At 42.7% G+C, this 244,473-nt stretch overlaps 7 protein-coding genes and 1 long non-coding RNA gene across 11 annotated transcripts; 3 read left to right on the plus strand and 5 right to left on the minus strand.

Annotated features, from left to right (window-relative positions):
* The first annotated feature begins 1,256 nt into the window (after nucleotides 1-1,256).
* Nucleotides 1,257-25,595, plus strand: LOC111837634 (mitogen-activated protein kinase kinase kinase 3-like). Its single transcript, XM_023799853.2, has 17 exons — nucleotides 1,257-2,558; nucleotides 4,912-5,007; nucleotides 7,246-7,367; nucleotides 7,761-7,801; nucleotides 9,078-9,177; nucleotides 9,262-9,375; nucleotides 11,025-11,145; nucleotides 13,798-13,931; nucleotides 14,891-14,964; nucleotides 15,817-15,884; nucleotides 15,972-16,064; nucleotides 16,476-16,640; nucleotides 16,920-17,068; nucleotides 18,797-18,928; nucleotides 19,059-19,188; nucleotides 19,303-19,480; nucleotides 24,012-25,595. The coding sequence occupies exons 2-17, from the start codon at nucleotides 5,004-5,006 to the stop codon at nucleotides 24,238-24,240; spliced, it is 1,854 nt and encodes a 617-aa protein (XP_023655621.2). The 5' UTR covers nucleotides 1,257-2,558; nucleotides 4,912-5,003; the 3' UTR covers nucleotides 24,241-25,595.
* A 6,364-nt stretch (nucleotides 25,596-31,959) lies between these two features.
* gfap (glial fibrillary acidic protein) lies at nucleotides 31,960-48,172 on the plus strand. Its single transcript, XM_023799856.2, has 9 exons — nucleotides 31,960-32,461; nucleotides 37,456-37,516; nucleotides 38,552-38,647; nucleotides 40,040-40,201; nucleotides 40,762-40,887; nucleotides 42,734-42,954; nucleotides 43,486-43,529; nucleotides 45,244-45,329; nucleotides 46,731-48,172. Exons 1-9 carry the CDS (start codon nucleotides 31,980-31,982, stop codon nucleotides 46,770-46,772), a joined length of 1,320 nt encoding a protein of 439 aa, XP_023655624.1. The 5' UTR covers nucleotides 31,960-31,979; the 3' UTR covers nucleotides 46,773-48,172.
* Nucleotides 48,173-69,751: 21,579 nt separating this feature from the next.
* dcaf7 (ddb1 and cul4 associated factor 7) lies at nucleotides 69,752-75,002 on the minus strand. 2 transcript variants are annotated; one of them, XM_023810816.2, is made up of 8 exons: nucleotides 74,801-75,002; nucleotides 74,196-74,334; nucleotides 72,814-72,972; nucleotides 72,624-72,735; nucleotides 72,400-72,518; nucleotides 71,739-71,948; nucleotides 71,532-71,649; nucleotides 69,752-70,689 (listed from the first exon to the last, which is right to left on the minus strand). In XM_023810816.2, exons 2-8 carry the CDS (start codon nucleotides 74,331-74,333, stop codon nucleotides 70,517-70,519), a joined length of 1,029 nt encoding a protein of 342 aa, XP_023666584.1. In that variant the 5' UTR covers nucleotide 74,334; nucleotides 74,801-75,002; the 3' UTR covers nucleotides 69,752-70,516. The 2 variants fall into 2 exon arrangements, with proteins under 2 accessions (XP_023666584.1, XP_023666583.1); XM_023810815.2 differs by having other exon boundaries at nucleotides 74,196-74,358.
* A 5,924-nt stretch (nucleotides 75,003-80,926) lies between these two features.
* On the plus strand, nucleotides 80,927-119,497 carry ccdc47 (coiled-coil domain containing 47). Its single transcript, XM_072712726.1, has 13 exons — nucleotides 80,927-81,095; nucleotides 91,547-91,836; nucleotides 94,498-94,590; nucleotides 95,005-95,179; nucleotides 106,180-106,301; nucleotides 109,813-109,878; nucleotides 109,965-110,066; nucleotides 114,685-114,795; nucleotides 115,035-115,120; nucleotides 115,210-115,268; nucleotides 116,367-116,476; nucleotides 116,641-116,808; nucleotides 118,722-119,497. The coding sequence occupies exons 2-13, from the start codon at nucleotides 91,555-91,557 to the stop codon at nucleotides 118,800-118,802; spliced, it is 1,455 nt and encodes a 484-aa protein (XP_072568827.1). The 5' UTR covers nucleotides 80,927-81,095; nucleotides 91,547-91,554; the 3' UTR covers nucleotides 118,803-119,497.
* Nucleotides 119,498-124,773: 5,276 nt separating this feature from the next.
* LOC111837750 (receptor tyrosine-protein kinase erbB-2-like) lies at nucleotides 124,774-169,393 on the minus strand. The gene is made up of 27 exons (XM_072712719.1): nucleotides 169,159-169,393; nucleotides 146,955-147,106; nucleotides 146,544-146,727; nucleotides 146,185-146,316; nucleotides 145,996-146,064; nucleotides 145,557-145,672; nucleotides 145,105-145,246; nucleotides 143,168-143,296; nucleotides 141,965-142,091; nucleotides 139,254-139,327; nucleotides 138,858-138,948; nucleotides 138,504-138,706; nucleotides 137,568-137,700; nucleotides 137,273-137,363; nucleotides 136,966-137,120; nucleotides 136,429-136,476; nucleotides 136,204-136,342; nucleotides 135,917-136,039; nucleotides 130,167-130,265; nucleotides 128,910-129,095; nucleotides 128,593-128,748; nucleotides 128,011-128,086; nucleotides 127,775-127,921; nucleotides 127,359-127,456; nucleotides 126,964-127,122; nucleotides 126,538-126,886; nucleotides 124,774-126,440 (listed from the first exon to the last, which is right to left on the minus strand). Exons 1-27 carry the CDS (start codon nucleotides 169,229-169,231, stop codon nucleotides 126,061-126,063), a joined length of 3,831 nt encoding a protein of 1,276 aa, XP_072568820.1. The 5' UTR covers nucleotides 169,232-169,393; the 3' UTR covers nucleotides 124,774-126,060.
* Nucleotides 169,394-171,244: 1,851 nt separating this feature from the next.
* On the minus strand, nucleotides 171,245-204,368 carry pgap3 (post-GPI attachment to proteins phospholipase 3). Of its 3 annotated transcripts, XM_072712727.1 has the most exons (10): nucleotides 203,959-204,368; nucleotides 192,070-192,192; nucleotides 191,461-191,563; nucleotides 187,324-187,421; nucleotides 178,170-178,322; nucleotides 178,002-178,064; nucleotides 177,847-177,908; nucleotides 176,916-177,052; nucleotides 173,899-174,103; nucleotides 171,245-173,443 (listed from the first exon to the last, which is right to left on the minus strand). In XM_072712727.1, exons 2-10 carry the CDS (start codon nucleotides 192,094-192,096, stop codon nucleotides 173,380-173,382), a joined length of 912 nt encoding a protein of 303 aa, XP_072568828.1. In that variant the 5' UTR covers nucleotides 192,097-192,192; nucleotides 203,959-204,368; the 3' UTR covers nucleotides 171,245-173,379. The 3 variants fall into 3 exon arrangements, with proteins under 3 accessions (XP_072568828.1, XP_023655832.1, XP_023655831.2); XM_023800064.2 differs by lacking the exons at nucleotides 191,461-191,563; nucleotides 192,070-192,192; XM_023800063.2 differs by lacking the exon at nucleotides 203,959-204,368 and having other exon boundaries at nucleotides 191,461-192,189.
* Nucleotides 204,369-230,461: 26,093 nt separating this feature from the next.
* LOC140590935 (uncharacterized) lies at nucleotides 230,462-231,746 on the minus strand. The gene is made up of 2 exons (XR_011991839.1): nucleotides 231,681-231,746; nucleotides 230,462-230,727 (listed from the first exon to the last, which is right to left on the minus strand). It is a non-coding gene; the product is annotated as an uncharacterized lncRNA (long non-coding RNA).
* Nucleotides 231,747-242,670: 10,924 nt separating this feature from the next.
* LOC140590970 (paraneoplastic antigen Ma1 homolog) lies at nucleotides 242,671-243,767 on the minus strand. Its single transcript, XM_072712812.1, has 2 exons — nucleotides 243,189-243,767; nucleotides 242,671-243,096 (listed from the first exon to the last, which is right to left on the minus strand). The coding sequence occupies exons 1-2, from the start codon at nucleotides 243,765-243,767 to the stop codon at nucleotides 242,671-242,673; spliced, it is 1,005 nt and encodes a 334-aa protein (XP_072568913.1).
* Between the last annotated feature and the right edge of the window lie 706 nt (nucleotides 243,768-244,473).

The following is a 244,473-nucleotide window of genomic DNA, read 5'->3' on the forward strand; positions in this document are numbered from 1 at the left end:
GACCATATTCACGTATTATAGTGTCATGCAGTAGCGGGAAACCTTATAAGGAGTGTGTGGAGTCCATGCTCTCCTTTTCCTGGGACCAGTGTAAATATGCTTTGAATGTTGTTTAAATGTTATAGCAAGTCATGTCACTGCTTTTGTGAGAAGGTATTCCAAAAAGCAGAAGCCTTAAGCTTCCAAACCAAAAATGAACATCTCCTTCCAAGTTAAATCAAGTTCACTGCCAGCAGGTTTCAGTTAGCTACTACCTAGAAAATGGTTATATGTGCTGAGGAAAATTATAGCCAGTATTCTTGTTTATATTGAAATAATCTCTTTGCATCGCATTTTTCTTGCATGTTATTGTTACAACATTTTTGTCTCATTGAATCTCCCATTTTTCTTTATTGTTTTCCCTTCTCTGTTCAATGTATCCCTCCTCCTCATTCTCCTCCTCTCACTCTGAATTCCCTCCTTCTCCTCCTTACATTCCCAATTTTCTCCTTCTCTTATTCCTAATGCCCTCCTTCTCCTCTTCTCATTTCCAATTCCCTCCTTCTCCTCCTCTCATTCCCATTTCCCTCCTTCTCCTTTCTGTATGTACCTGCTATGATCCTCAGATGAGCATCAGGCTCTCCAGTCCATTATGAAGGACCTGGTTGCCCTTCAGACATCTCGTCGCCAGCCTCTGCCAGGCTGCAGCTCAGGGAGGACCAAGGCAGCCAGTTCCACAAGCCGGAAGGTGACTTCTACAAAGCGTTTACTGTTTGTGGGAATATTTTATTATAGCACTTTCATGTTATGTTCTACCCTCTCACAGAGTTCTATATCACATTAAGTGAAGATCGTATTGTCAGTGAGTTTTATTTCATGTTTTCCAAATTTTAGTAATTGCATTTAAGATCATTAATAAATGTGTCTTAAGCACTGTTGAATTACTCATAGTCTAGAATTAGGTCACTGATTAGGTCCACATGGCTGATAGTAGTAACAATTCTGACTGGAGTTTAACTTTTTCGTGTTGGTGAATTTGATTTATCACATATTACATTTAAATCCCCAGCATATGGACGAAGAAATAACATAAAGTTGTTGTGGTGATTGGTTTTTGTGGAGTATATTGTAATTAATTAATCGCAAATTCCTGTATGAAAATATCAATCAGGTGGCTCATCGCGGTGTTTCGGGTACCTTCAAGTATAACAAATTGTAAGGATCTGGAAGCAGATCTAGTCGATATAAGTCTATGCTGGCAGAAGCCGAATGCGCGTGTCCGCTTCAGGGCTCGCACACGTAACACCAAGTGCACTGATTGTCCGAGCGCCTCCGATAATCGTGTAGTTTTTTTTTACGAAATTGACCATGTGTTTAAAAAAACGCGTATTGTTTTCACTTGACAAGCCGTATACAGGATTTTAAAAAAGCCAGGGGAAACCCCGCAACTTTTACTTCCTCTGGACGTATATGTGAAGTCAAACTAAAGGGTTCCGGTTAACGCTTTTCTCAAAGAAATTGTCTGCAGTACAATGCATTTTACTACAATTGTGCAGTGGGATTTTGGAATAACGATGCGTTTCGTCCGAGTATTTAATGTTTTACATTGTTGCTGTGTGCGATCGTAGTATCATCGGATTTTCGCCTCTGATGTCAAGATCATCAAGACCAATTCAGGGCTCAGAAAAATTTACCATATTAAGTTATGTCGCTGAATGTTTTGCCGCTTTTAAATATGCATGTAATGGATAAATACTGTTGTACTATTGTGCTTTCGGACGTTTGCGATCTACCGTAATTTTGCGTTCATTACATAAAGTGGAGATGCAGCAGCCTGTGAAACTTGGGATACGCAAATTGTACAGCCTTCTAAATCCTTGAACATTTTGATACATTTATATTGCACCGAAAACATGTCATTACTTTTGAATGATTACATGCGTTAATTCTTAAATGGAATAATAAATGTATACCAGCATATATATACCGAAAACGGCGGCTGAGCGAAAAGTTGCAGACTTGCAAGAAAATGCACTATCGAAATCGCGGAAACCACGACAGCAGCCTCAAGTAAACTCATTTCTGAAAAAAAGAAACAGCGATCACTGTTATGCTTTTATTAGAAAACTCTCAATCCTTTATTAAATCAGAGTATATTTGCACTTCCCATATTGCGTATTATTCTGATATTATAGTATTACACTTTGCCGGCTGGCGTGTTTCAGTTTGAATGTCATGTTTTGTTTACTCGTTTTGGCACAATTAGGCATCACCGAACGTTTAATTTTACCTATACCTAAAAGAAAGGCAAAGTGTTTTACTTTCCTAATTTCTGCATGCACAGATGAATATTGCATTTGTAAGTATATAGTACGTTGCATGGTGAAACGGAACCTCTCGTGCTTTCGCATTGACGCACTCGCATGCGAGTTTTGTGTTGCTAAAATTTCTTGTCTACAAAACGGCATTTCCACTTGTGAAAAATTGGAGAAGTTGATCTGAGTGTGCTCATATTTAATGGTGCTGCTGCTTAAGTACCAACCAAGTGGATCGAAGTTGGACCGACCTTCCTGCAACAGGTGAGACATAGAAGCATTATACGCCTTTTCTGTTTTCGAATGTATTGATTTATTAAGAGCATTCAGTCTGAAATTTGCTAAGCAATGGACATATACATCTAATGCAGTGGATGGAAAAAGATATAAAGAATCAGAAGTTATGGAAAGTCATAAAATTGCTTTTGCGTACAGATGATATTCCAAAACACAGAAACCCTAAACTCCCTGATCAGAATGAATGTATCCCGTATAAAATCACGTTTAGTGCCAGCAGTTTTGGGCGTCAAAGCTTCACCTGTCGTAATGCAACAGGTAAGACGTTCAGTGCATTATAATATTTTACTGTATTAGCTTATGAATACGCCCCTGAAGAAAGACCATTAGGGCTGTATGCACGATCTCCCGCTAAAGTAGTCGTACTTTTGTTAAATATAGTTAGGGCAAATGGTCGTTTATCTTAAATGCGCGTAAGTACTGTCACGAAAATAAATTTCTTTGTAGAGTTAGTTTGCTAAAAGTGCATTACAATGTCTATATATTATTTCTCAGCAACCGGGGACCCTAGAGGGCAATTTGCTATAAAAGGAACGAAAAATTGCTGAAAAGATGCAAACAAATTAGACATAGCCTAACAAATAAAGGCGAGCAGAATGATCTGACAGACAAGACGCTGAAATATCTTACAGTTCACGTATTGATATGTTGACAGGAAGGACATTCTCAGTGTCAGTATAAATAATTAGCATCATGTATGAGAACTGGATAAATGAATGAAGATATGTAGGCTACTAGCTGATTGACAGTTTGCTAATTAACTTCCACCAGCAACGCTTGACCTGTTATAAAGTGTAGACTATCTTGTAACTTGAATTTTGCTTATATGTTCGCAGAGTGATACAGTATTGCTTCAGCATCTCTGAGCGGCTGATACACGTAACAGAATATTTAGCCGTGTGAATGGGAATTTTGTGAATTACAATGATCTCTGTTAATGTTGTTTTTTTCATGTAGGCTGTGTTCTTGCTTCATTTATTTATTGTTTTTCTGTACAGTAATGGGCAAAAGTCTTAGCAGTCAAAGCATATATTGTTTAAATGATCTTCATGTGGGTGTAAACCTGTTATATTGTGCTTATGTCTGTCAAAATGTATAAGTTTAGCAATTTCAAAACCTCTCCTGATGTCACCCCAAGGTTTGTAGCACCCATCCAATACAGCAGTATATTTTTTTAATTGGGCCACTAGCCTATCATGTTTGGCTAATCAGTTCCTGCGCTAGTGGTGAAATTTAACGAATGCATGGAATGGTTGGGGTGGCCCTGAGGAGAGGTTTGGGAACTGAAGCAATGTTCTTCTAACCATCCAACTAGATATCAGTAACTTTTAGAAGAACTGTAGAATTTCTTATTAGTTTTTATTATATTGCTGTTAATTTTTATGTCTTTTAAAGTTAAATTGTGTGTTTTTTCGGAGCAAATACACATTTACTATCCAGACAAATAGCTTTAAACATTTTCTTTGACTACCCAAGACTTTTGCACAGTGCTGCAAATAATAGTTCAGAAGTTCAGAAGTTTTACTTGGATGGAAATGCCGGTGTTTCCACGCCACCTCCATTCAGCAGCTGTAATTACTTGCCATGGGAGCTTCAGTGAAATATTGACAGGTATCTGCTTACAGTACCTGTCCTTTAGCTGGTAATTTAGGAGAGGAGGTCTTTAGCTGAATAAGTAAGGTTTGGAGCTGTGTTGCAAAAATCACCTTTGTGACCTGCCTAGAATTCTCTCTACTTTCCTTATACTTCTGGTGAAGATTAATTGCCCACGAAAGGACAAACAGTCAGTATTAAACTGCATTGGGCTTTACTATGATTCACGCCGATGCTGGCGTTGGGGTACCTGGAGTTAATGTTATCTCATGTCAAGTTCTCCCAACTTTGTTTATGTCGTAAGGGCAGATGTGGGGATTCCACCTGCATTTCCATTCCTTATCAGTTGGTAAAGATGATGCAGAACCACGATGGCCTTGCATGGACATGGCCGGGGTTCTTGTGCAAAGGACAAGGTGTGGTATCTTTAGTTGCTGTTATTGTGAGCTGTACCTGGATGCTATTGGAGTATTGCTGCCATGTGTACGATGGGCAGGACCAGCTACGTATTCACAATAGCGTAATCATGGAATGATGTGTGTTACGGCGCGGCATGGCGCAGTGAGGAAAGTATGACGATTCACTTGCAGCCCCGAGACAAAAATGTTTCATTAAAGAAAAACAGGGCAAAAAAGGGATAAACTACAAAATAAAGAGACCATGAGGGGTAAATGACAAACGTGATAATGTCACTGATCGAGAGTTTATTTTCCATTCTGATGGGTAGGTGTACTGCAGCTTGTTGATGGTTGGTGGAGAAGATCAAGCACAAGTTCCAGATTTCTTGCAGATACCTGACACAGTTTGGGAACTGCCAGAATGGGTGAGTTTTGACTGTGGTTCTCATCTTAGGTGACTGGCAAAGATTAATTCTTGCCAGGTATCTTCTTATCAGATCAGTAACACAGAGCCATCTTTCCTCATTTTGCTGACAGTCTGACATTATCTGATTAAATGATACAATGCTTTTTAAGGTAGAGCATGCAAATTACTCTGGTTTATCTTTGTAACCAACTCAACAAATCAGCATGTTTAAGCATGACCCCAATTTGAGAACACGTTACTCCACAACCCAACAGGGATAGATAGAAAAAAGAAAAACAATCTGTGTTGATTATTTGATATGCGTGTTGGAGTCTAAAACTTTCATCTAATGTGATTTTGTAAAAATTTGACTCTTCACACACATGATCCCTTCTTAAGTTTTCAGCACCTACAGCAATGAGCCCTCCCTCATCTGTGTTATAATTCCATCTTATTATAATATTAAAGCGTAAAAGGACCTAGGACATTATGGGAGATTTCATTGTGGTCAAAGTTCTTCAGACCTGCTGTCCAAACACCATTTAAAGAGTCAGTTCATAAAATTTTAGTATATACTACATAGAATATCACCTCACACCTCCTGGGCTGTGACTTTGATTCACCAGCCCATTTTATTATCTTTCAGACTCTGTATCAAAAAATCATTGCAGTCCAAGACAGATAGGGTGATGGTTATATGTGTACTAGACAATCAAGCACTTGAATAATTTTCTTCTTCCATCTTATTTTGTGTATTTTGGCAGAAGCCAATTTGGCTGTATTTAGTGTGTTTGAAGTTGTTCAATCGGATCTCCACTTCTTCATCTCAGTCTTTAAGACCTGAATCCTCACCTTTCGTTTGCTATCTCCTCGCCTGTTTGGGCACTTAGGTTCAACGTGGGACTCAATGAGTAGTCAGTTCATTACTCTAGACCAGGGGTCTCCAACTCCGGTCCTGGAGAGCTACTAACCAGTAGGTCTTCTATCCTACCTGGCTTCTGATGAGCCACACCTGGCCCTGGTATTTACCTGAGAACTAGTGTGGCTCATCAGAAGCCAGGTAGGATAGAAAACTTACTGGACGGTAGCTCTCCAGGACCGGAGTTGGAGACCACTGCTCTAGACTCTCTCACCACCACTGATGATTGGTTTGCACTGCATTCTTTAAAGTTCTTTTAAATCACAAATGGGCAAACTGAATAAAAAATAGATTTATAATGTTTCTGAAGATGGGGAAGCTGATGTCTAACTAATGATTAAAGACTGAAATATAATTCAGGATGGAAGAAAAAAAATCTTGTCCCCTTAAGCATGTCTCCTAATTGGTTAAGTCAGTAGTTGCTTACAGGATGGATACTTGTAAACTGGGAAAGGTTTTGAAATTGTACTTTCTCACTTTAAAAATATGATCCTAATTATGAAAATTAAAACATAAAATTATTATTGAAAGCTTACGTTGAACTGAGCTTACGTTAAACCACAGAAGCATAGAGACATAGAGTATCAAACATGTGTCGCAGTTTACCCTTTGCCCCACGTATCCAATATTCACCCTAAATAATTGTTCTTCTCCTGAGAGAGAGAGAGAGAGAGAGATGGTAGTCTTTATTGATCACCCAAGGGAAATTAGGAATGCATAAATTTATCCAAAGGACCATATTCACGTATTATAGTGTCATGCAGTAGCGGGAAACCTTATAAGGAGTGTGTGGAGTCCATGCTCTCCTTTTCCTGGGACCAGTGTAAATATGCTTTGAATGTTGTTTAAATGTTATAGCAAGTCATGTCACTGCTTTTGTGAGAAGGTATTCCAAAAAGCAGAAGCCTTAAGCTTCCAAACCAAAAATGAACATCTCCTTCCAAGTTAAATCAAGTTCACTGCCAGCAGGTTTCAGTTAGCTACTACCTAGAAAATGGTTATATGTGCTGAGGAAAATTATAGCCAGTATTCTTGTTTATATTGAAATAATCTCTTTGCATCGCATTTTTCTTGCATGTTATTGTTACAACATTTTTGTCTCATTGAATCTCCCATTTTTCTTTATTGTTTTCCCTTCTCTGTTCAATGTATCCCTCCTCCTCATTCTCCTCCTCTCACTCTGAATTCCCTCCTTCTCCTCCTTACATTCCCAATTTTCTCCTTCTCTTATTCCTAATGCCCTCCTTCTCCTCTTCTCATTTCCAATTCCCTCCTTCTCCTCCTCTCATTCCCATTTCCCTCCTTCTCCTTTCTGTATGTACCTGCTATGATCCTCAGATGAGCATCAGGCTCTCCAGTCCATTATGAAGGACCTGGTTGCCCTTCAGACATCTCGTCGCCAGCCTCTGCCAGGCTGCAGCTCAGGGAGGACCAAGGCAGCCAGTTCCACAAGCCGGAAGGTGACTTCTACAAAGCGTTTACTGTTTGTGGGAATATTTTATTATAGCACTTTCATGTTATGTTCTACCCTCTCACAGAGTTCTATATCACATTAAGTGAAGATCGTATTGTCAGTGAGTTTTATTTCATGTTTTCCAAATTTTAGTAATTGCATTTAAGATCATTAATAAATGTGTCTTAAGCACTGTTGAATTACTCATAGTCTAGAATTAGGTCACTGATTAGGTCCACATGGCTGATAGTAGTAACAATTCTGACTGGAGTTTAAACTTGGAGCTGCTCGGCACAGGAACAAGGTGTAATGGTGTGTGAGCAGAAGCTTTGAGGCCTCCACCGTGTGTTTCTGATTGGTCTTGCCAATGTCACATGACCTCTCCCCCCTCTTGTCATAGAACGATGTGAGAGTCAAGTTCGAGTTCAGTGGCGAGATAAGGTAAAGTGCTTTTCCTGGACTTTTATCAAGTGTGTATGTAGGGGTGGGCAGTACACCAGTGTCATAGCGTTGTGATTGTTGGTGATGATATAGATTTGCAGTATTACAGTAATAATAAATAAAGGTTTATCTGCATTGTTATCTGTGATTTTTGTGTTACAATAGCAAATGAACAAATTCAAAATAAATAGATATTGTGTAATTGAACACATTAAACAAAACAACCTGGTTACATATATATAGTAGCAAATTAAAAAGTAAAACATTTTGGCTAAATCAGCATATATATGCGCTTCTGCCTTCATGCAAGGTGCGTGATAAAAGGCACAACAGCCCAGTTGACACTAGTACTGCCCGTTTCCCACGACAATGAACATCAAACTTCTTTAACCACCGAGAAAGACATATTTCGGCTTATGCAGCCCTTTTGTTTGTGCTAATGCGCCGTTAGTGTTAATAACAGCAGGGAATCTAATGCCCTCAATCAAAAAGCCATAATGTTCCTAAAAGAGTAGCTGCTCTGTCCTGAAATCGTCAAAGTTTACATTATTTAAGAACCTTATAAAGTTATTTTTTATACAAATCAACTAAGGTGAAACAATTTTAAAAATGTACGTTTTCAGGGTTGCCAGCTCTCACATATCTGGCATGACACTCATGCGTTCAGACTCTCACACTCACACAAGAAATTTTTACAGCAAATCTATATTATTCCATTATAAACCTAAAATTAGCTATTAGTATTTTGGTACTTTGCAAACACTAACAACTATTTACAAGGTAATAAAACTGTTGCATACATGTAAATGCGTGTGCAGACTTGTCTAAAATTGAAAATCTCATTCTAGCCAGCTGACCAAAGCTGGCAACCCTGCATTTTATTTGAAATATGTAAAATGCAGTTTTTGGCTGAAATTGTTTGTCATTCCCTTTGCGTTGTTACTCCGACAATTACAAAAACAAAAATAAGAAAACATCACCTGTGTCAATTTTTGTATCTTTTCAAAATAAAACCACTCATTCCAAACTGTAATAGCAATGAAAGTATACTTAATATATTACAAAATATTTCTTGTAATTTATATAAAGTGACAGGACATACTACTCCTCCCAAAACTTGTAAAAAAGTAATATCGTGATATAATACCATCACTGTCCAAAAAGTGAAAAATACCTCGCAGTAAAAATGGAATCACTCTCTTTCCCAGGGCTGCCATACATGTCTGCATGTGTGTGCTTCCGATTCCTTAAAATCCTACCTGTTTGTCTGTCATAGGGTCCTTATATTTGGACGGCCAGTGCAGTTTGAGGACCTCAAACAGAAGGTGGCAACCATGTTTGGCCAGCGGCTGAACCTGTACTACATGAACAACGAGGTACTGAGTAGAGTGTCGGCCACCTGGGATCGACTCATCGTTCCCTCTCTTACTCACCCTTACTCTCTCTCTCCTGCTCTGCAGCTGTCCATACCCCTGAACAGTCAGGAGAACCTAGACACTGCCATCGATCTCCTGGACCGTAGCTCCAGTATGAAGAGCATCAGGATCCTGCTTCTACATCCTGAGCATAACGAAGTCAGTTCTGCATGCTTTAACTCTGATATTCTGCTGACATTCTTGTCCATGTGTTTACGCTGGTGTCAGGCCTGATGGCTCCTCTGTGTGGCACCTAAGGCCGCTTCATACTTCTTGTGGACGTGGCCACATCATGTTTAAGAAGGTGGTATGGATGTTCTTTTAAAAATAAGAATTTTACTAAAACAAATCTCACGTTATGTACTTAAAGCACATAAGGCAGGGGGTTATCGTTAAACATTTTGGTAAACAAATAAAATAACATGAAAATAAACTAAATGAAAACTATAAATGCCATTTCTGAAACTAACTGAAGTGAAATAAAAACAAATGTTAAATTCTTTTTTTTTTTTTTTAAACAATTTTTAATACTATTTATCTAAAGTAATGATTTGTTTATCATTGGGCTTCTTACTGTACCTGCAAAACACTTGAACCATAGAAACAGCCAACAGCACTACGTGACAGCATTTTCTGGTACCTAGCAAAGTCCTACAACTTTCTGTTTAGAAATAAAATAGCTTAAATTCAAACTAAAATAAAAAAAGAAAACTAAAAAAGATATACATCTTTAAACTAAAAAGTAACAAAACCGCAAGATAAATAACCAAAACAAAACTGGATTTTGGTTGAACATTGAAAATAAATATAAAAAGTAAATGAAATATCAAAACATGCAAGGACAGGTATGTGGTATTGCTGTTACAAGTATAACATAGTTTTTTTAGTTTGCAGCAATTTGGGAGTCTTTATAATCCCGGAGAGAAGAATATATAAAAGCAAATATTTCTGGACTTTCAGGTAACTTTACTTCAAATCAATTACCAATCTTTGTTATCATTCTGATCATAGCGGGTTGAAAAGGTGTGTGTGTATACAGTCTTCGGTCTGATCTCCTTTCTGACTTAAGGCCACTTTACCACTGGCTAATAAACAATCGAGGCGCATTTCTGTGACTGAAAACATTGTCTGCATTTTTTTCAATTTTCAAATAGTGTACGCTCTCATTATTGCCCCGCCAGTACGGTCCCTATACCCGAACTCGATGACGATTATTACATCTTCACAGCCACGTATGCTGGCACATCCACAGTAACTATGAACCATCTTTAAGTCTGTGGTTGCCTTCAGGGGTCACTCAACATCAAGCGCTTCTGAAATTTCTGTTTTTCAGCACCTCAAAAATACTGTCCAGGACAGTAGCTTGTCCCAGTCCATCAAGGATTATGTGTTTATTTCTTTTAATCACTGTTGGGTCTTGGAAAAGAGGTTCCACAGAGTGTAAGATGGACTCGAGGGAACAATGATGAGTTTGAAGCTGCGATTATTGCCGGGAGAAAGAACTCAAAGTCCAGGTCATAGCAGGGGATGATTCTGTGATTTAATAAGGTGGGGGCATACGAGGGGCTATAATTGATACAGAGGATATCACCTTATCTTTAGCCAATAATATGTTTTGAATTGGTGAGTGACAGGGGAGGCTACACACTGGGGGTCAATCAACTTTTTTGTGGCCCCGTCACTGTACAGTTCAATTTTTGATATTTACAGGAATACTTTGTAGAAATATTTGTTAATGTTTTATTGGAATTAAAGATCACGTCAGACATGATAAAATTAATAACATGACTGTCTTGCTGGGCCTGTAGGCTCCGCCCCCCTCCCACGCCTCTGCCTGTAAGCAGGTGCGTATCAAGACCTCCCTGTCCTCGAGTGATGTCACCACTGCCTTCCACCCCGCCGAGCCCCGAGGGCGGCACCACTCCACCGGTGAGTGTGCACAGCATCTCAGGGTGGCCTCGGGTTCACCTGCAAAGCTTGAATGGGCAGAAGATTCTGGAAGCCAGACCTCTGACTAGAGCTTTGATAAAAATAGGTAGTGCTGTAGTTCTCGAGACCGGTCTTGGTCTCAAGGCCGGTCTTGAGACAAATTTTTTGTGGTTTCGGTCTTGTCTTGGTCTCGACTCTATTTGGTCTCGGTCTTGTCTTGGTCTCGACCCTATTTGGTCTCGGTCTTGTCTTGGTCTCGGACATAGTGGTCTCGATGGGATGGGGGAAAAAAAAGAGAAAACAGCACATCCTCACAGAACAGTATCATTATTCATTACGCGCCTCAATTCAAATGCAACCAGTCAGATGCGTCTACTTTAAAAACGTTACATTGTATACATTTTCTCAATGGACACTGCCAGTGCACAGTCCACACACTTCATACACATCGCATGATATCGAAGTCGGCAAAGAAATGTTCCAAAACGTCACCATGCGTCACCATGTCACATGGTACAAAATCCTCAGCAGAGAGCAAGACGACTTGAGACAGGCCGTGCACCACAAACTGGAACCGCCTCCATGACAACACAACTTTGCCCTTATTGGCTGAAGATTTTAGTCACACGCATGACGTTTGTATCCCAGGAAGTTCCACTGCTTTATCTGCTATTTCTCCCAAAAAGCACATAAAGCAGTGAGAACTGGTTTCAGTTCATTTACCTGGTAAAATAAAGTTTAAATAAATTACATAAATGCTCTAACAGTACAAGTAAGTTAGTGGTTTATTTATTGTTAGTTACTGTAATGTTGTGCTGCTTTATTTGTTTAATCGTCCAATCTGTGAAGAAGGCATGCAGTTGATATTTGTATAGATTTATCTACACCCTTCTGGAAGTGCTGCCATTGCAGTCAGGTCTCACAGACTACGAGGAGTAGAAGTTGTCCGACTTGGCTGCAGTCAGTTTATACTCCACCCCTGCAGCCGCCGGCAGATCGCGCTCCATGTTGCGTCAGCTGCAGACAGACCTAAGCCCAAGTCGAACGCACCCATTGCTTCTTTAAGGGAGGATGGGCAAAATTACAACGTCGTCGGTGATTGGCTGTTGTGCTGGCGTTCAGTAAACCTCTGCTCGATAAGCCATCGAGTTGTCTGTCTCAGCGCATTCTCTAAAACGGAGAAAATTTGGTTGATCGAGTTTTATAGTCTGTGTGTATCAACGTGATCGTCCTTATTTTTTATCGATAAAAAAATCGAGATCGTTTTATCGCCCAGCACTAATAGCATTCTCTTCAATTCAAAGCAGAGGATCATTACATAGCCATATTCATAGCTTACCCGAGGCCTCTCTCCCTGGTATAAGAGACTTAATATGAACATCTTTCTGGTACATCCCATCTCTTTCCCTTGACGAGGTCTGATAAAATGGTTATAGGAGAGGATTGCTGAGAAGATTATTTTCCATCAGGCCTCGTAACTATGACAAATCTGGGAGATTTTAAATGAGAGACATATGGACAAATGGACAATATAATTGAAAAGATAACATGAATTTGATTTAACGAGTAATGACACTTTACAGCAATGCCTTTTTTCTCTGCAGTTGATCTGAGTAATGTGATGTCCATTCTAGCCCTAGTCTGTTTTCGGTCTTGGTCTTGGTCTTGGTCTCGCCTTAGTGTGTCTTGGTCTTGGTCTTGGACTTGGTCTTGGTCTTGGTACCCTCAAGTCTCGGCAGTGTCTTGGTCTTGATACCCTCCGGTCTCGGCAATGTCTTGGTCTCGGTTTAGGCGGTCTTGACTACAACGCTAAAAATAGGCCCCAGAGGCGCAAGGCACAAAGCCTTCTGACACCCAGGATGGAGTGGCAGCACATGGAAGAGCCACCATACACACTCACACATGGGGGGCAGCTTAGAGATTCTGGTTTGCCAGGTGCATGTCTGTAGACTCTGTATCGGGTGGGATCCAGGAAGCTTCACATGCAGCTGTGTTCTGGGAAAATCCTTATAGCTTCTGCTGTTTTTTCACTGTGGTTCTCATCTCATGTAGGTCATGTAGGTCACACTTGTTCCTGATCTTGAATATTTTTTTCAATGACCCTGTAATAATTGCATCCAATCAGGATTACTGCAGCTTGCTTCGGATTGCCGAATCAAAGCTTGAGATGGGAAAACACACAGTACTCACATTACAAGCACTGTTCCCCTGTTAGGCTCCCCACAGTCCCCCATCTTACTTACTTTTTTTTGTTTGCCTGGCTTCCTCTAAGTTGTGGGTCCTCTTCCTTTTCCTGTCCACCATTATTTTACTACCCGACAATGGGCTGCTGGAGGCCAGCCAATCAGATTGCGGCATGCTGTTAGCTTAGCACGCCTTAGCAGTGCTTCAGGAGTAGGGCGAGGGCCAGGCCTGCAGAGTGCTAGTAAGAGTCAAGATGCTTGCGCTGAAGTGAGCAAATCACGGTTAACCTGCTGCTGTTGGACAGGACTGGGGCAGATTACCCAGACATCGGCTGCAGGAAGCTGAAGCTTGGTAGTAAGGAGTGACCCTGAGCGTCAGTGTGTTCAATGGCCCTCAGGCTGGTCTGCACACTAAATTTCTATGATAACCTTTACTAGAATTGCCCTCCTCCCCCCACCCCTGCTCCAGGCTCCCAGAACACGGGTCGCCGTTCCCCCCCTCCCGGATACGTGCCAGAGCAGCAGCAGCACGTCGCGCGCCAGGGCTCCTACACCAGCATCAACAGCGAGGGCGAGTTCATCCCTGAGAACCTGGACTCGTGTGTGAGTCACAGTGCTGGGCTCAGCCATCGCCCCCAGACGGGGCAGACACCTATCAGTTTAATGAGATCAGCAGAGCATTTTGGGAGATTTAAATCCCTGAGTGACGGTGTGTGGGTGATGGCTTGTGGGTGACAGCGTGTGAGTGACAGCGTGTGGCTGATTGTGTGCGAGTGATGGCTATGGATATAATATGTAACCATTTTGAGTTGTTCTAATGTTTAGAATATATTAGGCATCATAATGTGATAATTGTGTGATAATTTTCTGGAAATTCACATTCCCTTAGAGTTTGTCTTCCGATTTACGTAGCGCTGGTGGGAGGGAATGATGCCGCGTGTCCATGGCACTGTGAGGAAATGACCATTTTTAGACCATTAGAGCTTATTCTGGAAGTGAGAGACTCCCAGTTTTTGCCTGAATGTTTGGTCACAAACAAGTGAGTGAGGTCATCACCAGGAATAGAGCATCATGGGCCATCCAGCCAATCTCTCTCTCTCTCGCGCACACACACAGACACACACACTCATTCTGTCTTTCTCTCTTTTCTCCTCCTGTACTCCTGCAGACAGTCACTCAGCTTTTTCCTGCATTTCTTGTATCTGATGCAAGGCTACAGATGTTATCTACATCTGGCTGGAAGAAAATGCACGACAGAGAGATGTGTTTGGAGACAGAGCCCCCCCCCCCCCCCCGACACACACACACACCCACTCTCTTAAACACTTCCTGTCATATCAGCTTCTCTTATATATTTAGTACCTGTCCTGGAGGGCATGACAAGCAAATGGGGGCTAATTTGCAGGAAATCCCATAGGGATGGTCTTGATGTCCATTCCCTTTGCTGGAAAGTCATCAATAAGTGTCAGAATCACAGCACTTATGTCCTCCTGCGCATCTAATGCGACCCCATGCTTGACTGGCTTTCGGATGCCTGATGGTTTAACTGTCCTGCCCCCTAGATGCTGGACCCCTGGAGCAGTGCAGAGAACTCTGTGTCAGGCAGCTGCCTGTCCCTGGACAGCAGCTCGGACAGGTGAGGCCGACCGGCAGCTCCACACGGAAACCGGGTTCTGACTGGCCAGGTGTGACCCGTCACGGCAACCGTTTGAGGTCACTGGGAAATCCCTTATGATATGTGTCCCAGTTCTGCTATGCAGGAATGTCCTGGTGTCATGGTTTGAACATATGGTAAGGTAACCAGATAATCCATGTCATCGAGGACACTTGGAGCAAGGATAGAATTTTTAAACTAGCATTTCGATTGTGCTGATTGGTCAGTCTCCTATAATCGTGCATCTGCCACTAATTTTAATGTTAAACAGTTGAATAAATCTTTCAGTCAGGGTAACAAACCAAAGCACAAAAAGAACTGAACTATTCAGCCAAGCACAGGAACCGCTCAGTTTTAAATTACATTGTAAAACCGGAAGTTGCTCAACTTGTCCCCCCTGACTTGGGTTATCCGGACACCCTAATGTATGGTAAACAAACCCTATTCCTTTTCTTTAATGACCAAGTAAAATCGCTGATTCTCTTCCACGATGCACTGATTCAATGTACGAATCAGTTACAACCAGTGTATCTGAGGAGTGTTTCATTGGATTGTCAGGAAATACCTTGTAAACTCATTTCATTTGCATTGCATTTCTGAGACAGACTGTTGGCTAGAGGTGGGCAGATTAAAAAGAGTTAAGGTTTATAAGACAGGGAAGAGTGTAAGAAGCAGGTAAACAACTAGACAAAAGGATGAATGGCTTTTTTGAAGTTGCCATACTGCTGCACCGTCCAGACGTGTTACAAAAATACCACGCCTGGTGATAAGCAGACAGGTAGAATGGACCGCTTGCCTTTTGCGTATTTTCACCAGCACTTTTTGACCCTGCAGTCCAGCCCTCAGGAAGTCACGGATGTACAAGGCCAAAAGTTTCCCAGACAACCGTCAGGAATTTTCCGGTAGGTGCTAGTAGCCTGGCTAGTAGCCTGGCCCGCTTCTGCCTGGCAGCTGCAGTGACCGTGTCTCATTTCCTCGCTCTGGCATAGACCGCGAGAACCACGTCCACGACAGGTCTGCAAAAGGAGGCACCTACCCCAGGCGGTATCACCTCTCCCCCCAGCACAAAGACCACAATGAAGGTCTCACTCCACGCCTGTTCCTCACTTCAGCAGGGTTCAGAGGCCAAGTGATGGTCTTTGCACTGAGCTGAGTTAACCTGCAGTGATTCTGTTTTTGACTGTATTACAGTACCTTTAATGATTTTAGTATATCAGTCCTAAATTAATCCTTCAATTAATTGCTCAGGGGCTAAAAGCAAAATAAAACTAAGTCAATCAACACTATTTTAGCAGACAATAATATTAAACATGATATTACAAATTGTTCTTTAAATTATATTTAACAGTGTAAGCGAGTGATAGTCATCAGCACTTTCAGTTAATATTATTTTTAATGGTGTGTCTGCCATGTTGATGACGGTTGTGTTTATCTTCTGGGGGGGGGGGGTCTGTGTTGCCTTCCTGATGTGTCCCGGCTCTTCACCTCTCCAGGCCGGCGCACCTTCCCACGTATCCGCCGCGCTCAGGGCAACCTCTTCACGCTGGTGCCGTCAAGTCGCTCGTTGAACAACAGCGAGGAGAGCCTGGGCTCCGCCTGGCAGGTGCTGGAGGCTGAGGGACAGCTGCGTCCCAAGGAGCGCACCCTCCCCTGCAAGTGTGAGTGCAACCCGCAGCCCCGCGCTGGGCTCACATTGCACTGGGGAGGTGTCACTTCCTGCTGTGCCCCTCCACCCCACCCGTGGGGTTCTGGTCTAATGTTTACTGCTGCTTTTTAGTGCAGCATGAAAATAAGCTTCTAGTCTGCAAGAACTTGGCCTTAGTAGCCAGATGCTGCTTCTGCAGCAATGACTGTGTAGTTGCATGCATGCTGTGCATGAGGATACTCTCCAAACCTCTGACCAAGACTGTCTTCCTCTACTCTCTCTCTCCTCACAGCTCCCAGTGCCCCTCTGACGTGGCGCCGTGGCAAGATGCTGGGACAGGGTGCCTTTGGGCAGGTCTACCTGTGCTACGACGTCGACACTGGCCGGGAGCTTGCCGCCAAGCAGGTCCGGTTTGACCCTGAGAGCCCGGAGACCAGCAAGGTGAGGCTGAAGCCGGCAGCACGCTACTTGTGTGTTCAGCGCGTGATGCTTGTTTTTTTGTACCTGCACTTCTGAGCCCAGTTCCACTGTTGTGTTTAAAACACATATAGGACTTCCCTGCTTCATGCTTGTAAGCTTGAGGGGAAATAGTTCTGCTACTAATTAGTGCTGGGCCTGTACTGAAAGAAAAACAGATAAAGAAAATGAAACCAGCCTTGACAAAGCAGATCTCTGCCAGAAAAGAGGATGTTTATTCTTTGGCTGGGGGTTGAGAGAAGATGATTTCCCCCCCCCCCGTTTTTTTCTTCAAAGCCGTTTCCTGTCTTCTATTGGGAAAACAAGCATTGTCACTTCCTGTCCTGGGCTGAGGGGAGAAAAGTGTCATGGGCGTATACAAGCTTCACGTGCCCAAATAGAAAGGAAAAACAAAACAAAACCATTCATCACGCTTTCATCTGTCACCCGTTTAATCTCGCTGCATGCTCCGTGTTGATATCTGCACCAGTGGTTGGGATTCGGCTCACGGCCGTGACCACGCCAAGCTGAGCTCTCATTCAGAAATGAGCTCTCCGCAGGGTGTGTGTGCATCTACCCTAAATCAGCAGCAAGCGCCTCCTCATGTCTGCTTTCTGCAGGAGCATCTCCACTCGCACGCTGCTCAGCAGGGTTGCCTCCTCTCACGCATCTGCCGTGACACTCACACTTTCAGACTCTCACAATCATGCAAGAAATCTTACAGCGAATCTATATTATTCCATTATAAACCTAAAATTAACTATATCAAAAGCGTTGTGGTAGTTTGCAAACCCTCCAGACTATTTACAAGCTAATAAAACTCTTATATACATGTAAATGTGTTTGCAAACTTGTCTCAAATTGAAATTCTCACTCTAGCCAGCAGACCAAAGTTGGGGACTCTGGTGCAGTCAGCAGACATGAGGCCCGATACTCTGCGTGTTGGGATGAGTCTCACTGCATGCCGACACCCACGAGGTGTCCGTCTCCAGGGTCAGACATGGCTGCTTTCGAGGGGCTTCAGTACTGACTTTCAGATACATTCACAGTTCATCAGTGCTGATTTGTTCTTTGTTGCATAACTGTTTAAATCTCTGAAAGGAATATTTGGCTTTAAGCACCTTCAGAATGAAGAGAGTGCATTAAGGTATTCGCTCAGTAATTGCTATTCACTCCAGTATAGCATTTCTACATTTGCTTGTTTGGTAGACGCTTGTATCTAAAGTAACATTAAACTGAGAAATCAGGGTCAGCCCCCTGCAGGGGTCAGTGCTGCTGCAGCAGCCCTCCGCTGGGCTCATGATTCAGAAAAATTATAGACTCAATGGCCACTTTACTCTCTTACTTTGTGGTTAAGCATTATAACAGTTTTAACGGTTTTAAACATGCTGTGGTTGTTGGTACCAGACATTGGACCTAATGGTGAAATCACTCTGCTGAGCACAGTGACGTCTTACCTGCTGCATGGGCTTCTTACCCATTTGATGTAGTTCAGAACATACAACTGTGTTATGGATAATATGGATTATATATGGATTATGTATTTATTGTAGATTTTCTTTTGCATTTTCTGGTCCTAAGTCTCAACAGAAGCCAAAGTTTTGGATGCTAACCAGCATTTGCCAGGAAGCTTCGATTGGTGGCTGTCCAGCTGGGCTGGCGGCATCCCTCTGAATGCGGCAGATGGTACGTTAACAGCTTCTGCCCCTGTAGGAGGTGAGCACCCTGGAGTGTGAGATACAGCTCCTGAAGAGCCTGCACCACGAGCGTATCGTGCAGTATTACGGCTGCCTGCAGGACCACGGCGAGAAGACCCTCACCATCTTCATGGAGTACATGCCCGGGGTGAGCGCCTGTATTCTGCACTTGGGTCTGTCTGGGATCAGATGCTCAACAGAAGCATTCTCCTTGATTACCACTGTAACGGATACAAATGACGGGCAGTGTTTGTACTCAGTATGCAGTGTGTCCGTAGGGCTCGGTTAAGGACCAACTGAAGGCTTATGGGGCCCTAACGGAGAACGTGACCCGGAAGTACACCAAGCAGATCCTCGACGGCATGTCCTACCTTCACAGCAATATGATCGTGCATCGTGACATCAAAGGTATCCACCTGACCTGGAGATCTATAAAGCAGAGACAAATCCAGCAGTCCTTCACTTTTTTGGGGGGAGGGGGCAGAATTACTTAATGGAATATTATTCCTTACCATACCCCAGGTGCCAACATCCTGCGAGACTCTGCCGGCAACGTGAAACTGGGAGACTTCGGTGCCAGCAAGAGACTCCAGACCATCTGCATGTCGGGGACGGGCATTCGCTCTGTGACTGGCACCCCCTACTGGATGAGTCCTGAAGTGATCAGCGGGGAGGGTTATGGACGCAAGGCTGACGTGTGGTAATTAAATTGTTGCATAATCTGAACGGGGATGTCGATGTTTGAGCATAATCACACATGGGCATGGATGTAACTCTTTTTTTTCTTCTTCCTGTCGTGCATTTAGTTGTTCCCCAAGCTGTCTGTTCCCTCAGATTGTGAGACAGGCTATGCTGAAGGCTGTATTTTTTTGACAGTTTATATTTTGTTCAGTATGTAAGGGTTAATGCATGAGAAGCTGTGCATTGTAGGTTTTAAATACACAGCTGCAGAGGTGAAGAACTGCCTGACATGCTGCAGAGTCCACATAAAAGTGTGCGATGCACGGAGTGCATTAACCCGCTTTTACCATGGTTACCACACGTTTGACTTGCACGTTTGTACCTGACTACATTCTTTTCATGTTGACAAGCCACTTTCTTCTGCCACTGACTTAACGTTTGCATTTAGTTTCTGTTCATTTTAAATTGTTCTACTTATGGAGTTTTAAGTAACCTTATATACAACTAAAGATTATAATAGTGCATTGATTTACTGCTATGATTTCCCTGGTTAGGCACTAAAATTAATCAACACTCTTCTGATCAATCAGATTCGAGAATCCAGCGGTGCCCTGGTATAAGGATTTTTTAACTATTAGTATGAATTTCAGCTTGCATTTCTGTGCGTTCCTCTACGGTTGTGAGAAAAAGTCATCGATGCTGGAAAATAACATACTCACACATACTCTTTGGCCACTCTACTGAATCACTAAGCATTATAAAATCCCGGATGCTGCATCTCAGGAACAGCCACCTCTGAGGGCTTTTCATGCGTTGCAGTGTCTACAATTTTCAGACAATGGTGTAATAAACAAAATACATCCGATCAGCAGGAGTTCTGTTGCCGAACCCACCTTGTTAACAAGAAGGGTCAAAGGAGAATGGCCAGACTCATCGCAGCTAACAGCATAAAGAAACACTGGTGTGCAGATAAGTATCTCTGAACACCTTTGAAGCAGCTCTGGAAACAAAAAGGCAGCCTTACCTGATACCACGTTGGGTATCTAATAAAGCAGCCAGCGAGTGCATATCAGCATGTAGTGGAGCCTCCTTTACAGGCAGTGATCTCAACTAAACACTTTCGGCAACTGCTGATTATGTCTCTGCACTGGGGACACATACTTTCTCAGCTCTAAGTTGCCTCTAAAATCACTTTTTCTTTTATTTTTTACTGTTAAGATACTTGTGCTGTACATGGCTTTTTTCCTGTGACCTGATTGGACAGTGCCTCATCAGGAGAGGGATGTGATTGGCTTAGAGCCATCGAGCCCCTGCAGCCCGCCAGTTTTTTCAGGATGCTTTCCTTCCCCAGCGGTTGGAGAAGGGCCTTTCTCAGCGATGGTGCTGCCAGCATAAACACACCGCCAGTATCAGGAGCACACAGCGCAAAATGGGCTAAGCTTCGCTTCCCTGCTCCACTGACAGCCCAAAGTGCCATGTTAACTGGAGTCCTGTTGCATAAATGGTGGTTCGAGTCCAGGAGGTGTCACCCACAAGTGTGAAGGGCACCGTGTTCCCAGCTTTGTGTGACCTTTCAGGCTGTTTCCTCCCAAGGTTTCTTCCTACAGGGGAGTTCTTACTTTGCCACTTTCGCCTCTTACTCTCTGGGGCCATTTGGCAGGAACAATGTAACATACTTTAAGACAATGTAATGTTGTGGAAATGCACTATACAAGTAAAAATGAATTGAATCTCTGCTGTAGAGGCCTGAGAGCTCCTGCTTTTTGGATGAACAGCAGCCATGGGCTTCTTCTGCTGGTGGGATGCTATGCAAGAGGGCTAAGCACTTCTATTTTACTTGTTTAGCAGACATACATTTTTCAGAACACAGGGTCAGACAGTCCCTGCACTGATTGGAGGTCAAGGGTCCAACAGCGAAGTCACTTTGTGGACCTTGGGATTCGAACCAACAATCTCCCGATCAGATACAGCATTCTAAGCCCCTGAGCCGCACTCCACTCCCACATGCAATGCTAATGCCAATGAGCAGAAACCCTCAATGCTGCCTCCTGCAGGCTATCAGTTAATGGCACATAGAATAGAAAGAATGACAGTACATAGCTCAATCATACAATAATGACAACAGGAACATTATATTACAGAGGTAGTGAATAGCACCCTGTAAAAGTCGGCTCTGTAAATCACTGACTGTTTTTTCTGTAATGCTTATTTGGCAGCTCAGGAGTAACCTTGTGCAAGTAGAGGCTGTTTTTGAACCCTGTGGTTCGAGAGTTGATGATTCTGTGCCATCTGCCAGAAGACAGGAGGGAGAGAAGGAGCTGTAGAGGCTGACTGGGGCCCTCGATGAGGGTGTCTGCCTTTTTGAGGCAGCGTGTAGCGGCATATATGAGCTGGTGCTGGCTGGGGCGTGTGGCTGGACAGGCGGCTGGTGACATTTGCACCTTCCTCAGTGGTGGTGCACCGATACACAAATTTTGACCGATTCTGATAACCGATGTACACTCACCTAAAGGATTATTAGGAACACCTGTTCAATTTCTCATTAATGCAATTATCTAATCAACCAATCACATGGCAGTTGCTTCAATGCATTTAGGGGTGTGGTCCTGGTCAGGACAATCTCCTGAACTCCAAACTGAATGTCAGAATGGGAAAGAAAGGTGATTTAAGCAATTTTGAGCGTGGCATGGTTGTTGGTGCCAGACGGGCTGGTCTGAGTATTTCACAGTCTGCTCAGTTACTGGGATTTTCACGCACAACCATTTCTAGGGTTTACAAAGAATGGTGTGCAAAGGGAAAAACATCCAGTATGTGGCAGTCCTGTGGGCGAAAATGCCTTGTTGATGCTAGAGGTCAGATGAGAATGGGCCAACTGATTCAAGCTGATAGAAGAGCAACTTTGACTGAAATAACCACTCGTTACAACCGAGGTATGCAGCAAAGCATTTGTGAAGCCACAACACGCACAACCTTGAGGCGGATGGGCTACAACAGCAGAAGACCCCACCGGGTACCACTCATCTCCACTACAAATAGGAATAAGAGGCTACAATTTGCACGAGCTCACCAAAATTGGACAGTTGAAGACTGGAAAAATGTTGCCTGGTCTGATGAGTCTCGATTTCTGTTGAGACATTCAAATGGTAGAGTCAGAATTTGGCGTAAACAGAATGAGAACATGGATCCATCATGCCTTGTTACCACTGTGCAGGCTGGTGGTGGTGATGTAATGGTGTGGGGGATGTTTTCTTGGCACACTTTAGGCCCCTTAGTGCCAATTGGGCATCGTTTAAATGCCACGGCCTACCTGAGCATTGTTTCTGACCATGTCCATCCCTTTATGACCACCATGTACCCATCCTCTGATGGCTACTTCCATCAGGATAATGCACCATGTCACAAAGCTCGATTCATTTCAAATTGGTTTCTTGAACGTGACAATGAGTTCACTGTACTAAAATGGCCCCCACAGTCACCAGATCTCAACCCAATAGAGCATCTTTGGGATGTGGTGGAACGGGAGCTTCGTGCCCTGGATGTGCATCCCACAAATCTCCATCAACTACAAGATGCTATCCTATCAATATGGGCCAACATTTCTAAAGAATGCTTTCAGCACCTTGTTGAATCAATGCCACGTGGAATTAAGGCAGTTCTGAAGGCGAAAGGGGGTCAAACACCGTATTAGTATGGTGTTCCTAATAATCCTTTAGGTGAGTGTATATTTATTTGATAACACATTGGCTAACCTCAGAGCCATTTGACAAGTGGGAGGAGGGAATATTTTACTGGAGCATCTTGTATTATAAAACTAAATTCTGTGTCCTGTTCTGAACCAATGCGGGACATAGCTTCCTGTATTTTCGGGCCACATTATTGATTCCGCTATTCCCCCCTTGCTCTGCAAATTGCATCGTGAGGGTCCCCTTTCACCTAAGTGGTAAATGAGCGGATGATGTCCCTCGTTGTCCACTACAGAAAAAGTCTGATCAACCAATGATATCTTCTCCATTATGTAAGTATTATTGGCCGTCAATATTGACCAAGATTGACACATCAAACCAATGTGTCTATTTTTTTTAACAAATGCCAGCTGATACTGATATGTTAACTGATATACCGTGCATCTCTGTCCCTGAGATGTCTGAGGATGGAGTTGGAGCTGTACCTAGCCCCGCAGTCATGCATGAGCGGGGAGCACAGCAAGAGTCCAGCTGTCCCCCCATGGTGTCACTATGTTGAGAATGTCATTTTTTGAGACCCCCCCATACTCTCTGAGGTTTGCCAGTGAGAAAGTCCACATTCCAGTCACACATGGAGGTGCTAAGTCCAGGAACTCAGTAACAAGTCTTGAGAGGATCATAGTTTTGCAGTGTATGGACAGTAGCCTGACACTGGAGACTTTTTCGTCCTGACTTTTGGGCCTGAATTGGGTTCCGGGTCTTTGGTTCTAGGTCAGCTGGGCCCTTAGTCCCTTAGTCGTGTGAAGTCAGAATTTAACCACTCTCTCCTGCTAATCCTGTCCATCCCTATATATCTGTGGCCCCCAGGAGTCTGGGCTGTACCGTGGTGGAGATGCTGACGGAGAAGCCGCCCTGGGCTGAGTTTGAGGCTATGGCGGCCATCTTCAAGATTGCCACTCAGCCCACAGTGCCGGCACTGCCAGCCCACACCTCGGAGCTCACGCGCGACTTCCTGCGCCGCATCTTCGTGGACGCCCGGCTTCGGCCCAGCACCGAGGAGCTGCTCCGGCACCCCTTCACCCAGCTGCTGTACTGAGGGGGCTCTCACGGCCCCACTGACTGCAGACCTGCTGCAAGAAAGTGGCTGGGCAGTGTGCAACTTTGCCTCTGAACACTGGGGGGTGCTGTGATCCCTCGCAAGTTGCAGGTGGCCACAGAATATGATTTACTCATAATACTTTTCCGGAGGTAGTAACAGCAGCCACAGTGTGATGTCCACAAGAACTCAGGGCTCAGGGGCTCAATTCCAGTGGATCTCCATTACCCAGAAATGACAGACGGGCCTCTGTCTAGAATTTCACAAATGGCACCTCGCAGGTATCCAGCAAGAAGCTAGACTTGTTTTTCCTCCTCTGCACAGCAGTATTCCGGCCTCTCGTTCACTGAATACCACATTCGGAGGGTGGGGGTGCGGATTTTTCCTCCCTCGTGTAACCTCCCACCAATCTCTGCGAAGCTCCACTGACGAAGCTTGTGGCTGAAATAGTCTCCCTCAGTACATGGCCGAATGCAGCTTTAAAAAAACAGGACACCGTGAAAAGAAAGCCATTCAGCAGCTGAAATGGTTTATTTAACTTGTGTTTTTAAGGAAGTGCAGTAATGACAGCTTGAGAGCCACTCGAGTGTTACGCTTGTGCCATAGTCTAGGTTTTGGAAGCTGGACTGCTCAGTGGAGCCTGGTCTTAAACCACTGGTTTGTTCTGTTTTGGTTTAATTTTGGAAATGCACTTTTTAGGGAATGAATGTAATTTTTTGTTTGTTTTGTATCATTCCAAGTGAAACCTTTTTACTGTATTTATGCCATGGTGTCTCATTTTTAATCTCTGGTCATGTTCGTATATTTTTTTTTGTATGCCAATGCCTTTCTGAAATGAAAAACTGACAGCAAGCCAAACAAAATTGTTGAAGTGGCTGGCTTTTCACAGAAAAGCACCATGAACGTTTTAACAAGAATACAGGAGGAGAGTGAATACTCTCTCAGAGTCTGTCCATCTGATACCTTGTAAGTCCAGCAAAGGTCATTGGCCTCCCATCTTTCATGACTGCATGGTGAACAGCAGTATTGCAGGAGGAAGGCCTACATCTCCTGTTAGGTTGCTCAGGTCACTTTTAGCCTTGAGACCCATGTTTGTAACTGATGTTTTGATTTCAGGTGCTGTGGAAACCGGAACGTTTCCGTTCACAAAACAAGCTATAAATAATGCATCAAGTTAGCGGCCTTACCTGACTGCCGGGCATTTTGTGTTACACTGTGATGGATTTATGGCATTGTGAGAGTCGGGGAAATGTACTCTTGTGTGTGGTTGACAATTAGTTCTTAGCTCAGAACCCTCACAAACCATAAGCAAATTCTGAAACATAAGCAACAAATAAAACATTATTTCCCCTCAAGCCAGTGAGTCATAAAAAACAGGATGTAGTATGGAATCCTTACCCCAATTAAACATAACAGGCCACTTCATTTGGTGATTATATGTCCGATATCTTTGCATCAGTCCTGGCTTTTGAATTTAAACGCTCTATCTTATGTCTCCTTCTTCCAAGACCCAGCAGGACTCCTTATGAGTCAGTGTAGAGCTCTGTGACAGGTTAAGAAGGTGCAGAAACCATGTGAAGATCTGCCCACCTCTTACTATAATTGGTCACCTGCTTCCCTTACTATAAACCACATTACGCGTAGGCTAATATCATTATATTTCAGCTATTTCTCTGTTTTTCCCCAAATGACCGTAGCAGCGGGGGCGCAGGGACTTGGAGGCAGGAGTAGGGCGAGGCTGATGTCCCACCCAGTATTTAATTTGGCTTCATCAAACTTCATCAAACTTCTTATCAAACTCACTCATTAGTCACTGAGTACCAGCTTACATTCTGCAACTATGAGTTTCACTCATATAATCTAATAAAATTTTATTCAAATTTCAGTATGTCTAGAAGATAGGGACAGGGATGTAACACACGTAAGACAAAGGTTAAGGAGTGCTCTGCTGCCACCTGCTGAAAACATTGAATATAGCGTCTTGCCTGTATAGTCATGGACCCTCCAGGTATAAAACACTTGTTATATGCTGATTGCTGACGTGGATGAAGTTGAAGTTCAGTGACCCACATAGCACTGGAACTGGCAAGTACTTAGAGGTGAGCCTAGAACTTAGATGCAACTCTGAGATTAACGTTGTGGTAGCCTAGCACCAAAACTACTAAATCTACACAGGCACTGTAAGGGGTCGTTCTGCATGGAAGGCACAGAAGAGGAAGAGTTTCACTCCTGTATGTCTGCAAGAAGGAATGTGGTGAGAAGGCCAAGAAACAGCCCCCCACCCCACCCCCCCAAAAAAAAAATCATGGGCTCCATGATGCCGGCTATAGTCCTGTAAGACTGAAGCTTTGTAGATGCCACCATACATAATATAAATCCTCTTTGTTTCTACGTCTGTTTACTATGATTCATCTGTCATCTGCTAATGGAGATCATGTACATCAGCATTCATGGTTTGAATTTGCTTTATGAATTTTTATTGGACAGTGTATAGGATCGTACAGCTCACAGAGGGATGTCCTAGCATTCACCACATATTATTGCAGGGGGATATTGAGGCAGTGGATGTCATTTCACACAAGATGTTATGGCAATTTGAGGAACCCCCCCCCCCCCCATTCTACTGCATCACAGAGCCCCTTTGTTCACTTGGGTCGAGCCCCAATATTTTGTCCTTTTGTCCTTTTTGTTTAGACTAGCATGATTGTGCTATGACCTAAGAAACGGTACTGAGGTGTATGCTAATTCTCCATGTGGGAGCCCCTCCCAGTGGGCCTTTTTCAGCCTTTCATTCCCATAGTTGCTTTGGGGGGGTACTCTGGGAACAAAAATAAGACGATGTTCTTAGGGTTCGCTCCAGTTGTTGTTTGTTAATTTACTCACATTGCAGTGATAAAGGTACAATCCTAAACATACATTAATGTCTCTTCACAGGTCGGGAAAATGTCAAAACCCTATTTGGTTGCATATTTCTATCTGAGATCAAGATCTGGCTGGTCTCTGCTGATTGTGACATCACCTCCATCTTCGTACTTAAAACCCCATTAAGATAAATCATCACCCAAGCAGCTCAGCTGTCTTGTTTCTGGGAAGATGGGCCTTGTTTGTCCCTGGGTCGCCATTGCTCTCTTTCACCGGGCTCTTGTCTTCCTCAGATAGCTATTATGCGCTTTGAACAGTGGATTCTTTCTACTTTTTCTCTTGCATTAGTGAGCTACAGAGGTGTCTCTCTGTTTGCCTTTGTCACCCGATGTCGTCGGGATTTCTCACCGCATGATATTCCTTGCGGCCCAGAGTAGTGAAGTTTTCTTTGCCTGTTAGTGTGACTAACGAGTTGTCTGTAAAGATCTCCTAGTGGCTTGGCTTTTGTGCAGAGCCTGACCTGCCAGCGCCCAGCCTTTAGTGCTGACCAGCAGATCCCTGGACTCCCGCGAGCCTGCAGACTCCCATTGTTTTGCACCAGACTTCATTGTACCAGTCTGTTTCAGTTAATCCTTTGAGTGGTACTCTCCCGGTACACAGACAAAAACAGCAGTGACAGAGCCCATCCATAATGGGCATGGTTTATTGGACATGCCAGCTGCCTGTAAAACCTTGGTACCTGGTACCACAATATGGTTCTTATTAGAATCCAGGGATATGCTGATTTTGGGGTTTTCACGGTGGGTGTGGATGTTTCTGCATGTCCATTTTTTTCCGGGAAAAGTTCTCCTTGCAGGCACAATAGTACTCTTCTCTAAAATGTTTCAGGATTCCACAGAAGACTCTATCATCGAGACACCGTGGAGAAGTAGGCCGTCAGGCGGCCATTCACTGTGGAGGGTTGCACTGAGGACCAAACCTCTCCTTCACCTTCTGCAGCTATGTCAGCCGACTGGCTGGAGCCAACAAGCAGCCCAAGTGGAATTACAATTCCCCTCCATGTTTATCTGCTCCAGTGTGAGCCGTTCATGTCGGAGCCATGAATCAGTGGCTTCACTCGACCCTGCACAGACTTAAAGGGCACAGAGAGGCACTTTGGCTCCCTACCAAAACCCAGCAAAGGCATACATTCTCCTGCACTACTGCAATGGAAAGCTCCCAGGCCTGATCGTCCGGCTCCACCTCAATCAAACTCTCCCACGTCTAGATGCTTCCCTGCCGGGAGGGATTGCCTCAGAGACCGAATCTGAGGCAACTTGTACTGGGGACGCAAACATTCAAAGGGTAGCTAAATTTGTGCACCAATAATGATGAGACCACACCGTTAATCCCCAGGCTTTAAAACATAGATGACTGTGGAGTGCCACTGATTTCAGTTCCATAAACAACAATGAGGGATGCCACCCCCCCTCACCACCACCACTACCCATCCCATTTAAAGCACAAAGCCAGGTTCAAACTCAGGCGCATTTTGAATGGGGAGGTTCTGGCCACATGCACGAAGGCCCCTCATTGGTCAGAAAGCAGTGTAGATATTTTTCCTTTATGGGCGGACATGGGAAGCAATGGATGGACAATTAGGAGAGGAGATATTGTGCTATCTAGACCAGAGAATGGGCCCTGAACCAAGAGCATTGAATGGTGTGAGCCATGCTTTTTGGCATCACCTGGCTTAGTCAAAATATCAACCAATAAAAATCTCCACCTAATTATGGAGAGTGCATCCAAGATTTAGTTCCCTTCATATAACCTGAAACAAACATATAGTTTTGACAAATTCTTAGGTACAACAGTCATCGATTTGGAAACAGCTGAACTTTCAGTGGTGGACTCAGATCTGGGGAGCAGGCTTGTATTTCATTTTGTTGACTGATACCCTACATGCTGGACAAATTGCTGCCTCTCTCTCTCTTTCAGCTTCACTCGGGAATCCACTGAGAGATTGACTCATACTATCTGCCACAATCTCAATATAGTCTCAACTTTTTCCAGAGCTGGACTCAGCAACTGATGTTGTAATAATGAATGTTAATGTAATATAGGAATGTATTCTGAATGGGTTTATTTAAAATTTTGAGAATATCTATTTGCAGTGCAATTACTAGGCTCAGTAGCTAGCACTGTTCCCTCATACCTCCAGGGTAATAGGCTTGATTTCTACTTTTGAGCTCTGTGTTTACAAAATTTGCATGCTTTAAATTGTCCATAGTGTGCGACCCTGTGCCCTGTAACCGACTAGGATTCCTGTCAACCCCTTTCCCTGATTTATGTTTCCTGGGCTAGGATTCAGGTTCAGGTTCAGTTCTTTTTAGTTTATATTGATTCTTATCCACAGCTCTGCTGTTGCAGTGACCCCAGGGGTGGATCAGTGTACAGGCTATCCTAGGCTAATAAGCCAAGGGTCCCAGAAAATATCCGAGTCCCCAGATTGATCTGGCGGTACTCCCCCCACTCAGTAAACTTTACTTCCAGCATCTTCCACCCCAACCATAAGCTTTCCCACTTAAATTTTGAGATCCCTTATTTAAATCGACAACACCTTAATGTCTATGCTGATGTCAGCCTAGGGCCCCCAAATAAGTTTAGCTGCCCCTGCAATGACCCCAGAGTGCCTGTGATCTGTCCCTTTTTTATTGCACATATTTTTTGTAACTGGCATCCCATCCAAGGTATACCCCAGCACTGTGCCCCGTGCTGGCTGGGATCTGCTCCAGCCCTCCCTGTGATCCTGACCAGGATAATTGGTCAGAAGATATATGGATATTTTCTGTGTTGACTTCAATACTCTCACTACTTTTAATACTTTATTACGTAAGTTCCAGTTAAGAAATGACACCTGGTGAAACCGGGACATTTTGTAAACTTTGGTGAGAAAAGTCAATTGCATCTGAGATAAAAGACTCAGCAGACATCTTCAAAAAGTAAGTCAACTGAATTGCCTCTGACTCTTTTGAAGTCTTTTGTCTTGGCTTACCATGGAAACTGGTGAAAAGCTATTGAAACTGTCCTCTGTTAGTCTTTTAAGAGGTTGTTTAGTTCATGTGAGTCCCAAAGGCATCAACACATCACCACACACACAAAAACATCCCTCCCACGCCTTTCAGAGCAGCCCGTGCTTGTTGCTATGTAGTTTTAGCTTCTGAGGGAATTTGTGAAATCATACAGTATTTAACTTTAGTTAAGCAATTTAATCAATTCATTTATGATTAATGATGAGACATAATTAATTATGAACCGTGTTGGAATTGTGTCAGTGGTCACTGGGGGTGGGGGGGGGGGGTAGGAAGTGGGCAGCTGGACCATGACGTGAAAGTGTAGCAAATGGAAGACCAGGCCTCTAACCATATTCACCGAGATAATAGCTTCTTCTATAAATAAAATAATCTGGGGAGTTACACACTTGATATAAGACAAGATTATTGGGGGGGGGGGGGGGGTTAGTGGTACAATCATTTTTAATCAGTGTTTGAATTGAGATCCAAGACCTCCCCAGGTGAAATGGAAAAAACCCTTGGCTAATTGCTATTTTTTTTTTTTTTTATTATTTTTTCCTCCTCCTCCACCCCCCCTCTGCGGAGGACTACTTTATTTGTATTTATTTATTTATTTATTTTTTTATTTATTTTATATTTTTATTTGGTTCCTCAAAAGAAGGAGAGGGAGGGGGGGGGAAACAAAGGAGAAGAAGGGGGGAAGAGAGAGAGAGGGAGAGAGAGGAAAAGAAAAAAGAAAGAAAAAAGAATCAAACAATTAACAAGGACAGATAAAAAGTTTTTGTTTTGGTATTTTTTGCTTATAATCATAACAATTTGAACTATATATTCATCCATCCATCCATGTTCTGAAACTGCTTGTCATACTCAGGGTTGTGGCTGGTCCAGAGCATATAGGTACAAGGCAGGAACCACCCAGAATGGAGTACCAACCCATTGCAGGGCACACCCACACATGCAGCCAATTTGGCAACTTAACTTGATATATTTGGCAACTTAACCTCAGTGTGTTTTTGGACTGTGGGAGGAAACCAGAGCCCCCCCCCAGAGAACCCCATGATGACATGGTGAGAACTCTACACATGGAGCCATGGCAGAAAACCCCCATCCCAGAGGTGTGAGGCGAAAGTGCTAACCACTGCACCACCATGCCACCTTCCATATGGTGATGTGCTTATATTTTGTATTACAATATACCGTAAGAGTTCAATATTTCATTTTGGTGTTTATTCACATTTTTACTTTAGTTCATGAAGTTACTTAAGATAATATCTGCAATATTATTATACATTCACACTCTGAAAATGATACATTCTACACCCGTCTTAATAGATGCATGTACACAGTGTGATTAGCGTTACTCTATATGTTAGCCACGTCACCCACAGAATCCTAATGTGTGATTTCATGGTAATCCCACAACTTACAGTAACATTTCAGTCTGCAAAGCATGAAGGCACTGACCTCCATGTGACTCACCTCTCGATTATAACAGAGAGCGCTCTGGCTCACAGTTCCCACTTGCTGTGTTTTTTTCTGCTCCTTTCTTCTCCTGTGCTTGCGTGAGCGACCGTTGAATTGCCATCAGACTAAATGCTATTCATGTGTGGCAAACAGAGCCAGGAAACGTTTGGCGCTGATTGGAAGAGCACAAAGAAATCTCTGGCTCAGAGGATGCGACCCCCCCATCCCCACCCACAGCACCCCCTATCCACACACTCTAATCCAGCACTCCCCCCATGACCAGGCCCAATTCTGCGGGGGGGGGGGGGGGGTCTGTCCCTATAAAAGCCCTTAGAAACTGTCCGACCTTACTTACTAGCAATGGAGAGTCAGAGAGTGGCATCGTCCTACAGGAAGCGCTTTGGGGGTCAGGGCAGCGCTGGGGGCCGCACCAGCCTGTCGTCCAGCCGGTACTCCCTGCTTAGTAGCCCCCGGTCAGTTCGTCTTTCAGGAGGGACCCTGCTGCTGGGCGCCGGCACCTCCGACCGACTGGATTTCTCGGCGGACTCGCTGCTGAAGGCGCAGTACCGTGAGACGCGCACCAACGAGAAGGTGGAGTTGATGGGCCTGAATGACCGCTTCGCCAGCTACATCGAGAAGGTGCGCTTCCTGGAGCAGCAGAACAAGGTGCTGGTGGCCGAGCTGAACCAGCTGCGGGGCAAGGAGCCAAGCCGCCTCGGGGACATCTACCAGGAGGAGTTGCGGGAGCTGCGCAAGCAAGTGGACGGCCTGAATGCAGGCAAGGCGCGCCTGGAGATCGAGAGGGACAACCTGGCGGCAGATCTGGCTGCACTCAAGCAGAAGTAAGGAGGGAGCGAGAACTGCACGTGTGTGTGGGGGGCAACTACAGCAAAGTCAGTTCTGCTGGCGAATGTGTCACCCTGATAAGATCCAAGAGTTTATTGTCTTATGCACAGTCCGTTGTGCTATATAGTGAAAATCATACTCTGCACATCCTTCTGAGCACCAGTAAACACAAATTGCACACAGGTTAACAATACAAATTAAGGTGGTAAAGGCAGAGTACAGATAAACCCTAACTCCATAAGATAAAGCGTAAGAGGAGAATTATGACAATGAATACATAATCACAGAGTAATGTAAATATATAATGTAAACATTGTGCGTTTTACGAAGAAGTGGCCAGTCCCATGTGCCATTTTAAGCTGATAAGACTCATAAAAACAGCCCTTTGAGGCACAGTTTGCCTGTACTTTCACGCTCATAGCTAAAGTAACACCTGAATGACATGTTATCACACCTGTTGTGTGGGATCACAAGGGACCCCACAAAAAAACGACATATTAGGCTGCAGTTAGAGTATCTTGTTCTCCAGCAGAGCTGCATACAGTCTGGCTTAGTTGAGGTTCATGTTGATGTTTCATTCATTCCAAAATGAGTTGATATGAATAAACATCAAAGACTTTTAGGGCGAGTAGCACTGTTTCCTCACACCTCAAAGGCTGAGCCTTCACCTCTGCTCTGAATGTGTATATGTGGAGTTTGCGGGTTCTCGTGTTGTGTGGGTTTCCTCTCACAGTCTAAAGATATGTAGTTAGACTAATTGGTGTCCATAAAATTGCCCATTGTGTGTGTGCCCTGCGGTGACTGGCATCCTGCTCAGGGTATAACACTGCCTTGTGCCCTGCAGTGCCTGGGATAGACTCCAGGCCTCTCTTTGAGACCCTGACCAGGGTAAGTGGTTAGAATATGAAAGAATGAATGAAAAAATTTAGAATGCATATAGAACAGATGCCAGTTCTGTATTCATTGTTGCCAGTTATCTTCTGTATCATAAATATGGCACCGTGTTCAGAGTTATTGAGTGATTATCTGAGTTTGGTGTTTTCCAGAACTACTTATTCAGCAAGTTTGGCAAAATAAGCAACTTGCCTGTTTGAACTGTTCAGCAAAGACCTGAGGTACTATGAGAGCAAATGACCCCAGATTCCTGCCCTCCTTATTTATTATGGGAAGTTCCCTCCCCTCCTGCTCTGAATGCTAAGTTATTCAGACAGATGCTGTGAGCTCTTTTCACCACACAATGGGGTGGCCTGGTCTTTGTATGCTGGCAGTTGTGGGATACGCCGTCTCCTTTTTTTCATATTATGGTCTGCATTTTCACACGGGCACACTCTGTTGTCAAAGGGGATAAAAATGTTGATTAGGTCTCCCCAACAGGCCTGTAGTTCGATTTGCTGATGATCATTATATGTGAGTTTTATTCAGTTTTTATTTATTTTACACCTACTAGTTTTCCTCAGAGATGATAGTACACGCTCAGAGTAGACCTCATGTACACAGCTCCCAGTATCATGGGCCAAGGAGTATACTGGCTTAACGTTCTCCTCAGCCACTCTTAGATTGCTTAGCTTCTCTATGAATCACTCAGAGAACGTCATGTTATCTAAATTTTATTTGTGCAAACTTTTAGTGCCAAATTTGTGTGAAATTACAGAGTATAACAAATCTATATGTACTCTTCAAATATGCCTTTTGAATCCATTAATATAATTTAAACTGTAGGTGAAAGATTAGCCATTTGCCTTATTTAAGGTTGATACTGTTTATTTTGATGTTCCAGCAACTATACAAGAGAATATTTAAAAATCAAAAAGGACAGTCACATTTCTTGAGGTAATCTTTAAGTTCTCACTTAAAGCAAATAAGCAAATTAAGAGCTCTGCTGAAATGGAAAGCAGCACTCTCTATGACTCTGGCCTGTGAGCACTGCTGGCTGATCCCTTCTGGCTGATCCCTGCTCGCTGATCCCATCTGGTTGATTCCCCCAGTACTGAGATATATGCTCCTAAAAGTTCCAGCAGCCAGAAAAGTCTTCACATGCATGCAGCATGAGGTAAAGTGAGGAAATACATCAGCCTAATGGAAGGGAAACAAAGGCAGACATTAGAAGAGCTCTCTAACCCAGATGCTGGTGCTGTTATCCAGAGTTGCATCCAGTATAACCCCCAATGTGGGGGATTACATCGCACTGGGTGGTCACAGCAGCCTTTCCGGACACACTTTGTCACAACGTGCAGGGCACAGACCAATGGGCACATGGAGAGGCATTTGAAACAACAGCATCGAAACAAAATAATGACAGAACTAGGGAAACTACTCTGACGTGGACTTAAATACAGAGAACTAATGAAAATAACTCGAAACAGCTGATGACACGGGGATTCCACATGAGGTAAATGAGGGGGGCGTGGCACACAGGAGGATCGGTCGAACGGGGTGTGACAGAACCCCCCCCCCCCCCCAAGGCGTGCACACCGGTTTCAGGGGAGCAAAGGACGAGACCAGGAACACAACACGGGAGGAAGACCAACACACAAAACAGACACAAGGACAACAACCCAGACAACAACTGACAAACTACGGGGAACGCAGACAAACACAGGGGCACCAAAAATGGAGACACAGGGAACAGCAACTGGAGGAATGAAGGGACCAAGAGTGAACACAGGCGAAACAGAGGGATGAGGAGAAAACACCGGGGACACAAAACCAGGGGGCAGAGGAGCGAGGAGTGGGGGGAAACAGGGAGCCAGAGGGAACCCCCGCTGGCACGGGGTAGAAGCCGCAGGGGCAGCAGGCGGCTGAGAGGCCAGAGCAGGAGAGACCCTCGGCGAGCGTGACGGAGGAACCGGTGGGAACATCGGAGGGGGTGAGGAGGGTAGGCAGAGGGACCAATACAGGGGGGCGAGGAGGAAGGTGAAGGGGACATCGGCAGAGGGGAGGAGGAAGCAGAAGCCGCAGTAGGAGAAGGCGTAGCCACAGCCGACCAAGGCGCAGGCAAACGGCGAGTTTAGCTGGGGGACCCGCAGGTGGCCGACAAGGCGTCAGAGGCAGGACTGCAGCCGGCCAAAGAGGCACCGCAGGTGGAACCGAAGGTGACCCTCGAGCCGAAGCCAGGGGGACCACAGGCGACCACTGAGCTGAAACAGGATGACCTGTAGGCGACTGCCAAGTCAGAGCCAAGGGAACCAAAGGCGAGCCAGGGGGCAGGGTGGGCGGGATCTGACCCTGGCCTAGGTGTCTTCTCCCTTTGTGGGGTCCTATTCAAGCTCCTCCTCCATCTCCACTAAGGGAGGCACTGGGTGGTCACAGCAGCCTTTCCGGACACACTTTGTCACAACGTGCAGGGCACAGACCAGGGAAGCAGGAGAAGGAGATGAGGACTTGGGTAAAAAAGGTTTTTAATGGGCACACGGAGAGGCATATGAAACCACAGTGTCGAAACAATACAATGACAGAACTAGGGAAACATACTCTGATGTGGACTTAAATACACAGAACTAATGAAAACAACTTGAAACAGATGATGATATGGGGATTCCACACGAGGTTAACGAGGGGGGCGTGGCACACAGGAGGATTGGATGAGCGGGGTGTGACACCCTTCACATCCAATAGCCCAGCCTGGGGTTTTGTCTCATAATGTTATATGATAATACCACAAAAATGTGTGCCCTGTATCTTGTTCTTTGTTTTGTTCCAAGAGGATTTTCCATGCAAAGGTTCCTACAGAATCCTACAGCCTAGTGTGGCTCTAGTACCAGCCCTGTAGGTGGTGCTATGCTCTCCATAGCTATAGACTATAGATTTTGTTTCTACCAACCAGTTGAGCATAAATGAGTCACATTCACAGTGTACTCAGCTGGTTAGTAGAAACAAATATTTGGTCTGGATGTGTACTCCCTGGACCTGAAATACTCAATGCTGCATACAGCATATGATTTTAGTTTGTAGGAGGATACTGATGAATAGTGAAACACATCCACCCATCGACCCGGTACACTGCACTGTCAGAAACGAGACCTGTAACACATGGAAGAAAACGGACAAATTCAAAGGGAAGCAGCTAGGGAACATGGGACTTTGGGCTTAAGAATCTGGGTTCATGGGACTGAATAAAAAATTGCCCCTTCTCCCAGCAAGAGGAAGTAGGAGGATTTTATAAGCAGTGGGACTGATTGTCACCTTCCATCACCTCTTCCCTAAAGATCCACACATGTATAATTTCCCATTTAGTGGCAGTTTATAATACATTTTCAATATGAAAATCAAGCATCTTTTGAACTAAGTATTGACCATACACCCCAGGCTAGTCTCATGTATATTCTATGTGCATTTAACCTCCCCCATTTCAGCCTACAGATGGGTCCCTTGTAAGGGAACAGACAATGACCATGTATTTGTGGGGTTCTGGGTAATGTGAGGATGGTGTCAGACACTGGAGCCGCTACACAACCAGCAGCTACAGGACCTCAGAGGCGTCTCTCAGACGCTGATAAAACCACCTGTTATTTTGACCATAAGGGGAAATTCAATTTTATAAAAATCTGTGAATGCAATAAAAAGTAAAGATGCCAAAATTCTTGTATTTAGTTTACAAATGGTTAGGGATGGGTAACTATTAAGGCTGTCATTGTTGGGATTAGGGTTATGCACATAGAAATTTGTGGACGGTCCCCATAAAGATTTAGATACCTAATCTGTGTCTGTGTGTGTGTGCGCGCACGTGTGAATGAGCGGTCCCCATAAGGATATGTTTACCCTACATGTGCGTGTGTGTGTGTGTATATATATATATATGTATTGTTAATGAGGAGTGTAGACCAGTAATGAAATTTTATCTACATGTACAACTGGGGTGATTTCCAGAGCAATTGCACATATTCTGGATTATTTGTCAGGTTTTAGAGAAATAAACTATCTGCTCTAAGTATGACCCACTAGTAATGTAATGTCACATCTAAACTGAGCTTTTTTTTTTTCCTCCTATCAGGTTGCAGGATGAAATGAACCAGCGGGCAGAGGCAGAAAACAACGTCAATGCCTTCAGACATGTGAGCATGCCCACTGCCCCCTCCCCCACCCCCACTGCCGTCACTCTAATACTGCACTGTTTGACTGGCTGATGCTTCACCCCCACAAATGGCTCCTGCTTAAGCTCAAAGTGGCAGGAATTTTAGGAACTGTAGCAGCTCAGATTGAAAACTGATTGACAGGAACGAAACAGCAGGTAGTTATTAAAGGCACAATGTCGCAGTGGGCTTGCGTTCATAGTGGGGTACTGCAGGGTTCAATTTTAGGACCACTATTGTTCCTAATTTACATTAATGATATTGACATATCTAGAGTAAACTGGTAAAATTTGCAGACGACACCAAGGTGGGTGATGTAGCAGATACTTAACTAGCAGCACAGAGGCCACAACGTGATCTTGATTTAATAAGCGACTGGCCTGATACCTGGCAGATGAAATTTAATGTAGATAAATGTAAGGTAATCCATGCAGGGAGCAGAAATATAAAGTACAGTTATTTTATGGGTTCCTCTGAAATAAAGGTAGCTGATTTTGAGAAAGATCTCGGTGTATGTTGATGCTTCCATGTCCCACTCTCGCCAGTGTGGGGAAGCAATAAAAACGGGCAATAGAATGTTGGGTTACATCTCTAGGTGTGTGGAGTTTAATTCAAGGGAGGTGAGGCTACAATAATATAATTCCTTGGTATGACCACACCGAGAATATTGTGTGCAGGTTTGGCCGCCATTCCTTAAAAAGGACATTGATGTCTTGGAAACGGTGCAACATAGGGCTACAAGAATGATTCCTGGTCTTAGAGATATGGCTTATGAGGAGAAGTTAGCTGAGCTGAATCTGTTCAGCTACGAGCAAAGGAGACTAAGGGAGGACATGATCCAGGCATATAAGATTCTAACAGGTCTGGATGCTGTTCAGCCAAATGGCTATTTCAGTATTAGTTTAAATACTAGTACTCGTGGCCATAGATGGAAATTAGCAGAAGAGTATTTTAAAAAGAATTTGAGAAATCACTTGTCCCCTCCTCCTCTCACATATACTCGGGGCCTTTCTGAAGGATGTGGACGAGGCGGCCTTGAACCGCGTTCAGCTGGAGAGGAAGATCGATGCCTTGCAGGATGAGATAAACTTCCTGAAGAAGATTCACGAGGAGGTGAGAGACCCTTGCCACCCCCGCTCAACCAGGCACACAAAGCTCACAGCGATCACAACACAATGACACAATTGCAGCTCCTACAACGGTATCTGCTTCCTGTGCACTTAATCACTCACCCTGATTTCTTCACAGTGAAATTACTTTCAATTAAATCTCAGTTTAGTAAACAATGAATGGAACTTGTAGAAGGCAAAAAATCCATAATCGTTGTCAGAAACATGTGACTATGACTGAGAATAAAAGGTTCCTGGTTAAACTTACACATGGCGTCATAGTTTGACTTATCTTTTGTATATCTTTTATCTTGTAGTTTGTGTATCTTTATGTTTATCTATACTATTTATTGCACTGACATTGACGCCTGCACCAATGAGAATTCCTTGTAGGTACTTGCCAAATAATAAGAAAGATTCTGATTCTGATTCTGAAATAGAGTTTGATATTGGGAAAATTTGTTTTTAAATGAATAAAGTTTTTATAATTTAATATTTAGCTATTAATCTAATTAAATATTTACCAAAAATTTTGGTATGGGTATTACGGTTCGGTACACATATGTATCGAACCAACGCGGGGAACCTTTCCATCTTTGTGTGTTTGTGTATTTCCCCCAAATCACATTCGGAAAGGAGCGGATGAAGCCATGCTGCTACACATGCACGCATAGTTATTGAGAATACAGACAAGCAAGAACTTGAAGATCTTCAACTGCTGCACCATAATGGATATTTATTTTGTTACACTTTGTATGTTTTGAGACAATATTTATGTTGCATTGTTCTAATATGAAGCTGAAAGCTACTAATGTGAATACAATACAGTTACTTTTACCCCCGCTGTACTGAAAACTTACTGAACTGTGACTTCAAAACCGAGGTACATACCGAACTGTGATTTTTGTGTCCCGATACACCCCTAATCAGGAGTATCTCTTTTATCTGTTGAGAATTAGTTTGGGTTTATAACGTTTTGAACCTTTCATGTTGTTTTGAGGAATAGTGTGAAATATTTCGATCCCCTCTTGCTCTTGTAAAATGCATTGCCATTCCTCTGTGTAGTACCTACTTTGGAAACAGAAACATTATTTTTAACCCACTATATAATCAACTTATGCAGGATATAATAACATTCAACTCCCATATAAATATTTCTCAGAAACTGCTAACAAATTAGAAGTAGCTACATGGTTTGCTTTATTCTGATATTTCTCACCAAAAGAAGTACCTCAATCGTTTTGATAAAATAATTTTTTGCAAAGGCGGAAGGTTGTTTCCACTCTGGCATTTCCTGTCTGACAACACACAGTACGGGAGCACGGTCCCTGCATTCCACTGCACTCCACTGCAGTGCACCTTGCCTTTCATATGTGCTGTGCTGGGTTTCCCCTAGGAGCTGCGTGAGCTGCAGGAGCAGCTGATGGCCCAGCAGGTTCATGTGGACATCGACATGTCCAAACCTGACCTGACAGCCGCTCTGAAGGACATCCGGCTCCAGTATGAAGCCATGGCAGCCTCCAATATGCAGGAGACAGAGGAGCTGTACCGCTCCAAGGTCTGCATTAAGCTCCCCACCCATGTTCCCTCTTTGCTCTCTGTTTCCATAAGTCTCCTTCAGGGGGGTCTTCATTTAGAGGAACCTGGTTCTTATGAAGGTGGCTCCAGTGGCTGTCATCTCACACCTATAGTGCTGGGGCTTCTCAGCCCATCTTTGCATGTTGAGTTTCCTCCTGCTGTCCAGAATGCATGGTTAGGTGAAGTAGCATCTCTAAACTGCCCATAGATTGTCAGTGCCTGTGTGGCCTGCCGTCCAGGGTCTACCCTTTGTTTCCTGGAACAGGTTCCAAGCTTTCTATGATCCAGTCATAGTAAGATTGGTCAGAAGATGGATGGATTAGACTAAAGTACTCTGTGTAAAACGTCAGTGCTGCCCTTATGGTACAACTGGAAAGTTACAGTAAACCACAATTCTGTGGGTAGAAAGGTGATATGTGTGACAATTAAATCTGTTTTGTTCACCAGTTTTCAGCAAATCCTCAGTTTAAGCACCAGCTTGGCCTGTTTTTTTATGACTTAGCAGAGCCCAGTTTAACAGTGTGCTTTCAACTTGTTCAGTTCGCCGATTTGACTGATGCAGCCAACCGTAATGGAGAAGCACTGAGGCAGGCCAAGCAGGAGGCCAATGAATACCGCCGGCAGATCCAGGCTCTGACCTGTGACCTGGAAGCCCTTCGTGGAACTGTGAGTGTCCGCCAAGCAGCTCCATGTAGGACACATTCCTGTTCTATTTCAGTGAATAAGGCTTTGGGTGGCACTGCAGTCTAGAGAAGAACATTATATTGTTTCTTAAATTATTGGGTAATTTCAACAATTGTTAATTTTAACATACATTATTATTGTTATATGTTTGCTTTCCTCATTAATGTAAATATACGCTGCTCAAAAAAACACTTTGAAAACATATCAGATCTCAATGGGAAAAAAAATCATGCTGGATATCTATACTGATATGAACTGGGTGATGTGTTAGGAATGAAAGGATACCACATCGTTTGATGGAAATGAAAATGATCAACCTACAGAGGGCTGAATTCTAAGTGACCCCCAAAAATCATAGTGAAAAAATGATGCAGCAGGCTAGTCCATTTTGCCGAAATTTCATTGTAGCAACTCAAAATCGTACTCAGTAGTTTGTATGGCCCCCACGTGCCTGTATGCATGCCTGACAATGTCAGGGCATCCTCCTAATGAGATGACGGATGGTGTGCTGGGGGATATCATCCCAGATCTGGACCAGGGCATCACTAAACTCCTCGACAGTCTGATGTGCAACCTGGAGGTGTCGGATGGACTGTAACATAATGTCCCAGAGGTGTTCCATTAGATTTAGGTCAGGCACGCGTGGGAGCCAGTCAATGGTATCAATTCCCTCATTCTCCAGGAACTGCCTGCATACTCTCACCACATGAGGCCAGGCATTGTCATGCACCAGGAGGAACCCAGGACCTACTGCACCAGCATAGGGTCTGACAATGGGTCCAAGGATATCATCCCGATATCTAATGATAGTCAAGGTGCTATTGTCTAGCCTGTAGAGGTCTGGGCATCCCTCCATCACTGACTCACCACCAAAATGGTCATGCTGAACAATGTTGCAGGCAGCATAACTTTCTCCACAGCTTCTCCAGACCCTTTCACATCTGTAACATGTGCTCAAGGTGAACCTGCTCTCATCTGTGAAAAGCACAGGGTGCCAATGGTGGACCTGCCAATTCTGGTATTCTATGGCAAATGCCAATCGAACTCCATGGTGCCGGGCAGTGAGCATAGGGTTCACTGGAGGACGTCAGGCCCTCAGGCCACTCTCATGAAATCTGTTTCTGATTGTGTGGTCAGAAACATTCACATCAGTGGCCTGCTAGAGGTAATTTTGTATGGCTTTAGCAGTGCTCAACTTGCGCAAAGGAGCAGATGCTGGTCCTGCTGTTGGGTTAAGGACCTTCTACTTTCCAGCTCCAGCTGTCCAGCTCTCCTACAGTTAATACCTGTCTCATGGAATCTCCTCCATGCCATTGAGACTTTGCTGTGAACCTTCTGGCAATGGCACGTATGGATGTGCCATCCTGAAGGAATTGGACTACCTGTGCAACCTCTGTAGGGTCCAGGTATCGCCTCATGCTACCAGTAGTGACACTGATCATAGCCAAATGCAAAACTAGTGAAAAAACAGTCAGAAAAGATGAGGAAGGAAAAAATGTCAGTGGCCCCCACCTGTTAAACCATTCCTGTTTTGGGGGTCGTCTCATTGTTGCACCTCTATTGCACCTGTTGTTAATTTCACCAAAGCAGCTGAAACTGATTATCAACCCCCTCTGCTACTTAAGTGACCAGATTAATATCCCAGAAGTGTAACTGACTTGATGCTGTACTCTGATTAAAATGTGTTCCTTTAATTTTTTTAAGCAGTGTATATTAGACCAGCTCAAAGTGGCACAAAGACAATGGCCCTGGAATCTGTGCTCTTCAGGTTACAGAGGTTGCATACTGAAACTGAAAGTGTAAGATGGAATCTCTCTGGGTCTTGTAGAATGATTCTCTGGAGCGGCAGCTGCGTGACATGGAAGACCGCTTTGCTGTGGAGACAACCAACTACCATGAGAACATGGGTCGCCTGGAAGATGAGATCCAGACACTGAAGGAGGAGATGGCCCGCCACCTGCAGGAGTACCAAGACCTTCTCAACGTCAAGCTGGCTCTGGACATCGAAATTGCCACCTACCGCAAGCTCCTGGAGGGAGAGGAGAACCGGTGAGAGGGGAAAAATTAATGGGAAGAGAGGAGGAGTTCACAGTGAATGGAAAGGAAGAACCTGATCATGTAAAGGAGTTTTCACTCGTGGGATAAACATCAACAATGACAGCAACAACAGTCAAGGGCAGCAACAGTGTTAGTTGAAAGGGGGAGGAGATTGTGATCACATAAGAAACGAACAGATAGGAGGATGTAGGACTGATGAGAGGATGAATTTTGAGAGGCATAAGTGAGAAGGATTGAAAGCATACTGGTTTGAAAAGATGGAAGGTGCTTATATAACAAAAGAGACATAGAGACCAGGACGAACGGATGAAAATCACAGCAGATGATAACAGAGACTAGGGCCGATGTAAGACAAAGCAGAGAAGCAAAGGCTTTTTTATAAAGTTATTCATAACCAGGGAAAAGGCCAGCCAGTTTTAGCACTCAGTTTATGAGGAATGATGCAACAGAACACGCTTAGTGTTAGAGTGAAGGACGTGGGGAGATTTTCTTAACTCAGTCCAGGTTGTGTCTCCTTTCCAGGATCACTGTCCCAATACAAAGCTTCTCCAACCTTCAAATCAGAGGTAAGACATCGATGACCACAGAAGCACATGGCCCACTCTGCACAGAAGGATCAGACTCACAATGGGAACCTTCAACTTTCCAAACTATGAATTTTTTTGAGAAGTTAAGTGCATCATGAGGGAGCAGTATTTGTTTAGGGTGCACCTGGCCCTGTAAAATGGCCTCATATTTCTTGAACGTTATACAACCATGCAGTGCAAGCACCAGACTGAATGACTCCCATGAGGATGCTGCCCGTACTAACAGACAGAGTGGGTCGCAGGCATATTGTGGTGTAAACCCATCCAGATGTAGGAAGCATGACTCATCAGATTATATTACTTTTATACATCGAGGTATTGTGCTCCTTACACGGTTATGCTATTTTATGTGTTGGCCTTGGGTACAAGCAGTTCCTGAATGGCAACCCTGCCATAAATCCCAGCCCTGTGATGCTCGCAATGTATCGTTTTTGACATGAGGTCACAGAGGTGCTGATTCAATTCTATGGTCATTTTTGAGATCATTGCTATGTTTAGCAATGATCTTGTTAAGTGTCCATCTATACATGCTGTTACCATTGTTCCACTGTTCCAGTGCAGATTTTCTTTGTATGCATGTGGCACCACGACTATTCCCCCTGACTCCACTAAATAATTTTGCCGTTTTTATGACTGATGCACCTGCAGCTCTGGCACAGACTCTTTGGAACCCCTTTTAGTTGCCTTGACTTCCTTGGAAAATTCACATCAAAGTGCTGATTGTAAGATCATATTTATAGCTGACACATACCGCTAATTTGCAATTAGCATTACAAGACTCAATAGCTGCATTTGTAATTATATGTATTAGACTCTGTTATGTGGTATTTCTGTTATTTTGTCCAAACCCTGTAAGTGTATACACAGCGAAAGAGGTCATAGTAATTAAAAGCTGTTTTAGGCATATTTCAGAACAATGTCATTCCCTCAGGTTAGCCAAATAATGCTATTTCACGCTTTTTTACATGCTGAAGGACAGCTCTACTCAAACTGGTAATACTTTGTGGTCCTTCACTTTTTTGCATGATCTGTCATACAGTATTTACAGAAATCACACTATGTCATATTTGCCAAGTTATAGTATGTGAGCCCATTTAACAAAAAGTGAATGCTAAGTGAATGAGTGCATTATATTTCATATATTCTTGTCTTTTCCCAATTTGCAAATGTTTAATTTTACAACATAAAAATATACCCCACCTCCAATTTTGTTTCTAAAACATATATTTTTAAAATATCTCTCTCTCTGTTGAACTATTCCTGTAATGCAGGCCTAGTACCTCCATTTATAATGGTTTTGAAAAATGGTGCTACAAAGGGTACAACAGAGCTTGTGTGAAGTTGTTTATTTCTCAAAACAAGCACCCTATTGTAAGGAGAGAATGTGAGAAAACCAGCAAATCACTTACTGCACTCAATCTTCAAACATGTCCCTGTGTAAACAGAAAAGCATTGTCGCTATAAGTTAAACTGTCTTATATACTGTCAAATTGTCTTTCCTTTGCCAAAAACAAAATCTACAACTAATAATACATAATTGCCTCGGGTTCAATAGGTTTACTAACTAGCAATTACTATTAATAATAAAAACTATTAAATATAATTTTAGCCATCTGTGTGTACATAAGTATTTAATGGCAGATGTGTAAACAGCCCTTCACATGTTAAATCTCTTTTATAACCTCTCTCCCAGAGTCCAGCCTGGACACCAAACTCTCCCCTGAGGCCCACGTGAAGAGGAGCATCCTGGTGAGGACTGTAGAAACAAGAGACGGGGAGGTAATGTCCATAGTGCAGCCGTCTTCACCTCCACACTAACCTCTGCGCAAGCAACAAACACTAAATGCAGCATTTACGGTGCAGCCACATGTGCTGCTCTGGAGGCTGTATTTTTCAAAACCCATCTTAATTTATTGCTTCGTTAGAGTTCTTTTTCGTTTTTTGTATTTGTAGCCCAAAGGGCATTACAACTGACTGAACTTTCCCCATTTTTCCAGCAGAGGTCCCCATGCAAATTAATAACTAATACTGCTCTTACATGCATTGATTATGTGAACCAGAACCTGCTGAGATTCACCAGGAAACAAAACAGGAAAATGCAATTTATTCACTTATAAAAATGCTTTAAAGTTAAATTATATAACACTTTGAGGTTCACACAGAGGAGATTTTACAAGGCCCTAGGCAAAAAAAACCATGGGGCCCACCAACTCACCCCAATATAACATTATATTATTCCATATAAATAATATAAATAATTTAATACAGGCAGTCCCCGGTTTAATAACTTATGGACAACTCGTACTTATGAACAGTCTGTCACAAAGGCTATTATATTTTAAACTTGTGTTAAATACAATTGTTTGTAATAATGAATGCGCTTACTACTTTCTGACGTTCATGAAAACATTTTGCACAGCTTCAGCAGTTCGTCAGTTTGAGATACAGTACAGTTCCGTGTGTAATCACTTTTATTTATTATTATTATATTATAATTCTTATTATTATGTATAGTATTGTTATTTTTCAGACTTACCTACAAATGCGTCTTAAAGACAGACTTAGGGAACAGATTTCCTTCGTAACCTGGGCATTGCCTATAATCACAAGTCATTTTCACTTTATTTTCACTGCAGTATACTATGTAATCGGCCACCCTTGGGGGCACCTTCCCAGCTCAGGGGCCCAGGAAATTGCCTGCTTTGCTATCCAAAAGCAACACCTCTGGGCACACAATGTTCTGTTGCTGTGGTCAATACATAGAGACACAAGCACATATATGCACATGCTCAATACACAGACACACATGCACATATATGCACATGCTCTATATACAGACACACATGCACATATATGCACATGCTCTATACACAGACACACACGCGCAGATATGTGCATGCTTGATATACAGACACACACGCGCAGATATGCGCATGCTCGATATACAGACACACACGTGCAGATATGCACATGCTCCATATACAGAAACACACGCACAGATATGCACATGCTCGATATACAGACACACACACACAGATATGCACATGCTCGATATACAGACACACATGTGCAGAAATGCACATGCTCAATATGCACACACACATAAACAGTTATGCACATGTTTACAGCTCTCACCCACAAACTGGGTCAATCAGCACTCTCATGTCTTTTGTGTTTCAGATCATTAAAGAGTCCATGGCTGAGAGGAAGGACATGCCCTAATCGTCTATTGATGTCTTCGCTCAACCTTCGCAATTTAAAACTAGGCTGCTGTGACATTCCATCCCCATCTCAGAAATACATCCTCCTCTCATTCCCAGTCTAATATCACTCATGCCAATCAACAGGACCACCTCCCCCCAACCATAATGCACACACAGAGGTACACACACATTCTCATACAGACATAAATGCCAGCTAAGGTCTGTGGTTGTGTTGAGTGTTTGTCTTAAAAAGAAATGGAATTTTCCTACTGTTACTTGCATAGGCTAGCTTGTGCAAAGATGGTTTAGCAGACAGATGTGAAGCTCAGATGTGAAGCTGGTTTTTGCTGCCCTGCCTTAACAACAGTGTTAAGTAGCAGTGGAGACTTGGGTTGCGTTAAGGTCTTTTTGGAGAGCAAGCTATTGTTATAGGAAGTGTTTGTGTAGATTGATAGGACAACTGGGGGAAATCATGGCTAGTTGGAACTCGGATATGGGCGCTTTGTCCTTGACTTTGAAATTTGCATGTGTTTGTTTGTAGGGTGAAGTAGGTTGTAGTAGCCAGTTACACCCCCCTCCCCCTTTGCAATTATTCCTCATGTCTTTCTTGACAATTTTAAAATATGTCCTATTTTGCCATCCCTCCATTTTCCCGCTGCCTTCTCTGTCAATGCTGCTGTTGTCCATCTGAAGGGAACACGGGACTGTTGGAGTGGTGGTTCAGGTTCCTGAGATACAGGAACCAGGAACTCCATTGTAGTACTGGGAATTGTTCAGTCAGCCCCAGTGTACACATACATGAACAAAAGCATTAGGACCTCGAAACTTATGTCCGTTAAACAAACTGTCGTATAAAAATCTTATCTACATTCCAGTCTTTGCACTCAGCCTACCACTTGGATCAGCTGGCATCTTCTAGGTACTTCTATGTCCAAGGGATATGACCTGTGAAGACAGGTCCAGAGACATTTCTAGATAGCATCGCATATTTGTGACCCTGTCTGGTTGAATCCCTAATCATTGGATAGAGGATTCTATCAGAATACTGGAGACACAAAGAAATGCATTTATTTAGAGACACTGAAGTATTAGTGAGAAGTAGAGTTTTCTAAATTCTTCATTCACCTTCTTTGCCAAAATATGCCTGCAACAAGTCATGACTGGCATTGTTCTACTTTCTTTTGTTCTTCTCCTATCCATTCATCATCTCCTTCTACCCCTCTCAGTCACAGCTATTTAGACTAAACTTGACAGCAGACTTTATGAGATTCCAGAAACTTCTAGCAGAGCACACCTGAACGCTGATAATCTACTGTCTGAAGCTATAAGAAATAAAATGACCAAAATAACCATCTTACTCTTAGGTGTGCGGAAAGTTTAACCTATTAACAAAAATAATAAAAAAAAACATTTAATTCACCTTGATAATATATATTGTGTATTTTTTTATTTCAGGGAATACGGGTGTCTTTGTTGCATTCACTGGTTATATAGTTATTATTAGACCTTCCAAGGTTTTTGTCACTCTCCGCTAAATGTGGGGCTAGCTTCATCAATCTAGGGAAACACAGGGCATTTATTTTCCATGTGCTTGTGCTTATTAGCACTGCCCACCCAGATAATGGGATACATATCAGGCACAGGGAAATAGGCACAGCAGTGGAAAATGCCTCATTTGATTCTGAGAATCATACTCATATTCAAGACCTTTCTACTCTTTTGTGGTGAACATATGGTAACATCTACTGCATGGCCGCTTATTCAGAAGGGGATTTTGTTCTGGGCCTCCACACTTCCACCTGCATCCATAATTGCTTTTTCTTTGTCTAGTTGCCCAAATTGGAGCAAGAAGAACATTGAAGAAAGTCTGATTGTTTGCAACACACATTCATTAGTTAAATTCACTTCTTATGCACAAATTTTCCAGAGCTTTAGATGAATGACTGAAGCCTTTTAGTTCAGTAACAATAACACTGTGAAATCAAGATGGTACAAGGCTCACCTGACATTCAGGCACTGAACAGGGCAGCTGCTGCAGATGTGCGAATATGTGCTGGTTTCTGAGTGTCAGGCACTGAGAGTTGTGGCTTATCAAAAGAAGGAACACGTCTTCGCATTCAAGCAATGTAGTAGATAAACAGAAAATCCTACTCTGAAAATGAAAATGGACAGGCCTTATGATGTAAAGGACCTATCTGTGTATATCTGCCTGTAGCTTATTCAGTAATTTTTATGTGCAATGTATAGAGATGGCATCTTAATTCTTTAAAGTGAATTACTTGGACACCAGCTACCAGGTAAGAAGTAGATGAGAGATGTAGGCATGAGAAAGTTGTCTACTTAGTCTTTCAGAATAACCCTCAAGATCCTGAAGCACAAATACTACTGGGAAATCAGGTAATTTTCTTATTTAAGTAAATTAATCATTTTTAAAGTTTTCATGTCACGTAGTTCCACTTGTCCCTCATTTATGAAAGGATTACATGGTGGTGTGGTGTGTATTACTTTCTTGCAATCTCACTCCATTTGAGGCATCTGTACCAGAGTACCACCCACCTAAGTTCATGCTTTTCATTTGTATATTTATTGGTCTGTCAAATTAACTTCTAAATTCTAAATAGTAGGGGTGCACCGATTGCAGTTTTCTGGCCGATCAACGATCACCGATCCTTAGGCAACCTTACCTGCCGATCTCGATTTTTTTTTGCCGATCTTGTTTTTTTCATAACTAAAAGACAGTTACTTCAATGTTTCCATTTTTATTGAGTAAATTGATATGAATACTCACAAAACATGAGGTAGTGTCCTCAAATATAAATGAACATATAAATGAGCATTGCTGTTTGAACTACAAAATCATATTTTTTCTTCCAGACTTTAATTTCTCTAATTTTGTAAAAAAAAATATATATATAGCTGTTATGACACACTTGTCCAAAAAATAGGGAGGGAGGCAGCCTGCACTGCACCTCTCTCGGGAATGGGAGAAAAGGCTGATTTAACCCTCTGGGGCCTAGGGGTAGGAAACACACTTTCACTGACTGGGGCATGATCACACATTTCATCACACTTAATTCATGGCAAATAAATTATTTCTTATATATTTGTTTTGCCATTACACTCATCTTTATTTTAATATATATTGTAAATATGTCAGATTTTTGTTAAGTTTGAAATTTGACATCAAAGTATAGACATTGCAAAATGCAGTTTGGAACACTTGCAGAAACATTATAAAAGTACATAGTAAGCAATGCTGGCAGTTTGTTTTGATCCCAGATATCTGATCACCAAAGTCTTGGCTACATGAAGATGACTAAATGGTGTAGATGCAACATTAATTTGGATAAATAAATAAGAAAAACCTAACTCATGTAACTATTTCTGGCTCCTTTCATTGAATATGTAGCAACTTTCATGTGTATGAATGAGCCATTGTCACCTGGCCACGTCCCCAACCCCCTTTTATGGCGCTGAAGGGGATGTATCTGGATCGCGTTTCACCGTTGCGCTGTTAATCAAATTACCATGCGAATGCGATTTGAATACGCGCTAACGCGGCTATTTAGAATGTGAATAGCGATCTTCGGGTGAGAGCGGTACTACACGCCCCCGATGCAGGTAAAACAAAGTAAGATGACATGGTTTACTTTTTTTGCCGATTTAACCTAATTAAAAAAACTTTAATACTTCCGACAATGGACGTTTTGAAAAGAAGACAGATTACGGATTTAGCCAGCGTTTTTTTCATGATTATACATTAAGATTTCAGCGAGATATTTATATAAACTGAAATAGACGCGAAAAGTACGCGAAAAGTACGCGATGTCGTCGACGACATACTCGACCCCAAAGAGTTAAAAGCATATAACTAAGATCGGTGGATCTCATGGGAATATGGTCGATTTCTGATCCCCTCAAATTAACGTGATCGAGGCCGATCGATCGGTGCGCCGATCGATCGGTGCACCCCTACTAAATAGCTGACACTTCACATACAATAATCAGTAACACTTTACTTCAGGGAGCAAAAGTAACTTAGTATTTCAGTCACTACTCAAGTACAATTCATGAGCAAATATAGTAACTGCATGAAATACATGAACTGTTATGATTGATTAATGATGAACGGACATAGGATCAGTACATAACTAACACTTAATCTCTGGTTAATTAATACATTAACTAAGAGATAACTACTATATTTGTGCCCTCGAGTAAAGTGTTACCCAACAATCTGCAATTCCCAGTGTAATCTTGTGTCACATGGTACTGCATGCCGTTTGAGCTGAAGATGCAGCAAGTGACCACAAAGAGAGAGGAAAGGAGCATGCCCTAATTACAGTGCATTGCCGCACCCACCACATGACAAACCACCTCAGGGATGGGAACCTGAGTACAGCCATGTGGTGAGTGACACCTCAGCACCACAGTAGTCCGAATGGACCAGTGAGGTTTTTTTTCTTTCAGTGACTGGAGTGCTAGTCCTGCCACCAACCCCAGGGCTAGACATAAGGATTTAGGAGGGCACAGCCACTTTGGCCTTGGCTATTCATATTTTTTCTAGGGCACAAGGCCATTAAGCCTGGGCACAAGGCCAAAATTACTGTAATTACCAAGTTTAGACAACCTTCGATTTGAGACAGAATATATATATATATATATATCTATATATATATATATATATATATAGATATACATACATATATATATATATATATATATATATATATATATATATATATATATATATAGATATATATAGCTTTATTTCAAAAAACAAAATCCAACAATAAAGGAGCCGTCAATATTTTTGTATTTGTTTGCTCAGAACACCCGTATTCTTTTAGTGTACATGACGATTGACTTGACGTTCGTTTTTTGCACACTGCACGCTACCAGTCCTATATCCTCCCAGCAGAGCTTGGTACTTCTCTGAGTCAAATCTGCTCTGCCTCGGCAAATGTTTTTTTACAACACTATCTGACACTTACCTGAACAAAGTAGATAATTTGCAACATTTTGCGGCAGTAGCCGCGAGTTCAGCTTGCTTTCTTTTACGTTCTCGATCTTTGCGAGGCATGGTGACAGCATAAGCAACAGACGACAACTACACGATGATTACCGAAGAGGACACCTATCTGTTATTCGGAAACCGTCGGATGGCTTTTCCAATCAAAAACGTAACCCCCGATGATGCACCATTGTCATTGCTGTGGCTCCATAGTAGGCTGGACGATACATACCGTACCAGCCAATCATGCGACGAACACATGATCGTATTAGTCCAGAATTCATTGCGGTTCATTCAGTAGTTGGGAATTACGAGATGTGCGGGTCGACCTCGTTTCTCGTATCGAAGGTTGGGTTCGGGTTCAGTACAGATGCATCGATTGTTGACGAGGTAAAGTGGACCGTGTCGTGCGCAAGTCTTTTGTGTAATGAACGTTACTTTCGGTAAAAAGGGGGCATACGGCCAGACAAACATTAAAGGCAGGCCAATCTTGGCCGTAAGGTACTTCAATTTTGAGGAGGTGTGCGGCCAATTTTGAAAGGCACGACAGCCATTGGCCGCGGTGCCGCGGCTTATGTCTAGCCCTGCAACCCCCAAGTTTTTCCCCTGTAAGTAGGTATGTGAAGAAAAATTTAAAACTCAACCAAATTAAATGCCAATGGTACCATTGGAAAGAGCTTGAATAAACAAAGACAATGACACCAAAATCACTCAAATATCTTAACAAATAAGGAAAATATTGGCAAAAGAAGTTCGCTAATTAGCCCTATTTTTTAAAATGGAATGTGTGTAGAAAACTGTGACCAAATACCTAACTTTTTATATAAAAACGCTTGTAGTTTCCTTAATAATCAAGATATCTCAATGAAACTTTCAGGGAAGGTGTATCTCTTTATATTCTTCAATCTGAAAGAATAATATACACTCACCTAAAGGATTATTAGGAACACCATACTAATACGGTGTTTGACCCCCTTTCGCCTTCAGAACTGCCTTAATTCTATGTGGCATTGATTCAACAAGGTGCTGAAAGCATTCTTTAGAAATGTTGGCCCATATTGATAGGATAGCATCTTGCAGTTGATGGAGATTTGTGGGATGCACATCCAGGGCACGAAGCTCCCGTTCCACCACATCCCAAAGATGCTCTATTGGGTTGAGATCTGGTGACTGTGGGGGCCATTTTAGTACAGTGAACTCATTGTCATGTTCAAGAAACCAATTTGAAATGATTCGAGCTTTGTGACATGGTGCATTATCCTGCTGGAAGTAGCCATCAGAGGATGGGTACATGGTGGTCATAAAGGGATGGACATGGTCAGAAACAATGCTCAGGTAGGCCGTGGCATTTAAACGATGCCCAATTGGCACTAAGGGGCCTAAAGTGTGCCAAGAAAACATCCCCCACACCATTACACCACCACCACCAGCCTGCACAGTGGTAACAAGGCATGATGGATCCATGTTCTCATTCTGTTTACGCCAAATTCTGACTGTACCATTTGAATGTCTCAACAGAAATCGAGACTCATCAGACCAGGCAACATTTTTCCAGTCTTCAACTGTCCAATTTTGGTGAGCTCGTGCAAATTGTAGCCTCTTTTTCCTATTTGTAGTGGAGATGAGTGGTACCCGGTGGGGTCTTCTGCTGTTGTAGCCCATCCGCCTCAAGGTTGTGCGTGTTGTGGCTTCACAAATGCTTTGCTGCATACCTCGGTTGTAACGAGTGGTTATTTCAGTCAAAGTTGCTCTTCTATCAGCTTGAATCAGTCGGCCCATTCTCCTCTGACCTCTAGCATCAACAAGGCATTTTCGCCCACAGGACTGCCGCATACTGGATGTTTTTCCCTTTGCACACCATTCTTTGTAAACCCTAGAAATGGTTGTGCGTGAAAATCCCAGTAACTGAGCAGATTGTGAAATACTCAGACCGGCCCGTCTGGCACCAACAACTATGCCACGCTCAAAATTGCTTAAATCACCTTTCTTTCCCATTCTGACATTCAGTTTGGAGTTCAGGAGATTGTCTTGACCAGGACCACACCCCTAAATGCATTGAAGCAACTGCCATGTGATTGGTTGATTAGATAATTGCATTAATGAGAAATTGAACAGGTGTTCCTAATAATCCTTTAGGTGAGTGTATATACCAAGTATGTCCTTAGTCTGAAATAAAATTGATACAAGGTGAAGACTGGAATGGTGTATCAACAGGCGCCGCTGTTGGTTTAGGTCACGTGACCATGTGAATATCTCTTATCTTCTGCTTAATTAAATGCGACTCAGTGGATATAATAATCTTTTTCACATCTTAAGATATTTCCCTAATATCATGGCATATTGATGCAACAAATCACTGATGAACATACAGCAGATTTCAGGATTTTTAGCCCGTGACGATCCTGTATGCTGCCGGTCCTGGTCAGTAAACTTTTTTTCTGATCCATAGAAAGCTATGAAACTGCAGGATTAGAAAGATGAAATGATAAACAATATGTCAATTTAGCTTTCAAAAGCGTCACTTAATCCTTTGAAGTGGTTTTTGTATGTTGAAATCGAGTGCATTTTTCAACGTTTCCGGAAAAGGTCTAAATGTACACAGAATTGAAAAATTCAAAACGGAGGACGAAGAGGGGTTCCCCATCTATGTTATCAGTGGGAATACCGCGGAATTCCGCAATGCGATACAATAAGAATGCGTATTTTCCGGGGTATACCCAGCGCTCAGATGACCCGATGGTGGAACAGGAATCTGGAACAAAAAAGGCGGCCATGTTGGTCGCGCACTTCACATACCTACTGTAAGTTGGAGGACCTCCTTATAGGGGTGGAAGGCATGACTGATATTTTCACAAAGGCGTGACTGATATTCTCCCAGAAGGATTTGATGCCTTCCTGTGATTTAGCTAAATTTCTCACCCTGCAGCCTGCAAATACTAAGAATTCAAACCTCCAGTTCTGATGAACATCAATATCCCACCAAAACACAGAACAATATCTGTTTATATTTGACCTGGGGCCTGTACTATGAAGCAGGGTTACTGGCTTATCGGGGTAACTTGTACAACTCAGTTCCTTATGTTCGTACTAAAGAGCTGTTGCAAAGAATCGAATTGTTGACATCACTATTGGAAAGAATATTGTTGTCCGAGTTTCCCCTGTGACGTCATCTCAACATGGCGGCTCACACGGTCAACAGTACAGTGGTACTCGAACTTAATCTGTTCCGGACTCCAGATCGAATCCTAAAAAGTTCGAGTTCTGATCAAATTTTTCCCATAAGAAATAATGGAAAACCAATTAATTGGTTCCAGGCCCCCCAAAATTACACCTAAATATGTTTTTTGTTTTTTTTTATCATTTAAACACAACATGAACAGGATAAAACAAGAAGAGCGTTTTTTTTCTTAATGGCTTCCAAAACGATAAAGATTTTATCCCAACGTACATTACCCCTATCCTGCCCCGATCGTCCGCTCCTTCCGTGTGCCACGCCCCCTCGTTAACCTCGTATGGGATCCCCATGTGATTAGCTGTTTCTGGTTGTTGTCATTAGTCCTCTGTATTAAGTCCGCGTTTCAGTTTGTTTCCCCAGTCCGGTCATTGGGTGCGTTCGACTTGCTTACAGCGCTGGCATAAAGCAACGCATTCTGATCCTGACGCAATGCATTACGGTTAGACCTCTCACCCAGCTGCACAAACTGGAACTGCCTGCGTGACGACACACCTTTGCCCTTATTGGCTGAAGAGTTGTTACACGCATGACGTTTGTATCTCAGGCATTTCCGATGCGTAATCTGCTATTTCTCCCGAATATCATGTAAAGCAGTGAGAACTGGAATTCAGTTCATTTACCTGGTAAAATAAGGTTTAAATAAATGACATAAATGCTCTAATAGTACACGTAAGTTAGTGGTTTATTTATTGTTAGTTACTGTAATGTTGCGCTGCTTTATTTGGTTAATCGTCCAGTCTGTGAAGAAGGCATTCAAGTAAGAATTGCATTGTAGTATGACTCATTTCCTGGCGCGTACAATTTATATTAGGTCAGCATTCACGGTTCGACTTCTGATATTCAGATCGAGTTCTTGGTCAAACTGATTTGTTCGACTTTCAAGAAATTAGAATTCTAGTGAGTTCGAGAACTGAGGTACCACTGTATACTGTAGGAAACTATATATTCATCCTTCCATCCAGATTCCAGCCATTTACCCTGTGCAGATTTCAGTGGGTGGTTTTCTCTGACGCCTGGAGCCTATTCCAACCAGTGTAGCCGCTCGCGGACGTTACTCGTCATCAGGGGAAGCAACTGCTTAGAGACGGGTGATGTAAATGTTGTATAAAATGTCTAACTATGTTTCTCATATATGAAATGATTTATGAGAAGATTTCATGTAACATTTTTTTTAACATTACACGCACTAATCTGACAGGATTTGTAAGATTTTTTTTACTATTTGATTCACATCCCGAAACACTAATTCACTAAGAGCAATGCTCGAGCTTCAACATGATGTTTTCTGCATTTAGTCATACATGACGATTGAAAATGTATTATCATGTTAATGTTATAATACTGGAAAAAATATTATGACACGCAGGGCTCTCAAGTTTCATCGAATGTTTAGAGTGAGATTAGATCTGTTAGGGCCGGGGTATTTGAAATGTTCATTTTGGCTGCAGTGCTTGCTGGGTTGACAACCCTGCTTCCGCAAACCGAAGCGGAACCAGACACGCTCACATCTTGAAATGAATAATTTCTGTTTGCATGTGGATTTGGCTCTTCGGTTTTGATTCTAGGCTACAGTTTAAGCTAAAATACAATGATTTTTTTGAGTGAGCGGTGAGTGATTTCATTGGAGCAGGGTGTAAACTGACTGGAGTGGGAAACGATAATGAGCAGATCGGTCTGAAATGACTGTGAGTGTACTATTGCAAGCCACATTGTTTTGAATAGGATAACACCCAGTCAGCGTAACTTAAGTTTAACTAATAAAAATTATAACTGGTACAAGTAAAAATTCAATTTTTACTAGTAAAATGCAAGTTCCAAATATCTATATGATTCAATTTTTGACTAGTACAAATCATAATTTTTACTAGTAAGAACTGAAAAATCATATCATATCATATTATAGATGATAATTTTTTACTAATAATATATTTCCATTGGCTTCCATTGAATTTGTGCCTGTCTTATCCAATATTGATTTTTTACTAGTTTAAAGTAATATTGTAGATATTTATAATTCAAGTTTTACTGTTAAAAATTGATTTTCAAGATATCTACATTTTAATTTTGACTAGTAAAAATTCAAGATCCACATAATTCAGTTTTTAATAGTAGAAATGTCACTGCAGATATCTAATTACATTTTACTAGTAGAAATTCACATTCAAGATATTTGTTATTTCTGATCTTTAAAATGCAGTTGAAGATATCTGTACATTTTTATTAGTAAAAACTCAATTATGGATATGTGGACCCGTGTCACCCCGCCAGTCCTATCATCTAATCCTCCCGTCTTCTGTCCTGGGCGTGGCTTAACTCCCATTAACCCTACCTCTCCTCCTTGCCCCTTTGTTAATTACCTCCAGCTGTTTCTTGTTTGCCCCATTTGTCTAGGCATTTAAGTGCTCCTCAGACTTGTATTCCTTAGTTTGGTCATTGCTGTTTGTTGATGCCCCTGCTTCTGCATTACCGTGTGAATAAAGTCCCCTATGAGGGGTTTAACTGTGTTCTGTCTGTGTTTTGGTTGTGCTTTTCCCTATTAGCCATAACAGAATGACTGGACTCAGTAACTGACCCAGCAGCTATCCCGATGAGCCGTTGAGACTCAATGATTTACACTGGATTTACACTGGATGCGTATCCGCTGCGGTGCGACTGCGCTGCATTCGAATTCCATCCGAGGCCGTCCGCCAATTCACACTGGACGCGTTTGTGGTCCGTATCTGATCCGGCGCGCCGCTGGTTTGTGAGTTCACATGACCACGGAAGAATAACATTTAACATAACATGTATCTATGTTTCTATGGATAAAATAATGTGTCACTCCCATATAGGTTACTGAACACTTTATTAGGAGTTTACAAGTACTTCACAGTACAGGTTACTTTCATTAATTAAAAATCAAGTATATACATAGTTAATTGGAAGATTCAACTTACCGTCAAATCCCAAAACTTCTGAAGTTTCACTCCATGCCTTCTCCTTTCTACTATTATCCTTGTAAAAAGGATGTCTGGGGTTGTACACAATTCCATGTTTTTCCACCTCCAAAATTAACTTTTCGTTGTCCATGATGTGAAGGGAAGTTGGCGCATTCGCTCTGTGTTGCGTTCTTGATCCGTATCCGTCAAAAATAGACTTGATGCGCATCTCGACGGACTGCCGGACGTGTGACGGAACAGAGACGTAGCGGAGACACAACGCGGCGGAACTGGTGTAAACTGATGCATTGACTTTATTGGCGGCGATTGCCTGCGGCTGCCATGTCGGAAACGCACCGCAGCGGATACGCATCCAGTGTAAATCAGGGGTCAGTATGCTATATGATTCCCATGACCGGACCCCTCCAGAACATCAAGTTGGTATGGAGCAGACAGCACTGGGACAACCTATTTGTATATGGGTTGTCCAACAGCGATGTGAAGGAGCCGGACTGCTCCTAAACAGATGACCTGAGAACAGTGGGAACCAACGTAAGTCACTTCCCTAAATAACCCCTATCTCTATTGGTCTTTCAACTTAGTAGAACCAGACAAACCATGAAATTTACTGATCCGCTCAAGATCCCAGCCGATTTCTGAATCGGACTGGCTTGAGCAGCAGGGAGGGGTAGCGGAGAGTGAAGTGCGGGAAGATCTTCCTCCAGAATCTGCGTTGCTTAAAGAGGCTTCAGAATCTGATCCCGCTAGCTGAGTCGTGACCCGCTAGCTGAGTCATGAATACTTTGCCCTCCTCGACCTCCACCAGGACCTTCTCGAAGAGCCTCTATTGCAGGCGTCTTTTGAGGCTGTCACCCTGCCCCACCAGATAGGGTGAGGACTGATGACTCTGGCTCCAACCTCCAATCTCCACTTGATAAAGGAGATGCTGGAGGGCTTAAGGGAGAAGCTATGCTAAGTAAGGAGTACGACTCAGTTCCCTGGCTCCCAGTCAGCAAACGTCCATGTTCAGGTGTCCCGGTCCTGCCCTGCCTGTGTCCAGTTAGGCCAGCTTCTGCCTCGCAGATACCAGCAGTCACATCTGCTCCTGTCCTACAATCGCCAGCAATTACACCTTGTCCCATCCTGCAAGTGCGAGCAGTCACACCTGCTCCTGTCTTGCAGTCTTCAGCAAGCACGCCTCCTGCCAAGCCTGTGGCCGTCACCTCTCTGACGGCTCCTGCCTTTTCTGTGGCCACCTTGCCTCCAGAAGTTGTCCAGATGGCTGCTGCCTAAGTTGCAACCATTGCTTTGCTGACGACTCCAGTCTCATCTCCGGCCTCCCGGTTGGCCTTCACCTCAACTGCAGCTGTATGCTCAGCCTCTGTCCCATTGCCGGCATCCTCATCGAGCTCTGATTCGTCAGCGGCCACCTCAGCTCGTAAGGTCCCTTTGGCACCTGCCACTCCTCTGTCAACCACTGCCAGCCTTGTGTTTGACATCCCTGTCGCTGCTGACTTGATGCCTGACACCTAGGTCCTTATCCAGATGAGTTTTTATTGCCCAGTTACCATCAGCTTAGGAGGAACTGACGTTTTTGTAGATGATTATTTGGAGTGGGACCCTCAAGACCTGACACTGAGCCCCGCTCCGTGGGACCCCAATACTGTCCAAAACTCTGTTCACCCTAAAGCCAGATCCAGGGGGGTGACCGAGGTCTAGGGGGCCCTAAGAGAAAAGCGGGTCAAATTTCTGTCTCCTGGAGAGGGAGATGGGGACATATCCGCTGTAGTAACTATACAGTACATTGTTTATTTGGAGATCAAATAGTGTTATTTTCAAATGGAGCATATTAATCTTTAAAAAGGAAAAACTAATTTCCTAATTGATCTGCTTTAAAATCAGTTAAGTGAAACTTGTGGTTCTCAAATGATGGGTGATTATTATTTGCTACGAGATGACCAAGGAGTGTGTCATTTTTTAATATTTTAATTAATTATTTCATTGAACAAACTGTCATGTCTCAGGAGTGTTCAGTTAGATATTGGTTAGACTTGTCAGACCTTGATGTTTTGGGTAAAGTCCGTCCTTGACTTTCCATGATGCAGCCTCTGTTTACCTGGAATCAGTTGGGTCATTCCTTGTCAAATCATCACACTTTCGGACCTCATCGTCACGGATTTGCCCCTTGCATGCTGATTTGGTCACATGAGTAACTCATGAAACTGAAATTTGGTGTATCTTGAGGGAGATTTAAGCAAATAAAGTTTTAACTTTTTTGGGGGGGGGACTATGACCTTGACTGGCTATATTTACCTTAATATAAGCTGCACAGAAATGGTCCTCATATTGTTTTAAAGCTATTGTCCTCTATAGATTGAACAAATAACACAGGTCAACAATTTTTTTTTGTAATCATCAGAAACCACACTTTTCTAAACCAGTTTTTCATGCTGATTTCAGATCTGCTTACAGTTTTTTTTCAGTGACATCAACTTTTTGAATTATGAGTAATATTACTTTTCAATGGACTTGTATGCGGTTTTTATTAAACCGCAGGCGCCAATCAAGTAACTGTTTCAATATTTTCAGTGTGAAGTCAGATTTGCGCCTACTGTATGCAAGTTGTGCACAATACTGACAAAGGGGGCAAACAACATGAATTGCCAAAACATTTAAAGGACCGACATGCAATGCAAAGAGTTTTAAGAGCTGGGCATCTTATTTCTGAATGAATGAAATATCAATCTACTTGCTGTGGTTGACCCTGACACTGTGGTCACAAGCTCTTGGGCTGCCTGTGGGCGCTGGCCATGTGCTTTAAGACCATGCATGTGCTGCTCGGCGATATGCATGTGCAATATGGCAACGTGCTCACCGTGCTCTACTTCATCCCCTGTGGCTGCATTGAGGTTCTGCGTGAGGACCTGTCACCTCGCGCTTGTTGTCCTACTGACCTTCTGGTCGGAAACACTTTTTCAATTTTAGAAAAGCATTCCAAGCAAAGATTTTTACTGCCCTCTAGTGGCAGAAAGATGATACACATTTCCTAGTCCACTTGAATGCACATGGTTGGCAATTTAGAGATACCAGTTAGCCTGTCTGTGTGTCTTTGGACTGCGGGAGCCAGAGGAAGTACATGTGATACATGGAGAATATGCAGACTGCAACCACACAGAGCTGAGGTGAGATTCGAACCCTCGACTGTTTTAAAGACATATTCCATAGGGAAACAATGTTTTGCATGCTCACCAACTTTTCTTTTGGATATAAAAGAAAATATGCATCATTATGCAGAATTATTTGTCAGCATTTTATATATCAGTATCTGCATGCATTTGCCTTCTGCCAACATGTCTTTTCAACTAAAGAAAATATTCTTATACTCTTATATGTACATTGACAGCCTGGCTGAAAAATGGTTATCTAGATTATGCCAGAATGCAAAACAGACCATAAAAATTTGTTTTATTGCTGGAAAACATATAGGAGTGTTTTGTGCAAATTCTTACCACAGTAAATAGGAGGACCATCAAACGAAGTGGTGAAGTTATGGTTTTTCCTTTAAAGTTGCAGTGTAAGCTTTCAACCATATGGTTATGTAGTTCAGGTAGGACCCCTGTGTTGTGTTGTACAGCGCACTGAGTGCAGACGAAAGAGCAGGATGCTAGGAATCAGGAAAACACGGGGTTTTAATGAAAGGCAACGCAGACTGACAATACAATGACCGGACTGGGGAAGCAAATTGAAATGCGGACTAAATACATAGGACTAATGACAACAATCAGAAATAGTTGGTAAACATGGGGAATCCACACGGGGTTAATGAGGGGGCGTGGCACACGGAAGGAGTGGATGATCGGGGCATGACACCCTGCTGAGTGCAGAGTATGGTGTCCATATCAATAATTCATCATCTTTTTCCCTTCAGCCTCTGTGGCATTCGCACTACCCTACGGATAAAAATGACATCTTCAGCGAATCAATCAATCTCCATGGTCAACGCAGGAAGTCCAGCTCAGATGTATGGGGACTCACCTACTACGACCTCCACAAGATCTGAAGGGATAACCTGCTAGAGGTGCTATACATGTACCCTGGCTTCTGTGGCAGCTTTTGGAACAATCTGGAGATCACCTTTAACCTGCGAGATGTGAGGGTCACCTATGCTTATCCATTTTGTTGAGAAAAACGGGGGTGCCCACAATAGCTGAAACACACAGGCACTGAACTTGGCACACAGTGTGTAACAGGAAGCAGAGGCACACCCTCACATGGCCCCTCCCTCCCATGACTTTCTGCTGTGTCTCAGCTAGATCGAGTTCCCTAGTCACTTGGTGAAAACTTGGGCTGGGGTTGCCACTGGCCGCACTCCAAGGCAGCCTCCTAGCACCATGACAACCAGCCTGATGAGGCACTGGGTCACACAGTAACCGAGAAGTCCAGGAAGCAGAGGTGGAAGAATTACAAGGAATAGAAAGGGACCTGATGGCGAGCAGCTGCCAAGAGCATTAGGAAAAGGAAGAATAACAGCAATGCTGAATTTTGTCTTGTGGGGCGTTGGATGTAGGATGGATATTTTTTTGGGGGGGTTGGATTTGGGTTGGATATTTTGTGGGTTGATGAATGTAGGTTGTATGTTTTGTGAGAGCTTTCATGTCTTGTAGGGGGTTGTATTAAGGTTGAATGTCTTGTGGGGGTTGAATGTAGTTAGATTGTATTGTGGGGGGCTGGATGTAGGTTAGATGTCTTGTGGGGGGTTGGATGGAGATTTGATGTCTTGTGGGGGTTTGGATGTAAGTTGAATGTCTTGTAGGGGGTTGTATTTAGGTTGAATGTCTTGTGGAGGTTGAATGTAGTTAGATTGTATTGTGGAGGGTTGGATGTAGGTTGGATGTTTTATGAGGGCTTGGATATCTTGGAGGGTTAGATGTAGGTTGAAGGTCTTGTGGGGTTTGGATGTAAGTTGAATGTCTTGTAGGGGGTTGTATTTAGGTTGAATGTCTTGTGGAGGTTGAATGTAGTTAGATTGTATTGTGGAGGGTTGGATGTAGGTTGGATGTTTTATGAGGGCTTGGATATCTTGGAGGGTTAGATGTAGGTTGAAGGTCTTGTGGGGGATGGATGTAAGTTGGATGTTTTGTGGGGGGTTAGATGTCTTGTAGGTGGTAGAATGTAGGTTGGATGTATTGTTTTCTGGCGGGTTGGATGCTTTGTGGGGGGCTGGATCCAGATTGGATATCTTGTGGGGTGTTGGATGCAGGTTGGATGTCTTGTGGGGGGTTGGATGCAGGTTGGATGTGTTGTGAGGGGTTGGATGAAAGTTGGATGTCTTGCGGGGAGTTGGATGTAGGTTGGATATCTTTTGTGCAGTTGGATGAAGTTTGTAAGTGGTTGGAGCTGTGGTCACATTGGTGCCCCCCATAAACCACTCCCCCGTCCCCTGTCCCCAGTCCTAGGCTGGAGATGAGGATGATGTCTGACATCAGTGATTCTGCAGCTCCTCCAGAGGCAGGTGATGCTGGTGCCCCCTGCATACAGTTTGGTATTACCCACTGCCCGTGCTTCTCATGGGTCTGGTATCTATGGCACGGGGGTGCCAGTGCTGCAGATGGACATGCTGGTCACACCGGTGCAGGTTGATGGCCGGGCCTCAACCAAGCATGTACAGCAAACTTGGTAGGAGACGGATATATCCAACGACCAAGGAAGACCAAAGACTCAGAACAAAGACTATGTTGCAGAATGACTGGTAATTCTAGAAAAAGTTATAGTCAAATTCTCACTACATGGCCCATTCAGGCTCAATGTCCCCTGACTCCCTCGGGATTCAAGAGAAGTTGTGAGATAAGATTTCCTGGACAGGGTCCTCTGCCAGATGCTTCTAGGAAGAAGAGGAAGGACCTGGTGATCTCTGAGGTGGTAAGGATGGAAGAGGAGTTGTATAAGATAAAGGCAGTCGGCCAGCACCACCAAGGGAGGTGGACAACCTGGGAGGCAGTGGTAAACAGTACAATTACCTGGACGGACATGTGGAGGATACCTCAAGCCCGACTCAGCTTTTTGATCAGGGCAACATATGACACCCTTCCAAGCCCCCAGAATATTAACATCTGGTATGGCACGGAGGAAAACTGTCAGCTCTGCTGCTCCCAGAACCCAAGCCTGCAGCACATTCTCTCTGGTTGTAAGGCAGCGTTAATACAGGGCCGGTACAGGTGGCGTCATGACCGGGTCCTGTGTAAGCTGGCTGAAATTCTGGAGGCACGTAGGCTTGAAACAAATAGGACCAGTCCAGTACCATCTCAGAGACTGATTCACTTTGTTAGACAAGGAGACCAGGACGTGTCCTACACTTGTAGGACGTGGTCTCTCAACTCCTGGAGCTGAGTGGAACTTAACGGCTGACCTTAATCAGCTGCTCAGGTTCCCTCAGGAAATCACCCCAACCTCTCTACGACCCGATATAGTGCTCTGGTCCTCCCTCACCAAGGTTGTCATCATGGTCGAGCTGACCATTCCGTGGGAGGAAGGAATGGAGGCTGCCTTCGAGAGGAAGAAGGACAAGTATGCAGAGCTGGCAGCTGCATGCTCACAGGCCGGGTGGAGGGCATTCACATTCCCACTGGAGTTTGGTTGCAGAGGCTACGCAGGAACATCAGCTCAGCATCTCCTCAAGTCCCTGGGCATCAGAGGTACCAATCTGAAGAGCCATCAGAGGTATTGCTGAGGAGGCAGAGCAGGGGAGCTTCTGGCTCTGGCTCCGCAGGAAGGACAAACAATGGTGGAAGCAGGGATTTTAGGGTCAGCTGCAGGGGGCGGTAGGGAGACGTCCCTATCGTTGCTCCACCACCCAGAGATGTTCCGGGATTAAAGGAGCTAAACATCGGTGAAGGGTGGCTCCTGGCTGACGACCCTGTAGCCGGCAGAAGGGCACTGTCGGAGGTGCGCCAGGCAGAGATGCCAAGCAGGTGGTTTCACCTACCTGTGCTGAATATTGGGTGTAACAGGTCTATCTGGCATATTCCCCCACCATCGGATCCAACTCACCACCAGGTGGTGATCAGTTGACCTCTCAGCTCCTTTCTTTTCCTGAGAGTCCAAAACATGCAGATGCAAATCCGATGATACAATAACAAAATCGATTAATCGAACTGTGGCCTAGGGTGCTCAGGTGCCAAAGGTATTGATGAACACCCTTGTGTTTAAACATGGTGTTTGCTATGGACAAACTGTGGTTAGCACAGAAGTCCAATAACTGATCACCACTTGGATTCCAATCAGGCAGACCATTCCTCATAATCACACTCTTCCAGGTTTCATTGTTATTACCCACATGAGTGTTAAAGTCCCCTAGCAGAATAATAGAGTCCCCAGAAGGTGTGCCTTCCAGCACCTCCTCCAAGGTCTCCAAGAAGGCTGGATACTCTGGACTGGTGTCTGGACTGTACACACAGACAACAGTTAGAGCCCGTCTTCTGACTCAAAGTCGAAGGGAAGTGACCATCCCCTTCATTGGGGTGAACTTCCAGTGTACTGGCACCAGTCCTCGGGGGCTATAAGTGGACCCTTCCCTGCCTGGCACCTTTCCCCATGGGCAACTCCAGAGTGGAATAGAGTTCAGCCCCTTTCCAGGAGTTTGGTTCCAGAGCCCGAACTATGCATTGAGGTGAGCCCGACTACATCTAGTCAGTATCTCTTTACCTACTGCACCTGCTCAGGTTCCTTTCCCATAAGAGAGGTTACGTTCTATGTACCAAGATGTAGTTTAGGTAGACAACAATTGGTCCGCTGAAGCCCCTGCCTTCGATTGCCATCCATGCTACATTGCAACCGACCCCCATGACTCCCCCTGCAGGTGGTGGGCCCATAGGAGGGCAAACCCATGTTATCTCTTCAGGCTATGTCCGGCTGAGCCCTATGGGTGGAGGCCCGGTCACCCGTCCCTCGGCTTCGAGCTCCTGCCACAGGCCTGACTGCAAGGCGAGGCCCTGGTCTCCCCCATCCAGGCGGGGTAACATGGTCTATGCATCATGGTGGGTTTTATGAATCATACTTAGTCTGGCCTCTCACCTAGAACCAATTTGCCTTGGGAGACCCTACCAGGGGAAACTACCCCCAACAACATAGCTCCTAGGATCAGAGACACACAAGCCCCTAAACCACAATAAGGTGGCGATTAATGAAGGGGGTTATTCCTAGAAGATCCTATAATTATGTGGGTTTTGGCTGGCAATTAGTGTTTGTACTCTCCTTTTCACTTTGCCACCTTAATATGGGAGGTGCTGAATCCTGAAGGCCAGCTCACACAGTGAGCCTACAGTGTTCATTCTGGTCTCTACAAGATTCCAATATTAATCTGTTCATTTCTTATCATTACTTATTATACTGAACAGGCAAGCTGCCATGCTTGTGTTGATTTTCCAGGCTTTTATGCAATATAATATGTCTTTCTCTAAAGCTATCTGCTTGTCATTTGGCTGTTTTTCTTTTATTCTGTCTTCCCTTTTCCCCGTTTCATATATTATTCTGTAAATTATGTATTTCAACAAACTGACGTAAAGCGCCTTGGAGCAACTGTTGTGAAAGGCACTATATAAAAATAAATTTAATTTAATTAAGCCATAAATATAGTTACAGCTGTCACAAGTACGGTCAGTCAAAACTGAGCTAAATGGCTTTGATATTTGTTATGTCTGAAGCTCTCCTTCAGAAACATATGTGCGTAGATAAATGGCAAAATTGCCATCATGTATTGGTGGAGAGAGCTTCAGATTGTGCATTTGCTATGTAAACACATACAATAATAATCTTTCAACCACTTCTTCTCAGTATCACCTGGTGAAACATTAATTGTATTGGTCTTACCAATCTTCAGTAAATTACTAGGATTCAAACACACAATTCATCATCTAAATACTTGTTATATTAGTACCAGTGTTATGAAGAATTCATGGTACAATAACCATATATTCCAGTATTGCTGTTCTTGATGTATAACATTTACCACACCCCCACACACACCACCCTCACTGCCATTCAATAAATAGCACAAACATACATGAAAAATTTATTCTATAATCTTATTTGATTCTTATTAATTTGTTTAGTTGAATGAAATATGCATACATCTTATGTATTTTTTTTTTTTTTTAATATAAGTGACATGGTTCTTGTGTATAATAGCCTATGCACAGGGGTCTCTAATTACAAGCCTGGTACAATCGTTAGAGTGTATTGGCTAGCTAACCAAATTTGGTCCACAACACAAAGCCAAGGTGCATTGCTTTGATGACAGGGGAGGGTGCGGGTCTCCATGATAAAATTGGTGTGGTCTGGAGTCCACCAGTTTCCTACCCTTGATGGATTTGTGAAACACGAATATGCAGATAGCATCCACATGATATTGCTATCACTGCCTTTGCAAACAGAAGATAATAAATTTGAATTTCCGCCCTTGCTCTCCCCGTGTGAGTCAGTGTGCTGCTCCTGCCAGACATTGTCCGCATTGATACTTGTTTCAGACTGGAAGCCTGAGGTTGACAGCACATGTTTTTGAGGGAAAAAATCCTTTTAATGCAACTCCTTGGGTCTTTTACAAAAATGGATCTTCCCATAGTGTAAAAGCATATAGTCATGTTCATAAAAATTGTGTAAGATCATTTAAACTACATTCTGAACTCTACAGTTCTATTTAAGGCAGGGCTATTCAACTCACAGTCCTCAAGGGCTGAGCCCTGCTGATTTTCCAGCCTTCCTTCACCTGTGAGCCAGGTGTGAAGCCTCTGACCAATCAGAATAAGAAATTATTAAACTAACTACCCGGCAGAGCTGAAAACACGGCCTGGATTTGGAATCGAGGGCCTGAATTGAATAGCCCTGATTTAAGGTATTAAAAAGCTCCCCATAGGTGAGACCAACCTTAGCAGTGAATGGATATCACCTGTAGGAGCACCCAGGTTAAGGGCTTTGTTTAATGGATGGGTTGAGGTGGGGCTTGAACCAGCAACCTTTGAATCACACGGACAGAGGCTTAGCCACTGAACCACATACTGTCCCCAGAAAGAGGGCAGGCAAAATGCAGAAATCTCCCTGTCAGCAAATTGGTCTCCCACATGCCAGGCAGGAATACTGTAGTAAACAACCTATTGCAACTCAAAACACTGTTTTGGAGAAAAGGTAGAAAGAATAATTCACTATGGATTTGACCAGGAAATGATGCCAATGAGTTGCAAAAGTGGACTGGAAACTGGAGGTTTATTGATCAGTTTACAGTGAGACATGGTGGCCTGAACGATTTACCATCAGGGCTCAGCGAGGAGAGAAAGGCACAGCTCTGGATAATAAAAGATTAGGGGCTAACAAAGTAAGACAACATGACTTGTGACAATGTTTTAGTTTCTTTAAGGGTTCTACAGCAGACCTGGGCAAAAATCCTGTAGATAATCACGTACAGCTGCTTTCATAGAACATGAAACTAATCATTAAAAAAATTCACCCTGTTGAAATGGCAAGCAGGGGAGAGGAGCCAGGAAGTCGGGTAAAAACGGGGAACCGGGGAAGGAAGACAGCGAACATTAATGACAAGTCTGGGGAAGACTGACTCAGACGAGGACTAAATACACAAGACAAACTGAGTTTAACGAGCAACAGTTGAGAACAATCAGGCATAAACACGAGGTAACGAGGTAGGCGTGGCACACACTAGGATCGGGCGGAGCGGGGCGTGACAATAATCTTGAAAAGGAACGAAAATTAAAACTGCAACGCTTGCTAAGTTTTGTTTCCTATAACAAAGTAAAGATGTTATAGTGACACCCCCCAGCTCTATAATGTCTGGATAGTATGAAGGTGTGAAAAAGCCTGACCTCAACCCAGCTGACTATCAGGGTCCTTGTGATTTGTGAATTGCACGTGCATAATATGTGATGTTGGTATTAATATCACACATTGTCCAGCCCTAAATTCAGTACAAAATACCCCACCTTGTGTTGACATCATTCAGTGCCAATACCAGTTTTTATGCCAGTGGAAAACCAGTACCTTGAAGTTTTATACTTTTGGTATTTTTCTTGAAGTACCAAAAGTACAGTACTTGGTTGCAGTGGAAAAGCACCCTAATTGGTCATATGAAGCTGATGAACCTAGTTTACACACAGTATAGTACATGAATCTCTACAGCAACTTAACATTTAGTCCTAAACCTAGGTACCACTTCTATTGCTCCCCACAGCGCCACAGTTAATGTTATGCAAAAAGCATTTATACACATTTTTAAAAGCACAAACATATATACCTTGCAAAATGAGAAGCTTGGAAAAAAGGGAAATAAACCTTCATACTTCTTGTTGTACACCATACAAGCCAGGGATTATAAAACCTACTGTGGCCTTGAAGGACACACAATTGTCACCCAATAAAAGACACCAGTGCATAAGGAACTTGAACACCAACAGTTACAAAAAGTGTTACAATGAAAATCCCCCGAACCTTTCTATGAAGTCTGGCCAGCAAGAGGATTCAAATTGACACAATATAAAACCCATTTTAAATCTAAATATTTTGAAACTAGATGCTTGCAATTACTGCCACAATTCCAAGAACCACGGAAGTTATTATAAAGATTCATGCTTTCATATTGTTTGTGGTGCTTTGTTGGACAAACGTCGATCAATTAGAGTCAAGGCTCAGCTTATTGTAGCTCCTCACATACCAATCGTCCACTAAATCAAATTACCCAGACCAGGTCAAACGATGAGTGGGTCAGTCTCACAATGGTCATGCATTCATTGTGAACGCAGTCTTTGTGGGGAAAAAATTAAGAACAGCTTCGCTTTTGGCAACTTGACCAAGTGGTTTTATTGGAAAGAACAACAAAAAAGTAATAAACGGTGGTATAAGTGTCCAACTAGGGCAGAACGAAGCAACAGACATGGAGAAGTACTGGAAGTAAAAATACCGGAAGTAAAAATTTAAGAAAAAACCTCTGAAATAGGTTCATGACATTCAGACTCCGACTGATAGCTGAGAAAACCACCTTTTGTTTGTGTCACGCCAGCATGCAAGCTACTGGCTCATATGTTGACATCACACCGGAAAGTGGAAAAAAGATCCTCATTATGAACTAACAGACAATATGGAGCTTACACAGAATGCAGATTGTTCTACACACTTACCTCACAAATCTTTGAGACTGAACTATTTCACAGTTTGTGTAAATTTAAATAAAGGAGCTGGGTGAATATTATATTCCACTGTACCTGGAGAAGTCGTAAAGAAAAAAAACAGGACTGCAGAGAGAAGGCTAGTCAGCCTTTGAATTTTCAACTCAGATTGAGTTACTTAAGACAAGCAAACATTGATATACAATAAAATATTAAATATTAACATAAATATTTACAGCAAAAATAAAACCTTTCTGAGCCCATTACTAAAAACAGTGCTTTCCAGTGAGAGTTGTGCAAGAAATTGATCTACTCATGCAGAACTCAACAAAAATCTCACACATCTATTCAATACAACAGCCAAAGTCTAAGCACCTGTCTTTACATAACCATCCTGGCTGCACCACCTCCACCTCATACAATCCATGTCAACAGCTAGACCCTTAAGATCTCCAGGCAGTTGTTGTAGCAGATGGCGATCCAGTCAGGCTGTGTGGAGGCCCACTGCACATTGTTAATTTCCCCTTCGGCAGTGTAGGCCAGGATAGGATCCTCGATAGCCCTCGGCATTTGCTGGATATCCCAGATCAAGGCCTGATGGTCATCAGCTGTGATGCAAAAGTCGCCCAAGTTATTACAGGAACAATAAAAAAAAAATGAAACAACCAGCAAACCTGTTCCATTTTAACAATGGTTGCTTCCCCCTTTTCTCCACTTGAGGGAGTTCATCATGTGACATCTCATTAACATGTCACAAGGGAATCCATCGCTTGCAGAGAGAGAAGACGACTGGTTTGCAAATAAAATACCCTTGTCACTTCTATTTAACCAGACATTCACCACAGGGTACCAGCAAGCAAAAGAGCTTTGGGACTATTACCATGGAAACACAGAGGCCTTGTTATTGTACAGTTTTTTGAAAACTGACATGAGCCTAGCCAGACCTGTTTGGCTGTGTGCAAGTAGTATTTATAATGAGTACTTAGAACTGAACTGGGTCCTTTCACCGGATCTTATACAAACACACTAAAAACAGAATTTATGCTTATGCTTATACAGTGAATAATTAATTTAACTGCACTTGATACAAAAGCAAGATAAAGGCAAATGGCAGACTTCGGTCTGAATGTGAACCAAAACAATGTAATCCTGATGGTACAACTAAACGCCAATCCACGCCAGCCCCCCCTCCCCCCCAGCCAAAGTAATTTACCAAGGGGAACCCAATTCCCCCTGGTTGGTAATATTTACTGAAGAGGATATCCCCACGACTGAACAAAATTTACCGAGGGGAAAAATATTTCAGTACCCCTGAGCTAGATTATAGAATTATAGATGCTGCCTTCACTTTAGTGTGGACTGGAATGTTTTGATGACCAGAGACCAAGCGAAGCATGACATAGATAATGGGCAGCATGCAGACCCTCCCGCAGGTTCGGAAGTACCTTACCTGCTGTGCAGATGTGACAGGAGGAGTGCGGCGCCCATGCGATGCCATTCACGCAGGCGCGGTGGTTGTTGAGTCGCGCGACGGGAGTGCAGGGGACCCGTACATCCAAAATTACCACCTGGGGACAAACACCTTTTTAAGTGCAACAGAACAGAACCCAAGAATCAGGGGGATGAAAATGGGTGGGAATGGGGGAGAGCTACTGACCTCCATACCATCCATGGCCATGGTGGCCAGGTAGTTGGGGTCCTGCTTGTTCCAACAGAGGCGCAGCAGGGGGTGATGCTGGGGGTCCTCATAAATGATGGTGCTGTGCTCAAGGTGTCTCAGGTCAAACATACGCACTGAGCCGTCCGCCCCCACTGAAGCAAACATATCCCTGCCACCGCCTGCCCGGCTGAAGGCAATGTCATACACCTACAGGAGCAGATACACAGAGACCACGATTACACAATACGGCATACACACAAAGGCCTTTAACACTTATTCAACTGCTTCAATGGGATTGTCAACTGTCAGTAATGTGCTGTGCTCAATTTGCAAAGGATCTTTGCAGAGGTTTGCATGCTTTATATATATTTCTTACAATTTTCATTGCCTGATGATAACATGCATTACAATTGCAAGGTCGTCAACTTGGAAGTATCGTGCAAATTTTTGAGTTCTGAAAATAGGTTTAGAAAACTAAAAATTGTAATGATTTCAAGGTATCCTTTCATGCAGATTGCATAATATTTGTAAAGGCTAACCAAAATAGATGAAAAGTCCCTATAGAAGACCATGTTCCTGAAAGACTACATATTTGGTTTATCTTAGATTTTATACTTAAGCAGACTGAAAAAGGACAAAAGTCCTAGAAATCTCTTACCTCCTTGTCATGGGCAATTAGCTGAGTCTTCACATGACCAGACACCAGATTAACTCGGCCCAACACTTGACCAGTTTCCAGCCCCCAGATAGTGCAGGTAGTGTCAATACTTGAAGTGCCTATATGGTGGAAACTCAGCTCGTAAAGACCTACATTTCTACTGCACAAACTGCTGATGCAGCACTTCAGTTAAAATGCCAAAGAAACAGCGGAGTGTTTATTACCCAGAAGGTTGGGGTCAACCTCATTCCAGTCAAAGGATGTGAGTGGTGCACAAAAGTCAGAGTTCTTGTTGTTATTGAGCAGGCACTCCAGACGGGTCTCTGTGTCACTCACCTGCAGACACGACGATTAGTTAAAGACCAAAACACATCAGGAAGGAACTGGAGGGATGTGGGAAAGCCATTATCTTACCCTCCAGATTCGCAGGTAGTCACCACTGGTAGCCAAGAGATCCGGGTACACTCCCTTGGTGTCTGGGATCCACATAATCTTTGTGGTGGGGTAGGGGTGGTCAAACGTGTTCCTGCAGACGAACTCTGAGCTCTCCTCCTCCAAGCCCACCAGCTGCACCTGAAGGCACGTCCAAGATCACAGCTTATCAACAGGACTACCCTCAGGCTCCATAGACTAGTTATTCAAATTTACTTGCTCAGTATATGAGATTCACACTTCACATTTACAGCTATGCCTATTTAAGTGATTGAACGTGGAGCATTTTCCTTTCATCTCCTTCACTGACTAGTTACATAGCTATTTCCCTCTATAGAAAGTCTACTAGAATTTATTGTGAATACTTTAACAAAAAGGTTTATACAGGGACACAGGGTTGGCAACTCTGTACGTTGCGTACAGGACAGTGTCCACACACGCTGCATTCGCAAAGCCTCCAGCACTGTGGAAGACGCCTCCCACCCCTCCCATGAACTCTTTGCCCTTCTGGCATCAAGCAAAAGCTTTCACAGAACCTGGTCCTGCTCCACCAGACTGCGCACTAGTTTCTTCCCACCCACTGGCCCTCACACTTCTAAACTGTTTATGTCTCCCACTCCCACTTTAAGCATGGGCAGTACTTCCAGCACTAATTTCCCAGTGCTATGGAGTGTGCCTGTTCATTGTTTGTCTCGTGTGAAAGGTGACATTAGGTAGAAAGTACAGATAGTAATCTTCCCTGTCTCCCCTCTCCTTAAATTTTATTCATAATTGTACAGGGATCTTCTTTTTGCACCTTGAAAATTGTTTTAGCAGTGTCCTATTTGTCCTGTCATGAACGTTGATTGGATTCAGGAAAAAAATGTTATTTTATTTCACTCTGTACTGTACATGGCTGAGATGACAATAAAGTCTTACTTGATTTAACAAAGCTTTAAATGGTGTAAAGGCTCATTATAACAATTACTGCTTATTTCATCGCACGGTACATCAATTTCAGAAAATGTTAGTGCGTAGGCTACTTGAAATACTTTGGACGACTTTTTTGGACCTAATTTGAAGAATTGTCTATACTTCATTTTGAAATTGATACAATATTAAAAAAATGAACCTACACGAAACTTTTTTGTTTTTTTGTTCGTGTGGTCGGACTAGCCAATTAAGATTATACAGCACCTGCATGAGACAGTATATGGGACAGATGGATAAGGAATGATATTAAGTTCATAAGGTCATATTGCACCAAAACCTGTGACGGTAATGACTGGTGCCTTAAGGAAGCAGGCAGCGAGCCTTTATCCCGAAGCTTATCCTGCATGCATACATCAAGCAAAGGATGCCGGCGGCGGAGGCAGGACGGTCACCTTGTTGTTGTACTCCTCCACGAAGCTGCCCAGCGCCAAACGGAAGCGCTTGTCCGGCCGGACGCTCCAATTCATGGCGTACACCGTCCATGGCGCCTCGTACTTGTAGATCTCCTTTCTCTTCCCGTGGAGCGACATGCTGGGAGTAGCCGGGAAGCTCGACCTTTAAAACCGCGCACAGACTACAGTAGCGGATCTGCAAAGCCCCCTTACTACCCCCACCCCTGCAAACAGCACCGGGCTTAAACAAAAGGCTAAAGGCGGCTAAGCAGAGCCAGTCAGCGAGCCACCCCGGCCGCCCAGCAAATGGCGACGGGGAGGGACAGCAGGGCAAAGAGAAAAGCCCCAGAAGATGTGATTTGGCTTGTTTGCAGTGAGATGCCTCGGGATCCTGCTCGGGTACTTAGGGGCAGCCAGCGAGAGCCGTGGATGAGCTGCGAGAGCCGCAGTCACTGGGCGAAGCTGCAAAAGCCGAGATCCAGGGCGAAACGGCAGTAGTACGGCTAGCAGTCTGCAGAACCGCGCTTTATAATCATTTATAGTTAAGATAATCTTATTATCCACCGACAGATGTATTGCCTCGGCCCAGTTTGAGCCTGCCTCACCAGCGTCTCCGGACTCAGTCGAAGAAGCTCCAGGTTAATGTTTTATCGACGCACGGTTCTTTTTTTCATTAGCTGTTTAAATAGATCCGGTCGATTAAACTATGAGGGTTAAATAGGGAAAACCCCCAAGCATGAATATGGTACCGTAGGTACGACAGACATGTAAAGCAAGTGTATGATCAAACAAGATTCAACAACAACAAAAAAGAAAGGAGGAAAAAAACGGACAGGTTGCCAGAAGGTGGTACGTAAATCCCCGCGATGGAAAATGTAGAATATGACAGAATAGAATTCCTTCTTTATTTTTCTACATGGCCATCGTACAGTGTAGAACAAAATTATTCTATTTCACCTCGCCTTGAAATAAGTTTGAGAATAAACAAATATACGTATGTTAAAATTAAGTCCTCTTCCGTTTACTTTAAGCATGTTATATCAAAACAGAACGTTCTGCAAGACCAAAGTCTGGATTACAAGGTTAATGAATCTCTTGCTTTCTCAAAATACGTGCATTACGTACATTATATGCTCCTTATCTATTAAATCTGAAGTCAAGTTATACGTTATACATTTTTTAGTTTTTTTTCTTTATAACTTTTCAATTGCGTTTCTGTCACGCGTCGAGCATGTCGTAATTCCCCGTATATTGGTGGATATGCTTGTAGGTCTGGCAACTCTAGAGAGACGTGAAACAGAAACTTGAGCCAGAAGTAATCTCCATGTAACAAAAAGAATACCAGATACTGTAATCTGCAACAGTGATTAAGACCAGAGTCTGTTACTGTACTCACAGAAATATAAGCATCACAAAAATAATATTGGAGAGTTAAATATGAACCCTTTATTCCTACTACTCAATTCCACATCATTCCCCTTTATTCTTCTCCAGGTCCTCTGGGTGGATTAGTTTCTGCTTGTTTGTGAATGTGGGCTCTTCTTTGGATGCAGTGCTTCCTGGGATAAGCTCCAGGACAACCTCAAACCTGTGCTGGTTAAATGGTTATGAGAAACGGAAGGATCTGAAATCAAACTTCATTACTTACTTGACTGTAAATCAACTTTCTTGTTGGAAAGTATGTTTTTCATTAAATAAATTCATAAGTTCAGAAACAACAATATTGTCTATAATTGTGAGGCATTATCTTACTTGAATTTTCAAACTTGCTTTAATAATTCTAAAGTATTGAGCATCTTTAAAATGCATTTCTCAACATTTTTTGGTACAAAAGTTATTCAAGTTTACATTCTAGCCATTCCCTCCCCTTTTGTTTACAACTGGAAAAAAATATCAATTGCATAAGTCTTGTTGATCAAAATGGATTGTTTCTCCACTTTGTTTAATAATTTTACTCTGAAATACAGGCTTCTTTTCAGAGCATCATAAATCATCATATGCTGTGCAATCTACAGTCAGTTCAAGAAATTGCTCTGATACTGTATTGCTGTAATGTTTCCTAAATTGATACATTGCTCATCAGGTGACACTTTGCTTAAGAAGGAATTTAGAAAATTGGGCACGGGGGAATCAGTAGGTTAGGAAGCTGGGGACATGATTGGAAAGTCATTGGTTCAAATCCTGTCACCATTGTACCCCTTAACCAGGTCCTTAACACCAACTGCCCCAGGTACCCTGGCTGATCCAGGTCTTTGATTCTCACTTGTATGTCACTTTGGACAAAAGTATCTGACAAATGAGTTTAAAAAAAATGGAAATGCGGGTCAATAGTGATTTATTTAGCAAATAGTTGAAAATATACTAAACAAATAGTGCTGGTGGCAACAAAGGAGTTGTCAGTTCAAGCATGGTTAGGGATGGAAAAATAAAGGTTTTCCAAAACACTGTGTTGGAAACCGGTTCAGTCCTTGAAGCTTGAGACTTTTCATTGCCATCTGCTGATAAAAGTAATGCAATACAACAAACCAGAGAACCTGGCTCTCGTGTGACCATGTCAATTGTGTTCATCGACATACATATTTCAATACATTTTTAACATGATAAAATATTGAGCATAAGAGCAAGTACTCTGTTAGAAAGTGCAATGATATGAAAATAAAATGGATTAAACCAAAGTGAGGTGAAAGTGTATGGCACATAAACTTGTAGTTTAAGCAGGCACTGAATTTACTAATGGACAGTCATTTCACGGTTATGTTGTGAATATGTGCTACTATGGTAAAATGCTGGACAAATAAAGACTGGCTTTCTTTGGCATTTGAGTGTCTGTGTTATTACTTTGGCAACACAAGTTATATGGGTAACATGTCAATGTGTGTTTGTGCAAATTGGCAGGCAAAAATTGGGATTTGTAAAGGAGATTAAAAATGTTAAGATATAGGTATTAAAAAACAATATTTTTTTCCAATGGTTTTGGACTTAGTTTTTTTTTTTTTGCTAAGAATTTCGCCAGCTCCTGAGAAAATCAGATGAGGCTGGAGCATAAAAAAACATTTGCCAAGTAAATTAAATGAGGACAGTTTCTACATAGACCAGAGGGCCAGAATATCTTCAGACCACTCTAGGGAATGATTGCACAAATAACACTGTCCCTCACTGGTAGCATCTGATTGCTGAACTCTCAGCTGTTTTGCAATTGTATTAGAATCCTTCTGATGCAAGGATGCCAAAGTGTGACCAGGAAACATTGTAAATATATTTATGCAATGTACATATTTGTAAGTAGTATGCAAAGTGTAATCTTACAGTCTAACTTGAATGCAATTCTCCAGAAAAGTAATACGATGAATCTTATGCTGTAATTCATTCTTAGAATTAGCCAGGGGCCTCAGACAGGCATGAATACCCTGGCACTTGACAGGGGCCCTCGGGTACACCCTTGTCAGCAGGACCACAGAACACTCAAAGTCGGCTTGCACATTGTGCTGTCCTGGCAGCAGGGCTACAACGCCAATGAAAACACACCTTTATTATTATAGTATCACATTTACTCACTCAAGAAGAAATTACCAGAACCACCTGACTTCAGAATCAAGTTAAACTGTGTATTGTCTTGTAGCAATAGCGAGGTATTGGGGTAATCCTTAAAATTTTAATGTTAAAGAAACACGGTTTTCCTTTTTTAGTATTTTTTTGTTGTTGTAGCCACAGGCTCTTTATTACATGGGTTTTCCTGGGGAGCAGCCCCCAGGGCCTCGGATAAATAAAGGCCTAAATTAACCTTCTTTAAATTTATAGAAATTTAACCTACTGGTTAACAATTACGTCATTATAAACATAGTAGGGGGTCCCAGGACTGGACTGGCAATCTGGGCATTTTGTCATTGGAGTTGTGGCCCAGAAATATTTGCAAGTGGACCTCCCCTGGTGGCAAATTTTCACCTAGATATGTATGTGTGGTGGGACTATATGGGCAAATGTCCAGAGCCAATTTTTTTTATCCCAGTGGTGTCAATTCGTATCCAGTTTCTTATAGTTTTTCTCAGTCGCTTTCATACAATTTCCTCATCAGAAACACCATTCTCACCACTCTTAATGCGGTTCTCAAAACACAGTCTCCCACACAAATTAGAATTTCTCATCTGATTTTGACAATTCATCAAAACAGGTTGCACATTCACTGAGAGTTGCAGGTCTCTCACTCGCTTTGATACTGTCGCGCAATGCATTAGTGTTAAAAATCGAATAATTTTAAACTTCTTTCAGGTATGTAGTAAAGAATAAGGCCAATCACACAGTCAGTGGTAACAATAAAATTGGTCTTCAATTGAAAATAAATGGAATTACATGTTCTCAGATAAGAATCACTTGAAACAAAGAAAAACACATGTTCACACTGTTATATCACAGGTGCATGTTATGCCACTAAGTTGCATTCATACAAGCATATATACAGTTGAAACCAGAAGTTTAAATACACTTCAGAAAAAGACTCAAAAACTTTTCTTCTCACTTCCAAACATTAAATCAGAGTTTAGTTAGTTTTAGTTAGTTAGGATCACCAAATTTTTGTATTTGTTAAATGTCAAAATATATATATGGAATTTTATTTTAAATTTTTATTACTTTCATCAAAGGCAGAAGTTTACATATACTTCCTTACTTTTTGGTAGCATTGCCTTGAAACTGTTTCACTTGGGCCAAACGTTTTGGGTTTGTTCATCTCTGGGACTCAGAATCCGTCTCCTTCCTGAGCAGTACGATGGCTGTATACTCCCATGGTGTTTATACTTGCATATTACTGTTTGAACAGATGAACCTGGGACCTTCAGGAATCTGGAAATTGTACCTGATGGATGAATCAGACTTGTGGAGGTCCATGATTCTTTTACTGATGTGTTGGTTGATTTCTCTTGATTATCCCATGATGTCACATAATGAGGCTCTGTGTTTGAGGTGCGCCTTAAAATACATCCAAAGGTATGCCACCAGTTGCCACTTAAAAGGTGTCAATTAACCTATCTGAAGCTTCTCGAGCTCAGACTGGAATCATCTGGAATTTTCTATGTTGTTTAAAGACTTAATAAACTTAGTGTATGTAAACTTCTGAGTTTGATGAAAGGAATAAAAATAAAAAAATAATTTTTCTCTATCTTTATTCTAACATTTAACAAATACAAAAAAAAAAATTGGTGATGCTAACTGACCTAAAACAGAAAAAGTTTACTCTGAATTAATGTTCAACAGTGGAAAAAAAAAACGTTTTTTGTGTCTTTTTCTGAAGTGTATGTAAAACTTCTGGTTTCAGCTGTAGATGCTCAGGTTCCACTCAGTGCATAGTGCTAAAAATGGAGCAGGAAGTTGTGAGAAATGTCCCAAGATTTTGTGGTCAACATGATCACTCTTGCTCTCTCTTTTGCTCTTTCTTATTTACAGTATATATGTTTGTGTTTATATTTAGAGGATACTTGAGTTGGAGGCCAGTGAGACCAAGCACATTTTGGTGTATGTAGATGAAGCAGGATTTAACCTAAACAAAGTAAGGCAACGTGGCAGGAACATAAAAGGTCAGAGGGCCATAGTATATGTCCCAGGCCAGCATGGGGGCAACATCACAATGTGTGCTGCTATTGCTGAACATGGAGTCATTCACAATGCAGCCACCACTGGGCCCAGCAACACCGACCGGCTTCTTCAGTTTTTGGATGTGCACTACTCCAGAAAATCCAAGAAGGGTTTGAGGGTCAACATGCCATGCTATGTTGTGATTGGGGACAATGTACATTTTCACCATTCAAACCATGTGAGGGAATGGTTTGAAACCCACTAACAAGTGATGATGGTGTTCCTGCCGCCTTAGTCACCATTCCTCAACCCTATTGAGGAATTCTTCTCTGCTTGGAGGTGGAAGGTGTATGATTGCAGGCCCCATGACCAAATGTCATTACTGGAGGCAATGGATGCTGGCTGTGGGGACATCACACCTGAGGCTTGTCGGGCCTGGGTGTGGTATGCCAAACGATTTCTCCCGCTTTGTCTCAGAAGAGAAAATATCAGGTGTGATGTAAACACAGTGATGTGGCCTAACAGGGAAGAGAGACTGGATGCCCCTTGAGGGATTTCATGGCACATCCTTGTTCCCCCTGCTCTAAACCAAGGGGCACGTAAGACAGTCATTTGATGTAGGTTTGTCCATCTATACATATCTGTATAAATGTACTGCATACTGTAATATAATGTACTACACTAAATGTTCAATTCCATATTTTTGTGTATATTTTCTGTTACTTGGTTCTATTCTTTCTCAATTACAGTAATTATCTGTAAATTTACAAATGTTTCATATTATATTTTATTCTGTTTTTTTCTCTACATTAGATTTTAGTAAGGATTTAATTAAAAGATTAAAATATTTGCTGACTAAGTCTTGATGCACTGGTGAAAGTGTTTTATTCATTTGTCACAGCGATGAAGTGATTGATGTTGTATGCTCTGACACATGTGCACAAGGTTTTGATTGTTTTAGTGTCTTCTGCACAGGTGATTTAGTGTTAGGAGAAATGCATGAAATGTTTTGAGAACTGCATTAAGAGTGGTGAGAATGGTGTTTCTGATGAGGAAATTGCATGAAAGCAACTGAGAAAAAGTGTAATCTGAATGTTTAGGATAAAAGTCTATCCCACTCCAACACGCTAGGTGGCGCTGCACACGTATAACTCTAGGGAACCCGAACAGCGAAGAGTAAGTCGGTGTCAGTTGAATATTATGTAGTCACCACGGTTGTAGGTAGGGCAAGATTTTCCAGCTTCGCTTCTTTCGGCAAAACGATAGTAAAGTTGCTAGAACACGTACGTTCAAGTTGTCAGGCTACAGTTTTCTACAACGAAGACAACCTACACGGTAAGATACGACCGAGCTTATTTTGTTGCCATTTATGTATAACGAACACCTCACTGTCTAGTAATTTAACAAGCCGTAAACCGCCTACACGTGTAATTCCATTAACATTTTATGGGCACTGATGACTGTAACTTTGTTTTGAACATGCCGAAACTTGTTCGGGTTGGTCTGCAAATGAATGATTTACTCAGAGTTACCAGTGTTAATTATTGAGTATTTTGCTGATTATTACAGATATTGCTGAACGGAGACCTGTGGGAAATGCATGTACTGTGCAGCAATACGGTGCTATAGAAACTTTAAAGTACACAGGAGAGCTGAGAAATTATGCATTTTCTTGTATTCGTGAGGGATTTGTATGGTGGTCGACTGAGACGACACCAAATGGCAGTCCTGGTATAAATCACATTTGAAATCGGTTTCAGCGCCAGTTAGCTGTTTTGTTTTGCTCAACTAGTAGATATTTTCTGTGGGAGCTAGCCTTAATGCGGATGAATTAAGTTGTACAGAAAACCATTAAGTCTCGATGAAAACACCTGCTCATTTTCTCTTTAACAAACAATAGTATACATGTATTAATTGATCACCAGTAAGCGCGTGGGTCATTCCATTTTAAGTCAACAAATAGTCTCTGCGTCACCATTTTTGATTTTGATTAAATTAGGAATATGAATTACTCATACCGTCCAGGGCTCAAAAATGAATTGTTAAAAAAATCTTTGAATCTGTGAAATCAATTCAGAGTATTAGCTTACCTGCTGTATTGTTTTACTTTTACAGTGAAGGTCTTGAAGTAACAAGTCAATTTTTATTATTAACGAATATATATATATATATATATATATATATATATATATATATATATATATATATATTGTGTCAACATTTTTCTCAGTAAATATATTTCTAATGGGGCTATTGACATGAAATTTACACGAGATGTTTGGGACAACCCAAGTAATTCACACAGACAAATAAATCAAAACAAATAAGTCCATACATTAAGTTGAAATGACACAGGAAATAAGTATTGAACATGAAGGAAAGAAGGTGCAAGAAGGCATAAACAGCCAAGAAACCAGCTGAAATCTGTCAGTATTTAGAAAGGCAATCCTGCCCCCTATCAGTGCAAATGAATATAAGCTGATTTAGTCCTAGTTGATGGTCTATAAAAAAAGTCTCATTACCAAGGTGTCACACGAAGTTTGGAGGTCTGTAGCTATTGACTCTGCAGACAGTTAGCGACTTCTGCACGCTCTGTGCCTTAGCATTCATTGTCCCTGCTCTGTGATTTTACATAGCCTACCACTTCGTGGCTGAGTTGCTGTTGTTCCAAATTGCTTCCACTTTGTTATAATACCACTAACAGTTGACTGTGGAATATTTAGTAGCGAGGAAATTCCACGAAAGGATTTATTGCACAGGTGGCTTCCTATTATTGTACCACACTTGAATTCATTGAGCTCCTGAGAGGGACTCATTCTTTTGCGGATGTTTGTAGGAGCAGTCTGCATGCCTAGGTGCTTGATTTTATACACCTGTGACTATGGAGATGATTGGAACACCTGAATTCAATGATTTGGAGGGGTGTCCCAATACTTTTGGAAATATAGTGTATATGTGTATTACTTGTATAAAACATTGACCTGTTATTTGACCCCCTTCAGGACATATGCCTTGCATTGTTATGTGCAGTGGAAAAGCACCCTTAAAGTCTGCAATATTATTTGATGGTCATTTGTTGCCCTTGTGCACACTGCAACTTCAGGTTTCCTGGGTTAATGTCCCTTTGCAGGACATTTAAGTACTGGATACCTTTGAAAATTTGTTGTTTACCATAGCTCTTTCCCTGCTAGATCTGTCCAAGATGACATACATATCATATGGCTGGTTTTGTCCATTAATAATAACATTGCATAATCTGTCCATCATTTTGGCAGCTCTTCCAAGAAAGATTCAAATGGTATTGGGGCTGGGCGATATCATATCGGTATTATATCGCGCATGCGCAATAATCACCAGGGCTTCAGATGATAGACAAAGCATTTGGCCGGACGCCAGCTTTTCGGTGAAATATGGACATTAATTTACGCCCATAATTTGGTAAGAGGATTAGTAGTATGGCTAAAATATTAATGATGCGTTTTGTGATACCCAAAAGTTAGTAATCTGTATAAAATTTATGCTTCTTAAATTTGATTAGCGGAGCACCCCACATAATACTGTTTTGGTATACTACAGTTCAGGCTTGGGCGGTATCCAAATTTTGATACCGTCAAACCTCCCTATTTTACCTCGGTATACGGTATTACCGTGAATAATAAAAAAATTGTGACGTAAGGCTCAGACAGCGTCACCAAACTGTTGGCTTGTGCCTAAACCGTTCAGAAACTGAATATCAAACACTAATACTGAAACAATAACAAAATAACATGCAGAACAATATTAACAACTTTTATTAGCAACAAATAGCAGTTTATAAAAAAGTGCAAATACAACAGTCAAACAGAATTAAATTAACATAAACATCCAGAACAGTTTTCGCGCACACAAATCAAATTAAATCACACCGCCTGAACAACTTTTAATAACAAAGAAGAGCAGCTTATAAAAAAGTGCAAATAGACCCACAACAGTCAACCAGAGTTGAATTAACATACAGTAAACATATCCATATTATAAAAAGTATTGCAAAGCAATAGTCCTAAACAAAAACTTCTTTCCAGTCTTATTTCCAATATTGTTTTTAACGTAAACCAAATAAAAATACCTGAATCAATTAAATAAATAAAAATAAACACAGTGCGAATAGGAACGAATGGCAAGTGACATCAATCTAGTCAAGATTTTTCGCTAGAAAAACCAGCATGTTTACTTTGTCCAGCTTTAACAGGGCACGTTGTGGACCGACAACTTTACCTGCAGTGATGAAAACCCGCTGAATGAATGGTGTGCTTGTGGCACAGACGCACAGGTACTTTCGTGAGGGTGCAGGTTGCGCCTCTCCCTCTTCCACTCTGATGGCCGCTGGACCTGCTGCCTCTAAGCTCACGATCTCAGCCTGTAATTCAGCCTTGGTCTCAGCTAATGCGTTGTCATCTGTCTCATATCCTCCACGGTAACGAGGGTTGAGGAAAGTGCATTTTCGCAATATTTTGCACACTGAATTGGATTCATACTTGGCCTCCAGCTTTGTTAGAATTCCAGTTTTGATTGACTTTGTTAGCTGTAGGTGATTTTCTGACGCAGCCAACACATTGTCCCTGCAGAGCTGTAGTATGGGGAGGATACAGGAACTGGTCACATAATTTTCTCCTGACAGAATATCAGTGAAGTCACCGACTGGTTTCAGTGCTTCGTGAACAGCTTTCAAGACGTCCATGTCCTGCCAGGTCAGGGACAGGCTGCTCCTTCTGTCATCAGACAGGATGTGTCTGATCGCTTGGGCCTGCTCGAGGATGCGCTCCACCATTGCCAGTTTGGAGCCCCAGCGAGTTGCGCAGTCCTGCCGACGGGTGGATGGATGAATTAATGAATGAATGATGAATAAACGATTAAATGAATGAATAGGCCTAAATAAACAAACAAATGAATGAATAAATAGGCATAAACGAATGAATGAATAAATAGGCATAAATAAACGAATGAATGAATGAATTGGCATAAATGAACGAATGAATGAATAAATAGGCCTAAATAAATGAATGAATGCATAAATAAAGAAGTCCATTAATGTATATTATTCCAATTGGTCAAATTTGCATGCACATTTATTTTAGGCTAAATAAGTCCCTTATGCGCATCAAGCCTGCATTTATTTGATAAAAAATTACAATTTAAAAAATGGTTTTCTATTTTAATATAGCCTACTTTCCAATATAATTTATTTATGTGATGCAAAGCATATATACTCAGCAAAAAAAGAAATGTCCCTTTTTCAGGACTGTGTATTTCAACAATAATGTTGTAAAAATCCAAATAACTTTACAGATCTTCATTGTAAAGGGTTTAAACAATGTTTTCCATGCATGTTCAATTAACCATAATCAATTAATTAACATGCACCTGTGGAATGGTCGTTAAGACCATAACAGCTTACAGAAAGTAGGCATTTAAGGTCACAGTTCTAAAAACGCAGGACACTAAAGAGACTTGTCTACCGACTGTGAAAAACACCCAAAGAAAGATGCCCAGGGTCCCTGCTCATCTGCGTGAACGTGCATTAGGCATGTTGCAGGGAGGCATGAGGACTGCTGATGTGGCTAGGGCAATAAATTGCCATGTCCGCACTGTGAGACGCCTGAGACAGGAAGGACAGCTGATCATCCTCGCAGTGGAAGACCACGTGTAACAACACCTGCACAGGATCGGTACATCCGAATATCACACCTGCGTGACAGGTACAGGATGGCCACAACAACTGCCCGAGTCACACCAGGAACACACAATCCCTCCATCAGTGCTCAGACTGTCCGCAATAGGCTGAGAGAGGCTGGACTAGGGATGTTAACCGATGACCGTTTGACCGGTGGTTGACCGTATCAACGTTAACCGGTCAAAGTTGTCGGTAGTCGGTTAAAAAAAAAAGTGATATCTAAATTAGGCTATTATAGACAGTGGACTATACGCTACTACAGTTAGCCATCTCATTCCTCATCTTTTTGTGTTAAGTGAACAAATTATCCCTCACACTCAATTTTTCATAACTCGATCGCCTGTTTGTACTTAATAAACCAATAAAAACATTTGGCGCGAGGTCACAGCGTTTGGGTTCGCGCGCTCACAAGGTTTGCGAAATTTAACTTTAACTTGTTTTTCGTTAATTTATTTTCCAAGAATAACTAATGGCCAAACCGTTGTGTTATGTTTTAATAATTAGCACCCTTAACACCTGTCTGTGAGCTGTTTGTTGGCTACAGTATTCTCATTCATAGATTCTAATAATTTTTCGTTTATTTAATGTTATTCTTAAGAATAGCTGTAGGTTTTTGTCTGTTATGGTTTAGGAGATGTTGCCCTTAACAGAAGTTGACACTTGTCTTTTTGAAAAATAAAAAAATAATATTAATTATACAACAGAGTTGTCCTGTCCGTTATTAGAAGGCACACAGTGAGTTAGACCTGCCTTGGCCGGTGCGTCTTTTACGCATTCTGAAGGTGCCTGTTTTATCCATTGGTTTTATCATGTTGCAGTCTATTAGGCAACATTCCGCATAAGATGGGCTTAGATTTGGAAATACATTACATCTACATTTCAGTGGTAACCGATAAGGTGATGATGATCATCATCTTTCTTTATTATGGTTAGCACTACCTCAACTAAAGCGGCGTCTCTTCGGAGCTGTCATTTTCTTAAATGAGCCGTGGCAATGTTTCAAATGAGCTTCTAACCTAGACAAACGCCTTTATTTTCAAAGCGATCACCTTGTACCCAAACCATTTGAAACTAAGGAGCCATTTGTCCTACGATTACATACAACAAGCTCTTCGGCGCCGCGTTTGCGGGACTCATGTTTCGCGCTGTAGGGGATTTTAAAAAAGTGACGTGAGTGGCAGTGTGTGTGTGTGTGTGCGGAAGGCAGAGCGGCAGAGAGATGCGACAGAGTTGCGAAATTGCAGGCGCGGCTCGAAATGGCTGTTATTTCAAATAGCGTACCATATTTTAAACTAATCGGTTAACCGGTTTCAACCGGCTACTGAGGCTCGGTGGTCGGTCAAGAAATTTTTTAGTTTTCGCCATCCCTAGGCTGGACTGAGGGCTTGTGTGTTCCTGGTGTGACTCGGGCAGTTGTTGTGGCCATCCTGTACCTGTCACGTAGGTGTGATATTCGGATGTGCATGTTAATTCATTGATTATGGTTAATTGAACATGCATGGAAAACATTGTTTAGACCCATTACAATGAAGATCTGTAAAGTTATTTGGATTTTTACAACATTATTGTTGAAATACACAGTCCTGAAAAAGGGACGTTTCTTTTTTTGCTGAGTATATATATATATATATATGCCCCTTTTTTTACATTTGAGCCCCTGCCCCTGAGGAACTCTCTGCACGTTTTATGCTTACCGTTATGAGACTACAGTATGTTTTGGGAGTCCCAAGTCCACTTGCTTCTTGTGGAGTTCATGCTTACGTTGCCAGCTGTGTGAAAAGGCCCCGACAATATTATGGCATAGTCCGAGGGCGCGCTCGGTTTTTTTGCCACTGGTCATGCAATCCATTTGTGACAGCCAAGTTTAGATTGTGACCAAAGCAGTTAAGCCACGGCCAATGCAGGGACCTGGTTGCGGCATGAATGTTTGCAGCGTTGTCAGTGGTTATGGCTGAATGTTTTTTCTCGTCAAGTTGACATTCCTGAAGTGCAGCTCTGAGAGCAGCAGTAAGATTGTCCGCTGTATGACTCTCAGGAAAATACGTAGTTTGCAGGCATTTCGATTCAAGTTTCCAGTCAGGTGTAATAGTATGGACAGTCAGAGACATACACTCACCTAAAGGATTATTAGGAACACCATACTAATACGGTATATGACCCCCTTTCGCCTTCAGAACTGCCTTAATTCTATGTGGCATTGATTCAACAAGGTGCTGAAAGCATTCTTTAGAAATGTTGGCCCATATTGATAGGATAGCATCTTGCAGTTGATGGAGATTTGTGGGATGCACATAAGAACATAAGAAATATACAAACGAGAGGAGGCCATATTTCTTATGTTCTTATGTTCTTATGTGCATCCCACAAATCTCCATCAACTGCAAGATGTTCTTATGTGCATCCAGGGCACGAAGCTCCCGTTCCACCACATCCCAAAGATGCTCTATTGGGTTGAGATCTGGTGACTGTGGGGGCCATTTTAGTGCAGTGAACACATTGTCATGTTCAAGAAACCAATTTGAAATGATTCGAGCTTTGTGACATGGTGCATTATCTTGCTGGAAGTAGCCATCAGAGGATGGGTACATGGTGGTCATAAAGGGATGGACATGGTCAGAAACAATGCTCAGGTAGGCCGTGGCATTTAAACGATGCCCAATTGGCACTAAGGGGCCTAAAGTGTGCCAAGAAAACATCCCCCACACCATTACACCAGCACCAACCAGTCTTCAACTGTCCAATTTTGGTGAGCTCGTGCAAATTGTAGCCTCTTTTTCCTATTTGTAGTGGAGATGAGTGGTACCCGGTGGGGTCTTCTGCTGTTGTAGCCCATCTGCCTCAAGGTTGTGTGTGTTGTGGCTTCACAAATGCTTTGCTGCATACCTCGGTTGTAACGAGTGGTTATTTCAGTCAAAGTTGCTCTTCTATCAGCTTGAATCAGTCGGCCCATTTTCCTCTGACCTCTAGCATCAACAAGGCGTTTTCGCCCACAGGACTGCCACATACTGGATGTTTTTCCCTTTGCACACCATTCTTTGTAAACCCTAGAAATGGTTGTGCGTGAAAATCCCAGTAACTGAGCAGATTGTGAAATACTCAGACCGGCCCCACACTCAGAATTGCTTAAATCACCTTTCTTTCCCATTCTGACATTCAGTTTGGAGTTCAGGAGATTGTCTTGACCAGGACCACACCCCTAAATGCATTGAAGCAACTGCCATGTGATTGGTTGATTAGATAATTGCATTAATGAGAAATTGAACGCACCTAATAATCCTTTAGGTGAGTGTATATTAGGGCTGCACGATATTGGGAATAAATCACATTGCAATATTTATGCTTTCTGCGATATATATTGCGATATTGGGATTTAAAAAATTCTAATTAGTTCAATAGCTCTATTGCAGGGGTATTCAACTAAAATTTAAAGAGGTCCAGTTAGAGAAAATTTCTTGAAGCAAAGGTCTGGAAGATCATAATGTCTAACTATTTAGTGTGATGTATATTTAAGTAGCATATCAGTTGTATCAACATTGCATGTAATCAGTACCTGACTGTCAAATCAAATTAATTCAGTGCAATTCAATTCGAGATGTCTGCACACACATGTAACAGTTCTTACCTTGTAAATAGTATGCTTTTGTATTTAACCATGTAAACACACTTTTGACGTAGCTCATTTTAGGTTTATAATGGAATAATATAGATTTGTCGTAAGATTTCCTGTGCAAGTCTGAAATCATGAGTGGCGTGCCAGATGATGAAAACGTACAATTTTTGTTTCACCTGAGTTGACCTATATAACAGATAATATTACTTTATACATATGTTAAAAAAGCGGAAACTTCCACGAACATGAAATCACCAATAAACTATGTCTATTTATCCAACATGTTATATAATACATACTGTATTTGAAATCTTTTCAGCAATATGATTTCCGGACAGACCAGCCACTCTCTTAGGAACATTACGGCTTTTTGGTCGCTTTGCTGCAGTTATTAACACTAATGGCACATTAGCGCAGACAAAGGGCTGCATACGCCGAACTACGCTTCGCAGTTAAAGGCGTTTGACGTGCATTGGTGTGGGAAGCGGCAGTTCTAGTGCTAAACCACTACTGAAAAGACTACAAAAGCTGTGGCGGTTAAAATAGAAGGGCCCCATCAGGTTTTAAATCATAACTTTCTGTTTTGGCTATCGGTCCAGGTCCGTATGGGACAGCTTCTGGGTCCGGGTCCGGCGCGGTCCGCCTGTTAGTGACCACTGCTCTATTGGTATAATTAATAATTCTAGAAAGATTGACCTGATTCAGCCCAAATATAATGGTAATGATAACTTAATCAGTACTAAACAGAGCATGAGCATTAAACTATGGAAGCTTTTTGCATATGAGAGTTAACATGAGTGACAAAATAACGCTGGGTTAAATGGTTAGAATGTTTGTGCTTGGTGGTTCGTTCTGTGATCGACATGTTTGTTAGCTGCCGGTGCAAAGCTGCGTGTCGACTCCATATCCAAAAACCTTTAAATTGATTTAAATTATGTTAGACAGACTTTTGTGGATTGTTTAAGAATAAGAACAGTGTGACATTTGTTAGTTTAGCAAAAACACCAAAAGCGTTGTCCACGCCGCTTAATTTAATTTGCGTTACTTAACATCCCACATCCTGCGATGTGACTATTGCACATGCATACATCGCAATGACGATGCTGAAACGATATATCGTGCAGCCCTAGTGTATATGGTGTCATGTTAACTGACGACCACATGTCAGTTGTTAAGGAATAACTGTCTGCCGCTGACAGCAGCACTTGAACATTGTCTCTAACTTTACTATACAAATGTGGGACGGCTGTTTGTGAGAAATATTTCCGTCCAGGCAGCTCGTACTGGGTATCTAGGACCTTTACCAGGTCCTTAAAGGACTTTTTTTCCACTGTGTGGAAAGAGACCATTTCCTTCGCCAAGTATTTTGTCACTGCATCAGTACAGGTTTTCCAACGGACACTGTCCCTTTTATACTTTGTTGTTTTCCCGAAGGCCCCCATTATCGTCTGCTGCGTACTGGCGGTGGACCTAGATGTTGTTGGTCCTGCATCGGGAGGCGTTGAAACTGTTGCACTGAGTGAACTCGGGTCCATCCTCGCAGCAGTGAGTGGATGGTGGTTTCGTATATGCGACCTTAGGTTCGAGGTATTTCCATCTCTCGCGGTCACCTTTTTGTTGCACAATTTGCAAATTGCCTCGTCCGTATTTACCGCCTCTCCCTTCTCGTTCGGTCGAAACCCAAAATACTGCCAAACTGCAGAAGTTGTGTTCTTTTTCGAGACCAGGTCCCTTGGTGTGCGACTCGCCATCTTTCCCCACCTCTCTATTTCTCCTCCACGCTGTCACGTGATGACAACCACGCATATGCATTTTTAGGCATTAAATAAATTGTATTTAATATTTAATCCTTGTCTCCTATATAAGTGCATTGTTTTTATAACGGTATAACGGTATTGAAACTGATGCCGTTGCTATTTTTAGATCCCGCGGTATACCATATTACCGTATTACCGCCCAAGCCTACTACAGTTTGTATACCTCAGTGCAACATGCACTGAAGTTGCGGTGAAGAAGAGCAGCCACGACATCTTTTAAAAGAGGAGATCTTGTGGATAAACAACGTAAAAAGACGTCGGCGGTGTGGTGGTACTTTTTGCAGTTCAAAGTCTGACACATTTATGAAACATAAGGATATGCCGTATTTATACTAATAATGACTTTTGGACGTCATACAAAGCCTCATTAATATTTTAGCCATATTACTAAACTGCTTAAATTGTGGGTGTAAATAAATGTCCGTATTTCACTGAAAAGCTGGTGCATGAACAAATGCTTCGTCTATCATCTGAAGCCCTGGTGATTATTGCGCATGCGCGATATAATATCGATATGGTATCCCCCAGCCCTAGAAGGTACTCATGAAAGCTTATATTACTGCTTTTTCTGTTTTACTCTATTGTTAGGATAAAAGCATATACACTCCATTTTCTTACACTTTGCTGATGCCTCCCTCCTGTATCCCAGATTTGACCATGCAGGCTCTTCTGCTCCTCCACACATTGCTCCTATTTTCCCTGATGCCCTTCTGCTGGGGTGGTTTTGATGACGGAGAGGATTTGACGGAGTTTGATGACAATGACTTCACGGAGTTTGAGGAGATGGGTGATGATGCAGGTGCTGAGGCTGAACCCGTGCCCCGAGTGATGCTGGACATCAGCCCACCCAATAGCGGTGGCGACAATGGAGCCCTCGATGATGAGGCCACTGTGGAGCTGGAGGGTGATCAGGAGGGCTTTGAGGACTCTGACACTCTGGTGAGAATAGTGAATGGGTAACTTCAGAATTGGTGTTAGCCTTGTCATCCCTGAATGCTGTACACAGTGTAGGCCTGGACGATATGGCAAAAATTTATATCACGATATATTTCTTAATTTTGGTCGATACAATATAATTCCGATATCGATATGGACAATATTAAAAAGCCTCAGGAAAAAACTGCCGAGGACACGCACAATGGTTGTCTGCAAACTGAATTTGCAAAGTCTATAATACCTCCAGGCTCCTCCTATTAAAATTATATAATTTTTTTTTTAAATAAAAACAGTACAAAAAAAAAAGGTTCACTTTTTATTTGTATTTAGCCTTTACAAACAAGAAATGTGAAATAAACTATCAAATAAATAAAACTCTCAGACTCGGCTTATTAACAATAATATATTTCCATTTAAACTAGAACAGGCTGATTATTCATATACAGTCGAACCCGGTTATGTCGCCGGCCTAGGGGGTTGCCAAAAAGCGTCGAGATAACCGATGATCGAGATAACCGAAAACCAATATGGCAGCAATATATTAGCATGTGCTTGAAATGTATTTATGTGCGTTAATAACTGAGAATGTACATGCACGGGTTTTTGGCATTGCCGCGATTTGTTTGACGCGATTGGCATGCTATATATATGTACATACATCGGGGCCGGTTCTAGACATGCATATATGAGGGGGCAGACAGAAATGTGAAGGGGGCACATGGTGGCGACAAAGGCGGGAAAGGGGTGGGGTGGTGCTCTGGATAACTGTTTTTGTCATGTAAATGGATTGCACTTTGTCAGGCCTCTGCCCTAAGACCTGTCCAACTTGGGTGTCCCACCTGAAGGCTAAGCTTCTGCTGGTGTAGCTCTTAGGGTCACTGAGGCACGCAAAGCCCCTGACCACAGTAAGGTGGCAATCCCTCAGGGGGAAAACTGAAAAGTAAAATAAAAAATAAAATAAAATATTCCTCATCAGATTAAAAACAAGACATTTACCTTAATTGGATGGCCTGTATCAAACATATTTGAACCCAACAAAACACTTTTCACTATTGCCAATATTACCAAAACTAAAAAGGGTAGGCTAAGTTATGAAAAAGAAAAAATCAATTCACCGAGTCTTGAAATATAAAACTGAAAAATAGGATCGGTCAGGGTTCATTTCACTACATGTTGTACTTGTTATAACTATGTATGTGACGAATAAAGAATCTTGAAATCACAACGAACAAGTCGCTCAATGAGAATGAATGACGTAACCGACTGGCTAAGCTGCTTCTAGCGCCAAGGTGGTTCAAATGGTACGATCCACACTAGGGGTGTCTAAAATCGTTTTACATAAAAATTTCCTACAAGGTGAGGTTATCTTTCTTTTAAAAAAAAAAAAAAAAAAAAAACAAGAAAAATGTTAATACCCCCCCCCCCCAAACTGCTATTTTTGTCTATTTGGGGGGGGTCTTGATCGGGGGGTACTGGGGGGTACAGTACCCCCCGATCAAGACCCCCCCAAATAGACAAAAATAATTCGAACCATGATCTCACTAGTCACTATGATTTTGACGAGAGAGATTGCTGTTTCCTCTAAACCTTCCGCAATCACGCAGCTCATTTCGCTTTGCCCTGCCTACTGAGAAACTGGCTCATTTGCATACTAACAGTGATTGAATGTTTAGCTGGGGGGAGGGTGAGTGGGGGATCTGCCGAGTGCTGCGTGAGCCCGCGCACAAACAGAACGCGGAGGGAAAGAGCGAACAAGAAGTGAAACTTATCATCTCGTTTGTGCCTTTTTCAGTGGATTTTTCAGCTACTGTAGTAAATCTTGTCCATATTCAGTTTGTGGGTAATTATTATTTTCTTCCTCAACTTCTAAAAGTTTGATTTAAGGGGGCAGGACGTTTGCTTAAGGGGGCGTTGCCCCAGCGTAGAGCCGGCCCCGACATACATGTTGGCTAACAAAAGGCATACCACCAACTAACAGCAGAGATTTACCAGTATACAATAAAAACCACCGTCGTTTCTTGATACAAACCTTTAATTATATTCTCCAACATTTAAAACACAAAGATCGCTCACAAAATCACAAAAAACCTGCGGGGTGTACTGTAGTTCGTTTTTACAAAAAGCTAACCAGTGTCAAAATTAAATTCACGAGTCATTTCTCTCTGACACAGCTCTGAAAAGTATCATACACGTGGTTACTATGGTTTCTTTACAAAGTCTAAAATGCTTTGTTGCTTTTGCTTTTAACAGTCTGCTTGAAAACAAATGCTTCAATATTATTTATGCTGTCTAAAAAAGTTTTACCTGGATCACGTTTCACAGCTGCGTTGTTCAGCAAATTACCATGTGAATGCGATGTGAATGCGATTTGAATACGCGCTGTTTAGCACTTGTGATACATTTTTAAAAGCCGGTGAATATATATATAATATTCAAATGTATATCGAAATATCGGAAATGTGTTTAAAAATCGTATCACCGTTATCGAAAAAAATTCTATCGCGATATATATTGATATCGAATTATTGTCCAGCCCTACACAGTGTCATACAAGAGCGAAGATGCTAGATAAGCAAGGTGGGAGTATGGTTCCAGCAGTGATAGAGTGCTGATAAAATTGGGAGCTATATTAATGGATGATTTTTCCTGATTCATGGTTTTTAGGAGGAAGATGTATACAACAAGTATGACACAGAGGAATTTGAAGGCTTTGAGAAGTCCAGTTCTCCTCCTAAGGATGAAATCAATTTCTTGATGGTAAGGTGTCTTCCATATGGGTGAGTCTGATAACCCCATCTGGCCTGTGGTTCAAGGAAGAGCTGTGTGGCTTTTTCTTAGATGGGTCGCCTTTAATTACCATTTGACAAACTGCTGAAACAGCTTTAAAGCTTTTTTGTGTGTGCCTGGTTTTCCTCTTGCATTGCCTCTCGTTTATTCAAAGGCTTTGTATACCCTTATTTTCTAGTTTTGGGGGGGGGAGTTAAAGCTATTTGGAATGATTTGAAATAATTATCTTCAGTCATGCCTCAGCTCCACTTGTCATGAAATGAGCGGAGGAGTAGTCAGCAACAGTGTTAGATGTGATTATTTATTTATTTATTTATTTTATTATTATTATTAAATGAAACTCCCTGGTTCTGTGTGATGTGTTCATGTGGCTCTGACCCTCAGGTCCCTTCCCACCTGCACAGCGGCTGGGAGAGCTACTACATAGAGATTCTCATGGTAACTGGGCTTTTGACCTACATTGGGAACTACATCATTGGCAAGAACAAGAACAACCGGCTAGCGCAGGCCTGGCTCAACTCTCACAGAGAGCTTCTGGAGAAGAACTTTGCCCTTGTAGGTGAGAAGCAAGTCTTTTCTGATTAGCTAGTAGGGATTTTTTGTGTTACAGGGGTGAATGGTACACAAAATCTCATGGTTTCGTACAAACGTCGGTTTTGGGTTCACAGTTCAGTGCAATTTCATTACAGCAGGGAATATTTATTTTCAATTCATTAGTTACTAATAAAACCACTAACTAAGGCAGAAAAAAAGCATTTATCTACTGAAAATGAAGCTTGACTAGATACTGAGTTAGGGTGATCAGATACTCCATGGGGGTATTTTTTGTATGTGTTTTACTCGTTTAGCCGGATGTAATTGACGATTTGGCATGATCCTGGATCTGTTGCTTTTTCGAAACTGTTGCTGGATGTGTTGTCATAGCAGCACATCCAAATCCTCAAGCCTGCTCGGAACAGGTTTGTTCTACGTAAACAAGGATTAGCTCACACACTTAATCAGTGTCCGTGCATGGAAATCCGTTGGAAGATGGAATATTATGTTTTACAGATTTATTAGCTCTGTATAGTAGTCCAACTAGGCGAAGTTGGGCTCTCACAGCCACACAGACAATGTGCATTGCCTTGAGATATTTTGCAAGTGGCACTTTTTTGTATACTGTACAAAGAGTACAGTTTGCCTGGCAATTCGCTGTTGTTTTGCCTGGACTCCTGCGAGTGCAGGCAATTAAAGAGACATTTTATGCCATTGCAGGTAATGTATACGCAATAAAATTACAGTTCTATAAAGAATTTAAAAATCACACTAATATTCTTATTACCCATGAAAATACCCCCCATGTCAGTGAGGACACTAAAGATTGGACAAGATTTGTAAACTGTCATGTTAATTGAAGAAAGATTCATCCACCTTTTTTCAGTTAACGCTGGTGACACTGGTAACACATGATGATTATAGGAGTAGGCCTGCCACGGTAATTACGTTATCGACTTATCTTACAATATATGGACATAACCATGATCATTTTTCTGACCTCGATATTGGCGAATTGTGCTTGCATAACAATGAATGCCCCCAACATGAATGAATGCCAGTATCACTGCTTCTGCTCCATCGTCTACTTGCTGTGTCACAAGCGTGGCCAGGGTTGGGTAAGATACTTGTAAAAATGTAATCTGTAAGGTAATCTAAGTACAGTGGTACCTCAGTTGTCGAACTCATTAGAACTGGAATTTCTTAAAAGTCGAACCAACCAGTTAGAATTTTTTTTTACCTAGAACTCGATCTGAATCTCAGAAGTCAAACCGTGAACACCGACCTTAGGTAAATGAGTCACGTGGCACGTCTTTCAGCGGAAACAAAGGGTGACGCTTCAGTCTCAGCCTCGCATTTGCTGTGATAGCACCGTGCATGTTTACACTAACTGAATACATATATTTAGACAGTAAAAGTACATTTAGACAATGATAGACAGTAACAGTAATTATTATTATTATATAATAAAATACATTTAAAAATATTTCTTATTCATTATTTTAATATTAATAATAAACCATTAATACATTTAATTATAATAATATTGTCGTGCCCAACGGGCACAGAACGGAGACAAAGGCACAGACGTCAGGGTATCGGGGAATACGGGGTTTAATTACAGGTAAGGCAGGCAAAACGCAGACAGACAATACAATGACCGGACTGGGGAAACAAACTGAAACGCGGACTTAATACAGAGGATTAATGAAAACAACCAGAAACAGCTGATCACATGGGGATCCCACATGAGGTTAACGAGGGGGCATGGCGCACGGAAGGAGCCGGCGATCGGTGCAGGACAGGTAATGTTGGGATAAGATCTTTGTCGTTTTGGAAGCCATTAAGAAAAAAAATGCTGCTTTTGTTTTATCCTGTTCATTTTGTGTTTAAATGTGCTTATGGAATGCCGTCGGGGTAAAAACTGTGCAACAGTACGTCCCCACATGGCATTTTTTCCCCTCTAGACATGGTAAAGAATTTATTTGTACAAGAGAATGCAGTGTGGCCTAAAAATAACAACAATGAGGAAATGATTTTATCATGGATTGTGATACCTGGGTCTCTATAGCTAATGTTAGCAGTTTGTCTTATAGTCTTACTTCTAAATGTTTCTTTAAATTTGAGGTTGAGCTCTTTGATGTTGCCAGTGTTTTCACAGATGGGTGACATAATTGTCCTGTGATATTTCCCCTCTTCTCCTTAAAAACAAAATAACTTCAAAATTTCCACAAACTTAACAGGTATTTGACGGGCATCTATCTGGCACAGCAGCGTAGCTCTCATCAAATGGACTGTGATTTAAAAAAAAAAAAAAAAAAAAAAAAGTAAATATAGCTGCAAGCAGCAACAATGGCCAAGCACACAACCAGGGGATAGATGGCATGGAAAAGAATTTGAAAAGAGGAAAGACCGGAACATAGAAAATATACCACAAAATAATGCACTGAAGGAAATATTCAAGAGAACCTGTCACACCTTCAGATTAAAATCAGGTTAGGGAAGTAATACTGAGTAATATGTTTTTTAGATTTACCTAAAAGAGAGATGGAGGTTAAGCACCAGAGTTTTTGTGGGGGTGATTGTTGAACCATTAGGAGCATATGGGAAGGCCAGTGAAAATGATGGGACTGGCAGAGACAAATCCTGACATAGTTTTTTTTTTTTTAACTGGTTGGTTCGACTTTTAAGAAATTAAAGTTCTAATGAGTTCCAGAACTGAGGTACCACTGTACAAGATTTTCTAGGGCAAAGTGATCAACAGATATTTGCTAAAATATTTTTTTGCTTATTGCAGCACCCCCTAGTGGTACAATGGCACCATTTTTGTGGAGCTTCCTCATAATTGGGTCCTGAGTCTATCCGAAATTTGGTTTTGATATATCAGTGTTGCTGAGAGTTGGCCTCACTTCCTGTTTGGTGGCTTTATCACATTCATTGGATGACAGCAGCCAAACCATTTGCCTTAGCATATGGTTTTGGTCCCAGTCCTTTGTAGTTTGGTGGGGAATGGATGAATGGTCTAGGAAAAGTTTGTAAAAGTAGGTTTTCAGAAAAATTCAATATGGCGGAAATTAATGCCAATGGGTGCATTCGAGTCAGGATGATCCAAAGATTCAGAAGAATCAAAGATCACCAATCTAGGCCAAGGGGTTCAAGTTATAAGCAAAAACATATCTTGAAATTTGGTTTGGTGTCACTAGAGGGAGGGAGGGATGGATGGATTGACCCCAAATCTGGTGTATGAAGAGCTGGAACCGTCCTCAGTCGATGTGCCAAACTAAAAAATACAAAATCACCAATTAGTTCTATTGGCTTCACCCCTATTAATAGTGAAAAATACTAACAAAAACAACTGGTGCCCATGCACCTTTGGTGCTTGGCCCCTAATAATCAGAAAAAAGAGCAGAGTGATTGAGAAGGGTACATCTGCAACCTGGAGCCAGCCGCAAGGAGGAGTGACTTATGCTGCTGGTAGGATGGACTTGTGCCGCAGGCAGGGACTTAAACTGCAAGTAGGAGGGATTGATTACAAGAGGTACATCAACACATCTTGTGAGACGTGCTGTTTACACAGAAAACAATTCTTTGTTTTCAAATTTATTTTAATGTAATTTAGAGGTAATTTTTTTTTTTGTATCCAGATTATGTACTACAGTTACTTAACGTGAAAGTGTGCTTGGAGCATGCTTCACAGTACCGGACTGTCCATGGTCCTGAATATTCATACTTCTAACGCCAATGCGCCAAGCAAGCTGCTCTTAAGTCATTTTTATGAGGTGTGGTATGGATGTTATAAGAACAAATTAGGATTTTACTAAAACTAACCATGTATTATGTACTTACAGGACACAATGCAGGGTTATAATTGTTAATGAAAACATTTCCATGAAGTGAAGTAAATTAAGATACAGAAATAAAATAGAAACTACAACTAAATGACAACTACAGTATAATCCCATTATAGTGGACTCTCTTATAACAGAATATCGTCTATAACGGACGAGGTCCACTGGTCACGGCCGTGCACCTTTACGAACATGCAGAAAAAGCATCAGATATAGTGGACTCGCATATAACGTAATTTTGCTTATAACGGACAAATAATTTGGTCCCTAGGGCCGCTTTTAGCTGTAGTTTTGTTCGGCTAAAACAGACTTGCAGGCCCCGCCTACAAGGCGCGTGACTTGCTGGTGATATCCAGTGCAGATACGTAGTTGGGATTATTAACAGTCATGTTCTATAAATAGGCATGGTGTAGTGGGTTCATAAGCAATCAGAATTCTCAGGGCAGATGTGCTCTTATTCTGAAGGCTTGTTCGATTTCCTGTTATAGTTTTTTTTTGGTTCTCGCCGGCAACCGGATCTTGCTCTCTCGGTTTTCTTCTCTTTGTTATTGATAAAAAAGTGCTTCATCCCTTTCACGGACTAAGTAACTGCCTCCTGTCTTTTTCCTCTCACCACAATGGTGTAACAGCAGGCAACACTGATTGGTCTGTGTAGCTGTCCATCACCATGCACAGCCGGAGGGATGCAGTAAGCAAAGAGGTCAAGGTTTCTACTGTACCGTACATGTATAACCACTAATAGGCGATATATACTTCCAACAGTCAGGTAAAGTTGGATTACTAAATGTACAATATAATAATCTATACCACAAGTGTGTCTGCTGAGGTGTGGCATGAGTAAGTGGTGTCCTGTAGTTGTGTTCTGGGCATGCAGCAACTCTGGATATAACGGACTGTTTTGGCAGGTCCCCTAAAGTCCATTATAACGGGGTTGTACTATATAAATATTGGTTCTGAAACTAGCTGAGATAAAAGCAAATGTCAAATACTTCCTGTTACCATTTTTTAAATACTGTTTAGCTAAAGTAATGATTTCTTTATCTTTGGGTCTCTCGTGTAATGCATTTGAACCATAGAAATGGCAAACTTCACCACATTGCAACATTTTGTGGTAGCCAGCGAAGTCCTACAACTTAATGTCTGAAAGCACATGAAACTATGCCTAAACCTAAATTTAGATTTCAAATGAAAATACACAATAATATAAAAACTAAATTAAATCGAAATGGCTCTGACACAAAATCATGCATAGTTAGCCATCTTGGAGTATTTATAATCCTGTAGCAAGGAATCACAGAAATGCTGGTATTTCCAAACTTTATCAGTCAACCATTCTTCAAATCTGACTTCCTGTTACTTATCTCCTGGCCAATGAATGATCAAGGTGTGTTTGCATCACTGAGTGGAGCCTCCACAAAATTGGATTGGCTGCATTGTAAAGAAACAAGAGTCTGTGTACCCCTGTATTAAATGTTTCATATTATGGCTACGTAGTGGCACAGATGCCCGATTTGATTAGATTTCGATTCACAAGCTAACGATTTGATTCATTTCCGATTTGATAGGAATGAGATATGAAATACTTTTTAGCAGCTTTCCTTATTTGGAGAGATGTTTAAAAAACTAAATGGAACACAAATTTACAAATAAAGTCACTGGAAACAAATTGTGAAAATCATTAAAGAAAGGCTTGTGTACCATAGTCTTTTTATTTGAGGGACATATGTGTGTAGTTCCTTAAAAACAAACCCAACCTGTCTCATTCAAAGCACAATAAATGACTTCAGACTAGTGATGGACAAAATGACACTTCATGATCCATTTGCTGTATTTTTTGACCTCACTAGATGGTGTGTCCTGTTCAAAAACAGCACAAAGCTTATACTAATGTAGTGAAAATAGCACCACCTGTATGATAAGAAGATTGATACAGGTAAAATTCTGTCGTGGGGAAAAGGTATAAATTAACTAGATCGATCTTGATTTTGTGAATCAATATCAAATCGTCAAAACCAGGAATATTTTTTCCCACCCCTATTTAATATGTAATGCAATTTTTAACAAAGCCTGAGAGTCTGTTTTATTTTGTATATTTACATTTTTTTTGTAGGGCTGTCAAAATACAAACACGTTAATGGTTGTGATTGTTTTAAATTAATTAATGCATTTAACACGGCTGTGTTTTGTTTACTTTCGCTGTGGGGGCTGACCTTATGAAACATGCGTAAAACTCATCCTAGCCAGAGATAATAGAGCTTGGCAACCGACGTCATTGCAAAGTATGTTATGGGGCAATCTACATAATCGTGCAGTGCATTATGGGGCAACTGAAGTTGTCATGCAGTGCGTTAAGGGGTTGAACTGCCTTAATGTTTAGCAACGAACCAAAATAAATTGGCAGACTTGTCGCAGTGCTATTTATGGAAGAGGATTAAGGCCACCATGAAAATATTATTTGAATTCTGACTTTTTAGAAAAAAAGTCTGAGAAAAAAGTCAGAATTCTGAGAAAAAAGTCAGAATTCAAATAATATGTTCATGGTGGCCCTTAATCCTCTTCCGTAGCTATTCATTATGCTGTGCGCTGTCTCTAAGCCTATTTAAAATGGAATTATACAAACTTCTACCAGAAGCAAAAAACACTATTAAAAAATCAAAATTATCCTTTTGAAATTCCAAAAAAGAATGAATTTGTGACCCCAAACCCTTACCTCCCCTCATGTTCAGTGTAAATTTTCGTCGTCATTATCGTCAACAACCTTTATTTTCAGACTTAACTAAATAAAAATGATTTTGCGACGCCTAAGACTATGACGAAATGTATTGACACTTTCGTCAACGAATAAAAACAAGTTGAAAATGTTTGCCAGAGACGAGATACAATCAGAAATAATGTAATAAGAACATAAGAAATTTACAAACGAGAGGAGGCCATTCGGCCCATCAAGCTCGTTTGGGGAGAACTTAACTAATAGCTCAGAGTTGTTAAAATCTTATCTAGCTCTGATTTAAAGGAACCCATGGTTTTAGCTTCCACTACACTAGCAGGAAGACTATTCCATACTCTAACTACACGCTGTGTAAAGAAGTGCTTCCTCAAATTTGTTTTAAAATGTTCTCCCGCTAATTTCCACTTATGGCCACGAATTCTAGTATTTAGACTAATATTTAAATAGTCATTTGGCTGAACAGCATCCAGACCCGTTAGAATCTTATAGACCTGAATCATATCCCCCCTTAGTCTCCTTTGCTCAAGGCTAAACAGATTCAGTTCCGCTAAACTCTCCACATAAGACATTCCTCTAAGACCAGGAATCATTCTCGTAGCTCTTCGTTGCACCTTTTCTAAGGCAGCAATGTCCTTCTTGAGGTATGGTGACCAAACCTGCACACAGTATTCTAGGTGGGATCTTACCAAGGAATTATGTAAGTGTAACATCACCTCCCTTGACTTGAACTCCACACACCTAGAGATATAACCCAACATTCCCCACACTGGCGAGAGTGGGACATGGAAGCATCAACATACATACCTAGATCTTTCTCATAATCAGATACCTTTATTTCAGTGGAACCCATAAAATATCTGTACTTTATATTCCCTGCATGGATTACCTTACATTTATCTGTGTTAAATTTCATCTGCCAAGTATCAGCCCATTCGCTAATTAAATCCAGATCCCGTTGAAGCCTCTCTGCTGCTAGATCAGTATCTGCTACACCGCCCACCTTGGTGTCGTCTGCAAATTTAACCAGTTTACTGTATGTATTTGTGTCAATATCATTAATGTAAATTAGGAACAATAGTGGTCCTAAAATTGAACCCTGCGGTACCCCACTATGAACGGAGGCCCACTGTGACATTGTGCGTCTAATAACTACTAGTTAGCCAGTTTTTGATCCAAGCTGCCACAGTTCCTAAAATTCCTTTAGCAAGAGCTGTTTGTGGGGGACAACATCAAAGGCCTTCTGGAAATCTAAGTAAATCACATCATAGGCCTTTTTGTGATCAATTTCACTTGTAGCTTCCTCAAAGAACTCAAGTAGATTCGTTAAGCAGGATCTACCTCTCCTAAATCCTTGTTGGCTATCCTTTATAATGTTATTTGCATCTAGGTAATCTACCATTTTCACTTGAATTATAGCTTCCATTATTTTTCCAGTAATGCTAGTTAAACTGATTGGCCTATAGTTTGCTGGATTACTTCTGTCCCTTTTTTTGAATATGGGTGTTATATTAGCATGCTTCCAATCTGATTAGAGTAAGGCAGGGGTATTAAACTAAAATTTAAACAGATCCAGTTTTCCAGAGAAAATTTCTTGAAGTAAAGGTCCAGAAGATCGTGATGTCTAACTATTTTGTGTAATATATATTTAAGTAGCCTATTAGTTGTATCAACATTGCATGTAATCAATACCTGACTGTCAAATCAAATTAATTCAGCACAATTCAAAAACTTTTTGGCAATATTTATTGTCACGTGACATAGTTGAACTATATGTACAACTGCCGATATGTATGCTTTCTCATTTACTAGTTTTAAAAGGACTTTTTAAAAGTAGGGCTGCATCTCAAGATAAGAGAAAATAAAATGTGAAAATTGTGCATGTTTAAATAAAGTGCTTAACTTAAGCCATAAAACCCTAATACAATCATTTTTATGTCATATATTTCAATGTTCATGGATTTAAGTATTGGTTTCGATAATCCCACACGTACCGGTAATTAAAATTAAAGTCTCGTTTTGATACAGGCCTAAATACATACAAATTTATCATTTTAATTGCTGTTAGAGTAGGATATGAACAGTCTTATTATTTCAAAAAGATGACATGTTTTTCTCATATTAGCTTTATATTTGTCGGCGTAACAACGCAAACGGAATGACGAGCCGTTTCAGGTGAAAACAGTGCATTTTACTTTTCATTTCAAATAAAACATGGGGTTGCCAATTTCAGCCAGCTGGCTGGAGTGAGATTTTCAATTCGTGATGTCTGCACACACATGTAACAGTTCTTACCTTGTAAATGGTCTGCTTCTGTATTTAACCATGTAAATAGACTTTTGACATATCTAATTTTAGGTTTATAAAGGAGCAATATAGATTTTCCGTAAGATTTCCAGCGTGTGTCTGAAAGCGTGAGTATCATGCCAGATTCTTGAGATTTGGCAGCCATGAAAATGTATATTTTTTAGTTGAATTATATAATAAATAACATTACTTCATACAGTTGTTAAAAAAGAGGGCACACGGCAACTTAAGCAAACTTAAATGAACTTGAAATCACCTGAAAGAGAGGAGAGTTGATTTTTGGCTCTATACACTAATATACCCTAATAGAATTGTAGCCTTGGGGTAATTATTTTGATGTTCAAAATGCTAAAATAGAATGGTTGCATTTCTTGCTACTGATAGCTGTTGAGAAGTATGTTTGAGATGTTGAGAATTTCAGGTGAAACATTTAACAGTGAACAATAGCAAATAAAGATATTACAAATATTTATTTTCATTTTAATACTCAGAGAGAGCAGGTCTGGTGGCATTATAGCCTATGTACTTTTTCTTTTGAAGTGATTTTATTTTTGCACTAATGGCACTACTGATTTTACAGTACTCAGTTTCTGGGTAAATAAACACATGTTTGTGTTTCAAATAAGAGTGAAATCTGTATTTGTGTACTTCATAGCCAGACCGTAATACCATTCCTTAACATTGGTTTCATTTAATCTTGGTGAACATAATGACTTTCAGAAATCAAAGGGAAACTTTAAACATTATACTTTGCACTTTTAATTTTAGTCGACTAAATCAACTGTAGTTTGTCGACTAATCTTATGATATTTAGAATAATTGGGTCCAGTGGTTAAATCAGTTATTCCTAGTTAATCCTAAGTCTAAATTTAGTTTTATCCTAGTTCAGTTTTGCTAATTTTTGACTGTGCACAGATCCTATTAAATAATTATTTTGTATCTATTTATTATCACCTAAGTCATTTAAATTCTGTATCCAGTATCTTTAGCACCTGTTTATCTTTCCATTAAATCAATAACCCCCCACATATCAAACTCAAAATTCAACACATATAAGGGGGAAAAAACAAAATCACATCGTATAGCATTCAGGCTATGCCGCTCTTAGTCACAATGTGAGGATCCAAATTTCTTGAGCACAGATGTTTAATACAGCACACTAGACACGGACGTAAACACTGTAGAACACTTTTGCCTGCCAATGGTAATAAAAAATGGAACCAAATTACAATTAAAACAAAGTTTTACAACTGTCAGCACACAGGCATAACAATGTCCAAAGGTTAATATACAGTTCAATTCAGTCCATCATATCCTAACTGCACACGTTGTAAGAAATTCAAAGTTCCCTCTACTCATCCTTCACTGTTGCTCCATGGGTCTAGCTCGCCATCCTGCTATATGAACTTCGTTTGGTGGGTCCCTGTTGGGCGAAGCACATGCAGGAATATCTGTTGCAAATCTTCGGAAGAGTCAATGTAGTACTGAAAAAAAAAACAAATTTATCGTGGTTTAAAACGTTTCTTCCATCTTCCTTTAGTTAATTAAAAAAAATCTTCTTGCGCTTTTGAGATGGAGGTTATTTGAGCGAAATAACCATGTGATATTGTGGTTGATCGAAGTCCGACAACGTATTTTTCTTATCGCGATATTATGTTTTTCGTTACATCCGTATCGTTACCACAATTATTTCTGGGACAATATATTGTCCAACAGAAATCATTATTGTGTCAGGCCTATATAGGAGATTGACCAATAAGCACATAGCAAAAACTTAAGTGAAATCCAGATGCTTTTCATTGAAATTGAGCTAGGACAGCATTTATAAACTACAAAGTGCTAGTCTTAGCTTTACACCAGCATGATTATTTAAAACGTTTTTCCCAGTACTGTGCGCTTGGTCAGCTGCATTTGTCTTGCTGTTGTTCATCATAGATAAGGATTTGACGGATGGGTGGAATCAACAGGCTTGTACCTGCTGTGCCATCCTCTTGGTACCTGATAACTTCATCGCTTTTCCAGAGTATGTAGACCATAACTGTGACATGTACTGCAGGTGTGTTCGCTTGTATGTAAGTGACCCTTTGGAAGTCTTGCCCAAAACCAGACCTCCATTACCTGTGCTTTGCTTGTGTGTCCCAACAGGGGATGAGGGCACTAGCAAGGATGCTGTGAGTACGGGGAAGCTGAACCAGGAGAATGACCACATCTACAATCTGTGGTGCTCTGGCCGTGTCTGCTGTGAAGGCATGCTTGTTCAGATGAAGGTACTGCCACCTCCATATTTATCCCCCAGCTCCTACGACCTAAGGGACTCTGTCACATTAACCATCGCCTCATATCCCGGCTTCTTAGGTGTGTGATCATTACATCTTTCATTATTTAGCAGACGCTTTATCCAAAATGTACAAGTGAGCATCAAAAAACAGGTTCAGTCAGGGTCCCTGTAGCAGTTGGGATTAAGGGCTTGATTACTCTGCCAGCCACAGGACGACATCTTACATTTGTGTTTAGTTTGCCCTGGGGGTGTAAATCATTGGCTCCAAGGTAAGTCGATTTGATTACACTTATTTAGTTAATGATTTGATGCATTTCTACCCTGAGTTGGTTAATCAATTATTTTGATGCCGAAAAAAACTGCAAATATTAACAATGGGCAATTAATTACTTATTAATGGGATCATGAAAAGGATAATCTCAGCATATTGATTTTTATTGTTATACAGGGAGAACTAGCCAGTGTTACTTGTCAAAAAGGCCAACTAATGAACTGTACAGAAAAAAAGGCATGAAGGAAGTGCTGTCTGATTGGCTGCTTTCAACTAGGCTAACTAGTGGTGCACCAATGTGGAAATTTTGACCGAAAACCAGCATATTTTTGTGTAATATTACCGATAATACTGAAAACCCGAACTGAAACTCATATCAATGGATTTTCTAATTGCCAGTTAGTCTGTGGGCAATAAAAAACAATCCAAAGAGTCGAATATCATATGGAACAACTGAATCCAATTCAGATGGGAACAGCCCTTTTATTTACACACACTGCAATTTGTAAGATAATGTGGATAAGTAATGGTGCTAGCCTTCATTACATAGGCTAGGCTACTCTAATAGGCTAAAGAGCATAGTTTATTGTCTTATGACTAACCACACATTATTGTGTAAGTTCTAATTAAGATATTTTTATATGGGCCCTCATCTGCAGTATTCCATTTTTCTTCTGCCATATTGCTGAGTAATTGAGAAAGGCATATTTTAATCAGTGCTTTTTAAAGCCAAGTAGTCAAGTTTAATCACGTAATTGTGCTGACTCTGAGACCGTTTGTATGCTATAAATGAGCCAGAGAAATCATCTTGATTTTTAACAAATACACTGGTCAACTAAGATTTTGCCTCAGACCAACTAAGGGGTGATTTTTATGTACAGTGGTACCTCAGTTCTCAAACTCATTAGAACTGGAATTTCTTAAAAGTCGAACCAACCAGTTAGAAAAAAAATTACCTAGAGCTTGATCTGAATCTCAGAAGTCAAACCGTGAACGCCGACCTAAGATAACTTGTACGCGCGGGGAAATGAGTCACGCGGTACGTCTCTCAGCGGAAACAAAGGGTAGCGCTTCAGTCTCAGCCTCGCATTCGCTATGAGAGCACCGTGCATGTTTACACTAGCTGAATACATATATATATATAGACAGTAAAAATACATTTAGACAATCAGTAACAGTAATTATTATTATATAATAAAATACATTTAAAAATAGATTTATTATTAATTATTTTAATATTGATGATAAACCATTAATACATTTAATTATCAGAATCAGAATAAGCTTTATTGCCAGGTATGTTAACACATACGAGGAATTTGTTATAGAGACAGAACTCTACAGTGCAACAGAATGACAGTGACAAGACAAGACACAGGTAATAAAAAGAGTTATATACAGATATACAAGATAGCGTGCAAAATAGCAACAAGACATTCCAGTATGACCAGGTATGATGTGTTTGTATAGGTATGTTGATATGTGCAAATATGAAAAATAAATAAGCGTGTGTGTTAAATAAGTTATTTTAGTGTTGTGTGTACCACGTGTATTGTTAAGTGTTCATGACATTAAGTGTTCATGACATGGACTGCCTGGGGGAAGAAACTGTTCCTGTGCCTGGTGCTAAGTGCTCTGTAGCATCGACCAGATGGCAGCAGATTAAAGAGGGAGTGTGCTGGTTGTGAGGGGTCCAGGGCGATTTTCTTAGCCCTTTTGCTCACTCTGGATAAGTACAGATCTTGGAGAGTGGGAAGGGATGTTCCAATGATTCTCTCAGCAGTCCTGACTACACTCTGCAATCTTCTAAGGTCAGATTTGGTAGCTGAGCCGAACCAGACAGTTATAGAAGTGCAGAGGACGGATTCAATGATTGCGGTGTAGAACCGTATCAGCAACTCCTGTGGCAGGTTGAATTTCCTCAGATGACGAAGGAAGAATAACCTCTGTTGGGCCTTTTATATATTTATATATATATATTTTTTTAAACCATTTAACTGATAGTAATAATCGTCAAAATTTATTCTTTCGGTTAACGGTTAAATGGTCGATATGAGCATCCCTAGTTTAAATGCTAAAAAAAACACATTTAGGTATAATTTTTTGGGACCGGGAACCAATTAATTGGTTTTCCATTATTTCTTATGTGGAAAGTTTGATCAGAACTCGAACTTTTTAGGATTCGAACCAGAGTTCTGAAAGGATTAAGTTTGAGTTCTGAGGTACCACTGTAAATGACATCTTATTAAGAAATATATGAATATATTAAAGTTTAACTTTGTAAAAATTATTTTATTTCAGTTTGTGAACAATATATGCTTTAAGTTTGTTATGCCAGAGTTTGCCGGCTATAACACATTTGGACCTGTTGAGACAGGATCCTGTGCTCTCTGAAACCAAACTCCCTGCCAATTTATGAATGCTTCTTGAAGTGTAAACATCCATTTGCTTTGTTCTGTTTCTTACATCTGCATTTCATTGACTTTAGTGAATCTTTATAATTATTTTAAACAATTACAGGCATTCTGCCTAGAAACTCTGTGAATTATCCTGATTTTTTGCAACATTTGTGGTGGAGTTAACATTTAAAACTTAAACATGGTTTCACTCCACTGATTAGAAAATCTATTTCTATCTAAGTTTTATTGATGAGGACATTTCTGATGTCGAAAAATAACAAGGCAACTGAAGTCACAGTATGCTTGCTGAATTCTGCTGGACCCATAAGACAAATGTTTGTGAGGCCAATTGCAGCAGAAAATCATTTTTACCTTTTTAGATGTCAACATGCACATATACTGTCAGTGTATATATAGCCGAAATCCTTTCATGATAGGGAAATTCTGAATAGATGTTTGAATTGAGCAGAAAAATTACTGCAATTTTGTATTCGTGTTAAAAAAAAATGTTGATTAGTGATATTGGCCTATACCAGCATGTTAACCGATATATTGTGCATTTCTAATTCTAACATTTTACTTAGCTAGCTATTTGGCTATCTTGACCATTGCTACCATTGAGTTTCTCAAAAGTGTCATAGAGCAAAGATCATTCTGTTGGACGCTTCCATTATGAATATTAATAGGCCATCCCCAGGCTTCAGAAATTTGTATGCTGTTGCTGCTACTTTGAGAGTCTACCTGCAACACATGAGTTTGAGAGCGCACACCTTGTAAGTAAGAAGCATTCTCTCATTACTTTCTGTGTGTTTGCTCTGTTTTAAATGCAGTTTTTAAAGAGGCAGGACCTGCTGAATGTGCTGGCCAGGATGATGAGGCCTATGTGTGATCAAGTGGTACGTTTGCTCCACTAACTTCCATGCTCCGTGAGCTCTCGCACTGCTCCTGCCTCCCCTGATCCCCCTCTAACCTCCCCCCCCAGCAAGTCAAAGTGGTGCTGAATGATGAGGACATGGACACCTTCGTCTTTGCCGTGGGCACAAAAAAGGCGCTGGCACGGATGCAGAAGGAGATGCAGGACTTGGTGAGGCTCTCCAGGCGATGCCTTCTCTAATACCTTCAGCAGCTCAAAGGAGCTCAACACATGCAGCTGTTTTGTATTTGCTGCAAGCAATGAAATATTCAATGCTACAGTAAGTCCTTTTGTGTATTCAGACAAAATGGGGCATCTTTAGTAAAATGGTCAAAGCCTTGAATATTTGAAACGATTATGTACTCTGTTAATTAAGGAGTGAATCGGTGCATATTAAGCATCACAGTACAGGGCTCCAGACTAACTTTTCCAGTAGCAACAGTGGTCCTACCAACTATCTCAGTTGGTTGCACCAGCAGATGATTAGGTTGCACCCCCTTTTTTTTTTTTTTTTTTGCTGTGGCATCATATTAATCAATGATGTTGCATGGTGAAGAATAGTTGTCCTTATTTGCATAACTTACTTTTTGTATTAATGAAAGATTGACAATGACTCTACAGTAACCCCTTTGTGAGGGCTAGGGGTAGAGAGCACCAAAACCATCCCCACGTGCACCAGCACACAAACAGTAGTGTAAAATTAAACATGTTCATATTTGCCTTTAAATGTCTTAATTATTAAATTATTCAAACCAAAATTTCCAAATCATTCTGAAAATGAAAACTTGGAAGTTATCTGAAATGATTGAAATCATTTATACAACATGTACAATTGTGTAAGATGATGCGGCTAAGTGACAGGCCTAACCTTTGTTTTAGCAGCAATTATTTTGACACAGAGGAATCGTCTTTCGGCTGCTCCTTCCTTCCTCTTTCACACCAAACACCTGCATGTCCTCTCTCACCACATCCATAAACCTCCTCTTAGGTCTTCCTCTTTCACACCAAACACCTGCATGTCCTCTCTCACCACATCCATAAACCTCCTCTTAGGTCTTCCTCTTTCACACCAAACACCTGCATGTCCTCTCTCACCACATCCATAAACCTCCTCTTAGGTCTTCCTCATTCACACCAGCCACCTGCATGTCCTCTCTCACCACATCCATAACCCTCCTCTTAGGTCTTCCTCTTTCACACCAAACACCTGCATGTCCTCTCTCACCACATCCATAAACCTCCTCTTAGGTCTTCCTCATTCACACCAGCCACCTGCATGTCCTCTCTCACCACATCCATAACCCTCCTCTTAGGTCTTCCTCTTTCACACCAAACACCTGCATGTCCTCTCTCACCACATCCATAACCCTCCTCTTAGGTCTTCCTCTTTCACACCAGCCACCTGCATGTCCTCTCTCACCACATCCATAAACCTCCTCTTAGGTCTTCCTCTTTCACACCAAACATCTGCATTTCCTCTCTCACCACATCCATAACCCTCCTCTTAGGTCTTCCTCATTCACACCAGCCACCTGCATGTCCTCTCACCACATCCATAAACCTCCTCTTAGGTCTTCCTCTTTCATACCAGCCACCTGCATGTCCTCTGTCACCACATCCATAACCCTCCTCTTAGGTCTTCCTCTTTCACACCAGCCACCTGCATGTCCTCTCTCACCACATCCATAAACCTCCTCTTAGGTCTTCCTCTTTCACACCAAACACCTGCATGTCCTCTCTCACCACATCCATAAACCTCCTCTTAGGTCTTCCTCTTTCACACCAGCCACCTGCATGTCCTCTCTCACCACATCCATAAACTTCCTCTTAGGTCTTCCTCTTTCACACCAAACACCTGCATGTCCTCTCTCACCACATCCATAACCCTCCTCTTAGGTCTTCCTCTTTCACACCAAACACCTGCATGTCCTCTCTCACCACATCCATAACCCTCCTCTTAGGTCTTCCTCTTTCACACCAGCCACCTGCATGTCCTCTCTCACCACATCCATAAACCTCCTCTTAGGTCTTCCTCTTTCACACCAAACACCTGCACGTCCTCTCTCACCACATCCATAAACCACCTCTTAGGTCTTCCTCTTTCACACCAAACACCTGCATGTCCTCTCTCACCACATCCATAAACCTCCTCTTAGGTCTTCCTCTTTCACACCAGCCACCTGCATGTCCTCTCTCACCACATCCATAAACCTCCTCTTAGGTCTTCCTCTTTCACACCAGCCACCTGCATGTCCTCTCTCACCACATCCATAACCCTCCTCTTAGGTCTTCCTCTTTCACACCAGCCACCTGCATGTCCTCTCTCACCACATCCATAATTTAAACCTCCTCTTAGGTCTTCCTCTTTTCCTCTTCCCTGGCAACTCTTTTCTCAGCATCCTTCTCCCAGTATACCCAGCATCTCTCTGCTGTACATGTCCAAACCAACCTCTCTGGCTTTGTCTCCAAACAGTCAAACCTGAGCTGTCCCTCTAATATACTGATTCCCAATCCTGTCCATCTTCGTCACTCTGAATGCTTCCACACAACTGGCTTTGGCTCTTTATTTTCATCTTCATCCGCTATGCGCTGTGTCCCTTCCACCATACTGCAAGTAATCGAGGGAAGGAAGAATTTTTAATCGATGCTTCTAAATAATAGAGTAATTGAGTTTAATCAAGTAATTGTGACAGGTCTAATTATATATTAGTAATAGTATAGTATAAATTTTTGGGATCCAAATCATTTTCAGTATTGTCTTTGGCTTACTCGCCATCTGTGAGTTTCTGCACTTTCGGCAACCTCCAAAAATATTTGTTTGTCTACAGCCAATTCATGAATTACCAAAACCATGAATGTTAAATATGTGAATTTGAGGGGGTTTGCAAAACATTTAAATCTGAACTATAACTTTAATCACTCTCATCATCACTTGTCTGTCTGGGGATCTCTCTTCAGCTCTCCCTCTCCACCAGCTTCCCCTTTCTTCTCATTTTGTTTTTTTAAATAATCAGCTGTTTTAAGATGATGTGAGGGGGATATAGGGCTTTCGAAGGAACAAACAGGCACACTTAGGTTCGCTTCTAAAAACGTTTTATTACAAGTAATACAAAATAACCTTGCATTAAAATCAATACCCAAATACAGGTTCAAAAGTAATGCAGAATAATTCCATATCATAAGTGATATCCAATGGTATTTTAAATCATAAACAATAATCAAACTGCCAGTACAACTGATTATATGTATATATAAAAAGTGACAATAAAACATGCACACATAGAAAGTACGTATTATTATTATTATTATTATTATTATTGTGATTCTCATAAAATAATTCAGTACACAGACACAACTATTCACACTCGGACGTGCCATCATCACCCACCTTCACTCTTAGACTGGGGAGCCCCTTTCAGTCCTGGTAGGAGATCAACATGTGAGTCCCGAGAAAGTGCCGAGCGATGCGCGCTCTATCCCACGGCTGAGCTCCGGTCAGTACCGAGATCTCCCCCTTCCTTTTATACTAATTTTTGGGCATTACGTGTGGGCAGGGGATGAGCTGGCCAGGCTCACCCCTCCCCCCAGGCAAGGCATTCTCAAATTTCCAATCTTGTCCGGGTAATGCGGCTTGCGGTTAAAATTAAAAATACGAAGACAAGTTCCCATAATCAACACATTCCCTTTTTCTCTAGATAAGATCAGTATCCCACACACCAATTGCTAGATACAGTTTCAATCAAAAGTAATTGGACGAGTATCCTTGATCAACTTCCCCTTTCTCGTGAGAACATCTTCTGAGAACAAAATAAGTGGCCCACAGACTAATCGATAATGTATAAAACACATGTTGGACCACCTTTTCTTCTCAGGAAAGTCCATAAAAAAACAAAGTAAGCATCCTTGAACAAGGTTAGCATCTCATGAATCAGAAATAACAAGTGTCCTTGAACAGAATAAGTATCCCAGGACAAGAATTATTGGGACAAGATAAGCTGATTCTTCTCATGAGAAACAAGTTATACAGTTCAACCCTGACACAACAGTATTATGAGTGAATCATGGACGATATGGACGCTGTATCTGAATTTCAGGATGATTAGCCCACACATGGTCAGAATCGATCCACAGCTCAATCACCTCATATGTATGTCTGCTAGGTGGAGTTGGAGGTACTCCCCCAAATCGTGAGTAGTGAAGCCAGACAATTACTACCTCCCAAATCATCACAGTGACAGGGGAACATTCAACATATTTCTTTAATTCTATGCTACTAGGGCGACGTGGCCAGTTGTGGGGCCACCTGTAAGTTCGTCTTAATACATCAGCTATAAACCACTTAATTTTTGGAACAAATTAACACCACAGCCAAAGAGATTGTTTTACAACATTTAATCATCAGTGTACATATACGTAAGAGACCAACTCAGCAAAAAAAAAAAAAAAAAAAAGGCACAGGACCAGGGAAGAAAACTTTCAATCACAATTTAACGCAGTACCCATACCGGAGCAAAACATCATAATGATTATCATGCACTTGCACTGATGTGATCGTGTAAAATTTTAATTCACACACTCTCAATAAATGTAACCGCTTTGGTCATAGTCTGGAGCCCCGTAGTATTCTGCATGGTTGGCCTTTTTTTGGTGATACTTGGTAAATATGCCACTAGATTTTATTTTTTAAGGCTTTAAATAAGCATTCATTCATATATCGAAGGACTATGCACTGCCATCATTTGGGTGCATTATATTGGGTTTGTGACATTATTAATGGTTCTGTCCACAGAGTGAGTTCTGTGGTGACAAACCCAAATCTGGAGCCAAATACGGACTCCCGGAGCACCTGGTCATCTTGTCGGAGATGGGAGAGGTGACTGATGGAATGCTGGACACTAAGGTGAGGGCAGAGGAATATGTCTGGGGTGAGCTTGGCTATGCATATGCATGTTAAAGAGGACACCAGACTGGGGGATGGGCACGTGTTCAGCTTGATTTCCTCCCCCGGCGCTCTGTGTGGAGTATGCATGTTCACTCTCTGTGCTTTAAGGTCAAAAGGTGCTAAGGAGTCCTCCGCAGCTTACACACATACAGGCCATAATGCTATTTGGAAGCCTCTTCTCACCCAATCTGTTTCAGATGGTTCACTTTCTGGCCAACAACGCAGACAAAATCGAGTCTGTCCATTTCTCAGATCAGTTCTCCGGTGCCAAGCTCGTACAGGAGTACGTGAGTTTCCGTCAGGTCACTTCCTACTCATAGCCCTATGATAGCCTGTACTTGACTGATTTTTATGACCTTTTGTTTGTTTTAGGGAGGGTCAACCTTTAAAGATGCCAGAGTCAAGAAAGACACTACTTTTTACATTCAATGGTAAAAATAAACCTCATTCTCATCGCAGAGAACATAATGCCAATAGAAACAAACTTTTTGGGGAAAATGCAGCATTTTCAAATATAAATGTATATGTATCCACTAAGTCGATGCTAGTGCCAGTGCTGACAGTAAGCTGTTTCCCAGCTGTTGCTCAGATGGTACGACCTGAGAACTGGCCTGTATTTCCACTGGTTAAAAGCAACACTTATAACAGAGAGTGTGTAGGCACACAATGACGGACTGTTAGGCCAGAAAACGCTCGGGCAGAAGTCATGGGCAGAACAAGCCAGGCTTTATTTAAACCAGAGCGAGCAGGACCATAATCAGTCGGCAGGGACGTAGTCGAGCTCATGAAACAGGAAGGTCTGTGAAACAAGGAGGTCAATCTGTCGAAGATGGAGACAAGGGACTGAATTTGACACAAAGTGGGGATCTGGGGCAAAGGCGCAGGCACAGGACCACAACAGGTGGGTGGGGCTAGGGTGGCACAGGAGACGAGCAAAGAGTGCTTAGTATGTGACCACATGGGAGCAACGATACCTTGCATCGACTGCGAGGTCCCTGGGGAAAATAAAGAATTGTTTAAGACCAGCTCTTCTACTCGAGCCGGCATTCTCACGAGGGGGGAGGCGTGACCCAAACAAGTAGTGTGTTGATTTTTTGGATGGAGAATGTTTAGGCTAATTACGTGCTAGTTCTTAAGTTCACTTTAGTCAAAATGTTCTTTTCATAAAACATTATTAATTATAACTGATTTTCTGCGTTTTTGCTGTGTAGATTTTGCAGTTGTACAGAAGATGGGCATCACCCATTGTTCAGGCATATCCATGAACAAGCCATTATTGGGATACAGTAATCCCTGATTCAATCACCAGAGTGATTTGACTACATATGTCACCGTCTCAAACACATACTTAGCAGAGCAAGCACCAATTTTCAACTGTGTGTCTGTAAGGGAAGGCTGGCTACCAACAATGAATACAGAATAGTATGGCACCTTTAAACTTCTGTCGTCTCTGTGATTTGATTTTGTAGCTTAGCTCCTTAACTGAGAGGATAGGCCTGGTCCCCAATAATGTATGTTTGTGTGTACAGTTCCTGGCATGGGAAACGTGTCCCCCAGAGACATGGAGTCTCTGTTTCCCCTCATGGACATGGTCATCTACAGCATCGACAAAGTCAAAAAGTTCCGCCTCAACAGGGAGGTGAGCAACATTCCCAGTTCTGAATGTTTTCCTGTCACAATTCCAGTTTGTTTCTCTCTCTACCTCTGGAATCACAGCTTTCTTCATTGAACCTCCAGTTTGCTAAGGGTACAAGCTGTCATGATATTACACAGCTCTCTCCCCCCTTCACCCCCTGCCTCCAGGGTAAGCAGAAGGCCGAGAAGAACAGGGCTCGTGTGGAGGAGAACTTCCTGAAACTGACACACACTCAGCGTCAGGAGGCTGCCCAGACACGCCGTGAGGAAAAGAAGCGTGCTGAGAAGGAGCGTATCATGAATGAGGAGGATCCAGACAGACAGCGCCGCCTGGAGGTGCATCTGCCACTTTTTACCCTGCTGTTTTCATGTGGGCTTCAGGATTGACCAATGAGACTTCTCAATGCCAGCCTGGCAGCAAGCTCAGTACTCTCACCTCCGATATTTCAGTGTCCTTACCCTACCTGGGCGCAATCCTGCACCTGTCTTAGTAGCGACACACTGGAGTCTTTTATCACACAATTTCATTAGTGTTTATTAGGGATGCACAGATGCATTGTGATGAATAGATTCAAGTGGTGATTCAGCTCCATAATCTGTCACATTACAATCAGTTATAAACTATTTTGGGGGGCAAAATCCACCTTTTAAGATACTCTTACTTCCAGGTTGCATGCTGTCACGCTCATGTCCTACAAGTAGATTCTCAAAGTAGCAGCACTAGCATGAGAACTTCCAAAAAGTGTATGATAGCTTGGGAAGGCCCAATAATATTCATAACGGAAGCATTACCTGATCTCTGCTCTACGACACTTTTGGGAAACTCGCACATGTTATGTGGTACAGAACGTTGTCTGGTTGATATTTGTTCTACAATGCTTTTGGGAAACAGTTGTTTTTGCTAGCTACAGTCAAGATACTGACGTAGCTAATTGCTACCTTAGTAAAAAGTTATTGTTAGCCCTCAAGATGCATGATATTGGTTAACATATTGGTATAGGTTGAAAAATCAAGTTATCGATCTATCACTTATCGGTATTCAAAGATAGCAGCACCTGAGCTAAAGACACAGCTACTAAAATAATGGAGATTGGACAATCCGTCATTTTTCATTGTGGAATTTGGCTCATTCATTACTTGGGTCTCAAAGTAGCAGTCATAATTTATTTCTACGGCTGCACAATATCACCTCACGATTATATTGCGCATGTGCAAAAATCACCAGAACTTTAGGTGCCTAATGTAAACATTTTCCTGGATGCCGGCTTCTTGGTGCTATACGAACATTTACTTACACCCACAATTTGGTAAGCAGGTTAGTAATTTGGTTAAAATATTGAGAGGTGTATTGATGCCCAACAGCTGGCCTCTGGACAAATATTTACCCGTCATCGCGGGGCTCAGCGTGGACTGAGGACACCCTACTTGTAAACATGAGGCTCCCTGTGTGCTGATTATGGGGAGGGTGTCATCAACGCACGGCAAGCCCCATGTTTACAGGGAGGGTGTCATCAACGCACGGCAAGCCCCATGTTTACAGGGAGGGTGTCATCAGCGCATGGCAAGCCCCATGTTTACAGGGAGGGTGTCATCAACGCACGGCCAGCCCCATGTTTACAGGGAAGGTGTCATCAACGCACGGCAAGCCCCATGTTTACAGGGAGGGTGTCATCAACGCACGGCAAGCCCCATGTTTACAGGGAGGGTGTCATCAACGCACGGCAAGCCCCATGTTTACAGGGAGGGTGTCATCAGCGCATGGCCAGCCCCATGTTTACAGGGAAGGTGTCATCAACGCACGGCAAGCCCCATGTTTACAGGGAGGGTGTCATCAACGCACGGCAAGCCCCATGTTTACAGGGAGGGTGTCATCAACGCACGGCAAGCCCCATGTTTACAGGGAGGGTGTCATCAACGCACGGCAAGCCCCATGTTTACAGGGAGGGTGTCATCAGCGCATGGCAAGCCCCATGTTTACAGGGAGGGTGTCATCAGCGCATGGCAAGCCCCATGTTTACAGGGAGGGTGTCATCAACGCACGGCAAGCCCCATGTTTACAGGGAGGGTGTCATCAGCGCATGGCAAGCCCCATGTTTACAGGGAGGGTGTCATCAGCGCATGGGGAACCCTGTGTTGATGCCCTTCCTGTAAACGCAGGGCTCCACGTGCGCTGATGACTCCTTTCCTGTTACTACAAGGGTCCCCTTTGCAGTGATAACACTCAACTTGTTTCGCCATGTCATTCGCAGGAGGCAGCTCAGCGCAGGGAGCAGAAGAAGATGGAGAAGAAAATGATGAAGATGAAACAGATCAAGGTTAAAGCCATGTGAAGTCAGCATGGGGCAGACCTGAAATCATGGGCAAATTTTTGAGTATTCACTAAGAATGTTCCCAAATCAGTGCAGTTTCTGTTTTGGTTACTTACGATTCACATACCGTCAATTGTGTATTATAGGTTTAACTTTAATTTTTAAATTTTAAACATGCTTAAATATGGATGCATGCAGGAAAACTTTGATCACACAGCCTGATATCTCAAAATTCTAGAGAAATGTATTTCTCCTACCCATTTATATGGGTAGGACCTTAGTTATTTCACGCTGGTTATTAATCCATGGGTTTGGTGAATTAAGAGAAAGTTTAAAGCCTTTCAGGGACTGTTGTCTTAGAATGCTTAAATTTCTTCTGTTCATGTAAAATTTAAACCAGTGAACATTTAGGTGTTTGATTATAAATATTTATGCTTTCATACTATAAAAATTCAGCTGAATACATGTTTTTTACAAATGAAATAAAATGGCTTTATTTTTGTAAAGACTTAACTAAGATTTATCTAAACATACATTAAAACTGGACGTCCAGAACTTTTAAACATTTTCCAGGTTGAAAAAATGTATGGTGTCTTCCTCCTTCAGCAACCTGTTTCTGGTGTGTTGGAGGGTAAAGGAGTATAAAACTAACAATCCTTGTATGTGAAGTTTCCCATGGAGTATATGAACCAATACAATAAAATGTGTTAAACGGATAGAGGAATTCTTGCATGTGGGACATACAGGAGTAGCTTCTCCTGAAATCACCACCGGGTGGTTTTGGTATTTTCAGTTCACTTAGAAAAGCTCTATATCTTTGATCTGCATCATGTAGACAATTGGAAAATGGAAAAAGGTTTTTAATTATTTTGTAATTATAAATAATTTAAAAGCTTGGTAAAAATAGCTACCACTCTTTGTACAAGTAACAGAAGCACCACCTACCCTCCAGCATTCATTCACAAGTTGTGACGTTTTGTAAGTTAACCTTGCCATGGCTCTGTGACTGCAGGGAAATAGTGCAATTAAAGTTAAAACTCTTGGTCACTATGCTGTAAAATAATGGGAACATCCCAAATTTGCAAATCTGTTTTAGTACCTTAAATATTACACTCGCTTGGTGTTGCTGAATGTTCGCAACGCAACAGACGCTCCTCAGACACAGGGGGTCACATTTGCCCAGACAGCAAATAAATTTCTTAGAAGACAGAAGAAACAAATACCTCATGGAATTAATTTGGGATAAGGGAGCTTTCCCTTTGTACAAACTGTTTTAAATTAGCTGTAAAGGTAATGGCGAATGATCATTTGGTGTGACAGTCAATACTGTTACTATGTTATTTTCAAAGCTGCTGCCTCACCTTGCTGGGTTCAAACATGATTCACATTCTTCCTTAATTATTCAGCTGCCATTTTTCTTCCTAAAGAAAAGCAAAATGCTGAGCTGGAGCCTGAATTTCTACCGTGGGGTTATCAGATCCACAGCCCTGCTAAGGTCTATTTCTACTCTTATAGGAATCACATATTAAATATTACCTCAACATGCATTTAATAATCAATATATAAATATATAATTAATATACTTAATATTTCATCATAACCTTTCCAAACACTTACAGATGTTGCTTACTGCTTATTATATTACATACTACAAACAAATCACATGCTGTCTGTGAAAGATCAGAAAAAAAAATTTGCATTGAAGATGATGTAAAAACCAACAGACTGTTTGATTGTAGCATGTAGCCATGGTGAAACGGTAAGCACCAAGTAAGCTGAAAAGCGAAATACACAAACTGATGAAAAGAGAGAGAATAAAGCCCAACAATTAAACTAGTCATTTCAAACCTGCTACATAAAAACAAAAACTATACTGTCAAAAACATTTTTTTCCAAATGATATTAAGAAGCATGCATTCAATGTACAAGAGCTTATCCATAAGTGAATCATGTTTATGCCCAGAATGATGCACAATTTCAATACATCACAGTTACACTGGACTTTGCCTCAGAGAGGTGTCAGGTATCAGAAGCAGCTGCAGAAATACTACAAGTGATGTGCTCACCAGCCAGCTTATCACAGTAATCATTTGGCTGTGGCTTTCTGAAGAGCGTTGTGCCCTGCAGAAGGCAAGATCTGTGCCCAGGCATGTCCGATCCACGCACCTGCAGATCTGGCCTATGGGGTGAGTCGGTGCAGTGCTTCTGATCACATCCTGTTTATTCTTTTAAGTCTGAAAAGGGCTCAGACAAAAACAGTTCTGTGTTAAAAAATATTCCAAATGGCATCATCTGTAATAATAGTAATAAATAGTTATGTTGACTTCTAACGCCATGTTAGCAACTAGGGCTATAGTCATAGTCAGAGTATAGGAGTATTAAAACAGAGTAAATAACTCAAATGGTAAAAATTTCATAAGTATAAAGTATTATGAATCAGTTAAAACCTAAATAAGATGCTTAAGCCTCTGGCTTGACTTTACTCCATATAGCTTTTAAAAAAATCAGTAAAACGGTACCTTTGCCACAGAGAGTTCCAAAGAATGACAATACAATAAAATGTGTTATACAGTTAAAGAAATTCTTGCATGTAAGACATACAGGTGAAGCTTCACCTGAAAATAAAACGGTGAGTAGCCTAGTTTGCCCCATATGAGACTGTGTATAAATTCAAACCCAACAGGGGGCAGTGTGTGGCTCAGTGGCCTCAGCATGTTTGCGGGTCCTTGAGCAAGGCCCTTAACCCCCAGCTCCCTGGGCGCCCCAACAGGTGGCTGCCCTTTGCGGACATCTTGCTCTACAAAGAGCAACTTGAGGGAGGCGTAAAAAAGAATTTCCCCACGGGGATAATAGAGGATCGATTATTGTTATTAATCGAAAGATTGTCATCTTACCGATACTTGAGCTGATTTCATAAAGTTCATCATTCATGTGTTCATCCCATTCAGCTTGCTATATTTTAATTATATCAGAAACGAGTAGAGATTCAGAATCTGAAGGTGGTACTAAACACTACCATATACACTCACCTAAAGGATTATTAGGAACATGGTGTTTGACCCCCTTTCGCCTTCAAAACTGCCTTAATTCTACGTGGCATTGATTCAACAAGGTGCTGAAAGCATTCTTTAGAAATGTTGGCCCATATTGATAGGATAGCATCTTGCAGTTGATGGAGATTTGTGGGATGCACATCCAGGGCACGAAGCTCCCGTTCCACCACATCCCAAAGATGCTCTATTGGGTTGAGATCTGGTGACTGTGGGGGCCATTTTAGTACAGTGAACTGCAAGAAACCAATCTGAAATGATTCGAGCTTTGTGACATGGTGCATTATCTTGATGGAAGTAGCCATCAGAGGATGGGTACATGGTGGTCATAAAGGGATGGACATGGTCAGAAACAATGCTCAGGTAGGCCGTGGCATTTAAACGATGCCCAATTGGCACTAAGGGGCCTAAAGTGTGCCAAGAAAACATCCCCCACACCATTACACCACCACCACCAGCCTGCACAGTGGTAACAAGGCATGATGGATCCATGTTCTCATTCTGTTTACGCCAAATTCTGACTCTACCATTTGAATGTCTCAACAGAAATCGAGACTCATCAGACCAGGCAACATTTTTCTAGTCTTCAACTGTCCAATTTTGGTGAGCTCGTGCAAATTGTAGCCTCTTATTCCTATTTGTAGTGGAGATGAGTGGTACCCGGTGGGGTCTTCTGCTGTTGTAGCCCATCCGCCTCAAGGTTGTGCGTGTTGTGGCTTCACAAATGCTTTGCTGCATACCTCGGTTGTAACGAGTGGTTATTTCAGTCAAAGTTGCTCTTCTATCAGCTTGAATCAGTCGGCCCATTCTCCTCTGACCTCTAGCATCAACAAGGCATTTTCGCCCACAGGACTGCCGCATACTGGATGTTTTTCCCTTTGCACACCATTCTTTGTAAACCCTAGAAATGGTTGTGCGTGAAAATCCCAGTAACTGAGCAGATTGTGAAATACTCAGACCGGCTCGTCTGGCACCAACAACCATGCCACGCTCAAAATTGCTTAAATCACCTTTCTTTCTGAAATTCAGTTTGGAGTTCAGGAGATTGTCTTGACCAGGACCACACCCCTAAATGCATTGAAGCAATTGCCATGTGATTGGTTGATTAGATAATTGCATTAATGAGAAATTGAACAGGTGTTCCTAATAATCCTTTAGGTGAGTGTATATGAAATAAGGTGTTATCTACCTGTTCATCCCCAGGCACACTGCAATGACGTGGCACCCAACAAAAATGTATACTGTATTTCTGTACATCAGACTGACAATCACAGGATCTGTTTTCAGACCCGTATTCAGAATGAGGTTTTCAGAGGTTGCAAATAAGACATGGAGTCAGTGCAAATTAAATATGCCTTCTGTTTACAATCAGTAAAATCTGAACTTAACAGCAGGGCACAAGTTTCTGCTGTAAAAATAGAACTTTCCCCTGGTATTCAGATAACTGATATTCAGTTGCTTAACAGTGACTCTGTAGCAGAGACTCGACTTCCAGCTTTAGAGCCAACTGTATATATGGGGATGTGAGTTGGAAACCTTTCCTTAATGTCCAACAACTGCTCATGGAAAGAGTTTGGATGAGCCTGGGACTGTATTTTATTCGAGTCCAGTATATTTACTTTCTTTAGCTTCCAGAGAGGAATACTGCAGAAATGAGTCTGGTGTAGAATGTTCAGATCAATTTTTAGTTTTCCAAGTGAAGTTAGATTCTTAGTAAAAATGGTCTACTTTCATACAGACATAACAACCTTCAATGGAAAACAAAGGGATTTTTATTATTATTTTTTTATGCTTAGATGCATGCTCCAGGGCCAGTTTCAAGCCTCTATTTTCAATTGAGGGTTCATTAGCTTTCACATATAAACTTTAGATTAGGAAAATCTCAAAAGAAAGCCATATATCTTGGTGATGAACAGTGTCTACCAACTATACATACTAGTTCTTTGCTGAGCCAGAGACAATACTCCCATAATCCAATGTGGACTGACAGAACCAGCATGCGGTTACAGATGCAATGATACCAAGCTTTCATGACCTGTTTTGTTTTTGGTAAAACTTTTAAAGCATCTAAGCTTTTAAAAAAAAAAAATAAAAAAATAAAAAATTCATGTGGGATGAAAGACAACTCAAGACAAATGTGACCAGGATTTTTTTTTCTATCTACTTTAAAGGGATTTCCATCCATAAACAACTTTCATTATGATCATTATGTAATTTGCATAACTGGCAGAAGTGTGTACAGACTGTTCTTGTTTTAGTGAACCTGAGACCATTAATAACTAACTGTGCATCTGGTTTATAGTAAACTTAAGTTTCCTGTCTGTTGTATTCATGTTTTTCCTCTATAGCAATTGCAGACATAATTAACATAGAGGCTATAGTGAACATCAGCTCCAAAGTAGTAATATACATACATTATCTTAATTTAAAAATCACTTAAAAATGAAATAAGGATAATAAAATTCCAAAGAGATAAAGCCCGTTTTAGCATTCAAGGCCTAAATCTGGAAGTCAGTAGAGATGGTCACTTGTAAACATTTTGAAAAAGGTTGACATTAGGTATGCAAAGCCAGAACGATGGCATGCAGAATTTTTTAATGTTTAGCAGCATAATGACGACATCATACCTCTGTGGACTGGATTTACCTCAGAGCACAAGTTAGTTGGAGGAAGTATTTTATACACAAAGTAGTTTTTGTGAATAAATGGAAATAACCTGGTATAATTAAATTCTGACTAATGCAATATAACATAGCTAGCTAACAATTTTTTCTAATATTGATATAATAGAAATGTTTAAATATAAGCACTGGGAGAATGCAGTTAACTGAGCCACCCTCTCACTCACCCCACATGGCACAATACAATAGATTGGCGTCATTCAATGTGTCACACAAACCACAACCATTTACATTCCTCTCAGTCGAATACCAGTATTCATATTTGTTTTAAAATTAGTTTTTAATGTGCAGTCAAATTCTGCTTTGGCGATAAGAAATTATATTATTTTTTCACGTCACACAATACAGCCATATAAAACAGAATGCAGCTGCTACGGCCAATTCAAGTGTCTCTGAGTCTGTAAGCCTACCATCTTCGTATTGCGGAGGAACATTTTCATCTGAGTGGAAGTGACCCTGCCTAGCCTCCCAAAAAAATGTCGCCATTCAGGCGTCCAACCTGCGTCCTGCCACAGCAGCTTAAATGTTGATTATCGTGTTTAAATGTGCCTGATATTCTCTCCTCAGAACATTCCAACTCCAGAACATTGTGGTTTAATTCTTACCTACGTCTCTTCGGGTTTAGCCTTCCCAACTAAATAACTACTTGTCGAAAATGGCAACATCTTGACTGGGATCAGTAGGGCTCGTTTACATCCTTTAACTGTACATGTCTAGAAAGGTTACCCTTTTGCCCCGAAACACAGAGGCCGTGCCACAGTTGTCACCAGGCCGGGCTTTTTTGTAGAGGTCTGTCAGGATGCACGAGGCACTCCGCTGCCACCTGGTGACTGCCTGCTACACGGCGTCCATCTTGTTTTCACACGGCCATAAAGGGGTTCCGTTCCCAGCTGCGCCCTCGCAGTGGGTGAGGCCAGGGCCACTGCGTCAAGCTCAGCACCATTTCAAAAGCCCATCAATAGACAAACACGAATGCCATTTCCTCACACCCCGGGGCTCTGTCCGCTGATGCATAATGTCGGTCTTTCATGGACCAACAACAAGTGCCATACAGTTCTGAAAAGCGTTTTCTCATGAACAAAATAGACTTTGATTTTTGTCAGCTCTATTAGGTCCAAGACACCATAGTCTGCATGATAAAACACCAGTATAGTCTCTGGTATGGGAGGACAATTCTAAAATTATAAGTACTCTGTGTGGAGGAAGAACTGTGGGGGTGGGGTGCATATAATGGGGTAAATGAAGATAAAGGCGCCAGCAGAGCTCAAGTGTGTTCAAGCACTTTTTAAATGATCTCCTCCCAGTCAAAAATGGGACAATAGAAAGACACCAGGCAATTTTTATAAGTGCAACCAGGCATCCAGTGTTGGCTAACTTGTGATTCTGCCATGAAGAAGCAGGGTGACCTTTTCTTGTTGACACGCTGATGGGACGATATGGTGTGAAACAGAAATGTGAACAAATGACCAATCAGAATTTGCTTGCAGGTCACACGTGAGTATATAAGTGGGCTCAGTGTAAGCACTCCTCCTTTTCTGAAGCTCTCCTCTAGGGCACATTCCTCCCTGAGCCTCCCACCTCTGCCCCCCAGATGTGTTCAGGTGTGCCTTTTGCCAGTCCCAGGTACTCAGGGTTCTCTACTGCAGGTGTGACAAAGCCGTTGGTGAGGCTGCCATTGGTGAGGAGCAAGGGTGTGGGTGCTGTGGCCTTCTCGCCCCCGGCCTGAGTGTGCAGGCCTAGGTAGTAAGGACAGACCAACGCAGATGAGGTGCTGCCCAGGGGGATGATGTACTCCGGGTTCTCCACGCTGTTCCCGGAGCGCAGGCCGTTGAGGGGGTGCCGCACTCTGGTAGATGTCTTGCGAGGCAGGGTGCTGGAGTGGACAGGGGTACCTGCGGGGCCGTCTGCAGCAGTCTGGTTCACATATTCTATTGGGGGGGTGTAAAGTGGCAGTCTGTCTGAGCCTTTAGGCAGCTCATACACACACACACACACACACACACACACACAAAGAGCAGGTCTCACCTGGTTGCCGGCGAGCTCCACGGGGGAGGGTATGTGGGAGGCCAGGCAGCCTCGCACTCATGGCCCCCAGGTCGCCATTGGCAACCGTGGCCTGTGAAGGGTCATCGCAGTAGCGCCCCTGACTGCTGCAGTCTTCCGCCCCCGCATCCAGGAACACGGAGTCGGAATGGCCCCCTGCAGAATGATGGGACACGCTACGCGCCAGCGAGGGGTACCGGGGCACCCAAGGGCTGCCTGCGGGGGACCGGATGGCCAGAGCGGGGCACTGATCCTGCCCGAGGGTGCTGACAGATGAGTACAGGTACGCCCCCCCTGCTGAGGCCCCATCTTCCACACACTGCCTGGCGCTCTGTGTACACAGGGGAGACCCGGTTATCACCCTGCTTATCGATACCTCTTGTTATGACCCTGCGGGGCATTTCTGACCATGTGTGATGGGTGTCTGAAGGGCCCGTCCCTGGCTGCAGAGGCCGGCTGGGGCACCAGGTACTCCTCAGCATCCAGGAGCTCTCGCATGTCCCCCACCAGCAGCATGCGGAAGAACTGGCTGTCCACTGGGCTAGACTGGCTCATGTTCCCGTCATTCTGCGGGGAGGAAAGGAAGGGGATGCGTGCTGAATATCACAGATTCTATCATTCCAAAGGCCAATCTGCACAATATCATATCAAAATCCTGCTGGAGTAAGCACCCAATAGCCTCAGTACATTTCTGTTTAATTTGCATCGCAGCAGTGTGCCCCAGTCCCTGGATCCCCCCCCCCCCCTTTAACATTCTCCTGAGACACTGCAGCAGCAGGAAGGGATGAAGCTGATAAGCTCACCTGTATGACCACGTATCGGGGAGGGTCCCGGGCCATCGTGCTGAACTCTGTGACCAGCTCACGAAACTTGGGCCGACTTTCCGGATCAATCATCCAGCCTGCAGGTTAATGAATGCAGGTTAAGGCCTCTTTCGCTAGTGGGGAAACCGGCCCTTTACTGGCTGCTGCCATGGCAAGCCGGAAATTCCATGTGAAATTCCATGGGTAAAATATTATCTTTGCTGCGAAGTTCCAGGGCCCCCGCCCAGGTCCTTCCACCCCACATACTGAACCCCGAGCTATGGAGTCCAGAAACTATGAGCAAACTAGACATAATATAATGCAGTGGAGATTCTTTTGAATTTGTCTCCTCCATCACCAAAACTCATGAGGAAAACCCAGGAACATAATAAGCAGGTTGGCCAGTCTATACTCACACTTGACCATGATCATGTACACATCGATGGTGCAGATAAGGGGCTGCGGAAGTCGTTCCCCACCCTCGAGCAGCTCCGGGATCTGCCTGGCTGGAATCAGGTCGTAGGGTTTGGCTCCGAACGTCATCAGTTCCCAGATCGTCACCCCTGGGGACATGAAGTGCTCATGCTGAATAACATCAGCATATGGTCCAATATGTGCACTGCCAATGAGAGGCGCACAGGCACAGACTTACCGTAGCTCCACACGTCGCTCTGGTGCGTGAACTTCCTGTGTAAGATGGACTCCAGCGCCATCCACTTAATGGGCACCTGCACACAAAACCGACAGAGAGCTACTGATGCACGACAGGGTGCTTGGCGAAGGCACACTAATGATGACCCTCACCACAAAGAGTTACAGTGGAGGCGTGCGGGGGGGACACAGAGGACAAAAGCATCAGTCAGACAGGGTAGTGGGGGTGGGCCGAGTGCCAGCTAAATCACAATCTTAGCAAGACGGGCTACTGCTTTCTACTGCTGCTGCTCCTCAAGTTAGGGCTAAAAACCCAAACATTTGCTTCTAACAAATTCTAGGAAGTACAGTGTGATAGAGCTGCATGTTGGGATACACATCCATAACCCATTTTGGTCCAACTATGCGTATCCCATCTACAAACATTACAACACAACAAATAGGCCCTGTGACCTACACGGCCTGTGTGCAGAATATGTGGTCAGATGTGAAGAAAAAAGGAATACGAAAAGAGAACTGAAAGAGGCTTTGGACTGTGTCACCCAAGGCAGAGCAGACAGGAAGACGCCACGCGTTGCTGTACTTTGCCGCCTTCTGCATGGTACTCGGTCTCATCGATGTCGAGCAGGCGAGCCAGTCCGAAGTCTGTGATCTTGACATGGTTGGGATCCTTCACCAGAACATTGCGGGCAGCCAGGTCTCTGTGGACGAGCCGCACCTCCTCCAGGTAGCTCATTCCCTGTCCAGGCACATGGGGGTGTTTGTCCACATTCCGCTACCAAGCCTGGTCATCACCTGACCCCCCCTCCCCCCCCCGCCCTGCCCCAAGAACCCTGCCCCAAGAACCCTGCCCATGCTGTAAGCTCCAAGTCCTCTGATATCAGATGTGGGCTGACTCACCTTGGCGATCTGCACGCACCAGTTGAGCAGGTACTGGGAGCTGACACGCTCCTTATTCTCACGCACATAGTCCAGCAGGCAGCCATATGGCATGAGCTGGGTGACCAGCTGCACAGTGGATGTTAGACAGATGCCCAGCAAGCGGCAGATGTAGGGGCTGGCCACGCCCGCCATCACATAGGCCTCCTGCGGACAGAGCCATGGTTTCTCACTCTAGAGGAACACATTCACCGTATGTAAAGACGCTTCTCCACTGGCGTACAGGAACCGAACCATACCCAACACCATACCACGAACTGAGACTGCGTTGCCGGGTTTGGAGAGTGACAGTGACATAATCCCGAAGAAAAGCATATATACTGTCCACACGGTGTACATTAAGGTTTACTATGTGCTAAATTCTGCTAGCATGTGCGTGTGAATCGACGTGTTGTGTTAGCAACAAATGCTAGTGGAATTAGTATTCGCATGTGTAAATTTGCATTACATATCCATTCTGTTCAGCTGTTGCATACTACTGTTTTAAGTAGGAGGTTGGACATTTTCAAGTTCTGAGTTATCGGGAATGCATCAATACATTGTGATGTGCTATACTACTAATAATGAATAATGTATAGAATATGCCCTTTCAGATAATTCATGAATATTAAGTGCAGATCACTGTGCATCTCAACCAATCAGATGGTGATGACACAACCAGCTTGGTTTAGGCACACTCAGTTCTGCAATCTGTCAATACAGGTACAGCTTGCATACTTCACAATGGAAAACTGACAGTTTGTGGTACAGGTCAGGTTGATTCCTGGTGGCAGTGGAAAAGCACCATAACTCCTCCAGCTGGTCATTGATCACTATTTCACATTTTACACTTACAGTTATTAGCCAGCTGCTTTTCACTATAGCGACATACAGCAGCCTTGGAACTGGCATTAAGGGTCTTGCTCAAGGGCCCAATGGTGAGGTGTCATCACTCTGATAGTTACAGGATTCGAACCAGCAACATAACCTACTGACCACACACCACCCACATGTGCTCTTAAAGTTGCCCACGCTACAATTCATTAATAGGTTTAAAATGGGCTAAATTAAATAAAAGCACCCTTTTCAATGTGCATAAAGTGGATGTGAGGGATGCAGTTAATATTTCACATCATGCAGCTCAGGGCTCTGAATGGTAGCATTTAACAGCTGATGGAAAGGGACAAGCAAACCCCCCCCCCCCCCACAGGTGCATAAATGCAAGGTGTCCAGACTCACATCCAGGATGTCCTTGTTGGCCTTGGGCGAGGTGTTCTCCAGCAACACCTTTATAGCTACTTGGATTTTCACAGTCTCCCCATCAGGGGCCCACACCCCCTATGAGGGAAATTTGCGTTTGTTATTTGCTTTACATTTACATTCATTTTCACTTATTTATTTGGATCAACAATCTGCATTTTCACATTCTAGACATGTCCAACCAGAGAAACTCGCATAACATAGCAGGGATGGGCAGCTAGCATCTCGCAGGACGCAACCAGCCCTCTCCGCTCTTTTTCACAGCCTGCTTGCTGTGCACAAATATTAAAAGTATATTTTATGAATGAACAAAATAAAAACACTTTGAAATGAATTCTAGCATATCGTGCTGTTTGACCACTAGGTGGAACTGGAAACAGTTACCTGTAAAAATATAGAACACTTAGGGTGAGCTGAATATCTAGTTGAAACGAGTAGGTCTATCTAGTGCAAAGCCAACTGCCATCCCATCATTACTGACAAATATTCATGTCTGTCCACAGCGCTTCTTTCCATTTTCTGTTACATTGTGTGTGTTTTAAAATGTCTTGGTTAGCTGTAATTTTTCAGTCATATTGTCCAGACGTTATATCGCAATATATGGTATTCTGATGGTATTTTCAAGCAATATGTTGATTTGTTGTTAATATACTGTATAGGTGTATGTGTGCCTATGAATTTGTGGTATTTTATGCTGATTGAAGATGTTCTGCAGCCTACAGAAATTGTAGGGTTCAGTTTTAAAGATTATATATAAAACTGACTGCCCCCATCATTGCTGGTAATACATTTCATGGCTTGAATGAAGTTGCCCATCTCTGACTTAGACCCTGTTTACACTTGGTTCTAAAATGCATCTTGGGTGATCAGATCAGTAAACAGCAGTCACATGACCATTTACACCTGTGTCTATCACACATCTCCAAGGTGTCCAGCTGACCAATTGTGTTCAGACTTCATTACTGCCTACCAGAGCATGTAAGCGGAGCGTAGTGGAATTTGGTCAGAGCGCGGAGCGGTTTTTTAATTAAGGCTGGAGCGGTCGCTCTGTCTCGCTCCAATTTCGCTCCAATACCGCTCACGCTATGACTCTGAGGCATGCCCAGATCTACCCAGAATTCATCTGTATAATCAAGACTGTTACACAAATTGGCCAACATGGAATTAGCAAAGTTTTTCACAAAGGGTACTGAACCTGCATGAAGTTGGCCCCCCATATGTTTCAGATTTCAACCAAACTGGTCTCAATCGTATGTGCCGGATTGTGCCGTTAAATTTTTTTTTGTGCTGTTTTAGTTTCTGAGATATAAATGTTTGTTTACATGGTGACATCATCAGCGTGAAGTTGGCCAAAGTAGTTCTATTAGGATTTTTTGAATTTTGAACGCTGTCAGTGAAATTTGCAGTAGCAGCATAAACAGAAAAAAACAGGAATTTAAAACGTGGATGCTTAGCCTGTATATTCTTTAGGCTATTAAGCCCACTGATTCCTTTATTTTTAAGCCAATTTTTGTGTGGAATGCCATTACCAAACCTGTCCGTTGTTGCCTATATGTTGTTTAAAAATAAATATTTTTAAACAACATAGTGGCAATGTTGCCGTTGCTCATATTTCTTTATGATATTAGGCTTTGGTTTAAGGTGACATTTGTTAGGCATGCAGATTATTTGTCCCTCTTTTATTTATTTATTTATTTATTTTATTGCCCACCACCCCCCCTCTTCGGAGGACAACTTTATTTTACATTACATTCAAGAGCAAAGAGTGTGGCCGCTCCAAACTCACCAGTACCGTGGAAAAAGAAAAAAAAAAAAGAAAAACAGGGGGAGATACAGAAACAACAAGCGTAACAATAACAGACATCAATCAACATGGGGAGAGGGGGAGAAAAAAAAAAAAAGGTATACAGAAATAATAACACGAATAATGTAGGTGGGATGGAAAAAATTAAGTATAGGGGAATACACAATACAAACAACCATAAGAAACATAACACTCATTACAAGGACATCAAACAACAAAAATTATACATGTATATTTCAATTCCTATATCTATAACATACCCTAAAAAGTAAGAATAATAATGATATTGATCGCTCAACCATTCTTGTATGTATGTAAGTGTAGGTGTGACCATTTGATGCCGTCAGGGGAGGCGACAGCACCCCCATCCCCCCCCCCCCCCCAAGCCCAAGGCGAAGGCAGGAGAACCAGGCAACCCGAGAGGGAGCCAGCGAGGGACTAAGGGGGCGCCAACCCCCATACAGGGAGGACGGGCGGCGAGCCCCCCAGCCCCACCCGCAACCCCCCCACCGAGGCAGGCAGGTCCAGGGCCGAAGGGCCCCACCAACCGGTCCAGCCAGGCGGGGTCACCCCCGCCCCCCGGCCACCGCCCAGGCGAGGCAGAGGCTCCCCCCACGGCCCCCCCCCCCCAACCACCCCACAGCGCCCGAGGGCCCCGCGCCGGAATCGCCAACGGCAGACAACGACCCGCCCCCACCAGGCAACGGGCCTGGGCAGACCAGGCCCCCCAGCATGCGGGCGACCACCCGCCCTGGAGCCGGAGCAGCGGCCCCAGCAGATAGAGCCCACACCCCCAAACCCACCCACCCTAGCGCAGCGGCACAGGCGGAACCCAGAGGCCCCACCCCCCGATCCCCCCCCAGCGTGCCACCCACCCCGGGGGGGCAGAACCCCCCATCCCCCGCACCGGCGCCAACAGGCCAGGCCAGCGGCCACCCAGAGATACTGACCACACGCCCTCTTTTAAATTGGAGCGAGGGTGGAGCGATTTGACTGGAGCGGGAGGAAACTTTAGTGGAGCGAGGAGCGGTGTTGAGCGGAGCAGCTTGTGCGAATTAAGGAGGAGCGAGTGGAGCCAACAGCCTCGTGAGCGAAGAGCGGAAATTCTCACTGCTCCACTCTGCTCACATGCTCTGCTGCCTACATGACGTCCACTAGAAGGTCAAATGGCCCCATGCACAGTTACCATATTTTTCGGACCATAAGACGCACCTTTTCCTCCCCCAAAAGAGGGGAGAAAAAGTTACTGCGTCTTATGGTCCGAATATTGCTCTGCTCACATGCTTTAACCCTCTGGGGTCGAATGCATAGTTGGCGACGCAGGTACTTCTCGCGTCTATTTCAGTTTATCTCTCGCTGAAATCTTAATGTAGAATCATGAAAAAACGCTGGCTAAATCCATAATCTGTCTTCTTTTCAAAACGTCCATTGTCGGAAGTATTACAGTTTTTAAAATTAGGTTAAATCGGCAAAAAATTAAACTATGTCCCCTTACTTACTTACTTACTTACTTTATTTGTTAATAACAGTGATAATGGTTCTTAATGCTGCTGTTGACTACTGTTCACTGTACATGGTTGACGTAAAATATTGTAGGACACTATTTGGTTCAGAATCTTTTTTTTAGAACATAAGAACATAAGAACTATACAAACGAGAGGAGGCCATTCGGCCCATCAAGCTCGCTTGGGGAGAACTTAACTAATAGCTCAGAGTTGTTCAAATCTTATCTAGCTCTGATTTAAAGGAACCCAAGGATTCAGCTTGCACTACGTTATCAGGAAGACTATTCCATACTCTGACTACACGCTGTGTAAAGAAGTGCTTCCTTAAATCCAGTTTGAAATGTTCTCCCGCTAATTTCCACCTATGGCCACGAGTTCTTGTATTTGAACTAATGCTGAAGTAACTATTCGGTTGAACAGCATCCAAACCTGTTAGAATCTTATAGACCTGGATCATGTCCCCCCTCAGTCTCCTTTGCTTGAGGCTGAACAGATTTAGCTCAAATAACCTTTCCTCGTATGATATTCCTCTAAGACCAGGAATCATTCTTGTGGCCCTACGCTGTACCTTTTCTAAGGCCGCTATGTAAGATATGGTGGCCAAACCTGTACACAATATTCTAGGTGAGGTCTCACCAAGGAATTGTATAATCTTAGCATTACCTCCCTTGACTTAAACGCCACACACCTGGAGATATACCCCAACATCCTATTGGCCTTTTTTTATTGCTTCCCCGCACTGGCGAGAATGAAACATGGAAGGATCAACATACACACCAAGGTCTTTCTCATAATCAGCTACCTTTATTTCAGTAGGTCCCATAAAATACCTGTACTTTATATTTCTGCTCCCTACATGGAGTACCTTACATTTGTCTATGTTAAATTTCATCTGCCAGGTATCGGCCCAGTCACTAATTAAATCAAGATCCCGCGTAGCTGCTGAGCCGCTAGTTCAGTATCTGCTACACCACCCACCTTGGTGTCATCTGCAAATTTCACCAGTTTACTGTATATATTGGTGTCTATATCATTTATGTAAATTAGGAACAAAAGTGGTCCTAAAATTGAACCCTGCGGTACCCCACTAAGAACGCAGGCCCACTGTGACATTGAGCCTCTTATAACTACTCGCTGCTTCCTAGCCGTTAACCAGTTATCAATCCAGGTCGCTACAGTTCCTAAAATACCTGTCGCTTTGAGTTTAAGTGAGAGCCTCTTGTGGGGAACAACATCAAAAGCCTTTTGGAAATCTAAGTAGATGACATCATAGGCCTTCTTATCATCAACTTCCTGAGTAGCTTCCTCAAAAAACTCCAACAGATTTGTTAAACAGGATCTACCTCTCCTAAATCCATGCTGGCTATCCCTCAAAATGTTATTTGAGTCCAGGTAATCTACCATTTTCTCTTTGATTATAGCCTCCATAACTTTACCAGTTATACAAGTTAGACTGATTGGCCTATAGTTTGACAAATTACTTCTATCCCCTTTTCTTCATTTCCCTCCCCTACAACTAGGTGCGTCTTATGGTCCGGTGCGTCTTATGGTCCGAAAAATACGGTATGTCGTTTTCTGTCACCAGACAAGTGCCAGATATGTTTATGCTTCAAGAACTAATACACATGTATGGACTATTCCAACTGTACATTAGTGCTGCTCTCCATTTTTTCGAGTTGGCATGCTGTGACCAAAATAACCATCACGTCTTGCATTGATGATGTATTTTCTTGTGACACATAGTCGGGGATGCATCAGGACGCATTAGCATTTACACTACAAACAATACATGGTCAGATGTGTCCCAGACCATCACAACGAGTGGTCTGAGTGACCAAATTACAATGTGTCTTTTACACTTGTATTTTCTGTTGTCCACTTGTGCTCCAAACACCCAAAACACATTTTAAAACCAAGTGTAAGCAGAACTTTAGTCTTCAAACCCTTTATAAAGTATCATTTCACTGAAGCATTTTCAAGTTAATTGCCCTTTAATTACCCAGTAATTTTAAGTAAATTACCCTGTTCAAAGATTCTAGGGCAGCCTGACCTATCTTTGAAGTACAACTTTAATTGCTATGGTAGCAGTGTGTGCCTATGGCTGTGTGTGTGTGTGTGTGTGACTGGGTTTACCTATCCTTATGGAGACATAATGTCCCCATAACGTGATAAATATCCGGTTTTTTTCCCCTTATGGGGACCGGTTTCCTCTATTTTATAAAAATCGGTGACTGCTATGAAAAAACTAAAAATGCAAAAACTCTTGTATTTTGTTAGGTTACTTATGGTTATGGTTAGGGCAGGGTAGGGGTTAAGGTTGTCATAGTTAGCGTTAGCATTTTTCCCATGAATGAATGAGTGGTCACCATAAGGATATGTATACCCTACATGTGTGTGTGTGTGTGTGGTCATGTACACACCTTATAGACCGTGCCGAAGGCCCCGGACCCCAGGACCCGGACCTTCTTCAGCTCAGTCTCTTTCAAGATGCGTATCTGGGCCTGGTTGGGCACAGCGCCACTGGGGGTCAGCGGCTCCACCAGCTGGAGGGCGAGGGAAGCGCAGGTCCAGCGTGAAACACAAGCACCTCGGGGGCAGCCCCATAACTGCTGTTTAACCTGCGCTGCTGCATTACAGTCTGAGCTAGACGGAGAGCCTGAAAACAATGGCTGCTTTAAACAGAAGCTAATAGGCGCCGCCTTCCTACCTCGTGCTCTTGCAGGATCCTCCTCAGTGTCTTCTTCCTTCTCAGGTGTCTCTGTCGGCGCAGGAGGAACAACAGCACTGCCAGCAGGATGAGGAGGAGGAAGACTCCACCCACAGCCGTTGCCACAGAGGTGCCCAGCCTATGGGAAAGCAGCAGCAGACAAAGTGCTAGTATTACTCGCACCGGCAAATCCATCCACTGGAGCCGGCGATGAGGGATGCTCACCATGCCTTCTGGGTAATGGGGCAGCCACGCTCATCCAACACACTGCATCTGAAACACGGGGTGGGGGGATCAGGTCACATGGGAGAAGGCCAGTCTGCAGGGTACCATGCAGGAAGACTCACAGGTTTGGATATCCCAAGATTACTAGGGTTACTACTGTCTGGTAGTATCTGGCTATGAACAGCTGTATGATGCACCAAAAAATTTCCCTATTACTGAGCGCTTTCCTTTGTCTGAGCAAACAAGGCAAGCTTCCCAGCACTGTTAGCCCCAAAAATGAAAATTCATTAGCATTAAATGCAATTTACTCAGACAAAGCCAACAGAAGGGACTTAATGAAGTTTAAGAATTCCGTACCTAACGTTCATATTCCATCCATCCATCCATCCGGTAGTGGGGGGAGGGGATTAATGTTAATTTTGTACAGATATTATCTCCAACACACCCAGTACATACAGATCAGGCTGACCCAATCCGTATCATTAAGGCATCTTCCCCCGATAACATTTTCCGCTTAGCAGTGGGTGCTGAACTCACGGTGGGGAGCAGCTGGTGCCGCAGGGCAGGCAGTGCCTGGTGGCATTGGCGTATTTCCACACAGCGTGCTGGTCCTCCTTGGCTCTGCTGGGACAGCTCTGCACACACGCCTCCCCATCCTGGAAGTGACGGCACTCTAGGCACTGGTGCGCACCCTGCCGGCAAAAAGGCAGCCAATGGTAAGCAAAGCTTGGGTGGTGCCTGTGGAAAAGCAGTGGAACGGTAGGCAATGAAAGCTAGAGGATGGCCCCGCCCTTGCCTGGCCACACCCACAGGCAGCCCCATCAGCCCCAGGCCGCTCCCTCACCTGGCCGTAACAGGAGGCGGTGCCATTTAACAGCAAGCACTCAGAGTGGCAGGGGACACAGACGGAGCCGTTGCTGTACTCGCGTTCCACCCTGGACAGAAGATGGAGTGGAACCACTTACCATAAGTGGCCATATTTGATTCTGTTTCCATTCAGCATGCAAACACTTTGAGATTCATTTTCTTGAATGTATAATATATTAAAGGATAATTTGGGTGGGTGTTCCAGTACATTGTGTTTGTGGCTGTATGTGTGATATGTTCACCCCATTCACCTAGCTCCTCCCCCTTCTCACCCCTGCAGGACGTTACACTCCTTCACACACTCTGTGCCACGCCGGTACTTCAGGCAGGACACACACTGTCCAGCTCCAGGTCCCCAGCACCTGCTGTCCGCACAGAGGGGGTGGCAAACGTGCCCTTCAGCGGCTGTGTGGGACAATGGAGGGGCGTGGGTTTGCACAAAGACAACATGAGGAGACGACATCGGAGAAAAACTGAAGCTGGTGCCCAGACAAAAAAAGCAGCTTTAAAATGGGTGCACATGCTGCTCTTGTATGGAAAATCAGCACACACTTCAAAACTGTATTCTTCATATGGTCACACCATGGTCAAACAATAAAAAAGCACAAGGGGAAAGAAACAAGAAGAGTAACTTTAAATGAAATGCCGAACCTGCGCCAGAGTCATGCTAAATGGCACAATAATAATCTTCTCAAACCAGTTTAAAGCTTCAAGCTGCATGATTGGCTGGTGTTGTTGCTACACATTCTCACAGCTCGCCGAATGATCAAGACGAGCCGCACGGTATAGACTCACAGCAACTGAATCAGTGCCAGGATTTCCCAGACTGAGGTGAAAGATAATAACACCCATAAAGACACTGGAAATGCGCAGACAGATTCCTGCCCAGCCTCCAGTGCTGGATAGAAAACTGAGAACACTCAGCTGAATCCAGGCAATCATCACACACTCAAACAGATTAGGCATGTAAATCTTTGTGGGGACTCTCCATTAATTTCTATGGGCAAAACCCTAAAACTTGACAACCTTAACCATAAGTAGCCAAACAAAATGCAAGATATTTGTAGTTTTTTTTGTTTGTAGTGACAGATTTTTATAAAATTCAGTTTCCCCTTGTGGGGACCAAAAAATGGTCACCACACCATCCAAATAATTTATGACATTGTGGGATACACACACAAAGTGCAAAGGTGGGGGGGGTACTATACCGCAGTCCTCTGGGTTATGATTTTGGGTGACGATGAGGTATGTCTGCTGCTCCGCCGGCAGCAGCGCCCCCCATGGTGCAGATGAGGTATAGCACAGCTGGCTGTTGTTGTGCACCAGAATGAGGCCCCCGCTGACACTGCGAAGAGAGCGCAGGCCAAGGGACGTGATGTGCAGGGACTGCACACCCAGCGAGAAGATGCCTCTGAAATGGGGGAGTCAGATAAGTAAAACATACTAATGCCAACATGCTGTAGCTTAGCCACCCAGCCACTCTAATGCAGATGTGCATAAAGCTCAGCTATGCGCAATGGTGCCATTATGCTGCCTTTATGCTGCCTTTATGCTGCCTTTACCTGTACAGCATTCGCCCTCTGATCACCTCCAGCTTCTCAAAGATGCTGAGATCCATCCAGCCACTGGGCCAGGCCTCAATGTACAGGTATCCTGGCAATCGCGACAAGACGAGCAGTTAACACAGCTCTCCGCCCAGTGCCCCCCTCGACCCCCAACCGGTCTACATTTTTGTTCCAGACCACTATCTGCAAGACAGAGCCAGGTAATCAAGAGCTTCATAATAGCTGCATAACAACAAAATTAAAATGTGAACAAGCTGTGTGTGTTTGGGGGGGGGGGGGGGGGGAGGTAATAAAAGGATTCAGTGGGAACCAACTACTTAATTAATTATCCCAGAGTAAACAAATGAGCAACATGACGGGCTGTCTGTCATGCGCAGCTGTGCTGTGAAGTACCTGTTATTTCCTGCAGGCTTCTGAACACGTCGAGCTGCCTGGGGTCCAGGGCTGAGGTGTTGGTCATAGGATCTCTTTAGCAATAAAAGAAACAAAATCCTTGTTGTGTGTTTGGAAAAGAGAAAGGCAGTTAGCGATGGGAGTACTCAGCCCACACTCAGTCTGCCTCAGAAACTCACTAGCAGCCTAAGAGCTTAGTCACAGATTACTGTGTCTTGTGTCTGCAATGCCAAACAAGCCGTGTTAGCTGGGAAGCCCAGGAAATGCGGATTATCTCGCATCCAGTCAGGTGGGTGTGGCAGCTGGGCTCATTGCCCTGTCAGTGCTATACAGTGAAGGCCACGGTCAGCTGGACCCACAGCAGGCAGAGGGGGGCTCAAGTGAATGGCGCCTTCCTTTAAGTGTGCCCAAGGCCACAGAGCAACAAGCGGCGCGCGGCAAACAGCTCACATGTCAGGGGAGGTCTGGGCTACTCTACTCATATGCTGGGGGGAGCAAACCAAAAAAAAACAGCCTATTCAAATTTCACTGCTGGTCTTAAGACGACTGCAAAAGCTGCCAGGTTTTACTTGATACAGTAGATGGCTACTTAAATTTAAAGCACAGGGCAACATTCCCGTTATCTCATCTGTCTGCCGTATCATTATCAACCTCATCTAAAGCGTCTCACACTTCTAATCAGCTTTTGGTGTTCGGGTCAGTGTTGCTCTTTTTGGTTGCGTGCACAAATATTCTTCCATTTTATGTAAAGGCATAGCTACTGGTGTTTCATTCATTTAAAGATTATTTTTAATCATACCTCACATATTACAAATTATAGTTAGTACTGTAGTTTTCTTTATGCCTTTAGCTTGCTCAAAACTGCCTGCTGAAAGCTGTACAATATACATGCCAGCAGTAATATTCAATCAGTCTTAAAACACTATTAGTATAAAAAAAGAGCCACACTGTTTTCATACCATGGACACATTCAGTATTGGGGAGTAACCATGCAACTACATGTAACGGCGTTACATAATTTAATTACAAAAAAAAAAGTAATTGTAATCCGTTACAGTTACTAGAGAAAAAAAGTGAAATTAAATTACAGTTACTTATGGAAATATTCATATTCATTACAATTTTAGTTTCATCATAAGATTGTATGCAAAACCTTGCTAATATATTTAATAACAGTATTTTTATTGTTTTTCATGTTTTTCTTATGCAAAACATCCTCCTTTGCTATTTCCCTCCACAGCCGAAAGTTTGAAACTATTCGATGCTTCTAATTGGCTATCCTGTCACGTCTACAATTGCAGCTAATTCTGCTAATTAACTTGCCATGACCAACCTAAGGAAACATCTAGAGGTAAGTGCAGCTTACTGTAACTGCACTACCTTCAGTGTGCCACACCATGCTTCTAAAGGTGTAATGCCCGGTACACACTGTGTGATTTCAGCAATCTTATATAATCATTACTGATCACACTGTGCGATACGGATCTAATAATCTTGACTATGACAGGTATGCAGACTGTATGACGACAACACCAACTCAATCAAAAGATACGGCGCATAGGACAACAAAACAAAATGTAAACACTGACAGCATGCGTAAACACCACAATGAATCGCGAAGTGAGTACCGTGCTTTAAAGCCACACTGGCACTTCTGATCCCGTTGACAGAAAATGTGCCGTCCTTCAGTATGCTAAGGTTATTGGTAATTTATGTTAAGTCTGTATTAGCACTCCCGACATGCTATGTCGTATTGAGTTTTGAAAATTCACTAACTAGCTAACCCCTGGGCGATGCAGCCTTACCACTCTGCTAACCCATTTTATTTTACAGTGCTATGAAGACACTGTTTTAGGCTACTCTGTGATTTGTGATTGAAAAATATCCTGTCTGATGCAAGAACTGTTCAGATAAGAAGTAAGATGGAACCATTTATTTTTACAAGTATATAAAAAGTTTGTATCATAATGTAATCCTGAAGAGTCACGGAGTGGTCAAATCACTCGTAGTTTGTCTTGTTTTGACTCCCAAGAAGTTTATATTATGAACACACATTAGAATTTAATAACTGAAGGCTGAGTTTTAACAATTTTTTTTGACATTTTAGGTATATTTTATGTAGCATTAATGTTATGACTTGTTACACTGAGGGAATCTGGGTTTTCACTGAGTATGAAGCGAGGATCAATATGAACTTACCCGTTGTTTAAAATAATTATTAGGCCTATATGGTATGTATGGTATCTTTTGTATCTTTATTAAATTGATCAATTATAATCATATTAATTCATGTATTGAAAGGAGTTTGACAGTAGTCAGTGTTTAGTACTGCTGTAAGGTAAACACTACCAGGTTACAAAATTTCAAAATGGTTAATGGTTGAGAATATTCAATCATAATTTAGAAAAGTAATCAAAAAGTAATCAAATGTAATTATTTACATTAGTTTCATATAGTAATTGAAATAGTTACACTACTATTACATTTTAAATAGAGTAACTTGTAATTGTAACGAATTACATTTCCAAAGTAATCTTCCCAACACTGGACACATTCATATCATCACTTTTTAAGTGGCAGATAAATTTTGATGACTCCTGAAAGAATGTGTTTAAAATGTATGTGACCCAAAACTCAAACCTATACTGTACAAGACCTTTTCACGTCATTTTGTATGAAATGATTAAGGACAGTATTTTTGGAGACTCTACCCAGTGAAGGTCTGTGGCAGGAAGGCCAGACTACCAAAGATTTTCTTGCAGCCAGCGAAGAGGCCGATGTTGGACGAGTTGATGGCCAGGACTCCCTGCAGGCTGTCCATCCCCAAGCCGTAGCACACTGGGGGATCATGGGAAAGGAGGACAGGCTGAGACATGGGTTGCATTCGAAATGGTTCACTCACTCACTGCTCCCTATACAGGGAAATCTACGCAGATTTACAAGACGGGGAATTACTCAATGAAACAAGACAATGGCTTCTAAGACATGTTGCAAACAGAAACAGCAAAATACAAGAATGACGTAAACAGAACAAAGGAGATAAATATGGATGTGAACCTGTGACTTACTTATACTTATTTTTAATTTTTATTATGGTCGCTGACGAATGGTCTGCCAAGACCCCTGCCTTTGACTGCCACCCGATCTACACTGAACCCCGAACCCCACGATGAGTTTCTTCCACAGGGTGTCTGGGCTCAGCCTTAGAGATACGGTGAGGAGTTCAGGCATTTGGGAGAAACTTAAAGTAGAGCTGCTGCTCCTCCACATTAAAAGGAGGCAGTTAAGGTTGTTCAGGCATCTATCTAGGATGCCTCCTGGACGGCTCCCTGGGGAGGTGTTTCGGGCATGTCCAGCCCGGAGGAGGCCCCGGGGCAGACCCAGGACACGCTGGAGAGATAGTATGCCCCGGAGGAGCTGGCTGGTGAGAGGGAGATCTGGGCATCCCTGCTCAGACTGCTGCCCACGCAACCCGACCTTCGATAAGTGGCAGATAGATGGATGGATTTTTATTATGATTATTACAATTTAAAACTGAAATGTCAACTTCGGTTTTTGCAGAGATCTACAGTATCATTCTGTGACTTTAAAAAAAAAAAGTGCTAATGTTTATATACAAATTTGTCCAAGTTTGTATTATGAATGAGTTGACAAAAGACGCCACCTTCACATTGCATCATGGTATACAGGGAGTATGCTAGTGTACATCTCTATAATACAATTTGCAATGCATTTTTGGTATTTCACAGTGTACTACACAGTGAGACCGATATGCCATTGAGAACTCAAAGCACTGCAAAATGGCGGATGTGCTCTGTACTGCACTATTTCGGTGATGGGGAGCCATGTTGAAAAGAGCCACAGTCACACCGGAGATGGTGAAGTAGGGGTTAAGCGGTTAAGCGGAGCCCAACCTTGGGGACAGTCGTCATCACACTTCTCACACTTCTGCACCTCACTGCCATCAGGCAGGCTGGTGATGACTTCCTGGTTGGCTTTTGGGCACATCATGGTGCAGGCCACCTCCATGGCCAGGAAGTTTCCTGCATGGAGATGGGGGAGGGGCATTTAGCAGGGTAAATGGGGAACCATAAGGGAGGAGCTGTGTTTGAAAAAACGTAAGGAGTGGCTTAGTTACAAAAGACACACAGCAAATGGCCACTGCTTCAGGTTTAAATCTGAGAAGCAGAGTGGCTGTTGCACCTTCATGGATGGTGCCCATCCCAAAATGAGGTTTGTAAAAGCCCAGCCATAAGGGTCAGAGAAATAAATATGCATATTAAGTCACAGAGGGCTCACTGGGGACCACCATTGACTCACACATACAGATTCGGCGTGTGAATTGCAGCCCGTGTTCTGTGTGTAGGACAGGGGTCACCAACCTTTTTGAAACTGAGAGCTACTTCACGGGTACTGAGCCATACGAAGGGCTACCAGTTTGAAACGCCCAAGATTCTAAGCTTATCTAAACTTCATGTATAATAAATGTTTTAAATGCTTTTTTTTTTTAGATATTGCCATTTTCAAATCTATATAAATGCAAATGTGATTTAAGAAGAATAGCAACAGGATAAAATTAAATTTTAGACGCTGCTCACTGGTGAGTTGTGCTATTTTTAGAACAGGTCCGTGGGCGACTCATGTGGTCATTGGGGGCATCCTGGTGCCCGCGGGCACCATGTTGGTGACCCCTGGCCTATACTGTTATACTGATGTCAGGCACAGTATAGGTTGGTGACCCCTGGTGTAGAGTATACTCTTCTATGTTGTGTGGGTTTCCTCCAACATTCCAATGATATGCAGTTAGGCTAAGTGGGATATCTAAATTACCCACAGGGTATTATTGTGTGTGTGTGTGTGTGTGCGTGTGGATGTGATGAACTAATTAGCATATCTAAATTTACATTTACATAATTAGTAGATGGTTTTGTCTAAAGCGATGTACAAGCGTGGTAAATAGCACACTGCAAAAATTCATGCTGTCACGGAGTTGGCGAGGCATAAGTGCAGCTAGGCTGAGATTCCATTATATGCCCAGGTACAAGTGCAAGTGCAGTACTGGAGCAGGAGCTACACAACAATTTCTAACAAGAACCTAATAAAGCTGTTCAAGGACCAGAAGTGCAACATGAGAACATTAAAAGAATGTAAAAATGCATTGCCTGTCACAAAGGCAGAGAAACTGAGGAGCAGATGTGTCTTAAAATCTCTTAAAAGTAGAGAGGAAGGCTGATGTCAGATGTGGTTGAGCAGCTCATTCCACCACCGGGGAACAACACAAGAGAACTGTCTGGAGTGACACTTCTCTCGTGGTGGAGGGAGCACAAAGCGGCACTGGTTTGCTGACTGAAGGGGGCAAGATGGGACATAGGTCTTGAGGAGGCTTTTGATGGAGATTGGTGCCGGTCCATTAATGAACCTGGAAGCCAGCATCAAGGACTTAAACTGGATGGGCGTGCCAATAAATAGAGACAGTCCCAGTGAAGAGAGACAAGCTGGAGTGTGACATGAGAATATTTAGGCTGAATGAACATCAGACAGAAAAGGCTTGATCTGTTTATTAAACTGGAGGTGAAGGTCCTTCATCCAGGCTGCGATACCAGCCAGGCATGCAGAGATCATAGCTGAGACTGTGGTGTCGTCAAGAGATTTTGGAGAAGCCATAATGCATGATGATTATGTTTAATTTTGTGTCCTGCAGTGGACTGGCATCCCAACCAGGGTGCCTTGCTGCCTTGTGCTCCAAATTCCACACTACTTGTACTGGATAAGCGTTTGGAACATGGGATGGACAGATGGATAAAATCACAAATGGGTGAAGGTGAGAGGAGCAGGGCCCCCCCAAACGTACGAGGACACTCTTTCACACAGGTGGCACCAAAGCTGAATTTTTTGTCTTTGTTGGGCTTGAGCAGGAAAGTTGACGACTCGTAGATGTTGGCCGGTGGACACCCATCTTTACACAATCCACTGTCATTAAAGTGTCGACAAGCCTGTGGGATGAGAGGCGGCTTTAAAGATGCACATCACTCACTGGGGATTTCAAGGCATTTGGTTTTAAAGCAATCATGACTGCTCTCAAACAATGAAACAGATACTGCACTATCACAGCAAACCTTTTAAAAAGATTATTCACAAAGAATTAAGGAGAGCAGTAAGGACTATGTTAAATGTTTCATTATACTGCTGTGAAATGTCTCTGAAACTTCATAGCACTGATGTAGCAGCACGTCACATGATTTCTGGGGTTTGTGAGATTATAGCTTTGTTTGGATAATCGAAAGCTACGTCGGTTAGCCTCACCAAGCAGTCTGTGTCCTTGGGTCCAGTGCAGCCCGCCGCACACTGCTTGTGGCAGCAGTCATTGTGGCGCGTGCCCTTACAGCGCATGCAGCCAGAGGTGCACAGCAGACGGGTCACTGCACAGAGAAGAACCAGCTGTTCGTCAAGTTTTGTCCCTTTCTAACAATGAACATCTACACAAACTTCCTTGCCAATGAATCTCCTCCTTAAACTGTTTTCATTCACATTTGTTTAGCACAAGATGTTTAAACCCACTGAATTTTATGAGATATGTCTGTGGAGGGTCTTTTAAAACATGATATTTGTAATATGTCCTGATATGTCACCCACACAACCTTCTACAATAAGCTGTTGCATCACCCAGATCAGTGACAGTCTGACACGGGACAGAGCCGTCCAGCTTATAGACGAGAGCAGACAGGGGCTCTGTGTGACTCACAGGTTTGACAGTCCTGCTCCGTCTGTCCCCAGCATCCCTGCGACCCACACGCAGGGGAGCAGCTCAGACCTGAAGACGCAGAAGATGCCACTGGGTCTCACCATGTGCAGATGCGTGACTGTTTTCACAAGCTTGTAAAAACATGACATTGATGCCGTTTTACATGCGACGACAGAACCGGCTCCTTACAGTTGGATGACTGCACCTGCAGTCGCAGGTGGCTCTGCGGGTTCTGTTCATCCAGCGTGTCGCTCCAATTGATGTGCTGGGGGAAGCACAAGTGAGGGTTCCCCCAAATGTACACCCCACCAAGAAGGATCTCTACAGGAACAGAGAAGGCGTCAGAAGGGGTCACCAGCACTGTGAGAACATCATCACCCCGCATGGAAACAGACTGACAGGTGTTAGACCTCTTCAAATTGTCCTCTTCATCACTCTCATTACCCACAACCTATTAAATCCACAAAATGCACCTGCATAACTCTTGCAAGTCTACCTCCTCTAGCTTCCTCATTAACCCCCAACGTACCCCCCCCACTCCGCCTCACCCGTCAGACTCCTCATTAGCAGCTCCGTCAGCCCAGAATCCCCAGGGCCGCTGTTGTCCAGTACAGCCAGAGCGTATCGCGATTCGTAGAGCTGGCTCCCGCGGATGATGCGCAGACTGCCCAGTGGCACCGAACTCACCGACACGTGGGCCACCAGCACATAACCCTGCACCTCCACGATGCCCTGCGGAGATGGGGCAAGCGGGGGAGTGCCCAGAGGCCATGTTAAAACCGCAGAAGAGAGAAGGAAAAGTAAAAGGAAGAGAGACTGACACGCACTCACAGACAAGATAGGCAGCAAAAATTTGTTATACAGAAAAATGCACAGGGAAAAATATAAACAAAAGCAGACAAAAGAAGCATCTCAGGGTGCTGCAGAGCGAAGGTGACAACAGCTGCCAGAAATCAAACCTGCAGAAAGCTAAGGTCCAGGTCTCCGTGCAGGTGGGTGATCTCCAGGTTCCCATGCACCACCTGGCAACCAGTGTAGAGCAGCTGCAGTGTTTTGTAGTGGTTTTCCAGGCTGGATGGGAGCTGTAGCTTCATGTCAGTGCCGAGACATACTGGGAGAGTGGGATGGGCAAGAATAAAGAAATAAAATCAATAAATAAGCAAGCAACAGCAACTGAGAAAACGTAAGTAAACACTATGCGCAAGCTGTAGATGACAATCTACATATGGACAATAAAAATGGGAGTGTCTGGTTACAGAAACAGACAATAAAAACAAAATGAGGGAATCCTTAGGAAAACAGAACAACCCAAGACACAATAAACTGTCATTGACACCAGATCCAATCTGTGAGGTATACAACAAAGGGAGATCTACATACCTACAGTTAACAAGCTAGAGCCAGTTCTTATCAACTCGATGAGTTGACTCAGGGTCCATCCGTGTTCACATAAAAGGGGCGGTGTCAGCATTGCAAGCTAATGCCGCCCTTTGATAGGTAGGAGCCCATAGGTCAGGGCTGCCCAACCCTGCTCATGGAGATCTACCACCCTGCACCTGCAGAGCTTAGGTGCAGCCCCAATTTAACACACCTGATATAGATAATCAGACCCTTCAGTGGCGTCTGTGTTAGAGCCATCTTAGGTTCAACATCACTGGGTCTAATACTGAGATCTTCAGGAGCAGGCTTGGGTAGCCCTGCAACAGGTAATACCCAACCCACTCTGCAAACTTTGTCATCAGCACGCCTCCCTTTGGCAAATTTTCTGTCCTTGCCTTGGCAAGGGACTGGCACCGAATATCAGCACTGGGATAAAAAAATTCCTGTATCGGATCGAAAAGAAAATCAGAGGTATCGCCTGTCACGAATATTTGTTTAAAAGTGAGCAATAATTCCTATAACTCAAAATGGAAGTAAGCCTTGAGAAACCTTGCTAAGACAGCAAACTTGCTTCATAATAACCACTCTGGGATGAAAACGTCAGTCACTTTCCACAGTTTAACCAATCAACAAACACTGAAAAGACATCTATTCCAGATATTTATGGATTGATATGAAGAGGCAGGAGGTAGCCGGTGAATAAAACGAAACACTCAAATGGTTTCAAATTGAATAAAATTGACTTTAAGAAATTTTAAACAGCCTTTTATTAGCTTTCCCCTGGAACTCATCCTCTTTATTTTTCCCTTCCCCAAAAGCTCACAGGGGGCTATCTATGCACATGTTTGGTCCCTTGTACAGATCTTGGCATGCATATCTCTCTCTCTCTCTGTCTCTCTCTCTCAGAGAAGTGTGCTGCTTTACCCCCCCCCCCCCCCCAAGACACCCAAATGCATATACACATGCGCACATGTTGGCAACAACCATGGCTCCCTTAAACAACAATTTGGCCATGACACTTAGTGTTGGCTGAGACCTCAACAAAAGGGAGTGGGTCAGTGACAGCTGGCAGACTGCAAGCTAAATAGCCACCCTCAAAACGAGCGGAAATCACATGGTGGCAAAACAAACGTGCCACCTACCCTGATGGGTGTGGTATGTGGCTCTGTGGGTTCAGACTCTGTGCCTGTGATTGAAAAGTCACTACTTCATATCTCATGACTGGTGAGTGATGTCACCATTTTAGCCCTTGAGCAAGGTGGTTTTGCCCCAAGGTGGTTTTGCCCCAAGGACGCTGCTGCCAGCTGCCAGATATTTTCAGAAAATGATTTTTTTTTCCACATCTACATTTTACCAATCAAGTGTCCCCTAACAACAAACACACTCAGAGCACCTGGACCATGGTACTAGCACATATTAACGTGTCAGGTTGCCTTAATACAAGCACAGGAATGAGGTATTTGTTAAAATTGTGGTGAATCGTTAAACTGTTCCCTGCCCTATTGCTGTGTCGAGTGTGAAGTGCTCTTTAAAACATGCACAAATGACTCACCTGGTGACTTTTCAAATGTTTGCTCCCGGAAGCGATACCTACTTGTGACTGCATGTTTGCATTTCCTTTTGTGTGAGAAAGATATGATGAATTTGTTTTGAAATTTCTGTTTTCTACTGGATCCAATATAGAAACTTTGAAATAAGGTACATTAAAATTTCACTTGAGTTTTTTCAGGCAAGTAGAAAATGAGAAAAAAAATTGGTAACATTTTACTTGATGGGGCACAAATAATACAGTATTATGCTATTAGTTTGAGGTTATCTAATACAAAAGTAAGTCTTAGTTACATACTGATCTCATGTTAATTCATCATTAATGAATCATGACATGTTTTATCAAGCAGTTACTATATTTATTTTGTCTGTTAATTCTGTAAACATTTGTGAACTGCTGAAGGAAAAGTAATGAATAACACAAGTGAAATACTGATCTCATGTTTGTTCATCATTAATGAATCATGACATCTTTTACCTAAATTAGACTATACTTGTTCATGATCAGTGCATGAGGATGACTTCAGTAGTAATTGACCTATTACTAAGTATTTGTGCCCTTCGAGTAAAGTGTTAGATGATACTTCAAAATGAAGGCAAATTGTGTAGCAGTTTACGATTAGCTACAAAATTAACACAGCTAATTTACAGATTGGTAACTCTCATAGACAAAAAGTCATGTGTGTTCTATCATTAATTCTGTTCTATAGTAAAGTTCTCATATATAGAATCAGTTATCCCAGAAGTGTCATACTAAAACAAACAGATTTTGAGGGGTGATACTGCATTTTAATCCCTCTGATGGTCTTGATGTCCATCACGTGTACAAAAAAATATTTTCAGAAAAGCTAATTTTGTCCTATACGAAGAATTACATTTTTTAAAACAAAATCACAGGGTATCCCATAATAGTATACTGTCTAAGTTAGGGGTGCAACGATTAATCAACTAAGTTGACTAAAATCGATTACCAAATTAATTACCAACTAATTTATTAGTCGATTAGTTGGTGACATCATCACGTGTGTTTCTCACGCCAACTCTAAATGTTTCAATATTACCACTCATTAGAGCGGTTAACCAAAGCTATAGTAGCTTCAAAAACAAAAACCCTGAAGTGTAATAGTATTTCACACTAAACTCCAAAAAAAGGTTGTCAGCTGCAAAATTTGTGAAAGTTGACCTTAGCTTACATTGGAGCACATACTCTATGCTCGAGCATCTACTGTAAAGAGGCAGCACTCTAGCTCATTGGATTAAGAGGACTCATCTCGGTAAGTCAGTTATGCTAGTTAGACAGTAAGCCAATATTAATGTTAAAAACCATTCGAATTCATGTTATGAGCTACAACATTTTCTATTTTGAAATGCATATTCTCTTGAATTGATAATAGAGTTGGATAATGTCGGCATTACACCTAACGACTTTTCAAGCGATTTCACTGTTGCAGAAAAATTTCCCTGGCCTATACTGTTATACTGATGTCAGGTATGCAGTATAGGCTAATACAAAGCGCAAGTGTTGAGAGTGTGTGTGTTATTTTCAGTGGCGTGGACTGATTAGGCATATGTAAATGTTTCTGTAGTTTTGCCTTAAAATAGCCTCACATGCTGATTTTCCTCCATTTCAATACAGAACTGTGATTGTAAAGTTTAGTTGCAATGGAGTGCAGACGGACAGCAGAATGCACATTTAACTTACTGTAAAAATTTAAATTTAAATGGATTGCTTGTTTTGGTATATTAAATTGCTGTTACATTGCTTATGCTTGGTTTAAAATTTTAATAGGACAAATGGATATTGGATTTTTTACATTTTTTTGTATTAACAGGAACGTTTATTAAAAGAGTGCATTTTTTAAATAAAGTATTAAGTTCTATTGTTTTGATTGTTAGCAAATGCATAAAACAACCTCATGCTAAATTTAAAATCTGATAGCTGATACCAAATAAGTGTTATTCGGTAATTGGGCGATTCATTCGACTAATTGATTATTCGTTTCAATAATCGATACATTGATTGACTATCAATATAGTGGTTTGTTGCAGCCCTAGTCTGAATCATTGATTTGAAAACCAAATGGATTCAAAATACACAATCAATGTATAATTAATTGTGTTGATCGTAAATTGGTACTGGTGATCGTGTAGGTCAGAAAAAGATGATGTCAAGGCCATACTTGCCCTATTCCAGGATATCTCCAAGTTGTCATAAATTGCTTTACAAATATTTGAAAAAGGGAACAAACAACCTAGCAGCCAGTGCCACTAGAAAAAGTAGGTACAGAATAAATCGGTCGTAGTCAGTTTTGTTAACTGGAAGAAGGGTGGCCAACCAGTCCAGCTTAGAGGCACCTGACACCACTGCAAATCTTGAGCAAATGCCCACGCACAGCAACAGTGTCTTAAGAGCCTAATGGCACAATACACAGCCTAACAGTTTTTCTTGCCTCAGTTTACTTAGTGGGACACATGGAAGTCTTTGTTTGCCACAATCCTTTTCAGGTCTTGCTCGTTCTGAGTTGTGGCCACTCAAAGCAGCTCTTTTACCTGTATATCCATAAGAACAGAGTGATGTTTTGACTTCACTTGTTTTAGTGTAGAAAAAACTGATTCATAGACACAAGTTGATCCAAACGTGTGTAGAATCCACACACGCATAGTGATGGACTGGTGTTAGGGTGGCGGCCCTAACAATACGCTGTGTGCAGAATTATTAGGCAAGTGTGTATTTCACTTGTATCTTCTCAACCGACCAACTTTGAGTCCAGGTGAATCTCTAATTAAGAATCAACTGTTTAAAAACAGCAAAATGTTCAGTATTTGGTCTGAATACTTTCTCTTTGTGTAGAAAAGAGTCTTAAATATTTAGAGTAACTTCCGTGCAGTCCGGGGGCCTGTTTCAGGAAGCAGGATTTCTTGGTTAGCCGGATAAGTTGTCAAATTTAAGGTAGTCTGGGCTAAATGGACTTTATCTTTGTTCACTTATATTTACCACAGACTACCTTGAATCCAACAAGTTATCCAGCTAAGCAAGAAACCCTGCTTTGTGGAACTGGCCCCAGATTGTTTATAAATGTTCCCCTTCTTATTTGTTATTTGAACTTCACGCACTGACTTACCCGAGTTCTCTCTCCCCTATCGGACGGAATGGTTGCCAGTCATAAGCCCTGCCCATCTTCCTGAGAGTGGAGAACCCCCTCGCTCACTTAGTAAAACGGACTGCAGAAGCGGAGCAGAACCGAGCGAAGTTTATAATTATTTAGTCTTCCTTTATAATTGCAGTTAGATATAAAATAGTGTTTCTATTAGCCCTCGGAGTGCGTGTTTGACTGTAAGTAATTTCTTATGGTGTAATCTGTTATTTTCAGTTAGTACTTGCCGTTTGTTAGGATGTGAATCCTCGTTAGCCATGGAGTTGGGATAGACGCCATTTCATGTCTGTGTATAGCCATGCCTCCTCCTTTAAGTTCCCTTGTGTATGGCGTGCATTAATGTCTATATTTGTTATGTTATGCTTAGGAGATATTGCATGTTTAGCATTGCACAATAACTTGTAAAGATTGTATGTTACGTGGTATGTTAATGACTTGGTAGCATACTTTGCTGTTATCTGTTATATACCTGTATTATGTTTTGCTCTAGGAAAACCACTTCATTTCAGGGCACTTCTCTCAATCAGATAAAGTGAATGGAAATAAGCAATCGTGGCTGGTGTGATGTTTAATAGGAATCTTGATTACATGCATCCTTAACCGGATATCGGCAGCGGTTCCATCTCAATCGACACTGGCAACCTAGCTAAGAGCATCGGATATAGTTTCCTCACCTACACTTTGAATAAAAACAGGAAAACATAGATACTTTCTTATGCAGAATTAAGCAAATTATTATTACTATTAAAATGGGCTAAAGAGGACCTTACAGAGAGCAGGAAAAAAACAAAACAGTAAAGTACCAGTCAGAGGGATGCAAAACGATCGAAATTGCCAGACTTTTGATATGTGATCACTGTACAATCAAGTGTTTTGTTGCCAACAGCCAAAGAGGACTGAAGAGGCTTGTAGAGAGAAGATGACACACATAAACTGCCAAAGTTCTGTGTCAAATTAAAGGGGAGACTTCCAGAAACTTTCAAGCATCAAATGCCATAATTTTTCAAAACTGTGCAATCTGAACAGAATCTCCAGACGTTCTTGGTGCAGTGTGCTGCGTGACATTCCTAAGGTCATTAATGCTGAAACATGGCCTCCACTCAAGGCATGTAAGGTATAACGGGCACAGACATCTCAAGACAGATGGTACAAAGGTTTTAGGGACAAATGAGATGAAAGTGACTGTTGATGGAGCAGATGGATGAGCTAGTGGATGGAGATCCTCTTCAAGCACCAACAAGGTGGTGGAGGAGAGATGACGTGGACTGCAATTATCAGTGATGAACTTGTCATACCTTTCCGACTTGCAGATTGTGTAAAAATTAACCACAAGGTCTACTGCCAGTTTCTAGAAGATACCTTCTTCAAACACTGGCAGAAGAAGAAGTCAGCAGTTTTCTAAAAGGTTATGATATTCCTGCAAGACAATGTCCCTCCTTATGCATCAAAGTATTTAATTGATTGGCCTAGAAAGGCTTGAAACGTGATTGAATTATGGCCTGCCCTCCATTACCTGACTCAACCCCATTGAGAACTACTGGGCCTTACCAAAGTAGCAAGCAGTACTCCTTCTCAGAGCAGCCTCTAGGTGGTGGTCCTAGTTGGCTCAGCTAATATAGGACATGATCAAATCAAAAACCTGATTGGTTCAGTGGGCAACATGGTTCATGATCATTGAGGAGAAAGTTGGCTGTACTGGGCATTAAACTGGGTGAAGTGGGCTGTATAGAACGGCTGATAGCTTGTTATTCCTTATATACTGTATACTGAATAACAAAAATAGTTTCTTGTTATTATTTCTGTTGATGGTGAAGAGAGAAAATCCACTTAATTTCTGATTGCCTAATAATTCTGCACACTGATAATCAAGCGTTTTTCTTTTATTTTTGTTTGTGAAAGTCAAATGGAACATTTTCTCTTTAAATAAATTTACTTTGTGCACAAGAAAGCTTATGAATTCATTTTTATAAGTCTGCCCAACTTTTGCCAAAAACGATCTCCAGGAATAGTACTTGCCTAATAATTCTGCACACGGTGCAGACCAACACTTAGGCAATTCCTCATTTTGTCTGTATTTCGGACAGTGGTGCAGGAGTCATTCTGCACTACTGTCTGATACAGTGGTGCTTTCATTGCTATTAAGTTGGTTACTGTTACACAGGGCAAATGTTCAAGGCAAAAGGTCATTTCTTGTAGCTACAGAAACCTGTAGAATTATTCATAATATGCAAATACTTCCAAAATATGTTTATTTCAAGACAATCAAATATTAAATATTAAACCGATTTAAAATTACTTCTGTATACTTAAATAAAGATTGTTTCTTAAAGCAAACTTTAAATCTGTTGTTTTGCAATCATCTAAAAATAAGTGAAAGTAATTAAGATATTCGGTAATGCTTTACATTAATGGCACCTTCATAATGCTTTTATATTGCATTCATAAAACGTTCAGTGCAGCTTCATAATGTATTCATTAAGTATTCATAAACATCATGTATATTTACCCCTCTTTGGATTGCCACCTTATTGTGGTGGAGGGGTTTGCGTGCCTCAGTGACTCTGGGGGCTAAGTTGTCAGGGGCAATTGCCCCTGATAGGGTCTCCCAAGGCAAAAAGGTCCCAGGGGAGGGGCCAGACAAAGAGAAATCCAAAAGAACCCTATGATAAGGTATTCCAGCGAAGTCTCGTTTCCCTTGCCTGGGCTAGGGTCACCAGGGCCCCACCCTGGAGCCAGGTCTGGGGGCAGGGGCCCATTGGCGAGCGCCTGGTGGTTGGGCATAGACCGAAAGAGGCACTGTCCCCAGGTGGGCCCACTACCCACAAGGGGAATGTCAGGGGTTCGGTGCATTGTGGATTGGGTGGTGGCCAAGGGAGGCCCTGGCGGTCCAATCCCCGGCTGACAAAACTGGCTTTCTCGTTCACCGGAAGGAGCCTGAGCTTGTGTGTGAGGTTGAGAGATATCGACTAGATATATTCCAGGGGCTGGATGCTCTGTTCTTCTGGAATTGCGGCGGGTGAGCGATGCCGGGCTGGGGTGGGGCTACTGGTGGCCCAACAGCTCGGTTCATTAACAACGGAGTTTACCCCGGTGAACGAGAGGGCTGTCTCCCTGCGCCTTTGGGTTGGGGATAGGTCTCTGACTGTCATCTGTGCTTATGCGCCGAATGACGGTTCAGAGTACCCGGCCTTCTTGGATTCCCTTAGTGGTATGCTGGTTAGCATGCCACAAGGGGATTCCATCGTTTTCTTGGGGGACTTCAACGCTCACGTGGGCAATGACAGTGTGACCTGGAGGGGGGTGATTGGGAGGAATGGCCTCCCTGATCTGAACCCGAGTGGTGTTCTGTTATTGTGCAATGCATGATTTATCCATAACGAACGCCATGTTCGAGCATAAGGGTGTCTGTTCGTACCATGTCCTTAAGTGGACATGGTACGAACATGCCCGGGGCTAAAGGTCGATGATCGATTTCATAATCGTATCATCTGATCTACAGCCTTCCGTCTCGGACACTCGGGTAAAGAAAGGGGCAGAGCTGACAACTGATCACCACCTGGTGGTGAGTTGGCTCAGGTGGCAGGGGAGGAAGCCGGTCAGACCTGGTAGGCCCAAGCGCATAGTGAGGGTCTGCTGGGAACGTCTGGCAGAGGCTCCTGTTCGCCGGAGCTTTAACTCGCACCTCCAGCAGAATTCCAACTGCATACTGGGGGAGGTTGGGTACATCGAGTCTGAATGGACACTGTTCCGGACCTCCATTGTGGAAGCGGCTGTACGGAGCTGTGGCTGCAGGGTGGTCAGTGCCAGTCGTGGTAGTAACTCCAGTACCCAATGGTGGACACCAGAGGTGAGGGGGGCTGTCAAGCTGAAGAAGGAGGCTTACGGGGAATTATTAGCCCGGGGGTTTCCAGAGGCAGCTGACGGGTACTGGCAGGCCAGGCGGAACGTGGCTCGGCTGGTCGCAGAAGCAAAAATCCGGGCGTGGGAATAGTTTGGTGAGGCCATGGAAAGTGACTTTCAGTCGGCCTCAAAAAGGTTCTGGCAAACCATCCAGAATATCAGGGGGGGTATTTTTATTTGGTTTACGTTAAAAACAATATTGGAAATAAGACTGGAAAGCATTGGCGGAGCGGGGGGGTGGCTTACTGGGCTTAAGCCCGGGTTGTTGTTTCAGAAGCCCAGGGTCTTTTGGAGTGTAATTTATTTCATAGTTAGATGCCTGACTGACAACTGTATAAAACAAAAACTACACACAATATTCGAAGCACATAGCGCACAGTCGTAAATTCCCCATAATTTTGGTATGATCCGAGCTCAGGCACTAGGCGACTGAGCACAGCACTTACGCATGTGAGCGAGGGGGGAGAAGCTGCTGCCTGCGAATTTGCTGTAGGAGAAGTGCAGACAGGCAGACAGAGGAGAGCTTAAGTTTGACCAGGTACCAAAGCAAATCATTCGTACTGTACAAATAGCTAATGTAAATATGACGCTGACAAAAGATTGATATCAAACTGATCACTTGACCCATATTACATTACTTGCTCTTCGAGTGAATCAAGAAATGGCGAAATGAAAAGCCGAACAACAATGCTGTTTTTTTAGAGAGTCTTAGGTTACATGTGTGTTTATTTCATATTTTCAGTTGTTACCCTCCAAGGCTAAATAAAGCACTCTAAATCGGTTTCAGTTATGTACTGGTGTACACAACAATGGACATAAGGGGCTTCTTTCACAGAAAAAAACTTATTTTATATATTATGCTTTGTATGTTGTTCAATATATTTCTATGCAAAAAAAGAGGAATTTCAATACACAGCAGTATATTCACAGTTGAAACCAAATATTTACATACACTTTAGGGAAAAAACATAAAAACATTTTTTTTACTGTTAAACATCAATTTAGAGTAAACTTTTTTGTTTTATATAAATAAATATTGAAATATCTTTTGAATTAGTTAAATGTCAGAATAAAGAGAGAGAGAGAGAGATGTCTATTTTTTATCACTTTCATCAAATTTAGGAGTATATATACACTAAGTTTAGTGTCTTTAATTAATAAGAAAACTCCAGACGATTCCATTCTGAGCTTAAGAAGCTTCTGATAGGTTAGTAGAGTCACAGCCTAATAAATCTTCAACTTCACAGCATGTTTTTCAGTCATTTCTAACCCCGACCCCCCCTCAATCCCACATGCATACTACCCTTTGGGGCTAAGCCCCGGGTGTATAAAATGTCTGACTCCGCCTCTGCTGGAAAGAAGTTTTTGTTTAGGACTATTGCTTTGCAATACTTTTTATAATATGGATATGTTTATGTTAATTCAACTGTGGTTGACTGTTGTGGGTCTATTTGCACTTTTTTATAAGCTGCTCTTCTTTGTTATTAAAAGTTGTTCAGGTGGTGTGATTTAATTTGACTTGTGTGCACGAAAACTGTTCTGGATGTTTATGTTAATTTAATTCTGTTTGACTGTTGTATTTGCACTTTTTTATAAACTGCTATTTGTTGCTAATAAAAGTTGTTAATATTGTTCTGCATATAATTTTGTTATTGTTTCAGTATTAGTGTTTGGTGTTCAGTTTCTGAACGGTTTAGGCACAAGCCAACAGTTTGGTGACGCTGTCTGAGCCTTACGTCACAATTTTTTTATTATTCACGGTAATACCGTATACCGAGGTAAAATAGGGAGGTTTGACGGTATCAAAATTTGGATACCGCCCAAGCCTAGTACATGCACATATTCATATTGAACATTGTGCTGCAGTTACAGTATGACAAACCTCGCTGACAGCTGGATATCTTGGTTTGATTCGCAAAACACACACGTGTTCAGTGATGGATTAACGAGTTCAGGGGCCCCAAGGCTATAAAACTATAAAATAATTTCTACACAGTCTAAGAGAATGTGATGCTGTATCAAATGAGAGAACAACAGAACAACAAACCTGCAAGCATACACTTTCACATAAGTCATATGCAGCAAAAAGAGGGTAACAGACACCGTATAAAAAAACGCATCTCAATATCAGTAACCTAAAAACATTACACTCTGATCCAGTACTTGTCAACTGCATCCACAATGTACTCTCAAAACACATATACCATTGATAGCATAGACCACAGATAACTTAAGAAAGGAATATTCCAAAATAGTATAAAACAAGTTTTTACTATTAGAATGTTTTCCTCCTAGCTTTCTTGGCATAAAACCTATTGATCAGGCTCATAAAGTCTGTAGAAAATAGTCTACGTTTACACATACGAGAAAATATATAATGGTATAAAAAGAATTCGGTCTCCCCGTTCCATTTTAACCAATCACTAACTCGCAAACAAATAAACGATCAATAAAGGCTCCTGGACAACTATAGGCCCTGAGGCTTGAGCCTAGGCAAGTCTGTGCATTAACCCACCCCTTGAAGCTTTTTTTCCCATTTAGCTTCCTAAGAGGTTACATTCGGTGAAGTAAACATCAGACACAAACTTCTTCACTCTTTCTAGCAGAGTCCGTTGTTTTTTAAGCACCTGCTATAAGGGTAATTTCTGAGTAGGTCGTTTACAATAAAATGTAATCATATGAAATTTAAGCATATAAAGTGGGTTGGGTAGCAGGTCAGGCATCATATTGTCTTTATTAATATTAGCGGTTGAGTAACAGTCAGTTAAACTGCGCACATTGTGCATCACCGTAGCTGCATGCATGACTTCCCATCAATCACTTGATGTCAAAAATATACAGTCATTGACAAAAGTCTTGTCACATAAGGACATAGTAACTTAAAAAGGCATATAACTTTATTTCTAATCAATCAACTGTTACGATAAATGGATCAATTTAATGCCAAGGACTTTCACATTAATAACTGGGTGCAAAATGAAACAGTCAAAAAGTGTCCTGATGTTCACAGCTTGTTAAAGTCCATGGCAGTCTTGTCATGTCTTTTAATGATTCAACCAATCACAAATTAGAGGTTCACCTGTGACAAATACTGTAATTAACATAATCCCAGGTGTGTATAAAAAGATCCCCAGCACACCAGACCTTCACTTGAAGTGCAACCTGACTTCTGACAACATGCCAAAGATTCAACCACAGACCAAGTCTGCTGAGGTGTCAGACGTCATTAATGTATCCAAACATCAAGTGGAGAGGATTAAAAAAATATATGAAGAAACTGGTGATGTTCATGACAAGCCCAGGTCAGGCAGACCACGTAAGACAACTCTTCGAGAGGACCGTTTGTTGCTTCGAAAGTACAGGGCCAACCCTTTTTCAACTGCAGTAGAGCGACATCAGAACTGGTCACCAGAAACCGCTGTGTCTACAAGAACAGTTTCTCGAATTCTTGCACGCAGTGGTCTCCATGGCCGAATTAGTGCACAGAAACCAGCATTAATGAGAACACAACAAAAAAAGTGTGTGGAATTTGCCAAGGGCCACAGCTTGCAGGAAGGATGGACAGTGGCAAAGTGGCAGAAGGTTGATTTTTCTGATGAATCATCCATTGAACTGCATACCAAATGCTGCAAATACTGTAGGAGACCTGTTGGAACCCGCATGGACCCAAGATTCACCCAGAAAACAGTCAAGTTTGGTGGAGGAAAAATGGTTTGGGGTTACATCCAGTATGGGGGTGTTCGAGAGATCTGCAGAATGGATGGCAGCATCAACAGCCTGAAGTATCAAGACATTCTTGCTGCCCATTACATTCCAAACCATAAGAGGGGGCAAATTCTGCAGCAGGATAGCGCTCCTTGTCATACTTCAGCCTCCACATTGAAGTTCCTGAAACTGACGAGGATCAAGGTGCTCCAGGATTGGCCAGCCCAGTCACCAGACATGAACATTATTGAGCATGTCTGGGGTAGGATGAAGGAGGAGGCTTGGAAGACAAAACCAAAGAATCTAGACCAACTCTGGGAGTCCTGCAAGACTGCTTTCTTTGCCATTCCAGATGACTTCATCAACAAGTTATTTCAGTCATTGCCAAGACGTATGGATGCGGTCCTCCAAGCTCATGGAAGTCATACATGTTATTAATTCTTTCTTCCAAGGCACCATGACATTATGTTCTGATGTTAATGTAGCATGTTTGTGTATTCTAAATAAAGTATATGTATAATTTCTACATTATTTTTGTATATGACAAGACTTTTGTCCAGGCAAAAGTTGACCTTTCTGTCCTAATTACATGACAAAACTCAATGAATGATGAAAAACTTTATTTTGGTATAATAAGCATAATCTAGAGGGCTTTGCCTTTCTTATAAGCCATTTCTGATTCCAACTGATTAACTACAGGTCAAGTTATTATTTGTTGTTCCTACAACTTGGTTAAGTGACAAGACTTTTGTCAGGCACTGTATACTTTTAATTTTTCCACATTTAATCGACAATGTTGTGAAATGTTTAAACGCATTTTGATGTATCAGAAATTGTCTATATTTTTAAATAATAATTAAAAAAAACTCTGAAAAACCAAAAAAATTGAGACCACCTGCAGAACAGCCCAGAACAGCACAGGAGCAGGCTAAGAGCAGTATGCACCTTAAAGGTCACTGGTTCGCCACGCCAGACACTGAACAATCAATTCTACTGTCTAGCTGTGTTACCTAATTAGTTCCGATTGACGTATGCTAAAGTGATGCCAAAGACCAGCCAGATTTCACTCTGCATGCTGATGATGTGGTTCACAGCTAGCCACAGAGAGGGGCGACAGTACACACTTTACCAAAAAAAAAGACAGACAAAAATGTTAAATTGTTTAAATGATTAAGGCTAGCATAATTTGCATAAAACTTTGATTCTTCTTTAGTTCTTCTCATGGGAGTAAATTAAAGTTAAATGGCAAAGCTCAGGTATCAGGTAGGAAATTGTCACGCATCTGCTATGATGTTAAACTATAACACTAAAACATGCCACAAGACTACTTCCAAATACAAAATAAATGCTGTATACTGCAGTCCACAATGGAAATAAGAAATTATACCATGTCTTTGGACATATATGGATTATGGGAAACTTGCACAATAAAATTTGCCAAATGGCAATAAGTTTTGCTAAAACATTTTCACACAAAGGTTAGCATGCTTTGCAAATTAATTGATAATTCTTTTTCAAGATTATCTGGAAGGCTTATATGTTAAAAAAATATGTTTGCAGCTGCATTTTCATCATGGCCGTCAGACTCATTGATAGTGTGCTGCGTTGGTGAGAAATTGAACAAAAAAAAGTGAGGAGGAGAAAAGTGAACTGGTTACCAAAAGACACTCGCCTTTATCTCTATGGAACAATTTTGGATTCCACAGAAACAATATTGAGCAAAACGCAAGCGATTTGTCAGCACTGCTTTGTGTCCTCACAACTCCTGGCAATGCCACAAACTTATTAGACACTATTTGGCTATAGTTTGTTTTCTGCAAATTTTCCTATCTTGCTTTATAAATATCGTAATATCATATTTATGATATCTGGTATTTTTCCAGTACCATGCAGCCCTACGCATTCTTGTACTGAAGATGTTCTTGAATGTGTATTTACTTGAATAGATATTTGCTGTGCTGTTCCTTCGGTTTAGAGCTTGGAAGCAGAAACAAAGTTGGAAAGCAATTAATCAGCTTTTGCAAATCCAGTGACTTCTTCAATGCCAATATGTTGTCCAAGCAACCCAAGCATCACCTTTTCACCTGGACATCATAGAAATCAAATACATTACATTGTCAGTGTCAAATAGTGGAAGAGTTGAATTCAAATAACGAAGATATGACCTGAAGGAAATTGTGAAACAGATGAAAAACCAATTAGACATGCTGAATCTGTTTAATAGAGAACAAGAGGAACTGGGCAGAATTCAAAAAAAAAAAAATCATGAGGAATCTGGAATGAGGCTGATCAAAATGAAAGAGCAGGAGCCACAGTGGAAAAGAAAAGAAGTCAAAATCAGAAGACAAAGCACTGAACTGAAAATTCCAGAAAGCTACCAGGAAAGAAAGAAAGAAGAAGTATATTACAATGCTTGCAAAATCATTGAAGAAAGAAATAAACGTAGAAAAACAAGAGATGAAATTTTACAGATAAATGTAAGGTAATCCATGCAGGGAGCGGAAATATAAAGTACAGATATGGGTTCCACTGAAATAAAGGTAGCTGATTACGAGAAAGATCTCGGTGTGTATGTTGATGCTTCCATGTCCCACTCTCGCCAGTGTGGGGAAATAATAAAAAAGGCCAATAGAATGTTGGGTTATATCTCTAGGTGTGTGGAGTTTAAGTCAAGGGAGGTGATGTTACATTTATATAATTCCTTGGTAAGACCCTACCTAGAATATTATGTGCAGGTTTGGTCACTATACCTTAAGAAGGACATTGCTGCCTTAGAAAAGGTGCAACGGAGGGCTACGAGAATGATTCCTGGTCTTAGAGGAATGCCTTATGAGGAGAGGTTAGCTGAGCTGAATCTGTTTAGCCTTGAGCAAAGGAGACTAAGAGGGGACATGATCCAGGTCTATAAGATTCTAACGGGTCTGGATGCTGTTCAGCCAAATGGCTATTTCAATATTAGTTTAAATACTAGAACTCGTGGCCATAAGTGAAAATTAGCGGGAGAACATTTTAAAACAAATCTGAGGAAGCACTTCTTTACACAGCGTGTAGTTAGAGTATGGAATAGTCTTCCTGCTAGTGTAGCGGAAGCTAAAACCTTGGGTTCCTTTAAAGCAGAGCTAGATAAGATTTTAACAACTCTGAGCTATTAGTTAAGTTCCGAATGGCCTCCTCTCGTTTGTAAATTTCTTATGTTCTTATTTACGTATTTGAACTTTGGTGGTGGTGAAGGCTTTTAAGAATACCACAGACCACATGGGAAACAAAGTGATTACCTGATTAAATCCTGCCCCCATTTTAACTTTGAAAAATGTTTGTAGCTAACACTTTTGTCCAAAGCGACATAGAGGTGAAGAAAGCTTAAGGCGAGAGAGCAGGGTCACACAGCATCCAGCACTTTCTGGAGCAGTTAGGGTTTAGGGCCTTCTTCAAGGGCCCAATGGCAATATGATTACTCTGCCAACTATGGGACTTGACCCATGATTGTGTGGACTAGGACGGATTTCAAATCCAGCGAGCTATACACCATCTAAACTTTCAATCAAATTACAAATGAACTAAATGAAATCTTCTTTTGGCAAAACCCTGGTTTAGCGAAAACCATTAGAAACATTGGTGAGGTAAAAGAGGATGAGGACAAACAGCAGCAACATGGGTGGATTCCATCATGACAATGAATACGCTATTGGGATGCCGGAATAACCACACTGAAGGCAGAATATTTTGGAATGCTGTCTAGATGGTTACCAGGAGACCTCAGTACGGGTGTAAAGCTGCATCCGTGGTCTTGTGTTCACATACACACATGGACAAAATTGTTGGTAGTTTCAATCAATGAAAGAAAACAAAATATTAAGTTAGGGGTACCATCATTTTTGTCCAGGCTTGTTCCAAGAGTTTATTTTTTTAAATAATTCTGTTGAAGCAGAGCGCAGCATGAGGGAGAGACAACGCTCTTCCTGGGTGCCTGCTCCCTAATGCCCGTGTGGGAGGACGCCTTTCTCATCGGTGAGCCCCTTGTAGAAGAAGAGCTGCCTCCTTTGGAGACCAGTGATAACCGGCCGGAGCGCTTTCCCCGAAGAGGGATCAGCGCCATAAGAGACGCAAGTCCCCTCCGGGTCCCGAGAGCCCTTAAAGGGGCAGCGCCAACGCGCTCGGCACCCCTCCCGCCTGCTGCTGCTGCAGCCGCTCTGCCCGCAGCAACGCCTGCTGCTGCTGCCGCCGCTCTGCCCGCGGCACCGCCTGCTGCTGCTGCCGCCACTCTGCCCGCGGCACAGCCTGCTGCTGTTGCGGCCGCGCTGCCAGCGGCACTGCCTGACCCGCCTGTCCTGCCTGACTCGCTTGTCCTGCCTGCAGTCCCTGCAGCTGCCACCACTCTGCCTGCGACACTGCCTGAGGTGGCCGCGGAGGCGCCCCCTGCTGGCCGCGTGATGGCGGCGCCCGCTGCGGCGCCCCCTGCTGGCCGCGTGATGGCGGCGCCCCCTGCTGGCCACGTGACGGCGGCGCCCGCCGAGGCGCTCCCTTCTGAACTGCCTGTCTCGCCTGTCCTGCCGGCACCTGAACTGCCTGTCTCGCCTGTCCTGCCGGCGCCTGATCTGCCTGTCTCGCCTGTCCTACCGGCGCCTGAACTGACTGAGGTGGCCGCGGTTGCGCCCCCTGCTGGCCGTGTGATGGTGGTGCCCGCTGTGGCGCCCCCTGCTGGCCGCGTGATGGCGGCGCCCACCAGGGCGCCCCCTGCTGGCCGCACGCCAGCGGCATCCGCCGAGGCGCACCCTGGCGGTCACGTGATGACGGCGCCCGCCGAGGCGCCCCCTGCTGACCACGTGACGGAGGCGCCCGCCACGGCGCCCCCTGTTGGCCAAGTCATGGCGGCCCTGCCTGAGGCCACCTCTCCCGTCCTGCCCGCGGCCCTGCCTGAGGCCGCCTCTCCCGTCCTGCCCGCGGCCCCGCCTGCGACCACACCCGCATTAGAGGCCTTGACTCCCTCGCCCTTACCCCGGCAAGGCCAACGCCCCCCAGGACCCCGCCTGTCAGTGTCCCGTAAGGGACGGGGACACAGGTGTCGGGCCTGGGTCCCGCCCGCCCTGCCCCCTAGCTCGCCCGTTCGGCCCCTGGCTGTGGCTCGGTGGCTGCCTGCGGGTCCTGCACCTCGGGGTCGGCGGTCTCCGCCGGGTCCCCCCCTGGATCCTCGGTGCCGGTCCTCGGTCCCGCATCCGGCTCCGTGTCGGCCGCCTCCGGGCCCCCCTGCTCCGGCTGAGCGTCTGACGGCGCCTTCGCCGGCTCCGGCTGCGCCTCCGCCTCCGCCTGCCGTGGCTTCCCCCTCCTGCTCCCTCCGTGTCCCCTCCGTCACTCCCTCGTCCCGTTCCCTTGGCCCCTGGGTGGTCCCCTTCTGTTCCCTTCTCCCTCTCGCCTGCGGCCCCTCCGGCCGCTGCCCGTCGCCCGCCTGGGTTCCTTCGGGCTTCCCTTCCTCCTCCTCCCTTTCCCTTTCTGCCTCCTGTCTCTACTCCTCCGCCCTCTGTGTCTCCTTTGTTCTCCCCTGGCCCCTTCGTGTCGCCTGTGGGTGTTCCTTCTGTGCCCTCCGTGTCTCCCTTCCTGGTCTGTCTGTCCGCGTTCCCCGTACTTTGTCAGGTCCTGTCCTTCTTCTCATACCTGTTTCTGTTTTGTGTCTCGGTCCTGTTTCCCTGGTCTCGTTGATGGTTTTGTTCTTGTTTTTCAGGTCCTGTTCCCTCATCCCGTCCCGTCCGTCGCCTCCTCTCGGGCGCGCCCGGTGTGCGCGCCTTTGGGGGGGGGGGTTATGTCATGCCCGGCTTCGTACGATCCTAGTGTGTGCCACGCCCCCTCATTATCCACGTGTGCTTCCCCGATTGTGCCCAGCTGTTTCCTGTTTCTTTTGCCTTGTCCTGTGTATATGAGTTCGCGTCTCCCTCAGGTTCCCAGACTTGTCATTGTATTGTCATGTGTTGTTCCACGTCTGCTAGTCCTAGTACGATTAAACCCTGTTTTGTCCGACTTCACGGCTCAGCTCGCCTGCTTTCCTGCTCGCCCGCCCGCCAGTCGTGACAATATTGTGATATTAGGATTTTAAAAAATCTAATTAGTTCAAGTCGTCTAATTAATGGAAGTCATCATTAATAAAGTGGACAGTCAGGCTTACGTAGGGCTCCGTTGTTCGGCTAGACCACAAATCCATTGTAGCTGCATAATATTGTACCGCTGAAAGTTCCGTTTCAACTTCTGCCTTGCATTTCTTGTACAGCTCCGGGATGGCAATTTGTGAAAAATAGGTCCTTGACGGTATTATATACCACTTTTCAAGCGACCGGATCATGTTTTTAAAACCCTCTTTGCTGACTCTGTTAATTGGTACCATGTCTTTTGCAAGATGGAAAGTTATCATATCGGTTGGAACCTCACATATGGTGTAACACAGGCAAAAGCATTTGAAATAGTTTTTTCCTTGGGAGGGTAATCAAATTTTGCTTCGCACAGATCATACAGGGCTTTGTGTTGCTAATTTAAATGATCAAACAAATTAGTTATGTTTCCCTGTGTTGTGGCAAAAACTGCAAGGCACTGTCGACAAATGAACAAATGACCTGTTTTTGGTCTATGTCATGTTTTCTGTAGCCGAAATAATTCTACGCAGCATTTATTTTTGCAACAAAATCTTCATTTTTTTCGGTGTTTTCTGTAGTGAAATGACGACGAGAGGGAGCAAGTTGATGAAGAATGTTTGTGGTTGGTGGTTCGTTCTGTGATCAACATGTTTGTTAGCTGAGCGTGCAAAGCTGCGTGTAGGCTCCATATCAAAAAACCTTTAAATTGACCTAAATTACATTAGACAGTCTTTTGAGGATTGTTTAAGAATAAGAACAGTGTGACATTTGTTAGTTTAGCAAAAACACCAAAAGCGTTGTCCGCGCCGCTTAATTTAATCGGTGTTACTTGACATTGCACATCCTGCGATGTGACTATTGCACGTGCGTACATCGTGATGACGATGCTAAAGTGATATATCGTGCTGCCCTAGTAGCAACCAGCAACATGTTTGTAATTCATTAGTAAACGTGAGTCGCAGGTTCATATTTCATTTTCCATCCATATAAAGACCGATATAAGCCTAATGTCATTCCACTAATAAGCTTTGAAAATTTCATCAATGGCTCCCAGTGGTGAAAAAATAATTACACCATTCCAATGTTTACATTCACCTCAGCCCAGACAATCTATTTGCACCTTATAATAGCACATTCCGGAGGCGGCATGGTTGTGCAGTGGTTAGCACTGTCACCTGGGACTTGGGTTCGAGTTTCCAACAAGGATCCATATGTGTGGAGTTTGCATGTTCTCCATGTGGGTTTCCTCTGGGTACTCCAGTTTCCCCCTATAATCCAAAAACACTGGACCCCTTGGATTTTCATTGGATTTCATTGGATTTTCGAAATTACCCGTAGGTGTGCATATGTGGTTTGTGAGTGTGCCCTGTGATGGGTTGGCATCCCATCCTGGGTTGTTCCCTGCCTTGCGCCCATGGCCTCTGGGATAGGCTCTGGACCCCCCGTGACCCTGAATAGGATAAGCGGTTTCAGAAAATGGATGCGATGGAACAGCACATTTCTTGTTATGTACATTATGCACTATATGTAGGGATGCACACTGTTTGTATTATACATGTGCTAATTTTCTGCTTTGTACTAAAATGAATCTAAATTTGCACACTTGTGCTTATCACGTACCTTGCATTTATGCCTCTTTGTTGTGTACAGGCTGACCACCTAATCCATGTCTGAGGGGACTATGAGCTACTTCAGGTTTCACAAACTACTTTAAAACTGAAAGGCTCCTGTGCTTGACTAGTTAGTTCAGTTCTTGTGCTTTTACTGGTTTGTATCCTTGATTGAAAGACTCATTCAGCCGTTTCACATTAACATTAGTGACACATGCATGATTATAGGACACTGACCAACCAGCACACAGCAAGAACTGAATGTTAAAGTGAAATCCAGGTCTTTTTAATTAAAATCTGTAGTTTGCAATCCCCATCCTAGCCCATAGTGTCCCCCCTGACATGGATTAGATGTCACCCTAATTGTATTTGCATTTGTTGTTAACCATCTATTCTCATTGTGCCTCTAACTGTAACAAGCCGTGCCAGAACAAATTTCCACTGGCCTTAGTTATGTGGCAATAAAGATTCTGAGATAGATTTTGATTCCGAAAAGGTTTGAATTTAGGTTTTCAAAATATGATAGAAATTAAAGACTTCCGATACATCATATCATTCCTTCAATGATCATAATCAAATCATATCACCTTGGATCCAACGATTAATACCCTTACTCGACAGTAAGTTCATTACACATAATAATAATTATCCTTTTGCTTGTCATGGTGGAATTCAATTCAAGTAATGTGTATTTTGTTGTAATCAGTAACACATCTGGATATTCATTCGCTGTCTTCAGCTATACAAATTGCCAGTACAATTTGAGAGATTTTTCAGTACATCCTCTCATGCTTTCTACCTGCTCCCTGTGTTCCGATAACACCAAAGATTCATGGAAGAAACAATGTTATTTTTAGTATTAAACAATATAAATCAGAAAATATATACTTGATTGTATAAGCAGGTAAAAATCACTGAGTAGGCCTACATATAGGGCCAATTATACATAATTTAATTATCTAGTAGTGGTTTTTAAACATTATGTAATATATTAAAACATCATTCATTTTAACGATATTAACTATACAGAACACAGTAATGACTGCTCACCTGCAAGAAAACACAACGTGCTGAACATGTTAATTATGTTAACATGCATGACAAGTTCACCGCTCCTTTCCACAAGAAAGGATGCTGTTAGTCGTAATAGACATTAAGGAACAAGTTGAAAGAAACAGAGAGAGAAAGAGAGGGGGGGGGAAAGAAAGGCAGAGAAAGGAAAAGAGATAAAAGAGACACGAGTGAAAGGCATCACATCTGGAGTTTTAGTGTTTCCCCCGGCCAGGAACATATCTCATTTAGCGGCTGGATTCGCGCTGGATGTCGCCAGTGAAAGTTGCAGAGCCGGTTTTTACATTTTTTAAGTGCTCAGCGCTTACGTGCCATTTCCACGTTGTACTCCAATTATGCCGAATAATGCTTAAGAACCGATTTGGCAAATAATAGTGCCCCATGTAGAAAATAATAATGTTATAATTATATCATGTTAAGTTTTAAAGGACTGTGGACACGCCGTACGATAGGTCATCGGTCATAACGTTCAGTACACCGCTAGAGAGGGCAGGATTAACATGAACAAGAATGTGAACTGCTGTTGTCTGACACAATGCCCACGTTTTTTGCGATCGAAACACGCTTTTTATAAGTCACGTTAAGTCCGCTTCGCTCGTCTTTTGTAGCGCCGCTTTGCCCTTCCGTAGTGTCATTCCTGCTCATGCCGTTTCGGAAAAGTTAGGAATAATGACTCACCTTCCCTGGCTGATGTGCTTGTCGCTGATATGAGCACGACCCCGAGTAACAGCGAAGACCAGGTCGCCTCCATTGATAACGCCGCAAATCACTGCTCCATAGTCGGCAAGAAAGTTGCTTTTTCGGCTGCCCGGCGTGGTGCTTCGTGCGGAATCGAATGCTACGGCTTTCGCCCCTGGGTCGGCGCGGAGACGCGCAGCGCGCTGCCGTGAGAGCCTGGATGGGGAGTGGCGGTGACGGGGCCGGTAGATACAGTAGTTTAGTCAGTTTAGTAACTTAAATCAGGGAGCGCCGCTGCTACTCATAAACCGGTGAGGGGTTTACAGGATGTCCGGCAGACCTGAGCAAAAGCCGGCCGCCGAACTATTAAAATTAAAAAAAAATCATTAAAATACATGTAACTATTTTAAAGTTTTATGTTCAAATCTATAAAGATCAATAGATTTTTGCCCACAAATCTTTCTTTTATTTCTTTTATATTCAATATATAAGTAAAATGAACTGGTTCTATTGATTTCTGCATGCATTTTCAAAAAAGTAAAATCATGTCTGCTATTGTAGCTTTAATCGGACCTGAAAGTAATCATGAAAAATAGACCCTGCTGACTTGGCACATTTTGGATTTGGCCCTCCACAGAAAATAATTGCCCAGGTCCTGTCTATGAGCTGCACTGTTTAACTGGTCAAATCAATCATATAATTTAAAATGCAACTGTCAAAATATTTTGTTATGATTGTATTTGTTTGATATACAGTATGCATTGGTTACCTTATAACACAGTGCCAGCATATTCCGTTTCATGGATGTGAAGAAGTACAAACGATGGTAAGGAGCAGGGAGTCACAGGTAAACATGAAAATGGAGAAATATGGAGCAATGATACTACCAGACCTGATGGAAATTCAAAATGTATGGGTAGTTCTCGCGAGTATAATCTGTTCTGATGTAAATCATTTGCAAAGGAATCTTCGTCATTTCCCCCTGAAGCTACCAATTAGATGCCCCGTACCTCCGTAAGCCACCTTAATCCAAAGTCTCAAGATGAACTAATTTTATGTTTGTTTGTTTGTTGTTGTTTAGCTGTTTGACAGAAAGCAGGGTGGGCCAGCATTCCTGGAGCAGTTGGGGTTAAGGGCCTTGCTCAAGAGCCCAGCAGTGATATTACTCTACCTGCCAGAGTATTCACACCCACAGCCTTTGGAGCACAAGCAGAGCTGCACTGTACCACTGGGGTTAGCCAGCTGACATGGACCCCCAGAGGTTTTATTTTCCCCCTACTTGGGAGTTTTTGGTAACTCTCTTCTGTTGTCATCTGGCTTTTTTGCTTTGTTTCTTTGCTTCCCTTTTCCCTGTTTTTGAGTTGTTGTTTACAAATGATGCAGGAAGATATTACACCCATTCAAAGCACCTTGGAGTAACTTGGTTGTGAAAGCCACATATAAAAATAAATGTAAGATCCATGTTGATTTATAGAGTGAATGAGGCTCTGAATGCTAAAACAACACACAGAGCAGTAACCATTCATTAGGATTAAATCCATAAGATGAAGATGAGCACAGCACCTGACCTATAGAACAATGGGTAACACTTTACTTGAAGCAGCCTACATAAGGGTGACATGTAACCATCATAAGAATGACATGACACATTATTGATGTTTATGACTGTTGTCATAATGTGTCATTCGGTTTTTGCTGTCATGTCATTCTTATGATGGTTACATGTCACCCTTATGTAGACTGCTTCAAGTAAAGTGTTGCCGAACAATGCAGTAGATCAGCAATTCTGTATCTGTTTACTTTGTGAGGATTGACTCCACAGAAATGTCCCTGCCCTGGTATCAAGATGTTAAACTAGTCTTTGAAACACAAGGTTAACTGAACCAATCATTCCCTCAGAGGACGAAAGAAAGCTTTGTGGTAAACCATTATATGTGAAACTGCTGGCTGAACTGAGCTTAATAGCATCAGAAGAGACATGAATGCACCACTAGTCCAGCATGAAAGTGGAATGGTTAGTTTCTTGTCAGACCTTATTCTGAGTTACTGTGAGTGAACTAGAACAAACTGAAATGTTAGAACCATATGTAATAACAAGACACTTTATTGATTTTTTTTTAAGTTTGATTCACAACCATGTGGTGCCAGATAGGGGGAAAATGCTTTCTGTGAGATGAAATACAGCACACAATGTAAGAGTCAGGGTGCAGCACTGAACCAAAGGAGTCTGGTCATGCTGGCCAACTGTAAAAGAGGAGTAGAGGGGCTGGAGATCCCCAGAATTCCCAAACTGTGGTACCAGAGACAAATCCTTTAGCTGATGTTCTTTAATTTCATCAGTGGTAAGAGGCAAAAAATGACATCATAATAACTGTGACAATGTACCTAAACCTGTAAGAATTACTGTTTGACAGCTTGTTTATATTCACAATTGTAGGTAACAGAGCAGGCCGGGACTCGCTTTAGCCTCTATCAAAGCTTCACAGTATGAGGGATGGTCTTCTGCTCTTCAAGTATGAAAGATCATGAAGTGAATTGAGGGTCAATCAACTGATGTACTTGGTTTTCAAACTCATGAAGCTCATTGCTCCAAATCCACACTCAAACTCAAGGACATACACACGTGCACGCAAACACACACATGCACACTCCCGTACACAAATAAGTGACAAACAATGCTCATGACAGAAGACTAAAGCAAATTATGGAAGCACACACCAGCAGTTAGCTGGAGCTGTCTGTTTGACATTTATAATATACACACACCTTTTAACTTTTTTTTCCTTTATAAAATTACACCAAGAAAAAAGAATGATGCTTAATAACAATATAAAAAAAGAAACATTAACATCTGGCCAAAAGAGAGTCATACCTCCACTATCTCCAGCTGGACAAAAGCACAAGCACAAATGAACCACTTTCCAGAACATGTAAGCTTGAAAGCTGTACATGAGAAAATCCATCCATTCATTTTCTGTACCCGCTTGTCTTCTGCAGGAGCACGGGGTCGAAGTCTATACCGGAAGCTACAGGCGCAAGGCAGGGAATAACCCAGGACAGGGCGCCAACCCATCACAGGGTGCAAGAAAAAAATGAAACTACTGAACAATGTAATGTCGTCATGTGTCAAGACAAAATAGAGAGACATGGACCCAGATTTTTGCCCATTACCCTCAACCTGAGACACACACAGGGTATATACAGAGTATCTACACTAAGAAACTCCCATGCTCCATGGAGTATACCACAGTGCCTTATTCCTTTCCATTTTCCTTCCAATGGTCCTCTTCACCTCCCCTTATTTTACCACTTCAAACTGTTATTTGACTATCTTTCTGCTTACCTTACAAACATGAAAGCAGTCCAAGTAAACAAGAATATGATTCATTGGCAAAGCCACCTCTTTTTGGATACACAAAATCAATCAGCATAATAAAATAAAGTTAAGAACTGATACCATCGTAAATATAAAGCAGCAGTAAAATATTGATATGGGGGGGGGGGGGGGTTAAGACCAATAGAAACTCCGGTGAACACTATAACCTCAGCAAACTTCAAAGGCACCTGATACATTATTCTCTTGTTTGGCACAAAGCATCAAGTATAGTGGATGAAGTTCCTTGTGAGTGGAGCAAAGATGCCACCAATTGGCTAATTTCAGCACTGCAGCTCAAACAAAAAAGGCCATTTTTCAGCAACTATTGTTCACAGCACCCATTGAAAAGCCCAATTTTGTGTTTCCCTTCAAATCCATGTGCATTCGATGTTTACTTCACTGACAAATCACCACAGCAACATACTGGTACTGTGAAATATTAAAACATCTAATCTTAAGATTCAGTAAATGTTTTCATTTGAAACTCTAGATGGCAGCAGAACCAAAGTATATATTGTCAGAGTCAGCGCTCCACCCTTCCTAAAACACACAGAAAGAGCCAGGCTATATGGTTCAGGCATGCCATTTGGGTTGGGACACTGAATTACAGTATGCCTATGGTAAAGCACTTGAACTATCATGTCGAACTGGACCTATTCCTTACAAACAGTGATGATCCATCAGTGAATGCAAAACATAATTATGAATAAATTAATAATAATAAGAAAATGGACCATTTCCCCAGCAAAAACCTACATCCAACAGCTTCATCACACAGCAAAGAACCAGTGGAGTTTCTGATGGAGGCTGAATCACGCCTCATTTTAGTGGGTGCCCCGCTCCTCCTAGTCCAGCTTGACCCCCGCCTTCTCCGTGTTGAGCAGGTGCAGGCTATCGTCTATTAAGAAACTGAAACACAAAGAGGTGCGGGCAGTGGTCACAAAAAGCACACGGGGACGACATGTCAGAGTCACGTGGTTTAACACACTCAAGAGCTTAAATGCCAATCAAGCCGTCAGTAATCGCTTACAAAAGCCAACTGAAGGCTCCTGCTTTGCTTGAAGTGCATCATGTAAATGCTCTGCTGTCATTTAGGCACCACTGCATTCAAAGTATGCAAATTTAACTTAACCCAGCTGTGTGCTGCTGTTCAGATGTGCGACCATCTGAACCATCAGATCAAAGGAAGGCTTGCAGGAGCTTGTAGGGTAACTGGAGCTGGTAAAAGCTGAGATTATGGGGGATGACGGGCTAATTACCAAAAGTACAAATTATAATCCTAACACCAGCAAAATGTGTGTGGCATCCTCCTATTATAGGTCTACCTGCAACAGGAGGATAGGCCACAGGGCAGTGGTCCTGACCTGTAGAAGAGGAAGTGGACGGGCACGGTGCTGAGGTGCCAGACAGCGTGGGCGTCCAGCACCCAGAGCAGGGGGGGGAAGTCCAGCAGTTCCAGTAGGGCCAGGCCGTGCAGCAGCAGCACCACCAGACCGCACTTCCACCAGTAGGGCAGTGTGTGCCGGTTCTGCCAGCACCAGCAGAGCCACCAAAGCAAGTTGATCATGCCTGGGGAGGACACACGTGTGAGGCAGCCATGGGAGCATCTGGCCAATCGTTTCACGGTTCCCTACTAAAACTGCACACACTGATCTATGGGTATCTAGGCCACAAATACTGTATGCTGAGGGGTTAAATGTCAGTTAACACTAAGTAGAAGTACTCATTGTTTGCAGCTGGTTTAGTTTGCAGAAAAACTACCAGACATAAAATTCTGCACATAAATTGCAATTTCTGGATTTGGAAACAAGAATAACAGCACAATTGTATCACAATCATCTTATTAACTAATTACAACTGAGCACAACTGTAACTAACTGCATGGTTTTAAACTAATTCCAACAGAAATGTTGAGTTTCAGCTAGGGCTGTGAATGTCAATGTGTTATCACACACAATTATTTTAAACAGAAGACCATAATTATGTTTAACTGCATTAATGCACAGCCTATTGTAGAGCCTTATTTGATGTCAGGAGAATGCTTTTGTTGAGATCTTAGTATCACATTGTTTACCTGCACCTGTCATGTTATTTGGGCTTTCCAGGTTACCGTAGTCACTTTTCAGATTGGAAGGCCAATATGGACAACTAATGTATGACAACACATCTCATTTGCCATTTATTTACGACTCATGATAAAGTCAGATAACGAAAACAACAAATGTCTTTTAATGACAAAATGAAGTTCTTTGTAAAACTTTTGGTACTTTTCCACTGGTATACAGGAACCAAGAAATACCCAACCCATATCGCATGGCCTGGTTTGGAGAGTAACAGTGAACTAAAACCAAAGAGATGATTATTTATTGTACAGACAGCGTACATCACGATTTACTATGTGCTAAATTCTGCTAGCACATATGTGAGAATTGCACATTTTTTATGTTAGCATCAAATGCTAGCGGATTTAGCATTTGCATGCATTACGAATCCTGTCTGTTCAGCTGATGCATACTATTTTTTTAAAGTACTATTTTTCAGGTTCCAAATTATCAGAAATGCGTAAATATATTGCAATGTGTGATACTAGTAATACTGAATAATATATAGAATATGCCCTATTCTCGGTAGCATGGTGGCAGTGGTTTGTACAGTCCTGGGTCCTTTCTGTGTGGAGTTTGCATGCTTTCCCCATGTTCGCATGGGTTTTCGCCAGGGGCTCTGGTTTCCTCCCACAGTCCAAGAAGCATGCAGGGTAGCCTGATTGGTGTGTCTAAATTGGCCCTGTGAGTGTGTGCTCCCTGTGGTGTGTTGGCGCCCACCCAGGGTTGGTTCCCGCCTGTGCCCGTTGTTCCCAGGATAGGCTCTAGGCCCCCGCAACCCCAGTGGGGATTATGCGGTTACGATAATGGATGGATGCCCTTTTTTCCTTCAGATAATGCTTAGAACACCAGTATCTCCATGCATTTTGACCAATCAGATGGTGGCGATGCAAGCAGCTCAGTTTAGTCATGCTTTCAACCCAGCTAGTAAGTAGGGCCATGTCAGCTCAGGTATGGCTTGGGTACCGCTCGCACAGTTTACAATGGAAAACCATCAGTTCACGCTAAGGCTCGGGTATGGATGGGTTCTTGGTGGTAGTGGAAAAGCGCCGTAACATTGGCAGCTTCAAATTTTATCCTTAAAAGTATTCATAACTAGAATAAAAAAACACAAGTACAGTGGTACCTCAGAACTCGAACTTAATCCGTTCAGAACTCCGGATTGAATCCTAAAAAGTTCGAGTTGTGATCGAATTTTCCCCATAAGACATAATGGAAAACCAATTAATTGGTTCCCGGTCCCAAAAAATTACACCTAAATATGTTTTCTGTAGCATTTAAACACAAAATGACCCGGATAAAACAAGAAGAGCATATACTGTACTAAACACATCTAAGCACATTTATCAAAACAGTAATTTGTAAAGTAAGAAAATAAATATATCCAAACAATGTGTAAAGTTAAAAAAACAATGTGTCCTGCCCCTATCGTCCGCTCCTTCCGTGTGCCACGCCCCCTCGTTAACCCCGTATGGAATCCCCGTGTGATCAGCTGTTTCTGGTTGTTGTCATTAGTCCTCTGTATTTCGTCCGCGTTTCAGTTTGTTTCCCCAGCCCGGTCATTGTATTGTCCGTCTGCGTTTTGCCTGCCTTACCTGTAATTAAACTCTGTATTCCCCGATACCCTTCCGTCCCCGCTCGGCACAACAATATTATTATAATTAAATGTATTAATGGTTTATTATTAATATTAAAATAATGAATAAGAAATCTTTATTTTTAAATGTATTTTATTATATAATAATTACTGTTACTGTCTATCATTGTCTAAATGTATTTTTACTGTCTAAATATATGTATTCAGCTAGTGTAAACATGCACAATGCTATCACAGTGAATTTGAGGTTGAGACGTGCCGCCTGACTCATTTCCCCACACGTATAAGTTATCTTAGGTCGGCGTTCACGGTTTGAATTATGAGATTCAGATCGAGCTCTAGGTAATTTTTTTTCTAACTGGTTGGTTCAACTTTTAAGAAATTCAAGTTCTAATGAAGAACTTGAGAACTGAGGTACCACTGCACATATAAACATTTGTTTTACTTCCACAGCTTCTTTAATACATTTTTAAAAATGTAAATTACACAAGTTTTGGTCTAAAATCAATGTATAGATTATTAGGTCTTTTTATTTCTCACTTTGTAATTATAATATGTGAATATATAATATATGTGAGATTAATAAACTGACAGCCTTAATTTGAGCACACACAGAGGTGGGGAGTGTGACATCACTGAATATTTTCAGCACACTGGCCCTGACCCTATTGGCTTTACTTACCGATGGTGGCATTGGCGGCCATGTTGTAACCGTAATCAAAGCTAACAAAGGTGAGATAGGAGACGTGCGAGGTGAAGACCAAGATTAGCAGCACTCCCACAATACTGGAAACTCCTGGCCTGCGCAACCCTAGGGTCCTGAAGGACAAGAGTAGATCTGCGAATAAGCTCTTAAAGGAGGCTTACAAATGTAGACCTACACAGATGTCAGCACGACAGCCAGGGTGCCTCTGAGGAGAGGTTTGGGAACCAAAGCGGTGTTCTAGCCATCCAACAAGATAACAAAATAAGTACTAAAATATAGAAACAAATAAAAAGTATATAAAAAATTACCAAAAAGTCATAAGAAAATATTTAAAGTGCTTGTTGCAGCTATAACTATTCGTAAATGGTGGTGTTAATCATCCTAATGGTCTGCTGAGTGTGTCTGATAATACTAGACACCCTGGACCTACGTCATTGGATGTAGCTGTCCTGCAGGGTGGGAAGGTCTGTCCTGGTAATTCTTTCAGCACACTGTATCACCCTCTGTAGGGCTCAGCAGTCTTTGGAGCTACAGCTGCTATAGCAGGCAGTGATGCTCCCAGAAAGCATAGCTTTCTCAGTAGTGCTTTTTGTAACATGCTGTGTAGCTCTTGCTCCTATACTGCTTACACTTGAGCATGCACTGGAATCTCAGACTGGCTGCACTTAGGTCTAGTTGACTGTTAAACAGCACGTCTGTTTGTAATGTGCCATTTGCCTACGTCACTTTGAACAATAGCATTGGTTAAAAAAAGTAAAATATAATGTAATGTTAAATAACTTTCTCACATATACACTTACTGCCCAGATAAATAGCTTTAAATATTTTCTTTGGTTGGCCTATGACTTTTGCACAGGACTGCATGTAAATGTCTGCAGTCAGGGCCTGAGTGGCCATTCGTACTTACCTGACACAACACAGGTAAATGGAGTAGAGGATGACAGCTGACGCGCAGAAGTAGTCCATCTTCTACGAGAGGGTTAGCAATGAAATGTTAGCATTAGCCAAAATGCTGAGTTTTTAAGTTGATCTGCGTGAACCATGTTGAAAATAAAAACTCACCTCTGTGAGATACGTGTCCCGTGTGTGGAACACTGTGGACCAGAACCAGGCATTGAGAGAAACCTGCAGCAGAAACAATGGGCAGTTTTACGCCGTGTTCCCGCTCATCCTGCACCTATTACACCCGCCATATCGGCCTATGTAATCACTTGGCCACGGAGCACCAACCAGGGAGAAGGCGTTGATGGTGTGGTACATGGGGCTCTGGCGGGGCACTGCCCGGCGGTAGCGCAGCAGCATCAGGAGGCAGGCCAAGCCATTGAGCAGCGATGCCAGGGCCGAGGCTGGCTCCTCGAAGCACAGGAACCGCACAAAGGGCCACTGAAGAGGGACAGAGGAGGGAGGGGCCGGACAGAGAGAACTGTCACGTCACACGACACAGCCGGAAACTCTGGCAAAAAATGATTTTCCAGCATCTATGAAGTTTTCCAAATCAGGACTGATGGCCGTGGGAGTGATCTGGTCATCAGAGACCTCGCGCTCCTGTGGCTCTCGAAGAACACAGCAGATGGAATGATTAATACATGCAAAACAGATCGTCTCGATTAAGAAAAGCCCTTCTCTTAAAGCGTGACCTTCGGCCTTTGGTAGCAGGTTTAGTTTGGTTTAGTTTTCACAGCTGGTATGTGAGAGACAGGCTGAGTCACTGAGCATAAACAAAGACTGGAAAGTAGAGATCAGCTAACTTTACATTACCAACATCTTTAGTCACACACATACAAATGTAATAGTCAATATTCATGACTAGAGTTACTCAGCTACTGTTTTGACTGAAAGCCAAAAAGTGGTAAATTTGTAATTTTCCATTAAATCAATGACATCCGGGAGCCGTAATTATAAAGATGACTGACAAATTCAAAAAAATTGAAAAAGTGTAGTGGCTAACAATAATAGTGTAGTGTAGCTTGCATTAGTGAGTAGAATTTGCTAGGGGAACGGGGGGGTGGGTGATGGAGGGTGGATGATCTACAAGACAAATCGCATCCTATATTAGGTCAACACCGGACACAGCATTTTATTTTTTTACATGGGATGATCATGCAATATAGGGAGTGATGCCAACTCTCATCTCCCAAAAGACTTCATTGTATGATAAACCGACATGTTCCTATTGTCATGTTACAAAAAACTTATTTACAGTATATACACAAGATTAGCCATAATCAGAGAGAACTATATTTAGAAATCAAAGTACTTTTATCTCTTGGCTCTTTCTTTCAGACGCGCGTACACACACACACACACACACACACACACACATACACACACACACACACACACACACACAGTATTTAATTAGGTGGTAAAATTTCATCTGAAAAAACAAACATATCAATTCTATTTCCAAGGTTTTAATTACTATTGTATTAATTACATGAACATTTACAGATAATTGCGTGTCCTTATGGTTTTTAAAAGCAGTACAAAGATTAAGTTAGAACTATATGTAAACTGTTGACTTAAGGGTAAGAAATGGTGAGTATGGTTGAAATACATTTTACATTGTACTTGAAAAACAAAGGCAGTGAACAGTTAAATTCCTCATTAACACAACACATCACTGAACAACATGTATTAACTTGCATGGCATGATTAGAGCAATCTCTAGGCCCTGGATTTGTTGGGATCTGAAGTCTTTATGGAAAGCTTCAGAATGTGAACAGACAGGTTTCACAGGTGGGTGGGACTTACCTGTCATCACAGGAAATGCTCCATTCCTTGGAACGTACTGTTCATGCCGTTAGCCTACCACCATGATTTTATGAACATGGGTGGAACTAAAGGGTTTTAGCTACTAGCCAACTGTAAGAAAAATGTACTAGCCCAGACAAATTTTCATGAGCCGGCAATGTAATTTTCAAGCACACAGAGCAACTAAACACCATCAAATATAAATGATAATATAAATTATCATGTTAAAAAGTCCAGTATATCATTAAACAATTTACTATTTCACTCTCATATCCTCATGCTTTAGAACTAGGGATTAGGGACTAAGGACATAGTACATTAGGATTAGGGATGAATCAAAACCCTTTTTTTCTCAAACCCAGTATGAGTACTGATATATGCTCTGGTACTCACTCATACCAATTCCATTATAATTAGGGCTGGGCGACACTAATGCTAACACTTCCTTTTACAGTCCCCTAATTACTAAGTAATTACCCGCCAAATATATGGTAAATGATAGTTTATTATTGGTTGATTACCAGAGGTAAGAAGTATAAGAACATAAAAACACAAGAAATTTACAAATGAGAGGAGGCCATTCAGCCCATCAAGCTCGTTTGGGGAGAACTTAACTAATAGCTCAGAGTTGTTAAAATCTTATCTAACTCTGATTTAAAGGAACCCAGGTGTAGGGTATTTCCAAAACTAATTTCAAAAAGGAGTCTTGTGGTTGACGCGTGGTTCCAGGATCCAAAAAAAAACAAATCTTCCCCTTGACTTACAGTTTTTATCTTGACGAACAAGATATGAATTCCATATACACTCACCTAAAGGATTATTAGGAACACCATACTAATACGGTGTTTGACCCCCTTTCGCCTTCAGAACTGCCTTAATTCTACGTGGCATTGATTCAACAAGGTGCTGAAAGCATTCTTTAGAAATGTTGGCCCATATTGATAGGATAGCATCTTGCAGTTGATGGAGATTTGTGGGATGCACATCCAGGGCACAGCTCCCGTTCCACCACATCCCAAAGATGCTCTATTGGGTTGAGATCTGGTGACTGTGGGGGCCATTTAAGTACAGTGAAGTCATTGTCATGTTCAAGAAACCAATTTGAAATGATTCGAGCTTTGTGACATGGTGCATTATCCTGCTGGAAGTAGCCATCATAGGATGGGTACATGGTGGTCATAAAGGGATGGACATGGTCAGAAACAATGCTCAGGTAGGCCGTGGCTTTTAAACGATGCCCAATTGGCACTAAGGGGCCTAAAGTGTGCCAAGAAAACATCCCCCACACCATTACACCACCACCACCAGCCTGCGCAGTGGTAACAAGGCATGATGGATCCATGTTCTCATTCTGTTTACGCCAAATTCTGACCATTTGAATGTCTCAACAGAAATCGAGACTCATCAGACCAGGCAACATTTTTCCAGTCTTCAACTGTCCAATTTTGGTGAGCTCGTGCAAATTGTAGCCTCTTTTTCCTATTTGTAGTGGAGATGAGTGGTACCCGGTGGGGTCTTCTGCTGTTGTAGCCCATCCGCCTCAAGGTTGTGCGTGTTGTGGCTTCACAAATGCTTTGCTGCATACCTCGGTTGTAACGAGTGGTTATTTCAGTCAAAGTAGCTCTTCTATCAGCTTGAATCAGTCGGCCCATTCTCCTCTGACCTCTAGCATCAACAAGGCATTTTCGCCCACAGGACTGCCGCATACTGGATGTTTTTCCTTTTGCACACCATTCTTTGTAAACCCTAGAAATGGTTGTGCGTGAAAATCCCAGTAACTGAGCAGATTGTGAAATACTCAGACCAGCCCGTCTGGCACCAACAACCATGCCATGCTCAAAATTGCTTAAATCACCTTTCTTTCCCATTCTGACATTCAGTTTGGAGTTCAGGAGATTGTCTTGACCAGGACCACACCCCTAAATGCATTGAAGCAACTGCCATGTGATTGGTTGATTAGATAATTGCATTAATGAGAAATTGAACAGGTGTTCCTAATAATCCTTTAGGTGAGTGTATATACAAGTCAAAGGTTCTAAATAAATACTGTCTCATGCGCACGCAAGTCTATAAGCTGACAGAACACGACACGACAACAGGACGACGACACGATCAGAAAACTGTGTGACTCCAGGCTTCTCAGCTCCTATCCATCCTAAAGCAATATCAAGCACAATGCGCAGCCTTTGCCCCTACGTGCTTAAAGTGGCAGAACCTATTTTTATCATTAAAGTGCAATGACACTAAATCCAAGTTTTAACCATCTACATTATAAATTCTAAATGATGAATTATGTGAATCATGAACATATATAAAATATCAAATATAAACTTAATTTAAATTTCAGTGTGTAAAACAGGTATCTGGCACCTACACCAGGGTTTTAGCTTGCGCTACGCTAGCAAGAATACTATTCCATACTCTAACTACATGCTGTGTAAAGAAGTGCTTCCTCAAAATCATTTTAAAATGTTCTCCTGCTAATTTTCACCTGCCACGAGTTCTAGTATTTAAACTAATATTGAAATAGCCAATTGGCTGAACAGCATCCAGACCTGTTAGAATCTTATAGACCTGGATCATGTCCCCCCTTAGTCTCCATTGCTCGCGGCTGAACAGATTCAGCTCAGCTAACCTCTCCTCATACGACATTCGTGGACAAACCATTTACAAAACAGCTTTTTCCCCAGAACAGTGGATAAGCTGCTGAACTCTTAGACGACCACCTCACATGCAATTACATTTAATGCATTAATGAATACCTTTTTACTAATTTCTCCTTATTTCTGCCTTGAAAAATTTGATCCATAACCAACATACTTTTTAATATCACCGGTGCCGGCGGTGAAACTTGTCAGCACTTAATAGTGGAATAATTAAATGTTTGTTCGTTTTTTTTATTAATTCTATAGCCAGATTTAATAGTGAATTATAAACATGTCATATGAATAAAATATAAATAAAAGGTCCCATTTTATATTTATATTCAATAGCTAAGAACATTGTTTTGGGGTCCCAGTGTAGTTTATGAAATTATGTGCTTATTTAGCACCAAGATCACAGCGACACACGAAAGTGGTCAAGAGTTAACTTTGTAGAACTGTTTGTATAGAGGCTTTTCGACATCCTTAGCCTTTCCATGCTCGTCTGAGAAATACTTCGAAATGGCACTAGTAGTTTTTTATTATTTATTTTTTTTTAACTAAAGCAGCTTGCGAAGTGCCTTCAACTGCAGCATATGCCATGTCCGGCCAACTTGGTGTGTGTGCATTCAGGAGGGGCTGCGCGAGTGTGTGCGTGCACGACGCGCACCTGCGCTGTAGTGGTGCTGTGTGAAGTGTGGCGAATGAGGCGAAATCCGCACTGTTGATATCAATAATACAGAAAATGAGTATTTAATCAGATACTAATTTTTTATATCGATTAGTATCTGAGAATCGATTTTTGACAACCCCAGTATCTCACCTCCAGCGTCAGCTATATCTTCCGTTTCTGATCTTTCCCGGTACATTTTTAGCGGTGCAGCAGTGAAAAAGGTCACCCCTTAAACAGTTTCAAGCTGCGCCACTTTCCGAACGTTGTGTAGGCTTTTTAAACCGGTATTGCGGTATAAGAAAAATTTATATCATAACAATAATAAAAAACGGTTTTCGGTATGAACCGGTATACCGCCCAGCACTACTTCCTTGCCCACAAAACAATAAAAAATACTGGTGAACAAGTGACTGTATCTTTCCTGATGGCTGAACTCACATGTTGAATGGTAGAACATGGTTAATCACGCTCTTTTTTTAGACACACACACACAAACACATATACACAGCCTCTAATCATCTTGTCCTTCTCTTTTCACTTACCAAGCAACACTACTTCAACTTTGGTGTGATTTATCTCAAAATTTGAAAAGGTCCAGACCTTTACCCATACAATGTGCCTGCAAAGTTTGGAAAAGACCAACTAAATTTTTGAGTTATACCGACTGGCCTTCTCTTTGCAAAGTAATAGGAAAGTAAGAGGAAGGCCTTGAGTTCCTTCCTCAATAAACGGGCAAAAGGGGCATTAGTCCAGACTAGGATGTCTCAGATTAGGGATATGGATGGCGCTAGCTCCTTCTTTTTCAGTTTGGGCAAGGCGAAGAGACCCAAGTCCCATATGTTACACCTTCGGCGTCCAGATGGGTCACTGACTGTGGCTCCGGCGGAAATGCAGAGGATAGCCGTGGACTATTATACAGAGCTTTTTGGTGAAGAAGAGTGTGATCAGTCCAGCATGGAGGTGCTCTTGATGGGATTGACCAGCCTGGGACCGGCGCAGAGGGAGGCCCTGGACGGGGACCTTCGGCTCCATGAATTAACGTCGGCGGTTCAGCGGTTGTCGCTTGGAAAGGCACCAGGCATTGATGGCCTGCCAGCAGATTTTTACAGACACTTCTGGGATTTATTGGGTCCGGACATGTACGAAGTTTTTAACTGGACTCTGATGGCCGGAAGGCTGCCGACTAGCTGCACGAGAGAAGGGGGATTTGGGACTGTTAGTCAACTGCTAACATTGTCCTTGTTGTGCACTGACTATAAAATCCTGTCAAACCGTCTTTCTAATAGGTTGGCATGTTGCATGGGGGACTTAGTGCATCCTGGTCAGGCCTATTGTGTTCCTGGGCGCACCATAATGGACAATCTTTTTTTGATGCGTGACGTGATGGCCCTGTGTAGCCTAGATTCACTTGACTTAGGGGTTGTTTCCATTGATCAGGAGAAAGCATTTGATAGAGTGACTCATGGGTACCTTTTTTCCACTCTTGCAGCTTTTGGCAGTGGCCAATCCTTTCTGTCACGGATAAGGCTCTTGTATGCTGATGCTTTAGTGATGCTTAAGGTGGGGTCAGGGCTGAGCCACCCCATTAAAGTGCAGAGGGGTATACGGCAGGGCTGCCCTTTGTCTGGTCAGCTATACTGTCTAGCCATCGAGCCCTTGCTGTGTAGGCTGAGGGCTGAGATGCAGAGGTTCCCGGGCATGGGGCACATTATTTTGTCTGCTTATGCTGATGATGTTTCGGTGTGCGTGCTGGGGGAAGGGGACGTTCAGGCGCTTACGCACAGGTTAGTGCTGCACGAGAAGGCATCTTCAGTGCGTGTTAATTGGAATAAGTGTTTGTGTTTTTTGAGTGCCCGTTGGCAGGGTAAAATACCGCCGAAGCTACCAGGTACCTTACAGTGGATTAGAACGGGTATGAAATATCTTGGTGTACATTTTGGACCGGGAGATTACGTCAATAAGAATTGGGAGGGGCTGCTGGAAGACGTATGTACCAGGTTATCTCATTGGTTGTGGATTCTGCCTCAGCTGTCCTACAGGGGGAGGGTGTTGGTGGCTAATACCCTGGTGGCATCCAGACTGTGGCACAGGTTCATGGTGTTGGAGCCACTGCCCGTGCTGATCAGAGAGCAACTTGTAGACTTTTTTTGGTCCAGTCAACATTGGACCTGTGCCTCAATGCTTTATCTGCCAGTGGGGGAAGGTGGTCAGGGACTTGACATTGCTGACCGTGTCGCGGCTTTCAGACTAAAGACGGCTCAGAGGTTGTTGTATGGCGGAGAGTTCTTGTGGGCTGACACAGCATGCATGTTGCTGCGGCGAGTGGAGGACCTAGGTTATGACAGACATCTGTTTGTACTGGACCTGAAACCTGTGGATATATCAGCGACCACCAAGTTTTATCAGTCTGTTCTAAAAGTGTGGTCATCTGTGTTGAGAGTTGATAGGCCTGGCTCTCTGCCGTGTATCAGTGTGGAGGAGGAGCCCTTGTTTTACAACCCCCTGATTCAGACCAGTGCACTGACGTCGTTTTTTTATTCAACGGCGCATGGTTTTGGAGGACGGGGTAGGGGATCCAAGACGGGTTTTCCCGACTTTGCATGTTTCAGCAGCAGTGGAGGGGCATCGGGAGGGTGTTGGTTTGTTACTCTCTTTCTCTCCGCAGCTACGAGACTTTGCAGGGGCCTCTAAGAAGGCGCTTTATGAAGTGAGTGTGAAAGTTCTTAATAACGGCTCTCTGACAGGGGTGGCAGCTTCTAGGTGGTTGGGCAATTTGGCACCTGACGCTTCCCCCATGGGTTGCTGGAAGACCCTGTACAAACCCCCTATAGAGAAGCGTACAGCTGACCTGCAGTGGAGGTTGGTGCATGGGGCTGTGGCCACGAATCGACATGTGGCGCACATCGACCCATCGGTGGTAGTGGACTGCCCTTTTTGTGGGCAAGATGAAACTGTGGTGCATCTTTTCTTGAGGTGCGAAAGGCTTGGGACCATGTTCTCAAAGCTTGAGGCATGGTTTGGTGGGTCCGAGGCAGATTTTTCCAGCGTCATTTATATCTATGGTCCGAAATATATGGTACGTGAGAAAGCCAAATTGTGCTTGTTGAATTTTCTAGTGGGTCAGGCCAAACTTGCGGTTTGGCTGTCTCGAAAAAATAAGCTGAGAGGGGCTGGGCTGACGGACGCTAAGTCTATACTGGTGGGGCTGGTAGCGATGCGGCTCAGGGTGGAGTATGCGTACTCTGTGTTGACCCATACCCTGCAGGAGTTCTCCACGGTGTGGGGGCAATGCAGAGTGTTGTGTGAACTTGGCGACAATCAAAGTCTAGTTTTGAAAGTATGATGTGGATGGTGAATTTGTGGACTGATAACTTTTGTTTTTTCTTTTTCTTTGTTTTATTTTTTGTTTGTTTTTCCTTATTTTTTCATCTATCTTTTTGAGTAAGGATTAATTGTGCATTTGTGTTAATAAAGAAGTTTTTAAAAGTCAAAAAGTATCACTATGTGGCACTGCTTCAGTTTTGGCATGACCGACAAAGGTTGAAAAAAATCTGACATGCTTTTGAGCTCTCTCACTAATGGGATCAAATGTGTAAAACTAACCCTTTTTTGCTAAAAACATGTGGCCTTGCATTAGTTTCAAGGAGATCGGTCTCAAAATCTGATCACCTGCAATTTGTCAGAGCTATAATGTGCCTGCAAAGTTTGAAAAAGATCTGTAAAATACTTTTAGAGTTCACAAGACTAAGTGGTTTTTACAGCTGCCATTTCCTTCCTTTGCTGCCACACAGTGCTGCTGCTTCATTTTTAAGGTAATCTGTTTGAAAATGAATTAAAGTGTAGATCTTCATCCATACAAAGTTTTTGTGAAGCAGTAGTAAGATCCATGAAATACTTTATGACTCATCACATTCATAAGCTCAAATGTCATTTGCTGTCCCTTCTGTTTGCTGCCACTAAGTGGCAATGCTTCAGTTTTGAGGCAATTTCGTAATTTTGAAGAAGATATGTCAAAAACTTTTTGAGTTATCGTTTTAATAGTACCAAGTGTCAAAACTACCCCCTTTTTAAATATCACTATGTGGTGATGCTTCAATTTTGGGATGATCTGTATCAAAATTTTATCAGTTTTATACAATGCCTGAGCAAAGTTTGAAAAATATCACTCAAACGGTTTTTGAGAAACTGTGGTGGCAGTGCCAAACCATATGCATTTCCCAAAGGCCGGGTAATACAATTATTATAAGCAATGATCCTTCTTATAAGGGAGGGGTGAGGGAGACGAACCAGACACTAAACGCTGACGGCTCCTGACCTTGCCATGGAATTGCGGTATGCTGTACCCTTCAGCTTGGTACAAGCCCACGGTGGTCCACATACACTGGTACTGACAGTCATCACGGCACGTCCATCCTGCAGAGGGAGAGTTACAGTTACATGCTAACACACACTCCACATGCATTAATTATCCATTAAACAGCATTCACGTGGTCAGTGATGCATGTACAAGCACAGAAACCAAGCTAACAGACATTAAAATGCTACAACTGTAGGTTGCTAATCTGCTAATAACACAAGGAAACATCTGGCAATAACACAAGGAAACTCTGTCCCATTATGTGACAGTGAAAATGGCAACGAAGATTCTGGCAAAGAGTCAGTTACAACCAGATGTGGTGCTGTCGGAAATTATAGCATCGTATTCCCCAGACAGGCCATGATCTCCGAGCCCTCAGACGGCACTGCATTAAAAACCATCATTCATCAATAAATGATATAACTGCGTGGGCTCAGGACTACTTCAGGAAGTCACTCTCAAGCACTACAGTACGTAGTTACATTAGGAAATGCCAGCTAAAACTGTACTGTGCCAAAAGGAAGCCCTACATAAATAGTGTCCAGAAGCACAGTCGACTTCTCTGGGCTCGGAGGCATCTGGGATGGTCCATTGTGCAGTGGAAACATGTATTGTGGTCAGACGAATCGGTATTTTTTGGAAGAAATGGACGCCGTGTGCTGTGGACCAAAGAGGAAAAGGACCATCCAGACTGTTACTAGATACAAGTCCAAAAGCCAGGGTCTGTCATGGTATGGGGTTGTGTCAGTGCCTTCGGCAAAGGTAACTTGCACTTCTGCGATGGCACCATCAATGCTGAGAAGTATATCTCAGTTTTGGAGGAACAAATGCTGCCTTCAAGACGACGTCTTTTCCAGGGACGCCCATGCTTATTTCAGCAAGACAATGCCAAACCACATACTGCGTGCATAACAAAGGCATGGCTGCGTAAGAAGAGGGTGCGGATGCTTGACTGGCCTGCCTGCAGCCCTGATTTGTCTCCTATAGAGAATGTTTGGTGCATTTTGAAACGAAAAATGCGTCAACGAAGACCCCGTACTGTTGTGCACCTAAAACGTTGTTTGCAGGAAGAATGGGACAAACTAACACCTGCAACACTTAGTCACTTGATTTCATCAATGCCTAAACGTCTTTTAAGTGTTGTTAAAAGACAGGGGAACTGTACAAAGTGGTCAATGCTGTACTGTCCCAACTTTTTTTGGAATGTGTTGCAAGCCTGAATGGCAAGAATGGATATTTATTTACAAATCAAATGATGTTGACAAAAAAAACATGAATTACCTTGTGTTCATACTGTCTGCAATGAAATAAAAGTTAAGGGAAATTAGTAAATTACTGCTTTATTTTTTTATTCACATTTTCCACACTGTCCCAACTTTTTCTGATTTGGGGTTGTGTATGTATGTATATATATATATATATACACACACACACCAAATATATTCGCATATATATATATATATATAGACAGATATATACATACACATAGAAGGGACAGTCACATCTAGCAGATCAGAAAGAAAGGAGGAGACCGCGTGCCAGAGAGCGGCCACAGGTGGACATTCCCAGAACATGTTGAGAAAAGTACCAAGGGCTCTAAGTGGGCACAATTTACAAAGGGGATCAGGATCGAGAGCCATAGCATAGCGCAATCGTGGAGTACAGTACAACCTGTGCACAAAACTAAACTGAACGTGCTGGTGATTGGGATTTCTAGAAGCCCGCTTAATATTTTTAAAAATGGTGCACCAGCACAATGGAGAAGGAGATGAGATATCACCCCATTTATGGGCAACAGGAGGAATAACCTGACCAGCATCACGCATAAACACATACAGCGCGGAGACTGGTCTATTAGATTTGGACAGGGAAGCCACAAATTTGCAAAGGGGGTGAGTAGGCAAGGGAGCAGAGAAGGAAATCTCACATGTTCTGAGGACAGATCGCAGTTGTAGAAAGAAATAGAAGGAAGAAGGAGGGATAGGAAATTTAGAGCTGAGAGCCTGGAACGTGAGGAGGCCAGAGTCGTCAAACAGATCACCCAAAACACAGATTCCAGATGAGATCCACCAGGAGTTCGTGATGGGCTGACCACCAATGTCAAGCGCTCTATTAAGAAATACTGGTGTGGCTGAATGCCAGACAGGGACAGAGCCAATGTGCTTCTCGACCCGATGGAAAATCTGCAGAGCATAAGACACAAGACATAAGACCTAGCACAGGGTTAGCCGCCTTAGCTTTCAGGGAGAGAAAAGGGAGATGCTGCAGCTGATGCGGACGTGCCAGATTGTCTTCTATTGGAAACCAGGAAGGCGGCAATGGGGGGTGGGCTGAAGCCAGTGCCAGACCGAACGGAGAACAAAGGACCAATGGTACCATTCATATTCCGGTAGAGCGAGACCCCCATCATCTCTAGAAAGAGTAAGAAAGGAGTACCTTATGCGAAGCTTGCGGGCATTCCAGAGAAAGGACGTTACTGTCGACCGGACATCTTTATAAAAGCGGGAAGAGGGCGGCAAAGGAAGCATAGCACTTAAGAAATTTAAGCGGGGCAAAACGTTCATCTTGATCGTAGCCAAGCAGGACTGAAATGATAATGATAACGATTGCCAGTTATGGATTGAATGCTTGACACCATCAAGCACACGGCCGAAATTCAGTGTAGTGATGCTAGCAATAGTGGCTGTGATCGTAATGCCAAGATACTTAAAGGAGTCAACGACTGGAATAAATGAGGGAAGGGGGAGGGACCTGCAGGCCGAGTTTAAGGGGAGCAAAGCAGACTTATCCCAATTAATCTTGTACCCGGAAGTACACTCATACTCACGGAACAAGCCCAGCACATATTGAAGGTCAGAGGACACATTCCCCAAATACAGCAGAACATCATCAGCATATAGCGATATTTTATGAGAGGTGTTATAGGCCACTATGGGGGTGCAGGAAACTGAGGAATGTATGGCAGCTGCCAAAGGCTCTAAAGACAGAATGAAGATGAGGGGGGACAGTGGGCAACCCTGACGGGCAACCCTGACGGGCACCCCGTTGGATACAGAATGGCCGGGAAATGGTATTATTGGTAAGCAGACAGGCAGTCGGACAAGAATATAAGGTTTTTACCATGCCAATAAAGGAAGGCCCAAAGCAACCATCAACCATTAAAATTCCAATTAAGCCTGTCAAAGGCCTTCTTGGCATCCAATGAGAAAAGCGCAGTGGGAGGAGCGGAAGAATGATCATTATTAACAATATGCAGAAGACGACGCATATTGTCGGCTGCGTAGCGAGCTGAAATAAAACCAGTCTGATCGAGATGTACAATCTTAGCTATCACTGACTGAAGGCAGCGAGCCAGTACCTTAGCCAATAGCTTCACGTCAGAGTTCATTAAAGATAGGAGACGGTAGCTGGAACAATCAGCAGAGTCTTTGCCCTGTTTTAAAAGCAAAGAGATTATCACAGAATTTAAAGCGGGGTGGAGCTGAGAGAAGCGTATGGCGGAGGACAGCATACGAAACAGAGGGGAGGCTAACTGTGCCCAGAAGGTGAGCAGCACCTCAGCTTGAATACCATCCATCCCAGGAGCTTTATTCTTAGAAAATGACTTAAGGGCCTCAGTGAGCTCACAAACTGTAATGGGGGCTTCCAGTAGTAAGGCATCCTGCTGAGCAAGTATAGGGAGAGAAGCCAGGGAAAAAGGCGAGTCCAGGGCTGTCTGAGATGGAGGGCTGTCGGATAAGTAGAGATCCTTATAGAAATCAAGAAAACGGTGATTAATTTCAGAAGGGTTGGTGGTTACAGCTCCATCCTTGAATTTTACACATGAAATGGTGGCAAAAGAGTCACATTGGCGGAGCCTAAGCGCCAACAACTTACCAGGCTTAGCTCCACTAGCGTAATACCGTGTCCTAGTGTGACATACAAGAAATTCAGCCTTACGCAAAAGCAAACCATTGAGGTCGGCCTGCACTTGGTCTAAATGCTGAGAACGCATGAACTCCAAACTATTCAAATGTGTCTCCAAATCAGTAATTCCATGGCGCACCGTACGCACAAGGTAAGAAGTAAAAGAAATAGTGAAATCCCAAATGAAACCTTTTATAGCCATCCAGACATAGCCAGGGTCCTGCACAGACTCTTCATTCCATGATATAAACTCTTCTAGGTTCACCGCCAACCGCTGCACAAATGTAGTGTTCTGCAAAAGGGAAAGGTTAAACCACCAGCGAGGAGCCTTCGATACTACAGATGGCAGGTAAAACCTAAGTTGAACGGACCTGTGGTCAGATAGTGAGGAAGATGCCATAGAGGGGTTGAGACAGAAAGACGCTAAAGATTTAGATATAAAAAGGTAATCAATTCTAGACAGTGTCTTGTGGCAGGAGGAAAAGAAAGAAAAATCCCAAGCAGAGGGGTTAAGAAGGCGAAATGAGTCCAGTAAATTAAGATCAGGTACGAGATTAGACAAGGCACGAGATGATGTGGGAGCACGCCGGCCAACCAGAGGAGGTGATTTATCTAAAACAGGGTCAAGAAACGCATTAGCATCCATACTGATTATCAATTTGTGGTCAGAAAAGGACATAATTTTACTCGTTATATAGGTGCGTAAAGTGAAAAGCAGGCCAGTTTTCTCCCAGCCAGCTCAAACAACACATAACAATACCTGCCACCATCATCACCCCCACTGCCCAGGATCTTAACTTTAAATGAACGGCGGATGAGTATCATGACACCACTCCGGCGGGAAGACGCGGAAGAGGCAGCCACCACAGCGTAATGCCTGGAAGCGGCACGCCGCACGTCCTTAGACTCCAAATGTGTCTCCTGCAAAAAAGCAAAGTCCACCCTATTCCTAAACAAAAGGTCTGTGACACTAGAGCGCTTCTGGGGGGTCAAAAGCGTCCTCACGTTCCAGGTAGCCATAACTAAGTTAGCCATCAGCAGCTATAAAAGACGTAGATCCACAGCACAATATAGGAGAGAGAAAGACAAGGAGGGAGATGCCAATAGAGTAGCACATCTTTAGAGAAGGAATTAGTGAAAACAGACAACCCATAAACAAATAAGCTTCGGTAATACAAACCCCTAACACCCCATAAGACAGAATACCATCACCCAATGAGCCAAAGGGCGCGAACCCTAAGGCAAAACAACCGCACTAATACCCCCCTCCCCCTCATCCCCTCCGTCTCCGCAGAACAGCGCATGGTCAAAAACCAGCGCGTGACATGTAGGGGATAAGGCATGCGTGTACTCAAGCCCGCCGCCTACAAAGCAAAACCTACTATAGAACAGACACAAAATCGTTAACAGAAAAGCACCCGATTTATATACTCCACACGAAGTGTGACCGAAATATAATAACATGCAAACAACAAAACAGACCGAATAAACACATTAAATTGGCCAGGTCCCGGTGGAGGTAAAAGCGCCGACTACCTGAATAGCTTCTTCCGGGTCGGTAAAAAAACGCTGGTTACCCGCAAAAGAAAGGCGAACCTTACAACAGAAAAGCAGGAACACCAGCTTCCCAAGCCTTCTTCAGAACGGGGGACATAGCCTTGCGAGCTCGGGCCGTCTGGGCACTGTAAACTGCGAAAAAGAGGATTTTCCGTCTCTCGAAACGAACCGGCGATCTCAGAGCCACCTGCAGTATAATCTGCCGCTCGGTGTAGCATAGAAGATTCTGAACAATGGGGCGCGGGCGCAAACCATTGCCACTGCCAGCAGACACACGATGAGCCCTCATCACTTCATGACTGAAGTTGGCAACACCGGGAAACCACTTCGGCCATTGAAGATCCAAAAACCGCAGTAAGTTGCCCTTCTCCACGTCTTCCGGGACCCCGACGATCCTGATATTATTTCTCCGCTCCCTGTCCTCTTGCTCAGCAAGCTTATTACAAAGGAGGCCAACTTCGCTGCGAAGCGACCCCAGTTCAATTTCGTGTTTCTGGACTTGGCCTTGAAACAACTCAAAAGATTTACCGAGCTTTTGCTGCTCCACCTTCAGATCGCCGACATCAGCCCTCAGTTTGGTAAAATTCCTCTGGAAGGAGGACGCCAGGTTCGCATGGAGAGACTCGATCTGCTCCTTAACAAACTCTTTTAGCCCGCAAACATCCGAACTCAGCGCACCAGCGCTGTCCGCCATGTTGCCAGCACGCCAATTTTTCTGTGCTTTCTTTGCCGGACTGGCGGTCGAAGATTGAGGAGGTGTTCTGCGCCCAGAGCGATCCATAATACCAGTAAAGTTATGCGGACGAGTTCAGCAAAGTAAACCAAAATAAAAGTGCCTGATTGACATTCAAAAAAACGGGAAACCGGTGGTAGGACTCGGGGAGCGAGACTGAAACGCGCCATGCACCACTGAGCGTCACGTGGTCCCCCTCCCCCAAGAACTCCTGAAAAACTTTTATCACTGGCCAATTAAGAGGGCCCTGATGTATGGCTGCACAGTGTGGTATTCGAGCTGCACTGAAGAGGAAAAGAAGAATCTCCAGCAGCCAGTAAAGGCTGCTCAGTGGATTATCACATGAAGGACACTCATTCTAATCATCTCCTCAGATGCGCAAGAAACATCAGTAGAGATCCCTCATACCCTGGGCACCAGCTGTTTACCATCCTCACCTCAGGCAGGTTCAGGGTCAAGACCTGGACAAATCATTTACAAAACAGCTTTTTCCCCAGAGCAGTGGATAAGCTACTGAACTCTTAGACGGGCACCTCACATGCATATTAAATATACCAACTAGTCCAAGTAGATTTTTTTCTATGAGGACAAAAATATCAGCCATAGGGGGGTCATTCCAAAAAAATGTAATACCATATACAGAGGTCTGGAGGGGCCACAGAACAGTCATTTATATTTAACTGATGATTTTATCCAAAAAGGCTTACAATAGAGGAAAAAGGTACAGTTCATGTGTGGTTCATGGAATTTGAACCCCCAAAATCTTGCTTGTTAGCGCAATGCTCTATCTGCTGAGCTACAGGAGAACAGTTAAGCCAATCTTAAATTCTGCTTTAGCGTTTTATTTTTCAATATGAGAAAATTGGGCAATATACAGAATATTTGTCCCGATTCCTCCCACACGAATGCAAATATTGACACCAGGGTACATGCACCAACCACACCTTTCTACTGATAATAAGGGAGTAAAACTGTATTCCAGATACACATCATCAAAGTTTTTGAAGTTAGAAATATCTCCATGGTTCCTCCAAGCACGCAAGTGTTAACTAAACAACTCTCCCACTGTAAACTACACTAACTTACAGTATGTAACTAGACATATCAGTTCAATGTATTCAGTACGTTGTGCCCATCTATTGTACAGTTTAATGATGTTAATTTGTGTTTGTCAGAGTGGCCTGGAAACACTGAAATATTTTAAAACAACTTACTTTTTCCATGCTTATGCATATTTGGGGAAAAAACTAAATCAAATTCCATTCTTTTTCATACTTTTCCATACTGCATAGGGAGAAGGAACACTTACTTGTGCAAATACCTGATGATCAATGCACAAAACGCCCTTCTATGTTTAAAAGGGATTCCCTGACCTTGGTTTTAACCTACTGGAAAAGCTGAGGGCCAACAGTATGGACATGTAGTATGATGAAACAATACAGAGCAGCCTGAGGAAGCTCTTATTCAGTACTAGAAAAGGCAACAAATCATCTCTGCTATGGCACTGGTGATTTCCTCTGCAGTAGGGTGATTGGTGGACATGGTGCTTTGATATTCAAGCCAACTAAGAGATGAAGCTGAAGAGGCAAGAAGACAGACCAGCACATGGCTGTATAATGGTTGATGCACTTTTGGTGTTTTGTTTAGTGAAAAGTGTTCTGCATTTAAAATAACAAGCGATTTTGCATGCCAGAGATTGAGAAATGTTTTGCATCACTGTCCCTGCTGACTGCACATTTGCATATGTTGCACATCACCATAACTGGTAGTGCTGACAGTGAAGTTCTCTAATGCATGTTTTTTTAGGTTTTGTAGCATCTGCAGAACTAAAAGGCAGACTGCATGCATCCTCTCCTTCATTTTCTCATTCTCTATTTTTGTTTAAGGGTTATGGTGGCTGAGACAGCTCAAACCAATGTGAATTAAGAGAATGCGCCCACATACACACATTTAGGGATATGATACAAATGCATTGAGAAAACAGATGCTTTGAAAATCAATATTGCCTACATCTTAAATTCACTGTTGATGCTATTTAATACTTAGAAACATTTTACCACAACAGACTCAAAGGTCCCTGCTTCGATTGCCACGTTATCGTGGTGGAGGGGTTTGCATGCCTCAGTGATCCTGGGGGCTATGTTGTCGTGGGCAATAGCCTCTGTTAGGGTCTTTTTTCCAAGGCAAAAAGGTCCCAGGTGAGGGGCCAGACAAAGAGCAATCCAAAAATGAGAAAGAATAATAGCAAGGTCTCGTTTCCCTCACTCGTACTAGGATCACTGGGGCCCCACCCTGAAGCCAGGCCTGGGGGAGGGGCCCGTTAGCAAGCGCCTGGTGGCTAGGCCTTGGCCCGACGGGCCTGGCTGGGCCCAGCTTGGAAGAGGTACGCAGGACCGTCCCCAAGTGGGCCCACCACCCACAAGGGGAATGTCAGGGGTTCGGTGCATTGTGGATCGGGTGGCGACCAAGGGAGGCCCGGGCGAACCGATCCCCGGCTGACAAAACTAGCTTTTGAGACATGGAATGTCACCTCTCTGGTGGGGAAGGAGCCTGAACTTTGAAGGTTTGAAGGTTGAGAGAAACCGGCTAGATATAGTCGGGCTCACCTCAATGCATGGTGTGGGTTCTGGAACCAATCTCCAGGAGAGGGGCTGGATGCTATTTTCTTATGGTAATGCGGCTAGTGAGCGACACCTGGCTGGGGTGGGGCTACTGGTGGCCCCACAGCTTGGTACATTAACAACGGAGTTTACCCCGGTGAACAAGAGGGCTGTCCCTGCCTCAGATACATCTACGCACACTGCCTTTGAGACATCTAAGGACACAGAGCCCGAGGGGGCTAGAGTGGACTTGCTCATCACTGGGGCTGAGGTGGCCAGGGTGGTTAAAGAGCTATGTGGTGGCCGAACCTCAGGGATGGACGAATTTCGCCCAGAGTACCTAAAGGCTCTGGATGTTGTGGGGCTGTCATGGCTGACACACCTTCTCAACAACGCGTGGAGGTCAGGGACAGTACCGTTGGATTGGCAGACCAGGGTGCTTCAGGAGTATGGGGTTCAGGGGCCACTACTGTGGCCGATTCGGTCCCTGTATGAACGGGACAGAAGCTTGGTCTGCATTGCCGATAATAAGTCGAACGAGTTCCCAGTGCGGGTTGGGTTCCGCCAGGGCTGCCCTTCGTCATCGGTCCTGTTTATATTTATGGACAGGATTTCTAGGTGCAGCCAGGGTGTTGAGGGTGTCCAGTTTGGTGGCCTCAGTATTGCCTGGCTGCTTTTTGCGGATGATGTCGTCCTGTTGGCTTTATCTGCTGGGGATCTCCAGTGTGGTCTGGGGTGGTTCACAGCCGAGTGCGAAGCAGCAGGGATGAGGATTAGCACCTCCAAGTCCAAGACCATGGTTCTCAGCTGGAAATGGGTGGATTGCCCTCTTCAGGTCAGGGAGGAGGTACTGCCTCAAGTGGAGGAGTTCAAGTATCTCGGGGTCTCGTTCAAAAGTGAGGGTAGGCGAGATTGAGAGCTGGACAGACGGATCGGAGCAGCGTCTGCAGTTTTGCAGGCGCTTAACCGGTTTGTCGTGGCTAAGAAAGAACTGAGCCGGAAAGCAAAGCTCTCACTCTACTGGTCCATCTTTGTCCCTACCCTCACCTATGGTCATTAGCTATGGGTAATGACCGAAAGAATGAGATTGCGGATACAGGGGGCCGAAATAAGGTTTCTCTGCAGGGTATGTGGGCTCTCCCTTAGAGATAGGGTGAGAAATTCAGATATCCGGGAGGGCCTCAGAGTAGAACCGCTGCTTCTCCACGTTGAAAAGAGCCAGTTGAGGTGGTTTGGACATCTGGTGCAGATACTTCATGGGTGGCTACCTGGAGAGGTGTTCCGTGCATGTCCTACAGGGAGGAGACCCCGGGGCAGACCCAGGACACGCATGGAGGGATTATATCTTTCGGTTGGCCTGGGAACGCCTCAAAGAGCTGGTAACATTAGCTGGGGAGAGGGAGGTCTGGGTATCTCTCCTGAAGTTGCTACCCCCGTGACCCAAACCCCAGATAAGCAGATGTTAATGGATGGATGGATGGATGGATGGACTCAAATGTAAGCAGATATCATAGTGGATTTAAAAACTGTACACAGCCCTGTTAAAATCCCAGGTTTTTGTGATGTAAAAAAAAGACACCACGACAAATCATTTCAAAACTTCTCCCACCTTTAATGTAACCTATATCCTGTACAATTCAATCAAAAAAACAAACAAATCTGTTAGGGGAAAATATAAAAAATAAAATCATATAATAAGCTGGTTCCATAAGTGTACACAACCTTAAACAAATACTTTGTTGAAGCGCCTTTTAATTTAATTCCAGCATTCAGTCTTTCTGGGTAGGAGTCTATCAGCATGCCACATCTTAACTTAGCAATAATTGCCAACTTTTCTTTGCAAAAGCACTCTGTCGGATTGTGAGGGCATCTCTTGTGCACTCACCCCTTCAGGTCACCCCATAAATTTTGAATTGAATTTAGGTTTGGGCTCTGGCTGGGCCACTCAAAAAATTTTTTGTTCTTCAACCTTCTTTTGTTGATTTGGATGTATGCTTGGGGTCATTGTTGCACAGAAAGGTGAAATTCCTCTTGATTTTCAGCTTTCTAGTAGACATCCATAGGTTTTGGCCCAAAACTGACTGGTATTTGTAAACGTTCATAATTCCCTCCACCTTGACTAAAGCCCCAGTTCCAGCAGAGGAAAAACAACCCCAGAGCATGATGCTGCCACCACATTTCACTGTGGGTATGGTGTTCTTTTGGTGATGCGCAGTGTTGCTTTTGCGTCAAGCATAACTTGTGGCACAGTGGCCAAAAAGTTCAACCTTGGGCATATGGAGAATACGGGAGATTGTTGACACATGTAGTACCCAACCAGTACTTGCCAGAAATTTCTGCAGCTCCTTCAGTGTTGCTGTAGGCCCCTTGGCAGCCTCCCTGACCAGTTTTCGCCTTGTCTTTTCATCAATTTTGGAGGGACGTCCAGTTCTCGGTAACATCACCGTTGTCCCATATTTTCTCCACTTCATGATGACTGTCTTCACTGTGTTCCATGGTATATCTAATGCAGTGGAATTTTTTTGTACCCTTCTCCTGACTGTTATCGTTTAACAATGATATCCTTTTGATGCTTTGCAAGCTCTGTGCAGAGCATGGCTTTTGCTGTAGGAGTAAATGTCAGGAAATTCCTAGTAGGACAGCTGGGGTTAATCAGAGTCACTTTAATTGACAGCAGGTGTGTATCCAAAAAGACTGAACACTGTAATTAAACCAAAAGATGCTTACACAAAATATTAATTTATGGGGGTGCACACTTATGCAACCAGCTTATTGTCACGCCCGGCTCGTACGATCCTCGTGTGTGCCACGCCCCCCTTGTTACCTCGTGTTCATACCTGATTGTAATCACCTGTTGCTTGTTAAGTTCAGCCTGTCTTGTGTATTTAGTCTGCGTCTAAGTCAGTATTCCCCAGATCTGTCATTGTGGTGTGATGTTTGTCTGTCGCTGCCCAGTGGATGTCTAAATAAACCCCGTTCGCCCGCATTACCGGCTTGACTCGCCTGCTTCCCCGCTCGCCTGCTTGCCAGCGTAACAGTACATGTTTTAAAAATTTCCTCTTCACAGATTTATGTTTTTTTCAATTGAATTTTACAGGTTATACATAAAACACATAAATGATTTATCCTGGTCTCATTGGTTTTTTACATCATAAATACCAGGCATTTTAACAGGGGTATGTACAATTTTTATATCCGCTGTAGTTAACACTGCAGTATTTTATAAATGCTAGCATAGATGTGATGCTAGCAAAGACGTAGCTGCCGATGGACCCATGTGATGGAAATACAGGAACAATATTAATATGCACCATGTTAACTACAGATAAATTATAATATCCAAGCTCACCTTCTCTCTCTTTCTCTACCACTCTGACCTCTTACTCTCACTGTCTCTCTATCACCCATTTCCTTATGTGACTCTCCCTCTCTGGCTCTAGCCACAGACCAGCTGAAAAATTCCAACCTATACCTGCTTGCTTATGCAAAGTTAAGGACAAAGCAAGTTTTAACTTTGGAAATGCAATGGGACAATGTGGGAAAAAAAAGGAATGAACAAAATCCAAACACAAAATTATTGGGGAAATATTCATACAGACCAAATATTGGGAGAAGCTTATTATCTGTTGCGTTCGGAATAATGCATTTATATTCTGGAACACCCCTAATGTTGAAGACAAGCTGCAGACTGCCCACAATCCTGTACTGGATAAGCACTTGGAAGATCAGTTACACCTCAACAAACGCAAACATGTGTTTTGCATACCTGTGTGTCGGTGTACTTTACATTAAAATTCAGATAAGCTGCCAACAGCAACAACAAAATGGACCACTCCCCAAAACAGAGCAATATTTAGGTACAACTGAAATTTTCAGCCATTCACATAAAACATAAGATCAAGGAATGTGTTTAAACTATATCAAATATAATGCAGATCAGTCCTGGGCTGTATGTCTTTTTAATTGCACATTATCATCTGCTAATTTAGTATAATAATTTTATATTTTTCTTAATAATTATTTATTTAATATTCCATAATCTGTTTTTAGGTTTTTATTTGTGTACTGTGAACTTTTTACTTGTTTGCATGATGTGTACTAATAACCAGAATAGGACTGGAAAATTAGAGGTTTTAGAACCATTGGACGGTAGTGATCATAACATGGTTAAATTCGAGGTTAATTTTACTGTCCGAAGAGCAAGGTCCAAAACAGAAGTATACAATGTTAGGTAGACTAACTTTAATGGTATGAGACTGAAACTAGAAACTGTAAACTGGATGGAGTTAAATAGCAAAACTGCTGAGGAGGCATGGGAATTTTTTAATAAAAGCACATTGTTTCAAGTGCAAGAGGACTTCATACCTGTTTCCAGCAAAACTGTATCTAGGAAACTGCAACCAAGGTGGTTTACTATGGAAATTAAGAAAAAAGTCAGGAGGAAAAGGGCTCTGTTCCCCAAATGTAAAATAGCTAATGATTTCAAAATAAAGCAGGAGTACACAAGTTGAGTTACAAATACAAATACAGCATTGTCTATGACCAATATATGTATAACTGAGGCTGATGTGGTACTAAGCCTAGCGAAGCTCAAAATAAATAAATCGCAGGGCCCTGATCGCATCTTACTTATAGTTTTAAAAGAGATGAGGGATATTATTAGCCGACCTTTAACTTTACTATTTCAGAAATCCTTATCTACTGGTTATCTACCTTCTGATTGGAAGCATGCTAATATAACGCCCATATTCAAAAAAGGGGATAGAAGTAATCCAGCAAACTATAGGCCAATCAGTTAACTTGCATAACTGAAAAAGTAATGGAAGCTATAATCCAAGTGAAAATGGTAGATTACCTGGATTCAAATAAAATTTTGAGTGATAGCAAACCTGGATTTAGGAGAGGTAGATCCTGTTTAACTACAAGACAAATTGATCACAAAAAGGCCTATATTGTGATCTACTTAGATTTCCAGAAGGACTTTGATGTTGTCCCCCACAAATGGCTCCTGCTTAAGCTCAAAGCTGCAGGGATTTTAGGAACTGTAGCAGCTTGGATCGAAAACCTGTTAACAGACAGGAAGCAGCGGGTAGTTATTAGAGGCACAATGTTGCAGTGGGCGTGCGTTCATAGTGGGGTAACGTAGGGTTCAATTTTAGGACCACTAATGTTCCTAATTTACATGAATGATTTTGACACCAATACATACACTAAACTGGTTAAATTTGCTGACAACACCAAGGTGGGTAGTGCAGGGTTCCCGCTGCCACTCGTCACTCTCGTCATTGACGAAAACGCAACCCATGGTGACGAAGAAAAACGGCATCAAATCGTCACTCTGGCGAATTTTTGAAAAGTCGAATTTCATTTTTTCCCAATTTTCAACCGTAGGGCCTAATCAAAACTGGCCCGGCGCCCGGGACACACGATTGTCGATCATCCATGTCAAATGAGCATGGGCCGTTCTAAAAGTAGCAAATGTTATCGATCGGTGTGGGGACATTCTAAAACGCTTAATGTGAAAACGCTTAATGTGGTTTAATGTACCAAAATAGCGACCAATAATCACCAAATTTCGCACACACACATCTGGTCATAAAGACTTTCACCTGACAAAAAATCAAAACCGAAATACAAGGAATATGGACTTTATTTTACGTTAAGCGTTTTCCCCTCCATTGACGCCCATTATAAGGAAAAGGCTTAATGTAAAATAAAGTCCATATTCCTTGTATTTCGGTTTAGATTTTTTTTATTGGTCGTTATTTTGGTACATTAAACCACATTAAGCGTTTTAGAATGTCCCTCTCAAAGGTACTATGAAACACCGGGAAAGTATTAGCTTACCTTATATATATAGTAATTAGAACATTATTTCCAAAATGCGTACTATACATCATGTTTTCAGCACGCCAGCACGCAAATTTTTACACAGTATTCACGATTCTCCCAACCTCCATACAGTAGACTCGTGACTCGCCCATGCCGTTAGTTGACCAATCACAGTGTGATTGTCAGAAGAGATGTATATTCAGTGAGTTTAATGATTAATTTATTAAGAAGCGGCGAGAGTGACTAAAAAAACGGATGCTGAAAAAAGTGAAGAATTTGATTAGTAGAAGCAAAAATACAAAGAAAAGTGAAGAATTGAAATCAAACTCCAGGGGGAACCCTGGTAATGTAGCAGATGCTGAACTAGCAGCACAGAGGCTACAACAGGATCTTGATATAATTAATGACCTGGCTGAAACCTGGCAGATGAAATTTAAAATAGATAAATGTAAGGTAATGCATGCAGGAAGCAGAAATATAAAGTACAGATATTTTATGGGTTCCACTGAAATAAAGGTAGCTGATTACGAGAAAGATCTCGGTGTGTATGTTGATGCTTCCACGTCCCACTCTTGCCAGTGTGGGGAAGCAATAAAAAAGGCCAATAAAATGTTGGGTTACATCTCTAGGTGTGTGGAGTTTCAGTCAAGGGAGGTGATGCTACGATTATACAATTCCTTTGTAACACCTCACCTAGTATATTGTGTGCAGGTTTGGTCACCATACCTTAAAAAGGACATTGCTGCCTTGGAAAGGGTTCAACATAGGGCTACAAGAATGATTCCTGGTCTTAGAGGAATGTCCTATGAGGAAAGGTTAGCTGAGCTGAATCTGTTCAGCCTCGAGCAAAGGAGACTAAGGGGGGACATGATACTGGTATATAAGATTCTAATGGGTCTAGATGCTGTTCAGCCAAATGGCTACTACAGTATTAGTTTAAATACTAGAACTCGTGGCCATAGGGGGAAATTAGTGGGAGAACATTTTTAAATGAATCTGAGAAAGCATTTCTTTACACAGCGTGTACTTAGAGTATGGAATAGTCTTCCTGTTAAAACCGGGGTTCCTTTAAATCAGAGCTAGATAAAATTTTAACAACTCTGAGCTATTAGATGAGTTCTCCCCAAACGAGCTTGATGGGCCAAATGGCCTCCTCTGGTTTGTAAATTTCTAATATTCTTATGTACTGTCTTTGCACCAGTTTTTCCACTAAATAAATGTTTGCCTGTGCACTAAGTACAAAAATATCCCTCTGGAATCAATAAAGTTCATCTCATCTATCTATCTAATCTAATAGGGGCATCAAGCCATCTGGCTGTGAAGACAAACATTTGGTCAATATGGCCATTAGCTGGTTACCAGGTCATATCCTGAGGGGTCTTTCTGTTGTAGAGTGATATCCTTAAACACAATTGATTCGATGATGTATCTATATAAATCGGCAAATTAAGCTGCTTTGGATAAAGGCAACAGTTAACAAGAGCATGATGATATTGTATGTAACTTTAACACTGCTGCTAATCTGCAAGACAGCGGAAATAGGGTGATAACTCATTTCCCGTATAATGTACACTTACGAATAATCGACTTTATTTTACCCCACGAAACAGTTAGGGCGATATGCTGCGGTAGGTTAGAAATACAAGCCAACGGAACTCCTCTAGATCTGCATATCATTTCCTCATTAAACTTTGGGATTTGACTGCTATTCAGTTTATAAATACACAAAGCAATCATCATCACTTGAAATGTAATGCCTGATCCGATATGAGAAATACATCGTAGCGGACTGTTTACGCAAGACAGCTAATATTAAGGATAAGTACAGAGTCAGGTATTCGGCACTTGATATTAAATAGAAACCTCCTTATTTTCCATACAGGTAAACATGGGGACCAGTGATGTTTATGGTTAATGTGGCGCATTAATACATCCACTTACATTAAGTTTCATGACATGGCATACCTGTCAGGACCATGTAAGGTGGCTGAGCGGACTGAAACCCTCTGAGGCGGGCCCCAGTGCAGTTCGTCCGGACACACTGCTTGACACAGTCTCGGTAGACCGGCTCCTTATCACCCTGAGAGGCACTGACAGCCGCCGGTAGCAGCAGCAAAACGACGCTCGACAAGGCGAGGAAGTAGGAGCCCGGACGGGGGGGCACTATCGAGGCCATGGTTATTTCTTTGCCTGTCGGATGCAGCATAGAAGGCACGATCAGGGAGAAGCGGCATGTGAAGGTATAAAGACGCGGCGACAAAGCTGGAGCTTCATCGGAGCATCGGTGACATTAGCCGCTCTCGAAACGGGACACACGTTACTAAGGAGTCGTACGGAAGTTCTGAAAGGTAACCGGTCTCCTGTTGATGACGACACTTTGTTTACTATCGTCGCATGACGTTTACCTCACGTACCGCTTTACACGCGAAATATAACGGTGATTATTACGACTAGGCTGCAGACCAAGGCATAAAATAACTATGGTTTTCTGAGCAGTGAAACATTACTAAGGAATGAACACGGAAAAAACTGTAAAAGAACGCCGGAGTCATTAATGAATTCACATTAACAAAGTAATTTCAAGTGTTTTTCTCCACTGTGTTTTTATAACTTATCAATGATTTATGTTTTAAAATTGGCATGAGCAATCAATACAATCAACACAAAGTCGCCCTTTTATTACATCTGCTGATACCAAAAACAATACGATCTTCAAGGAAATGGGGGACTTAAGGAAGCCTTTCTTAATTCCACCAAGCTATGTATCTCCTCCCAATATTCCCTTACAAATAAACATAAATTTAGAAAACAGTCTGTTGTCTCATTATTGTCTTGACAGAAAAAAAGATTTTTTTTCTTGAGTTCCAATCTTCTGTTGTGTGTTAAATGGATATATGTCATTAAGAATCTTAAATTATTTTCTTTGAATTTTTGCAGGGAGTAATAAACTAAAGAAATTTAGTATGAATTGGGTTTCAAACTTTGCAGAGGCATTGCAGGACAGTCGGAATGGAGCCAAAATTGAAGCAGCACTGTACAGTGATAGCAAATAGGGCAGTTTTGACACTTGATCTGGTTAAAATAATGATTCAAAAAGTTACTGACAGATATTTTTAAAACTTTGCCAATGCATTGTGTGGGCTCTTATCTGGAACTAATGTTCTTTGTCAGTTGCATCACTGCTACTTAAGTTACATCGTAGTTAGTAGCTACTAAATAAAAATACTGTCGCACAGAATGACATTTTCACACTGTACAATCAATAAATGTCATTGTCTGATATTACCAGAACAAACTCACTGTTCCGCATCTTTGTTGAGTTTGGGTTTTACATAGCTACTGATTTGTTTTGTCTGTATTGGTGAGAAGTATTTTAACCACAGCTATAGTGAAACCCGTAATATGCCATGTATGGTGTAATGTAAGAGGACTGCTTACTTGGTAGCTTGCTGGGTATGGATCACCAAACTCACGGTTTGGCTCGTATCACAGTATTTCAGTCATGGATCAGATCATTTTTCAGATCAGCAAATAGAGACAAACATAACTTTGCTTTCCATTTATTACTCAACGAACTTAAAGAAAGCAAGAAACTTTTAACGTGCCCTGTTAGCCTGAACACACAACTGTTTTGTCTGTATGTTTTCACTGCAACCCTGCATCACATTTTGTTTTTCTTGTGATCTCAACATAGCCAAAGTTGTTTTCTTGAAATCACAAAATAAAAGTTATCTTGGAAAAACAAAAGATGTAATTAGACATTTGTCAAGAGAAAGAGGGAAGTGGATTCCACTAAAAATGCCATGGTTAAAGCTATTGAATTAATGCAGGCTTTTTTAAATTGCGTTCCCACATAAAATCAAAAATTCCCCTCATGTGCTACATATAAGGGGGGAATTTTCCCTTGTTGTGAGAAATTATTTCAGTGTTAACCATTAAAGGTGACAGCGACAGTAAAACTGCATTTCACACTAAGACCTACAGTTAAATCAGTGGTTTACATCATGCGTTCCAAACCAGGGGTGTTGTTTTGCTACATGAGATGCCCTGGGGCCTCCTCCCTATAGGACATGCATGGAAAACTTTTACAGGTAACCGCCCAGGTGTCCAAACCACCTCAACTGGCTCCTTTCGACGTGGAGAAGCAGCGGTTCTACTCTGAGACTCTCCCAGATATCCAAACTTCTCACCCTATCTCTAAGGGAGAGCCCATACACCCTGCAGAGAAACCTCATTTCGGCCACCTGTATCCACGACAATTGTCATTCTTTCGGTCACTACCCACTGCTCATGACCATAGGTAAGGGTAGGAACGAAGATGGACCAATAGATCGAGAGCTTTGCTTTCAGGCTCAATTCTTTTTTGGCCACGATGAACCAGTTAAGCACCTGCAAAACTGCAGACTGTCCAGCTCTCGATCTCTTCTACCATCAGTCAAGGTTTAAGGTGCACTGTTTTTGTTCACTTAAGGCTCCTTCTACGTTTTTTCACTTCTTTTTCTCTGCATCACATTTCTATTACCTTCCTATTTTCTCCCATATTGCCATTTGCTCAATGCACAGCGTAAATAATGACACAAAGTATATTCAGCGTCAACACAAACACAAACATACAACACAGATATATACCAGTCCATTTCAGACACATACAATTAAGAAAGATACAAACATGCAGGTTATACATGATGCATGCAGGCAGACACACACTCACACATACACGCACACCTTTAGCAAACATCAAACATCTTAACAGTTAATATAAATATGTCCACACTGAGATTTGTCACATGGAATGTGCGTGGAATTGGTTCCAGGAAAAAGAGGCAAAAAATTGCTAATTGCTAATTGATTTGAAGGCAGACATTGTCTTTTTACAAAAGACTCATATGGCCAAAACATCTGAATACATAATACCTTCCCACAGTTCCCTCACATGTACTCAGCCTGCTACAACTCAAAACAAAGAGGCGTAACCATTAGAGTTGAGCCGGATACTCGGCTGAAACGAGTATCCGGTACGGATAAAGCACTTTTGACGAGTACGAGTATCATACGAGTAATACAAGTCAATATCTGTGCTCGGATTGAATAAAAATTCTCATTGGGTAGCTGACTGTGTCTGCGTTCTGTGATAGACTAGTCACAGCGCCCCTCCCCTACACACATACAGATTTATTGTGTTGCTGTGTCCCGCTCTGCTCACTCACACACAGAACACTGAGAAGAGAAGAGAACAGCGCTCTCTCTCTCTCTCTCTGTCGCTCCCTCAGTCACTCAGGATCGCGGGTTTTTTTCCGTTAACGTTTAGGGTTTCTTCAGCTTCAGGTTTGTTTGTAGAATGCGACTCGCGTCTCTGCCTGTCGGAGTTTTTTTTTTCTTTTTTAAACCGTCAGCTGGCTCTAGCCAGTTTTTTTTTACTTCACGCACTGAGTGTCTGACACTTTCTTGCTGTATTTTATAAAAAAAAATAAAGGTAGTTGTGGTATAATTAATATTACAAATTAAGCTACACACACAAACACACACACACACACACACTCCCCCCCCTCTCTCTTTCTCTCTCTCTCTGTCTCTCTCTTACTCACTCACTCACTCACTCACACACACTCACACATACCTGGTGTGGAAATAAAAAAAATAAAAAAGAACCAAAAAAAAAGAAATCACACTGATCATAAAAAAATTAAAAGTTAAAAAAAGAAAGTTATGTTGAGATGAAAACTCTTGTTCATTACATTTTACTTCATAATTGCAACCGCATGTGTTGTATTCATTGTTGCAAAACTTGTTCTGTATATAGTTCGTTTGTTATCGTGATCAAAACCACTGATCTGAAGCTCAATGCTGATGCTGTCATGTAAATAGTTTTCTAATCAGCAATAAATATAACAATTTCTGATCAACCCATATCAATTGCATGCTTAAAATAACATACCGATTAAAGCCCCACCCATTTAAAGACAACCCGACCCACTTCCAGGTCAAACCCCGCCCACTTCCGGGTTAGGCCCCGCCCATTCCGAGTACAGATACAGATACAGATAATTCATATGGTTAACAGATACGGATACAGATACAGATAATGCTGTACTAGTAACCCTAGTCATCCCTAGTAACCATATTGATTAACAAAAGGATAACCTTCACCATTAGCAACACTATAACAGATACAGAAGGTAGATTTATTATACTTAATTTATCTATTCAAAATATGGATTTCTGCATTGCTAGTGCATATGGACCAAACGTTGATGACCCCTCCTTTTTTCATGCTTTCTTCACTTCACTTTCTGATCACTCAGACACCACACTTATAATAGGAGGAGACTTCAACTTGGTATTGAACCCAGAAATTGACAGGCTCAGCACGGCAGTGAACCAAAGGAACTGGCAGTCTACAGATATTCTTAAACAATACATGAATGATTTTGGTCTTTGCGATGCCTGGCGTTCACATCACCCCACTTCCAGGGATTACACCTTCTTTTCACCAGTACACCACTCACACTCTCGCTTAGATTACTTTCTAATTAGCAGCTCCATGATGAGGAACATCACAGAAACCCAGATACACTCCATCGTTATCAGTGATCACTCACCAGTGTCTATCTCTTTGGTTAGGGACAGAGTCACACCACCAAGCAGGAACTGGATATTCAATACATCTTTACTTAAAGAGCAAGATTTTATTAATTATTTCAAAAATGAATGGGCAACGGTTACATCACAGTAACAGGGCATGCAAACAGGCAGTAAATAAAAAGTGCAGAGATTTTACAGTAGCGAGGAGGTAATGTAAACTTTGTATGATTTATGCAGTTGCACAAGACAGTTAGCAGGATTTACCCCAACAGAAGTGCAGTAACAGTACAATACAATACAAAACAATAAACAGACAGGACGATAGACAGCACACAATTCCAATTTGTAAAAGTGGAGGGACGTAAATCATAATGACTGATATTGCACATGATTATTACATTGCACGGGTCAGTTGTAGCACTAAATTCACAGTGACAGAAAGTTGAAATTTTATGTTGAAATGGATGCATAATACAAGAGTAACAGTGGACAGTAATTAAAGTGCAGTTGCAATTTAGAGGTAGTTTTTGTATATGCAGTTTAGAGGAAGTGAATGAGACCCCAAGATACTTGCACTCCTCCACTTGAGGCAGTACTTCCTCCTTGACCTGAAGAGGGCAATTCACCTGTTTCCAGCTGAGAACCATGGTCTTGGACATGGAGGTGCTAATCCTCATCTCCACCACTTCGCACTTGGCTGCGAACTGCCCCAGAGCTCACTGGAGGTCCCCAGCACATGAAGCCAAAAAGCCAGCATAAAGCAGTGACGCAAACCTGAGGCCACCAAACTGGACACCCTCAACACCTTAGCTGTGCCTAGAAATCCTGTCCATAAATATTATAAACAGGACTGGTGACAAAAGGCAGCCCTGGCGGAGCCCAACATACAATGGGAACACGTCTGACTTATTACCGGCAATGCGGGCCAAGCTTCTGCTATGTTCATACAGGGACCGAATTAACCTACAGCAGCGGGCCCCAAACCCCATACTCCCGAAGTATCCCCCCACAGAGCACCTCGGGGAACCCGGTCATAAGCTTTCTCCAAGTCCACAAATCACATGTAGACTGGATGAGCAAACTCCCAGGCTCCCTCCAATACCCTCGCTAGAGTATAAAGCTGGTCCAGTGTTCCACAGCCAGGATGAAAACCGCATTGTTCCTCCTGAATCCGAGATTCGACTATCGATCTCACCCTCCCCTCCAGTACCCCGAAATAGACTTTCCCAGGAAGGCTGAGAAGTATGATTCCCCCTGTAGTTGGAACACATTCTCCGGTCCCCTTTCTTAAATAAGCGGACCACCACCCCGGTCTGCCAATCCAGCAGTACTGTCCCTGACCTCCATGTATTGTTGAGAAAGTGCGTCAGCCATGACAGCCCCGCAACATCCAGAGCCTTCAGGTACCCCAAACGAATCCCGTCCACCTCCATGGCTCAGCCAACTAGGAGCACTTTAAGCACCCTGGCAACCTCAGCCTCAGTTATGGGCAAGTCCGCCCCAGCCCCCTCAGGGCCTGTGACCTCTGATGTCTCAAAGGTGGTGCTCGTAGATGTATCTGAGGCAGGGTTAAGGAGGTCCTCAAAGTATTCCTTCCACCTCTGGGTGATGTCCCCAGGTGAGGTCAACAGCACCCCCTCTCCACTGTAAACAGCAGGAACCAGGAGCTGCTTCCCCCTCCTGATATTCCGGATGTTTTGCCAGAACCTTTCTGAGACCGACCGAAAGTCACTTTCCATGGCATCACCAAACTCCTCCCACACCCAGGTTTTTGCTTCTGCGACCACCCGAGCCGCTTTCCGCCTGGCCTGTCAGTACCTGTCAGCTGCCTCCAGTGACCTCCGGGCTTATAATTCCCGGTAGACCTCCTTCTTCAGCTTGACAGCCCCCCTCACCTCTGGTTCCCACCATTGGGTATGGGGGTTATCGCCACGACTGGCACCGACCACCCTGCAGCCACAGCTCCGTATGGCTGCTTCCACAATGGAGGTCCAGAACAATGTCTATTTACACTCAATGTCCCCAACCTCCCCCGGTACACAGTTGGAGTTCTGCCGGAGGTGTGAGTTGAAGATTTGGTGAACAGGAGCATCTGCCAGACGTTCCCAGCAGACCCTCACTATGCGCTTGGGCCTGCCAGGTCTGACTGGCTTCCTCTCCTGCCACCTGAGCCAGCTCATTATCAGGTGGTGATCAGTTGACAGCTCTGCCCCGCTCTTCACCCGAGTGTCCAAGACAGAAGGCTCCAGATCAGCTGATACGATTGATTTTATAATCATAGCCCCGGGTATGTTTGTACCATGTCCACTTATGGACACCCTTATACTCAAACAAAGTGTTCATTATGGACAAACCATGCATTGCACAGAAGTCCAACAACAGAACACCACTCGGGGTTCAGATCAAGGAGCCCGTTCCCCCAATTCACCCCCCTCCAGGCCACACTGTTGTTCCCCCTGGTGAGCGTGGAAGTCCCCAAGCAAAATGATGGAATCCCCTCGTGGTGCGCTAACCAGTACACTATTCAGGGAGTCCAAGAAGGCTGGATATTCTGAACTGTCATTTGGCATATGACGCAGATGACAGTCAGAGACCTCTCCCCCTGTCCCGAAAGTGCAGGGAGACAGCCCTCTCGTTCACCGGGGTAAACTCCAATGTTAATGCACCAAGCTGTGGGGCCACTAGTATCCCTACCCCAGCCCGGCATTGCTCACCCGCCGCAACTCCAGGAGAAAAGAGTATCCAGCCCCTCTCCAGGAGATTGGTTCCAGAGCCCACGCTATGTGTTGAGGTGACCTTGACTATATCTAGCCAGTATCTCTCAGCCTCATGCACAAGCTCAGGCTCCTTCCTCACCAAAGAGGTGACATTCCATGTCCTGAAAGCCAGTTTTGTCTCCTTTGATTGCCACCTTATCGTGGTGAAGGGGTTTGCGTGCATCATGGGCTCCGGTGTGTGCACTGCGGTTCTGTTGGCAGCCAAGGGAGACCCTGGCAAGACCAATCCCCGGTAAAAGGTGTTGTATGTAATACAAACTGTACCTTAATATATTTCTCCAACCACAAAGGAACCCCACTATGCCAAAAAGTTTCATCTCACCTTTACAAAAGTTTCAAAGAGCCGACAAGATCCGAAACCTCCAACACCTCAAGACAAACTGGATGTCATTGCATAAACTAAGCAAGCTTCAACTCCCAGCTTCGAGTTGCTGGGCTTCACTTTGACGAGGCGAGCTCCGAAGTGTTGTTATTATATCAGCGGAAAAGGTAACAAATTATTAAAATGATCTCTGATAATCTCTGATAACCTAGCAATAAATGTTAGGATATTCACATTTTCACCACTTTAAAACATGTTTTTTATTACGATAACACCTAATGAAAAGGTTGTGTCAAATTTACGTTATAACTTAGTATTCTGTTGAAAGTATTTGCGTGCTGCAACTTATTATTGCTTATTAGTTTAAAAACTCGAATGTAGGGATAGTTTATGTCCATTGCAGACTACAATCAAACTTACGCTTACTGTAGCTGGTGAAACCCACTGCTGGTGCTCCCTGTTTTGCTGTATGGCTGCGAGACATGAACACAATCCAGTGACATGAGATGAAGACTGGACTCCTTTGGTACTGTGACTTTTCGGAGAATGCTTAGCTACCACTAGTTTGACTTTGTGTTGAATGAGCGGTTGCTCAGGGAGTCCTGAATGAGGCACATTACCTGCATTGTAAGGGAGCATCAGTTATGGCACTAATTTCCTGAGGGTGACCTGGCTCGCAGGATCCTCGGTACTGAGATCCAAAGCGGCTGGACCAGGCCAAGGAGACGTCCACATAACACCTGGCTCTGGTAGATAGATGGCCATTTCCAGAGGGTGGGACTTGACCACATGTTGGCCTGGGAGATCATTGTAAGGGTTTTAGCAGAGAAAAGGAGGACACTTGGATGGATACAGGTTCAGTGTGTGGTTTTATTACACACAAGACAATCTTATAGTGAACAATCCAAATCCAAGGCAGAGAAAACAAAATACGGTCCAAATTATTAAGCAAAGCCATAGTCGGTGGACAGGTGAAGGGCGGGTGATGTATGTACGCATGGTTTCGTGGTTTGAGGGGGAAAATGATGTCAGATGATAGCTGGCAGACAGACAGAACAGATATGAAGGAAGCACTTAAATTCAAGGTAAACCTGGGAGATCGCGCATCTGGCCAGTGTACCAAACAGGCAGAAATAGACAAGACATTTAGTAAATTTAGCTGGGAGGAGGCATAGCCCCCAAACATCGTGGTGGACATCATGATGGGGACTCCTTGTGATACCATACGGGGATCCCTGGGGCAGATCTGTGACAGTACCCCTCCCCCCCAATGACCACCAAAGGCAAGTGGGAGGTCAGGCATCACAGCATCCCCTCCAAATCCTGGTTGACCATTTCAGTCTGTCCATTGGACTGCAGATGAAAATCTAACCAGAGGCTGGCTGTGGTGCCGATCACCGTGCAGAACTCCTGCCAGAAATGGCAAAGAAACTGTGGCCCCCAAGGGGGACAATGCCAACAAGCAGGCCATGGAGTCTAAAAATATGCTCGGCGAGTAGTTTGGTTGTCTCCTTGGTGGAGGGCAGTTTGGTTATAGCAGTGGTTCCCAAACAGAGGGATTGTGGAGGGGCACAGCAATGGGATAGCCTCAGGGGCATGTGCCACCCTAAAATAATCTCTTCACAGACTGGACGATTAACTAAATAAAGCAGCGCAACATTACAGTAACTAACAATAAATAAACCACTAACTTACGTGTACTATTAGAGCATTTATGTAATTCATTTAGACTTTATTTTACCAGGTAAACTAACTGAAAACCAGTTCTCACTGCTTTACGTGATATTCGGGAGAAATAGCAGATAACGCATTGGAACTATCAAATAATGGGTATGATTTAGTCTTGTTTTGTGCTATAGTATAGGCTGAAACCTGCGGTTATCATTAAAAACAAAATGCGGTAATCGTAAGACAAACTTTTATTTGTGTACGCCAATGAATATTAACAGGAATGTTAAATCTGCATTTGCATAATTTTAAACTTATGCTGGACTTTTATTTTTAATTGATTGCTCATTTTTCTCCCACAGTGGTGAAATTGCACCATTTGTATTTTGTAATTGCATTTGTTTCGCTCAATTACAAAAGGGAGTTGTATTTCAAATAAAGTTTGAATCTGAACCTGTGTAGCTTGAATGGGGGGGGGGGGGGCTCAATAATGTTGCTATCTAAAAAAGGGGAGCCCTGCAGAGAAAGTTTGGGAACCACTGGGTTATATTAACAAAATGGGTGGCCTTAGAGAACCACAATAGAGAGGACCATCTTGAATCCCTGGGAAAGGGGAAGACCTATCATGAAATCCAAAGCCATATGGAACCACAGGTGACTTGGAATGGAAAGGGGTTGTAGAAAACCCGCTGGAGCTCAAGAGAGGGTCTTGCTGTGAGCACAGACAACACATGATACCACAAAGCTGCGGTACCAAGAGGGCCACCAAAACCTTTGCTCGAGCAAGGCCCAGGTGTGTTGGATGCTCAGGTGGCAGGCTAAAATGGATGAGTGACCCCACTGGAGGGTCTAACATCGTAAAAAAATCATGGACAAACAGTCCAATTAAGCAGGCAACCTTGGACAAAGTGTTGGACCACCCAAACAGCTTCATTAGTCCCCCATGAAACCACTCCAATATAACAAGTAGCTGGCAGGATGGGAATGGAATCTTCAGGCCCCTCTTCCTCCCCTAATTGGTGTGACAGGGCTTCGGGTTTGCTGTTCTTCAAAGTCAAAGTCAAAGTGAACTTTATTGTCATCTCAGCAATATACATGTATAGAGTGAGACAAGACAACGTGGCTCCAGATCTTAGAGGATAAAAAAAGCATAGAATAAACATATATTAAATAAACTATAAATATGAGCTGTTATATTAAGTAAAGAATGTGCAATTAAGTCATAGGAGGTATTCAGAATGTGCAAATTTTACAGTGGCAGACAAGTAGAAAAATTGTAATTGCAATGCTGGAATGTAGTTACGCATGCATTATTGTGCAACTGAATAGCAGTAGTTTCAATTTAAATATGAATATTCTGACAAAAGAAAGTACAGTAACTAGGCAGTTTGTAAATGCAGTTTGGCATGGATGTGTTTTGTGCATTGTGATGTGTAAAGTGCATAAGTGCGAGTAAGGTAAAGTCACATGTGTGTGGTTGGGAGTGGGAGGACAGGCAGCATGTTGGCATGTGGGAAAAAGCTTTCTCGCAGCCTAGTCGCTCTTCCTGTCAGCAGCACTGGCACTGCCGAACCAGACAGAGATGCAGCTGGTCAGGATGTTCTCTATGGTGCCCCTGTAGAACAAGGTGAGGATGGGGGGAGGGAGGTAGGCCCGCTTCAGTTGTCTCAGGAAATGAAGACGTTGCTGAGCCTTTGTGGTGATGGAGGTGATGTTGCTGGTCCAGTTGAGGTTGTCTGAGATGTGTACTCCCAGAAACTTGGTGTTCTTTACTGTCTCTACAGGGGAGCCGTTGATGCTGAGTGGCTTGTGGGCAGAGTGATTCCTCCTGAAGTCGACAATCATTTCCTTCGTCTTGCTCACATTCAGTGACAGGTTGTTCTCACAGCACCAGCCAGCCAGCTGCTGAACCTCATCTCTGTATGCTGATTCGTCGTTGTGGCTGATGACAGTCATGTCATCAGCAAACTTAATGATGTGGTTTGAGTTGTGCATGGCAGTGCAGTCGTGGATCATCAGAGTGAACAGTAGTGGAGAGAGGACAACACCCCTGTGGCGTGCCTATGCTCAGTCTGATGGTGCTGGAAATGTTGTTGCCGATACGGATGGACTGAGGCTTTTCTGACAAAAAGTCCAGGATCCAGTTACAGAGAGGTGCTCAGTTCCAGCTCGTTCAGTTTCCTGCTTAGCATTTGGGGGATGATAGTGTTAAATGCTGAACTGAAATCTATGAACAGCATTTTGTAATAAGTGTCTCGTTTCTCCAGGTGGGATAGGGAGAGGTGAAGTGCAGAGGTTATGGCATCCTCAATTGACCTGTTTGCAAACTGTAGCAGATCTAGTGAGCGGGGGAGTCTGCTTTTGATGTGTGCCATGACAAGTCTTTCAAAGCACTTCATGATGACGGGGGTTAGTGCAACAGGGCGTAAGTCATTTAGGCAGGTCACTGAAGATTTCTTTGGCACTGGAATGATGGTGGTGGACTTGAAGCACATTGGGATGATCATCTGGCTCAGTGATGTGTTGAAGATGTCTGCGAAGACCTCAGCTAGCTGATCAGCACAGTCTCTGAGCATGTGACCCGGAATGTTGTTTGGTCCAGCAGCCTTCCGTGGGTTAACTTTTGTTAAAGTTCTCCTCATGTCGGCTGTCGGCCACCATACAGATGACCTGGGACCTCATGTATAACGACGTACGTAGAATTTACACTAAAACATGGGATACGGACAAAACTAGGAATGTGCGTACGCAAGAAAAAATCCAGATGCACAAAACTACGCACATTCCCTTTATAAATCCCAAATAGCGTGAAATTTTACTCACGTGAACGAGCCCACAGCCACCCCACAACCTACCCATAATTATGTATATTTGTAAATCTGTATACATATCCGCTTTGTTCTGTGTTTTTCTTAAACAACAATGAATAAACCATGTGGGAAAAAGAAGTATTTCAGCATGTGCGAAGTGGAGGTCATGTTAACAGAAATCAAGAAAAGAAAAGTGATATTATTTGGTGGTTTAAGTAGTGGCATCAGCAATAAATTAAAGTTGACGGAGTGGCACAGCGTGGCGGAGTCAGTTAAAAGTGATGGTTCCGAAAATCGAACGGTGACCGAAATTAAAAAGAAGTGGTCGGCATAAAAAACAAGTGGTCGCTCATCGTAAGAATCTAACAGCACAGGCGGAGGTCGTGGGATTCCCGGTCTCACACTTTTATCTGGGGAAGGGGACGCCAATGTCAGCGCGGGTGAGTTTTTCTCGCACCATATTTGTTTGAATTACTTGCATATTTATGAATAACAAGTAGGACGCAGATGCTGTGTTACTTTTGTTTATTGTGTTTGTTTATTCTTATAGAAAATAGTACAAGAGGTGCCCCCAGTGCCGAGGACGACACAGGCGGTGATGGTGCTGCTGTGCCGAGCACATCTTTGGGCGCTGGCTGCACACATTCCCGTGCCTCAGAAACCGGGGGGCGACCATCCGGCCGTGTGCTGACTGAAGCTGTGCTGCAGTCACAAAAAGAAATCATGAATGCTGTGAGATGTTACCAATGAATTAAAACATCTAAATGATACGCTGTGTGATATTGAAGTTGTAACGCTGTTCCATTTGGTGGAAAATTTGGTGGCTCAGGGTCAGGTTCATCTTGCCTAAGCTCTTCAGATATCGGTAAACAACGATTTTGTGCCAGATTATGCAACACGCTACATGCGTGTACAATGTGACACACTTTCTGCGGGCTGTATAGCAGCACCCCAGTGGTCTGGTCCAGGCAGCGCCAACAGCCTTAAAGCTGCCCTACAGTGCGCTCTACCACCGCCTGAGCCTGAGAATGGGGGGCAGCATTATAACACCGCTCTTCTTCATTCTGTGGGTTTGTGAGCAGCGTGAGAAGCCATGACTTCAGTGGGCATCCAGTATCTGTAGTACAGGCACTGTAAGGAGTTGTAAAATGGTTAAATCAAACAAAGCTTACAATATTGGGCCAAATTATAAAATGGGAAGAATCTTCTTACCGAGTAGCCAGCCATCACGTACCACCCCATTTTCAAGTTTGTTTCCAACACTATTGTTTCTGAGAATGAACGAATCATGGGTTGAGCCGGGCCATCTAGCAACAACATTAATGCAGGGGCGTCAGAAGTAGAGTTGAGCCGGATACTCGGCTGAAACGAGTATCCGGTACGGATAAAGCACTTTTGACGAGTACGAGTATCATACGAGTAATACAAGTCAATATCTGTGCTCGGATTGAATAAAAATTCTCATTGGGTAGCTGACTGTGTCTGCGTTCTGTGATAGACTAGTCACAGCGCCCCTCCCCTACACACATACAGATTTATTGTGTTGCTGTGTCCCGCTCTGCTCACTCACACACAGAACACTGAGAAGAGAAGAGAACAGCGCTCTCTCTCTCTCTCTGTCGCTCCCTCAGTCACTCAGGATCGCGGGTTTTTTTCCGTTAACGTTTAGGGTTTCTTCAGCTTCAGGTTTGTTTGTAGAATGCGACTCGCGTCTCTGCCTGTCGGAGTTTTTTTTTTCTTTTTTAAACCGTCAGCTGGCTCTAGCCAGTTTTTTTTTACTTCACGCACTGAGTGTCTGACACTTTCTTGCTGTATTTTATAAAAAAAAATAAAGGTAGTTGTGGTATAATTAATATTACAAATTAAGCTACACACACAAACACACACACTCCCCCCCCCTCTCTCTTTCTCTCTCTCTCTGTCTCTCTCTTACTCACTCACTCACACACACTCACACATACCTGGTGTGGAAATAAAAAAAATAAAAAAGAACCAAAAAAAAAGAAATCACACTGATCATAAAAAAATTTAAAGTTAAAAAAAGAAAGTTATGTTGAGATGAAAACTCTTGTTCATTACATTTTACTTCATAATTGCAACCGCATGTGTTGTATTCATTGTTGCAAAACTTGTTCTGTATATAGTTCGTTTGTTATCGTGATCAAAACCACTGATCTGAAGCTCAATGCTGATGCTGTCATGTAAATAGTTTTCTAATCAGCAATAAATATAACAATTTCTGATCAACCCATATCAATTGCATGCTTAAAATAACATACCGATTAAAGCCCCACCCATTTAAAGACAACCCGACCCACTTCCAGGTCAAACCCCGCCCACTTCCGGGTTAGGCCCCGCCCATTCCGAGTACAGATACAGATACAGATAATTCATATGGTTAACAGATACGGATACAGATACAGATAATGCTGTACTCGCTCATCCCTAGTCAGAAGCATTTTGAATGTGGTGGTGGGGGGGGGGGGGCACGCTGGCATAAAACTAACATTTTATGTTAAATGTGGGGGGATCCAAATGAATAATGATGAAATGTCCCCTTCAAATTTAATGGCGGCGACGCCCATGTAATAATGAGATGCATGTTCGAATCGCACATAATTTGTACATTAATAGAGTGAAAGTGCTTTCTATTTACATAAGAAAATTCGTTCAATGAAGGTGCCTTTATAGCAATATGCGTGCAGTCAACGGCTCCGATTACATTTGGATAAGCGAACATCGCTGCAAATTGTGCTTTAATCTTTGCCTGTTCAACCACAGTGTAAGGAAATTTTATATATCTGGGTGACAAGCGTATTATGCCGTCCCATACAGCTGGCATGGCGCGACTTGGTGTTGACTGAGAAATACCCGATCGGTCCACAAGTTCTCGCTGAAAAGCACCTGTGGCTAAGAACCCGAGAGTGGACAGAACTTGTAAAGGAACAGGTATAGCGCAATTCCTCATCGTCTGCCTTTGTAATGCTGGCCCCAGTTCAGAACACAGCTCCAAAAGGATTGCTCTTGGAGATCTGAATCGACTTAGAAGCCAGTCATAATCATGGGCCAAGAAATCACTATGATCTCTGAATACGCGCTCTCTTCTAATTCTTCCATAAGCTATGTCTTCCAATAACATAAGAGTTGCTATGGTAGTTGTAATAGTTCGGTCATCTTCTGCACCGTTTTATTGTTACAAATTGATTAAAATCAGGTGCCATGCATTTGTAAACAACATACAATTAATGTCGGTTTATTGGATAAAATCAGCGTCATGATTATGAGTTTAAAAAGGGAAATCACAGTAGCAATAACTTGCCACTGGGTGCCGTCTGTTTACAAAACCGAGCAGAAACGTGCGTACGCCATGTCTGGAGCTGCCGTGAAAATGTGCATAGTGGTACACCAAGTTTCGTTTTTATACATCTCGACCTGAGTGTGGAAACGGACGTACATAACATTTTCGTGAGTACACAACGTTTATACATGAGGCCCCTGGTCAGTGATTGGAGGCGTGGCTTTCCTCACAGGCTCTTTGTTCAGCGCATCAAACCGTGTGTAAAACTGTGCATTCAGGCAGTGTGGTGTCCCCGTCACTGCTGCTTGGTGCAGGCTTGTATTGAGTGACAGCCTGAATGCCCTGCCATAAGCTGCACGTGTCTTTAGTCTTGTGTAAGTGGCTCTGAATCTTCTGTGCATAATCGCGCTTTGCTTGTCGGATGGCGTGAGAGAGGTTGACCCTGGAAGTTCTGAGAGCACCTTTGTCCCCTGTTCTGAAAGCATCTGTCTCTCTTAGTCATGCACAAACTTTTGCATTGAACCAGGGCTTTTCCTTGGCTCTCGTGGTGACACTTTTAGACACAGTAACTTCCTCTATGCATCTGCTAATGTAACAAGTCAAAGAGTCCGTGTACTCCTCCAGGTTGAGAGTGCCGTTGTAAGTGGCAGCTTCTCTGAAGATATTCCAATTCGAAACAGTCTTATGTGCTGGAACGGCTCCACTTGGCAAGACTCTGATGGTTTTCCTGGCTGGTTGTGTGCGTTTGAGCAGTGATGTGTATGTGGGTAATAACATCAGGTAGATAGAATGGGCGGCACTTCACAATTAAAAACTCTATCTGCGGTGAACAGTGGCAAGTCACCTCAGCAGAATTCGTGCACCAGTGTTTGTTTAGGTAGACACACAATCTGCCACCGTGGCTCTTAGCGGACAAAGAGAATTCACGGTCAGCTCGATAGCAGGCTAGCCCATGTAGCTGGATAGTCGAATCTGTGATATCCACGTTTAGCCACGTTTCCGTGAAAATAAAGACACAGCAGTCCTTTACTTCACGTTGACTTGAATGCTGGAGCCACAGATGATCCATTTTATTGTCCAGAGAGTGAACGTTGGAAAGCAGAATGGACGATATTGCCGGTCGGAACGGGTTAGCCTTTAGCCTGGTACTAACACCCGCGCGCTTGCCTCGCTTCTGTTTACGGGCACAGCGATTGCACTTTGGGAAGCGGCACCTCGCTGCCTCGCTCTTTGTTCCAGGCACAGGTGTTGTTAACAGGCCCAGACTCTGTAGCGTCTCCTTTGGCAGGTTTGGCATGAAGGATGTGCATGTCTTTCCAATTTCAAGCATGATATGTCTGTCATAAGTGATACACATCCTGTCTTAGACAAAAAACAAAACGAGACAAAAATGCACAAAAAGTGCAGTTTAACTACTGTATTCGCTGGAGCCACTGGAAGAAACCTCTTGTTCTTGTTCTTGGATCCAGGAGTTAAAATGGGTAAAAAAAACAGTGACTATCTTGCCTGGCAAGCATTGTGCTATTGTGTGGATGAAGGTATTTCACATTTTTGTGGTCAGCCAGAATCAAAAAAGGCTCCCGGGTGGCCTCAAGCCACTGCCTGAAGTCCTCCAAAGCTAGGTTCACTGCCAACAGTTTCCTATGTCAGTTTTTTTCTGTGGGGTTAAGTGTTTGCAAGTAAAAGATTTGCCATTGAATTAAGAATGTTGGGACAGCATGGCTCAGGTGCCAAGCGCTGCCCAGTTTTTGCCGCTTTGCTGTTCTGCTCAAAGTTCAAATTGATTGAACTTTAACCTAGTTCGCTGACCTCTAGCAAAGTGCCATCCAATCAGATATAATCCTGAGTTTGTGACGGGTAGCTTCAGCGACTTGGGAACCAAACCTCTTAACAACATGGAGGAGAAACTAATACTTGCAGTGTTCCAGTACCCCAAAATGTTTAATGTGACATTAAAATCATATCGAGACTGAATTCAGACAAATTCTGCTTGGAGGTATATAAGTACAGAGATGGGGATGCCAGGTTGGTTTTAGTAAGCATATTTATCTAATGAAATTAAAGCAAACATACTTATAAACGCACTTTTCGATCCAACAGCAAGAGAGCAAGTGCCTTTTTTGGTGTAAAACAACAATGTAACTCATTTTGTTTCAAACAAAAACACTTTACAATCACACTTACTGTATCTTTATGCCAGGCACTCTTTCATGATATAATGTTTACCCATCCAGTGATTTTCATGAGTGCAGGGTGATTCACTGCTGATGGTGTGAACAGGATAGTCACTTTTTCTGCTGTGCTGAGTAGTTTGCCGCTTGCCTCTGGACTCAGACTAAGAAAGAGATGGTTCACTTGTGGAATTCACACTTCTCTGCTTTGTCAAATAGTTTGTTTGACAGGAGATACTGAATGACCTTCCAAACATGCTGAATGTGCCCTTGCTCATCCCAAAACATCATTGATCAGTCTCTGGAACACTAGTTAGCCCAAAAGGCATAACTGTATACTCATAGTGACCAGTGGGGATGTGAAAAGTGGTCTTACATTTATCCCCCTCTTGGATCCTCATCAAGTGGTAAGCATTCCATAGATCCAACTTGGTAAAAATTAGAAGAAGAATCCCACCCCCATTGAAGAGGAAGATGGGCGAATAAGACCTGTAGAAACAGCCCCTTTAACATATTCCTCCATCACCTTTCTCTCAGGTGCAGAAAGGGAGTAGAGGTGCCCCCTAGCACTAGAACTACTGACCTTTTTATTTTCTGGTGAAAAATACCTAGGACTCCTAATGGTGCGTTCGATTATTTCTCTCCAAGTCGGAACTCGGATGAAAACGTCACGATACGTCACGAAAAACATCACTTCCCGTCGGAAACACGCCCCTTTTATGACGTTGAAGTCGGACAAGATTTTGTTGTCCGAGTTGCTCCTGTGACGTAATTTCAACATGGCGACTTGGTTTGTTTGTAGTTTGTTTACCGTTCGAAAAAAGAATATCGCTATGAATGTACTAAAATATTTTATAAAGCTTTTAATGTGGTTTGACTAGTTAGTGTTTCTTGTTTGTCTCTCGGAAAAATCTCCATTTCTCCATTTTCTTCATTTGGAAAACTCCAAATCTGCTAAAATATAAAGCAACAACACACAGCAATGTGTTCATGGTGGCAGCCATGTTTGTTCCGAGATGTGGGTAGCTCGAACGGGAGATTGTCGGACATGATGTCACTCAACTCGGAATTTCCGAGAGAAAAACGAACGCACCATAAACCTCCGCAGGCCTTCAGCCCCATTGTCCTCCTGCTTTTGTTGTGCAAACACACCAATTACCTGTGAACCCTGGCACATTTGCATTTGTGTATTCAGACTGCTACCTCAAATCCAGGGCAGCCCGAACCTGTGTATGTGACATGGGAACCTTCACTGAAGCCTGTCATATCTATACAAAATATCCCACATGCTGACTGACCTGCAAAATGAAAGACACACATTCACTAAGTATATGGAAACACAAGTCTGTTTTATTGTAAAAATAGAATGAAAATAGAGTGAAAATAGAGTGAAAATTTGCTAATAGAATGAAATTAATAGATTGAAACCATGCTAAAACATCAGCGGCCAATGTATGTTTGTACACAAATGTCATAAGCTGCGTGAAGTCATGGTCCATGGTTGATGACGTGCCCGTACACTCAGTTCCAGGTTCATTTGTCTCAGTGGCCACTCTCCCACACAGTCTATCTGTTTCAAAGTCTGTGTTTGCAGCATTTGCAGACCCAGTGACCATCGTCCCTGCATTTGGCGCATGTGAATTTCTGACACTTTACGCAGGCAAACTTGCTGCGATATCTGGTGCAGCACTCTTGTACCTGGCACTGAGTTGTCTGTACAGGCCTTGGCACAGGGCAGAGGGCAGCTGCAGCGGCGTCTCTCTGTCTTCATTGCCTTTTGTTGCATGAATCTGCAATGGAGTTCCTTGCCTAGAAGCGCGATCAGAGGGCAATTGGCACTTGGCGAGACGAATTCTCCACGTCAGTGCTCAGAAGTGGCAGTGTGTCCTTGACAATCTACGTGCCAAGAGAAAAGAAAACTGTGTGTCTGCTGAGTTCCTTACATCCAGTCGTGGTAATCGGGGATGGCAGAAAGAGGAAACCCAACACGATAACAGACTACAACCACATGAAGGTATATGAATGTGTATATAATTTTATGCCAGTGCCACAATGTTTTCTGATATGTATTATATAGGCCTATGTCGGGAGAGAAAAAGCACATACACTCATGTTACTCTCTCTCTCTCCTTATACAGTGTGGTGTAGATGTGTTGGACCAAATGGCGCGCATGTATTCAGTGCGAGCAGCAACACGCAGGTGGCCAGTGGCTGTCTTCTATAACATGCTGGACCTGGCGGCAGTCAATGCCTACATACTGTACAAGGCATGCACAGGGTGGAATGGCAAAAGGAAACTCTTCCTCAGTCTTCTAGCCAAGGAACTCCGTTGCCGATTCATGCAGCAAAAGGCAATGAAGACAGAGAGAGACGCCGCTGCAGCTGCCCTCGGCCCTGTGCCAAGGCCTGTACAGACGACTCAGTGCCAGGTACAGGAGAGCTGCAACAGAAATCGCAGCAAGTTTGCCTGTGCGAAGTGTCACAGATTCACGTGCGCCAAATGCAGGGACGATGGATACTGGGTCAGCAAACACTGCAAACACAGGCCTTGAAACATTCTATTTTCACTAATTTCTTATAAATAAAACAGACTTGTTTCCATATACTTTGTGAATGTGTGTCTTTCATGTTGCAGGTCAGTCAGTGTGTTGGATATTTTGTATAGATATGACAAGCTTCAGTGAAGGTTCCCATGTCACACACACAGGTTCGGGCTGCCCTGGATTTGAGCTAGCAGTCTGAGTACACAAATGCAAATGTGCCAGGGTTCACAGGTAATTGGTGTGTTTGCACAACAAAAGCAGGAGGACAATGGGGCTGAAGGATGTTGAGAGGACCCCCACGCCAGTACAGCAGAGAGGAAAGTCCTCTGTGAAGAAAATGGATTTACAGGAACCACACCCACCAGTCCCCTCTTCCTTACTGGTGGGTGCAGCCTTTTACTGGACAGTTCGCAATAAAGTGCCCTGCCTGACCACAATCAGCTCTTGCAGTGACCCAGGGAGCTTGCGAGCAGTTAATTCATCCTTTATTTCTTCTGAGAGTCCATTATAATATACATAATATTGGGGTTACCGATCCCAGCCGTAGGAAGATTTGTTCGTTTTAAAAATAGAATTGAAACTTATTTTCAAGTTTTGATGTTGAACTTTAAAAAGTACAATGAGATATTCAAATTCAAATTGTACATATACAGATTTAGAGTGCAGTTTTATTAGGGCACAAGAAAATTTCATAGTTGACAGTCCGAATCCAAGCCAGAGAAAACAAAATAGCGTCCAAATTGTTAAGCAAAGCCATTGTCAGTGGGCAAGTGAAGGTCAGGTACATAGACAGGCAAAGGGACAGGATGGGTCATGTGGTCTGAGGGCAAAAACTGGGTCAGAAGATCAGCTGGCAGTCAGAACAGAAATGCAGGAAGTGCTCGATCTCTAAATTGTAAATGCCAATGTGTCTCAGACGCCCATCACATATCTAGCAGGCCACATATCTGGACCTGGCATTTAATGAGAGTGCAAGACATGGGGTGAGGCGAAACCCGAGGGAGGAATTTAAAAAGTTCAATTTGTTTAGGAACTGTTCTTAGTGTTCAGGGATACACACACGTGTGTGTGTGTGTGTGTGTGTGTGTGTGTGCAAGGGTCATCTTGGAGAAAGGTACCTTCCCGAAACTGTATCTAGTAAACAGAAGGAAAGACACATAAGTTTATTGTTGAATCCCCTTGACAGCTATGTAGAAATCAGGGAACAAAATGAAAGCATCATCGAGTGTTTAAAAGCAATGATGAGGCAAAGGATGTCATTTTCTTTTGTTTTTTTTAAGTTTAATGTTCCACATTAAGAACAAAGTTGTATAATTCTAAAAGTGTTATAACAGTTAGCAGTATGGCCAACTAAACTAGGGGGTTTATCCAGTGACAAATGATACACAGCAGTTTCTAGTTCCGCCATCATTAGCTCTGCATCACATGACTCTCTAAAGGGCTCATCTGTCTTTGGAATCCAGCTTTGAAAATAACACAACAGAATCCTAGTGGCAGCTTAAATTTTCGATCATTATGAATAGGAATTAATCACAAAGTAACGTTGATCAATAAATATTAACTTGTTAAACACTTTTGTATTTAATTTAATAATAATATTTTATTTAAAACCTCATTTGCAACTTCTCATAATTTATGTCAGCAGTCATACCACCTACAGTTCAGACTAGATAATCCATCTGAATCCAAGCAGCTTTGGGCCTGGCCAGTACTTGGATGGGAAACCAACTAGTAAAGCTGTGTTTGGAAGGGGTGTTGGTGTGGTTAACAAGTTAGCCCATCCTGTTGTCTGTGTGGATCCCAATGCCCCAGTGCAGTGATGGGGACACTGTGCTGTGAAAATGGTGCCGGCTTTCGGATGAGACATAAAACTGTTATCCTGACTCTCTCAGGTCATAAAAGAATCCTGGGCATTTTTTGAAAGAATGGGATGGTATCCTGATGTCCTGGCGAAAACTGCCCACTGCGGCCCTGTCAAATCTGGCTTCCAATAATAACAATATAAATGTAACCTTCATTCATTGCATATGAGTAGTACAGGTTAAGTTGACATTTCAGAGACTTTAAGATAAAATATTCAGCAAGCAGTACCTATTGAAGTACAAAACACAATGCATGCATTAGGTCACTTTAAACCAAAAAGACTGATGTTATTCACAGGTATTAATTTGCACAAGTACATCATAACAACAAATATGTCAGATCATGGTATTTAAATTTCATTTTTTATATCAGTTATACAATTGAATGAAATTAATTTCTGGACTTCATGTAAATGTGGCTAAATTGTTATATTTATTTTAGTTGTTGGTCTGCTGTACATGCATTTTGAGAGAAAAAAAGAATATATAAGAAAAATCTAATTTTTCTATAGAGTAATATAGAAGTTTATGCAAATTCTACTTACATTTTTAGTTCATTGACTTTAACCAAAAAATTAGTTATATACTGATCTCTTTTCATCTGCTAGTATAAACAACAATACGGTTTCTCTAAATTAGCCAAATAGAGAACTGGCATTATGCACTGGACCATAATAGGGCCAATCACAGAAAAAAAATCCACAGTGCAAAATATTACTCTCTCAGGTAAGCTGCTTATCACAGTGTACAGGCTAGCTGCTAATGAAGGCAGATAAAATAAAACCATTATAACCAGGTTGCTTAAGACTGTGTGGAAGGCCTTCTTCTTAACAGAGGGCATTGCTGAGCTCCCAGGACCTGCCTTTCTGAGAGCTCTAAGGATAAAGATGTCACATGGTACAATGATCCCCAGGCTGGTGGAATTTGCGATAATGAACATCAGGGAACTGATTAAGTTTAGGGAAAAGATGCATGTCAGAGCCCCATAGAGTACCGTGTAACTCCAAACTGCAGCTGCGAGCAGAGCCTTGTTTCTTCGATGCTTTCTGCTCATATAGGTTACTGGGTGCAAAACAGCTACGTAACAGTCCAAGCAGATGCACAGCATAAACAAGGGCCTTCCTGGCATACAGAAAGAGTAGATGAAATAAAGCCACAGTTCGAACATTGGTATTTTCCAGAATAAATAGTTGACTATACTGAATGGGAGGAAAAGGTTGAAAATCATGTCCATGACGGCCATATTAAGCATGAATAGGTCTGAGATAAGGCTTGAAGAAGGTCTCCTGTGCTTCTGCACCAGCTCCAGCATGACAACAGTACTGGATGGAAAACCGATAAGAAAGGTGATAATGGAAAAACCCACCCAGACATAAGTGCCTTGCATCATATCATCACAGATATTAAAGTAGTCAACCACTGTGCAGTTGGGGTAACCACTGGAAGAGCCAGATTCCACCACGGACCTGTTAGTGCAGTCCAGAGACATTCTGAGGAACAGACCACAGAGGTGAATTACACATTAAAACAGACTTGCATTTTGATACATTTTGTGTTGGTAAAGAATATAATGATACTTGCAAAAAATATGTGATTAATTGACAGACAGAATGCATTTTAGCCCAAGAGTTGTTTTGTTTCATTGATAAGGAGGCTTGTTATTTTGCATACAAAGTAAGAATCTTGAAAGCACCAACAAAGACATCCATGTAGGAAAATGTTACATAAAATATACAATATATGATAAAATATTATGTAAAATAATAATAAAAACAAAAAAATATGAAATTGTAAAGGTTACTGTTTCAAAATGAGTTACAAAAAGATATTGTTGCTGCAATCATACATGAGCTACATTTATGTTGAATTATACAGCTATACAGCTCAGAGTTATGTTTTTGGTGGATAGAAGAAACAAAGCCACATCAGGATAAAACCCGTCCTGTTTAGTGCCCAGTTATTAAAATAAAAAGTACCGCACTGAAAAACATATCTTAGACATACCTTTATACTGGCAAAGGGTGTGACAGAAATATCATCAGTTGATATCCTGCAGGTCCTTTTGAAAGGTAAGATTTTCAATATGCACATTTCAAGGCAAGAAGTTACACACCTCTCAGTGCAGACAGCCAATCACCTTCAGTTCAGGAAGGCACATCAGTTACAGCCAATTATTTAATTATTAGTGCAGCAAACTCTAGACTGCCTCCTCATTTCAGACCTAATCATATATTAGTCATTACTGTAAATATTATACAGAATATTAAAATATTAATCACACTGTGCTAAACATCTTCCATTAGTTGCTAATTTCAATGATATATAGCCCTATTTAGGCTGTATCCCAAGCCTTCAATTGTGTTATTAACTATAACCTGGTGACCTGATGTTTAGAAAATAATGATGACTAAAAAGTGACAGTTTTGAACAGATGGACCTTTTTTGAAGTGCAAGCATTCTAGAAATATGAGGAAATGCAATGGAGTGACTTAGAGCATGAGTGGGCTACACAGCACAGTGGTTGTTCTATTACGTGTGCAGAACGAACACACCAGAACACACACAGACCATATCTGTAAACTACACAGGAGTGGACTGGTAGACGGGTCAGCCTCCCCCAATTTCATGTACATGCAAAACATTCATGAGAATTAAGGTGTTCACTTGATGCACATTATACAGGCTTGTGACATGCTACTTCTATATCTCTCATTTTTATGTATATAATCTCATTATGGTGGGAGTCAATACAAAAAATATTTGGTTCAATACTTAAAACAACTTTGAAATGTAATAGTTTGTAATATTTGTATTTATGATGGCCAAAATGAATCATTTGCTGTTTTTTTTGACCCCACTAGATGGTGATCTCTGTTCATAAAAGGGCTCAAAGCTTGCCCCAAAGCAAGCTAAGTGCGCTATCTAGTGGGGTCAAAAAATACAACCAGCTTTATTTGCCCATCACAGCCATTTTTGCCCCAGGAACTACTGTACAGTTGTTCCACCATTGAAACTTCCTATACAACTTTCCTTTGTTGTCCGAGTTTTCACTGTCATCCTCTCCCTTAAATGCCAACTCCTGATGACCCAATAAAACCATTTCAGTATCTCATGGTTTTGATATAAATATAAATCTCAGTGTCATTCTGTCTGGCTAATTGGGGAGGCACGGCTTTGTCGGTCAAACTATCAATTCTCACCAGCGTTGCCAGTTTCGATCTGAAGAAATAATATGTGTGGGACCATTCGATCACACGGTCCAGACGTACAGGAAAAATCCTGTCCCACGTTGAATCAAATCTACGGAACGCCATAATACATAATAATCAAAAGGGAATATATATATATATATATATATATATATATATATATATATATATATATATATATATATATATATATATATACACACACACTCACCTAAAGGATTATTAGGAACACCTGTTCAATTTCTCATTAATGCAATTATCTAATCAACCAATCACATGGCAGTTGCTTCAATGCATTTAGGGGTGTGGTCCTGGTCAAGACAATCTCCTGAACTCCAAACTGAATGTCAGAATGGGAAAGAAAGGTGATTTAAGCAATTTTGAGCGTGGCATGGTTGTTGGTGCCAGATGGGCCAGTCTGAGTATTTCACAATCTGCTCAATTTTCACGCACAACCATTTCTAGGGTTTACAAAGAATGGTGTGCAAAGGGAAAAACATCCAGTATGCGGCAGTCATGTGGGCAAAAATGCCTTGTTGATGCTAGAGGTCAGAGGAGAATGGGCCGACTGATTCAAGCTGATAGAAGAGCAACTTTGACTGAAATAACCACTCGTTACAACCGAGGTATGCAGCAAAGCATTTGTGAAGCCACAACACGCACAACCTTGAGGCGGATGGGCTACAACAGCAGAAGACCCCACTGGGTACCACTCATCTCCACTACAAATAGGAAAAAGAGGCTACAATTTGCACGAGCTCACCAAAATTGGACAGTTGAAGACTGGAAAAATGTTGCCTGGTCTGATGAGTCTCGATTTCTGTTGAGACATTCAAATGGTAGAGTCAGAATTTGGCGTAAACAGAATGAGAACATGGATCCATCATGCCTTGTTACCACTGTGCAGGCTTGGTGGTGGTGGTGTAATGGTGTGGGGGATGTTTTCTTGGCACACTTTAGGCCCCTTAGTGCCAATTGGGCATCGTTTAAATGCCACGGCCTACCTGAGCATTGTTTCTGACCATGTACATCCCTTTATGACCACCATGTACTAGAGGTTGACCGATATGGGTTTTTCAATAGCCGATGCCGATGACGATATTTAGGAGTCAGGGTCAGCCGATGGCCGATATATGCTGCCGATATTTTTTGGCCGAAAATTGGACGTTTTCCCCTCTATTTGCATGATAAAATATCACATTAATAATAACAAACGATACACAAAATTTCTCAACTTAGCATTTATTGAATACTGACTTGTGTAAATTTAAATATAAACTTAAATAACAAAAACACAATACAACTTATAAACAACTTAAACTTATAAACAATAAAGATAGCAGCATCAGAATCTCTTTAGCAGCAAACTCATTCTTCAGCTCCCAAGCTCACCAGTCTGCTGGAGATATTACACCTGGCTTTTCCTGGTGTTGGCTTTGTGAAATGCTGCCATACAGGATTAGATTTTTGTTCAGCCATCAGACAGCAATTACTAAAACATAAGAATAAATGCAAGGTTAGAATTTTTATTATAGTACCTTCATCTTCAATTCATTCTACAATTCCAGTATTCCATGCACATTAAAACAATTACACTCTAATACATTTTGAAGAAAGAAAAAACACTAAGTGCGTCATGGTATGATGAGTAGTGTACACTAACATGTTGTTTCTGTTGTTAGCAGACAGATAGCTTAAAGCCAAATTCACAATCAGAATCTAGTGATCCCGGAAAATAAAATAAAATAACTGTCGTATTGCACAGCCTTGTATGCAAGGACAACATAAGCCCCTAGTGATTGTGACGTTGTCTACGTATAAGCCCGTATAAAGGATAGACATGTTTAATGAGGAAACTAACTGCGCAAAGTCATGCACTTTTTATCTAGACGTCTGACAAATTGTTTGAATCTCCGGTCTCAAATGAAAAAAGGTTGCACAGAAGGACCATTGTCAGCATCAGCTCAAGTAAATGGTAACCACACTTTCGAACAAACACTTTTCTCCGCCATGCATTGTTCTTAGCTCTCTGTGTCTCAGAGGACGGCGCTGTCTGTGATCAGGGCAGAGTAACGCAACTCTCACTCACGCTGCAGTATTTGAGAGCTGCCTGCTCCGCCCCACACACTCACAGAGTGAAACTCTCCGACACAAGAAAAAAAACATAACTGATAACATCGAGCTGATATGGTAATAATTAAAATGTTAACAATTAAAATGATTTTTAACGATTAAAAAACGTCTGTGAGCCCACCAATAAGCGCACAAAACGAACTCTATTAGAATCAATGATCCTTAATGTTACCTGTAAGCTACAGTTGGTTGAAGGCTCATTATCATTACCCCAGTTCCCAATAGCGTAATTCGCGTTTTCTTTTAAAGCAACATTTCATAGCAAACTACTTAAATAAACAGGTCATTGAAAGATCAGAATTTAAGCCTTACCGTTTTATCCCAGGACTCTTCCAAAACTTCTGGCTGTGGTCCTGCACAAGGCAGCATGGTTCACGTGTTCCACAGCAACAATAACACTGGGCTGCCCGATCTGAAAATCGGCGTAGTGCACTCGGATATCGGCCGATGCCAATACATTAAAAAATGCTAAATATCGGCCCGATATATCGGCCGGCCGATATATCGGTCGACCTCTACCATGTACCCATCCTCTGATGGCTACTTCCAGCAGGATAATGCACCATGTCACAAAGCTCGAATCATTTCAAATTGGTTTCTTGAACATGACAATGAGTTCACTATACTAAAATGGCCCCCACAGTCACCAGATCTCAACCCAATAGAGCATCTTTGGGATGTGGTGGAACGGGAGCTTCGTGCTCTGGATGTGCATCCCACAAATCTCCATCAACTGCAAGATGCTATCCTGTCAATATGGGCCAACATTTCTAAAGAATGCTTTCAGCACCTTAATTGTTGAATCAATGCCATGTAGAATTAAGGCAGTTCTGAAGGCGAAATTGGGTCAAACACCATATTAGTATGGTGTTCCTAATAATCCTTTAGGAGAGTGTCAGGCTGAGATCGTCTTGAACCTGCTTTGCGTTGTAAACAGTTGGTCACAGTTCCTCATCATGAATGTCTTTATGATTCTCGGAAAGTTGGGGTGATCAGGAGGATTTCCACACGAGTCGAAAAACTCTTCGGAGCTGTCGTGGCCAATGAAAAACGCCAGCCAGTGTTCTCCGGGGGCTGAACTAGGATGTGTATTGACGATGAAGATTGCAGGTAATTTATCAAGCTTTGCTTCCTTCAGCTCATCACAAGCTAATACCCCATAAAAATGCCTCACAATCAGTTTCAACTAAGGATATTCGATAGCTCCAGGGTGTTCATGACTAGTAGTAATCATAAAAGACGTTTCTCCTGTTGTAACGGCTTGCTAGCGAGCGAGAAAGCAGGTGAGCCGAGCCGGGAATTCAGGCAAACGGGGCGACGGAATTGAGGGGAAACAAGCAAAACTGCACACAACTGTCAGGGTCAGCCTCCCGCTGTGGTCCTTCCGTGCCCCTTCCCCGTTTGACCAGCAGGTGGTGCTGGTCATCCCGTCCATACGTCAGTCCTTGTTTCTCCCCTGTCTCTTGTCTGGTCTCGTGGCTCAATGTATTAAGCATGTGCTGTCTGTTTGCCCCTCGGTCCTGAGTTCCCTCTTGTTGTGAGTTCGAATCCCGCCTCCTCTGTTTTTGTATTTTGCTCCCTAGTGTTTCATTTGAGTTTCTTTAGTTCTTGTGTCTGATTTTGTAGTTGGTTTTGGTTTTGTCCCTTGTGCCCCTGCTTGTGTCTTTACCTGTTTTATTCCCTAGTGTTGGTTTCTGTTTCCTTGATTAATTCTTAGTTTCCCTGATTGTTAGTGTCTTTGAGTTAATTGGTTTCACCTGTGTCCTGTTTCCCTAGTCTTTGTTAATCAGCCTCACCTGCCCTGTGTTAGTCATTACCCCTGTAGTATATTAGTTCCTGCCTTTGTTCTGTTCCCCGCTGGTTCATCGCGTCGTGTCTCTGAGGTCTACGCTCGTGTCTCTGAGGTCTACGCTCGTGTCTCTGAGGTCTACGCTCGTGTCTCTGAGGTCTACGCTCGTGTCTCTGAGGTCTACGCTCGTGTCTCTGAGGTCTACGCTCGTGTCTCTGAGGTCTACGCTCGTGTCTCTGAGGTCTACGCTCGTGTCTCTGAGGTCTACGCTCGTGTCTCTGAGGTCTACATCATCTATGCCCTTGTCTAGTCTTGTCTCTGGTTTTACTTTAGTGTCGTGCTAGTTAGTTTTCCTTGTGTGTTAGTTTAGTTAATTCCTCCCTGTTTTAGTTTTGACCCCTCGTGGTCTTTTTGGTTTTGTTGTGTTTTCTGTTTTGTTTAATAAACCCTGTTTTGTTTGCTGGAGCCGCAAGTGGGTCGTCCGCCCCTTCTTTGTGCACCATGCCCCGTTCCCGTTCCCGTGCCGTCCAGAACCATGACACGCAACATCAATGACCGGACTGGGGAATACTGACTTAGACGCGGACTAAATGCACAGAATAGGCAGAAAACAACAGGCAACAGGTGATGACAATCGGGAATTAACATGAGGTAATGAGGTGGGCGTGGCACACAGGAGGAGCAAACGAGCAGGTCATGAAACTCCTTTGGTTAATCTCGATTATATTGTCGAAGGTCGCATAAACTAAGGTGAAGCCTCTACTTATAAAGTCCAATTTAGATGATACTATTTTTTTAATAATTTTAGACCAATCTCAAATCTTTTATGAGTAAAATTTTAGAAAAGGCTGTTTACCTGCAACTCACAGATTTTCTTTATCATAATAGGATATTTGAAACTTTTCAATCAGGTTTTAGAGCTCATCTTTATTAAAAGTTGTAAATGATCTAAGACTTCACACGGACTCAAATAAGATATCCATTCTTATTCTACTAGACTTAAGTGCGGCTTTTGACACCATGCTATACTTTTACATCGTCTCGAATCAATAGGTCTCACTGGCTCAGTTTTAAACTGGTTTAAATCTTATCTTTTAGGAAGAAGTTTTCAGGTTAAATTAGTTGGCTTCTTATCCTCTGTTTCTCTTGATTGTGTAATTCCACAGGGGAGTATATTTGGCCCCTTACTGTTCTCTCTCTATATGCTGCCTCTAGGAAATATTTTTAGGAAATATAATGTTGACTTTCACTGTTATGCAGATGATATACAACTATATGTTTCTGGAGAACCTAATGCTCCTGATTTAATTAATAACTTAAGTTCTTGTATGTTAGCAATAAATGAGTGGATGTGTAATAATTTTTTAAAAGTCAATGAAGAAAACTTGACTATGGCGTCTGGAATGAGAGGGGAGGTGAAATTGAGGCTTGGAAGCCTCATAACCCAAAGTAAATCATATGTTCGTAATCTACGTGTAATTTTTGACTCTGATTTGAACTTTAAAAGTCATATTCAATATATGACAAAAACAGCCTTTTATCATCTCAAGAGCATTGCTAAAGTCAGACCGTTTTTAACTGTTAAAGATGCTGAGAAGTTAATGCATGCTTCCATTACCAGCCGTCTTGATTATTGTAATTCCCTTTTTGCTGGTCTACCTAATAACACCATCAGTAAGTTACAAGTCATTCAGAATGCAGCAGCTAGAACACCGATGAAAGTAAAGAAATCAGATCACATTACACCTCTTCTATATGAACTCCACTGGCTACCTGTCTTTTAGAATTGAATTTAAAATTCTTTTACTTACTTACAAAACACTAAATGGTTTAGCACCCTCGTACATTTCTGATCTTTTAGCTTTCTACACTCCAGCGAGTATGGGGTACCATTTATGGGGTACCATTAGTGCCAAAAATGCGTCGATAGATATTTGCGCGTTCCATTTGTGCCAAAAACATGTCATTAGTACACTGTCCACGTCGACTGAGCACGTAACAAAACATTCGTTTGTGACAAATGTATTTTGACAATGTCGATTGCTCACCCAACAAAACGTTTGTATGCAACAATTCAACTTTACATTGTACTTATGTGGTGTTAGTACCCCTGCCGTTTTACATGTTGTATTGCATGTCGACCAAACATGTTATCGTTATATGCATGGCATCCTCTACTATGGGGTTCCATTAGTATGGGGTACCATTAGTGCCAAAAATGCGTCGATAGATATTTGCGCGTTCCATTTGTGCCAAAAACATGTCATTAGTACACTGTCCACGTCGACTGAGCACGTAATAAAACATTCGTTTGTGACAAATGTATTTTGACAATGTCGATTGCTCACCCAACAAAACATTTGTATGCAACAATTCAACTTTACATTGTACTTATGTGGCCTTAGCACCCCTGCCGTTTTACATGTTGTATTGCATGTCGACCAAACATGTCGACACGTCGTTATGATATGCCGTTCTCTTCATCGTTATGCATGACATCCTCTTCTGTCGTTTGACTGCGTCGTTATGCATGTCGTCCTGATGTGTCATTTGACTATGTGGTTGTGAATGTCGTTTTGATGCGTCGTTCTCCTTGTCGTTTGACCGCATAGTTATGAATGTCGTCCTGATATGTCGTCTTACTGTGTTGTTACGAATGTTGTCTTGATGTGTCGTTTGTCTGTGTTGTTTTGTTTCTCGTCCTCCTACATTATCCCTGATAACCCAAGTAGACTAATTCAAATCAAAGTTTCTTTGTATAGCAAAGATCACCGTGGTATAGTTTGCATATATAGCGATTAGGGATCCCATTCAATTTAAATAAATAGTGGCGTTTTGTTCCTCATGATTTGTGTATTCAGATGTTGTCACCCCCCATCCCGAAATCTGCTGATATTATACTTTGCCTTTTTATGAGTGAATAATGAAAAATTGATCAGTCTGATTTGTGAATTTTTTCTACAGTCCAGTTCCGCTGTCAGTGACTGATATGCGCGTTTATGGAAAAAAAATCGCTGACGTATTTTAGCAGATTTTTTTTGTTTCTTTTTGCACATTTCATTTAATCAAGCTCCATAGCTAAGTAGAATTGCCGGAGATCTATAATAGCAAAACACCTAAAAAGTGATCCACAAGGACCAAACTAGGCTCATACTGGCCAGTCTGATGTGTGAATTTTTTCACAAATCAAACGTGGTCAGTCTGTCATAGGTTAGTGTCATAGGTCAGGCAGGTAGTAGAAAAATAGGCAGTTTTTGCACATAAAGCTTACTAATAATGGAAATACCCAAATCACAATATCCATGTTGTTTTTGACAAAACGTGATTTGTGAAAAATCCACAGATATACATTAGTCTTGTATTAATTATTATTGCATAATTGTATACATATCACTTTATTTGTCTATATGGCCACATACCATGATAATATATGGGCTACATCACAGACTTTTTCCCCCACCATGTGCCTGATACACACACTGACGTATGACTGACTGGCCACGTTTGATTTTTGATATTACAAATCAGACTGATCAGTATGAGCCATGTTTGGTTCTCGTGGGTCGCTTTTTGGGGTATTTTAAAATTAGATCTCTATTTTGAATTGAGTATTGTAGTCACTGAAAAATATTTTTCCAGGACACACTTATACACATCTGTTGATCTGTCTTATTTCTAAATAACGCAACATGCATTTCTGTTGTCATTTCTCTTTTCCTATCTCAGAAATAAGTACTTTCATAACTGGATGCAGTGTTCATAATCAGAGAATCGAGAGGCTCTGGAGAGATGTTTGCTGTGCTGTGACCGTGAACTACCATACAGCATTACAACATCATTCTGCCCCACAGCTGCTTTAAACCCTGAAAATGAGCTTGACCTCATTTGTTTGCATTATCTGATGCTGCCCCGAATTAATGCACATTTGCAGCTTTTTAAGCAAGCATAGTGTAGCACACCTCCACTGTATGCGTATCCGCTTTCCTAGGGTATGGTTCTCAACTTAGTATATGTTGGAAAAGGCCCTAGGTAGCTTAATATTAAGCTATTCCCTACAATTTCTTCATTTTCAATATTCCAGTACCTGCCTTTTACAAGCCCCTTATAATTACTATATATATATAATCTATGGCCACCAAAGGGGCAGGGGGGGAAAGAAAAGGAAAAAAAATACATACATATAAATGGAAAATTACTCTCTTTTAATTCCCTTCCACGTTTCGCCAGACCATCACATTTCACTTTAAACAGTCAACGAACAACACATTTGACTCATTCGTACACCGATCACAACTCTTTATGCCGGCTAGTTGGTGCACGTTGGAGCTCTTACTAGGAAGGAGTACTCACACCTCCGGAGCGACTGGAGGGGGGAAAAAAACCCCGTCCCGCAGGCAGAATGGATCCACGGCTCCGGCTAGTGTCTCGGTCCCAAAGCCGGATAAGGTCCCACTAGCTTCGGCGGGTGGCGTAGGAAGTTTAGTCCCGCTATTCTTGATGCCGCTCCCTGCTGGCTTTGCTAGCTGACGCAGTTTAATTCCGCTCTTCTTAACGCCGCTCCACACTACTGTCCAGCAACCCAAAAAAAACCCCAGTGAAACTCGGATTACTAACTTTACAGTCCAACCCCAAATCAGACCAGTTCGCCGTGCGATCCAGCTTCCCTCTGTTTGTAATAGAAAAGAAAAGAATCCTATACGAGCTCTCCACTGCTACCCGTCCGCCGACCGCAAGCCCCGCTCTTTTTTCTCGTCTTCCTCTTCTTCCTCCCGCCACGCACGCGCACCCCTTCTTCCGGGACTCTCTCAAAATTATATGATTTGCCAAAACAAATAAAAACAAACCCCCCCTATAACAGTATCGATCCGGACAATACAATTTATCAATTCTATTGAACAGAATGCCACACCAATACATTCAGTGCATAAACAGCTTAACTCCAAAAAACATCTCACCCATAGAGAAGAACACATTAAAACCACACACACACGCAGGTGCATTGGTCGTAATATTGCAGGGTGACCCATTTCTATAGGGCGCTACACCCTCCCCCCACCAGGAATAGGCATGTCCCCATGACTAAATTTTCAACCTATCCTCACCACTTATGACTTCTTAAGGCACCCTATCCTGATAAACAATGTTGATATATACCGAACTGTAGCTACGGTCCGCCTAACAGGGACACCTGGCCTATCATAGGTCAATATAGTGGGCGGCCTTCTATGTCGTTGAGGCCGTTCCCTGTCTGTTTGCTCCTCAGATTCACATCCAGAGGAGACTAGGGCCTCCATATCTATGTCCTGTGTACAGTCCTGGTAGGACTTACCGTCACATTCTGGGGGATCCACAGAAGACCGAGTAAGGGGCTTCCCCCCAGGTACAACAGTCTGGGGGGTTGGCACAGTCTCTACACCTGCAACTTCCAGCACATCAGAGTCACCCTGGTCACAACATGATTTTGGCATTTCAGATATCATTTCACCCATATCAGGATTAGGGATCTCAATCCGCTTCCCATAGCCATAGCCTTCAAAATCAGAGCCCTCCTCTGAATCTGTCGATGTGACAGCTCCAGATTCTGCCTCAGTTACCACAACATCTGTGCCCACATTTGGCTGAGAACCCCCTTTTATAGGTCTTTTCCTCAACTTCCGAGACTTTCTGGCCCATTTTTTATGTCTGGCTCCAACCTTACACCTTCCCCTAGTGGTAGCAAGTGGTTGCGATGCAAAACCTTCACATTCTGGGTTCCATCTTCAGGCTTTAGCCGGAAAACAGGCAGATCTGCCAACTGGCTTTCCATAACATAGGGTATTGGACTCCATCTATTAGCAAGCTTCTGCTTCCCATGCAAACCCAAATTCCGTATTAACACACGGTCCCCAGGTGCAATGTCTGAGTAGCAGACCCTCTGGTCATATCTTGCCTTATTACCAGCATTCTTCCTCTCTGCAGTATCTTTGGCAACCTGGAATGCAGCTTGCAACCCCCTTTGCAGCTCCTGAACATACTTCAAGTATGACTGAGTGGAAGTTCCATCTCCCGACACCCCAAAACTAATGTCCACAGGCAACCTTGCCTCCCTACCAAACATGAGAAAATAAGGGGAATACCCCGTGGCCTCATTTTGGGTGCAATTATACGCATGCACAAGATGCCCAATATGCCGGCTCCAGGATTGCTTTCTTTTGGTATCCAAAGTCCCTATCATGTCCATTAGTGTTCGATTAAAACGCTCCAGCTGTGGGTCTCCTTGGGGATGATATGGGGTCGTCCGTGACTTTTTCACCCCCAGCATGCTCAAAAGTTCCTTTATCAGCTGGCTCTCGAAATCTCTGCCCTGGTCCGAGTGGAGTCTTCTTGGCAAACCGTAATGAATAAAATATTTTTCCCAGAGCACTTTGGCAACTGTGCTGGCTCTCTGATCACGTGTTGGGAAAGCCTGAGCATACCTCGTCCAGTGATCCGTGATGACTAAAACATTGCCAACATTCTTAGAATCAGACTCCAGGGACAGAAAGTCCATGCACACTAAATCCATGGGTGTTTTACTCTCCAGATGGCCCAAAGGAGCAGCTCTCTGAGGTAAGGTCTTTCTTTGGATACATCGTGCACAATTCTTACAATACTGCTCCACCTCACTCTTCATTCTAGGCCAGTAAAACCTATCGCGAACAAGCCCATAGGTCTTGTCAAAACCAAGATGACCAGATTCATCGTGCAGGGACATCATCACTTGAGTCCGAAATTCCTTAGGCAAAACCAGCTGCTTGAGGGTGGACTTGTGAAGAGGCTTTATAAACCTATAGATAACCTTGTCCTTCATCTCCGACTTATCCCATTCCTTCAAAATACAAGGGATATCGGCATGCTTGCACCTATCAACCACCGTGATATCTTTCTGGTTAAGGCCTTTCCACACCTCTGCTAAGCATGGATCTTCCCTTTGAGCAGTACTCAACTCCTTTGAGCTAAGTAGAGGTAAGGTCTGGGTATTGAGAGAGGACACATGGCAGTACACCTGTGGCACAGCCCTCTTTGACATTGCTAGAAAATCAATAGCCCTATGTCTGGATCCACTGACAGACGCAGGACCAGTCTGCGACATCTGACATAATGCCCTCACACTTGAAGCTGTAACATTCTCTGACATCTCAGGAACCCCAGATTCCCTAATTCGGGACAAGGCATCTGCATCTATATTCATCCTACCCGGCTTGTACTTCAAACTGAAGTCATACGCTGATAGCGCCGCCAACCACCTGTGCCCTGTTGCATCCAGCTTAGCTGTAGTCAAAATATATGTAAGTGGATTGTTATCAGTGTGAACTTCAAATCTGGCCCCATACAAGTAATCATGCAGCTTATCTACAACAACCCATTTTAACGCAAGAAATTCCAACTTATGTGTTGGGTAATTTCTCTCAGAGGGAGACAAACTCCTGCTCACAAAAGCCACAGGTCTCAAACCATTTCCTTGGTCTTGGTAGAGAACTCCCCCAAGTCCCTCTCTGCTTGCATCCACATGCAATACGTAAGGGAGCTGTGGATCAGCAAAAACTAGCACAGGAGCTGCAGTGAGGCATGACTTTAGAGCTTCGAAAGCCTGTTGACAACTATCATCCCAACGGGATCCAAATGGCTCTGTGGATGCATACCGCCTCTGACCATCATACCCACCTGCCCCTCTCTTGGTGCTACAGCCTTGCAGAAGGTGGTTTAATGGATAACATACTTTGGAGAAGTCCTTAACAAACCGCCTGTAGTAGCCACAAAACCCAAGAAATGATCTCAAAGCAGACACATTTCCAGGCCTTGGCCACCCTTTCACAGCTTGCACCTTTGTGGGATCTGTGGCAACTCCATCCCGAGAAACAATATGCCCCACATAGGTAACAGAGGTTCTGCAAAACTGACACTTGTCCAAAGAAACTTTTAAACCTTCTTCCTTCAACCTGTCCAGCACTTTCACCAGCCTCTCCTCATGTTCCTCCAAGCTGTTGCCAAAAATGATGTCATCTAAGTAAACCAGCACTTCCAACAGATTCATGTCACCCACCATCTTTTCCATGACACGCTGGAAGGTGGCCGGGGCCCCTGACACTCCCTGCGGCATCCGCTCAAACTGGTAAAAACCTGCTGGACAGATAAAAGCAGTCTTTTCTTTATCTTCTGCACTCATGGGTATTTGGTAATAACCACTTCTTAGATCCATCACACTGAACCACTGACTTCCATTCAAACAGGCTAATGCATCCTCCACCCGAGGGACCGTGTACTGATCAGGGATCGTTCTCTTATTCAGAGTGCGGTAATCCACACACATCCTAATAGTACCATTCTTTTTCCGCACAACAACTATGGGCGATGCATATGGACTCCTTGACTCAGATATAATCCCAGCACCCTTAAGTTTACCCAAATGTTGTCTCAAATCCTCAAGATCTGCAGGTGCAAGCCTACGGGATCGTTCACGGAATGGTGTGTGTTCAGTAACCCGTATAGTGTGTTGTGTGTTTGAACATCCAACATCAAATTCACTGAGTGAGAATACCTCTTTCCTTTCCATCATTCTGGCAATTAATCTCTGCTTCCATTCTTCAGGTACTGGTGAATCGCCAAAATTAAATGATGATGGTGGAATATCACTTAGAGTAACACTTTCCTGGGGTACGGTGGGCACAATATCAACTGGGAACAAATGCGCCACTGGCATGCCCCTCCTCAGAACAACAGGTTGTGAAGACTCATTCTTCACCATGACGGTGATCCTTTTTGCAGACACCACGGTGGCTGGCTGGATCTCAGGCCTTACCAGTAATCCCTCTGGGAAGCATTCCAGTTCAGGCCGATCAACCATAATGGGTGAAGAAACTATCTGCCTGGGATACTTTGGTATGCCATTTACTAGACAAGTCTGACCTGGTTTCAATGTAAATGGCTTTGGTTTCGCAAACCACACAGTGCCTCTGGTATGCTCGTCATACAGCCAATTCTGTTGCAACATCTCATAAGCACCTTTCATGACAGGATGAACATTCAAGCTCCGTAAGAAGTCTTCACCCCCCTTTTCCCTACAAATCTCCATCAGTCTTCTCACTATGGAAGTATTTGTTCCTACCACAAGTGAAACATCCCCATGCTTGCCAGGGTCTGGACACACCAACACAAGAGCTTCAACCATCTCAGTCACCCCTGCCACCGATCCAGGAAACTCAAGCCTTAAAGTCAAATAACCATCATAAGGATACTGTGTAGAGCCCAACCCCCATATCTCCAAATTCTCTAGAGGGGTCAGCGGCAAATGCTTTAAGTACTTTTGGTAGAAGGATCTATACAGCAAGGTAATCTGGGATCTGCTGTCCAGCAAGGCCTTTCCATATATACCTTCAATCTGTACACCCACAACAGCACTAGGTCCTACAAGACCTTCAGGTATATCAGCCATTCTCAGCTTGATTTGATCGCTCCTTGTGGAACATGCAGTCACTGGGACATCAGACCGTTCCCTCACTGTGCCCCTGGCCAGTTTCCCGCCGGCTTCTGCCTCTTAGTGAGACGCTGGTTGACTTTCCTGAGATTCTCAGAGTTACAACACTCCCTCTGATAGTGCCCATCCTCCCCACACCGGTAGCAAAATATGTTTGGCCGACCCACTGCTCCCATCTGGTTACTGGCTGGTGGTTCAATTTTCTGAAGATTCCCCACCTCAGACTCTGGGGAGGTTACCCTTCTAGGTTCTCTAGCTTCCTCAACTGTTGGAGCTGTAGACACCTTCAACCTTCTCAGTTCAGCTCGCAGGCTATTCACCTCATCTCTCAAGCGTGAGAGCTCTGTATCTGTCTTCTGAGTGTTTGCAGCAGAGACAGCAGCAACAGTCACTGTACTTGGAGGAGCATCTCTGGCCATGATCATGTCTTCCTCCTCCCTGACCTCCTGTAATAACTCCATAAAACTTGCGGGTCACGAAGCCTATACATTGTTCTAAGTCGTAAAGCCACCACATCACCTGTGAGAGCTCCCCGTACCACCTGATCCAACCGAGTACGATTCACCTCTTTCATCTCAAGACCACCCTTCCTAATAACAGCATGCAAAACTTTATCCAAACGAAAGAGGTAAGTAGAAAGCTTCTCCCCATCCTGCTGATATGTGGTACGAAACTTGACTAGGAGGTCAGCAGCAGATTCGGTGGTCCCAAAAGCTGTCTCCAAGGCACTCAGATAATCTCTAGCAGTAGACAGTGGATTTTGGGCCCTCAAAAACCTCACAACATCAGCTGCGGGGCCTTTAAGACTTTCCACAATCCTCTGCCTCTTACTGTGATCAGAGCCCTGCCACTCTTCTAACATAAGTGCAGCCTGCTCAGCCCAAGACTCAAACTCCTCCTCACCTAGAGGTACTGGCCGTGTCCCTGAAAACAACCGCAGCTTACGATAGTTTGGTACCTCCGCAGGCATCCCCAAGCATTTGTCGACCAAAGAATTTATGGCTCCAACTAGCTCAAAACTTACTCCTGGGGCAGGTGGGGTAACAAGAGAATGAACCTCAGCGAGACTCTTTCCTTCTTGTTGCAGGAAAGCCATTAGCTTAGACTGGAAGTCCATACCGCCCCCACCTGACTGACTCACAACCCTAATGATAGGCCAGGGACCTAACTCATCAGGGATTCCTACTGCATCGGGTAAAGTCCCTTTGGATATGTCTTGGGAAGTCTCAAATAAGAACAACTGTGTTTGTCCAGTTTTATCTACACACTGTCCCCTCAGTCTTATTCTACCAAGAGCTTTAACAGTGGTCAGCGCCTGATGCACTCTGTCATCACAAATGTCAATCGGTACCCCAGTCACTACAACAGCATGAGCAACATCAATCCCTTTCTCCCTGCACCAAAACTGAATCTGATCCTCATTCATCTTTAACCCACTTATTTAGATTATATCATGTGTACAAATATATGTATTACTGATAGTAATTTCCTCTTAGGGAAAACGATCCCGGACGAGCCCCCACGTGTAGCACACCTCCACTGTATGCGTATCCGCTTTCCTAGGGTATGGTTCTCAACTTAGTATATGTTGGAAAAGGCCCTATAAAGGTAGCTTAATATTAAGCTATTCCCTACAATTTCTTCATTTTCAATATTCCAGTACCTGCCTTTTACAAGCCCCTTATAATTACTATATACACTCACCTAAAGGATTATTAGGAACACCATACTAATACGGTGTTTGACCCCCTTTCGCCTTCAGAACTGCCTTAATTCTACGTGGCATTGATTCAACAAGGTGCTGAAAGCATTCTTTAGAAATG

Source organism: Paramormyrops kingsleyae, chromosome 5 (genome assembly GCF_048594095.1).
Source record: "Paramormyrops kingsleyae isolate MSU_618 chromosome 5, PKINGS_0.4, whole genome shotgun sequence".
Classification (NCBI taxonomy): Eukaryota; Metazoa; Chordata; class Actinopteri; order Osteoglossiformes; family Mormyridae; genus Paramormyrops; species Paramormyrops kingsleyae.

What these genes read in the sequence shown, in the direction of transcription:
- LOC111837634 (XM_023799853.2), top strand. An exon ending in TGTACTACATGAACAACGAG is followed by an intron (nt 9,178 to 9,261) that starts GTACTGAGTAGA and finishes CCTGCTCTGCAG; the next exon opens with CTGTCCATACCCCTGAACAG. An exon ending in AGGGCGGCACCACTCCACCG is followed by an intron (nt 11,146 to 13,797) that starts GTGAGTGTGCAC and finishes CCCCTGCTCCAG; the next exon opens with GCTCCCAGAACACGGGTCGC.
- gfap (XM_023799856.2), top strand. Translation starts at nt 31,980, where the DNA reads ATGGAGAGTCAGAGAGTGGCATCGTCCTACAGGAAGCGCTTTGGGGGT. An exon ending in CTGGCTGCACTCAAGCAGAA is followed by an intron (nt 32,462 to 37,455) that starts GTAAGGAGGGAG and finishes TCCTCCTATCAG; the next exon opens with GTTGCAGGATGAAATGAACC. An exon ending in TGGAAGCCCTTCGTGGAACT is followed by an intron (nt 40,888 to 42,733) that starts GTGAGTGTCCGC and finishes TGGGTCTTGTAG; the next exon opens with AATGATTCTCTGGAGCGGCA.
- dcaf7 (XM_023810816.2), bottom strand. Translation starts at nt 74,333, where the DNA reads ATGTCGCTCCACGGGAAGAGAAAGGAGATCTACAAGTACGAGGCGCCA. An exon ending in GGTTGACCCCAACCTTCTGG is followed by an intron (nt 72,519 to 72,623) that starts GTAATAAACACT and finishes TCCACCATATAG; the next exon opens with GCACTTCAAGTATTGACACT. An exon ending in TGGCCATGGATGGTATGGAG is followed by an intron (nt 71,650 to 71,738) that starts GTCAGTAGCTCT and finishes GTTTGTCCCCAG; the next exon opens with GTGGTAATTTTGGATGTACG.
- ccdc47 (XM_072712726.1), top strand. Translation starts at nt 91,555, where the DNA reads ATGCAGGCTCTTCTGCTCCTCCACACATTGCTCCTATTTTCCCTGATG. An exon ending in GCATGCTTGTTCAGATGAAG is followed by an intron (nt 106,302 to 109,812) that starts GTACTGCCACCT and finishes TTTTAAATGCAG; the next exon opens with TTTTTAAAGAGGCAGGACCT. An exon ending in AGTTCCGCCTCAACAGGGAG is followed by an intron (nt 116,477 to 116,640) that starts GTGAGCAACATT and finishes CCCTGCCTCCAG; the next exon opens with GGTAAGCAGAAGGCCGAGAA.
- LOC111837750 (XM_072712719.1), bottom strand. Translation starts at nt 169,231, where the DNA reads ATGGAGGCGACCTGGTCTTCGCTGTTACTCGGGGTCGTGCTCATATCA. An exon ending in TCATAACCCAGAGGACTGCG is followed by an intron (nt 137,701 to 138,503) that starts GTATAGTACCCC and finishes TGTCCCACACAG; the next exon opens with CCGCTGAAGGGCACGTTTGC. An exon ending in TGGAGCTCGCCGGCAACCAG is followed by an intron (nt 126,441 to 126,537) that starts GTGAGACCTGCT and finishes CCCCCCCAATAG; the next exon opens with AATATGTGAACCAGACTGCT.
- pgap3 (XM_023800063.2), bottom strand. Translation starts at nt 191,950, where the DNA reads ATGTCCTTTTCTGACCACAAATTGATAATCAGTATGGATGCTAATGCG. An exon ending in CCATCAACGCCTTCTCCCTG is followed by an intron (nt 178,065 to 178,169) that starts GTTGGTGCTCCG and finishes TTTCTGCTGCAG; the next exon opens with GTTTCTCTCAATGCCTGGTT. An exon ending in GGCCGCCAATGCCACCATCG is followed by an intron (nt 174,104 to 176,915) that starts GTAAGTAAAGCC and finishes TGTCCTCCCCAG; the next exon opens with GCATGATCAACTTGCTTTGG.
- LOC140590970 (XM_072712812.1), bottom strand. Translation starts at nt 243,767, where the DNA reads ATGGACTTCCAGTCTAAGCTAATGGCTTTCCTGCAACAAGAAGGAAAG. An exon ending in GTACTCGGTTGGATCAGGTG is followed by an intron (nt 243,097 to 243,188) that starts GTACGGGGAGCT and finishes GAGTTATTACAG; the next exon opens with GAGGTCAGGGAGGAGGAAGA.